Source organism: Telopea speciosissima, chromosome 6 (genome assembly GCF_018873765.1).
Source record: "Telopea speciosissima isolate NSW1024214 ecotype Mountain lineage chromosome 6, Tspe_v1, whole genome shotgun sequence".
Classification (NCBI taxonomy): domain Eukaryota; kingdom Viridiplantae; phylum Streptophyta; class Magnoliopsida; order Proteales; family Proteaceae; genus Telopea; species Telopea speciosissima.
The window spans coordinates 55,265,770-55,551,318 of NC_057921.1; the positions used below are offsets into that span (position 1 = coordinate 55,265,770).

The 285,549-nt window shown below is 41.4% G+C and overlaps 9 protein-coding genes and 2 long non-coding RNA genes across 14 annotated transcripts; 6 read left to right on the forward strand and 5 right to left on the reverse strand.

Annotated features, from left to right (window-relative positions):
- Window positions 1–1,443: 1,443 nt before the first annotated feature.
- Window positions 1,444–218,591, forward strand: LOC122663896. Of its 2 annotated transcripts, XM_043859564.1 has the most exons (35): window positions 1,444–1,767; window positions 1,898–1,997; window positions 8,489–8,580; window positions 8,685–9,193; window positions 9,294–9,495; window positions 9,607–9,918; window positions 84,214–84,367; window positions 84,493–84,630; window positions 97,801–97,882; window positions 108,435–108,721; window positions 108,818–108,931; window positions 118,795–119,057; window positions 123,606–123,848; window positions 123,955–124,110; window positions 132,771–132,908; window positions 133,098–133,340; window positions 133,671–133,798; window positions 134,426–134,549; window positions 142,854–143,021; window positions 143,683–143,830; window positions 143,976–144,076; window positions 144,673–144,834; window positions 162,128–162,175; window positions 162,280–162,387; window positions 163,017–163,091; window positions 177,370–177,420; window positions 177,542–177,688; window positions 177,834–177,964; window positions 180,008–180,095; window positions 180,222–180,281; window positions 180,349–180,601; window positions 191,921–192,072; window positions 192,188–192,258; window positions 209,810–209,966; window positions 218,260–218,591. In XM_043859564.1, the coding sequence occupies exons 1-35, from the start codon at window positions 1,591–1,593 to the stop codon at window positions 218,419–218,421; spliced, it is 5,544 nt and encodes a 1,847-aa protein (XP_043715499.1). In that variant the 5' UTR covers window positions 1,444–1,590; the 3' UTR covers window positions 218,422–218,591. The 2 variants fall into 2 exon arrangements, with proteins under 2 accessions (XP_043715499.1, XP_043715500.1); XM_043859565.1 differs by lacking the exons at window positions 133,671–133,798; window positions 134,426–134,549 and having other exon boundaries at window positions 142,857–143,021.
- On the reverse strand, window positions 2,851–3,716 carry LOC122663901. The gene is made up of 2 exons (XR_006333241.1): window positions 3,673–3,716; window positions 2,851–3,521 (listed from the first exon to the last, which is right to left on the reverse strand). It is a non-coding gene; the product is annotated as an uncharacterized LOC122663901 (long non-coding RNA).
- LOC122663899 (histone-lysine N-methyltransferase ATX2-like) lies at window positions 50,061–65,648 on the reverse strand. Its single transcript, XM_043859567.1, has 12 exons — window positions 65,376–65,648; window positions 65,209–65,256; window positions 64,871–64,988; window positions 64,724–64,789; window positions 64,576–64,637; window positions 64,191–64,247; window positions 62,426–62,494; window positions 62,083–62,290; window positions 61,470–61,754; window positions 50,479–50,540; window positions 50,317–50,394; window positions 50,061–50,205 (listed from the first exon to the last, which is right to left on the reverse strand). The coding sequence occupies exons 1-12, from the start codon at window positions 65,445–65,447 to the stop codon at window positions 50,194–50,196; spliced, it is 1,137 nt and encodes a 378-aa protein (XP_043715502.1). The 5' UTR covers window positions 65,448–65,648; the 3' UTR covers window positions 50,061–50,193.
- Window positions 218,592–222,275: 3,684 nt separating the features above from the next.
- Window positions 222,276–224,686, forward strand: LOC122665946 (ankyrin repeat-containing protein BDA1-like). Its single transcript, XM_043862071.1, has 2 exons — window positions 222,276–222,866; window positions 223,973–224,686. The coding sequence occupies exons 1-2, from the start codon at window positions 222,276–222,278 to the stop codon at window positions 224,684–224,686; spliced, it is 1,305 nt and encodes a 434-aa protein (XP_043718006.1).
- Window positions 224,687–231,047: 6,361 nt separating this feature from the next.
- On the forward strand, window positions 231,048–233,417 carry LOC122665947 (ankyrin repeat-containing protein BDA1-like). The gene is made up of 2 exons (XM_043862072.1): window positions 231,048–231,629; window positions 232,704–233,417. Exons 1-2 carry the CDS (start codon window positions 231,048–231,050, stop codon window positions 233,415–233,417), a joined length of 1,296 nt encoding a protein of 431 aa, XP_043718007.1.
- Window positions 233,418–235,733: 2,316 nt separating this feature from the next.
- On the reverse strand, window positions 235,734–243,969 carry LOC122663900 (mediator of RNA polymerase II transcription subunit 31-like). The gene is made up of 6 exons (XM_043859568.1): window positions 243,831–243,969; window positions 240,027–240,124; window positions 239,706–239,802; window positions 239,485–239,563; window positions 236,143–236,423; window positions 235,734–236,059 (listed from the first exon to the last, which is right to left on the reverse strand). The coding sequence occupies exons 1-6, from the start codon at window positions 243,875–243,877 to the stop codon at window positions 236,047–236,049; spliced, it is 615 nt and encodes a 204-aa protein (XP_043715503.1). The 5' UTR covers window positions 243,878–243,969; the 3' UTR covers window positions 235,734–236,046.
- Window positions 243,970–250,138: 6,169 nt separating this feature from the next.
- On the forward strand, window positions 250,139–252,916 carry LOC122663898 (glutamate dehydrogenase 2-like). The gene is made up of 9 exons (XM_043859566.1): window positions 250,139–250,322; window positions 250,412–250,525; window positions 251,062–251,283; window positions 251,386–251,460; window positions 251,540–251,656; window positions 251,753–252,003; window positions 252,295–252,370; window positions 252,461–252,547; window positions 252,653–252,916. The coding sequence occupies exons 1-9, from the start codon at window positions 250,215–250,217 to the stop codon at window positions 252,836–252,838; spliced, it is 1,236 nt and encodes a 411-aa protein (XP_043715501.1). The 5' UTR covers window positions 250,139–250,214; the 3' UTR covers window positions 252,839–252,916.
- A 3,213-nt stretch (window positions 252,917–256,129) lies between these two features.
- LOC122664391 (pentatricopeptide repeat-containing protein At1g11900) lies at window positions 256,130–260,252 on the reverse strand. The gene is made up of 3 exons (XM_043860184.1): window positions 260,216–260,252; window positions 257,957–258,140; window positions 256,130–257,410 (listed from the first exon to the last, which is right to left on the reverse strand). The coding sequence occupies exons 2-3, from the start codon at window positions 258,092–258,094 to the stop codon at window positions 256,361–256,363; spliced, it is 1,188 nt and encodes a 395-aa protein (XP_043716119.1). The 5' UTR covers window positions 258,095–258,140; window positions 260,216–260,252; the 3' UTR covers window positions 256,130–256,360.
- A 560-nt stretch (window positions 260,253–260,812) lies between these two features.
- Window positions 260,813–270,158, forward strand: LOC122664389. Its single transcript, XM_043860183.1, has 8 exons — window positions 260,813–261,233; window positions 263,211–263,350; window positions 263,504–263,603; window positions 263,712–263,810; window positions 265,015–265,362; window positions 268,648–268,740; window positions 268,819–269,025; window positions 269,705–270,158. The coding sequence occupies exons 1-8, from the start codon at window positions 260,895–260,897 to the stop codon at window positions 269,966–269,968; spliced, it is 1,590 nt and encodes a 529-aa protein (XP_043716118.1). The 5' UTR covers window positions 260,813–260,894; the 3' UTR covers window positions 269,969–270,158.
- A 2,995-nt stretch (window positions 270,159–273,153) lies between these two features.
- Window positions 273,154–282,746, reverse strand: LOC122663891 (ankyrin repeat-containing protein BDA1-like). 3 transcript variants are annotated; one of them, XM_043859560.1, is made up of 3 exons: window positions 281,104–281,220; window positions 274,787–275,425; window positions 273,154–273,908 (listed from the first exon to the last, which is right to left on the reverse strand). In XM_043859560.1, the coding sequence occupies exons 2-3, from the start codon at window positions 275,372–275,374 to the stop codon at window positions 273,210–273,212; spliced, it is 1,287 nt and encodes a 428-aa protein (XP_043715495.1). In that variant the 5' UTR covers window positions 275,375–275,425; window positions 281,104–281,220; the 3' UTR covers window positions 273,154–273,209. The 3 variants fall into 3 exon arrangements, with proteins under 3 accessions (XP_043715495.1, XP_043715496.1, XP_043715494.1); XM_043859561.1 differs by lacking the exon at window positions 273,154–273,908 and adding an exon at window positions 282,095–282,746 and having other exon boundaries at window positions 275,312–275,425; window positions 281,104–281,503; XM_043859559.1 differs by lacking the exons at window positions 273,154–273,908; window positions 274,787–275,425 and adding an exon at window positions 282,095–282,746 and having other exon boundaries at window positions 280,731–281,503.
- Window positions 276,539–282,192, forward strand: LOC122663892. Its single transcript, XR_006333238.1, has 3 exons — window positions 276,539–276,549; window positions 278,162–278,169; window positions 282,054–282,192. It is a non-coding gene; the product is annotated as an uncharacterized LOC122663892 (long non-coding RNA).
- Window positions 282,747–285,549: the final 2,803 nt, after the last annotated feature.

Consider the following 285,549-nt stretch of genomic DNA (forward strand, 5'->3'; position numbering starts at 1 on the left):
GTTGTCTTTGCTTATTTGGTTCGATTATGATTCTCAATTCCAGTTCCTACTTAACACCCTTAGTTTTGCCCATTCTGTTCAATAATTTCATTGGGCTTTGAGCTTATTGTCTCAAATCTCAATTATATGGCTTATGGCTATATTTCACCTAATTATGGTTGGGCTCTTGGGCTTTCGAGGAAATATAAGAAGAGATATTTTCAAGATTTACGAGATAAGAAAGAAAATTACAAAACAAGTAGAATTATAAAATAAGTAAGTGTAAACAAAGTAAAATCTGCTTGTTTTGTAATCTTTTTTTTCTTATCTTGTAGACCTAGAAAATCCTAAAAATATGGAAAAAAGAACGCTACATGGTCGTGTGGCACCTATGCCCAAACACAAGGGTGCGTGAAAAGCACCACCCTACCCCCAATGAAATAAAAGATCACATCTATGTTGATGCCATTGCGTGTGTTCTCATTATCCCAGTGCCAATTCAGGCGCTACATGACCAAACGATCTCTTTTCCAAAAATTATAAAACAACTAGACTTGACTTCGTTTTTCCTCGAACCATGTTCAATTTTAATCAATGGTATCATATTGGGTATTTAGTTATGAACATTGGATTATTGATACACATAATCAATTAATCATAGGTGACGTGGATGTCAGTAGGGGTGTCAATTCTAAGCTCGACCGAGCCCGCCCAATTAAAGCCCCGCTCAGATCGATCCAATTATTAAACTTGTCAGGCTTAAACCCGACACATTTAATATTCAAGCGGTCCTGGTGTGGGTTTCTAGCTCGTCGGGCATCTGACCGGACCAACCATTTAGAAGCCAGACCCTTTAATATTGTTTGAAATTCCCATTTTTTATTTTTCCCTCCAATGCGCATAAACTAAATGGTGGTACAACATATTAGAATTATAATAACTCATGTTCCTAAGTTCCTCACCAAGAACGCAACCAACCCAATCTTTACATGATCATCAAATATAATATTTATTACATTATAAATTATTACACATTTTAGGGCCGCACTGTTTATATCCCGTTTAGAGTTAAATAGACCCATAGCCAGGTTAAGGCCTGATTAAAGCCCGATTCTAATACCCGATTATAGCCCGAGATCGATCAAGCTCGACCCAATTAACTAAACATGCGGTGACGGTGCAGGCTTCAAGCTGGCAGTGTGGGAAGTGTTTCCTTCGTTGCCTGTGGAGGAAAAGAAACCGAGGAAGGAACCGGGATTAGGCACACTCTAGGACTATCACTTATGGATCTTTATCCCCTCCAGGTCCTTGCCCAACCTAGTTCCTCAGTTCCTTTAACAAGGGGGGCTAGAATGACCACCCTAGCCCTGTCCGGGTGGGATCTTCCACCTCCTATTAGAGGAACTGGCCTGACAGGGAACTTAGAAGAGATAATTTTCCTATCACCTCTAGGGTTTAGACCGGGCTCACTCCAGGACCATCACCTCTAGGGTTTAACGGGCGTGCCAAAAACGCAAACTCGCGGGCTTTTCAGTTTTATTTCGAAATTCCTTTTCCCGTCGCTCGTTGTTCATTTCTGAAGCCCCAAGCTACTCTGCAACTCAGCTGAAGATGTCAGTCTCAGTGACTGATTCCATTTCTGCACACGTTGCTTCACTAACGAAGAGTTTCGGTGTAGTTCCCCCAACATCAGTCCCTGCCGTTATCGACTGCATTTTAGCTTCAACTGGGCTGTCTTCTTCCTCACTATTCTCTTCGCTTCTTGAAGCTATCTCGAATCTCATTAAGGTATTCCAGATATCTAAATTCATTTTTCCTCCTATTCTGTTGGGTGAAATTAAGCTCCTAACTTCTGAGCTTATATGTTGCAAATGAAATATTGAGGATTGAGTTTGATTTTTTTTTTCCCACTGGGAAGGATAATGCCAAGGAGGAGCGTGATAAGCCAGATGCTATTCACTCAGGTCATATTGCATCCTTCACGACCGCTCTCTGTTACCTTATACGGAAGTCAATCGGTGAGTTAGTACCCCGATCACAACCGGGGTCAAGGGTATGCTTCGTCGTGTTCATATTGCATGTATTGTGTTTGATTTAAGTGCTTTGTCAGTTGCGAGGCTCTCATAGTAGGAATGTTCAACGTTTTCTGTAACGACGCCGTATGTTTTGGTGTAAAATTTTACCTGAAAACATGTTGAAAATTTTCCAATGTTTGTTTCCAGGAGGTAAAATATGTTGTAAAATATCACTGTAAAATTTTCCAATGTTTGCCATTTCTTTTTAATAGTAAAATTATTTATAATAATTACATAAGATCTCATTATAACAAATTTGAATTATGCAACCCATATTATATGCTTATAGAATTCAAAATTGAAATCATGTTTGAGTAGCCACAAGTTAGGCAATTCTGAATTAAAATTTTTGAGAATTAAAATATAAATCAAACAATGGTTAGATTGTGTGGTGGTTGAAAATCAAGTGGTTTGACAGCTCCAATCTGCTTATCACCGATCATCATGCAGATGATACTATCACTAACTAATATGGGAACCTCTTTTGAGTTCAAATTCCTGCAGGACGACACCAAAAGTATAATAAGAAAAATAGAACCAAGGAGAAGCAGCAAGAGCGTAACTAAATCACTATAAAACACTAAAAGCCATCAAAACTCCCCAGGTTTCTTCTACTTGTCTTTTTAATTTTTTTGCCCATGGAAGCAAGTAAAAGGGAAAGGAAAAGGAAAATTCTCAAGAAGAGGATCAAATGAGTAGAGGGCCATATCACTATTAGAAAAACAAAAAGCTAGAAACCTATAGACTTGAGATGCCAAAATTACTGAAAATAATAATTTGTAACACTGAGGTTTGCTAAATAAAAATTATGGAAACCTTTATTTATCAAAAGGAAAGGGAAAGGGCAACAATTGAAGTCTTTCTCAACATCCCACACATCAGTAAAAAATCTGTAGAAATGTAATGATACTCTCTAGTTTTTCAGCAGTTCAACACTATCGAATGAACCTTTAAACATACTAAAAATTGAAGGGTCCACCTAAATTTGAGTTCCATATGTCTGCCAGAAGTATAGTGGTGACTGGTGAACTCTACTTAAATTATGCTATATACAAAATAATGAATGCAGTACTCCAAGTCATCAATACAGACTAATCAATTAGCTTATCACATCCATGCCCAAATATTTATCAATGATCCCTGTCAACAACCCGAAAATCCAGACTTGAGATAAAGTAAGGGAAACTTTCTGAAATTCCGGGATCAATAACTATAGCATAAATATGTTTGCTACCAATATGAATTTAGTGCTCAACATTAATTGCAGACTTTACTAAGTGCTCAAAGACAAAGAATCTCCACAAAGCTTGTTAGGAATATATAGGAAATTTCTTCTGCAATACCTTCTACTGAAAGTATTTCTTCTGCAATTCCTAGCTGCGAGGAACATATATTGAAGAGAATGCATATGGGCAAAGGATAGTTCAGCCTCCTAGTGAACATAACTTTAAAGCTTATCAAACCTAGCTACCACCTTCCTAGACACCTGTGACAGCTCAAACATAATTGCAACACAAGAAAATCTACATTTTCAAATAATACAAAATTATAAAGGTCAAAACAAAATTCAAATAGAATACAACCACAAAAAGAAATATTTATGGAGGGATTTGGGAACTAAGCTTGAATGATGGTATCCCTACTTCAACCTCCCATCTACCACTTTCCTAATCGATCCCACTCCTCTCCCATTATCTAAGATGTCTAAATTGATGCCATCTACCTTCATCACCTCTCTTCAGAGTCTTATCAGAAAATGCAGAAGTAGATTCCTCTCCTTGAATCAATGCATCAACAAATTTTCAATCTTTGATGCTATTACACCCAACGTATCCACTAGTTCCTCATCCACATGAGGTTTCTTCCCATGTTTCCTAGATGAAGAACCAACATTGGGTCTAACAAGCCCTTGGCTACATTGCATGGACATAGAAGCTGTCATTTTCATAACATCGTCAAAGTTTTGGTCAGTAGAAGAAGGATGACAGGGCTCTACACCATCCCCCACAAGATCTTGGGCATCATCACCTTCATGGTCCAAACCATTGTTGGCAAAACTACCTGTAGGCTGATCATTTCCTATTAAAATTGCCATTTTTTCATATTTTTGATAACTCATAGATTTATAACTCTCTGCTTTTGGATGGGCCTGTGAGGTATTTTCAAGTCAATACAATTAGTTATCAAAAGATTGAAAGCTAAAATGTAATTACTCCGTTTTAACTTTGAAGTGTTAATATGTGGGCCAATGCCTAATTGGTCACATAAAAAAGAGACTTCCAAGTCATTGTAATAAACAAAAAACAGAACATCCAATAGAAGGTCCAAAATGTAGGGCTTCAGTGCCTCATTAGCTAAATTCAGATCCCTGGGTAAAGCTAAAAATTAATAGTTGATACTCAAGTTGGAAAATTGGCTAGACAAGCTAGACCGACTACCCAATTCTCTTCTCTTGGGCTTTACCGTTGGAGTTGGAGGTGCCCATTTGCTAATTTGGGAGGAATTCACCACCACTGCTTCCTTCATCGCTATTTGATTCTCTGTTAAAATTGATGTGAGGAGTGAAAATATTCTCAAGATTGTTCATATGAACACAATAGTTCCATTAATAACCAAATTACTGCTCATTTTCCTTTGCAACAGCTCCACAGATCACTCTTTATTGAAATATTCCACTCATTAGTCCAGTAAGGGTTTATACCCTCACGGTTATAGTCTGTTGAATTCTGTGACTGGCTTAAGTCAGAGTGACTACAACCATCTTTATTTATAATGTAAAGAAGAACATTCTGGAATAGGTACAAGGACATAATTACCCCTAGGACAATTTTACCCTTGAGCCCATATTACAACACTCCCCCTCAAGTTGGAGCATACATGACAAACATGCCCAACTTGCTAATTATAGGACAAAATAGCTTACTACTAATTCCTTGGTAAGGATATCAGCTAGTTGTTCACTCGACTGAATAAATGGAATACAAATTATTCCTTGCTTCAATTTCTCCTTGATGAAATGCTGGTCGATCTCAATATGTTTGGTACGATCATGTTGGACCGGGTTGTGGGCAATGCTGATTGCAGACTTGCTGTCACAGTAGAGTCGTATTGGAAGATCAACATTCATACCCAAATCTTGAAGAAGACCCTTGAGCCAGTTCACATATGCCTTGTGCCATAGCTCTAAATTCAGCTTCACCCCTAGATCGAGCCACAACTTCCTGTTTCTTGCTTCTTCAAGTAGTTAAGTTTCTTCCAACAAATGTGCAATATCCGGATGTTGACTTCCTATCATCAGGACTTCCAACCCAATCTGCATCAATGGATGCTTCTATCCGAAGATGACTATGTGGAGAATACAAGACTCCTTTTCCAGGAGATGACTTCAGGTACCGAAGTATTTTGTATGCTGCCTCTAAGTGAGAGAAGTGAGGATCATGCATGTATTAACTTACGACACTCACAACAAATGTAATATCTGGTCGGGTATGTGAGCGGTATATCAACCGGCCAACTAACCTCTGATAGCTATCCTTATCTACAGGGTCACCTTCCTTACTCTTCAAGTGTGTGTTGGGCTCAAGAGGAGTATCTGCCGGTTTACAACCAAGCATCCCTGTCTCACTCAATAAATCTTGGGTATATTTTCTCTGAGAGAGAGATATGCCTTTGGCTGAATAGGCAACCTCAATCCCCAAGAAATACCTTAACTTCCCCAAATCTTTGACTCCAAATTCGGTGCCCAGATAAGTCTTCAACTTCTGAATTTCCTGTGCATCACTGTCTGTGATTACTATATCATCAATATAGACAATCAAAATTGTCACATGCTGTCCCACCCTTTTAACAAACAAGGTGTGATCAGCATTGCTTTGCTTATACCCATATGTAATCATGGCTTTATGGAAGCGACCAAACCAAGCCCTTGGTGACTGCTTTAGACCGTACAAGGCCTTCTTCAACTTGCATGCCTTTCCCTGAGTCTCTGGAGAAGCAAAACCAGGAGGTATCTCCATGTAAACATCCTCTTCCAAATCTCCATGCAGGAAGCCATTCTTCACATCAAGTTGTTGGAGATCCCAACCTTGATTCACAACACAAGAAATAATGACTCTCACCGTATTCATCTTTGCAATAGGAGCAAATGTCTCTTGATAGTCGATTCCTTGGGTTTGGGTGAACCCTTTGGCAACTGACCTTGCTTTATATCTTTCAACTGAGCTGTCTGACTTGTGCTTCACAACAAAGACCCATTTGCAGCCAACGAGTTTCTTTCCTGGTGGAGGAATCACCAAATCCCAGGTTAGATTTTTCTCAAGGGCAAGCATTTATTCATTCATCGCATCCTTCCACTTCTGTTTGGCTACTGCTTCTTGCCAATTGTTAGGGATGGCAACAGAGGATAACGAAGACATAAAGGCATGGAATGAAGGAGTTAGAGAGTTATATGACACAAAATTGGAAATTGGGTGTTGTGTACAACTCCGCTTTGGTTTCCGAATAGCAATGGGTAAATCAAGACTGGGATAAGGAGGAAGCTTACCAGGAAGATGACTAGGAGTAGGACTTGGAGCAGGTGCTGATTGTGTAGGATCAGTGGTGGCGGTCTCTTTGTGCCGAGGGCCATGAGAAGGAAAAACCGTTCCTTGAGAGTAAATCTTCAAATTGTTCTCTCCCTGGACTGTTTGCTGTTGCTCATTTTGTCCCATTTCTTGTTCCTGACTTGTAATCCCATCCTATAGTAGGTATATGAACATCCAGAGGAGCAATCAGCGGGACCTCTTCATCACTTAGAATCTCCCCCTGCAGAGGTACCAACGGTTTAAAGTAAGCCTCATATTCTCGGAACACCACGTCCATGGTGACAAACAATTTCCTGGTAGGAGGATGATAGCATTTATACCCTTTCTGGGTAGCCGAGTAGCAGAGAAAAAAGCACCGAAGCCCTTTGGGATCACACTTGCTCTGAACATGGTGGTTCCTGGCAAACACCACACAACCAAAAACCTTGGGGGGGCACAACAAACGTGGGGGTGCCCAACAGAATCTCCAATGGGTAGCGACCTCCTAAGACTCTTGATGGAAGCCGATTGATAAGGTAAGTGGCTATAAGTATTGCATTACCTTAGAAATGAGGAGGAACAACCATAACAAACATAAGAGAACGAGCAACTTCCAACACATGTCGGTTCTTACATTCAACAACTCCATTTTGAGCAGGAGTATCCACACAAGAAGTTTGATGAATTATCCCATGGCTATCCAAATTTGAGCGAAAGGCACCATCCATGTATTCTTTACCATTGTCCGACCTGAGAATTTTCACCCTGACATCGAACTGGGTCTGGACCATTTTATGAAAAAGGGTGAAACAGGTGAAAACGTCACTCTTACTATGCATCAAGTAGACCCAAGTGGTCCGACTGTAACAGTTAATGAAGGTGACAAACCATCGAAACTCAAAAGTATAAATACACCGGGCAGGGCCCCACACATCAGAATGTATCAAACTAAATGGACTCGTACTCCTATTATCAGAAATAGGATAAACACTTCTAGTTTGCTTTGCCAAAGTGCAAGCATCACAAGAAAAATTATTCGGATTTCAGCGTTTCAATAAACTAGGAAATAAACGACGATGCCAATTATTCAACTCAAACAATTCAGAATCATAATCAGAAGATGCAGGCTGGGATGTCAAAGCTACCGGAGAACCATCAAACACGTACAGAAAACTGTATTTTGCGTTCTGAATTGTTTACTTTCAATGGTGACACAAAGATATTCAAGGTTGTGATGAAGCAATCTTAATAGAGGTTACAAGAAAACTGTATTTTGCATTCTCTGCGTATATGTCTTTTAATTAACACTTGTTATCTTTTCTTTTTATGAAATAACAAAATTTAAATGGGTCAATGGGCAAAGAGAACAGTACAACTAAACAATTTGTGTAAGTGTGTAACACCCGCAACCTGTTTGTATGTTCCCCTTCTACTGTCCAAGCTCTCCTCAATTCATACAATTGGATATGGCCCTCTCTACCCACTCCATTTCTAGCTAGAGCAATTGCTAAGGAGTTGTTAGATATGGGCCTCTGGAAGAATGAGATGTTCCCCTGTTTGCAAGAAGATTTTGCTCTCCTAATCACATTAGCATTTATATCTTTTAACCTGAGCTATCTTCTATAGATGAACTCAAAAGAAATGCTGATATCAGCCCGTCAAAGAGCTGCAACCTTCCCACTAAATTCTAAGTTCCTTTTTTTTTGGGGGAGGGGGGATCTGTCAAATGGCCTTAGTGACTCATCATAAATTTCATTTTTGCCATTGACTTGTAGTGGAATTCTTCTATCTTGGTGTTCTCTTTATTTGTAGGACATGCAGGACTAATTAGAGTACCTTCACTTTGGAATATTAACAAATTTATCCTTGCAGGGACTAATCCTGATCTGTTAGAGTCATTTATTTGGAGAGCTTTTCTTCCACTAATGAAAATTAATGCAGATGATTATGAATCACTTAACCAGGTAAATTCCATTGTTTGCATAATTGCATCTATATGAAATTTGTGTTTTCTTATCTCTAACCAATTGCTGCTTCCTTCTTGTTGATTTATACGCCTTTGATTTAGATTGTGGAGCTGTTCTTTGATGTTGTGATGGAAACTAACAGCTGGGGGCCCATAGAAGCGAGTTTGGTTCCTTTTTCACTAAGGTCTGTTGGCCTTTTCATGGGCATGTCTCAGAATGAGGAATCAGCCGTATACCAGTGGAACATAGACTCAATCATTCAAGGGCCAAAAGAACTAATGAATTTGGATTCAGAGAAAGAGTTCATGCTGTCTTTGCCATTGCCTATCTCATGCCATATATTGACTTCACTACTATCTGCGGCCCTAAGAAGTTGCCAATCAGAACGAAGTACATTAGAACCGATGGCAGGAAGTGTGTATTATTTTGCAGAAAAAATTGCTGGAAATTTGCTTTGGGATCTCTGTGAGATGACAACTCAAGCGCTTTCACAATGTTCGGAATGCCGGTCTTGTCTGATTCGCTTACTCCTTCCATTCATTTTTAAAACATTTGTTTCTCATAGTTCTTTTGATATTTCAGTCAATGGTCATACACATATACTGTCCAGGTAAAACCAGGAGCATGTTTTTCTTACTGACATAACATGAATTATTTTCTCTTCTGATGTTATGTCTAACTGTCATGTTATGTGCTTCTCTTGGTTTCAGTGAGTATTTCTTTAGGAAAGTTTGGAAGTGCTGTAGAAGACTGTTTTCTCTTGGACCTCTAGAGCGGAAGGATGCATATAATGTGCTGTCTTTGTATATCTCTTTCAATACTGAAAGGTGTGATGTTGTTTCCAATAATGGGGCTGAAGAATTTGACGTGAGATCCGATCAGGAATTTTGGGATGAGATAAAAAGAGGCTTGGTATAATCCTGTATTTTTTTTGTTTTTGTTTTTCAATAAATTCGTGCAGATCAGTAATGAAGCAGTAATTTTAGAAAATTGCATTGTGTTTGGTTCCTGTTTGCATTTTAGGTTGACAAGGAGGGCTTGGTGAGGAAACAGTCATTACATATACTAAAAATATCAGTAGGAAGAACTGGTGGACGGCAATGTTACTCTGGTGTTTCTGATACAAATTTGTACGAGAAAAATCCAACCTCCCATGGTATGACAAAAAGGGGGAAGTGGGCTGAAAAGGAAGCCAAGTCATTGGGTGTAGGGAAAATTTGCAGTCCTGCTGATCCCTTTTTAACTGGTCAGCAGAGATGGGAAGCGTTCCTACTTCTATATGAAATGCTTGAGGAGTATGGAACACACTTAGTCGAAGCAGCTTGGACCCATCAGGTGAGCTATCATGTTTTATACATTCTTTGAATCAATTATTGTACAAGATTTTTTAATGGAACATCGTGTAGGATATTTTATAGGAGATTGATTCTGTTGGGAAATAGTGTTAAGTAACTAATCAGAGCAATTAGGGCTGTCAGTATAGGTCCAGAGAGGTTTAAGGATTGTAAGAAGACTTAAATACTGCTGGAGAATTCTGTGATGTAGTTTAGCATGTTTTGGGGTGGCTGATTGGTGGGATAGGATGCATGTTTCTTTATGATGGAGTTGGTAGAGTTTGGAGCTTGGCTGGGGATGCAGTTGGTTAAGTTTTCATGTTCATTTTGTGGATCTAGCCTCAGGGAACCCTAATGGTTTTGGTGTACTCATTGCATATGCTTGTGAAAAAGAAACATGAAGAGTTCATGTGTTGCGTTTTACTGAATATATATTTTTTGGCTGCCAACCCAGAAAGGAAGAAAACGGGAAAATTACTTTGGCCAACCTGCTTAAGAAAATAATAGGCTAAATCTCTCTACTTTCCGAATTATTGATTATTACTATGAAGAGAAGCAACATATTCACCTAGATTGCCCCTTTCAACAGCTGTTTTGGTAACCAAGAAGTAATTCTTGAAAATGCAAAATTACCCTCACAGAACTGTAGACCAGTCTTGACTCTTGATGCAGTAGCAGAAGCTTGGCTGGATAACAAGTATCTTGGTTGGAAGCCCAGATTGAAGAAATCGAGGCACATTGAGTCCAGCAGGGGCATAAGGGTCTCTCAGAAGTAGTCGGGTTATTTTTGTAAATCCCTATTTATTATTGTTATATACGTTGCTTTATCTATCAATATTAGCATGGTAGGGGTTGAGTTCAAGTTAGTTTCAACTTCTGTTTCACGATACTATTAGGAGTCTTTTGTTTTTTCCTGTGACTGTAAGCACTCCCTCCATCGAATAGACAGATTTATGAAAAGATTGAATTAGTTTTTTCATGGTTACATGCTCTGACTATTGAAGAACAAACTTGGTTTCTTCTTCATTCTCCCTGTTCGATTCAGATTTGATTCCCTATCTTTTGAGGTGTGTCCTTCATAGTTGTCACGGCGTCTAGGCGACCCAAGATGTTGGAGGGGGGGGGGGCTAGATGCAGGCGATACCAACAAGGCACGCCTGGACGCGTACTATGGTTCTTCTCAATCCTCTCTCCTCTATTCTTCGTTTATGTTTCTTCTTATTTCTTCTCCTTCTTCTTTCTATTTTTCTGTTTGAGTCTTGAAACTTTATCCACAGTGCCCTGTTTCAGGCGGTACTTTCAGCCCCAAACATTCAGTTCGAACTGCTCTGATTCTAATTGTTTGAGTTGGGAAAATAGGACTTGTGTCATATGAGACACAGTCGATCTTTATTTATAACGGGGAATGGAACATTCTAGATAGGTTACAGGACAGAAATACCCCTATGGACAAATCTACCCTTTAAACCCCAAATTACAACACTCCCCCTCAAGTTGGAGCATAGATATCAGGCATGCCCAACTTGCACACTAAAGGACTAAAAAGTTTACTACTAACCCCTTTGTAAACACATCAGCTAACTGTTCTTCAGATTTTACAAAGGGAGTACAAATCAGCTCTTCTTCTAACTTCTCTTTGATAAATTGCCTGTCGATCTCCACATGCTTTGTACGGTCATGCTGAACAGGGTTATGAGCAATGGTAATGGCTGGCTTGTTGTCGCAATATAACATCATAGGCAAAGGTACAGCAATAACCAAATCCTGCAATAGGCCTTTAATCCACATCAGCTCGCAGCTGCCGTGAGACATGGCACAAAATTCGGCTTCAGCACTTGATCGGGCAACCACAGCCTGCTTCTTGCTACGCCACGTGACCAAGTTACCTCCAACCAATGTACAATAACCAGATGTAGACCGTCTGTTGTCAGGAGAACTGGCCCAATCTGAATCGATAAAGGCCTCGTTTGAAGATGAGAATGAGGCGAGAAAAGGACTCTTTTACCTGGGGCTGCCTTCAAGTATCCGAGTATTTGAATAATAGCTTCCGAATGAGAGGAGTATGGGTCATGGCAAACCGGCCGACTCATACTAACCGCAAAAGTGATATCGTGGACGCGCTGTGGGATAGACAGATCAATTTTCCCACCGTGACGTTGGTAATCGACCTTGTCCATAGGTTCACCTCGTTTTTACTAGATAAACTAACATTCGCTTTAACTAGCGTATCACCGGTCTACATCCCAACATGCCGCCTCAAACACTGGGGAAGCATCAAGAGAAGGAGAACCTCGAAATAATGGAATCAAATAATGGGGATTTCAAATAATGGGCTCAAAAGGAAACTTATCATTACCTGATGTAACCGGATCTGTTGCAGGAGGTGACGGTTGACTAGGTAGTGTTGGTGCAGCTGTGGTAGGCTCTATTTGCTACTCACGAGGTCGACGATTATAGACATTGTCATAAGGAACAATTGGTGGGCGAACTGGGACTGGAGTATGACCGTGGACAACATCAGTACTATCTGGACTCTCCCCCTGAATAGGAACAACTGCAGCAGGAGGCAGATAAGAATGAGGAGAACCTTGAGGCCTGTCATCACTAAGTACCAAGGGCCCCCCCATAAGGAGATGCAGGAGAAAATTAAGGAGTTGCCTCATTAAAAACCACATCCATAGTGACATACATCCGCCGTGTGGGTGGGTGATAGCACCGATTGTCCTTCTGAGATGGAGAATACTCAACAAAGACACATTTCAGTCCCCTTGGCTCCAATTCGCTAGGATGTTGATGGTTCTGAGCATAGCACACACAACCGAAAACCTTTGGTGGAACAATGAAGGTTGTCGATCCTTGAAGAGCCTGGAGGGGTGAATTAAAATTCAGCACACGAGTGGGTATCCAGTTGATCAAATAGGCAACAGTAAGGACTGCTTCGCCCCAAAAATGCAGTGGCACATGCATCTCAAAAAGCAAGGAGCAAGCCACCTCAAGCAAGTGGCATTTTTTTTGTTTAGCCACACCATTTTGGGCAGGTGTATCCACACAACTAGTCTGATAGAGAATCCTGTGAGAATCAAGGTATGCCCGAATGGACCATTACAATATTCCCGCTTATTGTCACTATGAAGGATCTGGATGCGGACCATACTGTCGAAAGATTGAAAACAGTTGAACACTTCATTCTTGTGCCGCATCAGATAGAGCTAGGTAACCCGAGTATGACAATCAATAAAAGACACAAACCACCGAAAACCCGAAACAGATGTACATCGAGCTAGACCCCATATATCCGAGTGAATTAATATAAAAGGTGCTGGACTTTTTTTATTTTTTTATGAATAAAAATTTAATTGCGAAGAAAGAAGAGGAATATACAAGCCCTAGGGCCAACAACAAAAGCTAGAGACTAGCCAGTGCGCAAAATGGAGATAGGAAGACTCCAGGAGACAACAATAAGCCTGTTCCTTGAGGTATCCTTTACACCAGTGAGGGGGAGGGAGGCAGCTTTGGATGAAACATCAAAGGAGATGGCCTTCCAAATCTTGTCGAAAGAGCGGGAGTTGGACGTCCATCTTCTAAGGTTTCGTTCCATCCAAATGTGGGAGACAGTGGCGCAAAAGGCAAGCTTCCCAATCGAATCGCATATCGAGTTGGCTCCGAAAGTCATATCAATCCAAACCCATTCCCTGGAAAGGGGCAGCGGCGATCTCCGGGTGGGCCAACAGTGGCGTAGGACACGGTTCCAGATGGAGGCAGCAAAGGGGCAAGAGAAGAACAGGTGCTCTGCATCTTCGTGCCCATTCCAGCAAAGGCAGCAGTTGGAGGATACTTGCATATGACGATGCAAGAGGAAAGCTTGGGTTGGGAGGCAGTTTGATAGGGCGCGCCAAGTGGTAAAGCTCTGTCTAGGGATGTGCCCTTTAAACCAAACAACTTTATGCCAAGGATAGGGGGTCCCTCTATGTCTAACCAAGTCCCAAGCGGAGTGGGAACTGAAACTGCCAGAGGGGGAGGGAAGCCACAAGATGGTGCACCTTTGCCTCGATGACCAGGGGGGATAGGGGGGAGGGAGCTCCAAAGGTCTGCAAGGGGGGGAGTGGATGGGGGGGGGACCAAGAGCCTCTGGAGATGATGGAAGCCACAAGGGAAGATCTGCCCAGACCAGAAGCATAGATGGCACGGGAGCTGACAATAGAAGCAAGGACACCTGAGGGGTGCCATTTGTTGAGCCAAAGGGAGGTCTGTAACCCATTATCAATCCTGCAAGATATAGCTCCCATGGCTTTGTGCCTCACTTGGAGAATTCTACGCCAAATCCAGGAGGAGTCTGGAGTAGAGCTGACAGTCCAGATGGAGTCTCTACGGAGAAGCCCAACATACACCCAGGATGTCCAAATGCTGGATTTGTTGGTGAGAAGCTTCCAAAGTAGCTTGAGAGAACCAGCAAAGTTAACATCTTTAATCCTTCTAAGACCGAGACCTCCTTCAGATTTGGGACAACAAATGGAGGACCAGCTTTTGGGGTGGAGGAACCTAGCTGACTCCACACCTTTCCATAGGAAAGCACACATAATAGATTCAGCAGCCTTGATGGTGGCCTTGGGAAGGCCGAAGACACCGCTCCAATAGATATAACAAGACTAGAGAACCGACCTGATGAGCTCGAGACGACCTGCATAGGATAAAAGTTTGGCCTTCCAAAGCTGAAGCCTCTTGCGAAGAAGGTCAAGGATGGGGTTGCAATGGTGGGCTGAAAGTCTGGCAGGGATGAGGGGGAGGCCAAGGTAGCGGACGGGTAAGGTGCCAAGGGAGAAGCCTGTGATGGCAGTGAGGGTGGCTTTGGTGGTGTTAGGAATCCCAGCAAGGAAGATTTGGGATTTAAGGAGGTTAATGCGAAGACCGGAGAGTCCCTGGAAAAGGTGAAGGGAGGACATGATGGACTCAAGGGAGAGGGGATCAGCCTTGGAGAATATCATGAGGTCATCGGCGAAAGCAAGATGGGTCAGGTTAGTGGGTTTACATTTAGGAATGGGGGAGATGAGGCGGATGTCGGTTTTGGATTGAATGCTACGGGTGAGGACCTCAAGGGAAAGGCAGAAAAGGAAGGGGGAGAGGGGGCAGCCCTGGCGAATACCAATAGAAGAGTTAAAGTAGCCCGCAGGGCTGCCATTGAGGAGGACAGAGAAGCGAGGGGTGGAGATGCAGAAGTGGATCCAGTTGACAAAGGTGGGGGGAAAGGACATCTTAAGAAGGACTTGGGAGATGAAGTCCCAGCGGATGGAGTCAAAGGTTTTGTGGATGTCTATCTTCAACAGGGCTGAGGGAGAGATGGATTTACGGTGGAAGCCTTGAACAATTTCTTGGCAAAGGATAATGTTGTCCGTGATGCTTCTCCCGGAGATAAAGGCGGATTATTAAAAACAGAATAAGAAATTCGGGTTTGCTTGGCTAAAACACAAGCTTCACAAAAAATATCTTTCGAACTACATCCAGAAAACAAACTAGGACAACATTTAACTAAGGTCCCCACAGGTGGGTGACCCAAATGCTTATGCCAAAGAAGAAGAAATGCGGAAACATCAGATTTGGTGTGATGAGCTTGAGAAGTCGAAGAAGCTGCCTCGTTGAGCAAATATAGACCACCACGAGCCCTACCAGAGCCAATTGTTTCCCCCGTTACTAGATCCTGAAACAAACAGTAGGGAGAGAAAAAAAAAGACTTTACAATTCAAATCAGTAGTAAGACGATGAATGGAAACGAGATTGGTAGAAAAATCAGGAACATGCAAGACATTATTCAGAGTTAAAGTAGGAGTGCATCGAACGGATCCTTGTCCAGAGACAGAGGAAAAAGACCCATTTGCAATGCGAACCTTATCTTTACCAGAACAAGGAGAATATCGGGAAAAAAAGACTAGAATTACCGGTCATGTGGTCTGAGGCTCCAGAGTTAATAATCCATGGACTGGGAGCAGCAGACACACAACTAGCAAAAGATATACCTGAAGTGGTGGAGGAACCTGGTAAAAATGTAGAGGAAGCGGTGGCAGGATTGACAGGGGCAGGTTGATCCAATTTTGTTACCAAGCGGCGGAGCAGCATAGTGACATCATCTGGCATAGAAGGAGCAGCAGAAGGAGCAACAGGGGCTGGTGAATCAGCCTCGGTAGTCTCTGACACATGTAGATGGCAGGGCGATCGGTTGACTTCTGGTTACTTCCCTGAGATGGTACAGCAGGACCGGAAGTAAGGGCTGATTGCTCTGGTACAGAAGGTACAGAATGCGGAAGCATAGCAGATCGGCGAGTATCCTCCAGTTGTACCAAGGCGTAGGACCGCTCCAAAGTGGGAAAAGGTTCATGGCTGAGAATCTGTGCACGGAGCTGGTCATACTCGACCTTAAAGCCAGCCAAGAAATCATAAACACGGAACTTACCCTTCTGTTTCTGAAATGCAATAACATCTGCGGCGGTGGAGCACTGAATGTCATTATAATAGTCCAGGGATTGCCAGAGGGATTGCAACTCATAGAAATATTGAGACAAGGTTCGATCACGCTGCTTAGTCGCATGAAGCTTCTGTCTTAGTTCATAGACTTGAGCATCGTTACCGATTGGGAATAAATTCCCTGAGCCGCCTTCCAGATCTTGGCAGAAGTGTCCAAGAGCATATAACCATCAGCATTCTCCGGCTGCATGCTATTGAAGAGAAGTGACATAACCAGGGAGTTGGCGGAACTCCATTTTTCTTGTTCAGCTTCAGCAGTAGGTTTTGGCTTAGCACCGGTGAGGTAGCCATAATATCTACGAGCATCAATAGAGAGGTAAACTGACTTGGGCCACTTAAGATAATTTCCATCATCAAGTTTAATAGCACAAGGGCGAAAAGTTGGATAATGGTGACCTCCATTCTCTCCAGAAGAACCAGAAGATACCTCTGAACCAATCATCTCAGATTGGATAAAAGAACCCCCGAAAAAATCTAGAGAATCGATCTTGTATCGAAAATCGGATTAAAAAAAAACACCAAACAATTTCAAGGAATTTTGGAAAAACTGATTCTAGCAAGGTGCAAGAAATTAAAAAAAAAAAAAAAAAAAAAAACTGCAAACAGAGATCAATTTCAGGTGGTATCCTTAGAAAATCGATAACACAGGAAGAAGCCAAAAAAATTGATTCCAAAAGACTGCAAAAGAATCGATTAGAAGAAAAAGGGGAACCAGAAAAAACGATGCCAGAAAGATCTAGGAAAAATCGATTGGATAAAATTCTGGATCCCGTCAAAGAGAAAGGAAAAGAAAAAACAGAATTAGGTCCTTCACAGCATTAGTGTAATTGAAGAAACCACACCAAAAAGGAGAACAAAAAAAGGGGCCCTCGGTGGCTTAGGAAAGAGCCACCGAGGTGGGTGGATGTGAGAGAAGGCTGCGGTAGGAAGGACTGCTCCTAGAAGAAGGTGAAAGGCTGATGGGTGGAGGCGCTAGGCTGTGGGAGGCACTAAAGGGAGAGAGAGAGAAGGAGAGGCTGGATTACGGTTGATTCCCTAGGTCAATCTTTCCCTCTCTGATACCATGTTTGAGTTGAGAAAATAGGACTTGCGTCATATGAGACACAGTCGATCTTTATTTATAATGAGGAGTGGAACATTCTAGATAGGTTACAGGATCGAAATAACCCTATGGACAATTCTACCCTTTAAACCAAATTACTACACTAATTGGATCAGCTCAAAATTTTAAGAGACGGTCCTTGTGCTAGAAACGACCCAGCCTTCAAAGTTTGCTGCTAAACGGAGTGGGGGTTTGAGAGATCTGACCCATTTTATTGTCTAGTTCTGTTCTTCCACTAGATTCAGTTTCAGTAATTAAATATTATTTTCTCACTTTTTGTATTGGGTGTCCATTAGCTGATTTCAAGAGGTTTCTGTGATGGGATTATACCTTTAAAGTTTCAGTTTGAACCAAGGTTAAAAGACTCGGTTCGTTTCGGTGTTTTGGTCATGTCGAAACCACCAAAATACCGAAATTTCGTCAAAACATTGCTTTTTTCTCCTGCTTATTTCTGGTTGTCGTTTCAATGGGCAAATGGCCGTAGTAGGTTCTGAATTTTAGGGAAACCTTGTTTTAGGCTGAATAAACATATGTAAACCGCACCATCCCAGCTTCCCCCTCTTGTAACCTTTGCTGGATTGGCTGAGAAGACATCAAACACCTCTTTTTTGACTGCCCCTTCACCTCCACCATCTGGAACAAGGCCTTGTCTTCTATCTGGCCGCGGACCAGAAGAGTTAGGAGTTTCGACCGTGAATGGCTTTGGTTGCTCAAGAATTTCCCAGGGAACTCTATTTGTGACACTATTGGGAAGCTTGTTTTTAGTGCTGCAGTTCACCATATCTGGTTGGAGAGGAATATTAGGAGATGGACTTCCAAATCTAGGTCAATCGATATGATTTGGAAAGCCATCTCCTCCGATGTTTCTTCCAAGCTTAGCTGTATCCGGTAGCGACATTGTAAAGATAACTTCAGGAATAGACACATTTTGATTTTTTGGGGCCTTGATATTGCCCTTCTGCGGACCCCTCCTCTACGTAGGCTGGCTGGCCGCCTCCCCCCCCCCCCCCCTTTTTTTTCTCTCTTTCCCTTCTCTCTTTCTTTTCTTTCCTTCTTGTACATTGGTTCCCCTTTCCTTTCCCCCTTTTGGGGTTCGGTAATATATTGATTTACTAAAAAAAAACATATGTAAACATCCCTAAGACCGCTCCCCTTTCCTCCATTATCTCTCATGGTTCCTGGTCCCCGCCTCCCCCCTTCCCCTCACCTCTTCTCGATCGGACAAGGTTATTTGGCTCCCCTCCCCCAACGGCCTCTTTAGATTTAGATCTGCCTGGAACTTTGTTAGAACTTAGGCCCCTACTGTCCTTTGGCATAAGCTAGTTTGGTTCAAAGGTCACACCCCTTGGCACAGCTTCTTAGCCTGGAGAACCCTAAACCTTTGCGTCCCCACCCAAGCCTTCCTTCTTCACCGTAGAATCCCATTCTCCCCTTCTTGCATACTCAGTTGGAACGGTTCTGAAGACATTGACCACCTTTTCTTTGCTTTCCCATTTTCTTCTACCATCTGGCAAAAAGCCCTTTCTTCTATTTGGCCTCGCAGCAAGAGACCCCTCCCCTTTGCTAGAGAATGGCCTGGATGGTCATGACCTTCGCTGGATGTTCTATCTGCGACACTGTTGGTAAGCTTGTGTTTGGCGCAGCCTTGTACCACATCTGGATGGAGAGGAACCTTAGGAGATGGACCTCCAATTCTCGGTCCTTTGATCAGATTTGGAAAGCCATCTCTTTGGATGTTTCCTCTAAGTTGACTCTTCTCCCTCAAAAGGCCTTTTGTGACTCCCTAAGGAACAAGCATATTGTTGTTTCCTAGGGTTTAGATAGTGCTCTTTGACGGCCTCACTCCCTTTCTTAGTTTGGTTTGGGGCTTTTTTCTCCCCCCTCTGTTTTCCCCTTGTATATTCCCTCCCTCTCTCTCTTCCTCGTTTTGGTAATATATTATTTATCCACCCAAAAAAAAAACATTTGTAAACCTTCAAATTGCAAAAGAAGTCACAAAAAGTGGTGTTTTGGATTTGCACCCTTGGTTGGAGGGGTGATGCGACAAAAAAAATTCAAGTTTCCAGCACTTTTCCCCTTCTCCAGGTCGAAACCACTGAAACCAGCGAGTTCTGGTCGATATTTCGACCATAACTCACGAAATGAGGTATATTTATACCTAGGTTTATGTTGTTTCGGCGAGACAGTACAAATAGTACCGAAATTTCGGTTGAAACAATGTCAGTCTTAGATTTCGTATACTGTTTTGTCTCGGTGACTTTGAAACTACCGAAATATTCAGCGAGTTTTCAAACTATGGTTTGAACAGAGAACTTGTGTGAGATATCTCACCTTGAATCGCCCAAGGTCTGGCCTGTTATGTGAACTCAATTGAGAGGTAGGAGAAGACAGTCTTGAAATTTCACATCAGGACAGATTCTTCATATTATTACTCAACAACAAACCAGCCATGTTATTACTCAAATCCCCTTTATTTATAATTTTTTTTTTCTGTTTTAAACTAGACTATTATTGAAATTATAAAAGGTCCTTCCCTTCAAATTTTATTTACCGTTTGGTCCCAGATTCTATTTGTTTTGCCCAAAAGGGTCCTAAACTGTTCTGAAAATTACAAAATTGCCACTGCTCACTTTAATTGAGTTTTTCTCTTTTAGTGCGCTCATATTCATAGTGACCTAATAAGGGTTTTGGAGGTTGCACCAAGTCTCTGCCCTCAACAAACTAATGTTTAAATAATGGTTGCAAAGTCTTAATACAAATGAGAAAATAATTGGCTATGGCATTCATAGTTTTCTTTTTTTGATAAGCAACAGGTGAAATTGCAGTAAAGAAATAAAGGAGTGCAAAGCCCAAAGGGAGATATAGGTGATTATTTCACTTCTCCTCAGAGTCCTAGTTAATTATTTTTTAGTTTGGGAGGTTCAGTCTTTTATTTTCTTATCATGGAGATCAAGGCCATTTTTCCACAATAGATAATAAAGAAGGTGGGAAGGGATTGGGTGAATAATTTATTCAACATATAGTGGTTTTAGTGTATAGAAATTAGAAACTGCTAAAGAGGAATAGTGTGAGGTCGGTGGGTGCAGATTTTGTTTCAGATAGATAGAACTTTGTAAAAGAGAATACTGGAGGAAAGATGAAGCCGCTGATCTCCATTGGATCATTTCTTTGTACTCTTGGACTAGGTCGTTTTTCCGCAAAAGATAATAAAGAAGGTGGGACGGGATTGGGTGAATAATATTTTCAATGTATAGTGGTTTTAGTGTATAGAAATTGCTATAGGGGAATAGTGTGAGATTGGTGGCTGCAGATTTTGTTTCAGACAGAACTTTGGAAAAGAGAATACTGGAGGAAAGATGAAGCCGCTGATCTCCATTGGATCATTTCTTTGTACTCTTTGACTAAAAATCGGTGAGCCCATGATTATCCATGGTTTGGTGTGGGAATGGTGTAAAAGTTATGGAGTTGTTTACTCTTAGTGGATGTTCACTGTATAGGGGAAATGAGCTCCTGGATCTTCGAAGATTCTTTTTCCTTGATCCATGTCAATATCTATCAAAGCAGTGGTGTGGGCTTCGACACAGTATATCTTTGAGGTTATCCACATAGATTCCACATGGGTGCCTAGAGGTCCTCATATTCTTTACCTTTGATCCTTCCTTTCCCAAACACACAAAAAGTGGGTAAAACTGATAAAAAAATGGAGCACCGATTAAACTATAACTTCAGTGCCTGCTCAAAAAAGAGCTGCTTTGAAGGAATTAAGAGTCTGAACATAATTCAGGTTCTTCTATTCTCTATTCAGTTGAGCTGAGATCAAGGTGTTGTTTTTTTAGGCAACATAAATTTTATAAAAGCGAGAATTGTAAGAGGGTTATGAAATTCAGGCCAAACTCCAAAGTAAGTGAAAGCTGCCTATAAAGGAGTGAAAAAACCAGATCCCGAAGAACCCCCTTGCCGATGACAGATTGACAGATGCTACCATACTCCACTCTTGCCCCTCCAAACAAAACACTTCAGCCCCACCCCCTTCCTTTACAAACTCCGTCAAGGTGGTAACAACAACCTACACAATTATAGGATGCAAAGAGAAAAGGGACCATCCCTATCCACAAGGAAAACTATTCACATTGTTAGCATTGTAGCCACTATCAAAGAGAGAAAATAAAGCAAGAAAAGAGAAAATGAAAAAACAAAATAATAAAGGACATGGTGTGTTAAGGGACCTTCTTAAAATGACATGTATGCTGGCCTCTCCCCTATTATGAACTGGTGTAGCTCAGCATATTGTCCCCTTGCCCCAGTTGACTAGCTGTGGTTCCACAATTATAGGTACTAACTGGATCCTTAAAAGAGAAGGTAATTTTCTGGTCAATCTTTGCTTGAGGTGAAAGAGTTGATGGTTGAAGGAAGTGATGCATTTTCACTAACCTGTTAGGACAGATTTGGGAAACTCAGCCACAGGACAGACTTGCAGTGATTAAATACTTGGTAGAGACTGAACCCATTGAGGATAATCCAATAACTCATCATCCAATACTCATATAGGACTGAAAATTTTGTATATTAAGAGGATTATGTCCTGATATGCTCACTGTAACTTGAGAAGATGAAGGAAGAAGGAAGAAATAAAGGATATGACTTTGGAATCACTACCAAAGCCTTCTGGATTGGAATCACCACCAATGGCTGGAGCTAAATCACCATAGTTCAAGGACAACTTCACCACTGACAAAAAGAGGGAAAAACCCAATTTCTCAATAAATCAAATCGTTGGAGGCTGAGCCTCCTTGCGTTAATTATAATATATGCTGTATTACAGAATAATTAGCTCTCCCTACTTGGCTACTAAGTATCTTAAGAAATAGTAACTCCAAAAGATAGCAACTCTTCTGGAAATATGATGTAAACCAAAATAGCAAATTCTAGATTGCTATTGACTTGGCAACTAAATCTATTACAAAATATAAACTAGAATAAAGGAACTATAACAAAATAGAAACTGAAGTAGTAGAAATCTAACAGAATATTCCAACCATCAATCTTGTAGATAATGCAATCTTCTAGATAATATCGTCTCCACGCACATGGGGCCCACTCAAATCTTCATTCAGTCTTCTAGAAGAACATCCACAAGTGTTGGTCGTGGGGCTTACTAGAATGAGAACCAGTTCTAGTTTCAGCCTTGGTTCTTTGTCCTCCTACGCTGGACTGTTGTGCTCTGCATTAGGAAGACTGCCATATTCACCAGCCAACTCAGACTCCAAATGTCATTCCCCCAGAACGCCTAGACCTAGTGGGGCCCATTACACCAGATCTGACTGGGACTGTGCAAGGAAAAACTTAACATTCATTCATTTGTGATCATAAATTACATTGGAGCACAAGGCTCGAAAGCCATTAAAGGTAATAAAACATAATCCATGCATTAATCCATCATCAGCGGAAGACATTGAGAATTAGAGGCGTACCAAATTTCATACTTCTTAAAATTATTTAAACATAAAACCCCACTAATCTTATCATGGGTAGTGACACTGTTGGCATCTATAACAGTCTATAAACAAAACATTCATTATCTTTACGTCATCTATAATTAACCTTATATACACAAAAAGGGTAAACATGGTCCGCCTTCAATCAGTCCTGTCATGCTCTATCACAACTCCTTTGCCTTTGTCCTTCGAACCTTGATCTGACATAAACATTAGATAACATGGGGTGAGCTTTACAGCCCATTGATCAAGATAAGCAACTAAGCAGTAATACTAATAAATAGTAATCATAATCATATAAACATGACGTTGAGAATCAGGGTTCTCGCGTTATATCATGACATTCAATCAATATATAACATTTCATTCATCATTAACAACTTTTGATCCATCATTGCTTTTATGTAGTCACAACAGATCATGGTTTCAGTGTTGATTGATCATTTCATAAGTTACTTTCCATTGACGCTCTTAGCCTCAACTCCCCCTTTTGATGCCTATATTCCTGAGGTGCCAAGTAAGGCTTGTGGGACCATTCCCACTGATTGTTTCTTAGGTCTAGTGTACCGCATCGGGTTGTTTGTTGGCATTAGACCTAACATTGTTCGTTCATTTCATTGGCATATCATTTTCATCTTCTGTTGTACTCTTTATGCATTCGTTTTAGTCGACCTCAACACCCTTTCTAGATAGGTATACCTTCAGTCAAAAGCTGGAACTTATCTTGGCCGTAGCCTCAAAGACTTGGGCATAATCAATTGCCGGAACCTATCTTGACTGCAGCCTCAAGGACTTAGGCATTCAATCTATAGTATACCACACCGGGTCGTACGTAGGCCTTTAGTCATAATAGGTTCTTTGTTACATTGTTCTTCATTGATCTGCTATATCATGTTACATATGCATAACGTTAAAATATTCTCCTGATAATAAATACTAAGTACGATAGTTTGGATGTATGAACATACCCATTGCATTCCGTCATCCAAAACATAACATGAGTCATACACGCATGCATCATTAAACCACATCATTTGAATCATGTGGAATAATCATAAAATCAATATAGTAACTGTTAAGTGGATCTGAATTAGAACTCTATGCTTGGATGATTAATTCATCTCAAGCACCTTCTTATTTATAAGAATAATAGAATAGTAAAATATGTACATGAGCAATGTGGGACTAAACCACATAATACAAAACTAATTAAATAACAAAGAAAAGGTCCAGAATACCCCCACGGTATTCTGGCCATATATCTAACACTCCCCCTCAAGTTGGAGCATATATATCATGCATGCCCAACTTGACTAAGATAGGATGAAACAGCTTGCTACTCAGTCCCTTAGTGAACACATCAGCCAGTTGATCAGTAGACTTCACTAAAGGAACACAAATGAGGCCGGCCTCAAGCTTCTCCTTGATGAAATGTCGGTCAACCTCCACGTGTTTAGTACGATCATGCTGGACAGGGTTATGAGCAATGCTAATGGCTGCTTTATTGTCACAATAAAGCATCATGGGAAGATGGACAGCAACACCGATATCCTGTAATAATCCTCTAAGCCACAGAAGTTCACAAATTCCTTGGGCCATCGCACGAAACTCAGCTTCAGCACTGGACCTGGCCACAACATTCTGCTTCTTGCTACGCCATGTGACAAGGTTCCCACCAACAAAGGAACAGTAACTAGAGATAGATTTCCTGTCAGGAGAACCAGCCCAATCGGCATCAGTATAGGCTTCAATCTTAAGGTGACCCGTGGGAGATAGAAGGATTCCCTTTCCTGGAGCAGACTTCAAATACCTCAAAAAACGACGGACTGCATCCATATGAGAGGAATAGGAATCATGCATGAACTGGCTCACCAAACTCACAGCAACTGCAATGTCAGGTCGTGTGTGAGAAAGATAGATTAACTTGCCCACTAACCGCTGATAAATACCCTTGTCAACAGGCTCACCCTCTTTCTCCCTAAGTTTTGTAGTAGCTTCCATAGGAGTATCTGAAGGATGACAGCCTAGCAGCCCTGTGTCAGTCAATAGATCAAGGACATATTTTCTTTGAGAAAGAAAGATGCCCTTTGAAGAGCGAGCAACTTCTATCCCTAGAAAATATTTCAGAGGACCAAGATCTTTGACCTCAAACTCACGGCCAAGGAGGAGCTTCAAATCCCTGATAGCATCACCATCATTACTAGTGACCACAATATCATCCACATAGACTATGAGAAGAGTTACCTTGTCACCAACTCGTCTGATAAACAAAGTGTGATCAGCATTACTCTGCCTATAACCTGCTGAAATCATAGCCTTGTGAAATCTGCCAAACCATGCCCTAGGTGACTGTTTCAGCCCATAAAGTGCACGCTTCAGTCTACAGACCTTGCCCTTGGTCCTGTCATCAGAGAATCCTGGTGGAATGTCCATATAGACCTCCTCCTCAAGCTCCCCATGGAGGAAGGCATTCTTGACATCTAACTGTTGAAGATCCCACCCAAGATTTATAGCACAAGATAATAGCACCCGGACAGTGTTGAGCTTCGCCACTGGTGCAAAGGTCTCCTGATAGTCAACTCCATAAGTTTGAGTGAACCCCTTTGCAACCAGACGTGCCTTATATCGATCCACAGAACCATCAGCCTTCTGTTTGACCACGAAGACCCATCTACATCCAACTGGTTTCTTTCCCGGAGGAAGAGTCACAAGCTCCCATGTATTATTTTTATGTAGTGCTCTCATTTCTTCCAACATTGCTGCCTTCCACTTTCCATCTGTAGATGCTTCCTGCCAAGTTTTAGGAATCGAAACAGAAGAAAGAGAAGATACAAAAGCACGAAAAGATAGAGAAAGAGAGCTATAAGAAACAACACGAGATATGGGATGTAAAGTACAAGTCCTAGTACCTTTGCGGTGAGCAATAGGTAGGTCGGAAGAAGAGGGATTACCAGGAGATGGAGGATCTGGATCTGGAGCCGGCAATTGGATGGGTATTGGTGCTAAAGGGGATTGCAATTGCCCTCTGTTGGTTCTGCCCCTTGTGTAGGTGAGTATGTTGGAATTGTCAATTCTATTCTGAAATGCACCAATAGTTCTCTGGACTGGAGTCAGCTCCCCTTGAATAGGAACATTTACAACACTATTTTCTATGGTCTCCCCCTGTAAAGGATTCCCATTAGGTGAGGGAGGAACAGCCGGAGGAGGTTGGACATCATCCAAAGGAGGTTGGGCATCAGCCAAAGGAGGCTGGGCAGCAGCCGTGGGTGCCGTCAAAGGAGGCTGGACAGCAGCCAGAGGAACCTCTAGTGGAGGAATCTCAAGGGGCACATCTTCACTAGAACTCTCCCCTTGAAGAGGTGGTGAAGAATAATAAGAAAGGGCCTCATGGAAAACAACATCCATACTCACCAAGGTACGACGGGAAGGGGGATGGTAACACTTATAACCTTTCTGGGTTGGAGAATAATCCAAGAAAATACAACGGAGCCCACGAGGCTCAAGCTTGCCTGGAGATCTGGTATCCCTAGCATAACACACACACCCAAATACTTTGGGAGGGACAATAAAGGAGGAATGGCCCAGTAAAATATCAGAGGGGGTACGGGAATTAAGAACCCGAGAAGGGAGCCTATTGATGAGATAGGCGGCAGTGAGAACCGCATCCCCCCAATATTGAGAAGGAACATTCCTCCCAAACATCAAAGCCCGGGCCATTTCCAACAAATGGCGGTTTTTCCTTTCTGCCACACCATTCTCAGGGGGGGTATCAACACAACTAGTTTGGTGAATGATGCCATGATCAGCCAAATATTTTTGAAATTGTGATTCAGTAAACTCGGTTCCATTATCACTTCTCAATATTTGGAGAGTAGCCTGGAACTGAGTTTGAATCATCTTATGAAAATGCTGAAAACATGAGAAAACCTGATTTTTAGTGTGCAAAAGATATACCCAAGTGTTCCGAGAATGACAATCAATAAAAGAGACAAACCAGCGATGACCAGAAATAGAGGGCTTGCGACTAGGGCCCCAAACATCAGAATGTACCAAATCCTTTTATTTGAAATAGGATAATTTGAACGTGTCTGTTTGGCCAGAACACAAGCCTCACAAAAAAAGTCATCCTTAGTATGTAGGGTGACCAAACGAGGAAATAAATGAGCTAAAATTCCTAAAGGGGTGACCTAACCGAGAGTGCCACTGGTAAGTTGAAGAGACTAAGGAGTTACGATGCAATGGAGAAGGCAATGGTGGTGAGAGAAGCGACCGTCATCAAGCGTGCATAAGCCACCATGCACTTTACCCAATCCAATCGTCTTCCCAAAGGCGGATCCGGAAACACACAATGAGATGGAAAAAAAGTGACTTTTGCGATTAAGATCACGAGTAATACTACTAATGGAAAGAAGGTTAGTAGTAAAATTAGGAATATGTAAAAGCGGAAGACAAGGGAAGAGAGGAAGTGCGGTTGATGAGTCCTTTTCGGATATTAAGAAAGGGACCCATCAACCACTTTGACCTTATCTTTCCGAAGTGGGAGAATATACGTAGAAACAGACTAGAGGAACCGGTCATATGATGCGTAGCTCGGAATCCATGATCCAAGGATGGGAAGCCACAGAGGCACAATGACCTACAAATGGAATACTGGACCGGGCAAAGTGTGAACTCGAAGGAGCGAGGAATTGGCGATTCTTGATGTAGTAGAGGCAGCAGCGTGAAGTCCCGAGCATACGTTGGAGGGCTGTAGATCATCCTGGGATAGACCAGTGTCGATAGCAGGAGTTGCGATGGTGATCTCGACCGATGGGCCTTAGTCTTTGTCTTTATCTTTGTCTTGCAGCCCTTTTAGCTTCAAAATCAGCCGGTTTCCCATGAAGTTTCAGCACTTCTCCTTGGTGTGGTAAGGTTTGTGACAGTACTCACAAACAATGCACCTGTAGTAGAATCACTAAGAGAAGCAATGCCACTGATGCAGGAGTGGCGGGGGCAGCACCTGGAGAGCGATCACATTGTAGGAGGGTGCAACATGAGCAGCCCTACGGTTTTCTTCGGAGGAGAGTAGGGCATATGATCGGTCAAGTGTGGGAAAAGGCTTGTGACCCAACACTTGAACCCGAATCGATCATACTCCACATTTAATCCCGCCAAGAAATCATAAACCCGATTTTATCCATGTGTTGCTTATAAGAAGTAATATCTGAGTGTACTTGGGTGAAAATCAGAAAAATGGTCCAATTGCTGCCAAAGGCTGCGCAAGGTAGCATAGTATTTGGAGACCGTCAATTCTCCCGAGTAGTGTGAAGGACCTTCTTCCCGATTTCATATACCTGGGCATCATTGCCAAGCTGTCCATAAGTCTCCTTGCAAGTAGCCCAAATTTCTGAGGCTGTATCAAGGAGAAGAAAATTGTGTTGTAGATCTGTAACCATAGAACCAATCAAGTAGGACATAAGAACTCCATTGTTGGCAAGCCACTTGTCTTGAGCAGCCCCAACCTCGGAGGGCATAGGAGTGGATCCCCTAATATGACCAAAGAAGGCCACGGCCAGCAATGGCAAAGGAGGCACCTAGACCAAAGTAGGTAATTGGTGCCATCCAACTTGATTGGATTTGGAGAGAAAGTATGATACTCGGTTTGCTGTTTCCATCACCAACATAAGTAGCAGTCGAATCCATAGAGTCACCCATGGAGACAGTGAAGAATCCCAAATCGGAGAAGAGGGCTGTTGTGAAGAGAAAACCAAGAACACCTCCAAGTTAAGGGCTGAAACAAGGATGAAAGCCTTCTAATAATGAAGGAATAAGTGTCTCCAAGAATCAGCAACAGCAGCCAGAGAAAACCTTGAGATCGATATATTGTCAGGGTTTTGAAAAAAAACCCTGAAATTGCTGAAATCGATAAGATGGTGTGAGGCCTGAAAAATGACTGTATGAGGCTGAAATTGCAGGCGAAGGACACTTGAACAGATGTGAAGCACTCCTCAAAAAATCAGAATTAACTGATAAGTGGAACCCCAAGATCTTATTAGTGAATTAATATAGGTGTGGATCACCTCATCAAAGAATGCTGCCCTATGGGACAAAGAAGAACAATGCAAAGAGAGAATCTCTCTAACACACAACATTGCACTATCTTCTCTTCTTCTTCCTTCTTCCTTCTTCAATCTCCTACCATCATCTTTCCCTTGTTCCCTTGCTGTCCTTAACTTTCAACTTTGGTTGCCTTCCAAGACTGTTTCCTTCACTGCAAAAGCTGCCTGGGATCATATTCGCATCAAAATCCCTCTTGCCCCTTAGAGAAAACTTCTTTGGTTCAAGCATCACATTCCCTGTCACTGCTTCACAGCCTGGCAAGCTCTCTCCAATTGTCTTCCAACTCAGTCCTTCCTCTGCCATCGCCAGATTGCTGCCTCTCCTTCTTGCTGCCTTTGCTAGAACAATGAGGAAGATATTGAGCACCTTTTCTTTGCGTGCTCCTTCTCCTTGGCTATTTGGAAGGGAGTCTTAGCAAAATGCTGGCCTAGAAGTCGAAAAATTCTGCCTTTCAGTAGAGAGTGGCTTTGGATTGATATGACTTTTGCTGGTTCTTCTACTTGCAACAAGGTTAGAAAGTTAGCTTTTGTGCCACCAACAACCACATCTGGACGGAGCGTAACCTTAGGAAATGGACCTCCAAATCTCGAACTCATCACCAGATTTGGGATTCCATTAATTTTGAAATCAAAGCTCATTTATCTTCGGCCCCTCTCTCATTTTAAATGACACCCCAAGGAACAGGCTTATTGTTGTCTCCTGGGGTCTGTCCTCCATTTCTCTCCAGCCCTCCCATGTTTGAGGCGTTGGTCCTTCTTTTCTTTCTTTTTGCTCCCTAAGGGAGCTGCTGTATCTTTCTCTCTTTGGTAATGAATTTTTTTTATTCACCCAAAAAAAAACCCTACCCTTATCGACAGGGTCACCTTCCTTGCCTTTTAAGTGTGTATTGGGCTCAAGTGGAGTATTTGCCGGTTTACAACCAAGCATCCCAGTATCGCTTAATAGATTAAGAGTATATTTTCTCTGAGAAAGAGATATGCCCTTAGCTGAATAGGAACCTCAATCCCTAAGAAATATTGTAACTTACCCAAATCCTTGACCTCAAATTTAGTGCCCAAGTAGGTCTTCAACTTCCGAATTTCTAGTGCATCACTCCCTGTGTCTACATAAACAATCAGAATGGTGATATGCTATCCCACTTTCTTCACAAATAACGTGTGGTCAGCATTACTCTGTTTATAGCCATTTGCAATCATGGCTTTGTGAAAGTGACCAAACCAGCCCCTTGGTGAATGCTTTAGGCCATATAAGGCCCTCTTCAATTTGCATATCTTTCCCTAAGTCTCAGAGGTAGCAAAGCCAGGGGATATGACCATGGAAACATCTTCTTCCAATTCTCCGTGCAATAAGACATTCTTCACATCAAGTTGTTGCAGTTCCCATCCTCTGTTGACAGCACAAGAAATGATGACTCTCACTGTATTCATCTTTGCCACTGGAGCAAATGTTTCTTGATAGTCGATTCCCTGGGTTTGAGTGAATCCTTTTGCAACCAGTCGTGCTTTGTACCTTTCTACAGAACCATCTGATTTGTGCTTCACGACGAAGACCCACTTGCAGCCAACAGGTTTCTTTCCTGGTGGAGGAACAACCAAATCCCAAGTCTGATTTTTCTCAAGGGCACGCATTTCATCATTCATTGCGTCCTTTCATTTCTGTTCAGCTGTTGCTTCCTGCCAGGTGTTAGGAATAGTAACAGAGGATAATGAAGATACAAAGGCATGAAATGAAGGAGTTAGAGAATTACATGACACAAAATTGGAAATTGGATGTTGTGTACAACTCCATTTTGGTTTCTGAACAGCAATTGGTAAATCAAGACTAGGATCAAGACTGAGATTAGAAGGAGGCTTACCAGGACGATGAGAAGGACTCAAAGAAGGTGCTGATTGCGTTGGATTGGTGGTGGTGGTCTCTTTATACAACATTCCATGAGAAGGAAAAACTGTTCCGTGAGAGTAAGTCTTTAATTCTTTCTCCCCCTAGACTGTTTGCTGCTACTCATTCTATCCTACTTCCTGTTCTTGACTTGTAATCCCATCCTCCAATTCAACAGTGACATCCTCTATAATAGGCACATGAATATCTAGAGGAGCAATCAATGGGACATCTTCATCCCTTAGAATCTCCCCCTGGAGAGGTGCCGGCTGTGGAAAGTATGCTTCAGATTCCCGAAATACCACATCCATTGTGACAAACACCTTCCTAGAGGACGATGATAGCATTTATACCCCTTCTAGGTAGCCGAGTAGCCAAGAAAGACACACCGGAGACCCTTGGAGTCGAACTTCCTGTGAAAATGGTGATTTCTAGCAAACACCATACAGCTAAACACCTTGGGTGGCACAACAAATGTGGAGAATCCTAACAGAACATCCAAAGGGCAGCGACCTCCTAAGACTCAGGTAGGAAGCCGATTTATCAAATAGGTGGCTGTAAGAACCGCATCATCCCAAAATCTAGAAGGTACAGCCACAGCAAACATTAGGGAGCGAGCCACCTCCAATAAGTGTCTGTTCTTTCTCTTAGCAACACCATTCTGGGCTGGAGTATCTACACACGAGGTCTGATGAATAATTCCATGGGAATCTAGATAGGAGCGAAAGGCACCATCCATATACTCCTTGCCATTATCAGATTGTAAGACCTACACCTTGGCATCAAACTGGGTCTGGACCATTATATGAAACAGGGTAAAACAGTTAAATACATCACTCTTACTATGCATTAAATAAACCCATGTGGTACGGCTGTAGTAGTCAATGAAGGTGACAAACCACCGAAACCCAGAGGTAGAAACACATCAGGCAGGGCCCAATACATCAAAAGGAATCAAACTAAATGGAGACAAGCTCCTATTATTAGAAATTGGATAAACACTCCGAGTTTGTTTTGCCAAAGTGCAAGCATCACATGAAAAAGTGTTCAAATTACAACTCTTTATTATACTAGGAAAAAGAATTGATAAAACACCCATCGGGGGATGGCCCGAACAATGATGCCAATTATTCAATTCAAGTAATGCAGAGCTAGTAGATGAAAACGGAGACTAAGATGTCAAGGCTGCCGGTGAACCATCAAGCACATAGAGACCACCAACCACCTTACCACATGCAATCGTATGACCCATCTCCAAGTCCTGGAATAAACAATGTTTGGGAAAAAAGCTTACTTTGTAGTTCAAATCCCTTCTTAAGCTACTAATGGACAACAAATTAGTAAAAAACTTAGGAACATGTAAAACAGATGAAAGGCACAGAGAAGAGGTGCATTGAACAGTCCCCTTTCCCAAAATCGGAGAAAGAGACCTGTCAGCCACTCGAACCTTGTTATAGCCAGACAAAGGAAAATATGTGGAAAAAAGAGAGGATGAACCTGTCATATGGTCGGTTGCCCCTAAGTCAATAACCCAAGAATTGGGTATGACTGAGGTGCAATTCCCACCAAACCGAATACCTGGAGTAGAAGTTCGAGGGGAGTTGGAAGGCAGAGAAACAGCCGAAGCAGCCAAGGAAGGAGACACAGATGCCGAAGATGATGTGTCCAATCGAATCATCATATCCCGGAGATTTTGCAATTCAGCCACAACTTGCGAAAGAGATTGCTCGGGATGTTCTTCTGTAGAGGACTGGTTAGCACGAGTAGACCGATTGGAGCCACCTTTCCCACGCCCTCGAGTATCCGTAGGGCGACCATGAAGCTTCCAACATCGGTCCTTAGTGTGCCATTCCTTCCCACAGTGATCCCATTTAATAGGAGGGCGATCACCAGTAACAGGTCGAGAAGAGTTCCCTTAGGAAGAGGTTTGAGAACCAGACACAAGGGCCAATCGTTCCTGAGTAGCCGGAGTAACCATGGTTGTACGCCGACTGTCTTTAGTAGAAAGAATCGCATAGGCCTGCTCGAGGGTGGGAAGGGGATCACGATTTAGAATATTGGCGCGGATCTGATCAAACTCAATATTGAGGCCAGCCAAGAAGTCAAACACGCGCAAACCATTGTCCCACTTCCGGAAAGTCGTGGCATCAATGGCATAGTTTGCAGTGAAGGTGCCCAAAAAATCCAATTGCTGCCACATAGTGCACATTTTATTGTAATATTGAGAGAGGGACAGCTCCAACTGCTTGGTAGAGTGGATCTTCTGATGGAGCTCATAGTATTGGGCGGCATTCCCGACCTGAGAATTGGTGTCCTAGGCTGTTTTCCAGATTTTTGCTGCCATTTCAAGAAGGTACCGACCGGTAATTTCTTGGTCCATGGAATTAACCAAATAGGACATGACCAAGAAATTAAAATTCATCCATCGATCCTGTGCGGGACCAGCCTCTGTAGGCCTAATAGTGGTGCCTGTGATGTAGCCAGAGAGACCACAGGAACCAATCGCGAACAAGGAAGAGCGAGACCACAAGAGATAGTTACTGCCATTCAGCTTAATAGGATTCACCGGAAACGAAATAAAATCATGTTGCGACAAACCATCAAGACCAGATGCAGCAGAGGTGACCTCGGAAACATCAGGCATAGTGGCTGGATAAAAAAATCCCAGGAATAGAAGAAAGAAAACCTCCAATAAAAAATCAGATCTTAGAGAGGTTAAAAAGGGCCCTTGGTGGGAGTCAACTAACCACAAGGGTGGAAAAAGGAGGACGGCAAAGCTGGAGAGGCCTCCCGCGAGAAAAGGAGAAAGGCTGAGAGGCCTGTTGGGGCTAGCGGCGGTCGGTAGGAGCCTAGAGGGGCTGGCGGAGGTGGTGGTGGTGGCAGTGGTGGCGGCAGAAGGTTGGCGGTGGTTAGGTTAGAACACAATCACGAGAGAAGGAGAGAAAAAAATTCATTGCCCATATTCCTGGAGTTTTGGCTCTAATGCCATGTTGCATTCCGTGAATCTGGATTGTCAATGAGACAGAGGCCATACCTTTATTTATAACTTCAGAATATTACAAATATGAAATGATTGACTCAATCCTTATCTAGCTACACATTTAACATGTGCATAATGAACCTAGACACTATAAGTACAAGGACAATATTACCCTTACGACATACAACAGATCAAAAAGGTTAACAATGGAAATTCGAATATCCTCTTAAAATCAACAGGAGTTGTCAGTTGCCTTTGTACAGAAATGGTATTTCTTCAAAAAGTTCGGTCATTTTAACCATATACTTATATTGGTGGGTAGTTTAGATATTATTTTCTCCAAAATGAATATTGAGGAGATTTTCTTTTTATTTTCTTAATTAACTGTTTAAATTAAATACATATATTGTTTTTATTTTCTTATTTTTACTTTTTTATGAATAATGATTAATGACTTTAGAAAAGAGAGAATGAAAGAATAATTACTTAGCTTCATTGATAGGTAAGCCCCTCTATTTATAATAGAGGGGAAAGTTACAAGAGACTAAAATAGGCGATGCGGGACTAAAACCCACATAGCCGACTTAAACTTAATAACATAAAAACTACCCCAAAAGGACCAGAATACCCCCACGGTATTCTGGAGTACATATTCCAACACTCCCCCTCAAGCTAGATTATACAAATAATTAAAGAAAGAAGATCCAGCTTGAACTAAAGAAAAAAAGAACTCCATAACAATGCTAACACTCCCCCTCAAGTTGGTGCATATAATATACTAATGCCCAACTTGAACAAAATTGAAAAAAATAAGTTGTAGCAAAATCCAGCTTCAAGACGAATGCAGCTCCCAAATAAACCTTCAAGAACTGGAAAAAAATAGATCTTCAAAATTTGGGCAGACTTGATCAGCAAACCAGGACTGGAATGTGTTCCAAAAAAGGCAGCTTTCACCAATCTTCTATTGCTGTCAAGTGATGAATCTCCGAATGATAATCTTGAAGATAAGTAACAAGGGTAGCGAGCAGGTGAATCAAGTAGTAGAAAAGATCAAGCAGCAGAAAAAATCAACCCAACTGTAGAACCTCATATAGGCAGGCAATAACCAAACATCTTCAATACTTTAATACTTCAATCTCCCCCTTACGGCAAACTCAACCCAATAACAAAGTAGATATCCATTGGCAATGGTGAAAACTCTGATCTTCTATATTTTGCACCAAGTGTTCCTACAAGTTCTGCTTCTACAATGTCTGCAGGCGTACTATACATAATCCCCCCCCTCACGTGTAGTACACATGGACATAACAGAGATGATGTAAGAGACAGGGCAAAAACATAATATTCCAGAATTTTCCAAGAGGTGCTAAGGGTAATGGAAAAGGAAGAAATGGAAAATTAGATAATACCATTAATTTCCAAAGAGGTTATGGGTATATGCCAAAGGTATGTTTTGGGAGGTGGTGAAGTGAAAAGAGCAATGGGATAATGAACCATGGACAAAAACAATGCAACACAGTAATCTTCAACCTTTTTCAATCGATCAAACTAATTCCAAAACACCAATCTCCAATGATCAGATCTGAATTATAAAAAACCAGGTCTGATTTTTAGAAGGAGAAGGCACCATTCTTCAAAAACTTGATCGATCTTCACACAAGGAAGAACCAGTGTGCAAAATTCCAAACTATAAACTCCTACATGCTAAATAGAATTGATGAAGATATCTGGATAGCAATAGATGTAAGAAGCTTCAACAAAAAACTTGGATCAGATCTGAATTAGTGAATAAGGCTAGGATCAAGCTCTCAAAGTAAGCCGGATATGAATAAAAAAAGCTTCACATAACGGAATAGGTTCGTAGTTGCAACCAATAACCTTGGAACACACTGTTGTAATCCCAAATAAGCTGATCTCCAGGGTAGTAGATTCAAGTCTTCAATAATGAAAGAAATTCGATCTCCAATAGTAGGATACTCAGTCTCAATAATAAGGCAGCAGTAGTCCATATAAAGGCAACAGTAACATGTCAACCAGTCATGCTTACAGAAGCCAATCAATAGAACCAGCAAGGTAGGTAGTAAAGCTCAATAGAACTAGCAAATATAAGATAATCACCCAGTAGATCCAATAGGTAGTGGAAACAGCCAGCCACATAAGAACAAGGAAAATAAGTTGATAATTGGAAAAATCGAGCCATAAGAATGAACCTGAATTTTTTTTTATAATAAATCCATGATTGATGCTGAAACTTGGGTTGAATACTCCTCTGATGGTGATAAAAGTCCCCTAAAAAAATCAGCAAGATAGGACATCCCTTCCCTTAAGATGGATTAAAGTCAAGGTTTTGTAAAAAACCCTAAAAGTTGAGATCGATTGTAGGGAAGGGGGCTTCAAAAAAAAAATTGATGATGACTTGTCAAAGATTGATGATGTATTTGAATAGATGCTGTCCTCTGCGGCTTCAAATGGATCTCCTATACGAATAACCAATCTCTATTTGTGTTTGAGACTTGATCTTTAAGAGGGAGAAACACAAAAAATTACAGAAAAAATAGGGCAACAGCTATCCTGTGTAATAGAACTTCTTCAAGCCATGAATAGTTGAAGTAGAATGTCCCTCTTGATGGTAGAAACACCTCCAAAAAACGCCAGCAGCAGCAAGCAACCCTAACCCTAAAATCGATATGTGTCAGGGTTTTGTAAAACCCTGAAAAGGAGGATCGATTGGGGTTAGGGGCCTTCAAACACTTGGAAAGAGGCTAATACTGAGGTCGAGTGGTCCTTGTAGTTGGAGTAATCAGCCCTCCAAAAATTAGCAAAAACTGAAACCTGAAAGTCAGGGTTTTTAGCAGGTAACCAAATTAGCAGGTTAAGGAAGTTTTGCTATAGAAACAAATCCAGCCATCAGAAAGGGTCCAAACTTAGGTCGAGTAGGGCTTGTAGTAGTAGGGAATCACCCCCAAAAATTCAGCCGCATCAGAAAAGGGAAACCCTAAAATCGATTAGAGTTAGGGTTTTTCAAAACCCTGACAAGTTGAGATCAATTAGGGTAGGGGCTGGAATGGTTAATGAGAGATGGAGAAAAAGAAAAAAGGGAAGTAGGACATTGGAATAGGGTGGTAAGGTGCTGGAAAAGATAGTAAAGGGAGCTCCAATGGTGGAAGGTCAGCCTTCTATGATGATAAGATTCTGATCTCCAAAGAATTCTGGGAAACTCCAAATCGCAGAGATGGTTCCAGCAGTTTTTAATGGAAAAAAAATAGATATAATGGAGGAGGGCAGCAACTAAATCATTGGATATTGTATTTACCTCATTAGTGCTGCCCCCTTACAAGGATGAGAAGAAAAAAAACAGAAGAAGGAGAAGCCGAGAAAGAGAGAAGAAGGGAGAGATCGATTTAAGAGATGGAGTAGGGTTTTTTCTCTTTTTCTAACCTAGATCAGACCTGCTCTGATACCATGTTGGCAGAATCGTGGGCTAGAAAAGAGAGAATGAAAGAATAATTGCTTAGCTTCATTGATAGGTAAGCCCCTCTATTTATAATAGAGGGGAAAGTTACAAGAGACTAAAATAGGCGATGCGGGACTAAAACCCACATAGCCGACTTAAACTTAATAACATAAAAACTACCCCAAAAGGACCAGAATACCCCCACGGTATTCTGGAGTACATATTCCAATAATAAGCCTGCAACAGTTCAGGGGTTCAAATGAGTCCAGATCATCAAGAAGGAAGATGTAGATAAACCATGGAACAAATACATTAATAGCATCATTACAAGGCATCTAATTTTGCACAAGTCTGGAAGGATGGGAAAATTTAAATATCTAGCGATAAATAAAGGAGTTACTACATGCAATGCATATTATGGCATTAGTGATCAACCAAATGAACAAAGCTCAAGAGTTTTAGAATTGATACATACTTCACATGAGTGGTTAATCAAATGAGCAATGCTCCCTGCCCTGGTGGCATCAATGACACGCTCATCATCAATTCTGAACATATACGTCCCAGCACCCTGTGCGCAAGAAAAGAAGCAATCCAAATAACTAATTTTACAGCTTTGTCATTTACACTTCCAGATTTCCAGTCTAACAGTCTGGACTTGAAAGGTTTCACCTTTTAGGGTATTTCAATGTGCTGACGAAGATAGTTTTTAACACCCAATAATTGCATTTAAATACAATATAAGGAGGGTATATTAGTCAAGACAACAAATACAGGTGTAATATAGCAGTAGGCCTACCACAAAATCATGCCCCTCAAATTAAGGACCGGACACAGAATGATCTGCAGAAAAAAAAGAAGGAAAACAAAAGCATTTTTGCAAATTCACGCGCTGCGGTGTCAGAAAACATGGGAGAAAATGTCAAACATGATGTCACCACTCACCAGTGCAAATCATGCTTAAAAGCAGTATCACAAAGAACAGGAGAAAAAGAAAGCTAACCAGTGTTAAATACATAATCAACTCCTTGATTGCACAATCCATAGAAACAGTTCCTGTGAAACCCGCAAAAAAAAAATTAAAAAAAAAAAAGTTTGAACTTTTGGAACCCGAGTGATTTCAGATTTTGGTTCAATATTTCCCATGCTAACCTCAAGCTATGGGCAGCATCACATCTATTTCCTGTGCTTGGCATGTTGGTTTGATGGCCTACGAAGCCTCTCTCTATCTTAGGCCGAATCCCAGGTAAGAATCCCATTTTATATGTATATATGTTGTATTTTTAATTAATTAGTGTATTAGGGGTAGAATAGTAATTTTTACCTAGTGGGACCCCACACCAGAGCTACCTGTGTCGGGTCTGCTGGCTGGACAGGCTGCAGGACCTCCCCCTTAATTAAACTCAATGTAAGTATAATTTAAAATATATTTATATAACATTTTGTACGACCTAATAGGGTTACAAGGGTATTTTAGTAAAATTGACTCTGTGGGACCCAGTTCCCCAGTGGGGAATGTAGTTCCGGACAGTTATCCGTATTCGGATCATCCCTGATGTCGCATGACATCATTCTGTAGCTGGAATAAGGTAATAAATACAAAAGAATCAATTTTAGAAATAATTTATGACCAAAAGACGGTTCTGCCCCTTAGTGATTAAGTGTCATATATGTTAGATATATGGCCAGAATACCGTGGGGGTATTCTGGACCTCTTTTCTTTGTTATTTTATTAAGTGGTTTAGTCCCACATTGCTCATGTACATAATTTTATTCTTTTATTACTCTTATAAATAAAGATGTGCTTGGGGTGAATAAATCATCCAAGCCTTTCCCTAATTTTAAATCTCTCTACATGGTATCAGAGCTGATTTCGAATTAGGGACCAACCCCATCGAATTTTTTTTTTCCCTTCTCTCTCCTCCATCGTTTTTCCTCCTTCTCCCTCCTTGTTTCTCCTTTGTTCTCCTTTTTTTCCTAAGGGCAGCACTACAAGAGGTGGTCGTATGACTTAGGTGCTGCCCCTCCCAACCTCTTTTATGTTTTTTCCATGATCAATCCCTGTTCGATAGCTGCTGGACTCTACCTGCGGTTTTGAAGTCTTCAAGTTTTTTAGAAGATCAGCCCCTACCATTATTGCAGGCTGTTCTTCCCTTATTGGAGCTTCTTCAGCACCCTTTCCAGCATCTATTCAGCATATATATTCTCCTTCATTGAAGACCTCCACTCCCAATCAATCTCCATCTTCAGGGTTTTCCAAAACCCTGACAATTGTCGACTTTGGGTGTGGGGCTGCTTGTTGCTGCTACACTTTGGCTCTACTTCTGCAGGGCTGGTTCTACACTTTCAAGGACACACTCGACTGCAATTTGGGCCTTCACAGTTCAGTTTTGAAGACCTCTCTAAGATCGATATATCATCATAGGTGTTTGTTCCAAAACCCTGACATCCATCGATCTTGGGGCTGCTGCTGCCTATTGGACCTATATTTCTGCAGGTTATTTTCTCCATTATACAGGGTCAATCGACTTCAGTTGCTGCTATTTACCTGCAGTTTTATCCCTCTCTTGTCCCTTTATCGATCTCCACAATTCAGGGTTTTTTTTCCAAAACCCTGTCAATTTCGATATAGGGTTCTTCACTGCTGCTGTCTCTGATTTTTTGGGGTTAGTTCAGCCTTCACTTGAAGACATTATTGGACTTCTTTACTGGCAGTATGGGTGACTCTCACGATTCTTCAGCTACTTCAGATCAGCCACCTACCGATGGTCACCACAAGACTGACTACCACAGCTTCACACCAAATCCTATTAAACTTGATGGCTCGAATTACCTTTTATGGTCCAGGTCTGCCTCTTTTGCCATTGCTGGCCGTGGTCTCACCAGCCATATTAATGGCACTAGTGTTCAACCTACTGCCCCAGGCCCTGCTCAGGACAGGTGGCTTGCTAATAATGGTGTTCTCATGTCCTACTTAATTGGTTCAATGACTACAGATTTGCAGCATAACTTTCTTCTTCTAGACACAGCTGCACAGATTTGGGCTGCTTGCAAGGAAACCTACGGGCAGCTTGGCAATGATGCCCAGGTATATGAACTTAGGCAGAAGGTCCTCCATACCACTCAAGGTGAACTTTCAGTTTCGAAGTACTATGCTACTCTACGCAGTCTGTGGCAGCAATTAGACCACTTTTCTGACTTCCACCCGTCTACAGTTGCTGATATTGCTTCCTATAAGAAGCATGTGGACAAGATCAGGGTCTATGATTTTTTGGCTGGCTTGAATGTGCAGTATGATCCAATTCGTGTTCAAGTGTTGGGCCATAAGCCTTTTCCCACACTCGAACAATCTTATGCATTGGTTTCATCTGAGGAGCACCGTAGGGCTGCCATGTTGCACCCGCCTATTACTGATAGATCAGCTCTCAAGGCTGCTGCCCCGACCCCTTCTGCACCTAGTGGCACTGCTTCTCTTGGTGATTCTACTACAGGGACTGTTGTTTGTGAGCACTGTCACAAACCCTATCACACCAAAGAGAAGTGCTGGAAACTTCATGGGAAACCGGCTGATTTTGAAGCTAAACGGGCTGCCAAGACAAAGATAAAGACAAAGACCAAGGCCCATCAGACTGAGACTGTTACTACAGCCCCTACTACTGACACTGGTCTATCCCAGGATGATCTACAGGCCCTCCTACGTATGCTCAGGACTTCCGCTGCTGCTGCCTCTACTACATCAGCTACTGCCAATTCCTCAGCTCCTTCAGGTTCACACTTTGCCCGGTCAGGTATTCCATTTGTAGGTCATTGTGCTTCTGTGGCTTCCCATCCTTGGATCATAGATTCTGGGGCCACAGATCATATGACCGGTTCCTCTAGTCTGTTTCACAGATATTCTCCCACTTCTGGGAAAGATAAGGTCAAAGTGGCTGATGGGTCCCTTTCTTCAATATCTGGAAAAGGACTCATCAACTGCACTTCCTCTCTTCCCTTATCTTCTGTTTTACATATTCCTAATTTTACTACTAACCTTCTTTCCATTAGTAGTATTACTCGTGATCTTAACTGCAAAGTCATTTTTTTTCCATCTCATTGTGTGTTTCAGGATCTGGACTCTGGGAAGACGATTGGATTGGGTAGAGTGCATGGTGGCTTGTACCTTCTTGATGACGGTCGCTTCTCTCCACCACCATTGCCTTCTCCGCTGCATCAGACCTCCTTGGTCTCTTCTGAACTTTACCAGTGGCACTCTCGGTTAGGTCACCCCCCTTTAGGAATTTTAGCTCATTTATTTCCTAGTTTGGTCACCCTACATACTAAGGATGACTTTTTTGTGAGGCTTGTGTTTCGCCAAACAGACACGTTCAACATATCCTATTTCAAATAAAAGGAGTTCTTCTTGTTTTAATTTGGTACATTCGATGTTTGGGGCCCTAGTCGCAAGCCCTCTATTTTACGGTCATATTGGTTTGTCTCTTTTATTGATTGTCATTCTCGGACCACTTGGGTATATCTTTTGACACTAAAAATCAGGTTTTCTCATGTTTTCAGCATTTTCATAAGATGATTCAAACTCGGTTCAGGCTACTCTCCAAATATTGAGAAGTGATAATGGAACCGAATTTCATCAATCCCAATTTCAAAAATATTTGGCTGATCATGGCATTATTCACCAAACTAGTTGTGTTGATACCCCTGCCCAGAATGGTGTGGCAGAGAGAAAAAACCGCCATTTGTTGGAAATGGCCCGGGCTTTGATGTTTGCGAGGAATGTTCCTTCTCAATATTGGGGGGATGCGGTTCTCACTGCCGCCTATCTCATTAATAGGCTCCCTTCTCGGGTTCTTAATTCCCGTACCCCCTCTGATATTTTACTGGGCCATTCCTCCTTTATTGTCCCTCCCAAAGTATTTGGGTGTGTGTGTTATGCTAGGGATACCAGATCTCCAGGCAAGCTTGAGCCTCGTGGGCTCCGTTGTATTTTCTTGGGTTATTCTCCAACCCAGAAAGGTTATAAGTGTTACCATCCTCCTTCCCGTCGTACCTTGGTGAGTATGGATGTTGTTTTCCATGAGACCCTTTCTTATTATTCTTCACCACCTCTTCAAGGGGAGAGTTCTAGTGAAGATGTGCCCTTTGAGATTCCTCCACTAGAGGTTCCTCTGGTTGCTGTCCAGCCTCCTTTGATGGCACCCACGGCTACTGCCCAGGCTCCTTTGACTGATGCCCAACCTCCTTTGGATGATGTCCAACCTCCTCCGGCTGTTCCTCCCTCACCTAATGGGAATCCTTTACAGGGGGAGACCATAGAAAATAGTGTTGTTAATGTTCCTATTCAGGGGGAGCTGACTCCAGTCCAGAGAACTATTGGTGAATTTCAGAAGAGAATTGACAATTCCAACATACTCACCTACACAAGGGGCGTAACCAACAGAGGGCGATTGCAATCCACTTTAGCACCAATACCCATCCAATTGCGGCTCCAGATCCGCATCCTCCATCTCCTGGTAATCCCTCTTCTTCCGACCTACCTATTGCTCACCGCAAAGGTACTAGGACTTGTACTTTACATCCCATATCTCGTGTTGTTTCTTATAGTTCTCTTTCTCCATCTTTTCGTGCTTTTGTATCTTCTCTTTCTTACTGTTTCGATTCCTAAAACTTGCGGGAAGCATCTACGGATGGAAAGTGGAAGGCGGCAATGTTGGAAGAAATGAGAGCACTACATAAAAATAATACATGGGAGCTTGTGACTCTTCCTCCGGGAAAGAAACCAGTTGGATGTAGATGGGTCTTCGTGGTCAAACAGAAGGCTGATGGTTCTGTGGATCGATATAAGGCACGTCTGGTTGCAAAGGGGTTCACTCAAACTTATGGAGTTGACTATCGGGAGACCTTTGCACGCGCGGCTCAACACTGTCCGGTGCTATTATCTGTCTCGTAAATCTTGGGTGGGATCTTCACAGTTAGATGTAAAGAATGCCTTCCTCCATGGGAGCTTGAGGAGGAGGTATATATGGACATTCCACGGCTTCTCGATGACAGGACCAGGGCAAGGTCGTAGAGACAAGCGTGCACTTTATGGGCTGAAACAATACCCTAGGGCATGGTTTGGCGCGATTTCACAAGGCTATGATTTCAGCAGTTATAAGCGAGTAATGCTGATCACACTTTGTTTATCGACGAGTTGGTGACAAGGTAACTCTTCTCATAGTCTATGTGGATGATATTGTGGTCACTGGTAATGATGGTGATGCTATCAGGGATTTGAAGCTCCTCCTTGGCCGTGAGTTTGAGGTCAAAGATCTTGGTCCTCTGAAATATTTTCTAGGGATAGAAGTTGCTCGCTCTTCAAAGGGCATCTTTCTTTCTCAAAGGAAATATGTTCTTGATCTATCGTAAAGCAGTGTGCTAGTGTCATCCTTCGATACTCCTATGGAAGCTACTACAAAACTTAGGGAGAAAGAGGGTGAGCCTGTTGACAAGGGTGTTTACTCGGTTAGGGGCAAGCTAATCTACCTTTCTCACACACGACCGACATTGCGATTCTTTGTGAGTTTGGTGAGCCAGTTCACGATGATCCCTATTCCTCTCATATGGATGCAATCAGTCGTATTTTGAGGTATTTGAAGTCCGCTCCAGAAAGGGAATCCTTCTATCTCCCACGGGTCACCTTAAGATTGAAGCCTATACCGATGCCGATTGGCTGGTTCTCTGACAGAAATCTATCTCTGCAGTTCTTGTTCCTTTGTTGGTGGGAACTCAACCTGGCGTAGCAAGAAGCGAGAATGTTGTGGCAGGTCCGATCTTGAAGCCGAGTTTCGTGCGATGGCCCGAGGAATTTGTGAACCACGTGGCTTAAAGGATTATTACAGGATATCGGTGTTGCTGTCCATCTTCCCTGATGCTTTATTGTGACAATAAAGCGGCCAAGCATTGCTTCATAACCCTGTCCAGCGTGATCGTACTAAACACGTGGAGGTTGACCGACATTTCATCAAGGAGAAACTTGAGGCCGGCCTCATTTGTGTTCCTTTTGTGAAGTCTACTGATCAACTGGCTGATGTGTTCACTAAGGGACTGAGTAGCAAGCTGTTTCATCCTATCTTAGTCAAGTTGGGCATGCATGATATATATGCTCCAACCTGAGGGGGAGTGTTAGATATATGGCCAGAATACCGTGGGGGTATTCTGGACCTCTTTTCTTTGTTATTTTATTAAGTGGTTTAGTCCCACATTGCTCATGTACATAATTTTATTCTTTTATTACTCTTATAAATAAAGATGTGCTTGGGGTGAATAAATCATCCAAGCCTTTCCCTAATTTTAAATCTCTCTACAATATATATATAACTTCTCTTAAATCATTCACTATTCACATCTTAGAGAAGCTGAAAAATCAGTTCCGGCTTGGAGAAGGAAGAAAAGAGAAAAGAGAAGAGAAGAAGAGAGAACAAGGGCTGCTCTTGAAGGCATAGCTTCCACATCCGAAATTGAACCTGAATCTCCATTATAAGTGTTTCCAGCATCTGTTCTACTTCTATACTCAGGTAGGCCATGAGAAACTTGCTGATTTCCCCTTTACTTCCTTTCTTCTCCAACCTAAATAAGCCTTTCACCATTAAACTTCAAGTCTAAGCTTAATTGTTTGGATTTTCTTGTGAATTGAACTGTTGTAGATCAGTTCCTGTCAAAACAGACCTAAAATTGAGTGTTAAACTCTAATCTTGACCTTCAATGTTGAAGCTATTACTTGTATAGTAAACCCTAACCTAGCTAATTTAGGTTTAATTGAAGAAATTCCTAAATTAACTAACTAATTATGAAATAGGTACCTAAAATAGATTGACCCACCTTGAATTAATGTTAAAACTCCTAATTTGGGCCATGCATGCAAAGATCTGGCCAATTGAAGCAAAACCCCAAATTCGGACACTGACCTGGATGCTATTGCAGGCCTAGGGGTGGTCGACCGGCTCACTGGAAGTCTGCATCCGGCTGCCCCTTTTTGTGTGATTGTTGGACTGATTCCTTAGGGTTGACCTAGACTATTACGCTCACTGATATATGATGTTTTGATGTTTATTTAGGACTGTTTTACTTCATTTTTTGTGAGGATTACTTGGCCTTTTGGGTTTCTAACTGACTAGGTTTATCGACTATCTCAGGTAAAGGGATTTGACCTTAATTTCCTGCGTGTTTATCACATTAATTTCAACTTTATGCTGAATGCCATGCTCATGCATCATTACCTTTATACCTGGAGCATGTAGTTTTCTAGTTTTTATTTAATGCATTAGACTGCATGTAAAATAGGTTGCACAAAGACATACTGCATTGCATTTCCATTGATTATTTATATGATGTGAATTTATGATGATGGAATTCGGTAATTTATAACTCAGATCATGCTTGCCTCATCATTTTAGATCAGATGGCTAGGTTGATATTCATTACCCAAGACTGCGCCCCTTACCAACAGGGGAAAAGGTATTGGACAACCCATGGCAGAGACCGATGTGTTAGTTCCGGGATGCCATCTTCTGTCTTATGTTAGCAGGTCCCTAATTTCGCTGTGGGAATAAACAGGCAGGGTTGGTCATTTGGGGGTCTGTCGGGGTCCGATGTGTTAATTCCGGAAGTGGCGGGTCCTCACCGTGGTAGAATGGTTTCGCTTGGGTGACCGAAGGGTTAAATCCGGGACCGAGGTTAGCATCTACCACTAGTAGTAGTACTTATACCCCATGAGACTTAGTATCTGTGCTAGGAACATGTTAGTTTAGTAAATGCATCATGGATTTATTGTGTTTGTATGCTTGTACCCCCCTTACTGGGCTCAGTTGAGAGCTCACCCCTATGGATATCCTTATTTTTCAAGTGATTTAGTTACTTCTAATGTTGGATTTGCGGCGCTGGAGTTTGAAGTGCACGGTACTTCGTGCGCACGTGATGATTGTGCAACCTCCTGATCTTGGCCCTGATAGTCCAGGCTACCTCCCCACTCTTTTATGCTTTATATAGTTATAGTATAGTTTCTTGTATACTTTTACTCTGTGGTACCTTTGAGAACTGTATAGTTGTATCACAAGCCTTATCCTTTATATAAATGAAATATTACTTAGACTTCTCTTACTAATGATGTTATCTCTATTAATTAAATTGTTTCCGCTGCCTCTGATTACTGTGTCTGTGAGCAATGATTGTAAATAGGGAACTGCACTTATGATCCTTGGGGATTGGTTGGATGCCAGAGACATCCCGCCATACTTGGCCCTTAATAACCGGGCCAGGATGTGACAGTTCCAAGTTCATAATGACGAACGCATATTTCTCCACAGGAAAATTATGTTGAAATAACTCCAAAATAGCTGTAAGGAAGGATTTCTGAGACTCTTGACTCCGGGATAACTAGTATTGCTTCTCAAGCACTTCTCTAAGCATGCCAAAATTAGAGATTCCAGGAAGGCTAAAGCCCTTTTACTTTTGCAGGGCTTGAATATCTTACAGGAATTATTTCACATGTCAACTAGTTATAAAAGGGAACTCTTCAATGTTAACTTTTGGGTTAAGGAACATTCTTGGGTCCTTGGAACTTTGCAAACAGAAACAAGTGTATCAGGATTCAGGAGCATGTAAATGGGTGATACGCAATTCATTTTCTCATCTACTATGGGGCTGGAGGGCTCAACTTCCAAGTGGAGAAAAAGAAACGGAGGTTCTTTAAGCCAGAAACTGTCTTGGTCCATTTGATGAAAAGAAACAATAGAGCTGTCAAAAACCATGAGGAAGGGAGGCTTCAGTCTGTTAAGAGTTCAGAGCTACTCCTGTGTATGATGAAAAAGAAGTGGTCTGAGTTCATTGTATAGTGTCCAGTCATTTTGTCGCCATTTAGCCGTAGAGACTCATGTAAAGTTTCTAGGGCTTTCCTCTTTTCACTTTCTTTCTAATTCAACTATGACTTGTCAAAGAAAAATGTAAAGTTTTTCCAATTTTAATATCCAATTATCCATAACCTACAAGTATTATCAATTTTGAGGATCTATTGGCTAAGAATGGCATATAACGGTCTCGATCCCTTGATCATTTGTTTGCTCTTTTCTAATTTTTTTTTTTTCCATTTTACCCATCAAGGAATTGCAAATTATTTTATAGGTAATGTATATATACATGTTGTGTCAGGAAACCTCCGCTCTGGTCCACCTGGGATGAACCTGCAAAAAACCGAGTGAGCAAAGGAGAGCCGGTGGGGCTCCGGCCGAGGACTCTCCGATGCCTAAGTTGGGTCTCCAAAGTAACAGCGTTTCAACTTAGTGAAAATTTAGATGGTGTTTGAGCCTCATACCTGGGTATTTATAGTGTGGCCTGGGGCGGTTATGGGAAGAGTCCTTGTAAGGAAAGAGTCTGACTTAGGTAGGAGATCTCGTACCGGAGTTATATTTGGAAGCGAACTCTTCACATGGTAAGAGTCCTTAGTTGAGTAGGAAATGATTCTGCCGTTTGATAACGGCTGATTCCTGGTGACTCAGCATATTCTGTGATCTTTGGGATGAGGTGACGTTGCCCCGCAACTTGCTCGGGCTACGGTTGTTGTTTCAACTTAGGATTTTCTTGGGAGGTCCAATCTATAGCACTAGGCTGACCTTGTGTTAGGCCTAGTGCGAACCTTTGATCCGAGTGTGAGCACTCGGTTCTTTTGTCGGGGGTTGCTTTGTCATCCGAGTGTAAACCACTCGGATCTTCCTGGTTCTTCAATCTTGAGCCTGAGTCCGAGTGAGAGTACTCGGTCTCGACTAATCCTCATTTGAGTGGGAGCACTCGGCTCTTCTCTTGTTCCCCTGGTGCACGTTGCTGGTTGGGTTTGTCAAACGCGGACTGAGTCATGGCTTGGTCCGACAGGTTATTCTGGTTCCGTCTTTGGGTGGCCATGTGTCGTTCTTTTATTGGCCCATTATTTCTTGATTCATCAATACATATACACGCACATACAAATATATATATATATGTATAAGTAAATTCCGTTTCAGCAATTAATGATAATAAAACTGGGCGTACAGATGAAGAAAGAGAGTTCTTTATAATTAACTGCATAGCAATGCATACTAAATTTGGGGTTGAACGAATTTGGAATCTAAATTCAAACTGGATATGCTTAATGTTCTAAGGAACGCGAGATAATACAAACACAAGGCCAATTTCAGGTCAACTCTATAACATGAAGAAATTCAGGAAGTATCTGGACAACTTATTACTTACTAGCATTGGCAATATTATTTCTTCCTTATGATACAGAGCAGATTAAAAAAGGAAAGGCAATTTCAATATTACAGATAAACTAGCAGAGGGGCAGATCACTGTTACCAAGACTTAACTTACTAGCACAGACACTGAACTTAATAATACAACAAGAAAATCAAAAAAATATCTCAGAAGTTACTAGTTTAGACTTTCTTACAATCATAGGACTAAATATTGCTGAAATCTCACCGAGATTTCGGAAATTTCGCGAATTCTGGCCTGGCCGAGGCGATTTACCATATCGAACCCAAAAAAATTAAAAAATGCAATATTTCAGTCGAAATTTCGGCGAGATGTCAAAATTTCGACTGTTTGTAGCATCTCGCAGAAATTTCTGTCATATGTTACAAACCCACAGTATAAATGCCCCATATCTTGTGAGTTTCGGTCGAAATTTCGACCGAGAGCTCTCTGGTGACTCATATTTTGCCACTTTGTTCTGTTTAGTACTCTTTTGTGATTTCTTCTTCGATTTTTCGCCACATCAACGCCTGAATCACTTGGAACAACATCATTGACTCCCAATCACAGGGATATACTGGATCGTCTTTTGTGGACAACATCTTCTCCTACCCAACCCACCACCCATACATGCTGCCAACGGCGTCATATCACAGTTGCTCAGTGGGTAGTTCTTCACAGTTTGGTGACCTATATCCTAGGATAGGTTACCTTTAGTATGTCGATGATGCAACTTACATGGCAACTGTGGAGGACTATACCCGTTTCTTCTCCCATACTATGACGTGGCAATCATCTGTCCTACAGTTAGAGGACAATGCAAGTCGGCTCCATCGGACCATCAGTGGGATCGATCCTGGACGGCCCAGTAATTATTATTAGTAGACACTTATATTAGGAAAGTGTACTGACATCTAAATTATGTACTTAATTCTATGACTCATTGACTCTATGTTTGTATGATTTACTTGTTTAACTTGCTTATTATGTCTTCTAGTACTCAGACAATGTGTAAGTATACATTAGGATTCGACCGTATACTGCCAACCAAAGGTGCAAATCCAAACAACAATTTGGGTGACTATTTTTGTAATATGAACATTTACATATGTTATATAGCCTAAAATAGGGTTTCCATGAAGTATCAGACCTTAAATTAACCTAAAATCCACCGAAACGGCCAACCGAAAATTTGTGCAAAAAAGGACAAGATTTTGGCGAAATCTCGTTGAAATCTCGGTATCTCGGATATTTTGGTCAGGCCGAAATGGCCTACCAAAACGAGGTTTTAAACTATGCTTACAATGAGCAGGTTCAAAAAGCAAACACAATTCAATATATAGGAGATACACTAGCATGAGGACACCTTTGTTCCATGTGAATTGATAGCCACTTGGACACTAAATGCTCTTCTGTGAAAAGCAATAAATGCTCATTTGTGACACTGATAGCTAGGATCTAACTCAAATAATATTCTTACAAGGGTGAGCCCCTGACATTTAGTAAAATTTCTTTTTAACTTTTAAAGAAAATAGAGAAATTAAAACCCAGTCATAAGATTTCATAAGAGATTTTTTTTTGATATTCTCATGTGGGAAGAGGTATAGTTATAATTAACTTACCACAAATGAGTTGTATATAAAATGTTCCCTTTGGTCAGCAATTGGAGGTCTGACAAGTTCACCCGTATATTCAATCACCTACAAGCACATTAAGATAGGCATATGCCTTACATGGAACATGATACCAAACAAAGAACAATATAGACAATCAAACCAGTTTACCATGTCTCCTGCTCTATGTGGTTGTTTTGCAAATATGCCAAATCCATGGATTCCAGATTTCCCTTCAGTAAGCAAACATAATAATAATCTCATTAGCTTACACATCCAGATTCAGTGAGTATGGAAAAAAAAAATACACCTTGTGGGATGAACCAGAGTATACACCTGTATCTTCATTTCAATGATAAAATAAAGTGGCAATGGAAGTACCAACATACAGTTTCTCCTAGAGCTATGCAATACAAGCAGGAAATTAATGAATAGGCATGCATCAGATCTATTCAACTTCTTAAAGAGTTACATAGTTGTCACAGTGTCTAGGAGCGTTGGAGGGGGCCTGGACGCAAGGCAACCAAGGCATCTGGATGCCTAAGCGACGCCTAGTCGATGCCTTGAAAAATATGAAGAGTTAAGAGTAGGATATTTATTTATTCCTTTTACAACAGCGTTAACCAAGAATGGAACAGGAATAAATTATCGCTACATGTCACAAGTGACATACTTAGAAACCAAAGCCGTCCTTCCCCCTCTCCTAAAAAAGGATTTTAAAGGTAGGATAATTTATCTTTCACAACAGCATTAAACCAAGAATGAAATAGGACACAAATTGCGCGGTATACAAGTGACACACCAAGTAACCAAAGCTGTTCTTCCCCCTCCCCTAAAAAAGGATTTGTATCAAAACCATGGTTTGTTATCAAGTAGGATCCCATATAATATACCAATCTGCTGCATATGCAATTTGTTGAATTCAAAAGTAAATAAATTTAAAACCACACTCCACATTCATCCAAAAAAAAAAAACCACACTCCACAATACAAAGGGGAAAATATGAGAAAGTGCCACTAATTTGTTGGACTTCTACTCGTTTCCAAGTATGTAACTACTTTTAAACTTTTGATTCGACCATTCTTTCTGTACCTACTTTAATGGAAGAAAAAAAAGGAGTGGCAACTCTCTTCCTTTTTACTCTTTAATGCTCTTTCTAAATTGAAAGTTCCATTTCTTCATTTAATGACAAACAGTGAACGATGCAAACTAACTTACTTTTTTTTCTCTTTGATGCTATCTGTTGACCATTTCTTTCGATCTCTTTTTTAAAGACAAAACAGTAAACAATAACAACTCTCTTCCACCCCCCCCCCCAAAAAAAATCAAAATGTACTGACTTCAATAACTTATCATAAAATGAATTAAAATTCATGAGAAGGTCAACATAAATTCACTTTTATGTTCTTAAGAAATTATTTATTATTTTTATCACACACACACACAACATACATGAACGTGTTCCAAAGATGGCCCAACCATTGGGAAATTCTTTGGAAGATTTGACCAAGATTGAGGCTACACCTCTTCTTCCCATCTGGATGGAGTACAATCTCGGAAAATGGTCCTCCAACTCCAGATCCTTTCAGCAAATCTTGGACTACATCTCCTCTGATTAGTGATATTGTGAAACCCGGTCAAATTTTCGAATAAATTTGAACTTTTGAAATCTGTGTGATTTCAGGTTCTGGTTTAATATTTGGCCATGCTAGCCTCTAAGTTGTGGGCCGTCTTGATTAAGAAATTCAGACCTATCTCATGACTCGTCTGCAAAGGCATTCCGATCAGCCAACTACCGTGGCCTTAAATGAGTCTGAGGTGTCTAACGGAAGACAACACATAAGCGTGGCATGCTGGATTGATGGCCTGCGAAGCCTCTCTCTGTCTTGGGCCGAATCCCAGGTAAGAATCCCATTTTATATGTATGTATGTTGTATTTTTAATTAATTAGTGTATTAGGGGCAGAATAGTAATTTTTACCTTGTGGGACCCCGCACCAGAGCTACCTGTGTCGGGTCTGCTGGCTGGACAAGCTGCAGGACCTCCCCCTTAATTAAACTCAATGTAAGTATAATTTAAAATATATTTATATAACGTTTTGTACGACCAAATAGGGTTAGAAGGGTATTTTAGTAAAATTGACCTCGTGGGACCCAGTTCCCCAGTGGGGAAAGTGGTTCCGGACAGTTACCCGTATCCGGATCATCCCTGATGTCGCATGACGTCGATCTGTAGCTGGAATAAGGTAATAAATACAAAAGAATCAATTTTAGAAATAATTTATAACCAAATGACCATTCTGCCCCTTAGTGGTTAAATATCCTATATATATATAACTTCTCTTATACTATTTACAAAACACATTACAAGTTAGAGAAGCTGAAAAATTCGTTCCAGCTTGGAGAAGGAAGAAAGAAAAGGGAAAAGAGAAGAGAAGAAGAGAGAACAAGGGCTGCTCTTGAAGGCTTACCTCCCACAACCGAACCTGAACTTGAATCTCCATTAAAAGTGCTTCCAACACCTGTTCTGCCTCTAATTTCTGGTAAGCCCTGAGAACCTTTGCTGTATCCTTCTCCTTCTCCTCTAAGTTTAGTTTATTTTTAGTCTAAATACACCTAAGATGGCTGGACTCCATTAAAGCTTCAAAGTTAAGCTTGAATAATTAGATTTTGTTGTGAGATTGGGCTGTTCTAACTATTTCCAGCCCAATCGGACCTGAAATTGAGTGTTAAACTCTAATCAAACCTTGATGTTGAAGCTATTACTTGTATAGTAAACCCTAACCTAGCTAATTTAGGTTTAATTGAAGAAATTCCTAAATTAACTAACTATTTATGAAATTGAACACCCAAAATAGATTGACCCCTTGAATTAATGTTAAAACTTTTAATTTGGGCCATACATGCAAAGATGGCCAATTGAAGCAAAACCCCCAAATTCGGACACGACCGGATCTTGTTGCGAGCCCGGGCGGTTGCCGCTCCCTGGAAGTCGCATCCGACTCTCTATTTTTGTGCCCTTATGACCTATACCCCCGGGACTTGACCTTGGACCATCCCAACCTATGTGCATGGTGTTTGGTATGTTGTTTAGGGTTGTTTCTCTTGTTTTCTAGTCGGTTTGTTAGATTGTTGGTGGGTAAGCGACCAGGATTCCTTCTATAACTAATCTATAATATTCTTGTCTCATATTTAGGATTATGTTTGTACTTCTTGCCCTTTATTGGAGTTTATTCACCTAGGCTAGCTACGATTACAGGTAAGGGGATTCGACCTTAATTTCTGTGTGTTTATCACATTAATTTCAACTTTATCTTGAATGCCACTCTAGCATCATTACCTCTATACCTGGAGCATGTAGTTTTCTAGCTTTTATTTAATGCATTAGATTGCATGTGAAATAGGTTGACAAAGACATCTTGCATTGCATTTGCATTGATTATTTATATGATGTGAATTTATGATGATGGAATTCGGTAATTTATAACTCGGATCGTACTTGCCTCATCGTGTTTAGGATGCGTTTAGGATGATATTCATTACCCAAGATCTTGCGCCCCTTACCAGCGGGGGAAAGGTGTTGGACAACCCGTGGCGGAGACCGATGTGTTAGTTCCGGGATGCCATCTTACGTCCCGTGTTAGCGGGTCCCTAATTCATTGTGGGAATAAACAGCGAGGTTAGTCATTTGGAGTCTGTCGGGTCCGATGTGTTAGTTCGGAACCGGCGGGTCCTCACCGTGGTAGAATGGTTTCGCTCGGGTGACCGAAGGGTTAGTTCGGGACCGAGGTTAGCATCTACCAGCTAGTAGTAGTACTTATACCCCGTGAGACTTAGTATCATCTTTAGGAACGTGTTAGTTTAGACACGTCATCGTGGATTTATTGTGTTTGTATGCTTGTACCCCCCCTCGGGCTCGGTTAGAGCTCACCCTTGTGGATATCCTTATTTTTCAGGTGATTTAGTTACTTCTAATGTTGGATTTGTGGAGTTTGAAGTGCACGATACTTCGTGCGCGACGTGATGATTAGGCGACCTCGATCTTGGCACGATAGTCCAGGCTACCTCCCCGCTCTTTTATGCTTTATAAATGCTTTATATATTTATAGAATAGTTTTTGTATACTTTTGCTCTGTGCTTACCTTTGAGAACCGTATAGTTGTATCACAGCCTTATCATTTATATAAATGAAATATCATTTAGACTTCTCTTACTAATGATGTTATCTCTATTAATTAAATTGTTTCTGCCTCGATTCATGTATCGTGAGTAATGATTGTGAATAAGTGCTGCGCTTGTGATCCTTGGGGATTGGTTGGATGTCGGAGACATCCCGCCACACTTGGCCCTTAATAATCGGGCCGGGGTGTGACATTTAAGTGGTATCAGAGCCTTTGTGCTCTACTCCTATTTACAATCAAGTTCACAGTACAGCAGCTTATAGACTCATTGATCTGAAGGTGAGTCTACTTAGGATAAATAAAAGCTTCAACTAAAAGCTACAACTAAAATAAAAAAATAAAAAAAATTGATTGTACAACACAAGAGATATTAAATAATAAAAAATAACAAAAAATAAAAAAAACTTTATAAATTAGCTGAGTCTTTAGTACAATGGTTACAACTTTTTACAGACTTTAAGTACAAGGTTCAATAAAGAACAACTGAGGAAAGTAAAGTAAAAGCTAGACTGGGATGCATAAGTCATCACTACTGTGGTGGTGGTGGGCCCATAACCCACAGGTCCCGGGATCTCCACTAACCCAACTCTGTCTCCACTACCTAGACACGGCTGCTAACATGAGTGAAGTCTTTCCTCATGCCATCAAATCCCTATGCTATGAATCTCTCTAAGCCCTCAAACCGGCTAAAGAGCTGTCCCCAGGGAGTACCATCTGCAGGAACAGCCACAACAGGCGAGGAAGAAGCACCCGCATGACCATGTGAAGGGTGTTGAGGAGGAGGAGGTGGATCTCTGTGTGCCTCTGTATGTCCTCTCTCTGTAGCATCCTCAGCATCAGTAGTCTGTACCATGTCGGTGCAGTCAGGATGATCAAGCTCTGGAAAAAAAGGTAGAAGTTCTATACCCATCTTCACTCGGGTAATCCGGTTGATATTCGGAGACTTTACCCCCGAAGCCTCCTCATTATAGGTTTACACCAATCGGAAATACCTTGGTGAGTAGCCTCCCAGTGTGATTTCCACGCCCAGGGTTATCGTGCGGTTGTGCGTGAGCACGCGTGATGGCATCGAAGGCAAATGCGGTATCTGTATAGAGACAGTATGTGCGAGGATCATTGTGAACAACTCGTCCGGTGGCGCTCTTCGGACTACATTGTATCCACAAATTCTAGATAAGACACGGGGTGATGAAAGCAAGTCCAACTCGATTTCATCCTCTCATAGAACTTGCCATTAGTGAATATACCCATTCCTGTTCTTCATCACCAGGAACTCGGATGCATCAGACTTGGAGGGCGATACCTCACTCCCCTTCATAAGATATCTTCGAATATTAGCTAATCGGCGTCTTTGAAAGAGATGGGCGTGTCTTTCGCATAAGAGTTGATGATGAACTCTTTTCCTTCATACCGGTAAGATTGATTGCTCAAAAGAGTCGCACGATCGAGGGTAGTGATGTCGCTCTGGTTGTAGCATAGATAACCACCCTAGTTTCTCAAATCTTTCCCGAACCTTGAATGGGATATGGTCGACAGACTACATTCCTTTCTTCTCTACTTTCGAAAGATCCTTGGGTTGAATTCAATTTGGAATTGTAGCTGCGCCTCTACCTCTCCCTCCACGGCCTTGAGTTGCGAGTCATTTATGGTAAATCTTGCAAATTTAAGAAGAAAATTATTTAGGTAAAGTCTAGGACAACAACTAAATTTGAGGTAAGATTGTTAAATCTATTAGGTACTAAGGTAGGAAGCCTATCAATATGTCTAGGTAAACTAATTTTGTAGGAATACATTTGGAATATATAAAATCTGTTTAGATTCCAATATAAGTATAAATAGATGCAACCACAAAAAAAAAAAAATAGGGTAGTATAAGGAGAGAAGGTAATTATATAAGAATCATAGTACATTAATATAGCATTAGATAGAACACGTGCAAAACATAGAGTAAACTTTAAAAACTTAATAAGAAAATATTAAGAACTAGGTAATCTTATGATTAACACTGTACTATGTTTATAATGAACAAAAATAATACCTAATATTAAGACCTAACACATTCACAATGATAGATAAGAATCAATAATGTACCTTAGCTAAAACCTAAGATGAAAGGAAGAAAATATAAGAAATGCATAAAGTTTAATAAAGAATAAAAGAAATACGTGTTAATGGAGTAAAAGAGTAAATACTTACCTAAAATCTAGGAAATATGCTGAGCCATAGTTAGGTTTTGAGAAGAAGAACAAAAAATGTACAAAAGTTCTAAGTTTAGAACAGTTACTTTAGATGTGGAGGAGTGGATCTTATGATTTAAGTCCATATTAGTGTTATAGGAACCCTAGAATAACCTTAGGAGAAGTTAGAAAGTGTTAGTGAAGAGAAAGAAATGAAGTTTGATGTGTTTTGAGTGGGTTTTACAAAGCCTGTTTGCCTGGCGGATGATCCGGCTGGATTGGTGTCTGAATCCGGGAGAGTTCAGGTCTAAATCCGGGACACCCAAATTCCTTATTGAGCTACTGACTCCACTCCCGGATGCATCCGGATCATTTTCCTGCGCATCCGCCCCAATTAGACTTTGCATCCGGCCCACCCAAATGGTTTTAAAAATAAAATAAATAAATAATGAAATATATAGAAAATAAAATAAGATTAAACATGCATATTGTATATAAATTTGTATATATATATATATGTATTAAAAGTATATATATTAATGTAGTAAGTGTGAATAGAGAAAGAAACTAAATACATTATGACACTAAGATGTGCATTCTTGTGTTATCATAATTCATAATAATGAATATAGTGTATGATTTGGTTGCTTATGTAATTGTAATATATGTAAAGTACTATATGATGCTAATGTTTCTTTTAGGAACTCCCATGATAGCTTTCGTGCTTTTGCATCTCGATAACGAGTTATATATTGAGTATCTAGGGTAAGTAAGCAAAAATAAAAGACCTAGGAATGCTAGTTTGGGCATCCAGTCAAACGCCTTATAGGCATTAAGATAAAAGCCCTTCTTAAAATTTTTGAATTCCTTCACTTTTAAACATAATGTAATAAAAGCCAAGAACAATTGAAAAAAAAAAGAAGAAGAAGTTGGAATTGAAGGATGTGGCAAAACTTTGCTCAACAATAAGTATGAGTGGAGTAATGGGTCCCCGAATGTCCCCTCCATTATTGGGAGTGAGCAATAGGGATTCCATCAATATTCCAATTCATCCTACAATTGAGTTAGGTATTGCATAACCAGAAGGGAAAGTCTTCATAATGGAAAACCATATAAGCAAGAATTATACATACTTATACACTATAACCTAAACCCTAAAAATATTGATAAAATATAATAATCGAATTATATGAAAATATAATGAACATAATAGAATTTAGATAAAAGAAGAACAAAAATAATGACGAGACTATTTTCCTTGTATTTTTAGGTTTAGGTACTTTGTCGATATGGTGACTTGAGTCTTGTAATGAATTGTTCCCAAGTTACCTTAGATACTCTAGGACCCCTCCTCTTGTATATTCTTTTGTGTTTAGGGAAAGAATAGGAGAGTTTTGGAAAAGAGGATAATATCTTTGGTCGGTTTAGAATACTGTCTGACCCAAAACAGGTCAACAAAAGCCATCGACCTGTAGATTATACGATACCCAAAACATGAAACGACTTAAGGATGTAAGTCATGATCTTTCATTGAAATAACCTCAGTTATTCGGATTCTTTAGGTGCATCAATTTCGAGGACGAAATTCTTATAAGGTTGGGAGAATGTGAAACCGGTCAATTTCGAATAAATTTGAACTTTTGAAATCGTGTGATTTCGGGTTACAGTTTAATATTTGGCCGTCGCTAGCCTCTAAGTTGTGGGCCGTCTTGATTAAGAAATTGGACCTATCTCGCGGCTCGTCTGCAAGGCATTCCGATCGGCCGACTCTAGTGGCCTTAAATGAGTCGAGGTGTCACGGAAGCAACACGTAAGCGTGGCATCTTTGGATTGATGGCACTGCGAAGCCTCTCTCTGTCTTGGCGAATCCCGAGGTAAGAATCCCATTTTATATGTATGTATGTTGTATTTTTAATTAATTAGTGTATTAGAGGCAGAATAGTAATTTTTACCTTGTGGGACCCCGCACCAGAGCTACCTGTGTCGGGTCTGCTGGCTGGACAAGCTGCAGGACCTCCCCCTTAATTAAACTCAATGTAAGTATAATTTAAAATATATTTATATAACATTTTATACGACCAAATAGGGTTAGAAGGGTATTTTAGTAAAATTGACCTCGTGGGACCCAGTTCCCCAGTGGGGAAAGTGGTTCCGGACAGTTACCCGTATCCGGATCATCCCTGATGTCGCATGACGTCGATCTGTAGCTGGAATAAGGTAATAAATACAAAAGAATCAATTTTAGAAATAATTTATAACAAATGACCATTACGCCCCTTAGTGGTTAAATATCCTATATATATATAACTTCTCTTATACTATTTACAAAACACATTCTGAGTTAGAGAAGCTGAAAAATTTGTTCCAGCTTGAGAAGGAAGAAAGAAAAGGGAAAAGAGAAGAGAAGAAGAGAGAACAAGTGCTCTTGAAGGCTTACCTCCCACAACCGAACCTGAACTTGAATCTCCATTAAAAGTGCTACCAACACCTGTTCTGCCTCTAATTTCTGGTAAGCCCTGAGAACCCTTGCTATATCCTTCTCCTTCTCCTCTAAGTTTAGTTTATTTTTAGTCTAAATACACCTAAGATGGCTGGACTCCATTAAAGCTTCAAAGTTAAGCTTGAATAATTAGATTTTGTTGTGAGATTGGGCTGTTCTAACTATTTCCAGTCCAATCAGACCTGAAATTGAGTGTTAAACTCTAATCAAACCTTCAATGTTGAAGCTATTACTTGTATAGTAAACCCTAACCTAGCTAATTTAGGTTTAATTGAAGAAATTCCTAAATTAACTAACTATTTATGAAATTGAACACCCAAAATAGATTGACCCACCTTGAATTAATGTTAAAACTTTTAATTTGGGCCATACATGCAAAGATCTGGCCAATTGAAGCAAAACCCCCAAATTGAGCAATCGACCGGATGTTGTTGCGGGGCAGGGGCGGTTGCGCCTCCCCGGAAGTCTGCATCCGGGTCTCCTATTTTTGTGCCCTTATGACCTATACCCCTTAGGACTTGACCTTGGACCATCCCAGAACCTATTGCATGGTGTTTGGTATGTTGTTTAGGGTTGTTTCTACTGTTTTCTAGTCGGTTTGTTAGATTGTTGGTGGGTAAGCGACCAGATTCCTTCTATAACTAATCTATAATATTCTTGTCTCATATTTAGGGTGTCTTGAGTACCTGTTCTTGCCGCTTATTGGAGTTTATTCACTAGGCTAGCTACGATTACAGGTAAGGGGATTCGACCTTAATTTCTGTGTGTTTATCACATTAATTTCAACTTTATCTTTGAATGCCGTGCTCGCATGCATCATTACCTCTATACCGAACATGTAGTTTTCTAGCTTTTATTTAATACATTAGATCTGCATGTGAAATAGGTTGCCTGAGACATCTTGCATTGCATTTGCATTGATTATTTATATGATGTGAATTTATGATGATGGAATTCGGTAATTTATAACTCGGATCATCTTGCCTCATCACGTTTTAGCTCGTGACTGGCTAGGATGATATTCATTACCCAAGATCTGCGCGCCCTTACCACAGAGGGAAAGGTGTTGGACAACCCGTGGCGAGAACCGATGTGTTAGTTAGGGATGCCATATTACATTCCCGTGTTAGCGGGTCCCTAATTCCATTGTGGGAATAAACAGCGGGGTTGGTCATTTGGGGGTCTGTCGGGTCCGATGTGTTAGTTCCGGCGGCGGGTCCTCACCGTGGTAGAATGGTTTCGCTCGGGTGACCGAAGGGTTAGTTCAGGGACCGAGGTTAGCATCTACCGCTAGTAGTAGTACTTATACCCATGAGACTTAGTATCTGCTAGGAACATGTTAGTTTAGCACACGTCATCGTGGATTTATTGTGTTTGTATGCTTGTACCCCCCTTCACGGGCTCGTTGAGAGCTCACTTGTGGATATCCTTATTTTTCGGTGATTTAGTTACTTCTAATGTTGGATTTGCGGGCTGGAGTTTGAAGTGCACGATACTTCGTGCGCACGTGATGATTGGGCAACCTCCTGATCTTGGCCTGATAGTCCAGGCTACCTCCCCACTCTTTTATGCTTTATAAATGCTTTATATATTTATAGAATAGTTTTTTGTATACTTTTGCTCTGTGCTACCTTTGAGAACCGTATAGTTGTATCACAAGCCTTATCATTTATATAAATGAAATATCATTTAGACTTCTCTTACTAATGATGTTATCTCTATTAATTAAATTGTTTCCGCTGCCTCTGATTACTGTATCTGTGAGTAATGATTGTGAATAGGGTACTGCACTTGTGATCCTTGGGGATTGGTTGGATGTCAGAGACATCCCGCCATACTTGGCCCTTAATAACCGGGCCGGGGTGTGACAGATATCAAGAGCATGATTGCTATGGTTTTCTCTTGTTGTATAGATTCCCCAAGAAACAGGCATATTTTTGTGTCCTGGGGTCTGTCCCTCTCCCTTTTGCAGCCCTCTTCCTCTTCTCCCAGAGGAACGGGCTTAGTTTGTACGTAATTTTTTCTTCCTTGTCTATTTTCCTCCCCTTTTCGGAGCCCCTTGTATCTCCTTTCTCCCTTTTGGATAGGAATTCTTTACTCACCCAAAAAAAAGGACGACCAAGGTTACTCCACTCAATCACCAAGAATGCTCTCTAGATGAGAAAATGATAAATATGCAGAATGGTAGATTTGGATCAAACAAAACCATGTTAAGAGAGTTATAGCACAAGAAAATCACATCAGTAATGATAAATACCAAGGTTCAACTTCTTATGTACATTGTTCAAGGGCATTGATGCTCACCAAATGTTAGTCTCTTTTTGAAGGTTTCTCTCATGTATTGGTATTTTTCAGCTACAGAAAGGATATTCTTAGGGTTCTCAAGCTGAAAGGTTCTTGAGTTTTGAAGGATAGATGAGAATCTTGGAGCTGTGAGTTGATTGGAAGAGGGTACATTTCCAAACGATCCATTTTGACAGTAACCAGTAACCAAGTATGGTCTATTCTCTACATATAACCGCTTCAAGGATGCAGCAGCAAGGGCTTCAGGTGCTTTCCTTCCCCTCCTCGTACAAAAATCATAAGGTTCTGAAAAATAATAGAAAAGTAAAGACAAGCGCAATCAAATGAGTATTAGTACATGTAAATCCAACTTAATCAGCACAACAATAATATATTTTACTGTAAAACTTTTGCAATTAAAAAACATAATGGCATAGCCTCTCTGTGAATCAGCACTAAGAGAAGAAAACTCCAATTCCTAATGGAAACATAATATGATTATTAAAGCATGCAAAAGTAATCCCAATCTAAAAACAACTTTCAAACAGGAAGATGATTTACAAAAAGGAAAACCATACAAAATAATACTAATGAGAATGATTGAATGGTAGATGACAGCAAATAAATACTATACCAGTACGAGCACAGCCAGATGGATTAGACAGACGATTGTAGTTGGAACAACGCCTGCTAATTTGCCCAGTTTTCTCATCAGCAAGTGAACAACGTGCATTAGATGGCTGCCTATGCCTCTTGCAGAAGGAAAGTAGACGAATACATTGATTATCTTCATCTTCATCCTCATCCAGGGACATAAGGTGAAGCCTGTTTTTGTCCTCAACCTAAATACATATAAAGGTAAAATATTGCATAATTCATAAGCCAAACAATTATAGGAAAAGATGAACAACACAATATATGAGCAAACCAAAAAAAAAACAGAAACAAGAAGCACAAAGCATGATGAAAGAATGTACCTCTACACAAAGGCCAGCAGCACGTGCACATAGCGGATGGTATGCTACACAACAAGTACTATTTGAACACTGAAAAAAATATTCCAGTTTCAAACAATTCAAAACAACATGGGAAAATAATAAAAAAGTAAAACAGTATATCAATTAAATAGAATAGTTATACATAAATCAGCTATAAAAGAACAAGAGAAGCCATAACGTTCTACTGAACAATTCTAAAAAAATAGAACTTGTATAATGTAAGCAGGTGGACATCCAGCTAATCTGATGTAGTAACCAATAAATGGCAGATCAGAATCCTCATCCAGTGACCAGTCATTTTTCTATATCATCATACCTCTGCTCAGGTTGCTCAAGATTCCAAAGAAGTTAGCAACCCTACCTTTAGAACTGAATAACACTTCCACTGAGGTTATCTGTACCAAGTCTTGCCCTTCTTGGTATTTTTTATCTTTTTCTTTTTCATTCAGCTACTGTGTTAAAAAACCTCAGAACTATGTTGCAGCCAATTCATTATTGTACATGTACTAGACTATAACAACGATCAACGACCAGAAAAAAAGACGCAGCTAATACATGTTATGATAACATTTCAGATCTGGAAATTAGAAAGGTCAAATTACTATCACTTCCTTATACTTGCCCTATAATAACTCAAACTCCCCTACCGAAAACTTCTTTTCTGATTCCCCCAGAAATCCAAACTTCCACCTCTATTTACCCTGATATTTGAAATTCTTAAACTACCCCAACCTCTCACGATGCCCTTCCCTCTGTGATCTCCTGTAGCCCTATCAACCCTGGCATCTCTCTCCCCTCTCCCGCCTTCTACATCTCCCTTCGTCTCCACCACTTCCCCTTAACCTAAAATTATGAATGCCTTTAACGCTGGAGGCTCGATTGCTTGAACTAGATGGGAAGATACGAGCTGAAGGATGTCAGATTAAATTTTTGAGGATGAAGGTTGACACACAAAGATTGAGGAACTTGTCAAGCCGAAATTTCATGTCCAGGCAATAAAGCATTGAGACATGAACTCAAACAATAAATTATAAAGGGGAAAAAAGGGGGAACTCTTCGGAAAGAGAAAACAGAGAAGGACAAACCTCAATTCGGATGCAAGTTCTGCAATCCATTAGAGGGCATACAAAGATCTGGAGGAGATTGTTGTAAAACCATGCGGTGAATCTGCTTGAATAGACTGACAGATAGCCTCCGGTTTCCACTGATTCATCATCTCAACAATTGCAAGTTTAGGGCGGCAATCAGCAGATAATCTCTGAACAGTTGGACTCGTGGAATTGACAAGAGTGGCACACCGCACCAAATTTATTGGAGGAAAAAAAAGGTAGCAGTGGCAGTTGATGAATCTGTAGCATTACGAGAAGGCGAAGGAGCTCGTGACCACTTGGTCACAATGGAGCAACCTTTACTGTTGCACCAAGGCCCGCCCTCTGGTTTTTGATGAATATGCTTATATTAAATCCTATATTTTGTTTATTATTGGTTTTCTCATATTAGGTTATTTGCATAATTATATCATATTGCATTGATATGGCTTCTATGTTGCATAAAATGTAATTATATAATTATCATTTCTATATTATGTATACTGCATGCCTAGGGCGCCTTGAATCCTAGGCACCCCTGCAACACCTTGGGTTACCTATTCGCCTTGACAACTATGATATCATCCCATCAAAACCATCAATGCAGAAATAGGTTTCATGGTAAGTAGTAGCTGTTAGAGCTGTCACAATCATACCTGGATACAAGCTCCATAAGAAACACCACAAATGCTACACAAAAGTTTCCAACGATCCTGGTAATTCAGGAAACATGAACATTAGAAAACCACCCAAAACAATTTGATATCAATACGACTCTTGGAATGCAACCAGATTGAAACAGAATAGCATAAAAGGGGGCAGCATTTCCTAAAATAGGCAGATCAGGATATGGGAAGGGCAAAACCTTCCTGCATTGAATTTCAGTCAGAAATTTTCCATGTGGCTAAACTATAAGTGTACAACTAATCCAACAGTCAGTCGAGCAAAATCAATGGTCCACATGCTCCACCATTTTGGAAACCCTTTCAAAATGGGCCATGAGAATAAGTTTTTTTCATATGGAAATAAATAGCTAATTACCTTATTGATTCGGTTAACCCCATCAATCGGCTCCATTCTCTTGACATCAGATAGGCAAGTCTCTGAAGAATGCAAGGTAATCAAAAAGTAGAGTATATGATTGTAATTCCAAACTAACAACCAGGTTTTACAATGTAAGCCAACGAACCGGGTATCCACATAGCACATGCTAGATGAGCCCAGCGTCCATCAGTTGTAGGCTTCAAGGCACCTCCTAAAAGAAATTCAATTTTCAGACTTAGTGATGGATAATTTATCACACCACAACTGAAAAAGTTTTTGAATGTTAACATACCAACGACAGGACAAAGGCAGCATAGCGGGGGATGCTTGGCAATCCCTGGCCGACATAAGTTGCACAACCATAGAACCCCATTAACAGGTTCTAATTCACCATAGCATCTAGCATGGACCTGAACAATCATTATTAAATGTAAACCTCAAAGGAACAATTGGACCAAAAAGCGCACATAAAGAAAATTCCCTTATCCACAAAAGTTGAACTGATTAAATATAAGACAAGAAATCAGCTTAGGAACTGGGAAAAAAAAAGACAATACAATGGTTGCTTTCACAGTACAACTATTTAATATAAAAAATATGCAAAATAAGATCACATTAAGAAAGTTTTACCATCATTCGGCATTTATCACACTGCAGAAACAAGTTGTTTTCATATTCCTGGGAAAAAAAGAATTCTTGATAAGCTTAATTTCATCCATATGAAATTATAAAATTTGAGGGATCTAAATAAAAAATTGGGAAGAAAAAATAGCCAACCAACCAAAAATAAAGCTTACAAAGAAAACAAGTGAAAGTCTCAAAGTTAAAAGAGAAAGCTTGTTAAACAATGGAAAATGTACCTCATCCATGTAGCAAACACTGCATTTATCAAGATCTTTCCAGGCAATACGAACAGGTCTGTAACCAGCCAGCAGGTCTCCATAAGCTTCTGAGGAAAACTTACATCCTGAGTACTTTGAGGACACTCTAGAATTTGACAATTCCTGCTAAAGCGTCAAAAGATTTGTCACAGACTAGAAGGCAGGAAAAATCAAATGTCAAAAAGTAGAAAGCATCACAAGAAAGATGATTGACAAACTATCAGTAAGCAGTGCTTTTGGGCCAGTTCAACCATGTGAAAATTGCACAGGCTCAATGGCAGGACCAAAGATTTCAAAGAACATACAGAATAAATAGAAGAACAGATTGTCATCAGATACTGAGCGAGATGGTAAACTATACAATCGTTAACTAGAGAATGTTAACTTGGTAAGTATTAGATTAAGTGAAGAGGAAGAAGAAGAAAGAAGAAGAGAGGAGGAGAAAGAAGAACTGCACAATTGGGACTGCAGCCGTAAGAAGGACTGCTCCCAAAACATATTATTAAATAGGGTACAAGACAAATAACACCAAGAGACAAAAATACCCCCAACATAGGGGAATCGTGAATAGGGGCTGACGCTATTCCCTATTCACGACTCCCCCTCTCTCCCTTACTTCTAACACTCCCCCTCAAGCTGGAGCATAGATGTCAATCATGCCCAGCTTGGTACAAATGTAATTCACTCTCATACTTCCCAAAGACTTGGTGAACAAATCAGCAAGTTGCTCCCCAGTGCGAATATGGCGAGGGGAAATAATCCCTTCCTGCAGCTTCTCACGAACAAAATGACAATCGACCTCAATGTGTTTCGTTCTCTCATGAAACACCGGACCGGATTCTCAGAAATATGAATAGCAGCCTGTATATTATTAAAAAATAAATATAAAATAAAAAAAAAAAAAAAAAAAAAAAAAAAAAAAAAAAAAAAAAAAAAAAAAAAAAAAAAAAAAAAAAAAACAACAAAAAAAAAAAAAAAAAAAAAATAAACAAAAAAAAAATCAACTGCCGACGCGACCTACCCTCAAGTACCAGCCCGGAAGCGGAAGCGGGAGTTCAGGAGAGAGCATCCGGACCGTCGCCCTCAATTTGGATATTTCGTTCGGTGATGAGCTTAGCGTTGCCGTGGCGGCTGTTCGGGTCATGGGTAATAAACCATGACAGGGGGAAAAGTAAGTTCTAGCCTCAAGTCTTATTAATTATTCTTCCCTTGGTAACCTCGAAGTGCTGGTCCGGGCTTGAACCGCTCGAGCTATTTCATGAGAGAAGGGAATAATTTAAGTTCGGGTCCCGCGTACCTTTAGGAAGTACATTGGGGACTTATACCCATCTCATATGAGCCCATCTAAGAATGGGCTTTTCCTTAATTAGGGTTGTGGGCAGGCCCACTTAACCTATTGGCCCAATGGTGGGTTATTCCATCCACTTACCCACATAGGACTAATGGGTTGACCCATTAGGCCTCATGACCCATTTGACTTGAGGTACCCCAAATACCCATTTATTATAAAAGAGAGGAGGAGGGGGAGAGAACATTACTTCTTCTTCAACATCCTCTTCTACCCTAAATCGTGGAGGAGAGAAAGAGGAGAGAAAGAGGAGAGAAAGAGAAAGAGGAAGGAGAGAGAGGCTTGGAGGAAGGTGGAGACCCCATCTCTTGGGCAGAAATCGTGGAGCTCTCATCTTGGGGGTAGGTAAGCTTCTTCCTTCTTCTATTTTGGGTTTCAAAAAGGGGTTGGGTAATGGGAGAGATTGACCTAGATCTCTCTTGGAACCTAGGGAGTAGATGGAGCTTTAAAGCCAAGCTATGGTGGAGTTAGTTCACTCCATTATGAGCTCTAATGTGAGGGTTCTCATTGCCATTTGGGGGATTTAAGGTTGGACCCTAAGGAGCTTAGGATAGAGTTTTCTAGAAGTCCTTGTGCCTTAAAACCACTTGAAATGGGGTCTGGAGGGGAATCCTTCGGATTTTGGACACGAAGGTGTAGAGGGTTACATGTGATTTCAGACTGCAAGAAACCCCCCGAAACTACCTTCCCGAGAAGGATTCTGTGAAGGTCGGATTTACACTCGGATTCAGTTTTTCAAACCACATCCGCATCCGACCTTGGCAAAATTGTCCCGAGCCCCCGTGAAGCTCGGATTTACACTGGATTCAGTTTTTCCAAACCACATCCGCATCCGACCTTGACTAAAACTCGTCCCGGTTTCCTAGGATTTACATGTGGTTGCAGAATTTGGGCATGAAACCACTCCCCGCAACCACTTCGTCTCTCGAAACCTTATACTTAAGTGTTTATGGGAGATCTTTTTGGGATCCGTTCCTTTCGCTCGTTTAACCTTATTCCACTCTTTGTATAGGTTAAAATATTCACTTTTGTGGCTTATTGCTTGATCGAGGCGACAATCGATAAACCTGGGTGCTTGGCGATACGTTGTGAGTGGGTTTGGTCGTTTGGGCTTGTTATTATTATTGCATTATATATTATGTAATCATTATAATTAATAAGCATGTTCGCGCATATCGCATACTCTTATATACAATTGTTATAATGTTGATTGGTAATGTGGTACCTTGATGGGTCTCGGTGCTGGGTGGCATGCCGTGCGGAACCCCAACACTATATACATTTATGAAGAAATTTTGTTGAATGTCAGTGCCGAATTGTATGCAGCCGTGCCGTCTTTGTGCGAACGGGCACTAAACCAGGATGAAAAGTTGATGCGCCCGGATTACCTCTCGGGACGATAGTACTTGCATGTAGTATATTGTGGCTAGGATTTCACACCCTTATGCTACGACCCTTACCAACGGGGGTTTAGGTGTTGGGTAATCGATCTGCCGGATTACGTGGAGGTGGGAGAGGCCCGGTCGTGGTAGTATTGGTTATCGTGGGTCGCGCCACTGAGTGGTCTTGGAGGCTTCGATCGGGCGTAGGTCCCACGTGACAATTGAGGTTTCGTTGTGGCGATAAGTTAAGTGACCCACAGTGTCTCCCGAGTTGTCGCGATTAGCATATGCCATTGACTTAGTTGTTTGTTAGGTGGAAAAATGGACTTAACATGCGTACATCATTGGACTATGTGAATTGCGTGTTTGTGCATTCCCATCCCCTCGGCACCGGCTCGATGGAGCTAACCCCCCTCGTGCGCGCATTTTTAGATTATGAGTGCAGGTGACGGATATCTCGTGGGACTTGGAGGTTCAGCCCTCGGGATACGATGAGATCGGTGAGGAGGAACCGGAGGCCGTGTTTGAGGAACGTGGCGACGGGTGTCCTGCGATGATTGTGCCTACGGGCCGTGAGGATATTCGGGACTCGATCCCTTTTGATTACTTTTGAGGCTAAGGCCTATGGTGAAATACTTATCTTGTTATACCATTTTTTGATAGTTATTAGATGGTCATTGGAAATGTAACTAATTATGTATTTAACATCAAGCCTTTGAACATCTTAGAACTATTCGATTTATACGCTTCCGCAATACTATCGATCCTTGGAATGTAATATTCCTCTTTTCTGCATTCTAATATTATATTGTGTTAATATTGGTTATGGTATGCGTTGAGGACAACGTGTCGATCCGGCGGTTTAGTAGGATGACACGCGTAAATCCTAGTACCCTTTATATGATATTATATTCCTTATGCGGAATAGGGCGTGACAGGCGTGGTATCGAGCGAGATGCTCGCACCAGCCCACGCCTAGCGGAATTGTGATTTACTACTACAAATAGGTTCTTAAAGTAAAAGCTTCTAACAATGCATAATTGGAATGTGTGTGAATCTTTAGGGAGAAAGCCAAGACAATAGCGAAATAATACAATGACAACAGTGAAATGAAAGACGTGTGTATATAATTATAGATATATTCCTTAATTTCATTTGTTAATACATTTCCATAAGCGAAGCGAGTGATTCATAACAAAATTCAGGAACTGGAGACTTGAGTTCTTACAACCAAGAAAAAGAAAAAAAAATAAATTTGCTACATGGTAAGACAAAAAGCTGGGGGTCCATTGAGGCATGGTGGGAATGGACAGGAGGTCTACTTGCTCCATCTCATCATCACTCTTGGGCTCGTCCCTCTGTGCCCTCATCGTGGAGGTAGGAGCGCAAGTCCTCCATCTCTTTGCTCGAGGCTCTCCGTGCGTCATGTCGATGCATCGAGCCTAGTGTTCACTCCTTCAAACCCCGAGCCATGTTGGTGCTCATCCGGCCCCGTAGTTGCAAGAATCTATCGATGTCGAGACCACTAGAGCAAGCGATGCGGATGAAGAGGCCGCATCGCAAACCGGGCCGAGGAGGAGGCTCCTGTACACGAGGCTCGAGCCCGTGACCCCTGCTTGGGACAATGGCTCCCCATCGCTATATGCATCCATCGCGGTCGCATCCTCGCCTTGCTGCGTTACGATCCAGAGGTGGATCTTCAAGTTAAGTCTTGATCCTCCTCACTCAAGTCGACTCCAAAATGCTGGAAAATAGTGGTGAGCAACCTCCCATAGGGTAAATCTAAGTTCCTCCTGGGATTTCGCCCGCGTGATCCATAGTCCGCATGATAATGTAGGGCGGCGAGATGGGAATGCCTTTCAGAGGTGATAGGCCACATAGCCTACGAAGATGGAAGCGTAGTGCGGTGGCCGGCCTATAGGCACGATGTTGTCTTTGCACAATCCGACTCGAGTATCCCAGGAGAATTGGCGAAAAGAAGTCTCGGCTTTCTTCTCGAATGCCCCACGTGTAAGCTCCTGTATAACTCCCTGTATGCCTCTCTCCGAGAAAGGAGTAGGGATTCTTCCGTAGTCTTGTGAGGTCTTCTCTCCCAGAGATGGCTACATTGAGGATGCCCGCCAACTGTGCCCTGTGAAGGATATGGTGACTCCCCGACATAAGAGAGGATCCGGTAATCTCGCACGTACACTAGGTTCTCGGTGTGCGAGGTTGGCGTAGAAGTAATGAACGAGCTTGGGATAGAATGGCTCCGGAAGGTTGAGGAGGTTGGACCACCCAAGGTGCTTAAATCTCGGCCCTACCTTGTAGGCCTTGAGGTCTTCCAAGTACCACATCTCTTCCCTCCAAGATATTCTTAAGCGAAAGTGGTCTCTGGTACATCTCCTGTTTCTCAGGTCTGGAACCATTGCGTATCCAAAGCAATCAGGGCAGCTTGTTCGGCCCGTGCACGCCTTGTTCTAGGAGCCATTTAGATTCCCTAACCTCGCAACCAAGGAAGGCCAAGAATACGAAACACATTAAGTCCATGCTTGGATATTAAGGTCAAGCAAATATACAATGAAAAGAAACAAGGCAAGTAGAACCAGACCTCGATGCATGGCCACTATGTAGATGCAATCATAGAGGATAAAGGTACATGGCCACATTATGCTGGAGAAGCATTATATCATACAAGCAATTAGTTCAAACAAAATTGGACTGAATTGAAAACAAAATTATACTATGAACCCAAAGAGGAAATTTTCAGAATTTGGTCAAGTTCAATGATATAGTACACAATATATATACATGGCCATAGTACACCTAACACATGAAGTTTATACTAAATACCTAGTTCAAGCAATATATGGAGCTAAATTGTGGTAAATAATGCTTGAATCTCTAAAAGAAAATTCAGATGTGATTCTGAAGTTCCGATTTGCAAGAAATAAATAAGTAATGGCTTGAGACAACCCCAAATGATATACACAAGCCTACCTAGCAAAACCGAACTTGAATTGGCGCAAAAGACATAGAATTTCGGTTAGGGTTTGGGGATTTCCCAAAATCAACCCAAACCCTTGGTGATGGTGCAAGATTGGGGGAAATGCCCCAACTAGGTTGCATATGAAGGGAAACGAAGGTAGGATGGACAAAAATCCATCTAAATAGCTAGGAGAAAACAAAAAAAACCCCAAATCTTGTAAACCCGAAATGGATTTTGGGGTTTCTCCATAATAGAAGTCGAAAGGAGAAAGAGATAGATCGATAGAGAGGGAAGAGGGCATACTGAACTCGATCGGAGCTGTCATGCGTGGATTGAGTGCCAAAATCCACCTGAAGGGAGAGGGAGCAAGGAACGAGTGCGGTTTGGGTTCTCCGGAGCGTAGGGGTGTTTGGAAAAAGAAATTTGGGTTTTGAAGGAGAGTTCGAGTGAGAAATTCTGTTTTTAGGCCATGCGGTTTCACTCGGATGCAAGATTTTGAATCCGACCGTGAATCCTGATTCCCGAGACCATCCTTTGGTCTGTGAAGGTCGGATTTACACTCGGATGCAGCCTAGTGAAACCGCATGTAAATCCGACCACGCCGAGGAAAAGGTTTTTCGCCTGTTTTGCTTAACCAACTTGTTTTAATGTTTATTACCCTCGTAATTGCTTCCCTTACCCCTCGTGTAACCTATGTTTACCTTTGCAAATCGATTTTTTTGATTGGTTTGCTTAATATTGCAATTGTGCCTATAAGCTGTAGGTGTTATTTGTAACGGTGTGAACCATGGTTAATACGCGATCGAATGCCAACGTTCTCTCTTTAGGGAAGAGGCGGTGAGGCTTGAATACGGTTCTACCAGGTAGCATGATTAGTAATAATGCGGATGTCGCCAGCGTTGTTGAGCGATAGGTTGCAATCCGTGGAGCGAGAGCATAGGGAGGCGCAAGAAAGCGAGCGCCAATTATCACGCTGAAAACATGGCTATGTTCGAAGCCTTTGTTAGGAAAGCGCAGCGAGTGCCTCCTCATGTGCGAAGTCAATCCTCCCCGCTGCCCTGTGGGTTCTGCTTGTACCTAGTGTTCCTGCGGCTCAAAACGTGCCGAATTCCTTTGACCTGAGGTGCCAGCACCTATTCTACCTTAAACTGCGTGGCTCCTTCGATCAAGCCGGTGACTCGAGCAGGTGGATCTGCTTAGGTTATCGGAGAGATTTGAAACATCGTCCTCCAACCTTCTACAAGATGGCCCGTGATTCCTTTTTCCGGCAACATTTATAAGGGATCTTGAGAGAATCTTTCAGAGTGATACAGTGCAATGACACGGACGAGATCCGGTGTGCTACCTACCAGCTCCGGTGATTCGATGCGTGGTGGCTCTCCTCACAAAGACCATTTTGCGGCAACTCACTTTGGAGGCGACTTAGGCTCAATTCAAGGAAGTCTTCTTCAAAAATTTCTTCCCTCAAAACTTCCGTGATAGGAAGGAGTCCGAGTTTATGAGCTTCTTTGAGGATCCAAATCGGTCCTTGAGTACCGGCAAGCTTTTGAGGAGCTGTTTTACTTCGCCCGGTACATGAAGGCCGAGAATGTGAAGGCTAGGAAGTTTGAGAAGGGGCTTAGACCTAGCATTAGTATTACGTGGTGCTACACAAGTACCCTACTTACGCCCGAGACGGTCCAGGCCGCTAAGGTGATTGAGGACCAGCAGAGAGAGAATTACAGGGCCATTCAGGTGGTAAAAGGCCCACTGACCTCTCACGAACCTAGGGGATCCACAAAATTCCAAAGGAGAGGATCTTACTACTACTTTTCCGGTCCAGTCCCGGAGGTCGGATGCGGTCAAGCCCGAGGCCTACATCAACTCCTCACTATGGTTCCCAGGACTCTTATATGTTACAATTGCAAGGAGTCCGGGCATATGGTTCGAGACTGCCCTCATCCGCGGATGATAGTCCTCCAGTGCAGCTACGTATGGCACCCTGCCGAGCGGCGACATGTGCGTTCTCTTCTTCCGCTCCGGCCCATGATCTCAAGGTCGGGTGATTCTGTGACAAATGAAGAGGCCCGAGCCGATCCCAGGTGTTAATACAGGTAATGCGCTCTACTCTTAAGATGCGCATATAATAGCTTTTGTTTCTATGATTGGTTGTCATTGCTTGTCAAAGTGTCGTTCTTGTTTGCTCTCCGCTTATGCTTTATTTGATTCTGGGGCATCACACTCTTTTGTGTCCCCTAGTTTTGCTAAGAAGATGTCCATTGAACCAAAGCTAATGGCCCGAAAGCGATAGTCGATGACAGCCCAACGGGTAGCAAGTTGAACTTAACTCGGTTTATGATCCTTGCCAGGTATGTGTGGGTGGTCACGGACTCGAAGCAAGCTTAGTCTGCTTGGATATGAAAGACTTTGATGTGATTTTGGGAATGGATTGGCTATCAACTCACAAAGCTTGATCCTAATCTGCTTGAGAGAGGAAGGTTCTATTCAAACCAATTTGAAGGTGAAGAGTTTGTGTTTATGGGTACTAGCGGGAGAGACCCAAGAAAGTTATCATCTACCGCCTCCAAGTACTGAAGTTGTTGGCGAGAGGATGTCGGTGTTATCTAGCATCCGTGATAGGCGGAAGCCAAAGGCGGCCTTTGGAAGAGTTATGCGTGGTGAAAGACTTTCAGATGTCTTTCCCGAGGATCTAACGCGGTCGCCACCCGAGATCGCGAGACAGAGTTCATGATAGATCGATTCTGGTGCAGCCCCAGATATCAAGGCACCTTACAGGATGGCCCCAGGCGAGTTAAAGAGCTACAAGAGCAGTTGAAGGACCTGTTGAAGAAGGGTTTCATTAGACCCTGAGTGTATCTCCTCGGGGAGCACTGTGTTGTTTGTGAAAAAGAAGGACGGTAGTATGCGTGCGTGCATTGACTACCGTGAGCTCAACAAATTGACAATCAAGAACCGGTATCCTTTGCCTAGGATCGATGACCTATTCGATCAACTACAGTGCGAAGGTGTTCTCGAAAATTGATCTCGGTCAGGGTACCATCGATTGAAGATCAGAAATAGTGATATCGCAAGACGAAACTGGCATTCAGATCTCGCTATGGTCATTATGAGTTCTTGGTCGTGTCCTTCGGGCTGACCAATGCCCCGCCGCCTTTATGGAGTTGATGAACCGGGTGTTCCACGATGTTCTGAAGCAGTATGTCATTGTCTTCATTGATGACATCTTGGTCATTCCAAAGCGACGAGGAGCATGCGGACCATCTCCGCCTAGTATTCGCAACGCCTAAGGAGAAGCAGATTTACGCCAAATTCGGTAAGTGTGAGTTTTGGCTACAACAGTGGTATTTCAGGGACACCTTGTTTACGGTAAGGGTATAGAGGTTGACCCTGCGAGGTGAAGTCGAGTGGATTGGTAGGCGATACCAAGAATGTGGCGAGACATTCGTAGTTTCCTGGGACTAGGCTATTACAGGAGATTTATTGAGAACTTCTCGAGGCTCTCCGCTCCTATGACACGACCGACCCGAAAGGGAGTGAAGTTCGAGTGGTCCGATAGTCGTGAAAAGAGCTTCCAAGAGCTCAAGCAGAGGCTGGTTTCCGCTCAAGAGACTTACCATTCCTAATGGTACCTGGAGGGATGGTAGTCCTACTGATGATGCATCTAAAATGGGCTTGGGTTGTGTTCTAATGCAAGATGGGAAGGTAGTGGCCTATGCTTCTCGGCAATCAAGGACTATGAGAAGAACTACCCGACCCATGATTTGGAGCTTGCACTGTGGTTTTCGCTCGAAGATCTGGAGACATTATTTATATGGTGAGAAGAGCGAAATATACGGTGATCACAAGAGCCTCAAATACTTCTTTACACAAAAGGAGCTCAATATGAGGCAGCACGGTGGTTGGAGTTGTTGAAAGATTATGATTGTACTATCCATTACCACCCCCGCAAGGCAAATGTAGTAGCGGATGCGCCCAGCCGAAATCTCGATCCTTGTCACTGGCAGCATCGCTAGCGACCACGATGAGAAACTCATCGAGGAAGCTAGAAGGATGGACACTGGAATTCTTGGTTGATGGTGTTACCTTATCTCTATCGGCTTTATCAATACAATCCACACCTGGTAGGGCGAATTCAATCAGCCCAGGCTTCGATGAGGAGATTCAAAAGGTTATTGAGGCTATCGGGGGACACGCTTGTGAGGCTGGATTTTACTTTAACAGAGAGAGTGGTGTTCTCATGTTCGGACAACGGCTATGTGTTCCTAGTAACCCTCGATTGAGGAAGGAAGTGTTAGGCGAGGCCGCTGACTCTCCACTATTCTATTCATCCAGGTAGTACGAAGATGTATAGAGATCGAAGGAATATTGCGGGAGTGGAATGAAGAGGGATGTGGCCGAGTATGTGGCAAAATGTCTTACTTGTCGCAGGTAAAGGCGGATAGACGAGCGACCTCATGGCCTCTTACTGATCATTACCATTTCGGAGTGGAAGTGGGAGCATGTTACCATGGATTTTGTCACCGGGTTGCCCCACGCCTAGAAGTGTCGATACCGTATATGGGTTGTCGTTGACATGATTAGACAAAGACGGCTCACTTCATCCCGTGAAGATTACCTATTCGATGGACAAGTGGCTCGCATACATTGATAATGTAGTTCGTCTACACGGAGTTCTGTCGGCATCATCTCCGATCGGGATCCCGATTTACATCTAAGTTCAGGGGAGGGTTTGAAGGCAATGGGTGTCTGTTGAGTTTTAGTACAGCCTTCCACCCTCAAACCGCCAGACGATCGGAGAGGACTAATTCGGACATTAGAAGATATGCTCCGACTTGTGCCGTTGATATGCTGAAGGCGCTGGGCGAAGCATCTCTCACTTATTGAGTTTGCTTACAATAACGATTGCCAGGCCTACTATGGCGTGGCACCGTTTGAGGCTCGGCATGGGAAGAAGTGTCGGACACCGTTATATTGGGGCGAAGTAGTGAAGCAGCGTATTCTTGGACCCGGAGTTGATTGCGACGGCAAATGCGAGAAGGGTGGACTTGATTCGTGAGCGGATGGCCCGGCTCACCCGGCGAAGGGTTATGCGGGACTTAGGAGACGGAAGGACGCCGGGAGTTATTTGTTGGCGATAAAGTGTTCACCGAAGCGTATCACCCTCCAAAGGGGTGATGCGTTTGCCGAAGAAGCAAGCCGGTAGTCCAGAGATTTATAGGACCTTTTGAGATCCTTCGCACGGATTGGACGGTGGCATATCGGTTGGCGCTCCCTCCATCTTTAGAAGGTGTGCGCGGCGTCTTCCACGATGTCTATGTTGAGAAGTATGTCACGATCCAAGCCATGTATTGACGCATGAACCACCTGAACTTGCGGCGACATGTCCTATAAAAGAGTTTGCTAAAAGATTTTGGGACAATGAAGGTTGTTCATCTTCGCAACCGGCCCATTCATTATGTGAAGATAAAATGGTGCAACCATCGGAAGAGGAAGCTTGGGAGGCAAGAGCGGTAGAAATGCGGGCAAAATACCCTTTTCGCCTATTTACTGAGGTACGTCAAATTTCGAGGACGAAATTTCTTATAAGGTGGGGGGGATGTTATACCGTGCCAGGATATAATTAAATATCATTTCTTCTCGTGACGTGTAGATACGCTTGCCACGTATCTTGGTGACTATTCTCCATGATGGTCAAACTAGCTACAAAATCGTTGACCACAAGACGGGTTTGCACGAATGGAGGAAAGATTCTCAACCGCCTTGATGGGAAAGTTCGTGGACGGCGACTTCGTCGACTACCCTCCAAGTACCAGCCGGAAGCGAGGAGTTCGAGGAGAGAGCATCCGGACCGTCACTTCATTTGGATATTTCGTTGGTGATGAGACTGGCGTTGCCGTGGCGAAGCTGTTCGGGTCAGTGGGTAATAAACGTAGCGAGGGGGAAAAAAGTAAGTTACAGCCTCAAGTCTTATTAATTATTCTTCCCTCGTAACCTCGAAGTGCTGGTCCAGGGCCCAACCGCTCGAGCTATTTCGTGAGAGAAGGGAATAATTTAAGTTCGGGTCCCAGCGTACCTTTAGGAAGTACATTGGGGACTTATACCCATCTCTACATGAGCCCATCCAAGAATGGGCTTTTCCTTAATTAGGGTTGTGGGCAGCCCGCTTAACCTATCGCCCGATGGTGGGTTATTCCATCCACTTACCCACATGGGACTAATGGGTTGACCCATTAGGCCTCGTGACCCATTTGACTTGAGGTACCCTAAATACCCATTTATTATAAAAGAGAGGAGGAGGGGGAGAGAACATTACTTCTTCTTCAACATCCTCTTCTACCCTAAATCGTGGAGGAGAGAAAGAGGAGAGAAAGAGAGAGAAAGAGAAAGAGGAAGGAGAGAGAGGCTTGGAGGAAGGTGGAGACCCCATCTCTTGGCGTAAATCGTGGAGCTCTCATCTTGGGGGTAGGTAAGCTTCTTCCTTCTTCTATTTTGGGTTTCAAAAGGGGTTGGGTAATGGGAGAGATCGACCTAGATCTCTCTTGGAACCTAGGGAGTAGATGGAGCTTTAAAGCAAGCTATGGTGGAGTTAGTTCACTCCATTATGAGCTCTAATGTGAGGGTTCTCATTGCCATTCGGGGGATTTAAGGTTGGACCCTAAGGAGCTTAGGATAGAGTTTTCGTAGAAGTCCTTGTGCACTTAAAAACCACTGAAATGGGGTCCTTGGAGGGGAATCCTTCGGATTTTTGGACCTGAAGGTGTGAGGGTTACATGTGATTTCGGACGGCAAAGAAAACCCCCCGAAACTACCTTCCGAGAAGGATTACAGTGAAGAGTCGGATTTACAGCACTGGATTCAGCTTTTACGAAACCACATCCGCATCCGACCTTGGCAAAAATTAGCCCTGAGCCCTCAAGCTTCGGATTTACACTTGGATTCAGTTTTTCCGAAACCACATCCGCATCCGACCTTGACTAAAACCGTCCCGGTTTCCCTAGGATTTACGTGTGGTTGCAGAATTTGGGCGTGAAACCACTCCCCGCAACCAGCCGTCTGCAAACCTTATACTTAAGCTGTCCATGGGAGATCTTTTGGGGATCCGTTCCTTTCGCTCGTTTAACCTTATTCCACTCTTTGTATAGGTTAAAATATTCACTTTTGTGGGCTTATTGCTTGATCGAGGCGAAACGTTGATAAACTGGGTGCTTAGGCGTATACGTTGTGAGTGGGTTTAGTCGTTTGGGCTTATTATTATTACATGCATTATATATTATGTAATCATTATAATTAATAAGCATGTTTGCGCATATCGCATACTCTTATATACAATTGTTATAATGTTGATTGGTAATGTGGTACCTTGATGGGTCTCGTGCCATGTGGGTGCAGTCGGAACCCCCGAACACTATATACATTTATGAAGAAATTTTGTTGAATGTCATGTCGATTAGCTGTCGCCGTCCGATAATCTTTCGTAACCGGGCACTAAACCAGGATATGAAAAGTTGATGCGCCGGATTACCTCTCGGGACGATAATCTTTTGTGTAGTATATTGTGGCTGGATTTCACACCCTTATCCACGACCACTTACCAACGAGGGGTTTAGGTGTTGGGTAATCGTCTGGCCGGATTCTGTGGAGGTGGGAGAGGCCCGAGTCGTAGTAGTATTAGTTATCGATGGTACTGCCCAGTGAGTGGCTCTTGGAGCTTCGATCGGCGTAGGTCCCACGTGACAATTGAGGTTTCATTGTGGCGATAAGTTAAGTGACCCACATGTGTCTCCCAAGTTGTCACGATGGCAATATGCCATTGACTTAGTTGTTTGTTAGGGGTGGAAAAATGGACTTAACATAATGCATGCATCATTGGACTATGTGAATTGCGTGTTTGTGCATTCCCATCCCCTCACTGGCTCGGTGGAGCTAACCCCCTCGTCTTGCGCATTTTTTTAGATTATGGTGCCGGTGGCCGGATATCTCGCGGGACTTGGAGTTCAGCCCTCGGGATACGATGAGATCGGTGAGGAGGAGCCGGAGGCCGTGTTTGAGAACGTGGCGCCAGTGTCCTTGCGATGATTGTGCCTACGGGCCAGTGAGGATATTCGGGACTCGATCCCTTTTTGATTACTTTTGAGGCTAAGGCACATGGTGAAATACTTGCTTTGTTATACCATTTTTGATAGTTATTAGATGGTCATTGGAAATGTAACTAATTCAATCGTATTTAACATCGAAGCCTTTGAACATCTTGAACTATTCGATTTATACGCTTCCGCAATCTATCGATCCTTGGAATGTAATATTCCTCTTTTCTCGCATTCTAATATTATATTGTGTTAATATTGGTTATGATCATGCGTACGGGGACACCGTGTCGGTGATCCGGGCGGTTTAGTAGGATGACACGCGTCGCCCTAGTACCCTTTATATGATATTATATTCCTTATGCAGAATAGGGGCGTGACAGCCTGACTGTCACACCACAACAGCATAGGAGAATCATCACCAAATCCAAGTTCCGTCATCAATTGTTTAATCCACATGAGTTCACCAAAGGCCATGAGCCATAGCCCGATACTCCGACTCTGCACTAGACCGAGCTACTACAGATGCTTTCTTGCTCTTCCATGAAACAAGGTTTCCTCCAACAAAGACACAATAGCCCGAAGTAGACTTTCTATCAATAGGAGATCCTGCCCAATCTGCATCAGTAAATCCTTCAATCCTTCTATGACTATGATTAGAATACAAGAGACCACAGCCTGGATCCTTCTTAATATATCTCAACACCCTTATAACTGCCTCCCAATGAGCTGTCCTAGGAGCGGACATAAATTGACTCAGTACATCGACAGGAAAAGAGATGTCGGTCTAGTCACAGTCAAATAGTTGAGTTTCCTACAAGCCTTCGATACTTCTCTGGATCAGCCGAACATCCCCATCCTCTGCCATAAGTTTCACATTTGAATCCATAGGAGTATCCAAAGGCCTAGAGCCCAGATAATCCTGTCTCCGAAAGTAAATCAAGCACATATTTTATTGTGAGAGCGAAATCCCTTTCCTCGAGTGAGCTACCTCAATACCCAAGAAGTACTTTAGTCGTCCCAGGTCCTTAGTCTGGAATTGCTGTCCCAAATATGTCTTCATGCTCTCAATACCTGAAGAGTCATCCCCTGTAATAACAATATCATCTACATAAACTACCAAAAATATCTTCCCCTGCATCATTGCTGAAAAACACCGAGTGATCACTCTCGGACCGAGTCAAACCAAACTCCAAGACAACATCTCGTAAGCGGCCAAACCAAGCTCGTGGTGATTGCTTCAGCCCATACAAAGATTTCCTCCTTACACACCTTACCAGACTCCCCCTGAGCAACAAAACCAGAAGGTTGCTCCATATACACCTCCTCAAGGAGGTCCCCATGCAAGAACGCATTCTTGACATCTAGCTGAAATAATGGCCAGTGATGTATAGCAGCCAAGGAAATTAAAATGCGGACAGAAGTAAGCTTTGCAACCGGAGAGAAAGTATCCAAATAGTCCACACCATACACTTGGGCATAGCCCTTTGCAACAAGACGGGCCTTCAACCGAGCCACAGACCCATCAGGATTAATCTTCACCACAAAGATCCAGCGACAACCGATAGCAGACTTTTTTTTTTTTTAGATGAATGAAAATTTAAATTACGAAGAAAGGAGAGGGGATGTACAAGCCCGAGGGCCAATAAAACTGAAGCTAGAGACTAGTTGGGACACAAAATGGAGGTAGGAAGACACCAGGAGACAACAATCAGCCTGTTCCTTGGGGTATCTTTAACACTACCAAGGGGGAGGGAGCAAGCTTTAGATGAAACATCAAATAAGATGGCCTTCCAAATCCTATCGAAAGAGCGGGATTTGGAAGTCCATCTTCTAAGATTGCGTTCCATCCAAATATGGGAAATAGTAGCGCAAAAGGCGAGCTTTCCCACAATGTCACGAATCGAGTTCCTTCCAAAAGTCATATCTATCCAAATCCATTCCCTAGATAGGGGGAATGGCCTTCTTCGAGCCAGCCAGCAATGACGGAGAACCTAGTTCCAAATGGAGGCTGCGAAAGGGCAAGCGAAGAACAAGTGGTTTGTGTCTTCATGCCCATTCCAACAGAGGCAGCAACTGGGAGAGACTTGCCTGTGACGGCGTATTAGAAAGGCTTGGGTGGGAAGGCAGTTTGCCAAGGCACGCCAAGCTGTGAAACTCTAGCGAGGGATGTGCCATTTGAACCAAGTCACTTTATGCCAAGGACAGGGCGTCCCTCTATGTCTAACCATGTCCCAAGCGGAGTGGGAGCTGAAGATGCCTGATGGGGATGGGAGCCATATAGTGGTATCACCTCTGCCCCCATGGCCAGGGGGGATAGGGGGGAGGGATCTCCATAAATCAGCAAGGGAAGGGGGGGAGGGGGGAGGTGACCACGTGCCTTTGGATATGATGGAGGCCAAAGGGGCAAATCTGTCCAAGCCTGAAGCATACATGATGCGGGGGCTGACTATGGAGGCAAGGACACCTGAAGGGTGCCACTGATCAAGCCAAAGGTAAGTCTGCTGCCCATCATCAATCCTGCATGATATAGCACTCCTGACAATATGCCTCACTTGAAGAATGCTGCGCCAAATCCAAGAGGAGTCAGGGGTAGGGCTGATAGTCCAAATAGAGTCTCTGCGAAGAGGCCCTGCGTACACCCAAGAGGTCCAGATACTGGTCTTGTTGGTGAGAAGCTTCCAAAGCAGTTTGATGGAACCAGCCATGTTGACGTCCTTGATCCTTCTGAGACCGAGACCCCCTTCGGCTTTGGGGAGACATATGGAGGACCAGCTCAAGGGATGAAGAAACCTGGTAGAGTCCACACCTTTCCAAAGGAAAGTACACATGATAGACTCAGCAGCCATTATGGTAGCTTTGGGGAGGCCAAAAACACCACTCCAATAGATGTAACAGGACTGGAGAACTGATCTGATGAGCTCGAGGCGGCCCGCGTAAGATAAGAGTTTCGCTTTCCAAATCTGAAGCTTCTTTCGGAGGAGGTCAAGGATGGGGTTACAATGATGGGCTGAAAGTCTGGCTGGGATGAAGGGGAGGCCAAGGTAGCGAACCGGGAGGGTTCCAGGAGAGAAACCAGTGATGGCTAAAAGGGACGCTTTGGAGTTGTCAGGGACCCCGGCTAAGAAGATTTGAGATTTAAGGAGGTTAATGCGGAGACCAGAGAGCTCCTGGAAAAGGTGAAGGGAAGCCATTATGGATTGAAGGGAGGTTGGGTCGGCCTTAGAGAATATCATAAGGTCATCAGCAAAAGCAAGGTGGGTTAGTTTGGTGTGTTTACATTTGGGAATGGGGGAGATGAGGTGAAGGTCCGTTTTGGATCTGGATCTTGCGAGAGAGGACCTCGAGGAAAGGCAAAAAGGAAGGGGAGAGAGGACAGCCTCACGAATACCAACGAGGAGGAGAAGTAGGCGGCGGGGCTGCCGTTGAGAAGAACAGAGAAGCGAGGGGTGGAAATACAGAAATGGATCCAGTTGACAAAGATGGGGGGAAATGACATCTTCAGAAGAGCTTGGGAAATGAAGTCCCAATGAATGGAGTCAAAAGCCTTAAGGATGTCAATCTTCAGAAGGGCAGAAGGGGAGATGGATTTTCGATGAAACCCTCGGACTATTTCCTAGCAAAGGATGATATTATCAGAGATGCTTCTTCCGGAAATGAAGGCAGATTGATTGGAGCTAACCAACGAGTCAATGACAAGATGGAGGCGATTGGTAAGAATTTTGGCAATGAATTTGTAGAGGAGACCTTCAGCCTTTTCTCTATTCCCTTCTCATGATAGCGGACTTCAAACTCTCCAATGGTAAAGTTACAAATGAGCCTTTGTTGAAGAATAACCTCAACACTTAATATATGGCTTAAGTGGCATTCTTGTAATAACCACTATCCTCAACATGGAATTCCAATCAAAACCCATAAATGATTCTATCTCCATATTCTATTATGACCAATAGGGACCCATGCAAGTTCACCTAACCTTTTCTTTTCCCATAATGCCCTTGAGTTCCAAGCCTAAGAACACAATAGGCCAAAACAACTTAGATTGAACCAATCTTTGAACCAACATTGGACCATGATGAACCAATACTTCAATTGAACCCACATTAAATCATATGAACTTAGGTCACATCAACACTTTAATTTAGTCACATACCATAGTCCATAAAAATCGGGTCATGGGCCGAAAAAATACTAGAAAATGCCCACTATAAATCTTAAACATGTCCATTATCATTAAAATAATAGTAAATCAACCTCATAAATCAATTGATGGCCATAACAGTTCAATCACCATACAAATCATCATATAAATCACAGGCATATTGAATATATACCACACTCACATAGGCATCCTCCATAAGAACTTGCTTCCTTCAGTCCAGCTCGATCATCCTGTCAGTCCAATAATAAAATAATCATTTAACAAATGGTCCTAGGTGCGGGGCATTACACCAAAGCACTTAGAATGGCTTCCTATTTGGCTTGTCTGGCTCATTTACTCGCTTTAAGAACTCGATCGTTTAGTCTTGACTTCCTGGGAATGAAAGTCCCGGCTTCTTACCAACATCATAAGCTGATTCTGCCATCTCCTCTGAGCTGAGAAGTTGGGTCTTTGTTTTCACCTGATGAGCATTCTCCATCTTTTATGATAGGGGATGACATTGACAAAGATGAAAAATAGGATCCTCATCTGGAGAATCTACGGTGTCTGCAGTTCCTCTTTCCTCGCACAGCCATCACCTATTTTAATATTTCACTTTTGATGGGAGATATATCTTTTGTAATCCCACCTGTCCCCTGAACCCAACACCTCTTTCCAGTTCTACACAGTAGTAATATTATTCTCCTGTCACAGTGGTCTTCCTTAGGGAGACTCATCATCTTTCCTGCTAGCAATAATGTTTAACTAAGTATATTACTACCTGTTTGTAGTCTGGTAAACATGACAAATTGACCTAATCATTTCTTTCAGGTAACATTGCTGCTTCAACTTCCTTCTCTGCATGATTCTTCTACAAATTCCATTGGTGGAAGAGCTGATCAAATTCAAATGGAAACTTCAGAAGGAATCTTTAGCTGGCTTGCAATTTTATGGGAACAGGGATTTTTTCATGAAAACCCTCAAGGTATTTCAGTCACTTGGAGTTGGTAGCACTAAGATCTTTGGGTATTATAGTAATTATTTAGGGTGGAGGGGGGGAAGCCTTAGTCATTTTTGACATTCTTCTTTGGGTTGTATTTCAATTTGCAGTTAGGTGCTTGATCATGCAGTCATTTTTGGATATTGATTGGAAGAATCATTATCACTGGGCTAAGCAAGTGCCGAAAAGTTTTGTACTTGGTCCATTAATAGAAGGGTTGAATGACACAGTGCACCACAGAGATTTTGGTTTGTTCTTTACTGAACTTCTTCTCCTTTTAGCCAATGCTTTCCAAATCTTCAATCAGAAATTGTATTGTCCATCATGGAAATTTTGGCTTGCAATTTAATCTACGACTGGTATGTTTGATTGATTTCTTATTGCTTTTTGCTGCTAGTTGCATCACCATTGTGGTGTCAATGACAACTCCATGATTGCCATAGTGCCAATCGCTGCCCATGACCAATAACATTATAGGCATTGAGGTCAATGCTTTGACTGCAGTAAGGCAATGTCATTTGTGCATAGATAGTCATGGATTGTTGTTTTTGGTGCATCAGAAAATATATGCTAAGAGGGCGGGCCTTGGTGCAATGGTAAGGTTGCTCCATTGTGACCAAGTGGTCATGGGTTCGAGTCTGGAAACAGCCTCTTTGCGAAAGCAGAGGTAAGGCTGTGTACATTATGACCCTCCCCAGACCCTGCAGTGGCGGGAGCCTCGTGCACTGGATATGCCCTTTTTTTTTAGAAAATATATGCTGTGCTAGGCAAAGGACATTCAGATTGATTATGCATGGGTTTACTGCGATGCAAATACAAATGAACGCCTCGAAAGCCTATTAAATGTTGGGAAGACAATCTTCCAATTAATGCAAGTGACCATAAATAATTCTTTTGCTTCTTCTTTGACTGATGATTATGGGCTCTCAGAAACCTTATTCTTTCCCTACAAGCTATTAACTCACTCAATGGCCTATGTTTATTCAAAAAGCCTGTTGTTGACCCTAGTTGCTGACTGAGAAAACTTGGAATGCATGTGTGCAGTTAATCTGGATGTCTACCTTTTGAGAAGATTTTGTACAGAATCAATTTTACACCTATCAAAAGAGGAAAACCCTAGCATATGTAACAGTTGGCTACTATCGCAATCACGGGTTGCAAAGTGTTAGTTGGTTTGGCACATTTCTCATGTACATGAGTAATCTGAGCTCCATGCAGCTTGGGCCTTGACAGAAAAACAGGACTTTGAACCTAATATTGAATGAAAAATTGTACAGCAAGCCTTGGTGAATCACTCTGGTTCTCCAACACTCTTGCCAAGTGGGACAAAAGAAAATTTCCTCCAAGCAATTTTATCTAATCGAAGTCAATGAGTACTCAGAAAATTACCACCCATACCATAGATTCTAAAATTATCTTGTTAGCCAAATGTTCCTAATGTTATTAAAGAGAAATTAGAGTTCTCTTTGGATTTGTTTACTTCTTGTAAAGAATAGAAGAAGAGAAAAGAGAAGAAATAGAACAGAGAGAACCGAATCTTTTGTGTAACCTCTGGGAGTTGCAACATAATGTTGAAGCTCCCACTCTATTCAATATACAATAACTAAAAAGCAACCAAGGACATAACTGGAAACAAGAGAATAAGAAACAAAAATAAATGCCTAAACTACTCTTCACCTATCTCGGTATTAGCGCTAGCTCAAGCCAACACTAATACCGAGACTCATAAGTCTCGATTTACACTCCCCCTCAAGCTGGAGCATAGATATTTTTTTTTTGGGTGAATAAAAATTCATTACCAAAGAGAAAGAGAACAAGTTGGAGCATAGATGTTAATCATGCCCAGCTTGTTACAAATATAATCCACTCTCGCACTCCCCAAAGACTTTGGGAATACATCTGCAAGTTGCTCCCATGTACGAACATTGCAAGGAGAAATAAGTCCTTGTTACAGCTTTTCCCGAACAAAATGACAATCTACTTCGATGTGTTTCGTTCTTTCATGAAACACAGGAATCAAAGCAATATGAACAACAACTTGATTATCACATCACTACTGCATAGGCGAATTGTCTGAAAATTCAAGCTCAACCAATAATTGTTTCACCCGCATCAGCTCACAAGTAACATATACCCTGGCTCGATATTGTGACTTTGCACTGGATCGAGCCACAACTGTTTCTTTCTTGCTCTTCCACGACATAAGGTTCCCTCTAACAAATGTGCAATAACCTGTAGTTGACCTTCTGTCAACTGGAGATCCAGCCCAAACAGCATGTGAAAAACCCTCAATCCTTCCATGGCCATTATCAGGGTAAAGTAGACCATGTCCAGGAGCCTTCTTGAGGTACAAAGGGAGTACAAATCAGCTTTTCTTCTAACTTCTCTTTGATAAAGTGCCTGTCGATCTCTACATGCTTTGTGCGATCATTTTGAATAGGGTTATGAGCAATGCTAATGGCTGACTTGTTGTCACAATATAACATCATAGGCAAAGGTACAATGATAGCCAAATCCTGTAATAGGCCTTTAATCCACATCAGCTCACAGATGCCATGAGACATGGCACGAAATTCGGCTTCAGCACTTGATCGGGTAACCATGGCATGCTTCCTACTGCGCCATGTGACCAAGTTACCTCCAACCAATGTACAATAACCAGATGTAGACCGTCTGTCGTCAGGAGAACTGCCCAATCTGAATCGGTAAAGGCCTCGATTCGAAGATGAGAATGAGGCGAGAAAAGGACTCCTTTACCTGGGACTGCCTTCAAGTATCGGAGTATCCGAATGATAGCTCCCCAATGAGAGGATTATGGGTCATGCATAAACTGGCTGACCATGCTAACAGCAAAAGTGATATCAGGTCGTGTGTGGGATAGATAGATCAATTTTCCCACAAGACGTTGTTACTGACTTTTGTCCACAGGTTCACTCGTTTGACTAGATAAACGAACATTTGCTTCAACTGGTGTATCGGCTGGTCTACATCCCAACATGCCAGTCTCAATCAGAATATCCAAGAGGTATTTTCGCTGAGAGATCAATACGCCCTTGGTAGAGTGAGCCACTTCAATGCCCAGGAAGTAGCACAACTGTCCCAGGTCTTTGATCTCAAATTCTCGACCAAGATACGCCTTAAGGCGTGTTATTTCCTCAGTTTCGTCACCGGTTACCACTATGTCATCGACATAGACAATCAAAACTACGATTTTTGACCGAATGTGCTTGATAAAGAGAGTATGGTCAGCGTTGGTCTGGGAGTAGCCAAATGAGATCATAGCACTATGAAATCTGCCAAACCAGGCTCGAGGGGACTGTTTTAGTCCATATAAAGCACGCTTGAGTTTGCATACTGTTGCGTCAAGAAATCGTCGAGCGGTCCTGCGAGTGCCGTCACCTGCAAGTGGACCAAGGGGTCAGCAGAGAGAACCGGTGTGGTTCCGGCCTAGGGCTCTCCGATGCCAAAGTTAGATCTCCTGGCGCAAATAGATGAATAGTGATTATTCAGTATGAGTTTAGATGTCCCTGATGGGGTTGTGTACCTTGCCTTTTATAGTAGCGTATGGCGGTGTGGAGAGTCCCAGTTTGATGGCGATTGTCCCATTGAATGGATAGAGGCCCTCGGTAACGGGGCTCTATCCTGATTGGCCATCTCCCCGTGGGAGGGAGTGTCCTGGTGGCATCAGGATCCTTGGTGGATAGATACCCGCGTGTGGTGATAACGTCCTTGGTGCTTGAATCCGTCTGGGTGACGTGACCTCTAAGCGGCGGTCTAGAGTCCTGGTGGTGACATGAGTCTTTTGGGGAGGAAGACTCACCAAATCCCATGTATTGTTCTTCTTCAAGGCTTGCATTTTTTCCACCATTGCAACTTTCCACTTTGGATCTTTAAGAGCCTCGTGCCAATTCTGAGGAATGGAAATAGAAGACAAAGGCGATACAAAGGCAAGAAAGGAAAGAGGTAGACACCCATACGAGACAGCCTTAGAGATAGGATGTTGCATACAAGCTCTAGTCCCCTTATGGAGTGCAATGGGAAGGTCAAGAGAAGCATCAAGAGAAGGAGAACCTGAAATACTGGAATCTGAAATAATGGGCTCAGAAGGAAACGGGAAACCTATCATTACTTGATGTAACCGGATCTGTTGCAGGAGATGACAGTTGACTAGGTAGAGTTGGTGCAGCTGTGGTAGGCTCTATTTGCTGCTCACGAGGTTGACGATTGTTGACAATGTCAAAAGGAACAATTGGTGGGCGACCATGGACTGGAGCATGACCATGGACTTCATCAGTACTATCCGAACTGTCCCCCCCAATAGGAACAACTGCAGTAGGAGGTAGATGAGGAAGAGGAGACCTTGAGGCATGTCATCACTAAGTACCAAGGGCCCCCCTTGAGGAGATGCCGAAGAAAAGTAAGGAGTGGCCTCATTAAAAACCACATCCATAGTGACATACATATGCCGTGTGGGTGGGTGATAGCACCGATAGCCCTTCTGAGATGGAGAATACCCAACAAAGACACATTTCAGTCCCCTTGGCTCCAATTTGCTAGGATGTTGATGGTTCTGACCATAGCACACACAACCGAAAACCTTCGGTGGAACAATGCAGGTTGTCGATCCTTAAAGGGCCTGGAGAGGTGAATTAAAATTCAGCACACGAGTGGGCATCCGGTTGATCAGATAGGCAGTAAGTACGGCTTCGCCCCAAAAATGCAGTGGCACATGCATCTCAAAAAGCAATGAGCCAGCCACCTCAAGCAAGTGGTGATTCTTCCGTTCAGCCACACCATTTTGGGCAGGTGTCTCCACATAGCTAGTCTGATAGAGAATGCCGTGAGAATCAAGGTATGCCCGAAACTGACCATCGCAATATCCCGCCCATTGTCACTACGAATGTCGGTCTTGAATTGAGTCCGGATCATATTGTGGAAGGACTGAAGCAGTTGAACACTTCATTCTTGTGTCGCATCAGATAGAGCCAGGCGACCCGAGTATGACAATCAATAAAAGACACAAACCACCGAAAACCCGAAACAGACGTACATCGAGCTGGACCCCATACATCCGAGTGAATTAACATAAAAGGTGCTGGTCTTTTATTATTAGAAACGGGAATAAGAAATACGGGTTTGCTTGGCTAAAACACAAGCTTCACAAAAAATATCTTTCAAACTACATCTAGAAAACAAACTAGGACAAGATTTAACTAAGGTCCCCACAGGCGAGCGACCCAAACGCTTATGCCAAAGAAGAAGAGATGCGGAAACATCAGATTTGGTGTGATGAGCTTGAGAAGTCGAAGAAGCTGCCTCGTCGAGCAAATAGAGACCACCACAAGCCCTACCAGAGCCAATCGTTTCCCTGTTATCAGATCCTGAAACAAACAGTTGGAAGAGAAAAAAATGACTTTACAATTCAAATCAGTAGTGAGACGATGAATGGAAAGGAGACTGCTAGAAAAGTCAGGAACATGCAAGAAATTATTCAGAGTTAAAGTAGGAGTGCATCGAACGGATCCTTGTCCAGAGACAGAGGAAAGAGACCCATTTGCAATGCGAACCTTGTCTTTACCAGAACAAGGAGAATATCGGGAAAAAAGACTAGAATTACCGGTCATGTGGTCTGAGGCTCCAGAGTTAATAATCCATGGACTGGGAGCAGCCGACACACAACTAGCAAAAGATGTACCTGAAGTGGTGGAGGAACCTGGTAAAAATGTAGAGGAGGAAGCGGTGGCAGGATTGACAGGGGCAGGCTGATCCAATTTTGTTACCAAGCGGCAGAGCAGCATAGTGACCTCATCTGGCATAGAAGGAGCAACAGGGGCTGGTGAATCAGCCTCGGTAGTCTCAGACACATGTGTAGATGGCTTGCCACGGCAACGGCCACGGCCATGTCCCTTAGGATTACCATCAGCAGGACGACCGTGGAGTTTCCAGTAGAATTCTTTGGTGTCTCTCTCGAACACAATAGTCACACTTGATAGGAGGCCGATCAGAAGCAGGGCCGACTTCTGGTTACTTCCCTGAGATGGTACAGCAGGACCAGAGGTAAGGGCTGATCGCTCTGGTACAGAAGGTACAGAATGCAGAAGCATAGCAGATCGGCGAGTATCCTCCAGTTTTACCAAGGCGTAGGACTGCTCCAAAGTGGGAAAAGGTTCACGACTGAGAATCTGTGCACGGAGCTGGTCATATTCGACCTTAAGGCCAGCCAAGAAATCATAAACACGGAACTTATCCTTCCGTTTCTGAAATGCAATAACATCTGCGGCGGTGGAGCACTGAAAGTCATCATAATAGTCCAGGGATTGCCAGAGGGATCGCAACTCAGAGAAATATTCAGACAACGTTCGATCACGCTGCTTAGTCGCATGAAGCTTCTGCCTTAGTTCATAGACTTGAGCATCGTTACTGACTTGGGAATAAGTTGCCTGAGCTGCCTTCCAAATCTTGGCAGTAGTGTCCAAGAGCATATATAACCATCAGCTATTTCTGGGGCTGCACACTGTTGAAGAGAAATGACATAACCAGGGAGTTGGAGGAACTCCATTTTTCTTGTTCAGCTTCAGCAGTGGGTTTCGGCTTAGCACCAGTGAGATAGCCACAATATCCACGAGCATCAATAGAAAGGTAAACTGACCTGGACCACTTCAGATAATTTCCCCCCATCAAGTTTAACAGCACAAGGGGGAAAAGTTGGGTAATGGTGACCTCCATCCTCTCCAGAAGAACCAGAAGATACCTCTGAACCAGGCATCTCAGATTGGATAGAAGAACCTCTGAAAAAATCTAGAGAATCGATCTTGTATAACTGATAAAAAACAGGATCAGAAAAAATCGATTCCAAGGAAGTTGGGAAAAATCGAGGCTAGCATGGTGCAAGAAATCGAACAAAAAACTTGCAAATAGAGATCGATTTCAGGTGGTATCTTGAAAAAATCGATAAACACAGGGAAACAAAGGCCAGAAAAAAAATCAATTAAAAAAAACTGCAAAAGAATCGATTAGAAAAAAAAGGGGAACCAGAAAAACGATGCCAGAAAGATCAAAAAACGATTGGATAAAGTCTGGATCCCATCAAAGAGAAAGAAAAAAGTTAAGTAGGTCCTTCACAACATTAGTGTAATTGAAGGAACCACAAAAAGAAAAGGGAAAAAAAGGCCCTCGGTGGCTTAGAAAAGAGCCACCGAGGTGGGTGGATTGTGAGAGAGGGCTGCTGCTAGAAGAAGATGGAAGGCAGAGGGGGATTAGGGTTGATTCCCTAGGTCGATCTTTCCCGCTCTGATACCGTGGTGAGTTGGGAAAATAGGACTTGTATCATATGAGACACAATCGATCTTTATTTATAATCAGTGGAACATTCTAGAGAGGTTACAGGACTGAAATACCCTATGGACAATTCTACCCTTTAAACCCCAAATTACAATACTTTCCTTGACTGTGTCACTTCCACACCCAAGAAGTACTTCAACCTTCCCAAATCTTTAGTCTGAATTTTTTGCTGTAAATGCATCTTCAAGTCCTCAATACCTGAAGAAGCATCTCTTGTAACAACGATGTCATCCACATATACAATAAGAAATATTCTTCCTGCATCAGAATGCCAGAAAAATACTGAATGGTCACTATCACATCGTGTCAGCCAAAACTCTGATACAACCTCAGTAAACCGACCAAACCACGCCTGAGCCCAAGGCGATTGTTTCAGCCCATACAAAGACTTCTTGAGCTTACACACCATCCCATACTCCCCTTGAAGCAACAAACCCAGAAGCTTGCTCCATATAAACCTCCTCATGGAGATCCCCATGTAGGAAAGCATTCTTAATATCCAACTGAAATAAGGGCCAATGGTGAGTGGTATCAAGAGAAATCAAAATACTAACAGAAGTAAGCTTAGCCACAGGGGAAAAAGTGTCTAAGTAATCAACGCCATACACTTGGGCACAACCCTTTGCAACTACGTTTGGCCTTTAAACGAGCTAAAGAACCATCAGGATTAACCTTTACCACATAAACGCAACGACAACCAATAGCCGATTTACCTGAGGGTAACGGTACAAGATCCCATGTCTGATTTTCTTCCAATGCTAATAGTTCCTCATTCATGGCAGCCCTCCAACCAGGAATAGATAATGCCTCTGCAACAGACTTACGAATAGGATGATTTTCAACAGTAGTTAAACAAGAATGGAAACTAGAAGACAAACCAGAATAGGACACAAAGTTAGAAAGAGGGTGTTGGGTACATCTCCTAACACCCTTACGAAGAGCAATAGGGATTGAGTTGAATGAGCGGCCTCGATCAGGGGCAGTGGTGGGGGTTGTGGATCCTTACCCTATTCATGGGACCACCTAGAAGGAGATGTCAATACTATTTTGAGTTGCGGAGCATGTGGCAGGAACTCGACTTCTACGAGACTTTTCAGGATGCATGCCTTACTGATGCCGCCAGTTTTAAGCGTGAGGATATGATTCACGTTTATGACTCTTTGGCCAGATTGAATGTGGAGTATGATCACATATGGTCTCAGGTTCTCAGTCGAGACCCTTTTCCTTGGAGTAGTCCTATGCCCTTGTTCAACTTGAGGAGAGTCGGCGGACTGCCATGCTACAACCCATTTCTCTGGAGAGATCAGTTCTTTACACTGGCTTTGGCTCTTAGTCCCGGGATAGTTTCACTTGTTTTACTAGTCGTCCATCTAATCGTGATCCCATAAAATGTGAGTATTGTCGAAAGGAACGCCACACGAAGGAGTATTGTTGAAAGTTACACGGCTGTCCCACCTCTACACGTGGGCGTGGTGCTTTGGCCCTAGCTCATGGTCACCATACTGAGGTGACTCCTCCCACATCCACAAATGGCCAACTTTCCTAGGATGAGTTACTAGTTGTCCGCCGTCTGATGTCCAAGTTGGAGCCCACTTCCTCATCATCTCCATCTCTTGCTGCATCTGCCACATCTGGTTCGACCTCTTCTGGCTCCAACTTTGTGCATTCAAGTATCACTTTTATTGGTTATTATGCTTCTCCTACTCCTCTCCTTGGATAATTGACTCTGGTGACACATATCATGTGATAGATTCCTCTAGTCAATTCTCTACTTTTTATCCAGGTTCAAGTAAAGAACGTGTTCGGGTTGCTGATGGCTCCTTTTCCTCTGTCTCTGGGAAACGATCCATTCAATGTTCTACCTCTTTACCCTTATCGTTTGTCCTTCATGTTCCTAATTTTTCCACAATCTTCTTTTTATTAGTAGCATCACTCAAGACTTGAATTGTAAGGTCACCTTCTTTCCATCTCATTGTATGTTTTAGGACTTGGTGACGGGGAGAGCGATTGGTAGTGGTAGATTGAGTGGTGGTTTATATCTGCTAGAGGATAGTCACCCTGTGGCTTCAACTCTTACCCCTCAGGCTCACTAGTTGGATTCGTTTGCTTTTGCTTCCGCCTTATCAGAGTTACATCGGTGGCATCGGCATTTAGGCTACCTACTTCTTAGGACTTTATCTCTTGTTTTTCCTAATCTATTTTAGAAGTATCATCCTAATGTTTTTTTTTTGTGATTCTTGTGTCTATGCCATGCAAACTCATGTTGTTTACCCTCTTTTTGATAATATAAGAACCGAACTTTTGTTTTATTCACTCTGATATTTGGGTTCCTTCTCGTTGTGTGTCTATTTGTGGTTATCGTTATTTGTGACTTTTATTGATTGCCATTCTCGTGCTACTTGGGTATATTTGTTGCATTATAAGAGTGAAGTGTTACATTACTTTCAGCTTTTTCATCGTATGGTTAAAACCCAGTTCAATGCTATTGTTAACGTTCTCCGCAGTAATAATGGTCAGGAATATTTTGAGGGTTCTTTTCAATCCTATCTTGCTGCAGAGGGAATCATTCATCAGACTACTTGTGTGGATACTCCTGCACAAAACGGTGTTGTGGAACGTAAAACCAGCCACTTGTTGGAGGTCGCACATGCTCTAATGTTTGAAATGCATGTCTCAAAGCACTATTGGAGTGAGGTCGTCCTTACTGCTGCTTACTTAATCAACCACATGCCTTCTCGTGTGTTGGGTTCCCGGTCTCCTTTGGATGTTCTTCAACATTGTTCCTCTTTTACTCTTCCTCCGCGGATCTTTGGGTGTGTGTGTTTTGCACACAATTATCGCCTTGCTAGCAAACTTAACCCTCAGGGGCTCCGGTGCATTTTTGTTGGTTACTCTGCTACTCAGAAGGGCTATAAGTGCGACCATCCGCTTTCTTGTCGTTTGTTCGTCACTATGGATGTCGTGTTTCATGAGTCCACTTATTATTTTTCCTTGGCTCTTTAGGGGGAGCATTCTAGTGACGATGTGCCAGTGATTGTTCCTCTTGACAACCCCTCCTTATCTCTTCTTGAGCTTGATGCTAATCCTTCTGTGCAGGGGGAGCAATTGAATACTGACAGTGTACCAAGTGCTAAACCATTGCAAGTGTTTACTCGATCTCGGTCTTGCAAAGATTCAATAGATATTACCACTACTGTTGCTCTACCTAGCCAACCGCTCTCCTCAGATCCAGGACTGCCAATCACCTCATCGAACCCGGTAATCTTTCTCCTCCTACTGATGTTGATTCTTTAAATCTGCCTATTGCTGTCCGTAATGGAAAGAGGAGTTCCTATTTCTCATGTTGTGTCTTATGATTCCCTCTCTCCTTCCTACCATGCATTTGTGTGTTCCTTGTCTTCTGTTTCTATTCCCCCAATCTTGGTAGGATGCAATGACAGATTCAAGATGGAAAGAGGCTATGATAGAGGGGATGAGGGCCCTTGGCAAAAATGATACATGAGAGCTAGTCTCTCTTCCTCTAGGCAAGAGACCTGTGGGCTGCAAATGGGTGTATACAGTGAAGCAGAGAGCTGATGGAACAGTGGATCGGTATAAAGCCAGGCTGGTTGCAAAAGGGTTCACCCAAATGTATGGGACTGACTACCAGGAGACATTTGCCCTTGTTGTAAAACTGAACACAATTCGGGTTATCCTTTCATGTGCTGTTAACTTTGGCTGGGAACTACAACAAGTTGATGTTAAAAATGTTTTTCTACATGGCGAACTTGAAGAGGAGGTATATATGGAAGTTCCTCAAGGATTCTCAAGTAAGGAAACTCGAGGGAAGGTGTGCAAATTGAAGCTGCATTATATTGGCTGAAGCAGTTACCTAGAGCCTGGTTTGGGCATTTTCATAAGGCTATGGTCATAGTTGGGTACACTCAAAGTAATGCTGATCATACCTGGTTCATTAAGCGGTTTGTTGATCACATTACTGTTCTCATCGTCTATGTTGATGACATCGTCCTCACTAGAAGTGACTCCGCTGAAATAGCTAAATTGAAAATCTATTTGGGACAAGAGTTTGAGATCAAAGACTTGGGGCAATTGCGGTACTTCCTTGGGATTGAAGTTGCTCGCTCTTCTAAGGGAATCTTCCTCTCTCAAAGGAAGTATACCTTGGATCTTTTATCCGAGACTGGGATGCTTGGCTGTCGCCCTGTTGCTACTCCTCTTGAGGCTAACACACATTTGAAGGGCAAAGATTGTGAGCCAATTGACAAAAGAGGCTATCATCAACTGGTTGGAAGGTTGATATATCTCTACCATACTTGACCAGACATTGCTCATACTGTGAGTCTGGTGAGTCAGTATATGCTTGACCCATACTCTACCTACCTAGATGCTGTGTATCGTATCCTAAGGTATTTGAAGTCATCTCCAGGAAAAAGGGTTCTTTTTTCTCCTCATAGTCACATGCGTATAGAAGCCTTTACTGATGCCGATTGGGCAGGTTCTCCAGATGATCGAAGGTCCACATCTGGCTATTGTACCTTAGTAGGAGGTAACCATGTGACTTGGCGTAGTAAAAACAAGCTGTTGTTGCTCGGTCTAGTGTAGAAGCTAAATTCCGTGCTATGGCACATGGCATATGCGAGTTGTTGTGGCTTAAGGGTCTCCTTAAGGATATTTGTGTTAGCACTCACTCTCCAAAGTTCCTGTGCTGTGATAACAAATCTGCTATTAGTAGTGCTCATAATTCAGTTCAGCATGACAGGACAAAGTACGTGGAGATAGACCGTCATTTTATCAAGGAGAAGCTTGATCAAGGATTTGTATATATTCCCTTTGTTCAACCTGGTGATCAGTTGGCTGATGTCTTCACTAAATGGCTTAATAGCAAGGTGTTCCATTCTATTTTGTGCAAGTTGGGCATGTGTGATATATATGCACCAACTTGAGGAGTGTTTTTATTTGGGCAATTTGGGTACTAGTTTAAGTATATTTTGTCCTGAGGGTATACTTGTAATTTGTACTCTTTCTCCTTTATTATAAATAAAGCTTGGCTGTTATCCCTGGGGATCTAAGTCATCATTCTCCCAATCAATTTCATCAACCCAACTAAATTTAATGAAAATAACATGATATCAAAAGACTAGGATAAGATTAGACTCAACCTACAACCAAACATTTAAATTGTAAACTATTAAATTTCAAAGGTACCCTTGCTTCCCATCATAAGAGTACTAAAGATAAAAGTGTCTGAGACTCAGAGTCCATCTGTTCCAAGAAACTCTATTGCTTCATAATAAATCACTCTGTTCAATTCTGTGAGTGGGTCCAATGGATCATGGATATCTCATGTGGCCGGTGGCCCACACCATCACTGATGCCAAATTAGCACTTGGGCCTTGACATCCAGTGCCCTGTATTTCTTTTTATAGGTCTTTTATTTTGAAAGTGCTCCCTGTTATTGGGTTACAAATGTTATGTTAACAGATTGAGACTTAATCAGTTGCATTAAAGGGTCCTGGGTGGTAGAGCCTTTCTGTATGCGTGAATTCCAATAAGATAAATGCCAAGCTAGTGTTTTTTGAATGGTGTCTGTGGCCTTTTCTGTAGACCCTGGGTTTACTCCATAGTGACCCATTATTTTTAGGAAAATCAAGCCTATGCAGCTGTTTTTGCAATAAATATTTAGAACTGGTGAGCAGAGGACCGAAGAAGATGGATTAAGGGAAGTATGATTATGTTAACTTTGCCTGAGATTTGAAGCTTGCCCCTTAATTAATAATAACAAATTAGAATGTGCCCATAGCAAAATTTGATTCACTTTATGGTTTTTGCAAAAGCAATTGGGGTCTTAGAAGTCTCAGTTGTTATATCTATGTCACTAACCAAACTAAAACAACATTGTCAGTTATGGGGAATATCTTGCTTAAATTATTTTTCCTTGGGCAATAAGATTGCAACAGAAATGTTGTATTGCATATTCTAATTTATGCATTATGGAATTGCTTATTTCATGGACTTTTGTTTCCAAAGCACTAATATTCATGTATATTTATTTATATTAGAGTGTATTTAATTTCTAGGTGTCAAAGGAGTATACTCTTCAAAAACAATTGAAGGTGCATCCAGTTTTTTTGGCCAGTTCTCCGCTTATTTCTCTGGGAGGTATGCTATCATCTTGTTTCATGATTCTGATATTTGTGAAATTTGGTCAAGTCTCAGTAAAGGATAACAGAGTTCACTTTTGGCAACTCATTGCTGTTCTAGACATGTTTGTTTAAGAGGTTTATCATTGTTAATGTTCTAATGACATACTTCAGTGTGTTGCTTATTCAGCTAACATAGACAATATAAACTGCACTCTAAGTCTTTATCCTTGCTATTTGAGATTGGCTGCAGAATCTTCTTCTGTCACTTCTCTCTATTTAAGACCATATCTACTTTAACCACTACTAATCCAAGCAAATACCCAATTTTGAGGGCTTTTTGGAGATGAAGATGCAACTATTAATCACTCCAGTTATAAAAATTCTTGATGAAGATGTTAAAATTGGACGTGTTCTGAGAATTTGCTTGGTTAGTCTGTGAACTTTGAACTAGACGAGAAGGTTGTTGAATGGCTTTCTTAGGGTTAAGACTTCCAGCTGGAAACTATGTTTCCTGTCTGGCAGGGCATCTTCATGTATTCATTTCGGCCTTTGACATATAAGAAATCGGCCTTGGGAACCTTTTATGGTGGAAGGTGAAGATTCGGTGGGCTTGGATTACTGCTCTACATGTGTCCCTCCTTGAATAGAGCAGGAAGGAATCTTCCATCATGGTTAAGAAGTGATCTCTATGCATGGAGCTTTGTGCTCTTCTCTTACAAAACTTATTTGGGGATGTTTGAAGAAAATTCATCAAAGCCGAATTCAAATCCCTAGGATGGAAAATGATAACTTTGGGAATTGTGACTTGTGTCAATGAGACACAATCACATGTCTATTCATAATAAATGCAATGAGAGTGCAATGACAGAAATGCCTCTAGGGCAACACAACATAAAACACCTAGGACAACTCTACCCTTATATCCCATTTTACAACACTCCCCCTGAAGTTGGAGCATGGATATCACACATGCCCAACTTGCATACAAGAGGACAAAAAACTTTACTGTTCTACCCCTTAGTGAAGATATTAGCTAACTGGTCGCCAGACTTGACAAAGGGAATACAGATCAGTCCTTGCCCGAGTTTCTCTTTGATGAAGTGACGATCTATCTCCACATGTTTAGTGCGATCATGCTGGACAGGGTTATGGGCAATACTAATAGCAGATTTGTTGTTACAATACAACATCATGTGTAGTGAAGTAGGGATTGCCAAATCGTTCAGTAGTCCCTAAAGCCACATCAACTCATATATGCCATGGGACATGGCACGGAATTCAGCCTCATCACTAGAACGGGCAACAACAGTTTGTTTCTTACTTCGCCAGGTCACTAAATTACCTCCAACAAGAGTACAATAGCCAGAAGTGGACCGGTGGTCATCAAGAGAACTAGCCCAATCAGAGTTTGTATAAGCTTCCACCCGCAAATGATCATTAGGAGAAAATAAAATTACCTTGCCTGGAGCAGCCTTTAAATATCTGAGGATACAAAGTACAACATCCCAATGAGTGGAATAAGGATCGTACATGTACTGGCACTCACCATGCTGATAGCAAATGCAATATCCCGTCTGGTATGGGAAAGGTAGATCAGCTTCCCAACCAATCTCTGATATCTCCCTTTGTCTACAGAGTCACTTGTTTTACTGGAGAGACGAACATTAGCTTCCAAAGGGGTATCGGCTGGCTTGCACCCTATCATTCCAGTGGCTAATAGTAAATCTAGGGTTTTTTTCCGCTGAGAGAGATACCCCGTTGGTAGAATGGGCAATCTCAATGCCCAGAAAATATCGTAGGGGCCCCAAATCCTTAATCTCAAATTCCTTCCCAAGAAGTAGTTTCAAGCTTTCAATTTCCTTCAAATCGCTGCCCGTGACAACTATATCATCCACATAAACAATGAGGATGACAATTTTAGTTCCTGACTTCTTGATGAAGAGGCTGTGATCAACATTACTCTGGGTATATCCAAACTTCACCATAGCACTGTGGAATCTGCCAAACTATGCTCTAGGGGACTGTTTTAAGCCATAGAGGGCACGTTTGAGTTTGCATACCTTCCCATGAGTTTCCCTAGTAGCAAATCTTGGAGGAACGTCTAGGTAAGCTTCTTTTTCTACCTCCCCATGAAGAAATGCATTCATCACATCCAACTGTTGCAACTCCCAACCAAGATTGACAACACATGACAATATTAACCGGATGGTGTTCATCTTGGCGACCGGGGCAAAGGTTTCCTGATAGTCAAGACCATATGTTTGGGTAAACCCCCTAGCAACCAGTCTAGCTTTGTATCTTTCCACTATGCCATCAGAATTTTGTTTGACTGTGAAAACCCACTTGCAACTAATTGTTTTTTTTTTTCTTTTCTGGGGAGAAAGTGGTACTAAATCCCAAGTGCCATTTTTTGCAAGGGCCTGCATTTCCTCCATCATATCTGCCTTCCATTTAGAGTCTTGAAGGGCCTCCTGCCAATTCTTAGGAATAGAAACAGAGGACAAGGAAGTCACAAATGCACGATATACAAGGGAAAGAGACTTATACGACACAACCTGAGAAATAGGTTGTTGCGTACAAGTTCTAACCCCTTTCTGATGTGCAATAGGTAAGTCCAAGAAGGATCTGAAATAATGGGAAGCAGTGATGGATCGGAAATGTTACCTGGAGGTGATGGATCTGGTGCAGGAGGAGCTGTTGGATCTGGAGCAGTTGTAGTGGTGTCAAGTTGCAACCCACGACGAGAGCGTTGGCGAGTGTAGGTTTGAATAATAGGAGGTGGAATAACACTAGGTTGAGTTTCCTTTGGAATGGAAGACTCCCCCTGAACTAAAGACATGGGAAGAGATGATACAAGCATATCAGGCAAATCTGTACTAACCAGCTCACCCCCTTGACGAGATGCCATATCATAAAAAGGGACAGCTTCATTGAAGATAACATCCATGGTGACAAACATACTACAAGAAGGGGGATGGTAGCAGCGGTAGCCCTTTTGGGTAGGAGAGTAATCCAAAAAAATACATTTAAAGCCTCGCGGTTCTAATTTACTGGGGTGTTGGTGATTTCGAACATAACACACACAACTAAAAATTTTGGGTGGAATAATAAAGGTGGTGGAGCCTTGAAGAACCTGAATGGGAGATTTAAAAGCAAGGACACGGATAGGCATGCGGTTAATTATATAAGCAGCAGTCATAACAACTTCACCCCAAAAATGGGAAGGGACATTCATTTCAAAGAGAAAGGCACGGGCAACCTCCATGAGCCGGAGTGTCGACACAACTGGTTTGATGTAAATTACCATGGGATGCAAGATATGCCTAGAATGCTCCATCAAAATATTCTCTCCCATCATCACTACGGAGAGTTTTTGTGAGCATTATATTGGGTTTGAGCAAAAGAATGAAAGTTTTTAAAACAGGAAAAAACCTCATTTTTATGATGCATCAAATAAATCCAAGTGCAATGGGTGTAGCAATCAATAAAAGAAACAAACCATTTATACCCAGAAAGAGAAGACCAACGGGCAGGGCCCCACACATCAAAATGAATTAACATAAAAGGTGAAGTGCTTGTAGAATTTAAAGGAGAATATGAAGAACGAGTTTGATTGGCTAAAACACAAGCATCACAAAAAAACATCCTTCAGTTTACAACCGGAAAATAATTGTGGAAAAGTTTTAACTAAAGTGCCCATTGGAGGGTGGCCTAAATGGCGATGCCAAAGCAACAACTCAGGAGAATCAGACAACTCAACAACAGAGGGATGAGCATGTTGAAGAGAAGAAGAAGTGACATCAAGAAACTAAAGACCTCCATCAGCTTTACCAGATCTTGAAACAAACAATGGGAGGGAAAAAAGTTACTTTGCAATTAAGATCAGATTTGAAACGACCAATGGAGAGAAGGTTTGTAGCAAAATTCGGAACATGAAAACGGAGTTTAAAGACATGGTAGGAGAACAAGTGATGGTTCCCTTCCCAGAGATGGATGAAAGAGAACCATTGGCAATGCGAACTTTATCCTTACCAGAACATGGAGAATATGTAGAGAAAAGATTTGCCTTACCAGTCATATGGTTGGAGGCACTAGAATCAAGGATCCAACAATTGGAAATGGTAGGGTGACATAAACCAGCAAAAGAAATACCTGGTGTGTCAGAAGAAGCCAAAGTAGAAGCAGAAGCAGAAGCAGAACTGGCATTGGAGTCCAACTTTGTAACCAAATGATGCAGCTGCTTAGTCAATTCATCTGGAGCATTGGCGGGAGGACCAATGGGTGGAGGAGCGGTACCCATAGGTGTATTGGGTACCATGGTTTCAATAATGTAGGCAGCTGGTCTCCCACGACCACGATCCTTAGGACCAGCAATGGTAGGGTGCCCATGAAGCTTCCAACAAAAATCCTTGGTGTGCCTCTCCTTCCCGCAGTAATCACATTTAATAGGTTCTTTATCAGAACAATCACTGGGGCGAGAAGGGTTACCTTTAGGTGGTGCAGGAGAATCGAATACAAGAGCCGATCTCTCCTGAGAAGGAGGGGGGCATCATGGCATCACGTCGACTATCCTCCAGTTGGATCAGTGAATATGCCTGCTCCAAGGTGGGAAAGGGATCCATGCTAAGAACCTGGGCATGAAGTTGATCGTATTCTACATTCAGCCTAGCAAGAAAATTGTACACCCTGAATTTATCCTCCCGTTTCTTGAACTTAATCACATCTTGAGGTGTAGAAGCTTGGAAAGTGTCATAAAAATCTAACTTCTGCCACAGACTTTGCAACTTAGATTAGTAATGGGACAAGTTGAGTTCTTTCTGCTTGGTCTCATGAAGTTTCTTTCGCAACTCATAGACCTGGGCATCATTCCCAACCTGAGAGTAAGTCTCCTGAGTGGCCTTTCAAATTTTTGCAGCAGTGTCAAGCAACAATTAACCACAAGCAAGTTGTGGTGTCATGCTGGAGAGCAAATAAGACATCACAAGGGAGTTGGAAGAACTCCATTTGTCTTGTTCAGAACCTGCAGTGAGGGGCTTCTCTTTTGCACCAATGAGATAACCCACAAATCCACGAGAATCGATGTTGAGATAGCAAGACCTGGGCCGCATCAAATAGTTGCTGCCATCTAGTTGAACGACACAAGCAGGGAAAGTGGGAAAGCCATCGTGAGAACCACAGACTGGCATCTCCAAAGTAGATGCAGCAGAAGAAGTAGAGTCTCCCATCGTGAAAAGGTGCGAGAAAAAAAAAAAACTCAACTACAGATCAGAGATAAATAGGAAAAAATCAAATCATCAACAGATTTGAGAAAAAAGGGTCTTCAAAGAAGAGAACACAACCTATTTAGATCATGGAGAGAGGCTGGAACCAAAAAAGGAGGGAAAAAAGGCCCTCGGTAATGAAACCAACATCACCGAGGGGTGGCGGAACAAGGGATGTAAAACCTAATACGAAGCAGAGAAGAATGGAATTCGCAAACACAATCACACAATGCGCACAAAGATTTACGTGGTCCGGCAAGGTTGCCTACATCCACGGTGAGATGAGATTTGTTTCACTATCAATGGAGAATAGGGTTACAGTCGTTCGTTCGTCACACCTCTCTTAGATTTGCAATACAAAGAAAGAACTCTCACTACAGATTTATAGCGAAACCCTATACAGGAAATTGTGACTTGTGTCAATGAGACACAATCACATGTCTATTTATAATAAATGCAATGAGAGTACAAGGACAGAAATGCCCCTAAGCAACACAACATAAAACACCTAGGACAATTCTACCCTTATATCCCATATTACAATAGAAAAAATGGCTGTGTGGAAATCCTTATTGGGAGCTATGAGCTGACAATGAATTCTTAAATCGTTGCAGCCTTGTTTTGGGTGTTGATTGTAACCTATACAACGTTAGAGTGGTCTTGTAGGGAGACACTCTGGCTAGTCTCTAGACCAGAGGCTCCCCTTGCCCTGGAGGAGTGAAGGGGACTGTTGTTCCTGTGTTGCATTATTGGCAAGGTTTGAGGTTTCAGTTTCGGGTATGGTTTTGGTCAGGTCTGAAACCAAAATATTTCGGTCGAAACCAAAATTTCGGCTGAAAGTATGTATTTTTTTTCTGCGAATTCTGATGTTGGGTTTCAGGGGCCAAATGGCCAAATTAGGCCATGATACTTATAAGACAGTCTATTTTAGGCCATCTAAACATAGTGGAACTCTTAGACTTTAAAAATCACATCCAAAATGGTAGTTTCACTTCGGACCCTAGGTTGGTAGTCTACGTTGTATACATTCTCTAATATGGCCTATTCCACTCTATCTTTAGTAGTAGAACACATATAACTCAAGTAAAACAGCTTAAATAAGCAGTAGGAATAAAAAGACATCAAATTATAAATCTTTTCATAAATCATGCATCAAATGTTGTTTGTTAATTAAAAATAATCTTTACTATTTTCCCCCTACTATTATATTTTTTTAAAAGGGCTACCCAGTACACAAGGCTCCCGCCACTGCGGGGTCTGGCGAGGGTCATATTGTACGCAGCCTTACCCCTGCTTTCACAGAGAGGCTGTTTCCAGACTCGAGCCCCGTGACCACTTGGTCACAATGGAGCAACCTTTTCCGTTGCATTAAGGCCCAACCTTTAAAAAAATAATTTTATATATATATATTTTTTGGTGAATGAATGTATTACCAAACCCCAGGAGGAGGTGAGAGAAGGGAGGAGGGGGGGGAGAAACAAAGCCTCAAACCTCAAGCTTAATTAAGAAGAGGAGAAGGCTGCAAAGAAGAAGAATCTAAACCCCAGGATACAACAATATGCCTGTTCCTTAGGATATCAAAAATAGATCTACTAGGGATAAAACTGAGCTTAGAGGAAACATGAACGGAGATGGCTTTCCAAATCAAGTCGAAAGACCGAGAGTTGAAGGTTCATCTCCTAAGATTCCTCTCCATCCAGATGTGGTAAATAGCGGCGCCAAACACAAGCTTTCCGATAGTGTCACAAATAGTGTAGCCAGGGAAGGTCTTGACCAACTAGAGCCATTCTCTATAGAAGGGCAAGGGTCTCCTGCAGTGAGGCCAAATGGTAGTGAGTGCTTTTTTCCAGATGGTGGAGGTAAAGGGGCAAGCGAAGAAGAGGTGGGCTATGTCCTCGGAACCAGACCAACAGAAGATGCAAGAAGGGGAGACATGGATATTACAGTGAAGAAGGAAGGCTTGGGTTGGGAGACAAAGGTTAAGAGTTTTCCAGACCGTGAAGCTATGGCGAGGGATGAGGCCTTTGAACCAGACAAGTTTGTTCCAAGGGGCATTGGGGCTAGGGGTGTGAACAAAATTCCAAGCCGATCTATAACTGAAGAGGCCATTGGAGGAGGGGAGCCAGATAACCTTATTCGCAAGAGAAGGGGGGAGGGGTGAATAGGGGGGAGGGATGCCCAGATTTGGGAGAGGATGGGGGAAGGGGGGGGGGTAGGGGGGACCAAGAGCCAAGGGAGATGATGGTGGAGAGGGGGGCAGATTTGGGAATGCTGGAGGAGTATATTGACCTGGGACCAAAAACATTATAGAGGATTCCCAGAGGGTGCCAAGGGTCTAGCCAAAGGGAAGTGGAAGATCCGTCTACAATAGTAGGAGATGGCTCTAAAAGCAAGGGGGCGAATAAGGAGAATCTTACGCCAGACCCAAAAGGAGTCAGAGGGGATTTTATGATTTTTTTAGAAATTATACTACCGTAATTTATCAAAAATTATAATGGAATGAGACATGAATCATCATTTCTAGTCTGAAATACAGAAACAATGCTTTCATCCATTTTCAAGATTTTTCAAACCAAAACAGAAAATTTTCCCCACTTTTATTTTTTTTTTGTAATTTTTAAAAATAATTTATTTCATGATAGAAAAAAAACTCCAGTGAGGCCGTAGATCGTCCAACGGTGTCCATCATATATAAAAATGACCTCCATACATTAAGTGTTAACCTTATTTTTTCAAAATTTTGTTGCAAGAAATTCATTTTTTTGCAGAAAATGAAATCAGGCTCCATGAAGTCATAGATCAGGCTACAATGTTTAACATATAAAATATTGAATCACAACAACCACGTATTGATCCTATTTTTTCTGCAAAACTTAGTTTTGGGAAAAGTAAGTTAGCTCCAAGTTTCAATCTTGAACAAATATTGTTGCTGGGCAGAAAATTTGCGCTTCCACTGCGTTCCTGTAGTGCCCAAGCACTAGTTCGAAGCTTGTATGGGAGAGATTTGGCCAAAGGAGCAAGAAGATAGGAGATTTGGGGGTTTTCTTTCCAAACCAGACGAAACAGAATTGTTCGAAACATGGTATAAATAGTATGGGCTTTATAGCGTCTTGGTTGATATTTCAGCAAAACAAAACCTGTTACCGAAATTGCAGCGAAATGCCAAAATACCAACCGAAACCATATATTTTTACATATCGCATATGGTTTCATTTCAGTATCTCACGAAACTAAAATTTTTACTGAAAGTTCGGAATGAACGTATAAGAGTGGATTTGGGAGTTGCTCCAATCAATGACAAGCTCCGCGAGAGTCGTTTGAGGTGGTATGGCCATATTCAACGGAGACCTAGGGATGCCCCAGTAAGGAGGAGTGATATGATTCTGATTGAAGGAGTTAAAAGAGCTAGGGGCAGACCTAAAATGACGATTAGGGGAAGTGGTGAGGAAGGACATGCATGGTCTAGGTCCTGTACCAAGTATGACCTCGGACAGAGCCTATTGGAGGCATGTTGCAGACCCCATTTAGCTGAGGTTCTCTTGACATGCTGGGCTGTGCTTACTTCCTCTTACTATCTTTCATCTTTTTTTTTCCCTTAACTCTGTTTCCCCTACTTTGTTCTGTTTGGATCCATGTAGCCGACCCCATTAAGTTGGGATAAGGCTGAGCTTCTTGTTGTTGTATTCATGGTTCAAGATTTTGCGAAATATCGCCGATATGTCGGGATATTTCGGAAATCTCGACAGTACAGAGACGAAATGGCAAGGCGAAATGGAAAAAGTTCATATTTCGGTGATATTTCGTGGTATTTCGGGATATTTCGTGACATTTCGTGATATTTTGGCTATATTTCGTGATATTTCTTGTGAGTCTTGCACTCTTGTGAGTTGTGAACTTGTGACTTTGTGTATTGACTATTGAGTAATGAATATTGACTATTGAGTATTGAACTATTGACTATTATGGAGTTTATTTATGAGTTATGAGTTATTTTTGTTTCATTACTTTGTTTAAATTTCTTATGTCTTTTAGTACCTAATCAATGTGTATTTAACTATTTATAAATCAGGGTCGGCGACCGTACACTGTCAATCAAGGGTGCAAACCTAAAACACTACTTTGAGTTCATTTTTTTTGCAATATGAAGGTTTAAATGTGTTTATTTAGCTTAAATAAGGGTGTATATGAAGTATTAGGCCTTAATATGGCCAAAAATCCACTGAGATGGAGTGCCGAAATATGACAGAAAAAATACCATATTTCAGCGATATTTCGGTATATTTCGGCCATCTAGACCAGCCCAAGATACTGAGATATCGTGAGATTTTAAACTATGGTTGTATTTCGCCGAATTCTCGTGAAACCTTGTACTATGATTATGGGCCTCCCTTGAGGTGTTGGATTCAAAGGGAATTTTGCATTCTTAATTGCAAAACACCAATATTGTGTTAGAATGAATCACTTTAGGCTCTACCTTAGATGGGATGATTAGAATTACAGCAGATCCTTCTCAGGGATGAATCTCCACCCCCTTTGCCAAGTAATACTTCCTGTTAAGTATTTGTTGCTGAATGTTAGGTATTTCATTGCATGGATCAAACGCGGGTTGAAAAGGTGTAATACATCATGGCTTTATGTGTGAATCAATGTGTCTTAACTGTGTCCAGCATCTCTTAGTGTCTCTCTGATAGGTCTCTTATCGTCACATTTCTGATATGCTGCTCGATACCGATATTTTACACCTTGGATTGTGGCTGACTTCTGTCAGTTAAAGAAGGTGGCTTCAAGTAGTATTGTCAGGGACAGAATTAGGTCTTCTAATAAGTTTTCTTGCTTATTATGAACTCTCATATCTGTTTGTTTACCTGTGTCGAGGGGGCCAAAAATTAAGGTGACACCAGCAAGGTGCCAATCCAGACAAAGCTGCCTGGACGGCTAGGCGATGCCTTGATAACTGTGTTAGATACAAATGCCATACCTGGGTCATATCCTTGCTGTACCACTTTCTGTTTTTTTGTGTACTGTTTTATAATAATGTGATAGAACAGATTGTGTTTTGCTCAATGATAGGTACTTCAACGAAGAACATATCATTGTTGTATGTTAGTCTAAGTACATTCTATTGGATTTGAGTATATTTTAACTGCCATTTGTTCCTCGATCAATTGGTAGACTACACTCTCTTTAGGATGAATGGATTTTAATTGCCATAATCGATAGACTAGCCCTAATCAATCAATAGAGTAGTTGCTTGAAAAATTACTTTTGGAAAATGATTGTGATAAACCACGTCATATGTCTCTACAGGGAACGGGTTGCATTTCTCTGCAATTTAGCGTCTGTTGCTAAAAAGGAATCCTTTGGCCGAGCTGGATTGATGGCTCTTGCTGTCTGCATTGCTTCAGCTGCTGTAGCAGCTGAAACACCTTGTGAAAGTGAAGCACAATGGGATGAAGGTGGTTCTTGTGAGGTGGCTCAAGCAGAATCCTCTCAAGAAAGTCTTTTCTGCAATAATAAGGCAGAACTATTGGATATTCTGAGACTCCTTATTGAAGACAGCAAACAGCATTTTAATCCTAATTATCGTCTTCAAGGTTTTTGATTTGTGATCTAATCATATATACATATTTTTTCAAATTGAACTTCCATTCTTTGATAATAAAATTGTTTGTACTTATGATGACTTTCAGTTTCTAAGGAAGTCTTCAAGGCTGCTGCTTCTGTGATGTGCCCCACTGATGTGCCCCTTGAGATGCTTCTACACTTCTTTTCAATGCTGCCACGAGAATTTGCTGATTATGGTGGTATGTGGAATTATCAGGCATATATTAAGACATTTTGCGCTTGAATTATGGACTTACTGATGCAGATTCGTGGTTGAACCAGCTCTAACCTGTTTGGGAACCCAGACCGATAAGGGGTCCAAATTTGTCTTTGGTCTAATAGGATATTTTAGGATTTTATTTATTTATATTTTGGGATTTACATGTAATATTTTATGCGAGTAGTTTAAGTAGGAGACAGGTACGTAGGATTTAGTTTCCTAATTGTGTTGAGTTCCCAAACTAGAATAGGTTTCTTATTTTATTTATTTGCATGTATCCTACTGTTGGGATTTAGATTTGAAAAATGAATTTAGTTGATTTTGTTTAGTTGAAGCCTACGTGGTCTAGGGCAGCTTGGCTGTCATCCTCTTCCCCCCTCTCTCTCTCTCCCCTGTGAGACCTTTTTTCTTGTTACTATTTCCTTGCAGGCCTACTCTAATTGGGCGGTACTTGCAGCCCATCTGATTTGAAGTGAACTCCTTAGATTCTGTTCCTTTTAATCTGATAATAGTTGGTTTTGATCGCAAACCCTTTGGCGACCCAGACTACTGAATCTGAGACCGAGATGCCACCTGGATTGTGAGAAATAACTTCAAACCTGGTTCTTCTACTGTCAGGTTCTGATTTCAGAATAATCAGTCAATTGCAAGTTGATTTGTGGATTTATTTCTTGCTGGAGTTAAAAGGTTCTGGTGTTGGGGTATAAATGTATAATACTTAAAATTTCAGGTTGGATCATTATGAGAAGCTTCATTTACAGGAATAGCTTTACTTCACTGCTTAGTTCCATATCCTGAGGTTGAAGAAGACCTCGTTTTCTTCCCTTCCCCCTCTTCGATATATCTTTAAGTCTTAAGTGGACTCTTAACCCATTATTCCCATCAACTCTACTACCCTTCTGATTCTTTGTTTATTCTAAGATTCCTTTTCTTTGATTACTTTCCAGAAATACCTGCCAAGTAGTTGTTTCCTTTTATGTTATAACACTATGTTAGAGTTTATGTCTTAGGGGTACTTTAGTCGCTGTCCTTATTATAAGTCCTGGAGTTTGTAATTTTATCTTTTATTTCTTTTTACCTTTTACCTCCCTAGGGAGGCCTTTGTAATTCCTAAAGTTGTTAGTAATGAAGTAAATAGGTGTTAGGAGTTGTCTCTCCGAACAAATACAATTCTCTCATCTCTCTTCCCTTCTCTTCTTTCTTTCTTCCACCTTGTTCAGCTGTAAACCCTTGTTTCCCAACTACAATCAAACCTCCTACATGTTCTAACTTGGTATCAGACCAAGGTTTGAGAGTCGACCTAACTCTTCTTGCTTCTTTACCTCTATTTGGAACCCTAAAAGATAGAGGGTTCCATAGAGACCATACCTTGTTAAGTGTTTTACATAGAATGGTTAGTTATGGTCTAATCTTCAAAGCATTGATGAATGGGGGAATTTCTTGCCTTGCTTGATGGATTGAAGCTCTAGAAGATGTATCCAAGTGCTGCCAAAGTTACCGCCAGCTTCCTCCTTCTCTGTTTCGATTCTGCCTATTGGCAGCTTAGTTTGTATTGAGGCTGGGCTCCTTTGAGCCGCCTAGAGGTCCTCTTTTAAGCCCCCAAGGGCTCGATTGGTGAAGGGAACAGATTGGAGAGCTCTACTCCTTTCTCGATGCTGCACAGGTACGCCAGCAGTGTCATTTCCTTCTTGTTGAAGCTTTTGAGGCTGTGATGTTTTGAACACTAGTTAGCTTGTGAGTGGCAGATTTATATATTGTTATGGCCTTGGATGCTATGGACTGCTGTTTTTGGGATTTTGAATTGTTTAGTTTGCTTTTTCCGTCAGGAATGTGCTCCTCAGTTTACCTGCTGCTTGCTGATTTCCTTCTTGTGGTTGGATTGAGGTTGCTCCCCACTTGTGCAAGGCTATATTGAGTCCCTTTGAGTTATTTGTCTGGGAATGACTCTGATGTTAGTGGACCTTTGGGAGCTACTAGTGGCAGCTCAAGTGGTGCTCTCCCCACCATGACCTCCTTTGATAACCCCAATACCCAACTTTCTATTGTGAAACTTGACAGTACCAACTACTTGGATTCGTCTCGTTCGGTAAAGTTGTCCCTGTGCAGTAGGGGAAAGTTGGGGTATATTACGGGCTCCATCAAGGTGCCTGCTTCTACTGATCCAGACTACCTAAAGTGGGAGACTGAGAACTCCACTGTTATGACCTGGCTGATTTTCTCTATGAAACCTGAGATAGGTAGAAGATTTATGAGCAAGGAAACTGCGAAGGATATTTGGGACAGTGTCTCCAAAGTTTTTGATAGAGTTGGTGATTCGGCAAAGGTGTATCAAATCCTCAAAAAAAATCATCCATATGAAACAGGGTGATCGGAGCATATTTGACTATTACAACACTGGTATTAGCTTGTGGGAGGAATATGATCACTACAACAATCTCCAGCTATCTAATTCTGAAGATGAGGCCAAGGTCTACAGGAAACAAGAAAAAGAAAGGATCCTTATTCTACTTGGTGGTCTTAACCCAAAGTATGAGCCTCTTCGCTTGCAGATCTGAGGGAGGTCCCCTCTTCCATCATTGGATGAAGTATGTAGCTACTTGCAAAGTAAGGAAACTAGAAGAGGATCCATGGACACTGCACCCTCATTGGAGAGATCTGCCCTTGTTTCTAGTTCCCATCGAGGCTGGAGAGGTGGAGGGAGAGGCCAAGGGCCAAACCGTGGAGATCACTGAGATAGATTCAAATGTGATCATTGTGGAAAGCTGGGGCACACTAAGGATAGATGTTGGACCCTTCATGGGCAGCCTCCTAGTGTACGTGGTGGATCATCTGGTACCCGTGGTGGTAGAACAGGGGAAGCTAGAGCCCACTCTGTGACAGCTGATACTGAGTCACCTGGACCACAGATTGATCCTGATTCTCTCTCCAGAGAGGATATTGCAGCACAACGTCGGATGATATCCCGACTTGGCCATTCTTCTACTGCTCCTGCAACGTCAGATTCAGTCTCGGCCTTGCAGGCCTCTACATCTGCCCCCTCCACTGCTCCCACTTGGGTCATTGACTCTGGTGCTACAGATTATATGACCGGTATGTCTTAGTGTTATGACTCTTATTCTATTTGCTTCGGTAGAGATAAGGTTAGAGTTGCCGATGATTCTCTTTCCTCTATCTCTGGTAAGGGTAATGTTCGAGTCACTTCTTCCATTTCTCTTGATTCTGTCCTTCATGTTCTTAATTTTGCCACTAACCTATTATCTGTTAGTCATTTAACCAAGTCCCTGAACTGCTGTGTCATTTTTTTTCCCCCTTCTCATTGTCTCTTTCAGGATTTGGTGACGAAGAGAGTTATTGGCAGTGGACGTGAGGAGAAAGGACTCTACTTGCTTGAGCCCCAACCATCTGTTTTGCCTGTTTTGCGTGCTGCTCTGTCCTATGTTTGTGGCCAGACTGACAGGAGTACTATGGATTCTGTAATGCTTTGGCATCAATGTTTAGGCCATCCATCTTTTGTTGTTATGAGGAAACAATTGCCTCACTTGTTTACTTCTTTTTCTTCTTCTCATGTTTTTCAGTGTGAACCATGTATTTTGCTAAACATTGTTGCACATCTTATCCCTATCATGGTAATAGATCCACCTCTTTGTTTGGATACCGTTATTTTGTTTCATTTGTTGATGAATACTCTCGGACCACTTGGACCTTTCTAATGAAACAAAAGAGTGATGTTTATGATGCTTTCAAGAATTTCTATAAGTTCATTTTTACTCAATTTGGTACCCACATCTTGATAGTTCGTTCCGATAAAGGGGGGAGTACATGTATGGGGGGCTCCAACAGATTTTTTTATTAATAATAGTATTATCCACCAGATTGCATGTGTTGATACACCTCAATAGAATGGAGTGGCTGAAAGAAAAAACTGCCATCTGTTAGAGGTCACTAGGAGTCTTCTTTTTTGGAATGCATGTTCCCAAGACCTTTTGGGCTGATGCTCTTCTTGTTGCTGCTTTTCTTATCAATAGGATGCTAACTTTGCTTCTTGGCTCCAAATTACCTCTGGGAACTCTTCTTCCCCAGACATCTGCCTTTCCTCTTCCTCCCAAGGTATTTGGGTATGTCTGCTATGTCCATGTCAATAAATCGGCTAGGACTAAGCTTGATCCTAAGGCCCTCAAATGCCTTTTCCTTGGTTATTTCTCTTCTACCAAGGGGTATAAGTGCTATCATCCGCTTCCTGAAGGCACTTTCTCTCCAAAGATGTCACCTTCTTTGAGTCTATACCCTTCTTCACTCCTTCTCATCAGCATCCTTTTCAGGGGGAGAATAGTTGGAATGAAGAGGATGCTGATATCTCTTTTTTTCCACCTTTGCCTACTTCCCCATTTCTATTTGACATTGGTAAACCTGAAGAAGGGGCTGTTATTGATATTTGTGATCAAGGGTTGTTGTTGAAAGTGGTTATAGTAATGGGAAAGATTACCACATTCTGTACAAAAGAGGTGAATGCTTGAAGAGTAAAGTTTGAAGACCTGCCAAGAGCCCTTGGAGCCACATCCTGAGCTCCATCCTCCTCAGTCAGGTGATCTTCCTTCTGATTTAGATCTCCCGATTGCTACTAGAAAGGGAAAAAGAACTTGCACTAATCCGATTGCCTAGTTTGTTTCCTATGATGCTATCTCCCTTACAGGTCTTGCCTTTACCATTGCTCTCTCATCTGCTACTATTCCCAAGAATCTTACTGAGGATATATCTAACCCAAAATGGAAGAAGGCCATGTCTGAGGAAATGATTGCTCTTGAGAAGAATGGTACATGGACTCTTGTTGATCTCAGCAGGGGGAGAGTTCCAGTTGGATGCAGGTGGGTCTATACCATCAAGTACTGATCAAATGGTACAGTAGACAGATATAAGGCTCAGTTGGTAGCCAAGGGGTACAGTCAAGTTTATGGCATAGATTACCAAGAGACTTTTACTCCTATGGCTAAGCACAACTCAATCAGAGTCCTATCAGTGGCAGCCAACAAAGAATGGACATTGTATCAGTTGGATATGAAGAATGCTTTTCTTCATGGTGATTTAGAAAAGGAGGTGTATATGCAACCTCCACCTGGTTTCAAGTCTCCTTCAGCCGAAGGGAAAGTGTGTCTCCTAAAAAAGGCACTTTATGGTCATTCCCAGAGTCAGGCTGACCACACCTTGTTTATCTGGAGAGGAAATGGTACAGTCACTGCTCTTATTGTTTATGTGGATGATATTATTGTACCTAGGAATGACAAAGATGAGATAAAGAGGTTAAAATCTTACCTGGCCGAGCAGTTTGAAATTAAGGATCTTGGACTTTTGAAGTATTTCTTGGGGATTGAAGTATCAAGGTCAAAGAAGGACATCAATATTTGCCAGCTGAAGTTTGTTTTGGACCCATTGAAAAGAGACAGGAATGTTGGGATGTAAACCAGCCAACTCCCCAATTGATCAGAATCACAAACTTAGTGAAGACTATAGTTCTCCTCTTGTAGATGAAGGGAAATACCAGAGGTTGGTTGGGAAATTGATCTTTCTCTCCTTGACTCAGCTAGACAGCAGTTGTGCTGTTGGAGTGGTGAGTCAGTTCATGTATGCTCCCAAAAGTGGACACCTGGATGTTGTCTATCGCATCACAGGTACTTAAAATCCTCCCCAGGTAAAGGTCTTCTATATGCTACACATGGTCATTTGAGAATAGAGGGCTACACTGATGCAGATTGGGTTGGTTCTATTTCTGATAGACGATCTACATCCGGTTACTGTACCCTTGTGGGTGGTAACCTTGCTACATGGAGGAGTAAGAAACAACCGGTTGTAGCTAGGTTCAGTGCAGAGGCTGAATTTAGAGCCATGGCTCATGGGGTGTGTGAACTTATATGGCTGAGGCGATTGGTTCAAGAATTGGGGTTTGATTATGAGGGACCTATGCGGCTCTACTGTGATAACAAGGCTGCTATAAGTATTGCTCACAACGCTGTTCAACAAGATCGAACAAAGCACATTGAAGTTGATAGGGACTTCATCAAAGAGAAGCTGGATTCAGGTTGCATTTGTACTCCATTTGTGAAGACAAGTGATCAACTGGCAGATGTGTTCACCAACGGTCTCATTCCAAACCAGTTCAGTACCCTTTTGTGCAAGCTGGGAATGTATGACGTTTATTCTCCAGCTTGAGGGGGAGTGTTAGAGTTTATGTCTTAAGGGTACTTTAGTCACTGTCCTTATTTTTTTTGGATGAATGAATATATTACCATACCCCAGCAGGGGGCTGGGAGGGGAAAAAAAGGGGGGAGGGATATACAAGGGAAGGAGAGAGAGGGGGGGAGGGAAAGACGACCAGCCCAGCCTATGCAGAGGAGGGGGACCTCAAAAGAGACAGATCAAGACCCCAGGAAACAACAATATGCCTGTTCCTAGGGGAGTCCAAAAGACGACGAATGCGACCACAGTTGACTTTAGAAGAGACGTCAAAGGAGATGGCCTTCCAAATCAGATCGAAAGATCGGGAGTTGGAAGTCCATCTCCTTAGGTTTCGCTCCATCCAGATATGATAGATAGCAAGACGGAAAACCAGCTTACTAATAGTGTCACGAGGCATGCACTTCCCGAGAAAGCTTTTACCAACCATCGCCATTCCTGATCAAAATCCAACAATCTTCTATTTCTGGGCCAAATGAGGGAAAGGGCTTTTTTCCAGATGGCGGAGGAGAAGGGGCAGGCAAAGAAAAGGTGGGCTATATCCTCATGACCACTCCAACAAAAGATGCAAGAAGGGGAGACAGGGATGTTGCGGTGCAGAAGGAAGGCTTGTGTAGGAAGGCAAAGTCTAAGGGATCTCCAGGCAATAAAGCTATGGCGAGGGATGTGGCCCTTGAACCAGGTTAGGGTGTGCCAGGGGACGGTGGGACTGGGATCACGTACAAAGTTCCAGGCAGACCTAGAGGAGAACGAGCCAGTGGATGAAGGAAGCCAAATTATCAGCAAGGGTGGGTGAAGGGGGGGGGGGGAGGGACTGCCAAAAGGAGGAGGACAAGGTAGAGGGGTTGAGGGAGGGAGGGGGAGTCCAAGACCCAGAGACAATAAGGTTAGAGAGGGGGGAGGCTTTTGGGAGACCTAAAGAGTAGATCGACCTGGGGCCCAAAAGATTATAGAGAATACCAAGCGGGTGCCAAGGATCAAGCCAGAGAGAGATGGTGGAACCATCAGCAACAGAGGCAGAGGTGCCACGGAGAGCAAGAGGCCTGAGGAGGAGGATTTTATGCCAAATCCAAGAGCAGTCGGAGGGAATCCTATCGGTCCAAATGGAGTCAGAGTTGAGAAGATGAGAGTAGACCCAAGAGACCCAAATGGAGTCCTGACGGGAAGAGATCTTCCAAATCAGCTTGAGGATACCCGCAGTGTTGGAGTCGTAGATGCGACGGATACCCAAGCCGCCTTCTGATTTGGGAAGGCAAATGGATTTCCAGCTGGAGGGATGGAGGAATTTGGAGGAATCAGACCCTTTCCCGAGAAAAGCGCAAAATAGGCGCTCCATAGCCTTGATTGTGGCTTTGGGGATACCAAAGATGCCAGTCCAATAGATGTAGGAGGCTTGGAGGACAGACTTGACGCATTCCAACCTGCCAGCATAGGAGAGGAGTTTGCCTTTCCAAAGTTGGAGTCTCTTGCGAATATTATCAAGCATAGGAGCACAATGATGGCTGGATAGCCTTGCAGGAATGAGAGGAAGCCCGAGATAATGGACGGGGAGGGAACCAATGGAGAATCCCGTCAGATCCAAGAGAGAGGCTTTAGCAGAATCAGGGATGCCAGTGAGGAAGATTTTGGATTTGAGGAGGTTAATGCGGAGGCCAGAAAGGGATTCAAAGAGGTGGAGAGAGTCCATGATGGCAGAGATAGAGGAGGTGGAGACCTTAGAGAAGATCATCAGATCATCTGCAAAGGCCAGATGAGTGAGGTTGATATGCTTGCATTTGGGGATAGGGGAGATGAGATGGAGATCGGTTTTGGATTGGAGGCTTCTAGAGAGGACTTCCAAAGCCAGGGAGAAAAGGAAAGGGGATAAGGGGCATCCTTGTCGAATGCCCACTTTGGAGTGGAAGAAGCCAGCAGGGGAGCCGTTGACAAGGACAGAGAAGGAGGGGGAGGAGATGCAAGCGTAGATCCAGCGAACGAAAGCAGGAGGGAAGCCCATTTGGGCGAGCACATCGCAAATGAAATCCCAACAAAGGGAGTCAAACGCCTTATGGAGGTCGATTTTCATGAGGGACGCCGGGCTGTGAGCTTTGCGGTCAAAATCTCTCACAATCTCAGAGCAAAGAATGATGTTGTCAGCAATACTTCTGCCTGAAATGAAGGCAGATTGATTAGGGCTGACAAGGGAGGGGATGACAGCCTTAATTCTGTTGGCAAGGATCTTAGCAACGAACTTGTAGGTGAGATTACAGAGGGAGATAGGGCGAAAATCAGATAGGGAGGTGGCTCCATCTTTTTTAGGGATGAGGCAGATGAAAGTCTGATTGACTTAAGCAAACTGGCTAGGCTTGAAGAAGAAGCTGCGGATAGCTTTGAAGAGATCGCCTTTGATCGCATCCCAGCAGCTGAGGTAAAAGCCCATGCTGAAGCCATTAGGGCCAAGGGCTTTATTGGATTTATGGGAGAGGATTGCTCTGGAGATTTCATCATCAGAGGGGATGGCAAGGAGCGAGTCAGAAAGATGGCAAGGGACAAACTTATCAATGAGGCCAGGGGGGAGGGGGGAGGGGTTAAAGGGGGGGGATTGAACAGATTGGAGAAGTACGAGCTGGCAGCCGATTTGATGTCCGAGATAGAGGAAAGAGGAGTGCCATCGGGAGAGAGCAGAAGAGTGATGGAATTGGAATTCAACCTGGCTTTTAGAGATTGATGGAAGTAGGCTGAGTTGGAGTCCCCAAGGTCCAGCCACTTGATGCGGGATTTTTGGTGTAAGAAGCTTTCCTTAAAAGAAGAGAGGGAAGCGAGCTCTTGAGCGAGGTTCTTCTCATCGAGAGAGAGCGAGGGGTCGAGGGGGTCCGACTGTAGCCTAGATTGGACAAGGGAGAGATTGGAACGGCAGGAGGAGAGCTGGGAGGGGATGTTGCCGAAGGTGGAGATGTTCCAACTTTTGAGGGCAGACTTGGTGTGGCGGAGTTTCCTAGCCAGGGCAATGAGGGGGAGGGAGGGGGAGAAGACAGGGATGCGCCAGGCAGTCCGAACGGTGAACGAGAAGAGAGAATGAGAGGTCCACATGTCACTGTCCTTATTATAAGTCTTGGAGTTTGTAATTTTATCTTTTATTTCTTTTTACCTTTTACCTCCCTAGGGAGGCCTTTGTAATTCCTAAAGTTGTTAGTAATGAAGTAAATAGGTGTTAGGAGTTGTCTCTCCGAACGCATACGATTCTCTCATCTCTCTTCTTCTTCTTCCTCTCTTCTCCTCTCTTCTTTCTTTCTTCCTCCTTGTTCAGCTGTAAACCCTTGTTTCCCAACTACAATCAAACCTCCTGCATATTCTAACTCACTATTCCTATTCACTTGGTTGCTTTTGGAATTCGAGATAATTACAGCATTGCCCATATATCTTTGATTTGGCCTTTGTATTAGTTTGGTGGGCCCCTAGAGATTCCGAATAGGGCTTTCGAACCCAGGATTACACCACTTACGTTCTCTGGGAACTGCATTTTATGTTGAGTTAATTGTTTCTTTCTTTTCTTACATTTTATGATTTATTAGCCATCATCTGTCACTGCCACTTTTAAGTCTGGAGGTTGTAAATAATATTTTAATGTCTTGTTTCCAGGTTCCTTGAGAGGAAAAGCACAAGAATGGTTTTCTGGGTTTAATAGAAAGTGTTCAAGTTCCAATTCCTTCACTACTAAAATGCAGGTTCTGAGTAGTCTATATGATTTCCCTGAAAGGTTCATAAAGCATCATTATTGCCCTGATGCCTTTGTTACTTATGATGATGAAGATTTGGATGCATGGGGACTAGAGGTGCAAAGATGGATAAGGCTTCTTTTTCTTTTAGTCACAGAGGAACACCATTTGGAACCTATATTCAGGGTTTGCCTTCCTAGCCTCGTTGGTCTTTACTATTTTTTTTCAACTGTCTCCTTATAATTCTTCAACAGTCTGATATTTAATGTCTATTATATTTGTTAATTAAATTGTTATATGGCAAGGGAACTTATCAATCACTGGAGTGTGGGCATACTTGTGCTTTTATTAGTCCAAGTATATTGACCAGAATATCGTGGAATAATTTAGGAATTACCTGATTTCTTGTGGTGTTCATTGATATAAGGTCAAGTCTCTCTCTGAAGTGAGGGCTGAAATGTTATCGCAACAATGAATGATTAACAAGCAGCTAGGATCTCTAGTCAGCTGTGGTGCTGAAGATTCTACTCTTTCAATTTTTCGTTCCTCCCTTGGATATTGCCATGAGGAAGAGGCTAAGACGTGGTGGAAGAGTCTTAGGTCACTTTTACCACCATTTAAATTATAGAAAGACAGTAAGACTAGTCCTTTGTTTGGGTCACTGAAACCTGTAAGGCTTCTATATAATAGGATTGGGTGAAGCCCTCATTGGATCCGAACATTATTCCTCCAGCAGGACTTAAGCTGAGCACTATAGAACACTGGGGGGGGGTGATTTTATGAAACTTTCAAATCTCTTTGTTTCTGTCTGGGATAACATTGCCCCCTCAAGATTGTGATCCATATGAATGGTAGGAATTCATTACAGTTGTAAGTTTAATGAGTGCTTTGAGTCACCAGATCAACCATCTACTAGGCCAATCGACCTCCTACTTTGTCCCTCTGTCTATCCTTGAGAATGATCCTGTTCTAAGGCAAATGATTGTGGCGTGTGGAGTCAGAATTATGACAGCAAATGCGAAGCATGGATTAATATCTTTGGCATCTAGGAAGTCATTTGTGATAGTTGAACAGTTTAGAGCCCTGGCTGGAGGTTAAATTTGAAAGTTCTAGTCCAGCAATCGTTAAAGCATAGGATGAATTCCTTAACATTATATGCTTTCTGTGATTTTATTCTCCAGCTCTAAAGTTGAAATTTGATAATGTTTCCGGAAGGTATTCTTCACATTTAATTCCAGGTAAGTGGTGGCTGACCGTGGATGATTATGAGGCATGCTATTAGATATGTGTTCAGTTTTCCATCCCGAGAAGCAAGTGGCCTTTCCCATTTGGATTAAGAAATTGTATGAGAAGGCTTTTGCCTTCTGGTCCATCCGCTATTTCTTTGGTTAATGATGATTTCACTTTCTCGGTGGATTGAAAGGTTGAGATATTTGATTCCATTGTGCGTGATTCTTAAATGGTGGCTGGATGATAAACAAAGGTCGTACCCAGTGCATGAGGCTCCAGCTACTGCAGTGTCTGGGGAGGGACAGATGTACGCAACCTTACCCCAGCTTCGGGGAGAGTCTGTTTCCTTGATTCGTACCTGCAACCAGCAGCTTGCAATAGAGCAACTTTACCATTGCGCCGAGGCCAGCCCTCTATACCCAGAGATGATCCATATCAATTTTTGAGAGCTTCTGTAGAAACTGAGAGAGGGAGATTGGTTGTCAGGGTTGGCAATTGATGCAGATTGGGTGGATGGATCTGATTTGGTGGGTCAAATTGATGGAAGAAAAGGAGAAGAAGAGGGAGAAGAGAGGAGATCGATGGGTGTGAGAGAGAAGATAGAAGGGCAAGGCAACAGCTTCACTTTAAAATCTAACTAATTCTTTATCCATTCATTCAAATCATGGGGGGCTTGTGAGCCTTTACAATGTATTTATAAAGCTGTAAAATAAAAGATAACTGAAAATATAACTGTACTCTAAGACTACCAATTGATGGGCTGATGTGGCAGTGTCCTAAACTGGCTAAAATAATGAGGAAAAGATAAGGCAACTTTCTCCAGCCGTGGGCAACTTTTGGAAGAGTGTTTAATTAACCAAGATCTTAAAAAAGAAGCCAAACAGAAAAAGGAATAACTCCTCTAAAGTTGACTGACTTGGAGTGTCCTAAATCAGTCCACTATTAAAATAAAGAATAGAGAAATAAACTCCCACGGCTTGGATCGAGGGTATGGTTCATAAAATTTTGGATACCTATAACCGCAAGCATCTTGGAGATCAGATTCTTGATTTCCTGGAATTCTGAAACCGTAAGCAAGCTCTAAACCTCTTCAAATGGATCCCACAAATCCTGGTTTTAAGGAATCTTGAAAATAGAAGCCTCAACTAATTAAAGGTCTCCAATGGCCCCCACAATTCCTGGTTTCTGGGTTTGAACCTTCTTTGGGCCATGGGCTTGGTTTTTAACCAGTAAACTAATCTAAAACCAGAAATGTGATCATGCTCCTGCACTAGCAATTCCTGGTAGATCCACCAATCCTACCTGAGCCAAACCCACTAATACATGGTTGGATTCGGCCTTTTGAACTGGATTAATAAAAACTTTGGGTTTTGGTTGAGCACTTAATGCTCAGTATTCAACCTGGTCCAATTTTTCTACTAAATAATGTGAACACTTTTTTTTTTTTGGTAAAAACTAAATAATGTGAACACAGACACATTAATTTAGGTTTAGGGTTGGATTTGTGCATGATTTTAAATAGGTTGGCTTTGGGTTAGGTGCTTACATGTTACCATCTGCAGTCAACAGTCAACCTGAACCTGATCCAGACCCAACCTGACCCATTTCCAACACTATCTGTGGCCTTACCCTATTGGAGGACTGGATTAAGGGCTCTATTGTTGAAGTCTATAGGGGCAACTTATGTTTTGGGCACCACCCTTATTTTTTCAGTATTCCAACAGTGGAATTGTATTTGCTGATATGTTCTTTACATGTTTTCTTGTTTTTTGTTTTTAATTCGAACCTTAAAAGTTAAAAGCCTACAATATAAGAAAGCACAACTATAGCATTAAAAAAAATGTCAAAATTTCCTAGTTGAATGATAAAGATCTGCATTCTTCAATTAATGCTAGTCAGCTTGTAGTAGCTGGTAGGATTATTTATTTTTCGCTAATCTGAACCCAAAATTTTCTCACCACTTGGTACTCTCTTGAACAGGGGCTCCATTTTCTAATTCTCCAATACCCCAACTCTCTCTCTTTCTCTCTCTGTCATGAAGACCTTGACTGATGCTTTTCTTTATCTTTTTTAATTATGCTGCAGTTATTGACTTATCTAAATTTCATTTGATCATATTAATGGACAAAGACAAAAACGAAGATTGGTAAATACATATTATATTTATATCAAAATTACTTGCACAACATAAAATCATTTATGGAAAATACATTACTCTCATATGTATTTTGTATGCTTATGTAAAACAACTAAAATGAGATTGCAATTTTGAGTTTAGTACTGTATTGTAGTGTTGCACTCACTGTAGCTTTGGATCTATGCTTTTGCACTTACCTAGGAATTTTTACACTTATGAATTATGATGGGCCTATTATTGCTCACAATCAAGTTCAGCATCATCAGACATGAAATGTTGAGGTAGGTTGTCATTTTTAGGAAATTTTTGATATGGTCAGATTGGTACATAGATGGAGCAGCAGTTAGCTGAAATTCTTGCCATGTGAGTTATTAAAGTTTAGTTGGCACAGGATTGTGGCAAGTTGAGCATGATTGATAGCATGCACCGACTTTGGAGGCTGTTGATGCAGTTCTAAAGAACAAGAAGCCAGCAGCAAACCAATCCATCAATTTATCAATTTGGTTTTTTTTGGGTGTTCAATGGGTCATCATGGGCTTAGTATTTTTGGATTTACTGTTGTAATGGGCTCTATAATCTCAGGTATTAAGGATTATAATAAATTGTACTTTATTTTAGTACTGTTTCTAGAAAGCTGGACAGATGTCCTACATTCCAGTCCTTAGTTTCTATTTTGTCAAAGTTCTAGAATAGTTTCTATTTTGAAGCAAACTTAGGTTTGAAGAAACTCAGGTTTCTATTTTGAAGAAAAGTTTTGTTTTTTCTTCTTCTCAAGGTCAGATTTTGTTCTTCCGTTTTATGTATACTGTCTCTCTTCTTTGATTTGCTTGCTTGATTACTATTCTGGCTACATCAGACTTGTCTTTTCTTTGTTTAATAAAATCTCAATTGCTGGTTTTGATTCCTACTTCCTACGATTCTGGATTTACATGAGGTTTTCTAACCCTCCTCCTAAGGTGATTAGAATACAACTTATCTAAGACTAGATGGGCTAGATTAGTACTACAAAAATAGTGAAATAGGCAATCAACAGTTCAACACCATGGGCTCAAAATATGATCCAAGAAACTGGGTTCATAGGAAAAAGACCAATTAATTCAATGATTATAGGTTCTGTCATTTCTCACCTTTTTATGGATATTACAGGTTTACATACATAAATACTATAAATTCTGTGAGATTTTATAACTGAATTCAACTCATGTTCTCTTCTTTTCTCATGTTTTTTTTCTTTGTTTCAATTTGAGACTTCTTCTTCATTAATTCGATTCAGGATGTAGAAGGATGTTTGAATTTTGATCTCTATGACCTGTCTCTTATTCATATCTCTTGTGTAACTCAGTTCAGTTTTAACTCCCCTTTTGCAGTTTCTTCAGAGTTATGCTGTTAAAATCTCTGGGCAAAATTTAGAATGGGTCCCTGTGAAGTTTCTCATCCTCATTTTGGGCTTAGTCCAAGAACTTCAAATCATACACGAGAAGTCCACTGATTGTGCACGGAAAGTTAGAAGCAGCATGGAAGCAGGAACTCTTGACAAGTCTGATCAATTGAGTTCAGAAGGAGATTTTGTTGGGTTTGAGAAATTTGCAAGTCCTTTCTTTTCTATACTGGTATTTGGTTACAGAGCACCTCATCATGTTATTTTGCTCTCTACATTTAAATGAATTTGGTTAGATATTGGTGTAAAGACTTATTTTTCTTTTATTTGGTATGCAGGGGGAGCTAGTCTCATTTGCTGAATCAGCTTGTTCCACATTCTGGTCCATCCCTGTGTTTGAGGATGTGCGTTTACCTTCTTCTGTTAGAGGAAAGCTAGGAGGCCCTAGTCAACGACGGTTGGCTTCTTGTACCACTGCTTCAGTGTTGCAGGCTGTAGGTTTCGTTTATGTTATTTTCTTGTATTTTATTTAGTAACCAAATTTATTTGGTGATGGAGTATATTTGTTGCTGAAATTTATGCTTATAATATCTGAAAGTTTGTGGACTAGGTCTTTTCTTATTGATGTTGAGTAGTGATTTCATGATGGGCATACTATTTTGCTTTGCATTGGAAACTAAAGATGGTCTATTGGGAGCCTTGCCCCTTTAATATTTAGGGTTTCTGGACCCACCTTGAAGGTATCCTTTGCCAAAAAAAAAAAAAAAAAAATCCACTGAATCCTGAATTGACAGGATCCGAGTAGTAGAGGTAAATTGCATTGGAATATTTATAATCCACCTTCAGATTGCTAACATTTGGTAATGAGAGAGGATGAAGAGAAGGGAACCTACATCCAAATTTGCGGTGAGTTGAATTGAGATTACTTAAGATTCATTAAGGTTTAGCTGCGGAATAAGATTATATGCACTAGTTGATTGATTTTTAGTTTGGGAGGATGAATGGTGTGTAAGGTACAAACATTTTGTATTCATTTTCCTATCTTGTATAGTGTATTGAAGTATAGGTGTTAGCATTTGCTTAGGGTTTCCAGATCTGTCATTTTGCTGTTTTTCTTTCATTTATTCATTTTTGTGATTTTGGAAAATATAAATCTTGTCCTCAAAGATAGGTGTTGAGTGAATTCAGGAGTTTCTCTCTGGGCTCTCTCTCTCTCATAATTTTCTTGTGGAATTTAGTCATCTTGAAAACATTCTACAAGATAAATCTTGCTAGTTAAGTAAGTTCCTTTGTCTTTGCGACCAATCTTATATTCTTATCCACATCAGTGACAAGTTTTTTTTTTGGGTGAATAAAATAATTCATTACCAAAGAGAGAGTAAACAACAGCCCCAGAAAGAGGGGGAGAAAAAAGAATCAAACAAAAACAAAAAAGCCTGGGCCTCAAACAGAGGGGCAGAGGCTCGAAAAGAGATGGAAGAGATACCCCAGGATACAACAATAAGTCTGTTCCTTGGGGTTTCGTTACAAATAGAGGGAACAGCCATAGAGAGCTTGGCTTTAATTTCAAAAGAAATGGAATCACAAATCTGGTACATAGTCCTAGAGTTGGTAGTCCATTTCCTGATATTATGTACCATCCAAATATGATTGATGACTGCACAACAAGCCAACTTGCCAACCGTGTCACAGAGAGTAGAACTGGTAAAAGTCATATCAACCCAAATCCATTCTCTATTAAAAGAGAGAATTCTCCTACTTCTAGGCCAGCATTTTGCTAAGATGCTTTTCCAAATAGAGGAGGAGAAAGGGCAAGCAAAAAATAGGTGGTCTATATCTTCCACAGCATTCCAACAAAGGCCACACATTGGGAAGACAGCGTTCTGGCGATGGCGAAGAAAGGAATGCGTTGGAAGGCAGTTAGAGAAAGCTCTCCAAACTGTGAAACAATGGCAAGGGATCAGTGACAAGTTTATTCGTACAAATTCCACTTGGATGTGGTCCTAGTTTACAATTAAATTATAATCACTTGGTCTGTATTTTTTAAGGCAGTGGAAAGTAGTGCCTGCATCCTGATTGAGAAACGTTTGATTTCACTCATTTTTAACTAGTAAATCAGGCCTTTAGAAGGAATTTCGACATGGCACGCTATTTTCTGTCTTGTGGAGGACTGTGTTAGCCAAGCTCATATTATATATCTAGGACATCCCTTCGATTACCCACATTGTGGGCGATCTCAACTTAATGGCCTCCCATTTATTGAACCTTTTCTTTTTATATTTCCAGCTGTTAAACTGTGGAAGGCTGATCAGGAGATAGGGGACCATGTGGGTCTTTCACATTTCCTAGTCAAACCCAATCATATGGCCCACTGTATTGGACCTTTTCTCAACTGTCCAGATGTTTTTCAACAGAGATTGACCATCTCGGGTCCATACGAGTTTTTCATCAGGTTTTTCAAATGTTGGTATTGTTGGACCGACAAGTTCGTGGGTGTAATATTGGCAATTCGCGGAAGCTACTTGGGAATTACCCAAACAAGATTTGGGATCCGGGTGGAATTGTTTTTAATTTTTATTTGTAATTTAATGGTCTTGAGGACAAGACCAAAATTTAGGGGGATGGAATGTTATGTGTCGATTTTTATTTAGGTGTAGTTCTTTGTGATTATAGTTAGTTATTACAAATTTATTATTAATAATATGTATCTACGGGATGGTGGTTATTTATTATATGTAGTTATTAAAAGTGGGATAAGTTTAGAGAGATATTTTAGGAGTTGAGAGAAATTGTAGGAGTGGGGAAATGGGTAGTTAATATTAGCCGTGTATTTATTGATGTATGAAGAAGTAGAAAAAAAGGAGAAAAATATTAATTAATTCTTAAGAGTTTATCTTGAGAGAGGATTGGCGACCTCCCAATTGCGCCAAGATGCCATTGCTTCGTCTGTAAAGCAAACTCTATCCCAAATTTATCTCCCTTCCTCTCTTTCTATCCGTACTATTTCTCTTTTATTTTATTTTATTTTCAGATTATCTTGTACGTAACAAATGGCATCAGAGCCAGGCATGGCGGAGGAAATCGACCGTCCCGGGTCTATGCGGGTGTATCCTCCTCTGTTCAATGGCTGGATGGAAGTGATTTGTTCAACAAAGATTGACCGTCTCGACTGCGTACGAGTTTTTCATCAGGTTTTTCAAATGTTGGTATTGTTGGACCGACGAGTTCGTGGGTGTAATATTGGCAATCAGCGGAAGCAACTTGGGAATTACCCAAACAAGATTTGGGATCCGGGTGGAATTGTTTTTAATTTTTATTTGTAATTTAATGGTCTTGAGGACAAGACCAAAATTTAGGGGGATGGAATGTTATGTGTTGATTTTTATTTGTTATCGTGGACTTGGCATTAGCACAGAGAGCTAATACCGAGAACACATGAGGAAGGGTATTCTAGTCTATTTAGTTATTAGGTTATGTCTTTTATTTTATTAGTGTGTTTACTGTTTTACCCTTTTAGTATTTTACATAATGAAGGTTTAGAGGAGAGGATCATATGTCGTGAAACTCTCTCTAATTTCTGCAGATTCTCTTCTCTCTTCTCTCTCGGTTTCTCTTCTTCTTCTTCCTTTTTCTTCATTAGTTTACATGGTATCAGAGCTGTAAGGACTGCTATAATTTTCGTGGCTCACTACTTCCCTTCTCTACAACATTCGATTGAAGTTTTGAGTATTGGTTGAAGACTTGAAGCCCTTGCGGTTTCTTCTATCCTTTGTTTGAAGGGGTGCAACACCCTATGCTGTTTTTTGGATTTGGTTAGAGACTAGTTCGTGGTATGAATTAAGAACTAGGTCTCTCTTTTTGTTTGAGGAATATTTGAAGGTGATTTTCATGAAGTGAAGATTCTGTCAGAGTTTTGGTTGAGGAGATCGATTGCTGCCTCCACTGTCTTTATCGGATTTTATCAGGGTTTTTATCTGAGGGACTCGATTGTTGTCTTTGTTGCTTCTATCGACTTCTATTAAGGTTCTTCAATCTCTATTGATTTCTGTCCCTGTTTTCAGCATTCTTTATTGTACTTCATCTTCACTTCATTAAGCATATCATGGGTGATGAATTGAAATCTGTTGAGGGTTCAAAGTCAGTAACAACTGAAATTTTTTCTTCCTCTTCCAATCGTATTACCGAGAAGAAGTTGGAAGGGGTTACCAATTTTTGCAATGGAAGAAAATTGTTCGGCTAGTGTTAAGCGCGTGATCAAACAAACACTGTTCGATGCTAAACCTGAGAATGACTCTTCATGGGAAACAGTTGATGCTCGAATTTTGAGACAGCTGCTGAATTCTATGGATCATCAAATTGTAGACTTGGTGACACACATTGATACAGTGAAGGAGTTATTGGAGTATCTTAATGTTTTGTATTCTGGACAAAACAACCTTTCCTGCATTTATGACTTGTCTCAGGAGTTCTACAGAGTTGATAGGAAGGGTCGTTCTTTGACCGAGTACTTTGCTGATTTTAAGAGAATGTATGAAGAGCTTAATTCTTTACTTCCTATCATTGCCAATGTGGAACAGATGCAGAATCAGCGGGAACAACTTGCTGTTATGGGATTTTTGGGAGGCCTTGGGAAGAAATTTGACTATGTTCGCTCCCAAATTCTTGGTGGTGACAAGGTTGCCACTTTGTCTGAAACTTTTTCCAGGGTTCTTCGTGTTTCTCGGGAGAACACTACTGATGGTGATACTTCAGCCCTGGCTTCTTTTCCATCCAACCGTATGCCCAATGGTGGGGCTGGTAGTGGTGGTAATGTTAGTTCTAGTGGTGGTCGTGGTGGTGGGGCTGGTTCTTCTAGTAAGGCACCTACCTTGGGTACTCAGGGTACCTCTGATGTTTCTGGTGGTTCAGTGTGCATCATTGTGGTCGTCCAGGACATATCCAACGTTTCTGTTGGAAACTTCATGGCAAACCAACTCAGCAACAGTTTGCCAATTCTGCTACAGTTGATGCTCCTGTTTCTCCACAGCCTGAGGGTAAGACTGTGAAGATGTCTGATGATGAATATGCCCGTTATACACAGTTTCAGATTTCTCAACCAGCCCAGCCTAGCCTCCAACTGCGACCTTTGTTCAGACAGGTAATGCCATTGCATGCCTTTCGACTGTCTCTTCTCGTCCCTGGATCATTGATTCAGGGGCCTCCGAGCACATGGTAGCGTTTGGTATACTTTCTTCTTTTAAGCAATCCTCTTGAGTGTCACTTTAGCTAATGGTTCCTTGGCTAAGGTGTAGATCTATTGTCTTGTCCATATTACACCTTCCCTTTCTTTGTCTTACATTCCTTATGTTCCTGATTTTCCTTTTAATCTTTTCTCTGTTAGTCGGTTTATTAAAACCCACAACTATTCTGTAATCTTTTCTTCTGGCTCTTGTGTATTTCAGGATCTTTCGTCGAAGAGGATGATTGGTAGAGGTCGTGCATCAGGGGGACTTTACATACTTGAGGACATTTCATCTATGGCGTGTACCAGTGTGGCGTCACCCCACCAGATATATTTTCGTTTGGGTCATCCTTCGTTAGAGAGTTTGAAGCTTCTTGATGGTCGTTTTCAGTCAATTTCTAGTTTTAATCGTGAGTCGTGTCAGTTTGGGAAACTCCACCGTGCGAGTTATCCTCCAAGAGTCAATAAACGGTCTGACCAACCACTGCCTTTAGCTCATTCAGATGTTTGGGGTCCATGTCCTGTTGTTTCTACTTTGGGGTTTCGTTACTTTGTCACTTTTGTTGATGATTATTCCAGGGTTACCTGGATCTATTTAATGAAAATCGTTCGGAGTTATTTTCTATATTCTGTGCATTTGTGACTGAAGTGAATAATCAGTTTTCACACTCTTTGCGTGTTCTTCGTAGTGATAATGCTAAAGAATATTTTTCTGCTCCTTTTACTAAATTTATGACTCAGCGTGGTATTATTCATCAGTCCTCTTGTGCCTACACCCCCCAGCAAAATGGTGTGGCTGAGAGGAAAAATAGACATTTGATGGAGGTTACTCGTTGTCTCTTGTTTGAGATGAAAGTGGCTAAATCCTTTTGGGCAGATGCTGTTTTAACCTCGTGTTATCTTATTAATCGTATGCCTTCTTTGGTTTTACGGGGTGGTATTCCTTTTTCTTTGTTGTTTTCTTCTGCGCCACTGTTTGTTTTGCCACCACGTGTGTTTGGTAGTGTTTGCTTTATTCGTGATCATCGTCCGGGTGTTTCCAAGTTGGATCCCAGAGCTCTGAAGTGCATGTTTGTTGGTTATTCTCGCACTTAAAAGGGTTATCGTTGTTATTATTTTGACTTGCAAAAATATTTTGTTACAGCTGATGTATCTTTCTTTGAGTCTATACCGTTTGTTCATTCTTCTAGTACTGTGTCTGACTTAGATGTTGATATTCCTGTTACTGTTGTTCGGTCTACTGTTCACCATGCTCCGCAGGCTGCCTCATTACCGGCACCTCAACCTAGTGTGTTTCAACGTCACCAATGGAAAGTATGTGCTTGGACCCCTGCTACATCGACTTCTACACCGTCTCCTACTTTGCCGCCAGATCCTGTGATAGGTACTGATCCTCCACCTTTGGAACCTTCTTCTGACCTTGATATTCCTATTGCTCGTCGTAAGGGGGTTAGGGCCTGTACCCAACACCCCATTTCTAACTTTGTTTCCTATGATGGTTTGTCTTCCGTTTTTCATTCTTGTTTACATACTGTTGAGAACCATCTTGTTCCTAAGTCTGTCGCAGAGGCATTGTCTAGTCCTGGTTGGAGGGCTGCTATGGGTGAGGAATTATCGGCTTTGGAAGAAAATCAGACTTGGGATCTTGTTCCCTTACCTTTGGGCAAGACTGCTATTGGTTGTCGCTGGGTGTATGTGGTGAAGGTGAACCCTAATGGGTCCTTGGCTCGCTTGAAAGCCCGTCTGGTTGCCAAGGGTTATGCCCAAGTATATGGTGTGGATTACTTGGATACATTTTCTCCTGTGGCCAAGCTTACATCTGTTCGTATTCTGATATCTCTGGCTGCTACTTATCATTGGCCCTTATATCAGCTTGATGTCAAGAATGCATTCTTGCATGGTGATTTACATGAAGAAGTTTATATGGAGCAACCTCCTAGGTTTGTTGCTTAGGGGGAGTCTGATTTGGTGTGTAAATTGAAGAAATCTCTCTATGGACTGAAACAGTCTCTTAGAGCTTGGTTTGGCAGGTTTACTGAAGTTGTGTTAGAGTATGGGCAAACACGATGCGATAGTGATCATTCTGTATTTTTCCGCTGTTCTGGAGGTGGAAAATTGTTTCTTGTCGTCTATGTTGATGATATAGTCATCACAGGAGATGATGTTTTTGGAATTGATGGTTTGAAGGCACACTTGCAACAGAAGTTTCAGACCAAGGACTTGGGTAAGCTGAAATATTTTTTGGGTGTGGAAGTTGCTCAATCAAAGAAAGGGATCTCGCACTCACAGCGGAAATATGTTCTTGATCTTCTGTCAGAAACAGGAATGCTAGGCTCTAAACGTCTAGATACTCCTATGGATCCTAATTTAAAACTTGTTGCAGAGGATGGTGAAATTTTAGGTGATCCAGAAAAGTATCGGAGACTTGTTGGGAAATTGAACTATCTCACAGTGACTAGGCCTGATATAGCTTTTCCGGTTAGTGTGGTGAGTCAATTTTTGTCTGCTCCTCAGACATCTCATTGGGAGGCTGTTATGCATATTTTACGCTATCTCAAAAAGGCTCCTGGACGTGATCTTCTCTACAGTGATCATGGTCATGGGCGGATAGCAGGTTTTTCAGATGCTGACTGAGCAGGATCTCCGGTTGATAGATGATCTACTACAGGTTACTGTGTATTTGTTGGTGGAAATTTGGTGTCCTGGAAGAGTAAGAAACAGACAGTTGTTGCCCGCTCCAGTGCAGAGTCAGAATACAGGGCTATGGCACATGTTACCTGTGAGTTGATGTGGGTAAAGCAATTAATGACTGAACTTGGCTTTGTTGATAGTGCTCCAATGAAACTGTGGTGTGACAATCAAGCTGCTGTCCATATTGCTTCAAATCCGGTGTTTCATGAGAGGAAGAAACACATTGAGGTTGACTGTCATTTCATTCGAGAGAAGTTACACCAAGGTTTAATTTCTCTTGGCCATGTCCGTACAGGAGAACAACTTGCAGACGTGTTCACAAAATCTTTGGGGAGTGCAAGAGTGAATTATATTTGTAACAAGCTGGGCATGATTGACATCTATGCTCCAGCTTGAGGGGGAGTGTTATCGTGGACTTGGTATTAGCGCAGAGAGCTAATACCGAGAACACAATGAGGAAGGGTATTCTAGTCTATTTAGTTATTAGGTTATGTCTTTTATTTTATTAGTGTGTTTACTGTTTTACCCTTTTAGTATTTTACATAATGAAGGTTTAGAGGAGAGGATCATATGTCGTGAAACTCTCTCTAATTTCTGCAGATTCTCTTCTCTCTTCTCTCTCGGTTTCTCTTCTTCTTCTTCCTTTTTCTTCATTAGTTTACACTATTCTTGACTTGTGGATTGTGTCATGTGTTGCAATACTTTTGGGCTGAATACACCACATGAATAGGTCCTGATGTCAACAACATGCCACAAAATTTTGGTGCAAATTGATCTGCCACATAAAAATTAAAAAATGTCCTAGGGTTCCTGTGTAGGAAAATTCTCCTCAATTATTGCCTTCAAATGGTTATTGGGTGTGATTTTTGATGAGCATTGGAGTTAGTTGTTCCTTTCCACCCTCTTTTTCCTCGATCATTGTCTTGGAGCTCCATGGTGCATGGTTTTTCTATCAGGTTAGGCATTGGACTTGCCTAGGCTTGTCTAATCCAGCAGTCCTCTATTTATGGTTTTCCAATGCATTGGCTCATTGGTTATTGTGTGGGTGTGCTTGCCTGTCTCTGTATGTGTGCGTCACGAGAGTGGGCGTGTGTGTGTTCAAGTATTTTAGTTGATCATATTGAACATTTATTCCCTTAAAATCAGTTGCAGCATCATCTTTTAAGTTTTAACTGAGTAGGAATGAAAGAGAAAACCTTCTTGACTTTATCTTTTGTTGTCTTCCTTCTTGTGGATGAACAGATATTGTCCATGAAGACTGTTGCAACTATCTCATTATGGTCTGCGCACTTCAACAATGATGCTTTGCTAAATTCTGCTTTTAATTTCTTGTGGAATTTTGTTGAGAAGGTTATTTCTTCTCCAACATATGACTCAGAGGTATTTTTTATTGTGTGGCATTGCTTTATGTACACAGGTAAACAGGAAAAGAAAAGAAAATATAAAGGGAATTTCTGTGTAGAATTTCAGTGCATCTTTTTGATTATAAAGGAAATTTCCTTTAAAATATTTTGTGGTTCTTTACAAGCTGTTTCCACCAATTGATTTGCTTGAAATGCCCCAGAGTAGACTGGAGGGGAAATTCGTCTAGCAGCATATGAAGCATTAGCTCCTGTTTTTAAAGCACTGAGTTCTGCTTTCTCTCCATTGGGTTTTAATATGGTCATGGGAAATGATGGGTCACTGGTATCAAAAGTAGCAGGCAAACCTTTGCTGGACTCTTTGGTTCTTAGTTTTCTTAAGAATATCAATGATCTTCTTGCTGGTGGAGTTTTGGCACGGAGTCGGCGGGCAATTTTGATGAACTTGAAGGTTGGTAATCAGTTAAGACTCTAGATATTTTAACTTTTGTATTTCACCCCACCCCTTATTTCATTATGGTTCACAGACCTTGTTGGGTTTGTTTGATTAGTTTTCTATAACCAAGGTGCATGGCATCTTAATATTTTGTGAAGGTTACGATTTTGGATTTTTTTTACATGAGTTATTTGTTCATTCTTCTTTAGCACCATTAATAGGTTTCATTGCTTAATTTTCTGATGTCACATATCAGTAGATATTCTAGACATTGGTAAACTTTCGTGTATATTTTGGGAATTCAAAGGGAACTAACAGGTAACAGCTCTGTTCTTATATATGCAGTGGCTCTGTCTAGATTCTCTGTTGTCAGTTCCATACCATGCCATTGAGCGTACTTTTCACCTACGCAGTGAAGTAACTTTTTTCTCAGATGCAGCACTGAGATTCATTTTTTCTGATCTTGTTGACAGGTAAGTTGAACAATGTGCTCATTTATGCCACAAGTATGATATAACAGTTAATTAATTGTATGGAGTTAGTTTAGCATGTGCTTTCCTTTCTTATTTCAGCAGTCTGTACTTGTTCCAATCTAGACAGTGCTTTCTTGTTGTATTTCAGCTGTTTATACTTATTTCAATCTTAGAAAAAGCATGTCTATAGATTATTTTCTTCAGAAGTTCCAATTATATTATGGAAATATGGATCTTATTCTTACTAATGAGTCCTGAATTCCTTTGTATATCTTTTGGCTTATGATTTGGTCTTTGTACAGTTTAAATACGACGTAGGTACTGTCAAAAAAGAAATTATGGTTGTCACATTTTGATAGGCGACCAAAGCAGCTGGTTGTCTAGGCGACTCCTTGACAACTATTTGTGTTGAAAGTAGAAAAAAAAATATGGCTATTTTTATTCTCTGATCTGGATCTCTGGTACTAAATGGAAAATCTCCAGATTAAATTCTTTATTATGGTTGCAATCATTTGGGAGAACTTATTTTCTAAGATAGAACCATGAATGTGCTGAAGGCTAGAATGCTAGATCCTAATAAATTTATGAATCCTGTACTCAAATTTGTTATTCCTAAATATTTTGCAGCCTTGAGAATGCTGGAGAAAGTGATGTCCTGCCCATGTTGCAATCTGTCAGATCAGTTTTGGGGATTTTTGCTTCGACAAGGATGTGTTCTTTTGTTTCCTCAAGTGATGGTGTGGACACTCAGGTATTTTCTGTATTTGAAATTCATAACCTACAGGCTATTAATGCCTGGAAGAACTTGATGACTGGTATATTACCCATCTAGCACTATGATTTTTGGTCCTCATGAAGATGGTTGGCCTATCCAATCTCTTGGTTCAACAAGGCTTTCAAATGGCTGATGCATGTTGGAGCTATTAATCTCTAATCTTTAACAAATATCCCAAAGTTCTCAAAGCCCATAAGTGAGTTTCTGGGATCTTTTGTGAGGAAAGATTTTCATAGGTCTTTCCCAAGTGGGTTTTACCTATAAAACAGGTGATGATCAAGGTAGTTTTCACTGCCCTTTATTACTCAGTCTTTTGCCCAGACGAGTCATTCAAGCAAAGGAATTGTGAAATTATATCTTGTTTCAACGTTTAAAGTATCGTACCGGGTATCGTATCGGTCGGGCGATTTTAAGAGACGTATCGTATCGTATCGGAGATACGTATCGATCGGTCTAGAAACGCATGATCAAAATACACATGGAAATACATTTTTTGACACAAAAAACATTATAAACAAGCAATATATGTCATATATCATGCACATACACTAAGAATTGTGAATAATGTATAACCAGGCAAGTGCGGCACTTCTAAATTGTTATAGAAGATGATATTTCTTTTACAAGCAGATTCACTCTATTACCATGAAGAATGTCGGGGTGGAACAAACTCATGTCTGTAAGTGTCTTCAAGAATAAGAGCAACTAGGATGATGTTGGCATAAGCTAGTCTGGTTCAAAGGTCACACCCCTCGCCACAGCTTCTTAGTCTGGAGAACACTAAACCTTTGCCTCCCCACCCAAGCCTTCCTCCTTCACCGTAGAATCCCAGTCTCCCCTTCTTGCATCCTCTGTTGGAACGGTTTTGAAGACATTGACCACCTTTTCTTTGCTTGCCCATTTTCTTCTACCATCTGGCAAAAAGCCCTTTCTTCTATTTGGCCTCGCAGTAGGAGACCCTTCCCCTTCGCTAGAATGGCTCTGGATGGTCATGACCTTCCCTGGATGTTCTATTTGCGACACTGTTGGTAAGATTGTGTTTGGCGCAACCTTGTACCACATCTGGATGGAGAGGAACCTTAGGAGATGGACCTCTAATTCTCGGTCCTTTGATCAGATTTGGAAAGCCATCTCTTTGGATGTTTCCTCTAAGTTGACTCTTCTCCCCCAAAAAGGCCTTTTGTGATTCCCTAAGGAACAGGCATATTGTTGTTTCTTGGGGTTTAGATAGTGCTCTTTTACGGCCCCACTCCCTTTCTTAGTTTGGTTTGGGGCTTTTTCACCCCCCCTCTGTTTTCCCCTTGTATATTCCCCCCCGTCTCTCTTTCCTCGTTTTGGTAATATATCATTTATCCACAAAAAAAAAGGATGATCTTGTGTACTGACTGAACATAAGCACAATACTGACCCTTAAGGAAGCCATTTTCGGTTTTGGGTGAAAAATGGTGGATTTGAGTTTAAATCTTTGCAAATGTATACAAAATATGCATCTAATAGTTAGTTGAACCTATTCTCCTTGAATCATAGCAAACAAAAAAAAAAAAAAAAAAGAACTAAAGTGCAAGATTTGAAGCAAACGATCAAGTTTTTTTGAAAAAACCTACCTTTTCCCTTTCAAGTGTTGAGTATGTCTTGTATTCCAAGGATTCGAGTGCGATGTGGATCCGACCCGACCCGACATATTTTGTGGCGTGACCCGTGGGGAGAAAAAGTTGAGATTTAGTTCGTGACGCAGAGGGTTGGGTTCTGGTTCGTGTTTGGTGTAAAATATGAAAAAGGCATGTGTATCGGTACGTATCGATATGTTATCGTTATGTACCGATACATTTAAAAAATAATAAAAATTTGAAAACAATACGTATCAGCTGTATTGATATGTATCGACTGTATCGTATCGTATCGACATGTATCGGTCGATACATATCGATACAGTCGATCCATTGTTTTTTAAAAATAAATAGATACATATCGGTATTATTGTATTGACACCGACCGATACCGAGACGTATCGGCCGATACCGAGACGATACACACCGATACTTTAAACCATGGTATAAAATCTCGCGCAATATCGGCGATATATCGCCATATTTCGTGAATCTCGATATGTCCGAGATACGAAACACTTCCGAAACATAAAAATACAATATCTCGTCGATATATCGTGATATATCGTGAGATATTGTAAAAGTGACAAATAGTGTCACACTAAGAGCCTTATAATTCCATATTTCGCAGCTCTTGGTCGATATTTCGACCGAGAGCTGCTGAAATTCAAATTTTCTCTCTTCTTCCTCCCTTCCAAGCCTCATCCAAGCATTGTTGAAGCTCCTTGTCGCCGGGAAGACGTCGGAGGGTCATCTAAGCTCATCATCCAAGCCTATTTTAATTATTTAAGGTAAATTCTATTTCTCTAAAACAATTTTTTTTTTTAAAATTTTGTACAAATGTTGTTGGATGTTGATGATATTAATATATGTTAGACACGGAGGCCGATCTGACCTCACGGTGTCGAAATTTTTTCCCATATGTATTTTTTTTTTTATTTTTTTTCCGGTTTTAAAAATTCATTTTCCTACAACTAAAATAGGAAATAATTAGGAGTAATATGACTTAGATGGTAATGAATTAAATATATGTTAGACAGGCTGATCTACGGCTTCACAGTGTCGGATTTATTTTTCTGCTCTTAAATAATTCTTTTAATTTTTAAAAATTAAGAAAAATATATAAAAAGTTAAAAAAACAGAAATAAATAAGGAAAAATATGAGTTTTAAGTTTAAAAAATAATGAAAAAATATGAAAGTTATTTCTATATGTTTTGAGATGCATTACATGTATATTATGTTTACTAATTTTTGGTTTTGTTGTGTTAGGTCAATACTTATATTAACATTATATATAAAAAATTGGTTTTAATTATGTGAAAAATATAAGGGTTAGGGGAAAAATATTAAATAACTATACAAGTGTATTAGTAATCTAAAAGTGTCGATTGAAGTGCATCTACATTAAGTTTTTAATTATTTGTGTTACTTACATTGCGATGTAAACAAGTATCATTATGGCGGATCGTGATAGACAACGTGCGAAGAGGGCAAGCAAAGGTGGGGAAAGTAGTCAACAAAGGGGCGGAGGAACAAAGAGAACAGAGGGAACAAGAGAGACCACCAGCCAAGATAGGAGTGACATTGCATGGTTACATGGTACTCCCATTGATTGGGATAAGAGAAAATCTATATGTAACTATTGTCACATGCAATTTATGGGAGGTGGGTCGAGGAGACTTAAACAACATCATGGAGGATCTAAAGATGTTGTAGGTTGTCATATGGTCCCTCTTGAAGTAGTCAGGGAGATTAGTGATAGTTTGAGGGGAAGAAAGAAGAGGAAGGGTGACAAGCAAAGGATAAGAGAACAACTTGAGGATCTGATGAGGAGTTCGATGGGAGGAGGAAGACGATACATGATGACTCCTGATGATGATGATGATGATGACTCCTCGATGATGATGACATTGCGATGCGATGACATCTGGCAAGCAGAGGAGGCTAGGGATTTTAGGCGGACTGTTTAAAGAGTAGAGTAAGTTTTCAAGATGATCGCGAGAGACAGTAGGGGGTAGTGGAGGAGTGGCGATTCGGAGGCCCTAGAACTTTGAATCCTTTTAAAAGATCACAAAGTGTGAGGGCAACCCCAACACTCTCTACCAGTGCCACCATCAACATCGATCTTAAATTGCATAAGAAGAAAGGAAGCGATCAACCCAGAATCAAAGGGCGTGGGAGGGGATGAAGGGATTGGTTAAAGAATCGATAGCTAAGTGGATGCTATACCATACCATCCGCAAAACACGCACAAGGCCCCCATTATGATACCATGATAGATACCATTAGGTGGCCCGAGGATTGAGGGCCCCGCCCCATATGAGGTAATGAATGTTTATCTACCTCAACAAAAGAGTGAGATTGATGAGTACATTAGTGAGATGAGGAATATGTGGGAGACATATGGGGTGACTATAATGGCGGATGGATGGGTGGGCCTCAAGAAAGTCCATCATCAATTTCATGGTTTATTGTGATGGGAGGGCAGTGTTCCTCAATCGTGGATGCATCAAAGAGATAAAGGATGCAAAATATATTTCTGATTGTTAAAGGAAGTAGTGGAAAAAGATGTGGGTATTGAGAATGTTGTCAGTTTAGCAGAAATGAAGTAACTTCAGTGGCGGTGAGAAGATGATGAACAATAGTAAGTACCGGCTCTTCGGACTCCTTGTGCAGCCCATTGCATTGACTTAATGCTAAAAGATATGGGAAAGTTAAAGTTGGTGAAGACTGTGGTTGAAAGTGCAAGACAAGTCACCAACTTTGTATACAACCACTCCTATGCACTCAATCTATTGAGGGAAAAATGTGGGGGTGACTTGGTTAGGCCTGGCATCACAAGATTTGCCACCAACTACATTGTTCTCAAAAGCATTGAGACAAAGAAGGCCGGGTTGAGAAGCATGTTTGCTTCTGAGGAGTGGTTTGAATGGAAGGGTTCCAAGACTGCAAATGGGAGGGAAGCACAAACAACGATGTCATCTGAGGACTTCTGGACCAAACTAAGCAAAGTGGTGAAAGTTTTAGAGCCAGTAGTTAAAGTTCTACATGTTGCTGACTCCGCTCTGAAGGGCCCAACCATGCCAGTCCTATATCTTTGCAATAGACTTGATGAAAGATAGTGTCTATAGTGTGGCTCCTCGCAGATATGCAAACACTTTTTAGATATCATAAATGCTCATTGGGAGAATCAACTTATGCATCCACGTATAAGTGGTGAAGTAAATTTGTTTTATGTTTACTAATTCATAGTATTATCATTTACTAATTACCTATGCATTTGACAATACCTTTATTCTATATGTCATATTTCAAGATACTACTTGAACCCTAAGTATCAATATAACAATAGGCTTGGGTTGGAAACTCAACTTATTGATGCTGTGAAACAAGTAGTGAAGAAGTTGGAGCCAGATGGTGCACTACAAGCAATTTGCAACAATGAAGTGAGTTCATTTGGAAACTCAACTTATTCATGCTTTCAAATAAGTAGTGAAGAAGTACTTACTAATTTTCCACATGGGTGTAGATCAAGGTATTTAGGGATGCATTAGGAAGTTTTGGAACTGAGGCTGCGATACAAGGCAGAGCACGTGGTGATGCTGGTAATTCTTTTAAGTTTTAAATTACATATGTATTGAAATTTGAAAGTTGAAAGTTGAAACAGCATTTGACACATGTCTTTTTGTTGTAAACTTGTAATGCAGCTGAATGGTGGGTGTTGTATGGGGAATCGGCTGAAAACTTAAGAAGAATAGCAATTAAAGTCCTTGCCCAAACATGTTCTGCATCTGGTTGTGAGAGGAACTGGAGTACCTTTGCACTCATCCACTCCAAGAGGCGCAACAGATTGGGGTCCCAACGTTTATCGCATGGTGTATGTGCACTACAACTCGAGGTGAAACCGCAACACATACGCATGGGACATGTGGGACGAGGGGCACCATTGATCTAGCCGACATCTTTCAAGTTGACTCGGACGATGAGGACCCTATTGTGGATTGGTGAGGGATAGAGGTGAGCCAGTGTTGGATGAGGAGGGGAGGTAGGCCCGACCCCATGATAGCTTCCGAGATTGGTGCGATGTGGACGAGTATATGGTCGACGAGGGTCGATACATGCGAGGAAGCCTCACCATACCATTCCAGCCCACTGGTGGCAATGTTGCTGATGATGAAGACTGGTCTAAGTCCTCGAATGATGATGATGATGATGGTGATGATGGTTGTTGGTGGTGGTGATGGTGATCTTTGGTGGTGGTGATGTTGGCGGTGGTGATGTTGGTGGTGAAGATGTTGGTGGTGGGTTTGAAGAATTTACGGCATGCGAGAGCGTTATGTGGTAGGCCGGAGAGGCCCGAGATCGGCACTGTAGAGCCACTCCGATTCACTCGAGAGACACGGTTTGATCATGCCACACGAGATACGGACCACGAGCACGTGCCCCGCGCCCCCACCTCGAGAGGCCCCTACATACATACAACAGGAGCGTAGGGGTCGACAAACACGATTGCAACCTGATCACATGGACATTGATAACCTATCTAGCTCGTTGGTGGTTTGAGTATGGGTGATAGGGAGGGAGGGACGGCTGGACATTGGCGTGCCCCATTTTTTGACGCACATGCCCGCTCCATTGGCATCGGATTATGGTGCATCACAACCTTACGGTGGATATGGATATGGATCATCATCATATGGGCAGTTTAGTGGGGTAGGGGACTATGACTACCAGTCCCAGTCCCAGGGACATACTGGATCATCTTTTGTAGATAACATCTTTGCATACCCTAGCGGACCTAACTACCAACCTCACCAGCCATACATGCAGCCAATGCCATCGCCTCTTGCGCCGGCGCCAACATCATATCACAGTGGATCATCTTCTTCACGGACTGGATCGATTGGTAACCCTAGTTTATATCCTAGGATAGGTTACCTACAGTATGCTGATGATTCCATTTACGTGACACTTGTGGATGACTACACTCGTTTCTTCTCCAATTCTATACCGTGGTCCACATATGTCCTTCAAACAAAGAGCAATGGACGTCGACTCCAGCGAGGCATGAGTGGGATTGATCTAGGGAGGCACAGCAACTACTATTAGCAGTTTAGCACTTGTAATTTGTAACTTAAGTTGTGATTTCATTAATCTATGTGTATTTAACTATTTACACATTAGGGTCGGCGACCGTGTGTCAATCAAGGGTGCAAGCCCAAAACACCAATTTGAATTCACATTTTTACAATTTTATGGTTTAAATGTGTTTATTAAGCTTAAATAAGGCTGTCCATGAAGTTTCAGGCCTAGATATGGCCAAATACCCCCCGAGATGGACCCCCGAAATATTGCAGAAAAAATGCAATATTTCGGGCATATTTCGCGATATCTCGGATATTTCGGATATCTCGGTAGGCCCGAGATACCGATATATCGCGAGATATAGTACTATGCTTTAAACCCTGTCTTGTTTAGCTTGAACAATCATGATCCAATGGCCGAGGTTTCCTGGTGGTTGGATCACCTCTGCATAGATAGATCAGAGGTAACTACTGATGGAGTTTCCTTTCTTGAAATAAGCCAACTAGCCTGTTGGATAATCGTTAGGCAATCTATAGTTGGACTGAATCAGACCAACCTCAGTTAGAATTCCATAATATCCCAACCTATTTAGATTAATCTTTTCTTGCATACGTTAAAGTTGGTGATCTGGAAAGCCTAGCCTCTGTTCAGATTAATCTTCGTAATAGGAAGAATTTTAACATTCTATGATATCTTGTTTGAAAGTATTTATGCAACAGTGTAATGCCTTGACTTCCATTAAAAAAAGTGTGATGCTGATATGTTCAAGATAATTGAAAGATAAAATAAAAAAAAAGAGAAATAATAGGGAGAGAAAGAGAGAAAGAGAGAGATAAAATAGGACAGGAGTTTGGGGGTTTTACGGACGAAGCCGCCGGACGTCCTGGCGCAATTGGGAGGCCGCCAATCCTCTTCTCAGGATAACTCTTAAGAGATAATTTAGGGGATAATAATCTGGTAACCTTTTCATTCACATCCACTATTAAATAGGGCTGCCAAGGCTAGCTGTTACATAACTGGACACAAGTAACCCACTACCGTGTGGTTATAACTCACTCTTACACCAATTCAATTATATAACTTCTCCACATCATCTCCACTCTACATAACTACTAATAACTGATAAACACTATCCCATCTTACGTAACCCACCCATACCCGATAAGAATCACGTAAACCGATATTAATATCCTATATTTGATGCACGTAACAGATGCTGTAAGACATGTAATGTTAATGACCTTTGTTGTTGTTTCCTTGTAAACTGAGCACACATTGTACTAAGCACTGGCTGTTGTCACTATCTCATTGGTTTGTGGAACCTCTAATATGCTGATTCAAGTAGATATTATTTTTTCATGGGGCTAAAGTCTAAGGCAACATTTTGATGGGTGGTATAAAAACCTCCATTTTGGAGACTGACAATGGTCTAAGAAGAAGAAGAAAAAAAAAATCATGACAACTACAAACTCCTATAGCCTCTAGTTTTTTCTTTTCATCTGTGGTATTTGAAGCTACGGTGGCTGCTTTGTGAATGAACATTCTGAACATTTTGGCATATTATTCATGGTTGTGCAATTTCCATAGCAGATGATGTGGCAGTTGGTACAGTCTTCATGGATATTACATGTTAGCTGCAACAAGCGTAGAGTTGCACCTATTGCTGCACTTCTGTCTTCTATTTTGCATACTTCCTTGTTCAGTGATGAGAGCATGCATGAAACGGCTGACGAGGTTCAAGGTCCTTTGAAGTGGGTGAGTAACTGTGTATACTCTGTGATCTCTTCTGTGGCATTTTTATCCAGGATTTTGTTCTTACGTGATGTACTTCTTTGTGAACATGAATCTAAACTATTGTGCTTTAATTGTATTAATTATCTCATAGCAAATTCCTTGGTATATGTATCATTCTCTATTTTAAGGTGAGAACAATGGTTCAACCTCATATTTGCAATTTCTATGAAACATTCTTTACTATAAAAGGAGAAAAAAAAAAGTTTTTAGTTGTTCCGAGTCTTCTGACTAGTGACTACCATAAAATTCATATGCTGTCATGAACTTTGAGAGGGGCATGCTTGTTGTCATTCAAGCCTGAACGTATTCACTAATATAAATGACTATTTACTATGTGTTAATTATGTAGGTTTTGCTACTTAAGTACTTATACAACTCTGGTTTTTCTTAAAATTTCTTGGCATCTGAATTTATACTGTTTAATCTTGTGATTCAATTGATCTTTAGGTTTTACATTTACTTCTTGTATTTTATGGGGTGAGTTAGTGTGGAACTGTTAGCAGCACTACGTCATGAGTTGTATCTCCTCTTTGCTGCTGTATGTTGCCTGGATTTTTTTCTTTTCTCTTCCCAGATCCTTTTCCTGTGTGGTTCCACTAATTGTTATAATTTTGCCCTGCAGTTTATTGAAAAAATCCTTGATGAAGGCACCAAGAGTCCTCGTACTATTCGTCTTGCAGCTTTACACTTAACAGGGTTGTGGCTTCTAAATCCAAGAACAATAAAGTATTACATCAAAGAGCTGAAGTTGCTATCACTATATGGGTCAGGTAATTTGCATCTCCCCCGCTCTCCAACTTTTTTTTTTTTTTTTTAAATTTTAGTTGTATGTAGTATTTCAGGTTCAAGATAAAGATATACCCCCTTCATTACTCTTTTTCCAATTTTATTTAATATGCCAATATCCTTGACCAGTGGCCTTTGATGAGGATTTTGAAGCTGAGTTAGTTGAAAGTCATGATGCAAGGACAGAAGTTTCATTATTGGCTAGAAGTCCAGATTCTGAGCTCACTGAAGTAAGCAAATCATTTTCATGTATCCAATATTGACTACTGTGATCCACAGACTCGTTCTTTTTGTCTGCCAAACCTAACACATATAATCTATTGTGATGAAGCACTAGAAATGACTCATGATAGTTCTCACATGACTTGTTCACTTTTTATTCACATATTGTTCGTGACTTGATAACTATTTCTCCACGAAATAGTAAAGGGAGGAGAGGTAGGAGAAAAATTAGGAATGCAGAGAAGATATAGAACGATGACTAGTAGATATAAAATATGAATCACTTGAGCTTTAACCTTTGGTTTTGTCGGATCTCTTGGAAATTTGACAGAATATCTGAAAGAAATTTAATTTATGAACCTGGTTGAAACCTTACTTGGAGTCGCAGATCAACCAAGGGCCTCATTTTTTCTGAAACTAGTTTCAAGCACCCTGAATACCTCAAAAAATATAAGTATGCATTGATATTTCAAAGGGGGTCTTAATGCTTGCAACAAATTATATCTTTTCTTTTATATATTTATCTCATTTTAGCTAGTGTCTTTTCTAATCGTATCTAATTTGTAACATGAGAATCCCTAACTATTAACTTACCATTCCACAGATGTTTATCAACACAGAGTTGTATGCACGTGTATCTGTTGCTACTCTGTTTTACAAACTAGCGGACATGGCTGCAATGGTGGGATCTTTGAAAAGAAATAATGAATGCTTCGTGGCCCTTCAATCTGGAAAACTATTTCTTTTGGAACTTCTTGATTCTGTGGTATGGAACATGGGAATGGAATTGAAAGTATTTTCTTCAGTTTCTTGATTGTGTTTTGAATTTATATAAAAATATTACGAGATAATGTAGCTTTACTTTCTGTCTCAGGCTTCATCATCTTCATTTTTTCCCCTATCCTCTCTCTCTCTCACATAAAAATATTGAATCTTATCTATCAGTAAGTCACCAAACTGTAGACTAGGATGGTCTAGGGAAAGCATATACATTACCTGCATTAAAGAAGTTTCATAACAAGTACAATCAGCTCACAAATAGATGCAAAATCTTCTTCAAGAACCTCCTAGGAGCCAATCCCTCTACATGTCTTTCGAACTGAATTCAACTCGAAGATTAAGGAAGGATGCAGTTGCATTATACTATGATCCTGTATGGAGGCCTAGACATAAGTTTAAAAGGCCCACAAGGGAAGGTGGTAGTCCAATGGGCTGAAATTGAGCTGTGGTTAGTTATTTAATAGGTTGGTCCTTTTATTTTCTTGGTTTTCATAATTTTCCTCTTAATAAGTCTAAATTATAAGCCCATAAAACGAGGGTGAAGTTTTTTTTTTTTTTTGGTGAATAAAAAATGTATTACCAAAGAGAGAAGGAAAGAAGGGGGGGGGGAATATACAAAGGGAGAAGAGGGGGGGCACGAACGAACTAATGGGTTCTCAAAAAGGAGCTATCTAAACCCCAGGATACAACAATATGCCTGTTCCTTGGGGTGTCCGGAATGGCATTCAAAGGCAAAACACCAAGCTTGGTGGAGACGTCAAAAAAGATGGCTTTCCAAATCAAGTCGAACGAACGAGAATTGGAGGTCCATCTCCTAAGGTTCTTTTCCATCCAAATGTGGTAAAGGGTCGCGCTGAAGACAAGCTTGCCAATCGTGTCGCACATGGATTGCCCAAGAAAACTCATATCCAGCCATAGCCACTCTCTAGCAAAGGGGAGGGGTCTCTTGTTGCGAGGCCAAATGAAAGAAAGGGCTTTTTTCCAGATGGTAGACGAGAAGGGGCAGTCAAAAAATAGGTGGTCAATGTCTTCATGGCCGGTCCAGCAAAAGATGCAAGAGGGGAAGACTGGGATTCGCCGGTGAAGAAGGAAAGCTTGGGTGGGAAGGCAATGTCTGAGGGTTCTCCAGGCAAGGAAGCTGTGTCTAGGGATGTGGCCTTTGAACCAGATGAGTTTGTGCCAAATGACATTACGGGCAGGGGTTCTGGCTAGGTTCCAGGCTGAGCTGAAAGAGAAGAGGCCATTAGTGGTGGGAAGCTAGATGGTCTTGTTTGTAAAATCTGCAATAAATTTAAACTTTTTGGAACTTGTATGATCTCAGATTCTAGCTCTGTGTCCATGATTTCTTCGATGCTATGGGCTGCATCGGTCGAGGACACATATGAAATACTCGACACACCTATGGAGGATTCCAAGGATCCTTCCCAACTTGCCCTTTTGGAGTCAGAGGACCCCGATGGAACCCCGCACCGGAGTTACCTGGGTCGGATTTGCTGCCTAGAGGCTATGCAGAAGCTCTCCCTCAATTAGAATTATTGTAAGTATGATTTAAATAGATTTATATAATGTTTTGTACGACCGAATAGGGTTAGAAGGGTATTTTAGTAAGATTGCCTCTGTAGGACCCAGTTCCCCAGTGGGGAATGCTGTTCCTGATAGTTACCCGTGTTCGGATGATCTCTGATGTCGTCCGGCATCACATTATGGTTAGAATAATCATTAGAAACAGATTTATAACTATAAATAGCTTTAAAAATCAATTTTTGAAATGATTTATATCCAAAGGACAGAATGGCCCCTTAGTGCTTAAATACCATTTACACATATATATAACCCTCTCTTATACTATTCATATATCACAATTACAAACTAAGGAGCTGAAGAATTCGTTCTCTCTTGGAGAACAAGAAACAAGAAAGAAGAATAAGAAGAAGGGAAGGGGAAGAAAGAACCTAAAGCTAGATTTGGGCATCAAGCTTGGAGTACCATTAAGGCTGAAATTGAAGCTGTTATTGATTCTCTGAACTGAAATCAGGTTGGTTCCCTGCTGTTTCCTTCTCCTTCTCCTCTAAATTCAGTTTATTTTCAACCTAAATTCACCTAAACAAGCTTACCACCATTAAAGCTTCAAGGCTGAGCTTGAATATTGAAATTTTGCTATTAAATTGAAAACAGTCCTAGACCAATTAAACCTGAAATTGTGTGATTAACCCCAATCTGACCCTAGTTGTTGAAACTATTAACTATGAAATAAACCCTAAGCCAACTAAATTAGGTTTAATTGATAAAATCTCTAAATTAGGAAGCCAAACATGAAATTGAACTTCTAATTAGACTGACCCACCTTAGTTTTAACGGAAAACACCAAATTTGGACCATGCATGCAAAGATCTAGCCAATTGAAGCAAAACCCCCAAATTCGGACACTGAGCCGGATGCTGTTGCAGGCCCAGGGGCGGTTGACCGGCTCCCTGGAAGTCTGCATCCGGCTCCCCCTTTTGGTGCCCTTATGACCTAGACTCAATGGGATTTGACCCTGGGCCATGTCTAGGCCTAATGGATGTTGTTTTTGCATGCTGTATAGGTCTGTTTCTACTGTTCTTGTCTGTTTTGCTGGGTCTTGGAGAGTTAATTGCAATAGGCTAAGCTACATTTCAAGTAAGGGGATTTTGACTTTAATTTCGGCGTGTTTGTGATATTTAATTTTGTTTTGTTATGGTTGTCATGTCATGCATCATACTAATAACACTGATCATGTATTTTTGTTAGCTTTAACTTCTTTGCATTAGATGTGCATGATATTAGGTTGCATTTCCATATTGCATTTTGCATTTATTACTTGAGTCTTGGAATTTATTATGATGTTGATGTTGTTGGACAGAATTGTTGTATTATCTATTATGATTCGCATGTCATCATGATTGTATGCATTGGTTTAGGATTGGCATGAACCCAATGCTACGACCCTTACCAACAGGGGTTGAGGTGTTGGATAACCCGTGGTAGGTCCGAGGGATTAATTCTAGAATGCCATTCACTGTCCTATGTTAGCGTGTGTACTCCGCTGTGGGAACAAACAGTAAGGTTAGTCATTGGGGGTCTGCTAGGGTCCGATGAGTTAATGTCGGAACTGGCGGGTTTCCACCGTAGTAGAGTGGTATTCTTGGGAAGACCGATGAGTTCATTCCGCGACTGGGAATATCATATCTACTACAGTAACACTTATACCTCATGAGACTTAGTATTGCTGTTAGGTGCATTCTTAGATCTAGGTCATGCATCATGGACTATTTGCACTTGCTTATGTATTTCCCTTATTGGGCTCGGTGGAGCTCACCCCCGTGGATCCTTATTTTTTTTTAGATGATCTTGTTGCTGCTTCTGTGGGAGTCTCCTCTATGCAGGACTCTCCTTCAGCCCTTGGAGTTGATGCTCCTCTGACAGTGGTGCATGATGCTTCGTGCTCGTGCGATGACTGCGCGTTCTCCTGAGATACTGCTAGATTCAGGCTTCTTCCCCTCTTTTACTTATACACTTTTGTATAGTTTATGTACATAAGACCTTTTGTTTTAATTCTTTTGTTTATGGAAGAATCACTGTAACTCCTGGTCTTTTGAATATGTATATATATCGCTGTTCGATTTAGTCTCCCTTTATTGTTGCCTTATTTATGCATTTAATTGCTTCCGCTGCTTTTAATTCTGTATTTGTGGATATGATTGCGAATAGAGTACAACACTTGCGATCCTGGTGGGTTGGTTGGATGTGAGACACATCCAGTCATACTTGGCCCTTAGAAACCGGGCTGGGGTGTGACATTGTCTGCTTGGGTAGGGGAGGGGGGGTGGGGATGGGGGAGAGGGAGTTCCAGAAACAGGAGAAGGTGGGGGGGAAGGGGGAGGGGGGGTCCAAGTACCATGGGCAATGATGACCGAGAGAGGGGCGGATTTGGGAATGCCGGAGGTGTAGATTGCTCTTGCACCAAGGACGTTAAAGAGGATACTGTTTGGGTGCCAGGGGTCAAGCCAGAGGGAGATAGAGGATCCATCAGAGATATAGGAGGAGGTGGCAGTAAGGGCCAGAGGGCGGAGAAGGAGGATCTTGCACCAGACCCAGGAGGAGTCGGAAGGGATGGAGGTAGTCAAGATGGAATCCTTTTTGAGGAGGTGGGAGTAGACCCAATTAACCCAAATGGAATCGTGCTTGGAAGAGATTTTCCAAATCAACTTCAAAATACCCGCAGTGTTAGAGTCACGGATACGACGGATTCCAAGGCCTCCTTGAGATTTGGGACAGCAAATTGATTTCCAACTAGTGGGGTGGAGGAAGTGGGGGGTTTCCTTTCCTTACCAGAGGAAGGCACAGAAGAGGGATTCCATAGCTTTGATGGTGGCTTTAGGAAGACCGAAGATGCCACTCCAATAGATGTAGGAAGATTGGAGGACCAAGCGGATGCATTCCAGCCTGCCCGCATAGGAGAGGAGACGGCCTTTCCAAAGTTGGAGGTGCTTCCGGATATTGTCAAGCATGGGGGTACAATGATGGCTGGAGAGCCTGGCAGGGATGAGGGGAAGGCCTAGGTATTTCACTGGAGGGATCCAAGGGAGAAGCCTGTAAGGTTAAGAAGGATGTCCCTGTCCGAGACCGAGACACCCGCAAGGAAGAGTTTGGATTTAAGGAGATTGACACGAAGACCCGAGAGACTCTCGAAAAGGTGGAGGGAGTTTATGATGGTTGTGATGGAGGAGGGGGAGGCCTTGGAGAAGATCAAAAGATCATCCGCAAAAGCGAGGTGAGAGAGGTTGAGGCTTTTGCACTTAGGAATGGGAGAGATGAGGTGAAGGTCGGTCTTGGTTTGGATACTTTGCGAAAGGACTTCCAAGTGCCAGAGAGAAAAGGAAAGGGGAGAGGGGGCACCCTTGGCAGATTCCAACTTTAGCGTTGAAAAAACCAGCTAGCGAGCCATGGACAATGATAGAGAAGGAGGGAGAGGAAATGCAGGAGAAGATCTAGTGAATGAAAGGGGGAGGGAAGCCCATTTGAGAAAGCACCTCACAGATGAAGTCCCAACGAAGGGAATCAAAGGCTTTGTGGAGGTCAATTTTCATAAGGGCAGCAGGGGAGTGGGATTTCCTGTCAAAGCCTCGCACTATTTCAGAGCAAAGAAGGATGTTGTCAGCAATGCTTCTGCCAGAGATGAAGGCAGATTGGTTGGGATTGACAAGGAAAGGGATGACAAGCTGGATTCGGTTTGCCAGGATTTTGGCAATGAACTTATATAGGAGATTACAAAGGGAGATGGACCTGAAGTCAGACAGGGAAGAGGCCCCTTCCTTCTTGGGGTTGAGGTAAAGGAAAGTCTGATTGATCTGCTTGAGCTGGCTAGGGTTGAAAAAGAAGCTGCGGACAGCTTTAATGAGGTCACCCTTAATGTGATCCCAACAGCTCAAGAAGAACCCCATGCTAAAGCCGTCAGGGCCCGGGGCCTTGTTGGATTTATGGGACAAGATGGCCTGAGTGATCTCATCATCAGAGGGGATCGCAAGGAGAGAGCCAGCTAAGGAATGGGGGACAAATTTGTTGATGAGGTTAGGGGGGAGAGGGGGAGAGGGGGAGAGGGGGGTGAGAGTGGGGTTGAAGAGGGAGGTGAAGTAAGAGGCGGCCTCCTCTTTAATGGTGGAGACCGAGGAGAGGGGAGAGTCGTCCTACCCAAGGAGGAGAGTAATGGAATTGGTGCTGAACCTGGCTTTTAGAGAACGGTGAAAGAAAGCCGTGTTAGAGTCCCCCAGCTCCAACCATTTGATGCGGGATTTTTGACGGAGAAAGCTTTCTTCCGAAGAGGCAAGAGTGGAGAGCTCTTCAGAAAGCTTTTTCTCATCCTCAGCCAGGGAGGGGTTGAGGGGGTCAGATTGGAGGCGGGATTGGACAGTGGCAAGATCGGCTCAAGCAGCGGTGACCCTGGTGGTGATGTTTCCAAAAGTGTTGGAGTTCCAAGATTTGAGGGCGGATTTGGTGATGCGGAGCTTTTTGGCGAAGGCGATGAGAGGGGGGGAGGGGCAGTGAATTGAGGAGCTCCAAGACGAGAGAATGGTGGGGAGATAGAGGGGGTGAGAGATCCACATGTCGAAGAATTTGAAAGGCTTGGGGCCAAAGGAGGTGTAAGGCTGGATGAGAAGATGGCAAGGGCAGTGATCGGAGAGGCCAGGGAGAAGGAAGTTGGCATGAGAATGGGGGAAGGAAGAGAGCCAGAAATCATTGACCAGAAGACGATCCAATTTGCATGCAATGCGATCTGTTCCCCCTCTATGGTTGTTCCAGGTATACGGGGAACCAGACCATCTGAGATCAGTGAGGTCATTGTCCTCAATACAATCATTGAAAGCTTGGACAGAATTGAGGTCTAGGGGGCGACCTCCAATTTTCTCAGATTGGAATCTAACAACATTGAAGTCGCCACCCACCCCCCAAGGAGTGGATCCTATACCAACTTTGATGTGATTCAAATTGTCCCAAAGGGCGGAGCGATCAGCAGCCCTGTTGTAAGCATAGACAATCGAGAGGGAAATGGAGACAGTGGAATTGGGGAGAGATAACAGCAGGTGAAGAACCTGGGGGGAGGAGTGGGAGACGGAGATGTTGATTTTTAGAGGGTCCCAAAGGATCCAAATGCGACCACTGGGGGAATGGTTGTAGTTGGAAAGGAAGGACCAAGAGGGGGCAATGGAGGCAGCAATGCGAGAGGCATTTTCTTGTAAGACTCTAGTCTCCAAAAGGGCGCAAAAATTAGAATGGGAGCTCTTAATGATGGCTTTAATTTCTTGGTGCTTGGCCAAGGAGTTAAGACCTCTAACATTCCAAATGAGACCGGTTGACATGGGAAAACTAGAAAGGGAAGGGCGCCGAAGATCGGGGTGGGACGCTCCTGTATCTCCTACGGGAGTAGAAGAAGGTGGGGCGATGGCGAGCTAAAAGGGAAGGAATGCCACATGCACTAGGAAGGGCCGAGAGGGGGGGGAAGGTGGGAGAGAGCGAGGGAGGAATAAGGGAGGGGGGGGGAGGTAGAAGAAGGGGGGGAGAGGGGGTACCCTGCGGACAAGAGGGCGGGGAGGGGAGGGGGGGAGGGGGGGAAGGGGACATGGCCAAGGGGGGGAGTGGTTGGGAGAGGTGGACCGAGAGGAGAAACGGTTAGTGGGTATGGGTAAGGGGGTTGGGTTCAAGGGTTGGAGAGGGGTGTGGTAAGGGATGTTAGATGGGTCACAGAGGGGTATTGGGTGTTGGTAACCGGGTCAGTGGGGGAGTTGGGTTCAAGGGTTGGAGAGGTGATTGGGGGTGGGTTAGTGGTAACCGGGTCAAGGGTGGTGGGTTCAAGAGTTAGATGGGTAGGTGGGGGTATAATGGGAAGGTTGTAGGAGAAATAGGAAGGAATGAGGTTCAGGTGGGCCGGTTTAGAAAGGTGTTGGGCCTGGGAGTTGGTGATGGAGTGGGCCAGCGTACTGGAAGAGAAAGTGGAGAGGTTAGAGATCGGGGTATTTGGGTTGGGATTGGTGAAGGTGGTGGGCCCGAGAGGGTTAGGTAAAAGGGGGGGAGTCTGGAGCGCAAAAGGGGGTCAAAAGGGATAGTGAAAGGGACAGGAGGGGGGGTTTGGTAGAGGACCTCGCAAAGGGGCAAGTATACCTGCAGTGGAGAGGCGACAGAGGGTGAAGTTAATACACCAGATGAATAGTTAAGTTTTTGAGTAGAATGAGAAACTTATTAGCTGGGTAGAGTTAGGTTTCTGGAAGCACGGGAGAACGTTCTTTTGCTGATATCATTACCAGTATTTGATACTGGGTCATTCATAGCATTACTATACCTTCCCTGTTCATTGAATCAAGGCAAGCCACTGGCCTCCCATTCATCAGAGGCGTGGAGGGCAGTGAGGTGATTGAAGTGAGTGTGAGTTTCACTGAAACGAGTTGAAGGAACCTACTATTTGAGTCTATTAAGTCAGCACAAGAGATTGATTAGGAGTCTCCCATCAGTTAGACGAGATGGTCATCGACTTTAAAAAGTCTCATGTTTCGATCCAACTCTACCAGTTTTGACCTGTTTAGACATGTTTCAACCTGAACACCTGTATAAGTGTCACTTATCCCCATCGAAACCTAAGGAAACCTGGCTGGAAACCGGGACAGGCACTTATTTATGCCAGAAACCAGGACAGACTCTTTTTTTTGGGTGAATAAATAATTTAATTCATTACCAAAGGAAAAGAAAGGGGGGGGGGGACAGAATGTACAAGGGCACAAGGCCACAAACAAATTACAAGGCCCACCTGGGAGGAGGCTAAGCCTGTAAAATCCAAAGCCCAATGGGCAAAAAACCCAGAAAGGAAGCCCAAGAAGCACAAAAGCCCACAAGAGCTTAGAAGCCCAACAAAAGAGAAGGGCAGCCTAGTCATTTCCAGGTAGGGAACCACAAACCCTAAACTAACTTTCTCATCATCTTGGACCAGCCGCCAAGGACAAAAACGGAGCATCACCGGAGCCAAACAATCAGCCGCTGCAGAGGGGCGCTGGCCAAGCGGAGGACCACGGCCAAGCTTGAAGCAGGCCAAGCGTAGGTGACAGCCACGGGCCTTGCAGAGGGCAACGGCGAAGCGGCTGCCGGCCGAGCATAGGTTGCAGATAGCAGACTATGCAGCTGGTAGAAGCACGGCGCTAGCCGAGCGAGCCAGGCAGATTAGACAGAAGACTGACCGAGAAGAGCAAGCGGCCAAGCAACAGCAGTCTAAGGGGTTGGCGAAGAGCGATGACTGAGAGCTCTGGTAATGAAGAACGTCTGGCGAGAGAGAGAGAAAGCAAGCAGGGCTATTGGCGAAGAGACAAGTTATCAGACCAAGCGAAGAAGACAACCAACAATGGTGGCGATCCAGCAAAGAGCAATTGATAGAGACGAAAGCCCACGGAGCATTGCGACTAGGAGAGACCCCAACGAGGCTAGAAATAGACCTAACGGGAGGGCGATTTGCAGGTCGGCAACCCAGGCAAGACAGACGTTGACGATACAACAACCCAAGCGGGCTGTCGACAAGCAGGACTGCAGACAAGCAAGGGTGATGACTACTAGCACTTCACGGGTCCGAACGAGGAGACCAAGCTCAAAACCCCAAAGAAGAAGGGAAGAAAGAGAAGGAGGAAGAAAGGAAAGGAGAGGAGTCGAAGAAGAAGGGGAAAGGAGAAAGAAAGGAAGGGAGAGAAGGGGGGGGGAGGAGAAAGAGAGAAGGAGGGAAGAAGGGGGAGGAGCAGCCTGGCCGTGAGGCTGGGCTTCTCCTCAGCAGCGTCGTAGGGTTTTTTCTTCTGTCGTTAGGTTTTCTGAAAACCCTCTTTTAATTTTCCCAGGATAGATATATATTTTTTTTTTGGTGAATAAGTATATATTACCAAAGGCCAGAAGGGGGCCGAAAGGAGAAAAGAGGGGGGGGGTGAATGTACAAAGAGACGGAGGGGGAGAAAAAAGGAAAACCATAGTCAAGTCCTCCTTAAACTAGAAGGGGACTGCAACATACTGCTATCCAGACCCCAGGTAACAACAATGTGCCTGTTCCTTGGGGTATCCATAAAGGACCGGTGAGGTATAGTGCTGATCTTCGAGGAAACTTCGAAGGAGATGTCTTTCCAAATCAAGTCGAAAGATCTAGATTTGGAAGTCCATCTCCTAAGATTCCTCTCCATCCAAATAGGATGGACAACAGAGCCAAAAACAAGCTTGCCAATACTGTCACAGATGGTGCTGCCTTTAAAAGCTTTAGTCAACCAGATGCATTCTCGGTCAAATGGAAGGTGTCTCCTACTTCGGTACTAGATGGAAGAGAGGGCTTTTTTCAGGATGGTAGAAGAAAAGGGGCAAACAAAGAAGAGATGGGTAGTGTCCTCAAAACCGTTCCAGCAAAAGGTACAAGAGGGATGGACAGGGATGTGGCGGTGCAGGAGAAAGGCTTGGGTAGGAAGGCAAAGGTGAAGCGATCTCCAGGCTGTAAGGCTATGGCGAGGGATGGAACCTTTGAACCAGACTAGGTTGTGCTAGGGAACGGGGGCGGAAGGGTTACGGACAAAGTTCCAAGCAGATCTAGTGGTAAAACGACCAGAGGGGGAGGGAAGCCAAATTGCCTTATCCGCAAGGGTAGGAGTGGATAGGTGAATGGGGGGGAGGGTAGGCTAGATCTGGGATAGGACAGAGGGAAGGGGGACAGGAGGGGACCAGGAACCAAGGGAAATGATGAGAGACAGGGGGCAGATTTGGGGATGCCAGAAGAGTAGATAGCTCTAGGGCCAAAGACATTGTAGAGAATGCATAAGGGATGCCAGGGGTCAAGCCAAAGGGAGGTAAAGGAGCCATTAACAATGGCGGTGGAGGTGGCCGTAAGGGCAAGAGGCCGGAGAAGGAGGATCTTACGCCAAAACCCAAGACGCATTAGGGCATAAAGGAGCAGTCCAAATGGAATCATTCTTGAGAAGGTGGGAGTAGACCCAGTTGACCCAGATGGAATTGTGCTTGGAAGAGATTTTCCAGATGAGCTTGAGGATTCCGGCTGTGTTGGAGTCCTGAATGCGGCGAATGCCTGAGCCTCCTTCAGCCTTGGGAAGACAGACGGATTTCCAGCTCATTGGATGCAGGAATTTTGAGGTTTCTTTCCCTTTCCAAAGGAAAGCACAGAAGAGGTTCTCAATGGCTTTGATGGTGGCTTTAGGGATGGCGAAGATGTGACACCAATAAATGTATGAAGATTGGAGGACCGATCTGATACATTCCAGCCTACCCGCATAGGATAAAAGTCTGCCTTTCCAGAGCTCAAGGCGCTTGCGGATATTATCAAGCATGGGGGTGCAATGATAGCTGGAAAGCCTGGCGGGGATGAGAGGCTAGCCAAGGTATTTGACAGGAAGGGAGCCAAGAGAGAAGCCAGTGAGACGGAGGAGGGATTCTTTATCAGACTCAGGGATCCTAGCGAGGAAGAGTTTGGATTTAAGGAGGTTGATTCGGAGCCCAGAAAGGTCTTCAAACAGGCGGAGGGAGGACATGGTGGCAGCAATAGAGGAGGGGGAAGCCTTGGAGAAAATCATCAAATCATCAGCGAAGGCCAGGTGGGTAAGGTTGATGTGCTTGCATTTAGGGATGGGGGAAATGAGATGGAGATCAGTTTTGGATTGAAGGTTCATAGAGAGAACTTCAAGGACAAGGGAAAAAAGGAAGGGGGAGAGCCATTAACAAGAACAGAGTAGGAGGGGGAGGAGATGCAGGTATGAATCCAGCGCACAAAAGCATTAGGGAAACCCATTTGGATGAGCACGTTGCAGATGAAGTCCCAACAAATAGAATCAAAAGCTTTGTGCAGATCAATCTTCATGAGAGCAGCAGGGGAATGGGATTTACGGTCGAAACCACGAACAATCTCAGAGCAGAGGATGATATTGTCCGCAATGCTCTGGCCTGAGATGAAGGCAGATTGATTGGGGCTGACCAGATCAGGGATGACTTGCTGGATCCTATTGGCGAGGATCTTTGCAATGAACTTGTAGAGGAGGTTACACAGCGAGATGGGTCTAAAATCAGACAAGGAAGAGGCTCCATCCAGTTTGGGAATGAGATAGAGGAAGATTTGATTGATCTGGGCAAGTTGACTGGGTTTGAAGAAAAAACTACGGATGGCTTGGAAGAGCTTACCTTTGATCGAGTCCTAGCAACTGAGAAAGAAACCCATACTAAAGCCATCGGGACCAGGGGCTTTGTTGGCTTTGTAGGAGAGATTGGCTTTGGAGATTTCGTCATCCGAGGGGATAGACAGAAGGAAGTCAGAAAGAGAAGGGGGGACAAATTTGTTGATGAGATTAGGGGGAAGGGTGGAGACGGAGTGGGGAGAGGGATTGAAAAGAGAAGAGAAGAAGGAGGCAGCTTCAGCCTTGATCCCAGAGACGGAGGAAATAGGGGTCCCATCAGAAGAGAGGAGTTGGGTGAAGGAGTTAGAACTAAGCCTGGCACACAAAGAGCGATGGAAAAAGGCTGTGTTCGAAACTCCCAACTCGAGCCACTTGATTCTGGATTTTTGGCGTAGAAAACTTTCTTCGAGGAGGGAGAGAGAAGAGAGCTCCTCGGAAAGCTTTTTCTCCTCCAAAGCTAGATCTTGAAGGGAGGGATCTTGTTGGAGGGAAGATTGGACACGGGCTAAATCTGAACGGCAGGAGGAGAGGCGGGAAGGAATGTTGCCAAAAGTGGAGAGATTCCATCGCTTGAGGGCTGCTTTGGTACGATGAAGCTTGGAGGCGAAGGCGAGGAGGGGAAGGGAGGGATAATGGACAGGAGGGCTCTAAGCTTGGAGAAAGGTTGTTTGGAAGTCGGCATGGGAGGACCACATGTCGAAGAATTTGAATGGCTTAGGGCCAAAAGATGAATAGGGCTGGATGAGAAGGTGGCAAGGACAGTGATCGGATAAGCCCTGAGGGTGGAAGGTAGCATGGGAATGAGGAAAGGTAGAGAGCCAAGAGTCATTAATGAGGAGGCGGTCAAGCTTACAAGCATCCTGCTCAGGGCCAATCCTTCTATTATGCCAAGTAAGAGGAGACCCTGACCACCGAAGGTCGTCAAGACCGAGATGTTCAATGCAATCATTGAAGGAGATGACTGAGGGGAGGTCAATGGGACAGCCTCCAAATTTTTCAGATTGGAATCTAACCACATTGAAATCACCGCCCACACCCTAAGGGAGGGAATTAATCCCAGATTTGAGGAGAGAGAGGCCATTCCAAAGGGCTAAACGATCAGCAGCTAAATTGTGAGCATAGACCACTGTGAGGAAGATGGAGGAGGGGGAGTTTGGGAAGGAGAGATGGAGGTGAAGGAGTTGGGAGGAGGAGTGAGAGATGGAAATGTGGATTTTGGAGGGATTCCAGAGGATCCAAATACGGCCATTAGGGGAATGGGTGTAATTAGAAAGCAAGGACCAAGAAGGAGCTATCGAAGCAGCAATACGGAAGGAATTCTCTTGGAGGACTCGGGTCTCCAGAAGAGCGCAAAAGGAGGAGTGAGAGGAGTTTATGAACGATCTAATTTCATGGTGCTTAGCTAAGGAATTAAGGCCTCTAACGTTCCAAATGAAACCAACGGACATGACTAGAGGGTAGAGGGCAGGGAGGACCTAGGGGGGACACTCCGGTATCGTCTACGGGAGAAGATAATAGCCGGGTCGCGAACAAAAGGGCGCCAAGGGGGGGAGGGTCTAGAAAGACCAAGGGGCTGGGGGGTGAACAGCGGGTAGAGGCAAAGGCACCGAGATATCTAGAGGAGCAAGGGGGGTCCGCAGGAAGGGTGGGGAATTGGGATTCTGAAGTGGATCGGGTTAGGAGAGGCCGGGTAGGTGGATTTGGGAGATGGGCTGGGGGGTAATAATGGGGAGATTGTAGGCGAAATAAGAGTTGAAGGGGGAAGGAGGGTTTGGTTGAGAAGGAAAAGAAGAACGAAGGTTGGAGTGGGTGGGCTTAAGGGGGATGGGTTTAGAGAAGGTTTTAAGGGCTTTGGAACTGATGGCTTTGGACGAATGGGTGGGCTTAAGGGGGGTGGGTTTAGTGGAGGTTTTAAGGGCTTTGGATCTAGTGGATTTAGTGGAGTGTGTGGGCTTGATGGGGGTGGTATTAGTGGAGGTTGAATGGGCTGTGGGACTGATGGGCCTAGGAGAAGAGGTACTGGAAGAGGGTTGATGGGCTTGAGCGGGAATGGGCCAGATGGGTGTTAAAGGGGATAGTAACGATTTAGAAGGCTCAGAAGTTGATGGGCGAATAAGATAAGGGGATGTGGGTTTAAGTTGAGGAGGGGTGGGATGGCTGGAAATTAAGTTGAGAGGACACTTGGCAGGAGATGGTATAGTGGGGTCAGGGGGGTGAAAGTTAGAGGATTAGGAAGCAAGGGGGTAGTTGAGAATAGGGAAAAGGTGGAAGAGGAGAGGATCTACAAAAAGGGGAAAGGGGTTGGGGGGGGGGGGTAGGCAAACCTGACGAAAGCACTGGAGGCAAGCTTCCATCTCCAGAGAAGGCACCGTTGATCATATCTTTGAGGGCAGAGAAATCGTCAGCAGCAGAAGGAGCTTGAAGAGGCAAGTCGTGGTTCAAGTGTTCAGTGATGGAGACAGATCTTGTCGAAGCTCTTCCTCGATCAACAGAAAAGTCCTCACGGTCCAAGGAGCTCTTAGTGGCAGGCTTAAGAGACATCAAAGTGGAAATCGCGTCTGCCGAGGAGCTAGCAAGGGTTGTTGGAGAGCTTGAAATAGCCAGACCGAAGAGCTTGCACGGCAGCAGAGAGGGCAGGGGAGCAGACTGCAGAGTCTCTTTTTCACAAGATGCAGTGATAATCGGCGCAGAGGTCAGGGGCACAGCAGGTTTCGTAGAGCAGGCAAATGTCTGGGCAGCCTTTCCAAGAGGCTTCTCCGGCAGGGCTACAGATCGACGAAGATTTTTATGCCGGTGGGAAGAATTGCAGCGGCGGGAGGAGGATCTTCTCCGAGGAGAAAGGTCATCGGAAAGTGAATGCTGCGGGAGAGCGAGGTCATCAGAAATGAGCTAGGCGACAGTTGGAGCATCTGGCGAAACAGAGACGGCAAGGGGAACTTCAGGCGAAACAGGGGCTGTAGGTGCAGCTTCAGTCGAAACAGTAACTTCTGGGGTAGCATCCGGTGGAGCAGGGACTGCAAGGGCTTTCCCTGAGCAGGTCAAGGAATGGTGGCCACAGACTTTACAATGGATGCAGTGAGGCGGCAACCATGCGTACTTCACAGGCTGTTCCATATTGAAACCATCGTCCTCCACTATGGTAACGAAGGAGGGAGGGGGGCAAGCAGCAGAGATGTCAACACAGATACGGGCGAAGGAGAGTCTGAGCATCTTAGAAGTGCGATCATCTGAATACAGCGGAACACCAATGACCGAGCCAAGCCGGCTGAGACACTCTTGGCTCCAGTAGTGCAGCGGAAGGCCAGGGAGGGTAATCCACAAGGGAATGGTACTGAGGTCGACCTTGTGGAGCTGGATGAATGGTGTCCATTGGCACAGGAAAATTGGTTAAGAACCAACCATCCAAGGGGTGCCAGCAAGGGCTCGAGCTTTGACATCGGGGGAGTAAAATTTGAAGATAAATACTCCATTATCAAGTAGGAAGAGGTCCAGCGCTCCAAGAGCTTTCCATTGCTTGGAGAGGGAAGCTTTGACAACATTGAAGGAGGGTCTGACCCCAAGGAAATGGCCCACAAGACAGTCATTCCATTTGTTGATTTCTGGAGCTAACAGACTGTTTGGGCAGTGAGCGAAAGTGGCGCCATTCTCTGAAGAAGGTTGGACAAAATGTAGGGAAGTTGCAGAGGAGGATGAGTCAAGGTGGAAGAGGTGGTTGGCCCAGTTGTTTGCATGAGCCAGAGTGGCGGAAGGTAAGGTAGTAGTAGTGGTGATGGAGGGAGGAGAGGAGAGGGGGGGAGCAGCGGTGGTGGTGGCGAGGGGAGGTTGAGTGGTGGGGGCGATAGAGGTGGTGGAGGGAGGTGGGGCGGCCGGAGAGAATGGCGCTACCATTTAGGATAGACACTTATTTGTGCCTAAATCCAAGGTTGCTTAAATCTGATTTATATTGAAGGAGTTATGTTCTGGTCAAACTTAATTTGGTGTGTACGAATCCTTTTAGGATTTGATTTGTTAACTATTTTTATTGGGTTCAAATAGGGGGGTATTTGCTTATTTATGAATAATATCTTGAGTAAATAAAACCATTTACTTAAATGATATTTGGCATAAATAAGTGTCTGTTCTGGTTTCCAGCCAATGTCCAAGAACAATATACACTATCAAACTTGGGTAAAAAACCACAAGTACCATTTTTTTGTTTTTTTTGTTTTTGGTGAAAATAGTTCATGCATTGTGTTTAGAATGTAAAAAATAGGTTGTATACAAAAAATCAGATAAAAAACGGCATTTCTGGACCTCGAAACCACAAACTCGAGTTGGCTGGGAAATAATCACAGGTTTCGACCATATCTCGGTTTCTGGCTGGTCGAAACCCGAGTTTTAGAACCTTGGTTAGACATTATCTGATAATAGAGACTGATTTTTTTTTTCAAGAGTTTTTGAGCTGTTCAGTGTTTAGATCTGATTATTGGCTTCTTCATTAAATCAAATTATCCTCTACATTCGATCAGATTTGTGGCCTAATCTGATTGTTGGATTTGAGCTATTAAATTTCTCTTATTTTCGATCTATTATGTTCTGAAATTGATTCTATCGGCTTCATCAGTGATCCTGGTCGTAGTTCTTGCTTCTAGATTCTTTCTAGAGCCTTGAACTGTGTTAAGGAACCAATCCCTTCACCTATCTTTGGAAGATGTATTTCCTTTCTTCATATGTTTTTCCATTTCTTCCTTTCAATAACAGACTGCAAAAGTCATCACTATCTGAAGAAAGCACACATGAATTCCAAAACTGATGGTCAGCCAATAAAATCAAAATGAGCCAAGGTTTTCTTATCTCCATCTTCTTTGTTTCATACTTCATTAGCCTGTTCCATAGTTAACCACTGGAGATGCTTATACAGTTATACCCTTGGTAGTTTGCTTGCATACTGAAGCTAATATTCTGATTGTGTTATAAATGCTTGTATTCTAGGTCTCTTAAGCCTTGGGTAGAACAATGTAGTTGTCCTTAAAAGTGGCTCCATGAATGTGCATCCTCACTATTTTATGTTTTACTTTTACATGACTTAACCTGTATAGGCATATCCAATATCTTAAAAATGGATGTGTGTGCATGACTCATCACGAGGAATTGGAGGCTGCAAATTGTAGACTATTGAAATATTGAAGTGTAGCCGGGGAAAATCAAGCCATCATATTTATAGAATGTGTGTTGCATTAGTACCCCTAGTGTGTTTACTTGTGGAGCTGTTGATCACTACTCCTGTTGAGAATATAGTGCTAGGATGTATTGTTATTATATTTTTCCAGTCACGAAGTTATTTGTAATTCTTCATAAGTGCTGTTCTTAATTGCCTGTAGGGTTATTGTCCTTACTTGTAATTATGCAAAGTTTATATTATAAATAAACATGCTGCCCTAATGGTTGGACTAATCAATAGTCTAAACGTACGGACGACCCTTATTACTGGTTCTTATGCTTCACAACTCCTATTTTAAACTCGACCACATTTTCACTTTTTGAGCTTGACTTTTATGATACAGTGTCATTGAGTTGATGGAGTATATTTAATCCATAATGCAGGTCATTGATAAAGATCTTTCAAAAGAGTTATATAAAAAATATAGCGGGGTGAGTAGCTCCTATCATTTAATCTCTGCCTCTACTGTTTATTGGTCCAGTTCATTTGCATTTGTGTTTGTTGCAGGATTCTAATAATAGTTTGGTCTCCTAAGGTTCATAGACGCAAAGTCCGTGCTTGGCAAATGATTTGTATATTATCACGATTTGTTGATGAGGATATAGTTCAACAAGTTACTTCAAGCTTACACATAGGCCTAAATGTAAGAACTTTGATGATTCTCTTTGTGTCTTTCTTGGGTTAGCAAACTAGCAATAGTATGATCCTTGGTCTTTCTTGCATATTTTCTTGCATTGCTTTTAAAATGTGCATATTTCTGACACAAACATATCTAACTTGCATGCTCCCATGTAGAGGTGACAGTGGGTTGAGTCTGGCCACATGCTTACTTGGTAGAGACTCCCCTTGGTTCGGTCCTGATCAAAATACAAACCAGATTGAGAATTGCCAACTTAAACCAACCTATTCTGAATCCTGTTTAGAATTGTCCAACTTGTAAACAATTTAAGTTTGTCCGGAATTTGGTTGGATTCCAAACTTTGTTCATTTTTAAGTCAGAGTTGCATAATGATCTTGAGTTGTTTATAGACTGAATGATCTAGAAATTTTGAGAAACTGGCTGAAGGTTCAGCTCAAACTTCGGCTTTTTTGCTTACTAGAATGGCATAACATAAGTGAAGGAGTATCTGAAGAAATATATTGATAAATAATATTCTTTGAAATAAATTTTTTTCGTATTTTTTTTTATTGTTCTTGTAGTTGCTTCGACTATCATCTTATTCTTGATTATTTGGAGTTTAAATAATTCCTTAAACCTATTCTTCCTTGTAGAGAAATAATTTACCAGCTGTTCGGCAATACTTGGAAACGTTTGCAATTCAAATTTACTTGAAATTTCCATCATTGGTAAGAAATCTTGTTATGCTTTGGTCAATGGATCTGAGGCAAACTCTTTCATGGTTATTGTTGAAAAAGAATCTCTTTCTGTAACTTCCCTGATGTTCATCATTTTCTTATGCATATACAGTTGAAGGAAACTGATTAAAATTTCTGACTTTTAGAGCTTACCACAAATTACAATGATAACCGCATAAGTTGTTGAAGTCATTGAGATCTTTCTTTATAAAGGTTGCATCCTTTTTTTAATCGACACTGAAGAGAATTTGTAATAGAGGAAGCTAAGGATCGAAAATTACAAACGGGGCAGATGAGAGGCCAAAAATGAATGAGGAAAATGAAACCAAGCAACCCAACACCAAATCACAACACAAACGCTGCTACCTACTACCAGAGCCTAGAACAGACCATAATGGAGCAAACTCCCAACCACCGTAGAAGAATTTTTTTCCCCCTTGTGTGTTTTATCTTTGTACTCATCAGCTGCGCTTATGTTTCTGATGATTAGTAGATTTATTGATTGGAAAGATTAAACATTTGATATTGGTAAGATATTGGGTGATTCAGCTTTTATGTTGCTCTAAGAAAGGCCCTTGGAGACTTTCCATATAATGCTTAGTGCCTGTGGGTTTGCCTCTTTGGCAAATGTCCTTTTCTTTTCAACTGCTAAAACTTCATCAATGAAGTAAAAAGCACTGTAGAGTAGCTGATTAGATTTGGTCCGAGCAAACAAGCATTGGTGTCCAAGATTGTGTTGGGTGGCAACAAAGAAAGACTGTATAGTTACTGATTCCTTTGAAGTTAGATATGGCAAAATAATATGGCTACCCGAGTTTTGAGTAAATTTCATGGATGGGAAGTTTGAAAAGTGTATAACCTCTTGGGTGATGAGGTTTGTTAGGTTGAAAAATCAACACCAGAAGACCTAATTGGAAACCAGAATCAATGTGAGAAAATTCTGTTACAGTAGGGCAAAAACTTGGACAGAATAAATCTCTCTATTCCTTAAACTGATGGGGCAGAAACTTGGATCATATGGCGCTCCTATTGGGTAGGACAGGTGCTTAAAACATCAAAGCCAACCAATGGTTGGATTAGTAGAAACAAGCAATGGCAGAAAATAGAAACTTATGCGAAGACAGAATTAGTAAGTCAAAGAGAAGGTCAACGGTTGGATTAGTAGAAACAAGCAATGACAGAATTAGTAAGTCAAAGAGAAGGTCATAAGTCATAATTCAGAACTTACTAATTGGATGTCTACCAAATTCTGGTCGAAGGTAGTGAGGAGGAAAGGGAAGGTAATATAAAAAATTGAAACCTATCCAATGGTTCGATTAAGAGAAACATTAAGACAAAGGTACTGATATAATAGGGTAAACCAGAAATCGTAGGAGAAGAAAAACATAAAATAGAACCTGCAGAAACAATGGTTAACGTAATTGTATATTATGAATAGCAAGGGAACATAATGAGAGTTTTACCTAAGATGACCACGGTAGGAGAGAGTAAGGCTGCTGGAACAGTAAGGAAAAACATGAAAGAGAAAGAAAGGAGATGGAAGAAGGGTAGCGGATATGACTTGGTATCACCACCAAGCCTAGGTCAGCTTCACCGCCAAGCAATCATGAGAATGACCATCCAAGGTCTGCAATTGAATCACCATAGCAGCAAATATGCACACGAGCATAATGTTCGTCCAAAATTGTGGGCAACATGCTCCTCCTCTTTTATTTGTAATAGCAATCAACCCATTGCAAGAATGGTAACCTCTACGCATAGGGAAGGCTTTCTTGGCTACCAATCTAATTAGGATCTTCTAGAATAATATCCAAAGCTGCTACATAGAAATAGAAAGTAAATAAAATAAAAATAACTACTTAGCTAATAACTTAATTACTAAGTAGCTGGTTACAAAATTAGAAACTAAATAGCTGTAGCAACAGAATATTCCCTCCAAGCTGGCTGATGGCTACTTAAAAGCTCTCCATGGGCTTAAGTGATAACCAGCATATGGGCCACAAATGGGCCTGACTTAAAACTTAAGTTGCTGGCCTAATCGTGGGCTTAACTGTGGCCTTTATTCTTCCTTTAATACATACTTAATTATGCATCATTGGGTATCCTATATGGTTATAATATTGAAGTGGGAGGAGAGGATAGAAGGGTTTGGCTGGTAGGCCCAAGAGGATGCTTTTCACTGGCAGCATATTATAATTTCATGACTAAGAATTAGAGTGGTGGAAATGAGAAGACTTCTTTGGGTCAGTAAAGCATGTAGGACTAAGGCTTGGCCAAGATTCTCGATTTTGTAGAGGTGTTAGTTCTTGTTAAGGTTTTGACCCTTGAAATCTTGCAGCACAAGGTCTGGCACTTAGCGAATACATGCTAGTTTCACTTGTGTATTAACCATCTCTTTTTATCGTGTAACAATGTAATTAAAGTCTGGCTTTATTTCTTCAATCTATTTGGGGTTCATATCTACCTAGAATATTTGCTGAGATTTCCAAGTATTTATTGATGCTGTCCTGCACAGAATTTACTGTATTAGATGGGATGGGTTTACTTCAAGTTGAACATTTCTTGCTACTTTTTGTGTTTGTCTCTGTTCATAGATAAGCTTCCATGAATATAATTTCTGTTGGGGATTGTCTTCCTTGGCAAAAAAAGTGTTGGGTAGGGTCTTGGATACTCTCCCAATTGTATTATCCAATATTTTGTTTAATGAGAGCATTATGGTGTTGGTGATCAAAATTAAATAAAAACATAGCTGGCAGTCACGGCTAAAAGGGTGATACTGATGCCGCCTCCACCTCCTCCCGTCAAGGTCAGCTTTCCACCTCCTCCGCCTTCCCTCCTCTCGTCCAGGGATACCGGCGTGCCGCCGTATTGGGATTCCTCATGCCCATGCTTCTCCTAGCACCATCTTTTGAGAGTCTCCATTGCACTCATCCACCCCCCATATGAATTAGGGTGCTATTTGGAATATCAGGGCCGTCAACTCTCCGGCCAAACAGACTGAAGTCCGCTCTCGCATCAAATCCCCCCATCTATCCTTTGCTTGCCTCATCGAAACGCGCATTAAAAAGCCTAACGTCCTCCACATTGCGGCCTCAGTCGCCCCTTCTTGGTCCTTTTGCTCAAACTACCTTCATCACCCCAATGGTCATATCTGGTGTCTCTGGGATCCCTCCTCTCTTCTCTTCTTGGTCCCTTCCTCCTCTCATTTTATGCACCTCAAGGTCTCTGATCCCGCTGGTAATGTCTTATTTTTCTTTACCTCCATTTATGCCGCAAACAGTAGTACTAAGAGGTCTACTCTTTGGGCAGACATCCACCATCTTGTTCTCCAGGTTGGCTCTTTCCCCCTAGGCCTTGGGAGGGGATTTCAATGTTGTGTGATATGCTCATGAAAAACATGGAGGTCTCCGACTTGATATGCTTTCCGTTAATGCTCTTTATGAGTGTATTGAGGACATTGGTGTGGATGACCTAAGGTGGTCAGGCATTAAGTTCACCTGGCATAATAAGTGTTGCGGCAATTCCAGAATCGGTTGTAAGCTGACAGGTTTTTGGTCAATGAAGCTTGGCTCACTTCATTCCTCTCTTCCCATGCCTCGTTTGATGTCCCTGGTGTTTTAGATCAGAGTCCAATCACGGTCCTCATTTAGGCTTACACCTTCTTTGGGCCCAAACTGTTCAAATTCTTTGGACATGTGGACTTTCTCTGCATCGTCCATGATGCCTGTAGTCTGCCAGTCCATGCCTACTCCCCCCTCATTGCTTTTTCCAGAAAGCTCCAGAATGTTAAAAGTGATCTTAAGGCCTTGAATTCTTCCTCTTTTGGTAACATCACCTCCCATGTAGTGGACTGCCATGCCATTCTCTCGTATATCCAGCTTTGTATTCAATCTTATTTCCTCAATACCTTTCTGGCTATTGAGGAGAAATCCATTTCCTCTGAGCTCCGTTCTTTGTTGGCTCAAGAGGAGCTTTCTCTGTCAAAAATCTAGAATCAAATGGCTGACCCTTGGAGATTCCAATTCTGCTTATTTGAATTATTTCCACCGATCCTTGAAGGCTAGAACTAACTTCAATTCCATCAGCAAGCTCTTGTCCTCTGATGGCTCTCTCATCTCCTTTGAGGGAATCAAAGCTGAGTCTGTTAACTTTTTCTTCAATATCTTCAACCCTTCTTCTATTTCCCCCATTCCTGACTGTCTTCTTAATATGTTTATCCCTCCCTCTCTGTTTGCTGCCCTTCATTCCATCCTCTCTGAAGAGAATATCCTCTCCGCTGTACTCTCTCACAAACCTAACCGGCCCCCCCAGTTCGGATGGCTTCAGTATGGGCTTCTTCTCTTCTTGTTGGGATATCATCAAACCTAACCTTGTCTCGGCCATCCGTAGCTTCTTTCTCAACCCCAGTCAGATTAAAGGCATCAACCAATCCTTCCTTTCCCCAATCCCTAAGAAAGATGGTGCCTCCTCTCTCTCTCTCAGACTTTCGCTCATCTCCCTTTGCAACCTTCTGTATAAGTTCATCGCCAAATTTCTCGCTAACCGTCTCAATTGGGTGGTTGATTCCCTTGTCAGTGATAATCAGTCAGCTTTCATTTCAGGTAGAAGTATTTCTGATAACACCCTTCTCTGCACCGAGCTTATCAGAGGCTTTGACCATCATTCTCATCCTCCTGCTGCTCTCATGAAGATTGACCTTCATAAAGCTTTCACTTCTTTGTCTTGGGATTTCCTTGACAGTGTTCTGAATAAAGTGCCCTTTCCCCCCTGCCTTCGTCAATTGGATCTTCCATTGGATTTCCTCTACCTGTTTCTTTGTGCTCATCAATGGTAGCCCAGCTGGTTTCTTCACCGCCTCAGCTGGGATTTGTTAGGGCTGTCCCCTTAATGTAGAGCTAGGTCTCAAGTAGCCTAACCCCAAATAGGATCACAGATAAAATCCGAACTAACACTGATTTCAGAACTCACTAACAGAATATAAATTATCACTCAACGGTAGGTAACCATATGCATAAATAATCCTTAACCCTTTAACAATGTAAGACAATAATATTGATCAATCTCAGTCAAAGAATAATCCAAATAGCAGCTAAAGGAAGCGTATCGCAGAGCATAAAATAGGGCTTGAGATTAGAAAATAAACTGATTTCAATTTTCAAGAACCACATCGACAGGCAATGAGGAGGGGTGATATTACCATCGAATGGAGGTATGGATGGGTGGTTTCGTTCCTCAAAAGTCTCAGGCCAAACTGATGGCCAGATCCTGAGTTCTATTGATTCTTGATTTAGGGCTCAATTGGGGAGATTTCTGGTAGTAGACACACAGTGATGCAGATTCATCATCGAAATGGGCTTATTTCTTTAGAAATAAGTCTAGGGTTAGGTTATATACATGTTGGGTCTTTGAGGCCATGGGTTTTCTATGTAATAGGCCACTTTTATGGGCCTAAAATATGGGTAATTAGGTTGCATACGGGATTAGATGTTTTAGTCCTATACTTAGTTTTATTTTCATGTATTTAATGTTTTAAATTGAACCGATCCAAAGCTGGTTTGAACCAGTGGTTCAATTTAAGTGATTTTATTAGTTTTCGTTTAGTTGTTTAGATGGGCTGGATTAGGACTCTATTTTGAGTCTATTTCAGTTTCCTAGTCAGTTTAAGTTAGCTAATAGGTTAAGGATTGAGTTAGGCCTTTCTTTTTTAGGGTAGGAGTCTAATTTTGAGTCTTTTATATTAGTTTGTAAGGGGGCCAAGTATTGAACACGAATTTGATTAATGAAAAAGCTTTTGTTTGCTGCCATAGCTGATCCTTTGCTCCTTGTGAGTGTGCATCCTTGTGGTTCTATCAAGGTGGAAAGGGATTGGTGGAATCCGGTTGACTCCCTACGCCATGACGGCTGGGAGGATCCTCTACAGCTGGAAGGTGGTTCTATCCTTCTATCACGGAGCTGCTGCCTCCATTGAAGACCAGCAACAAGTAAGAAATTCTGCAACTATTCCTCCTTCTAGAAGGTCACATACAAGGTGATTTTTGAGATCTACCAAACCAGCCATCCGATTGAACTCAGATTTTCACCATACCTCCATTAACCATAATGTGAGACGTGATTCAATTTGACCTAATTCATGTAGCCTGATTTGAATATATTCTCATATTTCCCATTCTGCCCCCACCTCCATTAAAGCACAATTTCAGACCTTCAATCATAATCGATTCTGAATTCATGCTCAGAATACGTAGTTGATTTCATGACATATTAATTCTGAAATTAGTAACCTAATCATATCTCTTAACCCTAGTTCCAGTACCCTATTTACCATAATACCCTCACTCCTACCCTATCTAAGATTCCTCCATAACTTCAAATCTGTCCATCAGTTTCAAACCAAACTTTCAGCATACATCCCTTACATCATTGACACTTGATCCAAGTTTCATCAGACCCCCACCACCCTAAACCCTAGAATCCCCTTCTCCTACCTCCATTAGGAATTGTCTCAAATAACCTTATCTTGCTGCCCAACTCACCTGACCTACTTCCATTCACTCAAATATCATAAAACCTATACCATTAGACTTCCCTACACCTACCTAGCATTACCATATAAAAATTACCCCCATTCCCCCAAACCTAACCCTAGAATTTGACCTAAAACTCCTATTCTGCTCTATTGGAACTGCAGAACCAGCAGCCCCTTTGGTCCTTTGTCATTGGATCCTGGATAATTGGCCTCTAGTAGGACCTTTACCTATCTAGAGCTACATTACACCGGACCTCAGAACACCGCCAATCTCTAGTCGAGTGGGGGTTCCTATGGAGACATTTGATCCTCAAAACTTGGACAGCAACTGATGATTATCTTGGGAGATCGATGGCCTTAAAGGTTTCAGCAGGAAACCTTCCAGAACTTGAGCCTCAGGTGGTTGAATGCCTCCTTCAATCAGCAACAAGGTTCAGCAGAAACTTGGACTCGTTGATGGAGACTTCAATGTGTAAACCAGCAGCTTCAACAGGTATTCGATTGATCTCAGATGGACAGAAAATAAAACCCAGAATAGGGGTATCATTTTGAGAAGAGAAGAAGGGGAAAAGGATAGGAAGGCTCTCTCAGTCTAGGGTATCTCACTTTACTGTATCTCACAGATTCTATTTGCACAAAGCAAGCAAACTTTCATTCATTAAAATCGTGGGGAGAGCTCTATGGCTCATAAAATTACATAAAGTTGATGAATTACAAAAATAGAAAGTATTGAAAAAAGGAAAGTACTAGAAGCAGCCTCTTACAAGAGAATCTGCGACTTGTGCACTATGAAAACCAAGTCCCTAGCTAAGTATCAAAGGCTGAAACTAACTTAGGAAATAATTAACAAAATATATAAAAAATTCTTCAGCCAGCTGTTCCCCATGACCCGCATGGATTGGCCCTAAGGATGTCAATGGATATTCGAAAATCCGTATTCGATCCACGTTTGTATGCGTTTAGGAGAATCCAAATCCATTCGAAAACTAATCGGATACAAATATGATAATCCCCCTATCCGACCGATTAATATCCGATTCGTTTAGGTTGGTAATAAAATGTCTGAAAATATATCTTTGTGTCTGTCTATCCAATTAGTTACCTTATTGGATTTGGTTTTTCTTATTTTATAAATTTATAAGTTATGATAATGTGATTCTTTTTCTAGATTTTCTATTGGATTATATATATTGTTTTATGCACTGTGATACATAGAATCACATATCTGTTAAAATAAATACAAGATAAAATCAAAAGTAAAAAATGTAAGAAAATCAAAGACCAAGAAGAGTAGAAGAAAGGGTAGTTGCTGAACTCTCAAGTTTCAACCCTAACCCTCATCAACAAAACGGTAAAAATGTCAACGGAAAGTCAAAAATTCGTATTCGATCCACGTTCATATCCATTTAGGAGAATCCGTATTTAAAAAATCACAATCCGGAAACTATCCGAATCCATCCAAAAACTAAAAGGATATTGTCCAAATCCGATACGAATATGATAATGGCACTATCCGACCGAATTCGATCCGTTTACATCCTTAGTTGGCCCAGCCAAGGCTGTTTGGCCCTATGGCCTATGGGCTGGTTCACTTAATGTGGATCATGGGCCAGGTCCTTGTGATTCTTGCAGCTGTATTTGAGGCCCATGAATCTGTTGACCTCACCCTTCTTCCCGTATATCTTCTCCCTAGCCCTTGAAGTGCTCTCCAGAAGTCTCCATTCTAGTATGGACCAACGCCTCATCTCCCCAATGCCGAAATGTAAGGGCCTCAAACTCTCTCACCTTGCCTTTGCCAATGATCTCATGATCTTCTCCAAATCTGACCCCCCCTTTGTTAATTCCATTTTGTCCTGTTTGTGCCAGTTCGAAACCATGCCTGTCCTCCATATTAACCAATCCAAATCTCTCCTTTTCCTAGCTGGTGTCTCTGAGGTAGTTAAGGATGATCTGATAGCGAGATCTGGGTTCTCTTTTTGCTCTCTCCCGGTTAAGTATTTGGGCTTACCTTTGATTCCTTCTAGATTGACAACTCACCATTGCTCTCTTGCGTAAGAGGCTCCAACTTTGGAAGGGCAAGCTGCTTTCCTATGCCATCCGTCTTAAGTTGATCTGTTTTATGCTACAACCATCTTATATTGATTGGTCCAATATTTTTGATCTCCCGCAGTCCATTTCGAAGTTGGAACCCCTCATGTGTGCATTCCTTTGAAAGGGTTGTGAATCTTCTAGGTTCCTCTCCCCAATCAGTTGGTCCTCAGTCAGCCTCCCTACTTTCAAAGGGTGATGCAGATGCAAGCATCCACGAGCTGAAGAAGCCACCCTAATCATAGGGCCATAGCTAGGAGCCTTAGGTTATTTTCTGCCTTCTATACTTAGTTTATTTTTCAGCTTAAATGTAACTTAAATTGAACCGGTTCAGTTTTGGTTCAATTTAAGCAATTAATTCTTATTGGTTGTTAGTGTTTATTTCTTATTGGTAGATTAGGAATCTTTTGTTTAAGTGTTTTAATTTCATCCCTCCATGATTTTTAGAGGGAGAGCTTTTAGATTTGTAATAGGATTGGGCCATAGGCCATATTATTTATTAATGAAAACATGGGAGGCTCCCCCACAATTTAGACTTTGAAAATTTCGTTTGCTGTTGCTGCTGCTGTTTAGCTCCACGTGAGTGTGCCTTGTGAGTAACATCAAGGTGAAGGGATTGGTGGACTCCGTGTTAGAAGTCATGTAATAGGGGTAGTTTAGGAACTAGTCCCATTACTAGTTGCCTTATTATGTAATTCTGTTTTTCTTCTTTATTTCTCTTGTACCTCCCCAGGGAGGTGGATGTAATTCTCTTTATTATGTTTGAAGTAATATAGGTGTATGGAGAAGTCTCTCCAACACAATCGATTACAACCTAAAATATTCTCTTCTCTCTTCTCTCTTCTCTCTTCTCTCTTCTCTTGCCATCTTCTTCCTCCTCCAATTTCTTCCTTCTCTCTTACTTACCTTATCAACCTAAAATCTAACTCTCCGATCGACTCCTTGCATCTTGTAGATCGGGAGGTCCTTCTTCTAGTTCTTTGAAGCTGCTGCCATTGAAGAACCTGCATATTCCAGTAAGTATTTTACAGTTTTATTCATCCCCTTCTTCCCCTAATCCTCTACAGCCTACCCTAACATCTCCCCTTCTATTTTATTTGAATTTCCTGAACCTTAGTTCACTTACAGCCTTAACCATCCATTAAAATCCATCCAATTTTTAATCACAGCATCCTTACATCCATCCTTACACTCGATCCAGGTTGCTGCCCTATTCCTAACACCTAAACCCTAAAATTTCATCCCGCCATATCCAACCATCAAAACCCCGCCCAACCTTGGCCGAATCTTCTCCTGGACCCCTGGAACACTCGATCCAAAGCCCTGGTCCTGAATCCACATCTAAACCCTAAAACTCATCACTTTCCTATTTCTCAAAACCCGAAATCCTAACCCTAATTTTCTGAAATTTAATTTTTTAATTAAACATCATTCAAACCATCACTGTTAGCTTCCCCTAGGCCTGTGTAATTTTACTAAATAAAACCCTACCTCATTACCCTAAGCCTAACCCTAATTCTGTCCCAATTGGCCAGCTAATTTAGGAAGGTCCTGGTTATTGGCTCCTAGTAGACCTATCCTCTATCTAGGACTACATTAAAGGGGCCTTGGTTTTAGAAGGATCAAAGAAGTCAATAATGCTGGCATTCTCAAATTAATTTGGAAGATGGGGGCTAGGAGGAAGAGCATTTGGATCAACTAGGTCTACTCCCACCTCCTCTATAATGATCCTATTTGAACAGTTTCTCCTTCCTCAGATTGTCTTGGACCTTGAGAAAGATTGTGCAACTTAGGCCTCTCGCAATTGGGGCTATCTCTTCCTTTGATTGATGATGATGGTTCCTCTACTCGTTTCTGGTTAGACAATTGGCACCCTCTTGGAGTCCTCCTTCATTTAGTTAGTGACAGTACTATTTACAAGTCTGATTTGGTCTCAGACATCATTCAGTTTGAAGAGTGGCCTCCTCCCCCCCCCTCCTCCCTGTCTGCCATTTGGGTTACTCTTCCGAGTATACGCAAAAGGTCCTCCAGTAGTGGAGATTTGGTTTTATGGTCAGATTCTTCTTCAGAGTTGTTTAGTGCCAAGTCTACCTGGGATCTTATTAGGGCTCGGGGATCCCCCACTGCTTGGAGTAGGGTTGTTTGGTTCAAAAGGCACATCCCACCATCATAGCTTTGCAGTTTCGAGAGTTTTCATTTGTTGTCTCCTTAAACAATCCTTTCTCATTGAACGGCAGATTTTTGTCCCTCCTAGCTGCGGCCTTTGTTGGAATGCCCCTGCGGACGTGGATCATCTTTTCTGTGATTGCCCTTTCTCATCCTCGGTATGGAAAGGGCTCCTTTCCAAGTACTGACATAGTAGAAGAAGAATCCTGCCTTTTGACAGAGAGTAGATTTGGATGGATAAGTCCTTTGCTGGGAAATCATGTTGCGATGCGGTTGGTAAGCTGGCTTTTGGTGCTGCTATCCATCACATCTAGTACGAGTGTAACCTCTGTAGATGGACCTCCAAGTCCAGGTCTTTTCAGCAGATCTGGGACTCCATCCACTTTGAAGTCAAAGCCAAGATTGATGCAACCCCCTCTTCATGTGTTGTCACCCCCAGAAGTAGTTTTATAGTTGACTCTTGGGGTCTCCCCTTCTATTCTTCAAGCCATTGCCTCCCCTTTGTAAAGGTGTGGCCTTGTATATTGTTTTTCTCCTTTTTTTTTTCTTTTTCTTCTCTTGATAATGAATTATTTATTCAGCCCCCCAACAAATGAGGTGGCATAGGAAAAAATCTGATAAACAGAACATGCTCTACAATTGGTACATAGGTAGAGTAGAGAGTGATCTAAATACAACTTAGAGCTAGAGATTCTGCTTTTCACCAACTCTTCTTTTAATGAATAGATGGATCATAGCACCATTTAGAACAGGATGTTAATTGTTAAGGCTAGATTTCTAGGTTACATCTATGATGAGCCACCTTGCCCTTTGAGCGCAACCAATAACTATGATTCATCACCCTCTGCAACAACCCAATCAAGGGTTGAGTTAAGAAAACATTGTGGCTTAAGACAGAGCAATGCACGATTAGAAGAGCCATGTCCCATAGGAATTGAATAAGCTAAGGCAATAATAGCACAGGCAAAATCTCTAGAAACACCATCTGTGCCATTTTTCTGAATCATAATTCTACAAAGATCATTTATAAGAAATGAAATTCTCTTAAAATCATGTTGTTTAAATCCTGAAGTATGGGTGAACCAAGTGCTGGATGGGGAGAATGATTTAGAAAGAAACCGATAATCTCTGGATAAAAAGCTGTGGATATTCCTGTAATAATATTCACGATGAGGAACTAATTGGCAAGCCTGACGGAGTTCCCGTCAATAATATCTTGTGAGGATTGCCCAAAAAATAATATACTGTAAGGAGTGGTGAGTAGTCCTTGGAAAAGTCTGAAGTTCTTTCCTTCCAGATGCCTTTTTTCATGGCCATGACAGTGGTTATATATAATAACACACCTCTTCTTTCAGAGGGAGCAAACTGCCATCATTAAAGGAAGGGCAGGTTATTGTCTTCTGGGGGGAGAGTAACTTTGCTTAGGCATGTTCTCACTTCAATGCCCATTCATGTTCTCACCACTTTGGACCTGCCTAAAGCAGTCACTCGAAGAATTTATGGGATGTTGGCTAACTTTCTTTGGGGCAGCTCGGAATGGGGCAATCACAGGCACTGGGTGAATTGGCAAAAGGTCTGCAGACCCCTTGAGGAAGGAGGGCTAGGAATTCGTCTTCTCGAGGAAGTAGGCCTCTCGCTCAGGCTTAAAAGCCTTTGGAAAGCTTTATCAGAGCAGTCACTGTGGAGCAGGTTCTTCAGAGCAAAATACTTTAAAAATGTGCATGAGGCGATGGCAGGCCCAGAGGGGAATGGATCCAAAACCTGGCGTAACACTTTGAAATTCAAGGGATTCATGTTGGAAAGGTCGAGGTGGCTGCTTGGGGTAGGCAACGTGCTTTTTTGGCTCGATAACTGGGTAGGGGTGGGGCCATTGATTGATTTTGTTGATAATGGCTTGCTTGTAGACCTGGATCTGTGTGTGAAGGATGCGATGGATGAGGAAGGGAACTGGAGGGAGGACATTTTAGGCATCATTGATTCTGACGCAATCAGGAACAACATCATTCAGGGGAACTTTGTGCTCTCTGATAGGGAGGACGTTATGGTGTGGTCCCCTGCCAGCGATGGACGTTTCACAACAAGGGCGGCTTGGAATGAGGTCCAGCAAGGCTATCCTAAAGTCCCTTTTGCTAAATGGATCTGGAATCAAGCGCTGCCCACAAAAATGGCCTTATTCTCTTGGCAACTACTTATAGGAAGGATTCCCACTGACGAATCTCTCATGGCTCTTGGTATCCCCTTGGCATCCAGATGCGACTGCTGTGGACAGCCAAAGTAGGAAACGACGGAGCATATCCTTGGCTTAGGGGTTGTGGCTGTTAAGGTTTGGACTTTCTTTGCTAGGCTTTTTGACATCCCTTTTCTGCCCTCTCAGGATGTTAGAAGTCACGTAGCTCTGTGGCATGAGTCTGCAGGAAGTAGATGTTTGAGTGACTATATAACAGGAATTATGCCAGCCTTAATTTGTTGGGAGCTTTGGAAGGAGAGGAACAACAGAAGGCATGGAGAGAGACATCAAACTGCGAGAGCCATTATAGAACGGGTGAAATTTTGGGTTAAGGAGGTGAGTATGCCCCCCAAGTTAGATAGACAGGGATCCACAAGGGATGAGTTAATCCTACAATGGTTCGGTATTTCGGCGCCTCAACCAAAGCTGAAACAGCCCCGACCCATCTACTGGTGCCCCCGCTTTTGCTCTGTTAAATTGAATGTGGATGGCGCATGTAAAGGCAACCCCGGCCAGGGAGGGGGTGGTGGAGTGATTAGAGTCAGGGATGGAGTGGTGCTGGCAGCTTTTGCTAACTTTTATGGATCCTGCACTAACTCTATTGCAAAGCTCAGAGCCCTGAGAGATGGGTTGCAGCTGTGCCAGGACCTCCAGTTGAAAGGGGTGGTGGTTAATTCTGATTCTGCCTCCACGGTGAGAATGGTCAACCAAAAGAAGTGCATATTATGGAAGGGTTGGTACTGGTTCAAAGAAGCGATGGAGCTGATCTCAGCAACGCAGGCTAATGTGGCCTTTGCGTTTCGTGAGAGCAACAGAGCAGCGGATTGGCTGGCTAAACATGCTTGCGAAGTAGGCGTCTCGGTCACGTACCACCAGGGCAGGCTGCCGAGTGGAGGATTCACTGGTATTATCAGAGAGGACAAGGCAGGAATGCCTGTCTTTAGGTTTTAATGTGCAGTTTTTATCTTGTATAGGGAGTGGGATTTACCCTTCTGAGGGCAGTTAGTGCTGTGAGCTATGGGCTGAGGTAAGGCGGCATGTCCCCCTCTTGTATTCTTTAATTATTTATTGGATTTGAATAAAAGCTAGGGGCTGCCCCGGGTCCCAGAGAAGTTCGGGTTAACAAAAAAAAAAAAAAAAAAATTAAAGGAGATCAAGCATATCTTTTTGAACTGTCTTTTTTGGGCATTGTTGCATCTGTTTGAATTCCACAAATTGTATGACCTTTATTCAATCATTCTTTTCTGCTGCTTCTTTCACAGGTTGCGGAACAATTAATTCCTATTTTCCATGACTATAATATGAGGCCTCAGGTAAGTGTGATGTTTCCATGCTTTGACCCCCTTTCTTTTTTATTGATAGATAACACGGTAAGTATCCACTTTCCATGCTTTGACCTCTTTTTCCCTGCTAACTTTTGAACTTCTAATGCAGGCACTCTCTTCCTATGTTTTCATAGCAGCTAATGTTATCCTCCATGCAAGTGAAGTGCATATCCAGTTGAGACATTTGGACGAGTTGCTTCCACCTTTAATCCCATTACTAACCTCTCATCACCATAGTTTACGTGGTTTTACTCAGGTGATTTTTTTTCGAACTTTTGAGTTGAATGCAAGTAGCTGCATATCAATCCTGTTGTTTTCCTTTAATGTAAATGTTTTTATTATTAATATATTTTTTTATTGTTCCTGTTATTATATTTTACCATTACTGTCTTCTTTTGCAGTTATTAGTTCATCGAGTTCTTTGCAAATTGGTACCTACCTTGGATTCAAATGTTTCTGAAGTTGTGCCTTTAGAGAAGAAATGCTTTCAGGACTTGAAATCATATTTGATGAAAAACCCTGACTGCACGAGGTATACTTCTCAGTTGCAATGAAATTTCATTTATAATTTATAACCTCACCAATGGGCAGCAGATAATTTATGCTGGAAATTGAATTTTGTGGGAAACTCGACTTGGTGGATGGTCTATATTTTTCAAGCATTCCTTATCATTTGCTTCACATCTGAACCTGTGTTATCACTTATTGTGCATTTCAAGTTCTTGGAATATGGTATCAAAATCATTTTGAAATCACATCTCCTAGTAAAAGCCAATTCCATTTCTTCTTCATTATTAAATGTTGCAGTCTATTATTTTTCAATCATCTGACGTATTGATTGGTGGGCTCTTTAAAAGTCTTTCCATTGTAGACCAATTAAACCCCCAGCAGTTGGTATTAATGTATAAGCTTTGTCAAGTTATCTCAGACTAACTAAACTACCTATTTGCCAGCATAAAATGCCATCATGATCTAAATAATGGTAATGCAAGGGCATCCACATCGGTTTTCCTAACTTTTGATCTTTTGAAAGATAAATATGAATTAGTTTTCATTCATGGGAGTATCCGTATCATGATACTGTGGGTCTGATGCATAGGAGTATATTTAAGTTACATTTAATCTTTTTTTTTTTCTTCAGAGAAGATCAATCATGTGGATCAGCGGTTGTCTAATTTGTGAGTTTTGGATTAGATGAGATTTAGCGTTATAAGTCTCATTATGTTCTGAGCTACAGGCCCCACCCCGTCTCCACTGGATCTGTGCTCAGGAGTACCTTCAAAAAGGAACCTTTCCTCTCCTCAGCCATTTTGGGTTAAGACGATGTGAACGCGGCATTCTTATAGTCATGTCTCACATTCTCAAGAGGATAAGTGTCATCTTGACATGTTACCTGGTTGAATTAGTGTTAGGTGTCTTCAAAACTCGAGGTATAAATGCAAGTCAAGTGCTAGGTAAAGGTTTTGATGTGGGATTTGTCCGGAAGCAATGGTTCCCTCTTTTTTCTAGGGTTTGATGGTCAAGCCTATGATACTAGTCATGATGAATACTATGATATCTCTTCTCTTTACTTTTCAATTCTCTGCAGCACTCAATATCAGATAAGTTGAGGGTGGACCTGGGTGCAACGGTTAGGTTGCTCCATTGTGACCAAGTAGTCATGGTTTTGAGTCTCTGGAAACAGCCTCTCTGTGAAGCAGGGGTAAGGCTGCATACATTATGACCCTCCCCAGACCCTGCAGTGGCGGGAGCCTTGTGCACTGGGTACACCCTTTTTAAATTCAATATCAGATAAATTATTTCGCTAATATCTGATATTCTGATCTATTTATCAATATTTTTTTTTTATCGAGTTCACTTCAATTGGGTACAAATTTTATTGTTCAGATACTGATTTTTATTAATTCTCTCTTCTGTCTAGTTTAATACCTAATTCTCTCAATTTCTGAACCCTGATTTCAATGATCAGATTCCTATTTCTGGCCATAACTTTGTTTAGATCTGTAAGCCCTAATCTTTTAGTTTATCCCGAACTGGAGTTCATCTCCCTATTTTTATTTGGGCCCTTACTAGTGTGTCTAGATTGTCCTGCATTAAGTGGTAAGAAGTTGTGGAACATTTCTAAGAAAATAAGAAGGAAATTTTAGATATCCACAGGTTAAAGCATGAGGAAAGCTTCAACAAGGATGTCATAACTAGTGTCAAACATATGGATCTACTTTGTGATAGAAATGATCTCTGATGTAGGCCTGTATCAATGAGTGTACCACTCCTTTTTTAATCTTCGATTTTGTGCATGTTGGTGAGAAGCACTGAAGTCCACTATTAGAGAGAACTTTGTTGACCCACTGAGGTTTACCATATTTATCTCAACATTTGTCAGCAGTATGATTAGTTTTACTATAATGAGTACACTGACAGATACCAGGAGGGTTGGTAGTTTGATCTCTACCACGACTTACCCCTGATCTTGACCTTGATCCTGGGAGGCACCTCCTCTACCGTGATCAATAGTTATACTTACTGTTTAGCTTATATGTTTTTTTTCATCTAGTAAGATTTATTATTGTTCCAGGTTAAGATCATCAATGGAAGGGCTTCTTGAAGTTTTTAATCCAAAGACCTCTTCTACACCAGCTGGAATTTTTACTGCTCGGGCTGAGGTTAAAAATGTTGAGACAGAGCATAGTAGTGCTGTATATATTTAATTGTTGTATTGTTGCTAGCATTTCTTCTGCTTTTGTCAGTGGCTTTATTAGGTCTCTGAATCATTATCTCTATTATTGAAGGAATCTGAGTTTGAATGCGTACCGCCAACCCTCATGGAGCAAGTGATTGGTTTCTTAAATGTAAGCACATGCAGTCCTTACTTTCTTCGAGTTGTATGGTCCATATCTCATTGTTTCAGCATTGCAGGATGTTAGAGAAGACCTTAGATGTTCTATGGCAAAGGATGTTGTTACTATAAAAAATGAGGGTTTAACAAATGGAGGTAATGGTAATGGCATGATATTATCACATGATGCTGATGAAGAAATATTAAATGCCCAAGTTCCTGGAGATTTGTCCTTGGATTTCCAAAAAAAAATTACTCTCTCTAAACATGAGAAGCAGGATGCCGAGGATACTTACTTCTTGGGCAACACTGAATTCTACAAGCCTCTTGAAGGTATGTACCTGCCTTGAAAGTTTATATTGGATAATAAGATAACAAGTAGTTAACTGGAAATAGTGCGACCGATTAGCTAAATAATTACTGCTTTTCCAACTTATTTTGTCATTCATCAAATTTTTTTTTTTTCGTTTGGGGTTGGTCTAGGGTACGTGGGGCAAGAAGAAGGTTACTGGTTAGTAGTTTAGATAGGTGAGAGGTTTTGTGCTAAGGTTTCTAGTACAATTCACCACAGATTTATCTGGAGCTTTTTTTTCTTTGGTAGCTGTTGTTAAGCTTGGCAATGCTAAATTGGAGTGATGACCTTCACAAGTCAGATACCTGGCATATTGGTATAATACCTTTCACAAGGAAGTGTGCCATTACAGCACCTTCTATTGTTTAGGGTTTGTCTACTATATTTAGGGAAAAAGGAGGAATTTTGTGAATTCAGTGGAGATGAATGATGATGACTTTCTTGTGCTAGGTGCTTCAAGGGAAAATCAAGTCTAGCCCATTGAAAAAGGTAGGATTGGTTGTTAGACTAGCATCTAGAGATCTAAGTATATTTTGTGAATCAACCATGGAATCACAACGTTCCCCAAATGCAAGCCTACTAACTTGACTCACCTTGCCTTCGCTGACGACCTCATGATCTTCTCTAAAGCTGACCCCCTCTCCATTGAGTCCATCATGTCTTCCCTTCACCTTTTTCAGGGCATTTCCGGTCTCCGCATCAACCTCCTTAAATCCCAAATCTTCCTTGCTAGTGTTTCCGATACCACCAAAGCATCCCTCTCCTCCATCACCGGCTTTTCTCTTGGCACTTTACCTGTCCGTTACCTTGGCCTCCCCCTCATCCCTGCTAGACTTTCAGCCCACCACTGTACCCCCATTCTTGACCTCCTCCGCAAGAGGCTACAGCTTTGGAAAGCCAAACTTTTATCCTATGCAGGTCGCCTCGAGTCCTGCTACATCTATTGGAGCGTTGTTTTTGGCCTTCCCAAGGCTACCATCAAGGCTGCCGAATCTATTATGTGTGCTTTCCTATGGAAAGGTGTCGATTCAGCAAGGTTCCTTCACCCCAAGAGCTGGTCTTCCATTTGCATCCCCAAGTCTGAAGGAGGTCTTGGTCTCAAAAGGATCAAAGATGTAAACATTGCTGGTTCTATCAAGTTGTTATGGAAGCTCCTCACCATCAAATCCGGCATCTGGACTACCTGGTTGTACGCTGGTCCTCTCCGTAGAGACTCTATTTGGACTGTCAGCTCTGTGACAGACTCCTCCTGGGTTTGGCGCAGAATCCTCCAAGTGAGGCATATAGCCAGGGGCGTTATATCTTGCAAGATCGATGATGGTTTGCAGACTTACCTTTGGCTTGACAAATGGTACCCTTCAGGTGTCCTAGCTTCCATTGTCAGCTCCCTTGCCATTTATGCTTCTGGATTGGACAGATCTACCCTTATGGCTTCCATCATCACCAGAGGCTTATGGTCCCCCCCCCCCCCCCTCCCCTCGCAGATCTTTGGAGCTCCCTCCCCCCTATCCCCCCTGGTCACCGAGGTAGAGGTGACACCATCTTGTGGCTCCCCTCCCCCTCTAGCAGATTCAGTTCCCACTCCGCTTGGGACTTGGTTAGACATAGAGGGACCCCCTGTCCTTGGCATAAAGTGGTCTAGTTTAAAGGGCACATCCCTCGACATAGCCTTACCGCTTGGCGCGCCCTAGCAAACTGACTCCCAACCCAAGCATTCCTCATTCATCGCCACATGCAAGTCTCTCCCAGCTGTTGCCTTTGTTGGAATGGGCACGAAGATGCAGATCACCTGTTCTTCACTTGCTCCTTTGCTTCCTCCATCTGGAACCGTGTTCTTCGCCACTGTTGGCCTGCTCGCCGAAGGCCTCTTGCCCTTTCCAGGGAATGGGTTTGGATTGATATGAAATTCAGAGGCAACTCGATTTGTGACTCGGTTGGCAAGCTTGCCTTTTGTGCCACTATCTCCCACATTTGGATGGAGCGTAACCTTAAAAGATGGACGTCCAACTTCCACTCTTTCGACAAGATTTGGAAGGCCATCTTTTTTTATGTTTCATCTAAAATTAGTTCCCTCCCCCTTGTTGATGTAAAGGATACCCCGCGGAACAGGCTCATTGTTGTCTCCTGGGGTCTTCCTACTTCCATTTTGCACCCTAGCTAGTCTCTAGCTTCAGTTTTGTTGGCCCATGGGCTTGTATATTCCCCCTCCTTTCTTTGTAATTATATTTTCATTCATCCAAAAAAAAAAGGTTGGAGTTATGGGGATCGGCATTGGAATCAAAAGGTTTTAAGATGAGTAGAACAAAAGTGTATGGTGTGTAACTTTAGTAACAATGATACTAAAAATGAGGTGATGAAAATTGATGATAGGGAGACTCTGCACAGTGAAAATTTTAGGTTCCTAGGTTTATTATATAAAGAAGGAGAAATAGAGGATAATGTTGCACACAGAATTAGAATAGGATGGATGAGGAGTAATGCGGCTGGAGTGTTGTGTGGTCAACATATTTCTTTAAAACTCAAAAGGAAAATTTTATTAGATAGTTATATGACCAGCAATGATGTATGGGGCTGAATATTGGGCAGTGAAGAAACAATACAAACAAACTTAATGTAGCTGAAATGAGTATATTGAGATGGATGAGTGGTAAAACTAGAAAAGACAAAATTAGGAATAAACAAATTAGAGCTAATTTAGGAGTAACTCCGATACTTGATAAGTTGCAAGAAAGTCGTTTGAGATGGCATGGACATGTGCAATGGAGGCCTTTGAATGCTCCAGTACATAGGGGTGATTTTATTCAGATTGAAGGAGCTAAAAGAGCCAGGGGTAGGCCTAAACGACCCTAGAAGTGATTTGGAAAGACATGCATAGTTTAGGACTATTAATAGTATGCTTTTGAATAGAGCTGATTGGAGAAAAGGATCCATGTAGCCAACTAATGGGGGACAGAACAGGAGAGGGGAAATCTGAGAAGAAATCAGATTAGCAGGGGAAAGAAGAAACCATGAGAGGAAGAAGAAGAAGCAGCAGGGGGAGAAGAGGAGAAACCTTGAGAAGAAGAAGTAGGACGGAGGGGGGGCAAGTGCACACGCACACAGCCTTAGGCTTCAATTCATTCTTTCATTCCATAAATCTTTACAATCAATGGAGGCTATCTAAATAGCCTTACACTGATTACAAAAGAAAATTCTAAAATAGGAAAATTCTAACTGAAATAAGACTTCTAATTTATCTTCATAACTTGCTCACCAAGAAAGAAGCAAACTAGGAACTAACAAACTCAATCTTTTGTCTAACAAATAAAAGAAACCAAAAAGGAAACTAGAATCTGCTTAACAATAATCCAAAGTCCAAACAAAGGAAATAACTTGCTGCCTAAGAAAACAAGTAAATAGAAACTAATATCTAATATCCTAACAACTATTGGCAGCATCTCTTCAAAGCCAGCTGTCAATATTGGTCCCCAAGGTACTGTTCACGTGAACAGTGCCTGCATGAACAATAACAACAATCTGGCTGGCTGTATGGTGGCTCACATTGGGGCTGCTTTATTGAACCAAAAGAAGCAGAAAATCCAGATCAACTGGGCTGATGTCCTCATTTAGGGGGGGGGGGGGTCCATATTTTGCCCGCATCACCAACGCATTTAGTTGGGATAAGGCTGAGTGTAGTTGAATTGAGTTGTAGATATATTTTGGGAGTCAAGGTCTAGAATCAAAACTGCTTGAGGATTAAGTTTCTTCCAGTAAAATAAAACAAAACAGAGACTTGGAAGGATAGTTAAGAAGAGAAGAAAGGGACCTTAAAAAGAAGAAAATTTAATGATATCTGTAGATAAATTGGTGAAATGAAATTGAACTAGAGGAATCATATTGTACATGATCTGTATGATGAGATGGCTGTTCTATTGGAATGTAGCAAAAGAAATTTCTCTCAAATGGTAGAGGAAGATGTTGATCACCTGAAGAAACTTGGTCAATGGTTAAAATTTGATCAGTCATTATTGATAAGGAGTCCTTTTAAAGCATGGAAAGAGACTTTCAACAAGGTCTTGTTTAAGTGGTAAGTCATGCAAATAATGCCTAAGGTTGGGGCTGTTTCCAATCCACCCCAACCAGGATCCAGTGAAAGCAGGGACTTGCTTTGGGTTGCGGCCCTTGTAGCCCTTACTGGATGGTGAGAAAGATGTTTCAAACTTGATAGAATGAGGGAGAGGACTAGAGATCTATATTATGCTGAATGAATAAAAAGTGAGGAGCAAAGAGTTCTTGCAGGATGTTGGACCCAGACCTAAACTTCTTGCCTTGATACCATGGTTCAAGGTCTTGCGAGATCTTGACAATTGTCTCAATTTTGACAAGGGTCAAGTCGAGATAGGGTGCGAAATAAGAACACATTTTCTCAGCCGAAATTTTGGTTTCTCGCCGATATCTCAGTTGAAATCACTTGCCGAAATGTCACAAAGTTAGTTATATAAATATCATGTTTCGACTTTTCTTGGTTGAAATTTCGACCTATTCTTGGTAAACTCAACTGGTTTCGCCAGTTTGTGAAGAAAACAGCTCCAAATCTTACCAAAAAAAGCTTGGAACACTTGGATTTGATGCTCAAGAACAACATTTGGAGGAGATTTTGTTGAGAGATTTAAAATTAGGGAAAGGCTTGGATAATTAATTATCATCCCAAGCACATCTATTTATAATCATAATGAAGTATGGAAAATAATTACATAAGCAATGTGGGACTAATCCGCACATACAAGACATAATAAAAGACATAAATAAAATAGGAAAAAAGTCCAGAATACCCCCACGGTATTCTGGCTCCATATAATCTAACACTCCCCCTCAAGTTGGAGCATAGATATCATGCATGCCCAACTTGACTAAGATAGGAAGAAACAGCTTGCCACTTAGTCCCTTAGTGAACACGTCAGCCAGCTGATCAGTAGACTTCACAAAGGGAACACAAATGAGGCCTGCTTCAAACTTCTCCTTGATGAAATGTCGGTCAACCTCCACGTGCTTAGTATGATCATGCTGGACAGGGTTATGAGCAATGCTAATGGCGGCTTTATTGTCACAATATAAAGCAACATGGGAAGATGGACAGCAACACCAATATCCTGCAATAATCCTCTAAGCCATAGAAGCTCACAAATTCCTTGGGCCATTGCACGAAACTCGGCTTCAGCACTGGACCTTGCCACAACATTCTGCTTTTTGCTACGCCATGTGACAAGGTTCCCACCCACAAAGGAACAATAGCCAGAGATAGATTTTTTGTCAGTAGAACCAGCCCAATCGGCATCAGTATAAGCTTCAACCTTCAGGTGACCATTGGGAGAGAGAAGAATTCCCTTTCCTGGAGCAGACTTTAAATACCGCAGAATACGACGGATTGCATCCATATGTGAGGAATAGGGATCATGCATAAACTGGCTCACCAAACTTACAGCAACGGCTATGTCAGGTCGTGTGTGAGAGAGGTAGATTAGTTTGCCCACTAATTGTTGATAACAACCCTTGTCAACAGGTTCACCCTCTTTCTCCTTAAGTTTTGTAGTAGCTTCCATAGGAGTATCTGAAGGATGACAACCTAGCAGCCCAGTCTCAGTCAATAGATCAAGGATATATTTTTTTTGAGAAAGAAAGATGCCCTTCGAAGATCGAGCAACTTCTATCCCTAGGAAATATTTTAGAGGGCCAAGATCTTTTACTTCAAACTCACGGCCAAGGAAGAGCTTCAAATTCTTGATAGCATCACCATCATTACCAGTGACCACAATATCATCCACATAGACTATGAGAAGAGTTACCTTGTCACCAACTCGTCTGATAAACAAAGTGTGGTCAGCATTACTCTGCTTATAACCTGCTGAAATCATAGCCTTGTGAAATCTGCCAAACCAGGCCCTAGGTGACTGTTTCAACCCATAAAGTGCACGCTTCAATTTACAGACCCTGCCCTTGATCCTGTCATCAGAGAAGCCTGGTAGAATGTCCATAAATACCTCCTCCTCAAGCTCCCCATGGAGGAAGGCATTCTTTACATCTAACTGCTGAAGATCCCACCCAAGATTTACAACACAAGATAATAGCACCCTGACAGTGTTGAGCTTTGCCACCGGTGCAAAGGTCTCCTGATAGTCACCTCCATAAGTTTGAGTGAACCCCTTTGCAACCAGACGTGCCTTATATCGATCCACAGAACCATTAGCCTTCTGTTTAACCACAAAGACCCATTTACATCCAACTGGTTTTTTCCCTGGAGGAAGAGCCACAAGATCTCATGTATTATTTTTATGTAGTGCTTTCATTTCTTCCAACATTGCTGCCTTCCACTTTCCATCTGTAGATGCTTCCTGCCAATTCCTAGGAATCGAAACAGAAGAAAGAGAAGATACAAAAGCACAAAAAGAAGGAGAAATAGAACTATAAGAAACAACACGAGATATGGGATGTAAAGTGCAAGTCCTAGTACCTTTGCGATGAGTAATAGGTAGGTCGGAAGAAGAGGGATTACCAGGGGATGGAGGATCTGGATCTGGATCTGGAGTCGGCAATTGGATGGGTATTGGTGCTAAAGTGGATTGTAGCTGCCCTCTGTTGGTTCTGCCCCTTGTGTAGGTGAGTATGTTGGAGTTGTCAATTCTCTTGTGTAGGTGCTAAAGAGACCAAGGAGTTTTGATGCAGCGGAGAAGGTAATGGTGGTGGAGAGAAGCGACCGTCATCAAGCAAGTACAGTCCACCGTGCACTTTACCCAATCCAATCGTCTTCCCAGAGTCCAGATCCTGAAACACACAATGAGAAGGGAAAAAAGTGACTTTGCTGTTTAGATCACGAGTAGTACTACTAATTGAAAGAAGGTTAGTAGTAAAATTAGGAATGTGCAAAACAGAAGACAAGGGAAGAGAGGAAGTGCAGTTGATGATTCCTTTTCCAGATATGGAAGAAAGGGAACCATCAGCCACTTTGACCTTATCTTTCCCAGAAGTGGGAGAATATCTGTGAAATGTATTTCAGAGGAACCGGTCATATGATCTCGTAGCTCCAGAATCTATGATCCAAGGATGGGAAGCCACAAAAGCACAATGACCTCCAAATGGAATACCTGACCGGGCAAAGTATGAACCTGAAGGAGCTGAAGAATTGACAGTAGCTGATGTAGTAGAGGCAGCAGCAGCGGAAGACCTTAGCATACATAGGAGTGCCTGTAGATCATCCTGGGATAGACCAGTGTTAGTAGCAGGGGCTGCAGTAACAGTCTCAGTCTGATGGGCCTTGGTCTTTGTCTTTATCTTTGTCTTGGCAGCCCTTGTAGCTTCAAAATCAGCCGGTTTCCCATAAAGTTTCCAGCACTTCTCTTTGGTGTGATAGGGTTTGTGACACTGCTCACAAACAACAGCCCTTGTAGTAGAATCACCAAGAGAAGCAGTGCCACTAGGTGCAAGAGTAGCAGGGACAGCAGCCTTGAGAGCTGATCTGTCAGTAGTAGGAGGGTGCAACATGGCAGCCCTATAGTTCTCCTCAGAGGACACCAAGGCATAAGATTGTTCAAGTGTGGGAAAAGGCGTATGGCCCAACACTTGAACACGAATCTGATCATACTCCACATTTAAGCCAGCCAAGAAATCATAGACCCTGATCTTGTCCACATGCTTCTTATAGGAAGCAATGTCAGCAACTGTAGTAGGGTGAAAGTCAGAGAAGTGGTCCAACTGTTGCACAAACTGCGTAGAGTAGCATAGTATTTCGAAACTGAAAGTTCTCCCTGAGTGGTGTGAAGGACTTTCTTCCGAAGTTCATATACTTGGGCATCATTGCCAAGCTACCCGTAGGTTTCCTTGCAAGCAGCCCAAATCTGGGAGGCAGTGTCCAGAAGAAGAAAGTTATGCTGCAAATCTGGAGTCATAGAGCCTATTAGGTAGGACATGAGAACACCATTACTGGCAAGCCACCTTTCCTGAGTTGGTCCTTGGTCACTGGGCATCACACTAGTGCCATTAATATGGCTGGTGAGACCACAGCCAGCAATGGCAAAGGAGGCAGATCTGGACCATAGAAGGTAATTTGAGCCATCAAGTTTAATAGGGTTGGGTGGAAAATTGTGATAGTCTGTCTTGTTGTGGCCATCATGATCCGAAGTAGCTGTAGAAGTAGAAGAATCACCCATATTGGCAGCAGAGAAGCCCAATAATATCTTCAAGTGAAGAGCTGTAATATGGAGGAAAAACCCCTTGTAAGGAGATGACAGAAGTCCCCAAAAATCAGAACCAGCAGCCAATGAAAAAACCTAGATCGATATTGTCAGGGTTTTGAACAAAACCCTGAATTGCTGAAATCGATGAAGGATCCAAGAGACCAAAAAAACTGCAGTGAATTTGCTGAAACTGAAGTCGAGGAGCCCTTAATAATGGAAGAAAACACCTGCAAAAAATCAGATTCAATAGGCAGCAGCAACCCCAAGATCGATAGGTTTCAGGGTTTTGAAAAAAACCCTGTGATGGTGGAATCGATCTCAAGGAGGTCTTCAAAAAACTGAACTGTTGAAGCCCAAAGTGCAGTTGAGTGGGTCCTTATAAGTGGAGAAACAGCCTTCAAAAAATCAGAAACAATAGAGGGCCCAAACTCCTAGATCGACAATTGTCAGGGTTTTGAAAAAAACCCTGTTTTTGTAAAAATCGATCTTAGGAGGTCTTGAAACTGTGATAAAATCTGAGTTAAGAACTTGAACCAATAAGAGGAAAATCCTGCTGTAGGTTGTGGTCTTCAAAGGGAGGAGTTGATTCCTTGTAAGAGAAGTAGAAGCAATTCCCCAAAAAACTGAAGCTCCAAATTTCACAGGCTGGAATGGCTGGTTCCTATCGAGCAGAATTATGTAGCATCCATGAGGTAATGGGGGCAGCAACTGGATCGAATGATCACCTCATCAGTGCTGCCCTATGTGAGAATAGAGAACAAGGGAGATGAGAGAGAGGAGAGGAGAAAAGAGAGAGAGAAGGAAAAAACTGAAATTTGAAGAGGGGTGGTCCCTAATTCGAAATCTGCTCTGATACCATGTTGAGAGATTTAAAATTAGGGAAAGGCTTGGATAATTAATTATCATCCCAAGCACATCTATTTATAATCATAATGAAGTATGGAAAATAATTACATAAGCAATGTGGGACTAATCCACACATACAAGACATAATAAAAGACATAAATAAAAGAGGAAAAAAGTCCAGAATACCCCCACGGTATTCTGGCCCCATATAATCTAACAGATTTGAACTTGAAGGCCCGGCACTTGTTCAATATTAGGAGGAGCATATAGGGATAGGGGTGACTTTGTAGTTTTTGGCTTGTATTGTTAAATGTTGGCTCAAAATATATTTGACTCTATATAACAAACAATGTTTGATGTATGATTTATGAAATGGTTCATAATTTGATGTCTTTTCATTTCTGTTGCTTATGTAAACTGTTTTCCTTGAATTATATGTGTTCTAATACTAAAGATTGTGTGGAATAGGTCATATCAGTATATATATATACATACAGCGTACACTACCAACTTAGGGTCCTAAGTCAAACTTCCATTTTGGGTGTGATTTTTAAAAAACTTGGGGTTCCACCATGTTTATAGGGCCTAAAATAGGTTGTCCTGTAAACTTCATGGCCTAATTAGGTCATATGGCCACCGAAACCAAGGGTCGAAATTTGACATAAAAATGCACCAACTTGGCCGAGATCTTGGTGAGTTACCGAGACAACTCAGTTTTTTGGCTAACCGAAACCAGCCAAGATACTGAGACCTTGAACCTTGCTTGACACATATATAATGTGTTAAACACAGTGATATCAGAAAATCCAGAATGTGCCACCTGGCTATATGTATAATTGATTTTTACACTAGGAATATATTTGAATAATATTCTATACTCGTCCTGAAAGTTAAATAAGCCTTCATTGGGACTATTTGGCTTAGACATGTAATGTAGGACAAAGATCAACTCATTGAGATGGAAATTGTGTGCTATCTTCTGTGTTGATACACATCTGTGTCCAAACAACTCTTTAGCAGTGTCCACATGTATCAGTGTCTTCTGTGTTGACTTGATACACAGCTGTGTCCAAACAAGTCTTTAGCAGTGTCCACATGCCTGGATACATGAAAAGTCTATGACGGAGAAGCAACCATGGTGGAAGTTGTAGGAGGTAATTTAGGCTATTTTTTGTCCATCAGTGTTTCTTTTTATAGTATAATGGCTGGTCATTTTTTATTATTTGATGTCCAGATGATGATTCCTTTGCAGTCTCAAAAACTTCATCCTTGACATCTCTATATGAAACCTAGGTGATTGTCAAGGTCTTCTAGTTAATTTATAGACATAATAAAAATACATATTGAAGAAGAAGGAGAATAGATTTGTTGGTTTTTTTTTTCCTTTTTTGTTCTTCATCAGTTACTTATTTGTAATGTGTCTTCTGAAGTTATAGTTTAAATCCAAGCTGATTTGCCTCAGAACATTCTTCACTGGAAGCTTTGGATGTTAAGCAGTTGACTGATAGCTCGATTTCTTGGTTTTTGGATCTTTATCTGATTATAATCTCTGGTGGGTCCAACTTCCATATCCATAATGTGGTGGAGGTGTAACCTATGTGGAGAGTTCGGGGAAGGCTGGCCCCTCTAGGTTGGAATTATTTGCATTGATGGTATCCCTTACTAGGGTAGGTTGCTCACTATTGTTCATAAATAGTAGAAGGAGCTTATGCTTGGGAGTTGGGACTCAACATATTTTGTGTCTGGCCCGGGTCCCAGGTAAAGTTCGGGATAAAAAAAAAAAATTTTAAAAATATTTTGTGTAAATAAGATGATTTAGCACATCTCATTACAGTTTCTGATATTTTTCCAATTTGGTACTTCTTAAAAATTTAAGAAGCTGGAGAAGTCTTTCCTCATTTATAACTGGTGCTCCATCCTGTGCCAATGTACTCCTGCAAGACTCAAAATGAGTTTTTGTTTTTTAATGTTATTGATGCCAGCATAACGTATTTGTTTAGTCCTTTTTTCACACTTCAGAAACATTTTCCTTTTTATGCATATCCATGATTTATAGACTAACAAAGTTGCTTGTCTTAAGTAGAAAATATGTACGCAATGTACGGCGTAGGTGCATATAAAATTAAAGTTTTTAATTTGTGTATCACAGCTTTCATTATATTTGATTTGTACATCAACCAATACTGTGAACCTTATGGAGTGTTAAACAATACCAGTGAAATGTACTAATATAAGTTTCAATGGCAGAAATGGAGAAAGAAGACCAGCTTCTGGATCAAGTTTTGCAGTCAAGGAGTATAGCTATTGAAAGGATAAGAAAATGTCGACAGCAGTTTATCCTTGTGGCATCACTAATTGATCGCATACCAAACCTTGCTGGGTTAGCTAGGACTTGTGAGGTCTGTTCTAAGAGTGCATTAGATAGAATATGATGAATTATTTACATGTATCAATCAATGTTTAACTTGCTTTCTTTCTTAAATTCAATTTATTTAAATATGTTCATTCTATCAGGTATTTAAAGCAGCGGGGTTAGTAATCTCTGATGCAAGTATTGTACAGGATAAACAGTTTCAACTCATCAGGTTAGACCTGATCATACACCACCATCAGTTACAACTTTATACATTGTATGCTCTTTTTTTTTTTTGTTTATAACCGAATATTACCTGGGACCCGGGCCAGCCCCTACCATTTTATTAATCTCCAGAAAAATAATCAAAGAATACAAGAGGCGGACATTCCGCCTTACCTCATTCCACAGCTCACGACCATACAAGGGCCTCTCTAATTGAAACCTCACTCCCCGTACAAGAAAATCATGCTCACTAAACCCTGAAGACTGGCATGCCTGCCTTGTCTTCCCTAATAATACCTGCGAAACCCCCACCCAGCATACTGTCCTGATGGAAGGTGAGGGAGGAACCTGTTTCACAAGCGTAATTAGCCAGCCAATCCGCTGCTCTGTTGCTTTCACGAAATGCGAAAGTCACATGAGCTTGCGTAATGGAGACTAGAGCCAAGACCTCGTGGAACCAGTACCATCCCTTCCATAAATTACACTTCTTGAGATTGACCATTCTAACCGTGGTAGCCGAGTCAATGTTTACCACCATCTCAGCCAAGTGAAGCTCCTGGCACAGACGCAAACCATCTCTCAGCGCTCTGAGTTCAGCTATGGAATTAGTGCAGTCTCCATAGAAGTTAGCAAAGGCAGCCAGAACCACTCCATTCCTATCCCTAATCACTCCTCCCCCTCCTCCCCAACCAGGGTTCCCCTTGCATGCACCATCCACATTAAGCTTAACAGAGAGAAAAGGGGGGCACCAGTAAATGGGAGGGGGGGTTTCAGCTTTGCAGGTGGCGCCAAAAGACCAAAACACTGAAGAATTAAGTCGTCCCTAGAGGATCCCAGCCGACCGATCTTGGAGGGCAGGTTCACCTCTCTTACCCATCCTCTAACTCGCTCAATAATGGACGCTGCAGTACGACATCTCTCCCCATGCCTTCTATTGTTTCTCTCCTTCCAAAGCTCCCAAATAATCAAAGCAGGGAAGATCCCTGTTATGTAGGCACTAAGGCTCTTGCAGCCCGCCGACTCTTGCCAGAGTAACACCCGACTTCTGACATCCTGAGAGGGCAAAAAAGGAATGTCCAAAAGCCAAGAAAAGAAAATCCAAACCTTAGAAGCCGTACCTCCAGAACCCAAGCAATGATCCGTGGTCTCCCTTCTTGGCTGTCCACAGCAATTGCATATGGATGCCAGGGGGATACCAAGAGCCATCAGAGAATCATCGGTGGGGATCTTACCCATAAGAAGCTGCCAAGAAAAGAAAGCCACCTTCGGGGGCAGCGCTTGACACCAGACCCATTTAGCGAAGGAAGTTCCTGGTGACCCACGTCGGACCTCATTCCAAGCCGACCTTGTAGAGAAAAGACCATCACTAACAGGAGACCACACCATGACGTCATCTCTATCCGAAAGCACAAAATTCCCTAGGGTGATGTTGTTTCTGACTGCCTCAGAATCAATGAGGCTTAAGATGTCCTCCCTCCAATTTCCTTCCTCATCCACCACATCCTTAACACACAGATCCAGATCGACTAGCAGGCCATTGTCAACAAAGTCTATTAAGGGGCCAACCCCCACCCAGTTATCAAGCCAAAAGGAAATATTGCCAGTCCCAAGGAGCCACCTTGACCTCTCCATCATGAACCCCTTGAACTTCAACGTGCTACGCCAGGTTTTAGAGCCACTCCCCACCGTTCCTACCAGCAATGCATGCAAGTTTTTGAAGTACTTAGCTCTGAAGAAGCCACTCCATAGCGAACGATCTGACAAAGCTTTCTAAAGGCCTTTAAGCCTGAGGGAGAGGCCTACATCCTCAAGGAGCCGAATTCCCAGCCCTCCTTCCTCCAGTGGCCTACAAACCTTCTACCAATTCACCCAGTGCCTGCGATTGCCCCATTTCGAGCTGCCCTAAAGGAAATCAGCAAAGATCCTATAAAGCCTGCGAAGGACAGCTTTAGGCAGATCCAAAGTGGCCAGAACATGAATCGGCATAGAAGAGAGAACATGCCTTAGGAGTGTTACACGACCTCCGGAGGATAACAACCTTCCCTTCCATCCCGCCACCTTACTCCTGATCTTCTCCACCAGCCCATCAAAGTAACAAATTTTGAGCCTACCCGAGTGGAGGGGAGCTCCCAAGTAAGTGATAGGGAGCGACCTCCTAGGGAAGCTAGTGACCGCCCCAACCATACAGGTTGCAGCCGCTGAGGCTTTGTCCCCTAAAACAAAACAACTTTTTTGCCTGTTAACGAGCTGTCCTGAAAAACCTTCATATCTACCAATGAAACCCATAATTTGCTTAAGAGAGCTCTGCAACCCTCTGGAGAAAATGATGGTGTCGTCTGCAAAGAGGCAATGTGAAACCCTAGGGCACCCTCTCGGAAGTCTGTAGAATGCTGCATGTCCATCAACGAAAAGCCCTTTTATTCCCATGCTTAGAACCTCTTTCGCCAAAATAAACAGAGGGGAGAGGGGGTCCCCCTGCCGCACCCCCCTGGAGGATTTAAAGAACCCGGACTGCCTGCCCCCCATAACAATAGAAAACCAGCAATTCTCCACAGTCTTCCTTATAAGAGAAATCCACTCGTCACCAAAGCCAAACCGAGAGAGGGCCAACCAAAGGAACTTCCATTCCAGCCGGTCATAGGCCTTAGCCATGTCCAGTTTGCGGATCACATTGCCACCCCTCATCTTCCGGTTCTAGTCTTGAGTCACCTCCTGAACAATGGCTAAATTATCATGTATGCACCTGCCCTGCACAAACGCACCTTTCTCTTCTACCACTAAAGATGGAAGAAGCCCTACCAGCCTAGAAGTAATGATCTTTGCAAAAAAAATTTAGGAAAAGTTGCAGAGACTAATGGGCTAAAAGTCTACCATTGTCTCAGGGTTGTCTTTCTTTGGAATAAGCACAAGGTTGGCTGAGGTAAAGCTTCTAGGTAGAGAAATCCTTCGCTGCAGCCCAGACATCATTGCCTACCACCTCCCAGTAGGCCGTGAAGAAAATCCCTGAAAAGCCATCTAGACCAGGAGCACTGTCACCTGATAGAGCAAAAGCAACCTCCCGCACCTCCTCCTCAGAAGGAATTAACAGCAGAGAGGAGTTATCAGAATCAGTCACAATTTTGGGAATCAGCAACAACAATCCCTCATCAACCACACAGCCCTGAGAAGCAAAAATCCCTGAAAAATGTCGCATCGCCTCAGCCTGAACTGCATCAGTGTCAGAAATCCACTCACCATCCATTCCCCTAATCTTGCTAATGTCAGCCGTCCTCCTTCTGACATTCACCATGGAATGAAAAAACTTCGTGTTCCGGTCCCCCCTCCTTTAACTAGGTAACCCTCGATTTTTGTCTCCAAAAAATCTCCTCCTACAACAGAATCCCCTGAAGAGCATTCCTGGCCTCCTCTAAAACCCCCCTGGACTCGACACTGTTACACCGGTCCGAGTCCGCTTCTGCCCTGCTTACAGCATCTTCCGCGTCCTTAACCTTCTTATGGATATTACCAAAAACCTCCTTATTCCAGACACGGAGAGCGCGTCAAAGGTCTTTGAGCTTTAGGAACAACATAAAGAGCGGCGAACCAAGCACCGGTTTACCCCACTGGTTCCTGACAAATTCCAAAAACCCCAGATGGAGCAGCCACATCTGTTGGAATTTGAAATGCAACCAAGAATGGTCGTGGGCAGCAGCAAAAGACATCCAAGTAGGAGCATGATCCGAGCAGGTCCTATTGAGATGAGTAACATCACACCTGGGGAACGCACCTGCCCACTCCGCAATAACCAAGAACCGGTCCAATCTGGCCATAACCCTCCTAGCTCTAACCTGGTTGTTCGACTAGGTAAAACGCTACCCGAGAAACCCGCATCCAGGAGGCCAGCACGACTCACAAAACTTCCAAACTCCTCTAGGGAATTCGAGCAGGCAGGTCTCCCACCCGCCTTTTCCGCTGGGGAAGCAACAATATTAAAATCACCCCCTACTGCCCACGGGCAAGAAATGGTCCTGGAGAACATCCCCAACCTGGTCCACATCTCCTGTCTCTTCAGCACCGAATAAAGGCCATGAACAAAAGTAATAAGAAAAGTCCCCCCACCTGTATCCACACACCATAAAGTGTCAAACTGCCGATGCTCCTCCATCACTGTCACCTGCATCGAGGCCCTCCAGAACACCCACAGCCTTCCTGGACATGCACTGAGTCCAACCCAACCCTTCACAAAATCAAACGCGCCTTGGAGGCCTGTGCCTTAGGCTCTGCAATCGCAACAATATCAATCTGATGCTGACCTACCAGAGTTTTTAACCGTCTCGAGGTAAGCTTGTTCCCAATCCCCCGTGCGTTCCAAAATAAGCAGTTCATTTAGATATCAAGCTTGTATGCTCATTTGGGTTCTAGTCACAACTTGAATTTGGATTCAAATTAATGGTTTGCTTAAGTGATTAGCTTGATTAGATATCAAGGGATTTGGATGTCCTTAGGTCAGGTGCTGATGTAGTTTGGCGTCATGTTGATGCCATGGACTTTAAATATTGTATGCTAGCATTTTGTTTGTCCTGACCAGGTGATGCACTTAAGGGTGTTCAATTGCGTTAATTAGGCCTTGGAATACTTTATTTTGGCCGAAGGTTGGGTTCTATGGGCCTTGGGCTTGTTATTTTTGTGTTTATTAATGTAATGGATCTCTTTTATAAGCCCAAAAGTTGGGATTTAAGGGGTACATTAGTAGATTTTTTTGGTTCAGTAGTCTTTTTATTACTATTAAAAGTAATTGGTCTTATTACTTGTTAGGAAGTCCACATTAGGTAGAAGTCTAGTTCTTTTTTTTTATTTAAAGAGCTGCAACCCACCCTGATGCAGGCATAGAGGCAGCAGTGGAGGACGTGGAAGTCCAGCTCAACCACCCAAAGATCCTTAGAAGATCTGAGAGAATAAGAGCAACATGGCTAATTAAATTCTGACTGCAATCAAGGATCCTTGCTTGGCTGATTTGGTATTGATTGCAATCAAGGATTGATTGGCTAATTTGGTATTGATTGCAATCAAGGCTTGATTGGCTGATTTGGTGTTGATTGCAATCAAGGCTTGATTGGTTGATTTGGTGTTGATTGCAATTAAGGATTGGTTGGCTGATTTACAGTTGATTGCCTTCTAATCCTATCCTTAATTAGTTTTTACTCAATATGCTATGTTTTTGTTTAGTATATTCTTATTTTAGTAAAACTTAATCTTAGGCTTAGGGATTGAGATTGGGCTTTGGGAATCCTATAAAAGGATCTACTGTAATAAGGAAAGGCAGATTTTGAATAATATTGAATTTGACCTCCATTGGAGAGTTTCAGAGGGGCTTGCGAGTTCCAATCTTGTGAATGAGTGTTCTTCTTCCTCCTTGACCCTGCTCGATCCTACTCTTGGCACAAGGTTGCTCCATTTCTGGTATCAAAGCCAAAGCAGGGTGCAGCTAGTATGGCTCCCGAGCGTAGGGGAGATCACACTAGTCACATAGAGGATGTTACGTTGAGAGACGAGAATGGTCAACTACGTCAACAGATTGCTGCAATGAATCTTGAGATGGAGCGTTTGCGAACCTCATCTTGTCATTCCAGTAGATCGGATACCATCACAGGCAGTCAATCACCCTCATCGGAAGATGAAAGGCTTGCTTTTGCTATGAGACCACTACGACGACATGCGTAGGAGGAGCGAGAGGTCGAATGGTTTCGAAAGTTGAAAGGCGACCACACAACTCCAGCTGAAAAGATCAACCTCGGAGTGGAGAATCAACAACTTTGTCAACAAGTTACTGACGATCGATTCATCACCCAGGTTGATTGGAGAGAACCTGCCAAGTTTGACAAGTACCAGGATGAGCACGTCGACGAACATGGCGATTTTGAAAGCCTTGAACCTGATTCTATTTTAGAAGCACAACACGGTGAGCCAGCATCATTAAATGTTAGTGATTGTTTTCCTTGCAAAGAAGCAGTCCCAACAACCACCTATCTTCCCATCGAGGAGATCACCTCTCAAGTCTTTGATTTGGTTCCATCATGCATATCAGTTTCTGTTTTTGGAGATTTTTTCTTGAAGGAAGTGATGAACACGGCACCATATCAAGATTAACATTTGGAGTCGTTGCAACTGTGTAACTTTCTTTACTTATTGGTTGACAATGTAGCGGAGAAGACGAATGGAGACACGTTCCAATGGATCGACATTATCAATATGTATGATGATCCGTATTTGGCCGTTATTTTTTTCCTGTCTGTACTTCAATTTGTTCATGGTATACACATCGTCAACAAGCCATATTTTAGTGCCTCATTTCTTCAAGCCGTGAACATCTCAATTGCTATCGCCATCAAATCTGAAGTTGAGTTACAAAATTCTATTTTATTCAATTGGAGATATCACTATCACTAATAACTTTGTTTGGTTTCCATTTGATCCTCGTAGAAGGCGATCATATGAAGATGGTGACTTAAATTCGAGGTCGAATTATTCTAAACTAGGAGGGAATGATGCAGGCATAGAGGCAACCGTGGAGGACGTGGAAGTCCAGCTCAACCATCCAAAGATCCTTAGGAGATCTGAGAGAATAAGAGTAACATGGCTAATTAAATTCTGACTGCAATCAAGGATCCTAGCTTGGCTGATTTGGTATTGATTGCAATCAAGGATTGTGTTGGCAGAATCGTGAGTTAGAAAGAGAGAAGGAGAGAAAATAATAGCTTAGAATGTTGTTTCATTGATAGGTAAGCCCCTCTATTTATAATAGAGGGGAAATTACAAAGAGACTAAACTAGGCGATGTGGGACTAAAACCCTTATAGCCAGCATAAACTTAATAATATAAGAAGAATAAAACTACCCAAAAAGACCAGAATACCCCCACGGTATTCTGGATTACATATTCCTACACTCCCCCTCAAGCTGGATTATACAAATAAGTAAAGAAAGAAAATCCAGCTTGAACTAAAGAAAAAAAACTCCTAATAATGCTAACACTCCCCCTCAAGTTGGCGCATACAAGGTACTAATGCCCAACTTGAACAAAATGGAAAAAAACTAAGTTGTAGCAGAATCAAGCTTCAAGATGAATGCAGCTCCCAAATAAACCTTCAAGAATTTGAAAAAATAGATCTTCAAAACTTGGGCAGACTTGATCAGCAAACAGGGACTGGAATGTCTTCCAAAAAAGGCAGCTTTCACCAATCTTCTAGTGTTGTCCGGTGATGAATCTCTGAATGATAATCTTGAAGATAAGTAACTAGGATAGCGAGCAGATGAATTAAGTAGCAAAAAAGATCAAGCAACGGAAAAAATCAACCCAACTGTAGAACCTCATATAGGCAGGCAATAACTAAACATCTTCGATACTTTAATACTTCAATCTCCCCCTTACGGCAAACTCAACCCAATAACAAAGTAGATACCCAATGGCAATGGTGGAAACTCTGATCTTCTATATTTTGCACCAAGTGTTCCTGCAAGTTCTGCTTCTACAATGTCTGCAGGTGTATTGTACATAATCCCCCCCTCACGTGTAGTACACGTGGATCAAACAGAGATGATGTAAGAGATAGGGCAAAAACATAATATTCTAGAATTTTCCAAGAGGTGCTATGGGTAATGGAAAAGGAAGAAATGGCAAATTAGAGAATACCATTATCGTCCAAAGTGATTATGGGTATATGCCAAAGGTATGTTTTGGGAGGTGGTGAAGTGAAAAGAGCAGCGGGATAATGAACCATGGACAAAAACAATGCAACAAAGTAATCTTCAACCTTGTTCAATCGATCAAACTAATTCTAAAACACCAATCTCCAATGATCAGATCTGAATTATAAAAAAACAGGTCTGATTTTTAGAAGGGAAAGGCACTATTCTTCAAAAACTTGATCGATCTTCACACAAGGAAGAACCAGTGTGCAAAATTCCAAACTATAAACTCCCACATGCTAAATAGAATTGACGAAGATATCTGGACAGCAATGGATGTAAGAAGCTTCAACAAAAAACTTGGATCAGATCTGAATTAGTGAATAAGGCTAAGATCAAGCTCTCAAAGTAAGCTGGATATGAACCAAAAAAGCTTCACATAATTGAATAGGTTCGTAGTTGCAACCAATAACCTTGGAACACACTGTTGTAATCCCAAATAAGCTGATCTCCTGGGTAGTAGATTCGAGTCTTCAATAATGAAAGAAATTCGATCTCCAATAGTAGGATACTCAGTCTCAATAATAGGGCAGCAGTAGTCCACATAAAGGCAGCAGTAACATGTCAACCAGTCATGCTTACAGAAGCCAATCAATAGATTCAGCAAGGTAGGTAGTAAAGCTCAATAGAACCAGCAAATATAAGATAAATCACTCAGTAGATCCACTAGGTAGTTGAAGCAGCCAGCCATATAAGAACAAGGAAAATAGGTTGATAATTGGAAAAATAGAGCCATAAGAATGAACCTGAATATTTTCCAAAAATAACTGATGAATGATGCTGAAATATGGGTTGAATACTCTTCTGATATGTATAAGATTCTCCTCAAAATATGAGCTTGATAGGAAAACCCGTAACCCTAAAATCGATTGTTGTCAGGGTTTTAGAAAACCCTGAAATTGAGATCGATTTAGGGAAAGGGGGCTGTAATTGCTGGTGTAGACATGTGATAGATGCTGACCAAGGCTGCTAGAATGGAACCTCCAAGGTGAACAATCAATCTCCAGTAAGAGTGAGACCTAATCTTCAAAGGGGAGAGACTCCAAAAAATCGCAAGTAGAGCAGACAGCATTACAAAGACTACACCAGCATAAAGGACCTTCTTCAAGCCTTGAACGATGAAGGAGAGTTCTCTTTTAATGTTAGAACCACCTCCAAAGCACTCGAACAGCAGCAAACATCCCTAGCCCAAATCGATTTTTATCAGGGTTTTGGAAAACCCTGAAAAGAAGAGATCGATTGGGGTAGGGATCTTCAAAAAACTTGGATAGGTGCAATAAGTCCTTGAAGTGGGAGTAATCAGCCCTCCAAAAATTAGCAAAAACTGAAACCTGAAAATCAGGGTTTTTGGCAGGTAACCAAATTAGCAGGTTAAGGAATTTTTGTTGTAGAAACAAATCCAGCCATCAGAATGGGTCCAAATCTAGGTCGAGTAGGGCTTGTAGTAATAGGGAATCACCCCCAAAAGATCAGCTGCATCTGAAAAAGGAAACACCAAAATCAATTGGAGTCAGGGTTTTGAAAAACCCTGACAAGTTGAGATCGATTAGGGTATGGTGGCTGGAATTAATTAAAGTTTGGAGAAAAAGGAAATAGGGAATGAGGATAATGGAATAGGGTAGAAAGGGGCTGGAGAAGGGTGCATAGGGAGCTCCAATGGTGGAAGGTCAGCCTTCAATAGTAATAGGAAGTTGATCTCCAAAAAATTCTGGAAAATCCCAAATCGCAGGTATGGCTCCAGTAGATTTCGAACAGATTTTTTTTTTAATAAAAAAAGGTAGAAAGTGAGGGGGGCAGCAACTAAATCATTGATATGTTGTGTTTACCTCATTAGTGCTGCCCCTTTACAAGCATAGTACTATATCTCGCGATATATCGGTATCTCGGGCCTACCGAGATATCGCGAAATATGACCGAAATATTGCATTTTTTCGCAATATTTCGGGGTCCATCTCGGGGTATTTGGCCATATCTAGGCCTCGAAACTTCATGGACAGCCTTATTTAAGCTTAATAAACACATTTAAACCATAAAATTGTAAAAATGTGAATTCAAATTGGTGTTTTGGTCTGCACTGATTGACATACACGCACGAACCCTAATGTATAAATAGTTAAATACACATAGATTAGGCAGTTAATATTTAATAATAGTATTTAACTTCATCACATATCAAGTTAAAGCCAATACACATCGATGAGTGCCACGATTCTCATAAACTCCATAATATTCAATAACTCGCTTAAAGCCTTAAAGGCAATACACTAAGTGTCAAAGTTTGTAAGTCACAAGACTCGCAACTCGCAAGTCACAACTCACAAGTTCATAGATCAATGAAATCACAACTTAAGTTACAAATTACAAGCGCTAAACTCGCTAATAGTAGTTGCCGTGCCTCCCTGGATCAATCCCATTCATGCCTCGCCGGAGTCGACGTCCATCGCTTCTCTCTGCTTCAAGGACATATGTGGACCACGGTATAGAATCGGAGAAGAAACGAGTGTAGTCATCTACAAGTGTCACGTAAATGGAATCATCAACATACCGTAGGTAACCTATCCTAGGATATAAACTAGGGTTACCAATCGATCCAAATTGCGTGAAGAAGATGATCCACCGTGATATGATGTTGGCGCCCGGCAAGAGGCGATGGCATTGGCCGCATGTATGGCTGGTGAGGTTGGTAGCTAGGTCCGCTAGGGTATGCAAAGATGTTATCTACAAAAGATGATCCAAGATGTCCCTGGGATCGGAACCGTAGTCATAGTCCCCTACCCCACTAAATCGCCCATATGATGATGATCCATATCCATATCCATCGTAAGGTTGTGATGCACCATAATCCGATGCCAATGGAGTGGTATGTGCTAAAATTAAAATAATTATTTAAGAGCGAAAAATAAACCGACACCGCGGAACCGTAGATCGGCCATTGGTGTCTAATATATATTTAATTCATTACCATCTAAGTCGATTACCCTAATTATTTCCTATTTTAATTGTAGGAAAATGAATTTTTAAAACCAAAAAAAAAAAAAAAAAAATACATATAAAAAATTTCGACACCGTGAGGCTATAGATCGGCCTCCGGTGTCTAACATATATTAATATTATCACCATCCAACAAAATTTGTACATAGTCTTTTCAAAAAATAGTTTTAGAGGAATAGAATTTACCTTAAATAGTGGAAAAAGGCTTGGATGATGAGCTTAGATGACCCTCCGATGAGTTTACCGCGAAAATCCGACAACAATGTGCTTCAACAATGGCTAGAGTGTTGGATGAGAGCTTGAAGAGTGGAAGAATAGGCAAAAGGCTGAAATTCCTTAGCAAATGCAGCTCTCACGAAATATGGACCGAAATCTGCGAAATATTGTATTAAAGCCCCCTTCACGTGACACTTTAAGCCAAAATACCATATTTCGCCGATATCTCACGAGATATCGAGATATCGTCGATATCTCACGAGATATCGACGAAATATGGTATTTTTCATTTCGACCTGATTTCGCATCTCGGTAAGCTCGAGATATACTAAATTAAGCGATATTTCGGCGAAATATCGCGAGATTTTGAACCATGTTTACAAGGTTGAGAAGAAGAAAACAGAAGAAGGAGAAGCCGAGAAAGGGAGAAGAAGGGAGAAGTCGATTGAAGAGGAGTAGGGTTTTTTTTTCTCTTTTCTAACCTAGATCAGACTAGCTTTGATACCATGTTGGCAGAATCGTGGGTTAGAAAGAGAGAATGAGAGAAAATAATAGCTTAGAATGTTGTTTCATTGATAGGTAAGTCCCTCTGTTTATAATAGAGGGGAAATTACAAAGAGACTAAACTAGGCGATGTGGGACTAAAACCCACATAGCCGACAAAAACTTAATTATATAAGAAGAATAAACTACCCAAAAAGACCAGAATACCCCCCACAATATTCTGGATTACATATTCCAACAGATTGATTGGCTGATTTGGTATTGATTGCAATCAAGGCTTGATTGGCTGATTTGGTGTTGATTGCAATCAAGGCTTAATTGGCTGATTTGGTATTGATTGGAATCAAGGATTGATTGGCTGATTTGGTGTTGATTGCAATCAAGGCTTGATTGGCTGATTTGGTGTTGATTGCAATCAAGAATTGGTTGGCTGATTTACAGTTGATTGCCTTCTAATCTTATCCTTAATTAGTTTTTACTTAATATGCTACGTTTATTTAGCATGTTCTTATTTTAGTAAAACTCAATCTTAGGCTTAGGGATTGTGATTGGGCTTTGAGAATCCTATAAAAGGATCTACTTTAATAAGGATAGGCAGATTTTGAATAATATTGAATTTGACCTCCATTGGAGAGTTTCAGAGGAGCTTGTGAGTTCCAATCTTGTGAATGAGTGTTCTTCTTCCTCCTTGACCTTGCTTGATCCTACCCTTGGCACAAGGCTGCTCCCCCCCCCCCCCCCCGGAACAATTGAATCGGAATGAATAGATTAGTTTGGAAATCGCTTTGTGGCTGAGCTATCTTTGTTAGAGTTCATGTAGTAAGGGTATTATGGGTTCATTAAATAAGTTTGCTTTTTACCTCTCTAGGTATTCTTATGTTCATGTGGGGGTATTGATGTAATCTTACATGTTATTTCAAGTTAGAAAATATAGGGGAGAGAATTCATCCCCAAGTGTTTCTTGCGCCCAAGTATTTCAAGTGTTTCTTCTCTTTCCATCCTCTTTTCCCTCTTTATTTTCCTTCATTGCTTTGAATTTGGTATCAGAGCCAGGTCTGAGAGTCAACCAACATCTTGTCTCTTCATTTATCCATTGTGGTTCTTGGTTTGGAGCCCTAGAAGAGTAGAGGATTCCACTGAGGCTGATCATGTAAGAAGAATGGTTTGAGGTGTTCTCTTATGAACTAGAAGACTTGAAGCTACGAGGACAGATTGAGGAACAAGAAGAAAACTGGGGTTACTGCTAGTTGTGGTTCAGACCCTCTTTCTCTCTCATCAAACATTTGTTGGAGGTGGGATCTAGCCCATTGGAATCGCGCAGTGCTTTCTTTCAGGCCTCTAAGGCCCCACCAGTTTCTGGTTTGCTCATTGAAGGCTGTATATTTGAGGTAAACCATTGTCCCTTGCTGGTGAGTTATGCTATTTGGAATTTGTTAGTTGTAATAGGATGGACTCATACCTTAAATGTGCATTCGATTGAAGTTTTCTTAAGTTTTGTATACTCCTTATCTGGTATGGGTATCCAACCAACTTCCTGAGTGTGCTCTCACATAATGTCGGAGATCAGAGGACCAATAGAAGCCACGGTTGGTGATTCAAGTAGTGCTAATCCCAGTCTGATTGCCCTTGAAAATCCAAATACCCAGATATCCATTGTTAAGTTGGACAACACCAACTACCTGGTCTGGGTTCGCTCTTTGAAACTATCCCTGCGAAGTCGTGGGAAGTTGGGTACATCACAGGTGCTATTCGTGCTCCACACTGTAGTGATCCAGCATATCAGAAATGGGAAACGGAGAACTCAACTGTTATGACCTGGTTAATGTGGAAGGAAACAACCAAGGATATTTGGGATAGTGTTGCTAAAAATTTCGACCGAGTGGGTGACTCAGCTAAGATCTAACAACTCCTCCAGATTATCGCAATGAAACAGGGAGATAGGACTATCTCTGAGACCTATAATGCAGTTGTTGGTCTTTGGGAAGAGTATGACGATTATAGGGATCTCTAGCTGTCCAATCCTGATGATGAGGCAAAGGTTTGTATAAATTTTTAGGAGAGCAGAGTGTCTTGACTCTCCGTGGTGGGCTGAACCTGGAATATGAACCAATCCAGATGCAAATCTTGGGTAAGGCACCCCTTCCATCTTTGGATGAAGTATGTGGCTACTTACAAAGTGAAGATACTAGAAGGGTGGCCATGGAAACTGCCCCATTCCTTAAGTGATCTGCCCTTGCCTCTAGCTCACAGAGGAGTTGGCGTAGTGAAGGAAGAGGCCAAGGTCCAAACCGTGAAGATGACAAAGATAGACTCAGATGTGACCATTGTGGCAGACCTAGACACACCAGGGAAACCTGCTGGGATGTCCTCGTAGACCTGCACTTGTTAGTATGTGTGGTGACAGGAGAGGAGAAGCTAGAGCTAACACTGTGATTGCTGAACCCAAGCCCACAGGGCATCCTTTTGGACCACAGGTGGACAGCTACTCCCTCACAATGGATGATCTTCAAGTTTTTCGACGGGTTATGTCATAGTTGGGTGCATGGTACAAGGTTTCCATGAAATTTCGTGAAACCAACCAAAATATTTCGGTTTCGCAAGCTGTCAAAACGAAACAGCCTGCGATTTTTGGTATCGTTTTGGTCAAACTCTTTATATAAAATGCATTGTTTCGATCGAAATTTCATAGTTTCGATGAAATTTCGACCATTTTTTGAGTTTCTGTATTGTTTTCCGCTATTTTCAACTCTAAAGAGGGAAACTACCTAGAAAACCTCACTTTTTGTGATTTTTGACCAAATCACTCCCATATCTTTATAATGAACCGTGAATAATATTTGATAATTGTGAAATGGTTTCTAATTTTATGTTTATTCATTCCTAAAGCATATTTAAGTTGTTTTAATTGTAAATGTGTGTTATAGTACTAAATTTTGTGTATACAGCATCTAACAGCATACTGTGTACGCTACCAACCTATGGTCCAAAGCCAAACTACTACCATTTTGTATGTATTTGTTTTTACAATCTAAGGGTTCCACTATGTTTAAAGTGCCTAAAATATGATTTCCTAGAAGTTTTGGGAACTAATTTGGCCATTTGGGCCTCGAAACCATCAATTGAAACCAGCAACCAAAACCTTCAAGGTTTTAGCCGAAATTTCGCAATTTCGCAAACTCGAAACCAAGCTCAAAACCAAAACTTTGAACCTTTGTTGGGTGGTTTTCCTCCTACAGGATACAACAACCTTGTCAAAGTCTTTGACCTCAGCCTTGTCGGTTTCTACTTCTGCTACTTCCTACATGACTGGTATGTCTTAGTGCTATGACTCATATTCTATCTGCTCAGGTAGGGATAAGGTTAGAAATTTTTATGGTTCACTTTCCTCTATCTCTGGTAACTATAAGGTTAGTGTCAAGGTCACATAAGGGGATACATTGGATTAAGGACCTTAGACCCTTGAAATATTTCTTGGGAATTGAAGTGTCAAGGTCACATAAGGGGATAAATATTTGTCAGAGGAATTTTGTGTTGGATTTGTTGGAGGAGACCGGATTGTTGGGCTGTAGACCAGTAGACTCACCTAATCGATCAAATCATAAGTTAGGTGAAGACTATGGGCAACCTCTAATTGATGTCCCGAAGCTGATCTATCTTTCCTTGACTTGCCCTGATATTGCTTTCGTTGTTGGAGTAGTGAGCCAGTTTATACAAGCTCCTAAGTGTGGCATCAGAGCAGGGAGGTCAAGAGTTCAATTCCTTGGAAGTGCATTGGAAGAGTTTTCCAGACATTTCTTCCCCCTCGGTGCTGTGCGAAGGAAATATTGTGTGAGCTCCACGTACAAAGACCATGTGATCTTGGCCTACACGTGCGGGGGAGTGTTGATGTATACATTGACGCTTCCTTTCCCTAGTTTGAACTTTTAGGTGAAACGGTATTGAACAGGATGTTGTGTATCGCATACTCAGATATTTGAAGTCCAGCCTAGGAAAAGGGCTGTTGTACACTAGACACAACCGTTTGAGAATTGAAGGCTATGCTAATGCTGATTGGGTAGGATCTGTTACTGACAAAAGGTCTACATCAGGTTATTGCACATTTGTAGGTGGTAACCTGGTTACATGGAGAAGCAAAAAGCAGTTTGCTGTGCCTGGATCAAGTGCAGAGGCAGAATTTATAGTCATGACTCATGGAGTCTGCGAGCTTCTATAGTTGAAAAGGTTAGTTCAAGAATTAGGTTTTGATACTGAGGGTCTCATGCGGTTGTATTGTCACAAGAAGGCTCCTATAAGTATAACTCACAATCTTGTGCAACACGACCATACAAAGCACATTTAAGTTGATCGGCGTTTCATTTAAAAAATAAAAGGATTCTGGCTACATCTGCACCCCTTTTTTGAATGTAGGAGAGCATTTGGATGATATCTTCAACAAAGGGATTAACTCTCTCCAGTTCAGTTGAGGGGGAGTGTTAGAGTTCATGTAGCAAGGGTATTATGGGTCCTTTGTTAAATAAGCTTGCTTTTTACATCTCAAGGTATTCTTATGTTAGTGTGGAGGTATTGAAGTAATCTTATATGTTATTTCAAGTTAGTAAATATAAGGGAGAGAATCAATTTCTCTCCCCAAGCGTTTCTTACGCATAGTTTTCTTCTCCTTCCTCTCTCTCTTTCCATCCTCTTTTCTCACTTGTTATTTTTCCTTCATTACTTTGAACTCTCTTCTCCCCCTCACGTTATACTTTCTCTCTCCTCTCCCAAAATATGAAACAGTTATTCTCTCTCCATACGATCTGTTCCCATACCCCTATTCGTATCTGCTTTATTTTCTCTTCTCAATTACAGGTCAGTATAATAATCTTTTTGAATCCTGTGCAACTCTAATTCTCTCTTTCCTTTTAATTCTGTTTGCTATAATTTCTTAACTTCAAATCTGTATTTTATTGCATGGTCAGTTATAGAATTGACTCTTCAATTCTGGTTATTCAGCTACAGCAGTGATTCATCATTAACTCCTGCTATTACTTCCATCAATCTACTGTGTTAGCTCTTAAGAATAGTTAAGATTCAAATCAGTTTTGATTTCAAAACCCAGATCAAATTTCAAGAATCATTGTGCTATTTGACTTCTTTAAACCTGAGATTCTAAGACCGAATATTTTAATAATAGAGCTGAGTACAGTTCACTGCTGGTTCATTACTTTAGATCACTAATTAAATTCTATTTAAGGCTCCAACTTCTGCCCATCGATTTCTGTTCTCAGTCTAGGATTTCAGTTTTCTAATCATAGTAGGAAACCTCCATAACTTAAAATCTGACCTTTGGATTTCATTCCAATTTGGTTAAGTTCACTCTGACAACTAGACCACTTGACCTGAAATTTGACTAGATTAAATTTTCTGACCATCTGATATTTAAATTCTCATAATTCTGGTTTGTTCCTTTTATCCTATTATTCTGGAATTTTCTGTTGGTTTCTTAATCCTAGCCTTTAGGTGTTCTAGAATCCAATATTCTTTGGTATCAGAGCCGAAATCCTTTATTTTCGACGACGATCGGTAGTGATTTTCATTAATTTGTAACTTCTACATGTGGATACTATCCAAAACACTCTTTCTACTGAAGAGGAAAATTTTTTAGATAAAATCCTTGAAAAGCACTTGTTCACTTTCCTATTTGTAGTTACCAAACCAAAGATCAAAGTCAGTGCAGAGACTGAGAGTAGGTCAAGTCTAGTCTATCCATTTAAACTATATAATAAATAGCAATTCCAACTTAGTCAAGTATGCGTGCTCTCTCTCTCTCTCACACACACATTAAAAGTATGATATCATTTTTGGAAACACTGAATTTGAAGTGGCAATTATGATTCCATAGATTTGTTGATTGGGGTGCAGTTTACCTACCAATTTGGTCTTTGTGCTTGACTTTCAAATGATTGCAGAATGTTAAGCAAATTACTTTCCTTCACTTGATGGAAGCTACGTCTACATCTTGTATCTACCTTTGATATTCTGTTAGTTTGTCCAATGTAGTGAAACGTTTGATGATCTTTGATATTTGGCTTTGTGGGTTAGCAATTTATTACATTATTCATTCATAGGTGCTTTTCTGTTTGATAGTGTGACAGCTGAGAAGTGGGTCCCCATCATAGAGGTACCTGTAAGCAGCATGAAAATTTTCTTAGAAAAAAAGAAGCGAGAGGGTTTCTCAATCCTGGGTCTGGAGCAGACTGCAAATAGTATCCCTCTTGACCAGTACCAGTTTCCCAAGAAGATGGTATGTTGTAGTACATTAATAGGATTTTTGCGTTGCTTATTGTTTATACAATAGGTAGTCTTATTTACGCTCAAGGTTTATATCTAAGGAGTTACAAATTTTTGGAATATTCCCTGATAACCCATCTTTAAATTGGCTTAGAATAAAAATAATAATTTACAAAAATAATTATTTAAGGTTGCTTAAAGGGAAGGGCTTTGTATATGATTCAAGTTAGTTTCTCATTAACTTAGACATGTGAACTGCGCAGAAAGTTGGTACTAGAAATGTTAGAAAAAGTGAACGAAAAGAGTAAATAAGAAGTGAAAAAGACACAAAGGTTAAAGAAAAATAATTCTTATGCAATTTTACTTCACTTTCATTACTGTTCTTGGTGGATCTCCTATGGGTTTTGCGCTTAGCTCTTACTGTGACAATGGTCTTGTTGGTCCCTGTTTGTGGCTGGTTGGCTACTGAGGTTATAAGCTACTTAACTTTATCCATCTTGTAATGGGTTGAAATATGAAAATGGCACCAAAACCTATGTAAAAGCTTTGGGTTCAAGTAACATTGACCACCATGATAAGCATCCAACCTGCTTGTTTTTTTTTTTTTTTGGGTGAATAAAAGAATTCATTACCAAGGAAAGAAAGAAAAACAAGGGCCCCCAAGGGGGGAAAACAACAGCCCACGGCTAGACAAAGCTATCAGCTAGAGGCTGCTGAAGCAGAAAAAGAAACATTTGGGACACCCCAGGAGACAACAATAAGCCTGTTCCTTGGGGTGTCAGCACAAAAAGAGGGGGGAGCTGACAACAATTTGGAGGAAATTTCGAAGGAAATGGAATCCCAAATCTGATGGAAAGACCGAGAATTGGAGGTCCATTTCCTGATATTTCGCTCCATCCATATATGGTTGATGGCAGCACAAAAAGCCAACTTCCCAACAGTGTCACATATAGAGGTGCCTCCAAGGGTCATATCTACCCAAATCCATTCTCTTGAGAAAGGCAGGATTCTTCTTTGGGCCGGCCAACACTTAGAAAGGATACCCTTCCAGATGGCTTTAGAGGTCGGGCATTCAAAGAACAGATGATCGGAGTCTTCAATGTTGTCCCAGCAGAGGCAGCAAGCACTGGACACTTGGATGTGACGCCTGAGCAGGAAAGCTTGAGTAGGAAGACAGTTGGTGAAGACTCTCCAAGTCGTGAAACAATGCCTAGGGATGTGATGCTTGAACCAGAGAAGCTTCCTCCGACCAGCCACCAAGCTTTTGAAGCGGATAAGGTTCCAAGCAGCCTTGGAAGAGAATTTCCTAGAGCCATCTGCTGTCCAGAGGACACAATCGCCCCTAGAAGGCAGCCTTCTTTGGATGGTCTGAAGATCATTCCAAAGGAGAGACAGAGGCTGAGAAGAGGTAGGGGGAGGGGCCCAATCATTGTGATGAAGGATGTCCTCAACCAGAGCCATCCTTTGAAGACCTGAGGTATAGATCGTCCTTGGAGTGACAAGGTGCAAAAGAATTCCTTTAGGGTGCCAGTGATCTAACCAAAGGGAAGTGGAGAGGCCATCTCCAATGTGAGATTGGATGAATGGGAGCACAATGTGGCGGTATTCCAGGATCTTGCGCCAGACCCAGGAAGCATCAGAGGAGCCAGAAGCAGTCCAAATGGAATCATGCCAAAGAGGGCCCGAATAAACTCAATCAACCCAAATGCTTTTCTGTTTTGAAGCTAACTTCCAGATCAGCTTGATAATCCTAGCCTTGTTGACTTCTTTAATTCTTCTAATGCCCAGACCTCCCTCCTTTTTTGGGAGACACACAGAAGCCCAAGAAGTGGGGTGGAGGAATCTGGAAGATTCAGCTCCCTTCCAAAGAAAAGAAGCCAGCAGAGATTCCAAGGTCTTTATAGTAGCTTGTGGCAGCCCATAGATTCCGGTCCAATAGATATAAGAAGCCTCCAAGACAGATCTGATAAGGACCAGCCTACCTGCATAAGATAAAAGCTTTCCTTTCCACAACTGCAATCTTTTCCTCATGAGATCCAACATGGGGGGTACAATGATGGGTAGTGAGCCTAGCCGGAATCAAAGGAAGGCCCAAGTACTTGACAGGCAGGTGCCCCTCTTGGAAGCCAGAATTGACAAGGAAATCCCCTTTGAGCTGCTCCGAAATACCCGCAAAGAAGATAAGGGACTTGGAGGGGTTGATGCGTAGACCTGAAAGCTCATGGAAATGCTGCAGGCAGAGCAAGATGCAGTCAAGGGAGGCAATGGAAGCCTTAGAGAATATCATCAAGTCATCAGCAAAAGCAAGATGAGTAAGCTTCAAAGCTTTGCACTTGGGCATAGGAATAATGAGCTGCTGATCAGTACAGGTCTGCAATTCCCTAGAGAGGACTTCCAAAGCCAAAGTGAAAAGGTAGGGGGAGAGAGGACATCCTTGCCGAACCCCCACAGAGGCTCCAAAGTACCCCGCAAGGCTGCCATTGATAAGAACAGAGAACTTTGGGGAGGAAATGCAACAGCTAATCCAGTGAACAAAAGGCATAGGGAACCCCATCTTGAGCATGACTTGGGAGATATAATCCCATCTCAAAGAATCAAAAGCCTTATGGATGTCTATCTTCACAAGGATAGCCGGGGCATGATTCTTCCTCTCAAAACCTCTAACAATGTCATTGCAGAGCAAAATGTTGTCAGTGATGTTCCTCCCTGGAATGAAAGCTGATTGGTTGTCACTGACCAACAAATCCACAACAGTCTTGAGTCTTCTGGCTAAAATCTTAGCAATAAATTTGTAGAGGATATTGCATAAGGCTATGGGCCTGAAGTCATTCATGGCTGAAGCACCCTCCTTGTTAGGGATAAGGCAAAGGAAAGTATGGTTGACTCCTTTGATCTGGCTGGGGTTGAAGAAGAAGCTTTCAATGGCAGCAACTAGGTCCACTTTGATGATGTCCTAGGTAGCAAGGAAGAACCCCATGCTGAACCCATCAGGCCCAGGAGCACCTGACACTTTGAGAGAATGAGCAGCTTTCAAAATCTCATCTTCTTTGGGGATAGAACTCAGAGCATCTATGTGGCTGGCAGGCAGGAACTTGTTGAGCAGGTGGTTTTGAAGAGGAGCATTTCCCATCAAAGGGGCATTGAAGATGCCAGTAAAGTGCTGAACAGCCAGATCCTTTATGTCCTTTACAGTAGTAACAGTAGTACCATCAATGGAAGTGAGCTGAGTGATGGAGCTAGCATTGACATTGGCCTTGACTGATCGGTGGAAATAAGCTGAATTTGAATCCCCCAAATCAAGCCATTTAATTCTTGATTTCTGCTTAGGAAGCTCTCTTCCTGGGAGAGCAAGGAGGAAAATTCAGTAGAAATGTCCTTCTCGGTCTCAGCAAGGGAAATATTGTGCAAATCTGCCTGCAGCTGGAACTGAACATTGGCAAGCCTTTCTTTACAATCAGTGACTTGAAGAGATATATCACCAAAGGTGTTCCTATTCCAAAGCTTGAGAGCTTCCTTAACATTGCGAAGCTTACGGGAGAAGGCAATAAGGGAAGAGGAAAAAGCACGCACAGGTTTGGACCAAGCCTCCAAAACTGTTGGTAAGAAGGAGGTATGTGCTGACCACATGTCAAAGTACTTGAAAGGCTTGGGCCCGAAGGAGATGTAAGGCTGTATGGCAAGGTTTATGGGGGAATGGTCTGAAATGTCTGGGTTATCAAAAGTTGCTTGGGAGGAGGGGAAGGATGAAAGCCAAGCTTCATTGACTAAAACTCTATCCAGCTTGCAACTGATACGGTGGCTACCAGTTCTTTTATTGCTCCAAGTAAGAGGAAAGCCTGTCCAGCGAAGGTCATTAACCCCAATGTCATCAATCCAAGCATTAAAATTGTCCATTGCCTCCAAATCAAGGTGGTTACCCCCCTGTTTTTCAGAGCTGAAACGGATGACATTAAAGTCACCTCCAAGACCCCAAGGAAGATCACCAATGCTGCCAGCAATGACCCGCAAATCATCCTAGAGAAGGGACCTTTGGATGGAACAGTTGAGGGCATAGATGGCCGAGAGAAGGAAGGAAGAGTGGCCCAGAGGATCAGAGAAGCTAAGGTGGATGAATTGCGAGGAAGAGGAAGGAGGGAGATGGATATTTTTTTAGGATCCCAGATAACCCAGATACAGCCATTCGGATGGGAGGAATAATTGGAAAGGAGAGACCAACCTGGAGCGATGGAAGAGAGAATTTTAGCAGAGCAATGCTTTTTTATGTGAGTTTCAAGGAGACAGCAGAAGAAAGGGCGAGAGGAACGAATCCTTACACGAACAGAGGCTTGCTTCGAGGCAAAGTTGAGGCCTCGGGTATTCCAAATAAGGCCTTGGATCATTGAGGAAGAGGGAGGAGGGGCAGAGGGGACTCCAAGAGTCTAGCCATAACAGATCGAGATTTGGTAGCACTGCGGTACCTTCGCTTGTAGGAGCAATGGCAAGAAAACAAGCCGGAAGGGCAATTTTGCTGAGTAGCAGGGGTTACGGGTGAAGGAGAATAAGAATCTGGGTTAAGGGGTAAGGATGGGTTGGGCAAAATACCCGACCCGATAACAGAATGGGTTAAGAGATGGGGTAATGTTCTGGCTGGCCCAAGAACCGAAGAGGCCAAGGAAATATGGGTCAAGGCAGGAGGGGCTACTTTTGAAATACCCTCAACAGCAGTGGAACCCAGAGAAGACGAAGGCAAGAACCCTAACGTGGCACTTATCTCTAAAAGGCCTTGGATGGACGAGGCCTGAGAAATCAACGCAGAAGTAGAGGGAGGCAGATGGAGACTTCCCAAGGGGAGCAGCGAGGGCAGAGCTTCAATCGCGGTGGAAGAGTCAGCGAGAGAGCTAGAAAAGGGGGGGTCTGCTGCTGGGGTTTCCGACATCCTGGATCTGCTGCGAGGGAGAACATCAAAAGAGATCTTTTCGGGGCAATCAAGGGTCTCAGAGTCGTCATCGTCAACCAAAAGGCTGAATCTGTTCTGAGTCAGAGCAGCCTGCTGGGAACCCCCGATAGGCTCAATTCTGCCAATTGCCTGCGTCGCCGGAGCTTTCGAGTTCCGGTGGTTGGATCTGTATCTTCTTCTACCCTGAGATCTTTGACGGTGGTGGAGAGAGCTTTGATGAGGAGGAAGCATCTCGCCAGCAATCATTGACGAAGGCTGAACATCTGTAGACGATGAAGCGCCGAAACAGAGGGCTCGATCGAGGACTGAGCATTGGGGAGGCTTCCAATCGTAATCGATTTCTTGCTCGAAGGAGTAGTCGTCGCCTTCACTGACCTTGATGAAGGAGGGGAGCAAATCTTGCGCTGAGACTTCCACACAGAGCCTTGCATAAGCCAGGCGGTCTTTGCGCCTGGTCCTAACATCTGAGAATAAAGGTTTACCCAAGACAGATCCCAGAGAGCTGAGTCCATCGGTGCACCAGTAAAGTAGGGACAGACCAGGCAAGGTAATCCAAAGGGAGATCGAAGTAAGGTCCAGTCGCCGGAGTTGCAGATGGGGATGCCATTGCCGGAGAAATATTGGTTTCTTACCAATCAGCCAGGGACCCCCTTCTAAGGCTCGAAGCTTGTCAGATGCAGAGGAAAACTTGAACAGGACAACCCATTGTCCAGCAGAGAAACATCCAGGGATCCTTGAGGTCTCCACTGCTTGGAGAGAGAAGCTTTGACAATTTGGAATGGTGGTCGCGAGCCAAGGAAATTACCTACCAGGCTATTTTCCCAAAGCTTGACTTTGAACTCCAGAACAGCGTCAGGGCAAACAGCTACCTTGGTCGAGCCATCCATGGCAGGAGGGACAAAATGGAGAGGAAGGCCATCGGATGAAGGAGCAGAGCCATCGTTGAGGATAGAGGCCCAAGTAGTAGCAGAGGGGAGCTGGTGGCAGGGGAGATGGGGTCAGGTGAGGGAGGAGAAGAAGAAGCAGGGTTGGGAGAGGGAAACGACATCTCAGAAAGAGATGCAGCCAGAAGCACGGCCAATCAGACCAGTCAGGAGGGCCGACGGGGGAACAGGGTGACCATGATCATCGACCGATTTTTTTTCCAGTTTCAGTCCTGCTGCAACTTCAAGCCTGTGGAACTTCAAAATGCAAGATTTAAAGTTAAGGTGGTGTTGTTTCACAAAAGGATTTTTATCCAACCTGTTTGTTGGTGACCTTGAAAATGTCAATCCATGTCCAGTAAAAAGGGGGGGGGATTGGGATCAAGTGGGGTCAAGAATTGCCAACCCAACAAATCACAATTTATTTGCACTATGTGTTTTAGGCATCTATTTCTGGGTTAAGTTATCTTCTTCTTCATCTTTCTGAGTAACTACTCTATGACCCAATGATAGAATATCTAGAATTTACGTAATTCCCCTTGGCCCTCCTCCAATAATGGATTAGGGTTCCAAGGAATAGGCCAAGTAATTGAACAGCTGACACAACCTCAGATTGGAATTTAACCAATCCTAGCCTAACCTGTGAGCTACAATACTAAATCAAAAATCAGTGGAGCTTAAAAATAAGCTCAATAAGATTCACCTCACCTCATAGAGGGTGGGTCTGGGTGGAACCTAACCAATCTACACACAACTCCTCAGCCTTATCCCAATTAAATGGGGTTGGCTACATGGATCCTTTCCCTCTAATCAGCTCTATTTGTGGTCATACTTTATACAAGGCCTAAGCTATGTATGCCTTTCATCACCACTTCTCCTAGGGTCATTTTTGGTCTGCCCCTGGCTCTTTTAGTTACTTCAGTCTAAATATAATTACTCCTCCATATTGGAGCATCCAAAGGCCTCCGTTGAACATGGCCGTGCCAACTCAAACGACTTTCTTGTAGCTTATCATGTATTGGAGCTACTCCCAAATCAGCTCTAATATGATCATTCCTTACTTTATCCTTCCTAGTTTTGCTACACATCCATCTCAACATCCTCATCTCTGCTACACAGTTTATCTACATGATGCTTCTTAACTACCTAACATTCCACACCATCCATCATAGCCGGCTCTGTGAAACATCATCCTCTATATCACCTTCTTTATTTTTTACTAAACCCAGATACCTAAAATAATCTCTTTGTGGAATCTTCGTCTCATCAATTTTTACCATCTCATTATCTGTTCTTGTGTAATTAAAGTTACACAGCATATACTCCGTCTTCTTTCTACTTATCTTAAAACCTTTTAATTCCAAGGTTGATCTCCATAACTCCAACTTGGCATTATTCCCTGCTTGTCTCATGGCTCATCCACCAAAACAGTATCATCAGCAAAAAGCATACACCAAGGAACCTCATCTTGAATGTTTCTGGTTAAATCATCCATGATAAGTGCAAACAAATAAGGGCTTAAAGCTGATCCTTGATATAACACAATTGTAATTGGGTATTCACTACTTTGACCTCCCACGGTTCTCACACTAGTCACCACCTCATCATACATATCTTTAATTATTTTCACAAATTTACTCAGACAGCCTTCTCCTCTCTACTACATGTTAAATTAACTCTCTAGGGAGTAGGGACTCAATCATAGGCTTTTTCTAGGTCAATAAAGACCATATGGAGATCCTTCTTGCAAACTCTAGATCCATTTCATGAGCCTCTTGAGTAAGTATATAGCTTCTTGTGGATCTACCTGGCATAAAACCAAATTAGTTTTTCAATATGTTAGCTTCTCTTCTCAGGTGGGCTTCAATTACTCTCTCCCATAATTTCATAGTATGGCTCAATAGTTTTATGCCTCTATAGTTATTGCAGCTCTGAATATCACTTTTATTTTTGTAAATTGGAACCACAATGTTTCTCCTCCATTCATCTGTCCCTTTTCCTTGTGCTCATAATTTTATTAAACAACTTGGTGAGCCAAGATAAACCACAAATTCCTAAGCTCTTCTACATTTCTTTTGGGACTTCATCCAAATCAAGGAAAATGCCAGCAGTCCACATACTCTTTATCCAAATGACTTACCAGCAATCCACGTACTGCTCCCTGTAAAATATATTGGATTACATTTTTTATAACTTGTGACCAGAAGATATGTTGTAACAGGATGTGAAGTGACTGTCAGTCATAATGGAAGTGGTTCATAGTATTTTGTGAATAGCATGAAGGATAATTTTTCATCTCACTTCAGTTTGCAAGAGAGTAGTCTCACTTCATTGTTTTTTTTTCCCAGCCCTGGGGATGTATTTACCTTTTGCTGGAATTGATTCAGAAATTTCTGTGTTTGATCAGTCATTGGAAGTTTTACTTAACCCCATGCATCTTTTTGCAGGTTCTTGTTCTGGGGCGTGAAAAGGAAGGCATTCCCGTAGATATAATCCATGTTCTAGATGCTTGTATTGAGATTCCTCAGTTGGGAGTTGTTAGATCGTTGAATGTTCATGTCAGCGGTGCCATTGCTCTCTGGGAGTATACTCGTCAGCATAGATCCTGATAATCCTGATCTCATGGTTGAGATTATATTCCAACTTTGGAGCATGATTAAGCTTTCCATCTAATTTTTTGCTGTAATTTTTCATTTGTAACAAAATCTAAAGCTGCATGGCCTTGTATCAAAACTGACAATTTTCCATGATTGATGAGAATTCATTAATTGTATGTAATTCATTTATTTTTGTACCTTTGAATCAAGTTTCTACCTTTGAATTGGTCTGAAGCAATGCTCAAGAACCCTAGAATCGGTCCTCAGATCCAAAAATAGGTTTTTTTTTTCAAGGTTTTTAGGTGTGAATTCTGTCATGTCAGATCACAGCCAATTTGATCCGAACCGGCGGATTTACCGATCTGATTCTTGATTCTTAAAACCTTGATCATCAGGCCAAGAAACGCTTCATAATTGGATTATAACTCTTGACTGGTCCCTCCCTAAGCTGACCGGTCCCTAAGGAACCGGTGCATCCCAAACTGAGAAGGCGATTCGTGACTCGTGAGTCGTGACGGATGAGTTAATGGTTTTAACTGCAATCTAAGCACCGGTTCGAAAATCTGGATCTATCCGTAAATAAAGGGGTGGAGAGACATTAATTAATGGGTACAAGACCGTAGTTGTTTGTCCGTATGAGTGCGACCTGCAACATGCAACGCAACGCCATTGATGAGACTTATATTGAGTGTCTGAATCGAACAAATCGTTAGATTTATGATTTACGAATCTCAAAGAGCAACGATTTTGCTTTAGATTCACGCACTAACTCGCCATATGTCTCATCTCCACATTAATATTTCTGGTTTTGGTTTAGGTTTATCCTTCCTTTTTTTTTTCGGTATTTTATTATAAATCTCTGCAGAATTCTGATTTTTTTTCCCTGTTTTATTTTCCCGTTAAAACTTTAGAGTTCTTTTATATGTATATGTCTAATCAAAATCAGTAACATACAACTTGCACCTTGGTTTTAATGCACGGTATTGGAATGGGTATCGATAACCTACAAAACTGATACGATATTGTAGGCTTGGATAGGCTGTAATGCACAATTTTGCCCGTTATTCTTCTTTAAAAATGAGTTTTTGGATACTTTTACCTCTTGTTTGTACAGTGCTACCAATATGGTATCGATGAGTAGCAAAACTGGTACAGTTGATATGATACCAATACCTCAAACCATGGCCTACAGAGAAACTCACCGGATTGTTTTCTGTATATTGGAAAAATAAACTGTATGGCACCTTTTTCTCTCATGCCCTCTCTCTAAAAGGATTTGGGCGACAGGTATTTTAGGACTGGAATTGGAGTACCTTCAAGTTCCATCTTGATCTTTTCAAAAAATTACAGTTCACCAAAGATGCATTTTCACAGGATCGGTATTTTTTACTTTCGGTTTTTTCTATCACCTGTTATTTTATATGGACTGCAAGGGAACAATGTTCTTTCTCACAGCACCCCCCCCCCCCCCCAAACACCCTTATGTCATTCTCCATAATGTAACCAGTGGATTAGATCTAGGTCTTCTCTCCTTCCCCCCACCACAAGACACATTGAAGGACCCAAAGCCTACTCTGACCAGATCACAGTAACTTGAACTTGCCTACCCCAATTCTTTAACCCTTATATGTGATAGGAGTTTCTCCAAGGAAACAGGAGAAGAAGGATGGTGTTTTGTGATGATTTATCAAAAAAAATCTTTATTATTGCATCTGCGGACTTTGGCTTTGCAGGGAATGCTCAAGAGGTCGAAGCAAAAGGATTGATCCAAGGACTACAGCATATAGGGGCAATGGAATACGATTCTCTCGACATCTAGATTGATTGCATGGATCTGGTGGGCAAAATTTGGCTGCTGCCCGGGTTGTAGCCATTCCCAATCATAGGCGTTGGTTTGGAATCCTAAAGGGTATTTTGAAAAATACTAAAACCTAAGAGAGTATTTGTGAACCCAAAGGGGAAGGGGATTATTCCAAGTTTGCACCTACAATTGGGAGCAGCAGCAACATAACTGCAACCCGGGTTGCAACCAAATTTTTTCCGGATCTGATGACCTGACGAACTCAAAAGACATATAACTGGTTATGAGAGTTTTTTTTTTTTTTTTTTTTTTTTTTTTTTTTTTTGGGATGAAACCAAGAAAAACTATATTACAAAGAAGGAGGTGTACAAGCATTTTTTGCCAGATTTTTGGCCATAGTCATACAGAACCCATTAGTGATAAGTCTAAACTGTACATCAAGCGTTGAGTTTGCTATATATAGATAACTATCAAACAAAAACCATGGCCATAGACATTTGGTTGGAGATGGAAGAGATTGAGTGATACATGGATTATCACACCAAATTTCTTTTATCTTCAACCCAATGGAGGCAGCATGGGTCAAACCTTGAAGGATCGCAAAAATGTAATGTTTTTGTTCCATCGTTAGCAATAATGACCGAGCATCAAAAAACCTAAATTGTCCCTGAATCAAGATGAGAAAGGCCTAGCCAGTCAAAGTTAGTCCAGAGGAACTGAAACCTACACAAATTAAAATAGAATTACTATTTTATGGGACATTAAAACTCATATGTTGTCTATGTTTAAGAATGTTTGTATTTCTATCGCTCATGATCTTGCTAATAATGGTAAGCAAAAAAGACTTTATCATCTGTGATGTAACTTCTTTTCTCTTTAATAAAGTATAATAACAGAATTCGTTAGATTTTAATTTCTTCAAAAGGTAAAGGATGTTGCATGAAAACTGCACACCACCATTAACTTTATAAAAAGTGGTAAACAGCTATTGCACGAAACCACACCATTAAAATTATTAGACGAGCTTTACCAGTACGTCTTCCACGTTCATCTTTTCCTCATAAGAAGAATATTGGTTAGATTGTTTCTTAAGACTATAGTTATAAGGCGGGAAGGCGACTATGGTGTTTTAAAGGGTAAAAAATCAAGGCGACACCGTTATAGACGTAAAGTGCCCGCCATGGCACCCAAGGCATCCAAGGCGACCAAGGAGCCTGCCTTGGCGATGCCTTAATAACTATGCTTAAGACACATACGATCTATGATTGTTTCAGTCGGTGTCTTGCTAGTTGAGGGCATGCTCCCCAGGAGGTCACGGGATCACATTTGTGCCATAAAAGACACCCCTCCCCCTACTCGGGGAAGGCATTAGAGGCAGGGGTAAAGTGGACATTGTACGAGGTGATGTGTCTAAGCCACTATGGTTGCTACGGACAACGCATCGTAGATGATCACGATCACTCCGACTCTCCCCTGATAATTGTAGATTTATGTTGGCTTCTTAGCCTTTCCCCTTAGGATTGGCCTATGGGCCCTAGATTAGGATAGACCAAAACTTTTTTAGAGACCGATTCAAGCCAATTCCAATTCAAATCACTTCTATTTCAGATTCCATGTTCTAAAACCTTGATTCTGATTTGGGAGAATTCAGCTCGTCACCAGGGAGCCCAACACGCCCAGGGTGCTGCCAACCATTGGGCTCTGCCGCACACATCCCTAGGTATGCGCCAAGACGTGTGCGGCACAGCTCAACCGCTGGATACCCCGTGACAACACCCTGGGCGCTAGGCTCCCTAGAGACGGTCCTGATCCGATTTGGGATGTCATTCCATATAAAAAATTCTAGGGGAAGCCAGGGACCAGGGAGGAGGGAGGATATGCGTCCTACTTCCATGGGTTTTCAATATACTTGCCGTGGCTCTTAATCCCATAGTCATGTGGATTAATTTTAGACTAATGCGTATCTTCCTTAAGCGGCTAACTGGCCCACCCTTATTTAACTATAGAGAAGAAGAAGAAGAAGAAGAAGAAACTGAAAACTGATAACAGAGAAAAGAGTAAGGCAATGGCGACTCTGCTTCATCAAAGATTGAATGAAGCGGCGAAGGCAGGAGATATTGACGAATTGTATGTCGTGCTCCAAGAAGATTCATATGTTCTTGAGGTCATTGATAAGAACCCTTTCATAGACACTCCATTACATGTTGCTGTAAATGCTGGGCAACTCTGTTTTGTGGAGGAGATCACAAACCTGAAGCCTTCCTTTGTTAGAAAGCTAAACCCAAATGGGTATAGCCCTTTGCACTTGGCTGCCTCTAATGGGCACCTAGAGATAGTGAAGCAACTCTTGAAGGTAGACTCTTCTCTGGGTCAACTCCAGGGAAGAGAGAAGAGAACTCCACTTCATTGTGCAGTCATGGCAGGAGGGAGCATTGAAGTCTTGGATGAAATCATCTTCAAGTGCAACAATTCTCTTCGGAAGAAGACGTTTCTAAAGGAGACAGCTCTTCACTTGGCCGTGAAACATGGCCAATTGGAAACTGTTAAAGCCTTGTTGGGATGGATTCAAGAGCTTAAAATGGAGAGGCTTCTAAGCAAGACCGATCAGGAAGGCAACACTGTATTGCACCTTGCAACCTCCTTAAGACGACATCAGGTAATCCCTACTTTTACTTTTTCAGCTTAAAATGAGTAGAGGAAGTACTTAATATTTCACTAGACATAGTGACGCCTAACGAAGTATTGAAAAAGGAAAAAAATTTCCTTCACCACACGGTCAAGGATCATTGCCCACATCAATGGTCATAAAAATCTGCCCCCGAACATACCCCTTACTGTGCATGATCTTTTTATGGACACTGGTCGAAGGCCTTGGTTAATGGATGCCCCCGTGACTGAAGTTAAACGATAGAACGTAAATACTATTTTTAGTTGTTGGGGCCTTAGGATATCTGTACTATAACATTGACTCTAATATCACTTGTTGAGGATTTGGGTAGAACTCATCCTTAAAAACTAGCCATTAAGGAGAAGGTGCTCAAGTATCTATAAGTAAGCTCTCTCTCTCTCTCTCTCTCTCTCTCTCTCTCTCTCTCTCTCTCTCTCTCTCTCTCTCTCTCTCTCTCTCATGACATTCAAACATAAGAATATTCATGAATCTTAGAGAGGGCCATGACTCCTTCCTTATAGGGATGCAAGTTTGGCCCACACGGCTCGAGCCCGCCTTGACCCCGAACAAGGCCTGGGTTGAGATATCCTGGCCCTGAGGACGGGTCAGGGTTGGGAACTACTGGCTCTGAGTCAAGGTCGGGTCTTGCTACGGTTGAGGCCTCGGGTTGAACCCGGCCCGGCCCAACCCGACCCTATCTTCTTCTTCGTGTTCTTTCTAATTTTTTTTTTCTTTCTTCTTTCTTCTTCTTCGTCTTCCTCCCAGCCTAGCCAGCCCATGCATTTCCCTGACCCCCTATGATCAGGGCCAATCACGGTCAGCCCGACCCCACCCTGAGGGCGGGACAGGGTTGGATTTTTCTGACCCAAAGTCAGGGCTAGGCCAGGCCTGGGCCCAGCTAAGGGGTTGGGCTGGGGTTTTAAAAGGCCCGGCCCAGCCCAACCCGACCCTGTTGCAATCCTACTTCCTTATGATCAACCATGCAAACAGAGAAGAAAACTGGAAAAGTAAAGATCTATGAGAAATTCAGTTATATATTGAGCTAATTAGCTAGAGATTAACCATTACTATATATTCCTTCCTTGTGCACGCAGATAGTGAAGATGTTGTGCAGTGGTGGGTGTAAGGTTATAAGGGCAATAAATGTGAAGGCCAAAAACAATGATGGTTGGACAGCCTTAGATTTGGATGAGTTAGTGAGACACTCAGAAGAACCACTTGAAGTACAGAATATATCAAACATCCTCCACAACAAGAACAATCAAGTGAAGATGATCAACAAGTTTTTCCCTTTAACTTTTCCCTTCTCACCTACCAAACAGTCAAAACTAGCCATTCATCGTCGTCACAGGTTCTTCCACTACTTCAATTTCAGGGTCAGAGAAGATACCTCACTCGACGTCCGTGATTCACTCATGGTGATTCTTGTTCTGATTGCCACCATCACTTTCGAGGTCGGAATCAACCCGCCGGGTGGTAATTGGCAGGAAGACTATAACAATGGTAAACTCCGAGCCGGAGATCCGATTTGGATGAGTAAAGACAGAGTTGGGTACATCATATTCGCGGTAGTCAACTGTGCAGGCTTCGTTACTTCTTCAATGATGATCTTTAGACTTGTGGAAGGACACTCTTATAGTGGTCCGGTTCAACTGGCCCAATCGTTACTGGTTTTTACTTATATTTGGTCAGCTCCTTGGCTCCCTTATACGAATGAAGGCAAATTTATAATCCTCCTAGTGTTGGTTCCCGTAGTGGCATTGGCACTCCATTGGTTTAATAAGAAGCCAATGCAGCTCATCAACTGAACCAGACCAACCCGGTCTTAATTCGGCATTGATTTCACATGTTCTTGTTGTCTTAGCTAGTAGCTATATTTATTACCCACTTAATGATGAATGTAATAAGATGATTAATTATTATTCATTCATGCTATTAGCTAGTTATTATTATATTTATTATCCCATGGATGATGTGAGATCGACTCTGATGGTTAACCTCATTAGAGAGAAACTATACTCGTCCATAAGGAGAACTAATTGTTGATAACCCAAGCTACGAGCAAGTAGCAGAAATCAACCTCTTATCTCTATCAAAAAACCAAAAAAGACAACATGAGAAATCTTTCATTCAACTTGCTCCAAAATGCTTACAGGCAGCCCCTTTTATAGAAGGATTATAGGACTCTATAACTTCTAATTATATATATATATAAACTAACTATTTTCATCTTGTTTGGTATTATATCTTTATTTTCTAGATTTTTGTTATAATCTTGCCTCAGATTCTGCTCTAAATTGATTTCATGTCAAAGATTTACTTTCCAAGCTCCCAAACGGGCATCAAGCAGTTTTATTTGTGACTCGCACATTGCATGTTATGTCAATCGAATAATGAGTTTGGCTCAGGTTCACATACAAGAACTATTTCGTATGCTGACCTGTCTCGTATGCTCCTGACCTGACAAGATGATCAGGAGCATACGAGATGGTTCTCGTACATGAACCTGAGCTGCACTCTCTAATAATGTGGCGGACTGGGTTTCTATCATATGTAAGCGTCATTAGGTTGTTTTTGTGGGAATGAATTTTGGTGTAGGCGACAGGGTGAAGGCCTTAGTAATGGAATTTCTTTAGGGTTTTCAAAGGGCAATGGTTCTAGTGATCGAAATATTAGAGATAAGGATTGACTCAGATCAGATGATACAGTTTTTTACATCTTTTGAGGGTCGCCGGTGGCCATGGAGTTGCTTCCATATTATGCTGGACATTGTCACGGTTTTGCAGTTATTAAAAAAAAAAAAAGGAAAAATTACACTGATCTCTTGAAGTTTGTCCTTAATACAAAACGATCTCCTAAGTTACTAAATTATACAGTCATACCCCTGAGTTTAGGTTAATTGTTACAATCAACTCCACTCCGTTAGTTAAGTGTTACGGTATTAGTTAAGTTTACCTTCAAATGATTAATATAACCCCTTAATGAGGTGTGAGCTTACCATTTTGCCCATAGGGCATCCCTAAAACTTCACACCCCCTTCCCTGCTACTCCGCAAATCAGTCATCCAGACCTGCGACGATGAGGAAAGTAATTCTACTCGAATCAGTCACCTCCTTTCAATTCTCGTCTGGTTCCAGTTTCGCCATTAATTATTCCTTGACGGATTTGAGATATCTATGGTTGCAGGTGAATGTCGAATCTTCCTAGATCTATGGTTCCAATTTCTTGGTTTTCTTTTCAGGGAACGGCGACGATCTGTGTCTTTGTTTTGGATTTCTCGCTTAGCTCAGGTAATTCTTCTCTCTCTCTTAAGGGTTTGATCTCTGATTCTAATCTTTCTATTCAACACGGTTCGCAACAGTTTGAAAAGAAATAATGGAAAACATTTAATTTTTTATTTTATTCCTCTTTTCTTGTTCTGAGTTTAATTTGTGGATCACTTATGGGGGACGAGTGCTGCTCAACGCAACTGATCGACGGTAATGGCGAATTTAATGTTGCTAGATTTGAGAATTTCGTGAAAACAGTAAGGCTTACTGAATACCCCAGAAGCAGAGACACTGGAGACCTCAAACAAAATAAAAATGGAGAGCCCACATATCCATCTTCTAACATCCATTCCTCCGTTTTTTCTTCTTTTTCTAAACGATGCTTTCCCCCATTTTTCCTCTCTACCCTTTTACTTCTTCAGCTCTTAAAAGCCCAAATCACTATTTTTCATGGAGTTGCAGTAACTTCACAAGAGAATCTGAACAGACCATTGACATCCGAAAGGCCGTAAAATTTGATTACTCTTTCTCCTATACTCTTTCTCTAAATCCCTTCATTCGATATTAAAAACTCAATTTCTAGCGACATCTGCAACCTACCAGAACCGAAGCTAAGCCTGCAGTTACCGCTGATTTCAATTTCAGAAATCTGTAGTCCAAAGACCACTTGATTTCTAGAGCTGTGGTGTTTTGGATCGTTCCAACAGATCTAGGCCACACCAAATCTGGATATTTCACGCTGTTTGAGACGGTTCCAGAGGCTGCAATTTGATTTCCCCTCTTGTGCCTTACCGTGACCAATTCCAAAAGTTGAAGATGATTCTTCAACCATTCGTTATTCATGCCCATAGTCTTTGTCTTTTTCCAAGTTAAGTTACTAAAAACTACAATATTGCCATTCCATTAACTTTCCATTAATTATAATTCAGCCGATAGGAGCAGTGGAGATGTAGCCGGAAGCGAACGGATCAAGAACAACCGCCATTGTTTCAACGTAACAACCACGACGGCTCAACTGAAACGAAAATAAGGCACCGTTTGACAATGTTATAAACAGACTGTTTCTTTGCCAGTAACGTTACGAACACAAATGAAACAAAAAAACCGTTTGTTAAATCCGTTTTGTTTCACTTGTTTTTTATAACAAAAATCAAGATTTATAATAATTTATGCCTAAAATAACATTTTTATAATAGTTGTTATTACCACTTGTGATTCAAAATCCAAAAGTGTTACCCGTGTTTTAAAGAAAGGGAGCCGAAGAAAGGTCTCCTCCCTCAACTCTCGCTCGACCCTTCCCTGAAAGCACTCCTCTCTCAACCTCCATGGAAATACGGGGAAGGAGACAAAGAACCTGCAACTTGTCGTTACCAGCGCTGATTTCTCCAGCCTGTACAAGAACCTCAAGCTCTCAAGTTCCAGCGCTGACTTCTCCAACCTCAAGCTCGCCCGCTCGAGATCTCCTACCGCCTACAACTCGTTGTCGCCATCTAGGGTTAGTTCTATTGTTTTCTTCTGCTTCTTCTTCTTTTTCACTGCACAATCCCTAATCTCTGCATCTTCGAAATCCCTTAAATTTGTTTTGAAAACAAAAACCAATTAGAGTCAGAATCAGGATAGGGGTTTTGCAGAATTGCGTGGAGGTATATTCGGGCCGCCTTCGTTTTTTTTTTTTTTCTGGTAATTAAACCCATCCTGGTGTTCTTAAAATTTTATTTAATAGTTGTTGTCCCTCAATTCTGCCTTACTTTTGCTGTGTGATGTGAATATGGTGCATTTTCTCTTTGCAAAAATTCGCCTTCCTCATGGTACAAAACTCCCCAGAAAAATTAGAGCCAGGGGAATAAGGAGGAAAACAGAGAGAGAGAGAGAGAGAGAGTCATTAGAATGGCAAGAATCAGCCCGAGTCGTGATTCCTATTTTCCCTAATTTGTTGGTTTTGTTTTCCTCTCTCAAATAGATATTTGTTGTTCTCTTGCAGCCAATGCGTTTTCATGGCAGTCATTGTTATTGTTCGTCATTTTTACCTCAGTTTTTTGCTCGATGCATAATCTATGCTTTAGAGGCTTCCTTGAATTTTCTTTGAAGATTTCCTATGTGTGGTTTAATTGGAGAGGTTTCTCACTGTGTGTGGTACAGAGAAGACACAGACTTTTCCAAGTTATTTGAAAAGTCATGGAAGGACACAATAGCCATTAGAAGCTTTTCTTTTTCGTATCTTTGTGCCTTTATTACTATTGGTGACCCATGGATGACACTGCAGAAGAAAGGTATGATTAACCACCTAAATTTGTTCCTTCAAATACATCAAAGGACTCCAAGGTTTGAGTTCTAGTTTATGGGATTTTGAAATTATCTGAAAGCTTTCAAGTATCTTCAGTGGACAAAAACTAGGAGTATATGATGTTCTGTTGAGTATAGAAGAAGACAATGCCAATGTATACAAATTCAAACGGTTTAATTTGGCTACACTTGATGATCTACTGTTTGATTCTTTGGAATTTATAGGTTTGGATCTTGCTGTCCATTAGAAGATTAATGTACTTCCATCTTTTCTATTGTAATCTTATGTACATGATTGGATCTCGATGTCCATTAGGAGATTAGTATACTTCTTTCTTCTATGTTGCATCCTTGAATACATGTTTGGATCTTGCTGTCCATTAGAAGATTAGTATACTTCTACTCTCCTCTGTTGCATTCTCTTATACATGCTTGATTCTGGTTGTCCATGAGTATACCTCTATTCTCTTCTAATGCATCCTTAAATACATGCTTGGGTTTTGCTGTTTACGTGAAGATTAATATGCTTCCATATCTCTTGATGCATTATCATATACCTTGCAGTCCATAATATGATTGATACATCCATGTCTTCTCTTGATAGTAAGTGTTTATTTGGAACCCAATGCACTTCTGTTTAGTTCTTTATAGTTGGATTGATGCTGCTATAATCATTATAAGTGGATTGATGCTACCATGGCCTGCCTATTAAACCAATACATTCAAGTACAACATCCTTGAATGTTAATGAGGTGCTTCATTTTAATGAGGTGACCAATTCTCAATTAGTTTAACGTCTAGGATGTTAATGAGGTGCTTCATTTTGAAAATTGGTTGAAAGCCACAGAGCAGCTTAGATCTTTGGGTTCTTGATTTGTATGTCAAAGAAAGTGGAGCATATCCAAAGGCACCAACTTGTTTTGTTCAATACATGTGAGAACATTAGGAAGGGTTGTGGCAAGGTCCCAATTGGGTATTATCATTGAAGCATGGTTTGTGGCATGATCTCATGGTTACTTGTAAATTTCAAACTTTCCTTGTTGGGTCTTTAGCTCAAATTGGTAGAGTACTTGGAACATGAGGATGTGTCAAGCATGTTCCAAGGGGATGGTGGTTCGAATCCACCATGACCCTTTTTATTCAACTGTTCATAGAAGATAGTCATGAGCATCATACAATGTCAACTTTTCTGTTTTTTTTTTTTTTTTTTTTTTTTTTTTTTTTTGTCTTTTTTTTTATTTGTTGATAGTTTGAATGAATTTTGTTGCTTCTCTGGTTTTGAAGATGAAAAAACGAATGAGACATTTCCTGTTTTTATTTTTTAAAACTTTTGTATGTCTAATCGATCCATAAACTTTTGTAATTTATAATGTTAATGGCATTTTTGTAATTTATAGTAACCTATTAGTGCATCTCTGTCTTTTTTTTTAATATAAACTTTATTTAGATTTTTAATAAATTTTAATGTCCTAACATCATTGACTTTATATGTATTTTACTATTAATGGTAATTTTATAATTTATATTAATCAATACAAAACTGTTTTTAGAAGAGGTTTATCAAACACCTTTCAGGAAACCAGTAACGTTATTCTGGTAATAGTAACACCAAAATACGTTTTTAGTCAAAAACAATAGTAACGTTGTCAAACAGTGCCTTTCACTTGTTTTCTGGGGTTTGAATAGGTTTTTGGTATTACATGTTAAAGGGGTAAAGTTGGTATTTTACATTTTATTATTAACCGTCTACTTAAAGGTGCCGATTGTATAATTTAGAAACACAGGGAGTCACACTGTATTTAAGACAAACCTCAGGGGATCACAGTGTAATTTATCCTTAAAATTATTGGATGAGCTTTACTACTAGAAGTGTCGAACGTACGTCTTGCACGTTCATCTTTTCCTTATAAAAAGAATATTGGTTACATTGTTTCTTAAGACACATACGATCCATGCTTGAATCGCTTGCTTTGTGAACAGCTGCTTTGTCATTCGGTTGGTGTCTTGCTAGTTGAGGGCATGCCCCCTCGGGAGGTCACGGGATCATATTTGTGCCATAAAAGACACTCCTTTCCCCTGTTTAGGTAAGGCATTCGGGCAGGGATAAGGCGGACGTTGTGCAAGACAATGTGTCCAGGCCGCTATGGCCACTACGGGTAACACGTCGTAGATGATCACAATCACTCCGACTCTCCCTTGATAATTGTAGATTTATGTTGACTTCTTAGCCTTCCCCCTTAGGATTGGCCTATGGACCCTAGATTAAGATAGACCAAAACTTTTTTAAAGACCGATTCAAGCCAATTCCAATTCAAATCGCTTCTATTTCAGATTCCAAGTTCTAAAACCTTGATTCTGATTTGGGATGCCTTTCCATATTAAAAATTTTAGGGGTAGCCAGGGACCAGGGAGGATATGCACCCTACTTCCATGGGTTTTCAATATACTTGCCGTGGCTCTTAATCCCATAGTCATGTGGATTAATTTTAGACTTATGCGTATCTTCCTTAGGCGGCTAACTGGACCACCCTTATTTTTACTACAGAGAAGAAGAAGAAGAAGAAGAAGCAGAAACTGATAACAGAACAGAGAAAAGAGTAAGGCAATAATAGCGACTATGCTTCATCAGAGATTGAATGAAGCGGCGAAGGCAGGAGATATCGACGAATTGTATGTCGTGCTCCAAGAAGATTCATATGTTCTTGAGGTCATTGATAAGAACCCTTTCATAGACACTCCATTACATGTTGCTGTAAATGCTGGGCAACTCTGTTTTGTGGAAGAGATCACAAACCTGAAGCCTTCCTTTGTTAGAAAGCTAAACCCAAATGGGTATAGCCCTTTGCACTTGGCTGCTGCTAATGGGCACCTAGAGATAGTGAAGCAACTCTTGAAGGTAGACTCTTCTCTGGGTCAACTCCAGGGAAGAGAGAAGAGAACTCCACTTCATTGTGCAGTCATGGCAGGAGGGAGCATTGAAGTCTTGGATGAAATCATCTTCAAGTGCAACAATTCTCTTCGGAAGAAGACGTTTCTAAAGGAGACAGCTCTTCACTTGGCCGTGAAACATGGACAATTGGAATCTGTTAAAGCATTGTTGAGATGGATTCAAGAGCTTAAAATGGAGAGGCTTCTAAGCAAGACCGATCAGGAAGGCAACACTGTATTGCACCTTGCAACCTCCTTAAGACGACATCAGGTAATCCCTACTTTTACTTTTCAGCTTAAAATGAGTAGAGGAAGTACTTAATATTTCACTAGACATAGTGACGCCTAACGAAGTATTGAAAAAGGAAAAAATTTTCCTTCACCACACTGTCAAGGATCATTGCCCACATCAATGGTCATAAAAATCTACCCCCCAACATACCCCTTACTGTGCACGATCTTTTTATGGACACCGGTCAAAGGCCTTGGTTAATGGATGCCCCCGAAGTTGAACGATGGAATGTAAATACTATTTTTAGTTGTTGGGGTTTTAGGATATCTACACCATAACATTGACTCTAATATCACTTGTTGAGGATTTGGGTAGAACTCATCCTTAAAAGCTAGCCGTTAAGGAGAAGGTGCCCAAGTATCTATAAGCTCTCTCTCTCTCTCTCTCTCTCTCTCTCATTCATGACATTCAAACATAAGAATATTCATGAATCTTAGAGGGGGCCATGACTCCTTCCTTATAGGGATGCAAGTTTGGCCCACACGACTCGAGTCCACCTTGACCCCGAACAAGGCCTAGGTTGAGATATCCTGGCCCTGAGGGCAGGTCAGGGTTGGGAATTAATGGCTCTGAGTCAAGGTCGGGTCTGGCTGGGGTTGAGGCCTCGGGTTGAACCCGGCCCAACCCAACTTGACCCTGTCTTCTTCTTTGTGTTCTTTCTAATTTTTTTTTTTTTTCTTTCTTCTTTCTTCTTCTTCTTCTTCTTCCTCCCAGCCTAGCCAGCCCATGCATCTCCCTGACCCCCCTATGATCAAGGCCAATCACAGTCAACCCGGCCCCACCCTGAGGACGGGTCAGGGTTGGATTTTTCTGGCCCTAAGTCAGGGCTAGGCCGGGCCTGGGCCCAGCTAAGGGGTTGGGCTGGGGCTTTAAAAGGCCCGGCCCGGCCCAACCCGGCCCAACCCAACCCTGTTGCTGCCGTACTTCCTTATGATCAACCATGCAAACAGAGCAGAAAACTGGAAAAGTAAGATCCATGAGTGATTCAGTTATATATTGAGCTAATTAGCTTGAGATTAACCATTACTATATATTCCTTCCTTGTGCACGCAGATAGTGAAGATGTTGTGCAGTGGTGGTTGTAAGGTTATAAGGGCAATAAATGTGAAGGCCAAAAACAATCATGGTTGGACAGCCTTAGATTTGGATGAATCAGTGAGACACCCAGAAGAACCACTTGAAGTACAGAATATATCAAACATCCTCCACAACAAGAACAATCAAGTGAAGATGATCAACAAGCTTTTTCCTTTTCCTTTTCCTTTCTCACCTAACAAACTATCAAAACTAGCTATTCATCGTCGTCACAGGTTCTTGCACTACTTCAATTTCAGTGTCAGTGAAGATACTTCACTCGACGTCCGTAATACACTCATGGTGATTCTTGTTCTCATTGCCACCATCACTTTTGAGGTCGGAATCAACCCACCGGCTGGTAATTGGCAGGAAGACTATAACAACGGTAAACTCCGAGCCGGAGATCCGATTTGGATGAGTAAAGACAGAGTTGGGTACATCATATTCGCGGCAGTCAACTGTGCAGGCTTCGTTACTTCTTCAATGATGATCTTTAGACTTGTGGAAGGACACTCTTATAGTGGTCCGGTTCAACTGGCCCAATCGTTACTGGTTTTTACTTATATTTGGTCAGCTCCTTGGCTCCCTTATACGAATGAAGGCAAATTTATAATCCTCCTAGTGTTGGTTCCCGTAGTGGCATTGGCACTCCATTGGTTTAATAAGAAGCCAATGCAGCTCATCAACTGAACCAGACCAACCCGGTCTTAATTCTGTGGCCTTCAAGATCGATATCTCTCATTGATTTCACATGTTCGTGTTATCTTAGCTAGTAGCTATATTTATTACCCACTTAATGATGAATGTAATAAGATGATTAATTATTATTCATTCATGCTATTAGCTAGTTATTATTATATTTATTATCCCATGGATGATGTGAGATCGACTCTGATGGTTAACCTCATTAGAGAGAAACTATACTCGTCCATAAGGAGAACTAATTGTTGAAAACCCAAGCTACGAGCAAGTAGCAGAAATCAACCTCTTATCTTTATCAAAAAACAAAAAAGGCAACATGAGAAATCTTTCATTCAACTTGCTCCAAAATGCTTACAGGCAGCCCCTTTTATAGAAGGATTCTAGGACTCTGTAACTTCTAATTTCTATTCACCCAAAAAAAAAAAACTTCTAATTTCAATTTCTCGATCAAAAATCTATTTATTTACTGTTTCATGATATCAATCTGAAATTGAAATAGAAATCATACCAAATCTTGCCTAAACTTATCCAGAATAATCTCCGAGACAGGGACAAGCTTATCCCAGCTTCCAAACGACTAGGAATTCTGGCATCACTCATTTTGTAAAATTTCAGCTGCGTCTGACTAGCATCATCTGTTTCATCTGTTTCGAAAATTTTTGGTATGCCATTTTCTGAGGCATGATAACTCATGTTTAACAAACAAAAAGATATCCTAGAAAAAAGGAAGTGAAACCCAAAAGAAATCCTCCAAACACAACCAAAAGAGTGACTAAGATGGACCTCGAAAAATCTCTTGTGACAAATTTGAATGAACTTCCTAATGCAGATAAATCACCTAAATGTGCTTATTTTATTAAGAAATAAACTTTGGGTTGGGTTATGCATGTGTTGGGCCTTTAATCCAATGGATTTTCTTCAATGGGCCTATAATATGATAGAGGCTAGGCATACAGGATTAGTTAATTTGGTGTCTTTATTTCTTTATTTTGATTGGTACTAAGTACTGTAGTTAGGCTGGATTAAAATTCTATAAGTCCAACCTGTTTTGAGTCAGTTTCCTTCATTATTTTAGTTTCCTAATCAATTAATATTACCTTATTAGTTAAGGATTGGGTTAGGCCTTTCCTTTTTACTGTTTAAGTCTGTTTTTTTATTCTGTCAAATTTAGATTTGATGTGAGATACAGTGGTATGTGGTGGGATGCCACTAATGGTTTGTAGGATTCCGGTTGAGGCTAGGTGGGATGTTACTGCTTAGCCATATATTCTTCTTTCTTCTTCTTCTCCATCAATATTCAAGTAAATACTCCATTCTTGTCTGCAATTCCATATCCTGTCCAACAATTTCAATACAAGTGTTCTCCTCCCCCCCCTCCCCCCTCCCCCCTCCCCCCTCCCCCTCCCCCCGTTAATATAGACATTGGCTGTTATTAAGGGAGAACTGACCAGCAGATCATCCTCATCTTTTGAGGCATTCAAGACCTTCCTAAAAGAGGCCTTCGACCAAGACCTAGTGTAGATCAGGTCTGCTGATCTAAAGGGCGTACCCAGTGCACGAGGCTCCCGCCACTGCGGGGTCTGGGGAGGGTCATAATGTTTGCAGCCTTACCCCTGCTTTGACAGAGAGGCTGTTTCCAGAAAGCAGGAGGGGGGGGGGGGGAGCAGGGGTAAAGCTGCATACATTATGACCCTCCCCAATTCTGTCCTTTTTGTTTTCCAGATTTGAATCTTTGTTAATTAATCTCAATCTGACCGTTTGATTGTCACCATCTTTTGGAGATTTCATCTACTGCCCAAATACTAAACTCAACCTAACTTTAAGGCTGATCTGAGTTTCTGATTGATTGTTATATTCTGATTTAATTTCCAGATTTCACTATTTTGTCAATTGGGTTAAAATCTGGCTGTTCAATAATTCAGCCTTTTGGGGCTTTGTTAATCTAACATCATCCTAACTTGATCTGAATTTGAACCCTATCCTATAAGGTTGACTTTGACCTTACTGTTGACTTAAATTCTGTTTTGGGTTTACTTGTGATCTTGTTAAAAGGGGTGTGTAATCTGAACCTATGGTTTATCCTACCTACTCACCCCCCACAACCACTTCATTTCATAATCCTAGATTCATCACACATGTTATATAGCAAGCTGTGTAATCACATCATATCATTTTATCAACACATCTTGAGAAAAGTATTAAGTGCAAAAAGATTTTACTGATATATAAACATAAATCATATTCATGACAAGGGGAAAAAGAGGTATTGTTCAAGGAAAACAGTAATGTTGATATTGCACAGTATTGGACCAAAGAAAAACCATTCTCAGAGTGCTCTAGAAATATTTTTCTTCTTCCTGGACATAACTGCATGGCTCAAAGAACATAGACAATAATCAAGCTTTGTTTTCATTTTCAGAACCAGGAGAAATCCACAAATGCCAAAATTTAAATTTAACTTTTTTATCAACAAGAGTCGGATAACATGAATCAGTTTCCTCATGCTACTACAATCTGTCAAACAAGTAAATGGGTGAGGATATAGAAATTACCTAAGCTAGCACATGTCATGCATCATCTGTCTTACAGACAGCATATGAAAAAAAAAAAACTGAATTCAACCTTCTTTCCTGTAAAGATCAAAAAAGCTTGCATCAAAATACATACAAGCTGCACCCCGTATGTCAAACCAGACGAAGGATAAAGAGTTTACTTTCTCTTTCTTCGATCAACCCCAGTATTTCTCATGTCGTTCTTCGGAAGAGCAGAGCCAGGCGGAGGCGGCAAGGTGTATTGCATAGGAGAAAGGGCTGGCACAGAAACAGGGGCAGGAGGAGGAGCTACGGCAACAGTTGTGGCTGGCACAGGCACCGGAGGTGGAGCTGAGGCTGGAGGTGCTGCAGTGGGTTCAGGAAGAGGTCGTGGTAAGATGTGTTTCAACCGATTGTTCCTGTAGTTTTTCCAGAAAAAGAATTGCTGTCTATGCGCCAATTCCTGAGAGCTCCAAAAGGAAAAACTTCTTCTCAGGATCACAGGCATCATAGGAATAGTAAAACACTAAAGCATAATTGCTGAGACTCTTTCCACATATTACTCTATGCTCAAAGTACGATAAAGTGCTATTTTCATTTGTGCTGATCTTAATTTTCTATTCTCTCTCCCGGATCCACAAGTGGCAAAGGTTTCAAAAAATCTGGATTCCAGACCTAGTGAAAATGCACAGGAACATGGTTCACTGTTAGGCTGGTTCACTGTTAGGCTGGTTCATTGTCTTATTATTTTTGAGTTTATGCTCATGCTTTGAGATTTTGTTCATTTTGGTTTGAAATTCATGTTGAGATACAGCATCGATCCCAAACCAGTAAAGCCAGCGAGGGGTCAATCACAACAGAATCGCATATAGCGACAGTATTAAGATTTAAGAACAAAAATCTCTTAACACTTTTTTCTTTTACATATCAAAGGAAATAAAAGGGATCTGACCTTGGATTCACCACCAAAAGCCTGTGGGAATGGAATCACCACCAAACCCCAATTGAATCACCACAGTAGGGGAATCACTACCAATCAGACTCTTGGAATCACCACAAAGAGATGTTACAGCTTCACCGCTGCAACCTGTCCATATTCATCACTAAACCAAAGGGGGGGGGGGGGGAGACCCTCTGACTTGTCTCCTCTATTACTGTAGTACATTGTTTAAATAAAAAAACCCAAGACCTAAAATAGAAACTAGAACCTTCCATGCATGGACAGCACTACTCAAAAAAGGAAACAATAAAAATAGTAACTCATAGTGCTCTTAATTAGCTATTAATTTAAAAACGGAGGAATTATTACAATAATAGAAGATAGTAACTACTAGGAAACCATTCCAACAGATCTTCAAGATATTTCAACAGAACTTCTCATAGGACCCCCAAAGAATCTTCTAGAAACATTCTCCATACAAGGCAGCAATATGGGGCCCATGCAATCTACTAAGCATCTCCACCAGCTATGCTGATCATATAATTAAAGAGGGCCCATGAAATCTTCTAGAAACTGCAGATCACAGGCCATATCATAGGGGCAAAATATGGGCTTACTGTAAACAGAATACCGGCTTTAGACAGGCCTAATTTTAACTTAAACCGTGGGGCTAATTAGGGCCTGGTTGGGCTGGCCTGTCTTCCTCCTACACTAGTACCGTTGGATCTCTACATCAACTCTCCCCTGCTTGAAAGAAACACATCCTCAAGTTTTGTAGTCACGGAAAATCAAATCTGCACACTTAGAATTTCACCAATTGTTGATTTCGTCAATTGTTCCTCCTTAGCTCTGATACCAAATAATGCATAATCAATCCCGGACCAGTAGAGCCAACGAGAGATTAATCGCAACAGGATTGTATATAGGGACGGATCAGTATTAACAACAGAAATCTTTAACACTCTCTCTTTTCTTTTACATAAGAAAGAAGAAATAAAAAGGATATGACCTTGGATTCACCACCGAAGGTCTACAGGAATGGAATCACCACCAAACCAGATGAGGATCCGGGGTTCGAAAACCCTGTTCGGATCGCTTCTGGGCCCATACAACAACTCAGCCTTATCCCAACTAAATGGGGTCGGCTACATGGATCCTTGCCCTCCAATCAGTTCTATTCGAGGACATACTTGATACACGGCCTAAGCTATGCATGTCTTTCCTCACCACTTCTCCTAAGGTCATTTTAGGCACTTGTTAACTAGTACTATTAATTAGCTATTAATTTAGAAACTAAGGAACTATTACAATATTAATGTGGGTTTTGTAAAGAACCAGGATATGGACTTTAAATGGGCCTGGTTTTAACTTAAACCCTGGGGCTAATAGGGGCCGGATCGAGCTAGCCCTTCTTCTTCCTACGCCGTACTATTGGAGCCCTACATCAGAGGGGTATGCCTCTCAAATCAGAGATTCATTTACAGAACAAAAAATCCATATCTTTTATTTTAGTTTTCGTTATAGGTATTTAAGTATTTTTATAAGTTCAAACCAGAGATTCTATCATAGAATTGTTTGCAGGAACCTGTTGATCTGGAAGTTGCCTCAAAATAGGCAACTACATTAAAAAAGAAAGAAAAGCAACCATTTGCCTTATGAAGGAAGTAATATATGACTCCTTTTTTCAGTAAATTGAATCAGTGATCCAAGTAAAAACATCACCAAAAGGTTAAGATAAATCAACGTGGATGAGATTGTAAATGTCCAATGTGGATTTTACAATTAAATAAATCAGATAGACCAATCTGTGAGAAAAACGTCAACACATAACAAGAAACGGCAACATGCACAAAGATAAACTTAAAAAGTAGAGTAAATACTCTGCTCTCAAGAAGAATGAAACTGACCACTTCCATATTCATAGATACTCTAGGCCTGTATTTTCTTATACCAATAGATATTCGTAACCACAAACACAGACATCTTTTCTTTTGGAATAAGTCATATACTCATACAATCATATTCTATTTTATTTTGGGGGAAATGTTCTCTGTCCAGGAGCGTGGCTCCTACGCATGCACAAGACCCAAACAGCAGCCCCCCCTTTTGGTTCAATCATGGGGGCAGGGGAGGTCATTTACAGGGAGGAGGAGAGACTAGAGAGACAGAAACAAGGGTACAGGAGTGGGAGCCACGCTCCCGGACAGGAAACTTTCGTTCTTTATTTTATTTTTTGGGGAGAAAGAATGCTACCTGGGCGCGTGTGATGCACTGCCCCTGCGCCCAGACACAGGGGTGTGCAAAATGACCACCACAGCCCCATGGAAAGGCGGAAAATCCTGGGGGTACGGTGGTCATTTCGCAAGCCCGTGTCTGGGTGCAGGGGCAGCGCACCACATGGCATACGCACCCAGGTAGCGTTCTCTTTCCCTATTTTTTATTAGCACACCAAGGACCTTTCCCTTTTCCCAGAAAGTAAGAAATTAAATATCCAAGTAAAACCAGCTCAATTGCAGAATTGAGCACTTAAAAGCAATTTAAAAAATGCCCCTACAGTACAGGACATAAATCCGGTAAGAGGCACCTTGCTGCCTGGATGTGCCATTGCATTGCGGAAACTTGCATTTTGTAGAAGTTCAAGAAAGAAAAGGGAATGAGGGTACCTGAAATCACCCAAGCAGATACGTAAAAAGAATATGAGAAGAAAATCCAAACTCCACAAATATGCAAATAATGAAACGGAACAGCAAACTGAAACCATTGTACCATTCAGATCCCAATTCAAGCACATAACAAGCAACTCACATTATAAATTTTATGTACTCTGGCCGCTGCCAATATTGAAGGTACTTCAAGTAACCAATGAAAGCTTCATCTTCAAAATAACGATTCTGTGCCAAATCTGCATTAGAATCCTAACACATAAACATCAAGAACTAGAGGATGAACATTGATAAGGTACCGATTAAAAAATACAATTTTATTTCTGAATCCAACCGCACAGAGTGATAGGAAAGCAGAAGCGTGTATCTAATGCATTAAAATGACATTATTTCTGAATGAAAACACCCATATTAAGATTTCATTGCACAACAAAGTTAAACTTCCACAAATTAAACAACTTACAGTGGATGTAGGTTGGGTTAGCTAGACACTGTATAAACTCCAACTCAAGCAAAAACCTTTGGCGTCCATCATCAGGATCCTTGTATTTGTTTTTTGACCTGCATAAGGACAAATTGGACATGTTTAATATAGATTAAATGGTGAGAGAAGCTGGTTATAGCCTTAAATTTATAGATGCAAAGTCAAAATCTTTAGAACATAAAGAGTGAAGGAAAAACAACAACTACTACTCAGCCTTATCCCAACTAAATGGGGTTGGCTAAATGAATCCTTCCCCTCCAATCAGCTCTATTCGAGGTCATACTTGATACAAGGCCTAAGCTATGCATGTCTTTCCTCACAACTTCTCCTAAGCTCATTTTAGGTCTGCCCGTAGCTCTTTTAGTTCCTTCAATCTGAATCAAACCACTCCTCCATACTCGAGCATCCAAAGGCCTCTGTTGAACATTGTCATGCCACCTCAAACGACTTTCTCGTAGCTTATCATGTAGCGGAGCTACTCCCAAACCAGCTCTGATATGATCATTCCTTACTTTATCCTTCCTAGTTTTGCCACTCATCTCCGTTACACTAAGTTTACCCATATGATGCCTCTTAATTGCCCAACATTCCACACCATACATCATAGTCGATCGTATGACTGTCCTATAAAATTTCCTTTAAGTTTTCTTTAAGTTTTAAAGGAATACACCAATCACATCTCCAATTTATCCATCCTATTTTAATTCTCAGTGAAACATCATCCTCTATATAACATTCTTTATTTATGATTGAGCCCAAATACCTAAAATAATCACTTTGCGGAATCCCCCTCTCATTCATGACCTCATTATCCGTCCTAGTGTGATGAAAGTTACACACCATATACTTCGTCTTCGTTCTACTTATCTTAAAACTTTTTGATTCCAAGGTTGATCTCCATAACTCCAACTTGGCGCTAATCCCTACTTTTGTGTTAAAACCAAAGTTATTCATCCTAGTGTGGCCAAAGTTACACCCCATATACTCCGTCTTCATTCTACTTATCTTAAAACCTTTTGATTCCAAGGTTGATCTCCCTAACTCCAACTTGGCATCAATCCCTGATTTTGTCTCATCCACCAAAACAATATCATCAGCAAAAAGCATACACCAAGGAACCTCATCTTGAATGACTTTGGTTAAATCATCCACGATAAGTGCAAACAAATAAGTGTTTAAAACCGATCCTTGATGTAACCTAATTTTAATTGGGAATTCACTACCTTAGGGCCCTACAATTCTTACACTTGTCAACACACCATTATACATATCTTTAATTATGTCCACATATTTACTTGAAATATCCCTCTTCTCCAGTACATTTCAGATTAACTCTTTAAGGACTCTGCCATAAGCTTTCTAGGTCAATAAAGACCATATGGAGATCCTTCTTGCAATCTCTAAATCTTTCCATGAGTCTCCCAAGTATATAACTTCTGTCGTGGATTTTCCTGGCATAAAACCAAATTGGTTCTCAGTAATAGTAATTTATTATCTCAGGTGGGTTTCAATAATCCTCTCCCATAATTTCATAGCATGGCTCATTAGTTTTATGCCCTATAGTTATTGCAGCTCTGAATATCAACTTTATTTTTGTAAATCGAAACCACGATGCTTCTCCGGCATTCATCTAGCATTTTTCTTGTACTCATAATTTTATTAAACAACTTGGTTAGCCAAGACAAACCACAGATTCCTAAGTTCTTCCACACTTCTATTGGGACCTCATTGGGCCTTGTGCCTTGCCTACTTTCATCCTCCTTATTGCTTCTTTTACTTCAGGCACCCTAATTTTTTGTATATATCTACAACATGTGGTGTCTTGATGGGTAATCAGTCTTCTGGATCACTATTACTTGAAGTGTCTTCATTTAGCAGGTTGAAAAAATAACCTTCCCATCTCTTCTTGATGTCCTCATCCCTTATTAGTACTTTACCGTCTTCACTTTTAATACATTTAACATAGTCGAGATCTCCTCTTCCTTTCCCTCATTTTAGCTGTCCTATAGATAACTTTTTCCCCTTCCTTTGTGCTTAGACTGTTATAAAGATCTTCATATTTCTTCGCCCTTGCTTGTCCCATAATTTTCTTAGATTCATTTCTGGCAAATTTATACCTTTGTAGATCCTCTACATCCTTAGTCCTTTGTCAGGTCTTAAAACTAGCTTTCTTAGTCTTAATGGTTGCTTGAACCTCATCATCCCACCACCAAGTCTCTCTAGAGGAATGAAGTTTTCCTTTTAATTCGCCTAGGACATCTTTAGCAACCTTCTTAATACAAGTACCTATCTCATTCTACATCGGATTAGTGTCTCCCTCAAAGTCTCACTTTCCTTGTTCAACCACTTCATCAGTAAATGATTTCAAAGTATCTCCTTTTAAGATCCACTACCTTATCCTAGGACAAATAAGCCCACCTTTCTTACATTGTAAGCCACATATCCATGACCATTAATTTATGTTGTATGGTTAGGCTCTCCCCTGGTATAACCTTACAGTCCTTACATAACAATCTATTAGACCTTCTAGTTAGGAAGAAATCTATTTGGCTACTATGATAACCACTTTTGCAGGTAACTACATGCTCCTCTCTCTTTTCAAAGTAAGTGTTTACAATGGATAAATCATAAGCCATAGCAAAATTTAAAATGAGATTCCCTCCTCATTCCTCTCTCCAAAACTATATCCTCTATGTACACGAGGTTCGAAATCTTGATTCAAGGCCGGTTTTGACCAGCCAAGAAATCAAGATTTCGTAGGTGTTGGTCAAAACTTGGTATTGTTAAGGGCAATCGACATGCCATGCGCTGTCCAAACTAGTCGAAACTACTGAAACTGGTTGAAACTACCAACACTGGTTGAAACTGGGCTGGTTGCAATTGGTTGAAATTGGTCAAAATCATCGAAATTTCTAAAATATTGTCGAAACCTGGTCGATACAGTAGTATATATAGGTTTCATCTCAGAAACTTGGGAAACCGATATCTTGACATAGTTGTCAAGTCATCGCCTAGGCGCCCAGTCGCCTTGGCCATCTTGCCCTCTCCACCGCCTTGGGTCACATAGACGCCTTGACAACTATGTATCTTGAACCATGCAAGTACACCTTCACAGTCTCTACGATCTTTCCCAACATGTCCATTCAGAGTACCACCAATAATAATATTTTCTCCTTGACTAAAACCTTGCACTAATCCATCCATGCGTTCCCAAAATTGTAACTTACTACTTTCATCCAAACCTACTTGAGGTACGTAAGCGCCAATTATATTGACAAACTCTTTCTCCAACACAAACTTAATGGATATAATCCTATCTCCGAATCTTTTAACATCCACTAGATCACTCTTCAAATCTTTATCCTCTACTATGCCCACTCTAATTCTATTACTTTTATTCTCTAATATCAAAGTTTAAAGTCGTCCAACTCCTTAGCTTTTTTACCCTTTCATCTAGTCTTTTGAAAACAGACTATGTTAATCCTTCTCCTCATAACATCTATCACTTCTAGACTCTGACCTATTAAAGATTCAATGTTCCAAGATACTAATCTAATCCTACGCTTTTGGACTAGCTTCTTTACCCGCACTCGTCCACGATATGAGAACTCTTTCCTACTTGTCACCACATCCGGGCGCTGACGCGGCACGTCGCTTGGGATGGACACCCTAGCTAACAAGTGAAGAGAGGAAAAAAAGGCAGAGCAGGAAAACAGGTACTTGTTTTATGATAAGAAGCGGAGGATACATTTCTATCCAAGAAAAAGAAAATTGGCTACTAACGTTGAAGGAGTTTGAGCTGCATCATCACTATCTTTAGCAGGAGTCATGACACCTTCACTACAATATCAAAATGAGGCAGCAATTTTCAGCGGTTCTAAGTCTCCTTTGCAGTAGACCAACCTTCAACCTGTATGATCAGTAAACACACTAAATAAACAATCAGTAATCAAGTGAAATGACACAAATATGTACAGATATGCACGTGCTGAGGAGTTCTGATTCAAGCATAATAGGAAGGCATAAAGTGCTGAATAACTCATATTCGAAAATTTAAAAATTCAGTCATAAGAAGTGGACTATAAAAAATTCTGATTCGGATTAATTTGAGAATCATTCATTTAGCTGTAAAAATTTTTGGCCAAAAAATCAGATTTTCGTTTTTTATGTTTTTTTTCGACATATTTCCACATTATCAATCAATTATCACTTACAGTGATAAAAATTGAAATGAAATTGGGATAATATCCATCCATTCTTAATATTTGTTATACCTATTACAGTCCCCCCCCCCCCCCCAAGTGTATGAAATCAAAAGCATAATACGAGTCATATCACTAATTTTAATACAACTACCATCTCATATCTGAATTTTCACCTTAACAGAAGGAGAAAGTATCCCAATTTCCTTTCCCAATCAGCAAGCTCGGGGGGAACCAGCCGTAATGAAGTATAAAATTTCACTGAAAAGCAAAAAGTATCACTGTAAACAAGGTTGACAGAACAAGCTTGGCATACACTCCACAGTCCGCTCAATCCCTCCAAAACAATATATATTAATGAAAAATTAAAACGAAAGTTGTACAAAATAATATCCAACTGATGGAATTACGCATCAAGTCATTACAGAAGAAGAGGGCAAACTGTTCGAAGTTTGAAACCTTATCTGCACCAAAGAGATCAACGTTTGAAAAGGAAAAAATAATACCCCAGATTTACCTACCTGAGAGTCTTAGACACAGCAGAGAGAGAAGATAAAGGAAGCTTAATTGCAGCGCCGGAAGTGCTCTTCGACGCCAGAAGACCGGACTGACTCTGGTCTCTGAGTCGCTGTCTTGCAATGTTAATGCTTATCTGAGAAATGACAAGGAAGAGACGAAGAAGGAAGCTTAATTGCAGCGCCGCACGATGAGTACAGCGGATAAAAATCCCAATAAGAGGAGGTTCGGTTCGGAAAGAGGGTTTGGTAATTTGGTTTAGAGAAAACGCACCCAAAAAAATTGGTTTAGGGAAAATTTTCCCACGACGCCAGCGTATCATCTCCAGGAATGCATCTTATGCTAACCATAGAAGGAGCGAAATGACAGTCCCAACCCCATGAAAGGCGGTAATGAATCTAATGACCACCCCGTGGCCCTTGCTTCTGCACGTGCAAAGGCACGCTCTCATGCACAGAATACTTCCTCTTTGTTTTAATTTGGGAAATTGCCTAGATCTACGAGATATTTTAATTATATTTCTCTCTCATGATACTATTCTTCACACCACAATTGATATGGAAATCCCCACACCGACATCTTTAGCGGCTCTCTACCATCAATTTATGGTACAATTGGGAAAAAGAACTATGTCAAGCTACATGCAGCCTACACCTAAATATAGGACCGCGCAAAATCACCGTCTATTCCCTCAAATGAAAAAAATCCCACCCCAATTGATACCCTTGTGCAGTTGCACGCTCTCTCATTGTCCTTTGTGCTTGTGCAAGAAGCCACACAGCCTATGTATGATCTTTAGCCCTAATTTATTTAAGGGATCGAGTTCTTTGACTGAGAACATAACATACACTAGTGCTCCCTAGGTCTATCTCTCCTCTCCAGCGGAGGGCAAAGATGTCATTCGGAAGGAGAGGAGAGAGATAGACAAGCCCCTGCCAAGACATGAGTTGAAAAAGAAACCTTCCATCCTGCCAACCTACCTTTAACTCGATGAACCAAGTTGGAGAGAGCTTGAGTTTTTGATCGATCAAAACAATTTGGGGTTCCCAAGTAAAGAGCATTGGGAGGAATATTAGATACTCCTAGTGTTTTGTAGATAAAGTTCATAAAATCCTTGGACGTTCTTTTACTAAAATAGACACTACTCTTCTCAAAATTATTTTTTTGACCTAATAAATGCTAAGATAGGCCTAAAATAACATTCATGATGAGAAAATAATTATCCTTAGATGTTGCTTAGAACAAAAATGTTTCATCAACAAACAATAGATGTGAGATTTCAAGATAGAAATGATTCAATTTAATATGATTGAATAGATTCATCGCCCATTTATCATTGAAACCCAAAGATTCAAAGAGCCCCCCCTTTTATAGCCGCATTCAATCCGTCAAATGCCTTAGACATATCTAATTTAAGGGCAAGTCACCCTCTTTTACCTTTATGATGTTTCAAATAATTGAATATCTCTTGATCAAGAACAATGTTATTAGTTATTTGTCACCCTCTAATAAAAGTTGCTTGATAAGGAGAAATAAACTTACTAAGCCCAGTACGTAACTGATTAGCTAATAATAAGACAATACATAAACTTACAGGAAAATGTTTTTTTTTTTGGGGGGGGGGGGGAGAGAAGGGGTAGGCCACTCCCAGACACAGTGGGGCAAAATGACTGTTTCACCCCCTCCCCCCAAGATGCTAGTGCATGTGCTATCATTGATTGCCACACGCACATGCCCTTGCGCTCCCCCATAGAAAACGCTCTTCCTTAACTTATATAGGCTTATAAATTGTAATATGATATAGAAATACGATTTTCCTTCTTTGGAACCATAACTGTTGGAAAAAGATAGCCGGTATGCAATCAAGGCAAGGGACTTTAAAATTACCAACATTAAAAAGAACACTTTTTATCTCATCTTTAAATGGAAAAGAAGTAAGAAGCAAGTAATCATCTGGAGAAATAATAGGATTGAAAAGACTTTCAATAAAACCCAGATTTAAAGGGTTTGAGGTGGTATAAATAGTACGTAATCCTAATGCAAAAAACCCTAGCACTAGCAAGTAAATCAGCCACATGATTGCCATTAAAAATTATTATTATTTGGTTCAATTGCGATTAGAATCAACAATAGAATAAATGATTGATTTCCGTAAATGAGAATTAGCATCATGTGATAAAAATCTTATGTTCCAGTCTCCATTAGATATGTGTAAATATTTAGATTTTTTAAACCAAAAAACTTCCTCTGCTTCAAGCAATGAAGAGAGATACTTACAAACTTGTTTAAACTCCTTAACTACTTGTGAGGTCTGTTTTAGATTCTAAAAAATAATATTGTTAAAAGAAAAACTATTTATAAAAAATAAAAAAAAAAAAAAAAGGCAAAAAGTTAAGTGTACGGTCATGCATAGTGCACAAATTCCATTCAATAGTTTTGTGCATGATCGTGCAACATGCACACCGTACACAAAACCCTTTCTAAAGAAATATGGCAAAAAAATCGTCCATGTTCCACCTTCGAAATGGAACCATTAAAGTGTTAAGATTTTCCACAATATTGTTTTTATTTTGGGTAATAGATAGAGTTTCCACAATATTAGAAACTCCACAAGTGGCCAATTCGATAAGGAAAAAAGAATTGTTTCAACCATGATACATGAAAATACATGGAAGGTTATGTGATTCAATTGGAGTCTAAATTTGACATGTGATAATCGCAGACATGCCCTTTTATTCAATGCCAAAATCACCACATGATTTTGATAGATAACAGACCTTTATTATAGTTGTGCTAGACATACCGTCACTGTTAGGGCGCACAAATGACCACTGCACCCCTAATCATTTTTGGGATTCTAGGGAGGTACAACGGTCATTTCAAGTGCCTTTGTCAGGGCATTGGGGTGGCATGTCGTGCAGGCAAGATTCAAAATCCAGATATCGATCATGGCTAAAACCTTTCTGGATCGGGATTGGATTGATACAAATTGGTCAGGATCGGTCAAAAAACCCCTCAAAATCATTTTTTTATGGATCAGGTCATGTATTGGTCAGAGTTGGTGGGTGTTGTGATCTTAGGATCGGATCAGCTGATATTATCCAGATTGATTCGGTCAATATCGATTGATATCGGTCAAGATAATATAAAAAACTAAAAAACTTTGAAAGAATCCAAAAACTATTTAGTTGGATCGGTCAAGGATTGGATCAGATCAGATCGGCCAATCCAGTCAAACTTGTTCGGATCGACCAATCCAATGAAACCTCGTTGTATCAGTCTAATCTTGGGATCAGCCTCAACCGATCTAAGATACGAACCACACTTGCAGGTGGCATTCGGATAATTATTACTTACAATTCTGACACCCTCCAATTCCCTACAATGCCTCACATGAGAGTGAAATGACCACTTACCCATTGCCTTGGGAAATGTGTCCAAACAGTGGGTAAGTGGTCATTTCAACTCCCATGTGAAATATTGTAGGGAAATTATAGGGTGTCAGAATTGTAGGAGATAAAAATTCGGTGGCATTCTCTTTCTCTTTTGCTTTTTAAGTGAGGGTAATTTCCAATAAAAAAAATCTTCCAAAAGCACGTTTTATAGTAGGTGTTCCTGATAAGAACGTAATCTGCTACGTGACGATGAGCCAGCCACCGCCGCCATGCGACCTGGCTTCCTCACCCTCCAAGTCGAACTACCCGCTTTCGTTTGTATAAGAAACCAAATTTCAAGATCACAACCTCATATGAAGACCCCTCAAAACCAACGTCGGATCCGAATGTCAATGACGGTTTCAAAAACGTCAAGAAACCGTCCTCCTTTTAGGATATTTTTTCAGTTTAGCTAGATAGACGCGGCGCCTCGTGCTCGTGTAGCCTACTCATTAACGACGTTGTCAACCAGCTAAGATGCGTCCTCTTTGCGCCACGTATTTATTATTATTTATTTTCCTCTTAATCTGGTAAACGTTTTCAAATCTGAGCTAACGTGGGCCCCGGCCACGCCGGAGTCACGTATAGGTCGTAGATCCAACGTTCAAGATGAAAAGGATTTTTGTAGTCACTCGAGCCTACAATAACAGTTGTACACCATAATTCCTCGCTTTTCTGCATCCCATAAGGAGTAAAAAACGCCAGCTTTTCTTGCTTACTTGTTGACGGAACGGAAGATCATTTTGTGTTTCCCATAATGCCCCTCTCGTTCTTTCAAACTACATTTTACCCTTCTTTTTGTTAAAAAAAAAAAAAAAAAAAAAAAAAAGACAATTATCAATTGGGAAAAAGAAGACACTCAAAACGTTATGAATAACATAAACATTTTAATAAGACAAGAGACACTCATAGTTCACCATTTTTTGTTATAAGAAATTGATCTACTTTAAAATGAATATATATATTTTTTAATTAAGAAAATTTATTTCATAAAATTAGACATGAAAAATAATTGCAAAAGCATTAAATTCATACTAGAATGAATTATTATTTTATTTTTTTGGCATTTTGAATAATCAAAACCCACTCCTTCCAAAAAATAATTCTAAATTCCAGATGCACCAAAACAGTAGATGAGAGTAGCAAAATAATTTCACAATATATTGTCTCCACTATAGATTTAAATCGAGCAAATTCAACATGAATACAATACTAGTATTCGAATTCGTATTTGATTAACCTATTTTGCTATTAGAATTCGATCCAACATTTGATAAATATTTCATTTTGATTATCCAAATCCGCATCCACAAAGAGCCTTTTTTTTAAATTTTTTTTATGAAATTAAGAAAAACATATATTAAACACAAAGGAGAAATTACAATGGTGATATGTCCTAAGTCTCCTGACTACTGTTCCTATACATGTGAAAAATTAAATTATGAAAATGTTCAGTTATCGAAACGGATACATATCCGGATCCGTATCCTATTATCATCTAGTTATCAAAAGTTACCTGAATTTGAAACCATCCACTTACATCTCTACTCTCCTTAGAATGGCAGGTAGATTCTATTAAATACGTCTCAAAATGAGGGGTATTTCCGGAAGAAAAAAAACTTCGACTTTGGTTGAAGTCTGTGTCAGTCGACTTAGTCCAAGTTTTTTCTAGGAAAATGTCAGCATCATAGATATATTAGCAAGTAGCAACAGTATTTTTTGTTTCTTCTGATAAAAATTAGCAAATTTTGCTTTTGCTTCACTCAGCTTCGAATTCCACCTTCTTCTCTCCCCTCTGAAATTCTATCTCAACCAGCACCATCTATAAATAAGCCATCGCACCTTCTCAGTTCTCACCCTATTAGTCTCATTCAGTTCTTCAGTTTTTTTTTTCATCTTTAATTGCGCCTCTGACATTCTCCTCTACTTCTCTTTGATCATTACTCTTTTTCTGTTCTTTTCTTTCTTTCAGTTTTGGTTTCTGGGTATTGCTTGTTTCAATTGTTTGCAGAACCATGAACGCTCTCGCTGCAACTAATCGTAACTTCCGTCATGCTGCTCGTATCCTTGGACTGGATTCGAAGCTTGAAAAAAGTCTTTTGATCCCATTCAGAGAAATCAAGGCAAGAATTATATGTTAGAAGATCATGGGTTTTACTCTGTTGTGGATTTTTTGTCGACCATTTTGATTTATAGTGTATTGGGTTTGCAGGTGGAATGTACAATCCCTAAAGATGATGGAACCCTGGCTTCATATGTTGGATTTAGAGTTCAACATGATAATGCACGTGGGCCGATGAAAGGAGGGATCCGATACCATCCCGAGGTGAATGAGTGAATCCCCTACCCCCTTCCCCCCCCAAGAAAAATCGATTTTTATTTTTATGTGGGTATTATTTGGATGCTTTGGTGACATGGGTTTGAGAATTCTTACTGAAACTGTCTAGGTTTTCAGATTTAGTTCACTGGGTGATTTTCTAATATACTTGTGAGTCACTGTGCTAGTGTGCATGTTTGTCGAAGGTAATTTGTGTTTATGTTATTGAATAGATCTAGAGATGTATGTAACGATTGTTGAGTACATCAACATGATTCTGAGAGACCTCAGGAAACAAGATGATCTGCTTGTAGGGTTAGGAAATTCACCATCAAGGTCTTGTTTTGAGATTCCAATGATTGTTTACATCTCCACTTCGCCTGTGCATATCTTCCTAATTTTGATTATCTCTTTCTCAAATTCTTAGGATAGTTCCATGTTAAGCGTTTAAACCAGCAAAGGAACTTCAAAGGAACTTCCCATCTATACATTTAAAGCTTCCCCGATTTCATTTTTTTTTAACCGGAAGGGGTATTGATCAACAGGTTGATCCCGATGAGGTAAATGCTCTGGCTCAACTAATGACATGGAAGACTGCTGTAGCAAACATTCCATATGGTGGAGCAAAAGGAGGAATTGGGTGCTCCCCTAGGGACCTAAGTATGAGCGAATTGGAACGCCTCACCCGTGTCTTCACTCAGAAGATCCATGATCTTATTGGAATTCACACTGATGTTCCTGCTCCTGACATGGGAACTAATGCACAGGTATTCCATGGTGTTTTTGTTGATATGGGATTTTTGCCTTCTTGTACTATTCTATCACTCTTAAAACTAAAAATTCATGTAGCTTATATTGGAATTGGGCAGACAATGGCTTGGATTTTGGATGAATACTCAAAGTTTCATGGTCACTCACCAGCTGTTGTAACAGGGAAGCCTATAGTAAGTACATCTATTTGCTGCTGAATATGGAGTCTTTGGAGTGTAGAGAAGCTTATGTTATATTAATTTGGTATTGTAGGATCTTGGTGGATCACTAGGTAGGGAGGCTGCAACTGGACGAGGTGTTGTTTTTGCTACAGAGGCTCTGCTTGCTGAATATGGGAAGTCCATTCCAGAGATGAGATTTGTTATCCAGGTATGTTCCATATTATCTTCAACTTGAGCTAATAATCCATTAGTATGCATACCAGGTCTGTTATAAAAGATTCAATGGAGATGTTTATCCTTTCAGGGTTTTGGTAATGTGGGCTCATGGGCAGCAAAGCTCATTCATGAGAGAGGTGGCAAGGTTGTTGCAGTGAGTGACATTACTGGTGCAGTAAAAAACCCAAATGGACTTGATATCCCAGATTTGGTCAAACACATAGATGGCAGAGGAAGATTAAAGGATTTCCAAGGTGGAGATGCCATGGATATGAATGAACTGCTTGTGCATGATTGTGATGTTCTCATCCCATGTGCTCTAGGTGGTGTCCTTAACAGGTTTGTCTCTTTTCTTTTCTCCATGTAAACATATCATTTAATTAGTCCATATAGTTTCTAGCAAACGTACAACATGCAAAACTATCTTCATCTGTGTTCATCATCAAATGTGACCAATACATTCATTTGACTGTAATATTAATAGACAAACATATCACAGAACTTCTTATGATATGTTATGAAGAATTAAAAAAGGTTGTGATAGAATCTGAGGGCTTGGTGTGACATCTTATTTTTGACTGATTGGTATAGTTTATAATTCCATTGCCTCTCCATCTTATTTCTGCGTAGGGAAAATGCAGCAGATGTGAAGGCCAAGTTCATAGTTGAAGCTGCAAATCACCCCACTGATCCTGATGCAGATGAGGTGACTGAGCACTTGGTTAGCAGTTACAAAAGTATAATCTTATCTTCTGATCTTACAAACTTACTTTAAGGCTGGCTATTTCTGTTGCAGATTCTTTCCAAGAAAGGAGTTATCATACTCCCTGATATATATGCCAATTCTGGGGGTGTGACAGTGAGCTATTTCGAGTGGGTTCAGGTACTTGAAGTTGGAGATGATGGAATAATCATTTTTTTTAACCTTTGCATCTTACAACACTAGAGGAAGATGATATAATTATAATGTATCTTGTTGCTTTTGCAGAATATTCAAGGTTTCCTGTGGGAGGAAGAGAAGGTGAATAATGAACTGCAAAGGTACATGACAAGGGCATTCCGTGACATCAAAGGAATGTGTAAGACCCATGAGTGCAACCTCCGCATGGGTGCCTTCACATTGGGAGTCAATCGGGTTGCGCGAGCTACACTTCTTAGGGGTTGGGAAGCATAATATACTCTTCATTTTGTTACAGCTGAAGAAGGCAGATTCATGGTTGTCTTTTTTTTCTCTCTCTTCTTTAGCTTTACAAATTTTTATTAGGTTTTTTTTTTTTTTTTTGTTTGGATTGGGGGGGGGGGGGGGGTTGGTTGATTAAAGAGAAGTTTTCCCATTTCTTAAATGTTTCTTCCTTAAGAGGCATGAACCTCTACATAGATTAATTTGATGTAAAAAATGGGAGTATTCATTCATTGTATACAATTCAAGCTAAATTGGAACCCAATCAGCAAATGAATAGCAAGATTTCCAAAAGTGATTTTGACCTGATTATATATATCAGCCCCCCCCACCTCCCCAATCTATGGGTATGAGACTAGACAAGCTAGCTAAGCTTCCACAATGAAGCATTTTGTATATTTAAAATTCCTTCATTGTAATGAGAGAGTGACATGGTTTGGCCATAATGACCTTGCTTACAAAAGAGGAAGAAGGATAAGCTTCTTTATTTGGCAAGCATGGGATTGTGTCTTTCTTTCTCGTCCTCAACGTTGGCTAACAATACCAAAAGGAGGGAAGCAAGAACAGAAGACTGAAGAAAGGAATACATCAATGGTCATCCATTGAAATATCTATCTCCTTCCAGATTGAAGATGGTCTTCACCAAGGGAATGCCACTCCTATTCAATAACTTGGAGCAGATTTTGATTCGATATTGCGATAAAATGGAAGTAATAATGGAAGTAGAGGAAGAGAAGGGAGTAGTAATATTATTAATGGAGTGATCTCACCCTTCCCAAAAACTTAGAACAGTATCTTTATTGTAGAAACCGTATCTTGCATTGCCCACTTCTAAAAAAAGTGCTTGTGAGGTTATGCCCTCTCCAAAATAGGGATACTCTAAACAGAAGCAACACGGAAGAGTTTCTTGTCCGGATCTTAGCCTCTGCAACTACAGCTTGAAGAGTATACTATTCTTCACCTAGGGTTTCTTGTTGATCAAAACTTGCTCCTAATTCTCTCGCTTCTTTTTTATTATCTCATAATATGATTTCCAATTGCATTATGGAACCTTTATTCTTTAGTATATTCTGCTCACTTCCTCTTGGTTAGAATTAGATTCTTCTGTCATTGTTTGATTTGGTTTTGTTTCTAGCTAGTGTTATCTCTTGAACTAGGAGACTAAACCCAAAATAGTTCTTTGACTGAACAGCCTATTGGTTTGAAAGTAAGACTTCCTGACTATTGAGTCCTACTAACCCTTCTCAGCTACGGGTGTTTGGTAATTGATATGCATCTTTGGAATAGATTCGGAGTCTAGAACACATTCTGAAACAAAAAAAATAGAGATGAATCGAGCTTTAGAATGCATTTAGGCACAAGATGTGACAGCTCAGGCAAAGAATAGTTCAATCAGTTGAACCTGCACCCATAACTCAAATAATAGGTATAATGATTACATTATCAAATTCTTCCAGGAAATTATAGAAGAGTCAAGATGACCATCACTCACCAGAAGCCATCCATTGCCCTTCAGATTGAATGAAATTTGACAAAACATGCCCTCTTTGTTCAAAATTACATTTTGTATGATAAGGCCTTAGATCTTTCTGACTTGGTAGTTTGGGCTTTAAGGAATAAGGATCAATGTTGATATATTAGAATGAAGAAAAAGACAATAAAAATTACCAGAAAATATGTTAAAATGAAGAGATATCGGGAAAGATTATACAGAGAGGCCTTGAAAGGAACTAATAAAGCACAATTATATCTCTACTTTCACTTGGTTCCTTTCTTAACACTTCTTTCGGGTTCTGGGGAGCATTTTCATAGGACAGTAACATTTTTCTAAGAATCAAACCTATGCAAAGGCATGATGGTCAATAGAGCTAATTTCTGAATGTTCTTACTTCCAAGAATCAAATGTTAGACGCCAATGAATGCTAGATAATGTGAATCAGGAACAGCAATAAGGTGGCAAATGATTTAGCGAAAAAAAAAGTGTGGGGGTTGGGTGGGGGGTGTTCAACCAGGGCAATGTTGGGATGAGATTCCTTTATGATGTAGGGTCCTTTTTCTGTGAACTAAGTTCAGTGCAGCTTTGTGGTCCTATGGAAGGCTCATGTGACAACTTCGTCAGTTCTGTTCCTGCCACCCTTCATAGTCCCCATGCACTCTCTTCAAAGACTTGAATCCTATAATGATTTCTTTTGCCATGTGAACAAATTCCATTTGATGATTTTGATCTCCTTGACTTGTGAGCAGCGAGCTTAGGGTCTTATTGCCCACAAAATTGCACCACTATCAGGCCTGCGACGCTCATTGTCCACTTATAGAAGATTATGGGTGCATCGACAGTCCACCCACAGATCCTGCTCCCCTTATTTAGATCTTTCAAATTTTCAGCAACCTGCAATCACATAGTTCATTAAGCCCAACATTGTTTCAAGCAGAACAAGAATTTACTTCTGGGGCATCAAAATTAGCTGTTGTATGACATTAATCCTCCTGTAATCTCTCATACTATGCCAATAAGCATTCCAATGGTGCAATGTAACATAAAAAACTTTTACAGGGAACCGCATAAATTTCATTTAAAAAAACACAAATATAAATTCTAAATTAGAAATTTCTATACACAAGTAAAACAGATTAAGAAAAAAGAGTTGAAACATATATTCGTAGCATTCCAATGGTGAAATATAACATATTAACTTTTACATGGAACCGCATAAATTTCATTTAAAAAAAAAACAAATATAAAATTCTAAATTAAAATTTTCTATACACAAGTAGAACAGATTAAGAAAAAAAGAGTTGAAACATATATTCGTCTCTCTCTCAGTCTGGTGGTTTAGTGATAACAAGTTGGCGCATCCACCACACTGCACACATGATGACGCTGTACGGATCAGTATACTGCTGCTGAGTGCTGACACAAGACAGAAGACCGACCTTGCAGATTTTGGTCTGCCTATGCGCAACGACTTTCGATGGACAAGCTGCACCACATACAAAAGAATGCAAATCAGAGGGGTTGAAGGCGAGGAGAAGGAGTAATTAACACTCCAGTATTTCAGTCATTCACTTGTCTTGAGGAATAATTCTTGGTACTGCACACAGACATAACCTGCTTAAATTATTCAAAAGAAAAGAAGTCCTACAGACAATTTTCTACCCTAAAATCAGTCAATTGGACATTGACACAGATATTCACAAAGTCTGCATTCTTGAACACATTTGTAGGTGTCTACCTTTCCTATACCGTCCCTCCTTTGCCTCAGATCCAGACCCCAAAATTGATTAACTCTGCCAAACAAAAATTCAGGGGATAGAAACTGATAATCTCTATATAGTAACAAGTATTTGCTTAAATGTTATTTAACAATGAAATGTATAGAGTATAAGTAATCCAGAGTACATGAAAGCAGGCGGGAGAAATTGCATACCAAAATTTGAGCAAATCACTAGAGAGGAACCTCCAGATTACTTCTTTCAAACCAACTCATTGAATTTAACCCAAAGCCTTGAAATGAACTATCTCCTCTTCCGTTTGAAGTCTTTAGGACCAACAAGATTTGAAGCACTAGAGTCCATTTCCTCCGATAACCTCATAGCCAACTCCAGCTTCCCAACTCTCTTCAAATTACTAATCAGTGATCTGTAGATATAGATAGAAGGAGATATCTGCTTTTTTTTCATGTCATCAAAGAGTCTCAATGCCTCCTTGACATTCCCTGATAGGCCAAAGCTGTCAATTAATGCGGTGTAGGTTCTCAAATCTGGTTCAATTCTTCTCTCAGCCATTTCCTGAAAGAAAACCAAGCACAAATCCAACCTTCCCATCTTCCGCAGGCTGTTTATTAAGGTGTTGTAAGAAACAATATCAGGGACCATGCTTGCCTCTTTCATGGATGCAAACTCATGGAGCATGTCATCCATACGTCCTGCCCGACCCAAGATCACTAACACTGTATTATACGTGAACAAGTCTGGCTTACATTTTAGACTCTTCATATGATTAAATATAAGCAAGGCTTTGTCGACCAGCTTGTGTTCAGAAAAGGCAACAAGAATCCTATTAATGACTGTTGCACTATTTGGAAATATCAGTTCTAAAACTTCACTTACAAATTTGAGTAGCACAGAAGTATCTGTTGCCTTTGAAAAGGCATTGGCTAGACTATAATAAGTATCCCAACAGATGGGTTTCCCGGAGAGTAATAAATCCTTGAATATCTGAGACAGAAGGTCAAAGTCATTCTGTTCACCTGCTGTCCTCAATAGGAGATCATATGTGTTTGGGCTCAAGAAAATCTGTTTAACACGTAGATGCTGCAGCAGTTTAGCAGCATCTGATAGATTTCCACCTCTACACAGCTTCTCTAAGTAAATAATACAGGTCTCGGTACTTGGGAAAGAATCAGTTTCTGCAACAGAGAGAATTTGGTTCAAGCCTTCAACTCTCACTTCCTGTTCAGGCGATGCCCGAGTTGCCACAAAACGGTAATTGTTGGGTGATTTACCTAGAATACTGAACAATGGCCAGAGTTGCTCAAGCCCCTGTTTGATTGAAGCGAAATAATTCTGGGAATAAAACAAAAGTCAGAAAATGCAGGCAGACAAATGAAACTTGAATCTAAATTTTAAGAAACAGAAAAATGAGCAGCTGCTTCAGGGTGTGAAGAAAAATCCACAGAAGCACGTTCTGCAAGAAAGAAAAAAAACCATTTGTCGAGAGACAAAAAAAACAGGAAAAAGGAAGCATCAAACTGCGTGTTCCAGAACTGTCGAAAATAATAGATAGAGAAGGCCAATTTTAGCTGAATATGATCAATTCAATTTTTTTTTTCCTCTTCTTCGGTTTCAACAAGCTATAATAATAAAAGTAGAATGAGGATGAAAGCACCAAAGCATAACACTGGCACTAGGTTTATCTGCTTTATACATTAAGCTACATGTATCAACAACTTAACCACAACAGAAATTCTCAACTAGAATTCTGTGAGAGCTCAGTTCAACATACAGTTAATTTTATATTTTATCCATACATGAAAGGAAAGGGATTTTTTTTTAAAAGATAATTAAATAATGCAACCCTGTAAACAGGAAGTAAAGGAGCATCTTAATCACCTGTGAGGCTTTGTTGCTAGTTTCTTTGGCAAACTTCGTATGCAGTGATTTTTTCTCAATGAAAAAATAGCTTGAAAAGAATATGTTGATTGAACGCTGTGGGACCAAAATTCGAAAGATAGTGCTCACATTACTCATCAAATCACGTATCTTTTTACCATCAAAACAGCTGCATACACAAAACCTGGTGAAGAAACAATAATAAGATTAATTTAAAATCTTTTAGTCAAGAATCCAGTTTCCATTGCCTCAGCTAATTAAAATGCATCCTTCACCAGACACATGGTTCAAGGTCTCGCGAGATCTCAGCAATTGTCTCGGTTTCGACAAGAGTCGAGTCAAGATAGGGTGCGAAATAAGAAGAATACATTTTCTCAGCCAAAATTTCGGTATCTCACCAAAATGTCACAAAGTCAGTTATATAAATGCCATGTTTCGACTTTTCTCGATCGAAATTTTGACCTATTCTCGGTAAATTTGACTGGTTTCGCCAATTTGTGAAGAAAACAGCTCCAAATCTTACCAAAAAAAGCTTGGAACACTTGGATTTGATGCTCAAGAACAACATATGGAGGAGATTTTCTGCCCAACAACCTTCCTTGGAGGAGATTTTAACTTGAAGGCCCGGCACTCATTCAATATTAGGATGAGCACATAGGGATAGGGGTGACTTGGTACTTGGTAGTTGTTGGCTTGTATTGTTAAATGTTGACTCAAAATATATAATATATATTTTTTTCGTGCAGACTCAAAATATATATATATTTTTTTAGTGAAAGACTCAAAATATATTTGACTCTATATAACAAACAATGTTAGATGCATGATTTATGAAATGGTTCATAATTTGATTTTTTTTTTTTCATTCCTATTGCTTATTCAAGTTGTTCTACTTGAATTATATGTGTTCTAATACTAAAGATTGTGGTCAAAACTGTTACCATCCACTTGATATAAAAGTCTCAACTTGACGAGACTTGGTCGAAATTTTGATCAGTCTCATCTATTTCGGTGGGTTTAGACTGTGAATGCACACCTTCCCCCCAAAAAAACCAAAAAAAAACTGATTTTTTGACCAAATCTTACACAACCAAGCTTGGAACAAGTGAGTTTTTACAAAGCTAAGGGTTTTACTTGAATTATAGAAATTTTATTCCTATTGCTTATTTAAGCTGTGTGTTCTAATACTACAGATTGTGTAGAATTGGTCATATTAGTATATAGAGACAACGTATACTACCAACCTAAGGTCCAAAGTCAAACTACCATTTTGGATTTGATTTTTGAAAAAATAAGGGTTCCACCATGTTTATAGAGCCTAAAATAGGCTGTCGTGCAAGTTTCATGGCCTATTAGGTCATACGGCCACCAAAACCAAGGGCCAAAATTTGACATAAAAAAATGCACCAACTCCGCCGAGTTACCGAGACAACTCGGTTTTTTGGCTGACCGAAACCAGCTGAGATACCGAGAATTCGAACCAGGACCAGACAGGGTACATTCAGTTTGCAGCTCATGGATGAAAACATGATTAAGATGTGTCACATGTGTATGCATTAACCATTTGAAGATTGCTCAAAACAATGAAGATTTTTTAATTGAGGTGGCAAAAAACTCCAATTTGAAAATCAAAACTAACTTCAAACATTTTACTTGAAAAAGAAAAAAATGTATACAAATTCATATCAAGAAACGCTTTATGGGTGTGTTTCACAAGATATCAGCATAAACCTAGGACCTCTATAATCTATTACACAAATGTTACCCAAAAAAAGTGACCTTATAAAGTTGGAACTGGAAATAAAGGAAATTAACCCTGAACCATAAGTTTAAAAGTTCCAAGGAACAAAAAACGAAAATCATCAGTAGCAACTGTTACAAATTCTTGGTGGACGTGCTCACACTTGGAGGATTATTCGGTTAGTCACTCCTGAACTTGCACAAGCAATGACAGTAATGAGATGACGGTCATACATCTTGTACATATATAGGCTTATTCAAGTTGGTAATGGAGGGAGGAATTTTGAGAATCACCAATTGCAAGTGTAGAGTTTCCTGGATATTAAGTATTAACAGTCTGGAAACAATTCAAAAAACTGAAAAGGGGAACTTTTCACACAAGAAGGGGAAAAACATCATTTGAGCAGACGAAAAATAAAAATTCCGATAACCAACTTTCCCAATTGCCAGAACGACCAGAAACAAGCTCAAATTGCATAAGAAGGCGGCAAAGGCGATTCTTTTCCCTAATTTCTTTACCTCGAGATAGCAATATAAGATATAAATTTCGCCGTGAATTTGAGAGGGCTGAAAGCTCGACCTAGCCGTAACCGTCATTTGACAATGGTGCAGGAGGACTAGTAGAATCTATGGATGCGGAATGAAGGGTTTCTCCATTTTCGTGATTTCCGACGGAGCCAGGACTTAAACATTTAAACACAAATTTCCTGGAAAATGGCAGGCTTTTGTAAAATTTTTACGTCAATGAGTATTTTTCAACTTGAAAAACAAACAAACGGAACCCTAAAGTGTATACGTAGTTGCGTACGTAACAAAAAGATAGACGGAAGCGTATGCGTAGTTGCGTAAAGACACCCAATCAACCAATTAACAACAAATTTATTTACTTAACGGAATTACCGAATACCACATTCACTCGCCTTGATAAGTTTTTTTGGGGTAAAGACTCGCCTTGATAAGTCGTTTGACATATCCACGTAGCGATGAACCACCAATAAGATATCTAAAAGCCACCTGTCAACACCACACGGAGAGTGCCATTTCGCGATTGTGAAATCGATTCTCTAAAACCCTCACACTTACATTTTCTCTTCCCTTTCTCTCTCTCCCCCTGAGAGTCTGAGTTGGAGCGTGTATTGGTTTGGGTTTTGATTTCACAGATGCGGAAAGCCTTGTGGGGTTGTGGCGAGTGGCGACCATGCCTTTACTGTCGAAATCCTCCGTTGCTTTCTCCACAGATCCTCCATCTCCGCCACCGGCGCACGATAACTCCGACGGCGCAGCCGAACGCCGCCTAAGAGATGCTGAGGATAGGCTTAGGGAGGCGATAGAGGAGTTGCAGAGGCGGCAGCGGCACCGCGCTAGGGGACTTCAACCGCCCTGTCACCATGCGGATGAATCCTGCGTCGCCAACGCCATTGGTAACCTCTGCCAAACCTTCCTCCTCTCATACGGTGTGCGTGTCGGAATCGGTATCCTTCTTCGTGCTTTCAAGCTTGTTCGGGGCCAGTCCTATGCTTCCCTTCTGGATCTCAAGGTAGGGTTTTGTCTAAATTGATTGTTTTTGGATTGGTACATGTGTAGATGCATAATTGGACTAGATCAATTTTGAATGTTATGGGTACAGAATTGGATAATGAGGAATAAGACAAATGCGTATGATTAGATAGACTGTGCTAATCGATTGCCAACTGCAAGATTTTCCTTTTTTAAGTTATATATATTCTACGAAAATTTGGAACTTGTAGCGTTCTGCATCAGAGTTATAGGTGTATCTTTAATTCCAATTCTCCTTTTTCTTCGGTAATCCAGTTGGAGTTAAAAGAGAGAATCATCACAATGTTCAATCTGCCTTACCTAAGTTTCAAAAATTAAGCTTTTACCCTTTCTTCCGGATATGCATAATGTTAGGATTTCTTACTTTCTTTTGCATTGGTGGTCCGGATCCCACATAGATGATGGATGATTTAGGTAGGTCAGTAGGTGATGTAATTTTTCAAAAGCTCGTATACACATTAATCCTGATCCTGAGTTGTTGTCTCAATTTTTGTGGTAACATCAGGATGCTATCACTTAATAGGATCCAAGGATGTTTGCCCAAAATGACACACTGCAGTGTCAATTGGAGGCACTAAAAAGGTCAAGGGGAAGGCCAAAACAGCGTGGAGGGAGGACAAAAGTTGAAAAGTGAGGTTGATTTTAATGCTGCAATTTCTCTCACACACACCCCCCCCCCCAAAAAAAAAAAAAAATATAAAATAAATAAGTAAATAAATAAATTTGAGGTTTTTCAACGGGGACGGTCATTGCTGGACAGAAAGAGTAATCCATAGTTACCTTTTTTCTCAATTAATTTGAATATTATCTAATTTCAATGATTATTCAGTTGTAAATGTCATACATTTGATTTTCCCCCTTTATAAAAAATAATTATCACACATTAAAATGTTGATTAACATTGGTGGCACTGTTCATGTTGCCCTATCTTTTTTTTTTTTTTTGGGTGAGATCCAAGTTTCCAGTTGCCTAGATGATAATTTGGACATAGCTGAAAGGAACTTATGTTAGTAATTTATGAGAATATTGTGAGTCTAGGTTGCCACCTTGTGCCTAGGTTGCCAAATAAACATGTGTAAGTACCTAGATTGTGCCATGCCAGTTTAATGCTTCCAGATTTTTATGGTAAATTTGTTGTCTGACTATATTGACTTCAAGATCTTAGAATCAAATCATAAGAATCAACGTTAAAAGAGTTTTTTCGTTTGAATTTTTTTTCAGAAAAAAAATATTAGAGCCACTTAACTTAACCTTTACAGTAACTTGATTGCCCCAAAATCACTTTAGCAGTCTCATTCCACTGCTGGAGCCCTTTCTGACGATGACATGGAAAATGAAGGAAATGTGCATGCAAAACTTGAGTCATTGTCGGATTCCGTGGGATTCTTATTGAGAAACGAATAAATTGCCACATTGGCATGCATTCATTACATTGGTAAGACTCCCAAGCTCCTATTCGGGTCCCAATCTGTAAACCAAGAGACACTACGTCAATTTTAGTTATTAAGCTACACATTATCTGCTTTTTCTTGCTATCTAGTGCTAGAAAAGAAATGACTTAACATGTGTCTGTATTTGCTATTCCACACAACAAAAGATCCACTTATAAGAATATTAATTTCTTAACATTTGAAAACCTTTCCTATTGAAGGATGAAGAAGCAATGTGCTGTATTCCCAATGAACGTTCCATGTTGGTTAGTGGTTAGGATCACTTGATGGGTTATCTTCTCAGAGGTGTTGAGCTTTGCAATAATTTCAGCTATTTCCTTTTTCCTTCAGTTATATTTTCTACATTGTTTTTTGCTCACTGTTTATGAGGATTGACAGATTCTCATCCATGTAAATTATTTATCTAAAAAAAAAAGTATTTTCTTTGTATGTTATCTCTGAAAGGCTTTCTGGGATATTTGAAGATCTGTCATGCTGACATTCTACATTTTGCTTTGCACTCATAGCAACTTGTGTCAGAGAAAGATTTGATAGTGAGAGAAGAAGCTTGTCGTATTGGGCTACTTTTTGGGGGTTTCACTGGATCTTATCATGCCCTGAGATGTTTGTTGAGAAAGTGTAGAAAGAAAGAGACACCAGTTAATGTGTAAGCTCTGCTGCACAACATGGTTTTTTGTTTTAATTAAGTTTTAGTTTCTAACATTTTATTACCTTTGATGCTTTTTTTTAAAAATTTTTTTAATGCATGATGGTTCCTATTCCATATTTATGACATAGTTAAAGGGCCATGATGGAGCAGAATTTTAGCAGGTTCAGTTGCAGGATTGTCTATTTTAGCACTAGATGATTCAAGCAGGAGGCGTACCCTTGCTTTGTATCTTTTGGCTAGGCTTGCCCAGGTAAAAGAATAGTTGTTACTTTTCCATTCAACTTTCACTCAAGCTATTGCAGATGATCGGAATTGGAACTCTGTTTCTCTGAGCTTATGACTCCCATTGTTTCTCCAGTGTGCCTATAATTCTGCCAAGTCAAAGAACAAGTTTCACCTTTGGGGAAGCCATTGGAAACATGGCGATTCTTTGTTGTTTGCTTTAGCATGTGCCCAGGTAACACAAAGCTCAAGCACATATTAGTTTGTCTGGAAGTGAAAATTTATCTAAACTAAATCTTATCTTTACATTTGTCAAATATGAATGAATGTTCTGTCCAAATCACAAATCATGTTTTTAAGTTTTTAAATACTACCATATCCATACTTATCTCAAAGAAAAAGTCAGGTTTGTCTGATTGTTCAGAAATGTGCCCCTTATGCATTTTCTTCCACTTTTTTTTGCTTTATATTTACTGCCATCATAGGTTTCCTTCTTCTCTCCTTACTGATTCACTAGCGATCGGGAGAAAGATATCTTTCTGCAACTTTTTCTGTCTGATTTATTGTTTGCTATTATTTGGAGAGGATTAAAATAAACCCAGAACTAATTAATGGTGCATTATCTGATTAACTGTTCCAGCATACCCTTCCCTCCTGGTTAGTTTTGTTAGAAAGTTCCACAACCCGCAAGTCCAGTAGATTGGAGTTTCTAGAGAAACTTAAGATATTGACCTAATAGTTTTAAACTGAAAATGTTGTGATTCAAAGGTTAATCTAATCCCACTGGCTTTCTTTTTTCTCCCCCTCCTGCATCCAATAAATAAGACTTTCTTTTTTTCCCCCTCTTCGGTAGCTTACCTACTTCCTTCAATGCATAAGGGCGTTCCATGAAGACCTCTAAAAAAAAGGGCGTACCCAGTGCACGAGGCTCCCGCTACTGAGGCCTGCAGGGTCTGGGGAGGGTCATAATGTACGCAGCCGTACCCCTGCTTTGCAAAGAGGCTGTTTCCAATGACTCTGGAGCAACCTAACCGTTGCACCAAGATCCACCCTCTTTGTATGATCTCCTCAAAAAGATTAAGTACGCTAAGTGAATGGTGAGTGCAGTTGCTGCAATTGATATACAATATACACATAACTGAACTATTTAGGGTGAAATTGAAATGTATAAGTGGCTCGTAACATGCCTGAGATAGAGAACATACAGATTTTGGCATTGAGAATCTTTCAGGAACAGCAAAGCATGCCAAAGGCATATTTCTCCCACATACCAAGTCTCTTATCTACAACTGCTTGAATAATACGATGCATGGAAGAAATACCCTTCTTTAGTTCCATTAAGACGTCTATACAAATAAATTGCTCTTATAACTTATGAATTTGTAGTCAATTCTATCTCTTCCTTCTTATGAATAATGTTTGTGTATTTTATTTTTCAGGTTATGTATGCCTTTGTAATGCGTCCTGAGAGCTTGCCAAAGTCATATCAAGATTTTATTCAGAAGACTGGGCCAGTTGCAGCACCTGTTTACAAGGCTGTAAGGGATAGCTGTCGAGGTGGCCCTGTGGATGTTGTTTCTCTGTCAGCTTACTTATTGAACAGAAAGGGATCTCGTTCAGTAAAGATGGAGGAGTTTCCGTCTATAATTTCTTGTTCTATAATACATCCAGACACAAATTCATGTTTAGCTCACAATGCTAATGCAGCATCTGCGACCTTCAGAAAAACATTTCCCCTATATTTCTCATTGACTTTTGTACCATTTGTTGTTCTTCACTTGCAAAAGGTACTCCACTGCTCTCAGATGGCTGGACCTTTTCTTTATTTTATTTTTCTCCATTTATAATGCCTTTACTTGATTTAGGAAAATAGACCAAACGTCTAACACTTCCTCCCCTCCCCACACACAGAATACTTGGATATCGATATGTACATTTTGTAATCAACTGATCCTTATTCTAATTACTTCGAGAATATTCCATATTCCATATGATGTGTATCCATTCATATATTAGTTGGAATTGTCCTGGCTTCCTTAGTTGACTGTACATTGCGTTCGATTAGGAATAAGCTCCCTTATGCTGAAGCCTCCTTTTACGTTATTTTTTTATTATATTTTCTTATAGCCCCATCCTTTTTGAAGTGCACAAACCAGGTTCCTATAGAAAAGATATGCGAGCAGAAAGAACACCATAGAAGATATCTGGATTTTATCGCAACTTAAGATTTTGGTATAGATTGAGAAACGATAGTGTGTGGGATTTAGACATTGGTCTGGGTAATTCATAGGGCTTAGGTTTGGCCTTAGACATAGAAGTGCGTATGAGTCTAGGGTTCTCTAATTCCAAATTCAAGGATGGAAGCAGAAATTAGAAAAGCGTAGGACAGAACTGTACAGGGTTGCTAAGTTTTCTACAAACCCTAGACGTAGGTTCATACTGAGAAGTAGATGAGAGTAGGTATCATTGAGTTTCCCTGATTCTGAATGCAAAAACATGGGCAAGTGGTGACTGCATCTAGGGGGTTCTCTTTAGCATTTTATACTGTTTCCGTTTTCTCTTTCTCATACAAATATGCACTATTTTCCTGTACATCCAAAGATTAAGATTCCTGCCAAGACAGCCAATTTGAGGATTAAAAAAAAAGGGAGTGTGTATTATATGATTGGGTTTGTTCCTGGGATTTCCGAGTCAACTTGTGGTTTTAAAAGCTGGTATGTCCTTATTGTAGGGTGAGGTTTTGCAGATTGTATACTAAAGCTAGAAGTCTAGGACAAAAGATATAAGCATTCTGGTCGATGAAGGATGGGGAGAGAGTGATGGATGGTGTTACTAATATTTGGATCAATCGGGGTGAAAATATGATTCTAAACTGAGATAAGAAATTAGGCCTTTCAGGGTTATAACTAGGCGGGGATCTAGTACTAGGTTTAAGTTGAGTGGGTACTGCAGTAGTGACTCAGGATTTACATTTTTTGGGGTATAATGAACGGAAGTATGATGCTGAAATAGGGATTTCTTGTAGTGCCATCACGAAGTTTAAGATTAATGCTTGAACAGAAGAAACTATAGAAATGAAAAGAAAAAGGTGACATTTAGAGAAGCAGAATGGTATCACATTGGGAGGAGACAGCAGGTGACTAATCCAGGATCCAATCAGACCAACTCTGATGATTTGTGTGGTTGTGTTGGATCCTTTTGAATGAAATTCACATTCTCGAAGAGTTTTAGGGTGAAACAGGAATCTGAACTACTGGAGTTGAGAGACCTTAGTTTACATTGATTTATCCTTGACTTTTTCATATTCTACATATGTGCTCCTGACCCCCTATAGTGATGCAGTACAAGGCCTTTGATTTAGATCCTAGGAAGGCCCACACATAGGCCCATATATGGCTTATGGTTAAGCCCATATCCCAGCCCCTTTTTTGCTCCCATATGGCCATTTGCGAGCACAGCTGGAATGGGAGATTCTAGACAAATTTGTGGGGCCCATGTGACTGATTTGTTTGAAGAATATATGGGTTGTGCAGGGATTAGAAGTGGGCCCAGCCTGGATAGCTCACATGGTAGATTGAGGAAGATCTTTGGTGTTGCTTTTGGTTTCCTAGTAGTTTCTATTTTTGTTACCTTTAGTTATTTGCTACTTTCCAATTTCAGTTAATAGCTAGAATCTCAGTTTGATTGGTGTACAAGTCCCAATATCTCACTTTTAAGGGACTTTCTATGTCTGTTATTTCCTTTCTAGTCATAGCAATAGTTAGCCTATATGTATTGAGGCCTTTAGTGTCTCCCCCAACAAGTTTATGGAAAAAAGAAAAGCTTGGTTGTTAACCATGTTGCTGTGTGAGGCAGTGTGAGGTGAGAGACATTGAGGTGAGAGGGTGTAGGTTGAGTGGGAGGCTCAACCATCTCTCCTATCCCCATCTTCTATTTCTTCTCCATCGATCCTACTTTCTATTCCTTGTTAAACCTGCAACTTCTCGCATCAGTGAGGCATTCAAAGGTACCATTATCAGTGCTGGAGTTGTTTAAGATCAGTACTTGCGGCTCCCTGTTATTGAAGAATTCTGCAGAGATTCTTGTGGGGCTGTTACTCCTGATCCAGCCAGCCAATCTAGCTCAGACTTTGCCTGTGTAATACCCTTCAAAGAGCCTTTATCTATTGGCTAGGTTTGTCAACGCCAGTGAGTTTCTTTATTCTGGACTTTAGTTTCTAATTCTGAGACCATTGATATCTCACATCCAGCCATTAGTTTTGGCTGAGATTTTGAGGAGTTAATCGACCCTACAAGTCCTACTTCCGATTGGACTATCAGCCCCATCTGAGGTGTTAAGTAGCTAAATCTGTTGCTATTGTTTTCTAGTTAATTTTCTCTCTTGTTCTGTCAGCTGATAGACCAGTTCTGGTCTGGTTTTGTTCCTCTTGAGATTAGATAAAAATCTAGGGCAGTGTTAACTTTGTTGAGGGCTTAAAGGTTCATATACTCTGATGTTCATCTGCTGTTAAAGTGTTCTGTCAGTTCCAGTTGTTGGGTTTATTGCTGTAACCTATTGATATTGTCATATAGTGATCCTACTGTGAGACTAGTACCTAGTTGTCTATTTGTAAACTGGCCTTACATTATATAGTCAATCAACACGTGAAAGTGCTGTCATTTTGTTGGATTCCTGGAAAAGGTTAGATTGGAGTTCATTTATGTAAAAACATTATAAACGATGGTGAAAATTAGGTTTGACTTGAAAGGATGCAGAGGATGTGAATGTGAGGTGAGGAGATGAGATCTCCATTCAATTGTAGTATTGTACCTTCTTTAGTTATGTGATGCCTTTATCTTCAGTTTGTGTGTTGCACATTGCATAGAATAATACTTATGTTGTCATGTGGTTTAGAAAGATGGAATCTTATATATTTTCTCAGTAACTTAAAGCTTGTAACTTGACTGCTACGTGTGTCATGTATTTCCATCTCTTGACTTGTATTGCTTAAGTTGTAGTCAGTAGAAATATTTACATCCATTTCAGGTAGCTGTACCCTGAAACTGATTCTTTTTAATTTGGTGTCCCATTAGTTTATGGAGTCTCCTGCTCGTACCTGCTGGAATGCTGTTAAAGGTGCTGTTCGATCAACAACATTTTTGTCTGCTTTTGTTGGACTCTTTCAGGTAATTTCGTGTTTCTCTTTATGGAGTTCTTTGTCTTGATGAATTCATTGTCCTAACATTGAATTTTGGATGATGCAGGGGGTCATATGCTTGCACAGAAAGGTGGCAACAAAGGACCACAAGCTTGTATACTGGGTGGCTGGTGGAATTGCTGCCCTTTCCATGCTATTGGAGAAGAAAGCCAGACGTGCGGAATTGGCTCTATATGTTCTTCCACGAGCTGGAGATTCTTTGTGGTATATATTAGCGAATCGAAATTTGCTGCCACATATAAAAAATGCTGAGGTATAAATCTTACTAGTTACAACTTACAACTTTGTCAAGAAATATTGCTTGCTTGATAACATGAATCTGTTTGCTTAAATACTTAAAACTGCTTACTTATTCAAATTGATTGCTTTCCTCTGGTGGGGTAGGGGGGGGGATAATAAAAGGAGAAATCAAAGAAACAGCTGAACCAATTTGCATTGGGCCTGAGAAGTAGATTAGGGTAATTAGGATTTTTGCTGGTTTTCGTCTGTTGATGTCCCAGGATAGTTTCTCTGCTTAGACTAACTACTACAGCTTGATTTTCATTGACCCAGAGAACTGTATAAGAATTGGTGGTTCTTTTTGTTCAATTTTTGTTTTCCATGTTCTCCAAAAGTGTGGGTATAAACAGCTGTGTTAGTATGCATGTGTGTCCATTGTATAGTTGTTTGAAAGCATGGGATCTTCCTCAGCAAACATGCGGATACATTGTCTGGTCCAAGGGCACAACATCTTAGATCATGGTTGGCCTGGGATGAAAATTTATGTGTTATCTTAGCTTTATTACTTGTACTATTTACTATTCCATCTAGTTTTGTCGAATCTATAGAATAAAGTGGTGAAACTGCTATCTGATTTAGATTGAACAAAAGCAATCAATCACCTATGTTAAATTTTGGTACATCTTTGATTTATGGCTTCCTAACTGTGACAGGTGGCTTTATTCTGTATGTGCATGGGAGGAATCATGTATTTTCTAGAGCATGAGCCAGATACGATGGCCCCACTCCTCAGGGGTTTGATACGTCGCTTCCTTGCGAGCAGGATGAGCAATCCAGGCCCAGCCTCTAGTCGTAATGCATCATACTCGTATCTACAAACTCTTGATGCCATTAAGAAACCAAAATTACAAGAGAACCCTGATACTGGTACTTCAGCTTCTGAGAAGTATAATCTTGAAGCCATACCTGGACTTTAAGCTTGCCATCAGAGCTATCGAACGGTGTGGAAGGGTTTTACTCTTTTACTATTTCTGATTTGTTATCACATATCAGGGCAAGAAATTTTGCTCCATTTATTGAACCCAGAATCTGGGATTGTTATTGGCCATTTTTTTTAACCAAACAGATCCAAAATGAATTAAGATCTTCTTTTTGACCTCTATAGATTAATTCCTCTCTTCTTGCCCTGGATGTATTATACTGAAGGAGATTTTGTGGAGCTCAAAAGTCAAGTCAATAAATCTACTGAATATTGAATGTGTAAGGTTTTGATCAATTATTATGTCATCTAATAATGTTTGGCTTGTCTAGTTTGTAAGAAAATAAAGCTCATATGGTGGTGTACACAATGATTCTACTGTTCCAGTTCCAGTCTTTCATTTTGTAAAATGTGGTAGCTTGTGATGCAATGTTTACAGGAGTAGATATGGGTTTGGCTCAGGAGGAAAAGTTCTTGCCCATTATTGCCAACTTTGCTTGTCTGGCTTGACTTGGAAAGGCAAGAATGTTTTACAGGAGATTAATCTACTATGCTCCCGAATCCAAACTCTTAGACTGATAATTACTGAACCCAGGAACCTCATAACAATTTAAACAGTATTAAAAATTAGCTTTTCTCACCCTACTGAATAATTTTTTGTTTCTTTCTTAGGTGCAACTATTCTCTGCATTCATGCAGTTTATATAAATATGCTCTTGAATTCAAGTAAAATTTCCTGCAATGTTGTTTATTGATGGAAGGGTAACTGATAATTGTCCGCGCTGCTCCATCAAAGGAGAAGACATGAAATCAAAGTTTGTAATATCCTAGTTGTAAGAGATGTCACTGTTTTAAATCCTCATATGGATAAAATCCACAAATTGAAACATAGACAACTACCACCATCCACATTGTGTAAAGAATCCTAGTCTACCTGAAGAACAAAAGTACTCTTAGAAGAAAGTAATCTTAAAATTCAATTGAAAATCTTCCATATAGTTCACTATTTAAGTTAAAACAAGCAATATTCTACTATCTATTTCAAATTAGGCTGCAGATGTGACTGAAATACAGAGAGAATATGATATTTGATATTACGTATCTGCTGTAAGGGTAGAGTTCAAACCAGTAAGAGAATGACTAAAACAAATACCGAAATCACTAAGCCTGATATTACAATCCATCATCAAATAGCTCCAGTTATTAGGGTCATTTAAGGGAGACTCATTAAAACTACTGCTCTAACCTTATTCTTAAGGCCTCATTGATCTAGACAATGTGTGTCACACCCCGGCCCGGTTATTAAGGGCCAAGTGTGGCGGGATATCTCTGACATCCAACCAATACCCAAGGATCACAAGTGCAGTATCCTATTCACAATCATTGCTCACAGATACAGTAATCAGAGGCAGCGGAAACAATTTAATTAATAGAGATAACATCATTAATAAGAGAAGTCTAAATGATATTTCAATTATATAAATGATAAGGCTTGTGACACAACTATACAGTTCTCAAAGGTAGCACAGAGTAAAAGTATACAAGAAACTATTCTATAACTATATAAAGCATTTATAAAGCATGAAAGAGTGGGGAGGTAGCCTGGACTATCAAGCCAAGATCAGGAGGTTGCCCAATCATCACGTGCGCACAAAGTATCGTGCACTTCAAACTTCAGCGCCGCAAATCCAACATTAGAAGTAACTAAATCACCTGAAAAATAAGGATATCCACAGGGGTGAGCTCTCAACTGAGCCCAGTATTCCAGCTACAGATCGACATCATGCGACATCAGGGATGATCCGGATACGGGTAACTGTCCGGAACCACATTCCCCACTGGGGAACTGGGTCCCACGGGGTCAATTTTACTAAAATACCCTTCTAACCCTATTTGGTCGTACAAAACGTTATATAAATATATTTTAAATTATACCTACATTGAGTTTAATTAAGGAGGAGGTCCTGCAGCCTGTCCAGCCAGCAGACCAGACACAGGTAGCTCTGGTGCGGGGTCCCACAAGGTAAAAATTACTATTCTGCCCCTAATACACTAATTAATTAAAAATACAATATATATACATATAAAATGGGATTCTTACTTGGGATTCGGCCTAAGACAGAGAGAGGCTTCGCAGGCCATCAACCCAGCATGCCAAGCTTATGTGTTGTCTTCCGCTAGACACCTCAGACTCATTTAAGGCCACGGTAGTTGGTTGATCGGAATGCCTTTACAGATAGGTCTAAATTTCTTAATCAAAACGGCCTACAAATTAGAGGCTAGTATGGGCAAAGTTGAACCATAACTTGAAATCACATAGATTCCAAAAGTTTAAATTTATTATGAAATTTGACCGGGTTTCACAATGTGCCTCTTGGTTATCTGTCATGCTTCTGTATCTAATATCACAAACTACTTCTCTAACCTTATTCCTTATGAATTCTCCACCTAATTTACAAACTACCTTCTTTAGGCGTGAACCCGATAATGGAGAAGGTTGCCAAGGATTGTTTTGTCATTTCTGTCAACAAAAGATTGTTTTTGGGAGAAGAAAGATAGCTTTTTCAAACTCGATGACAAGTTCTTTCAAAACGGAGAGAATGATGTAACCATTATTTCTCTAGCCATTAATGCTCCATGACATTACAAGCATTTAATGCCCATATTGACATGATCTGGCCATTATTTCTCTTGCATTTAGCATTGATTACTTTCTATGTTTTGCAAAGATTCCTATACATCTCGTTCAAATATTTCCCTAGAGGTTGTTTCTAAAGTAGTTGTAATGTTGTACCGTATGCGATCATGACTTTCAAACTGGGTTTTGTTATTTAGATATATTTCGAAACTTACTGATCACAAGAATCAAAACTTGCTTTGATGCCAAGTTGATACAGTTCAAAATAAAAATTCTAGTATTTTTTTATTATATTATATTAAAAAAATAAAAAATAAGATAATAAGTGTTAGAGAGAACAACTTTACTTTGGGGTTGCTTGGGGACTCAACTCACCACCAAAGTTTAGATCTGATCCATCCATCAACAACCCATCCACAGACTATTTATTTGAGACATGTAACAATAATAACACTCAAACAAATATATTCTTGCGCAAACAAATTATAAAATGCCAAATCAATGAGAGGACTTGAAGACCAACCCAAGGCCAGGTTGGTCTGGTTCAGTTCAATTCCAAGCCTCCAAAGCTTCCAACCCATCCATGTTCCACGAGAGGTTTCTAGGAGAACCGTCTTGGCTTCCTATGCAACCAAAGGATTGCCAATGTCACTATGATACCCACTGTGATGAGTATATAGTTAACTGTACTCGTATTTGGAAACAGAGGAGTTGACCAAATACAAGTAAAAATCAATAACGATTGGGCCAGTTGGACCGGTCCACTATAAGGATATCCTTCCACCAATCTAAAGATCATCACCGAAGACATAACGAACCCTAAAAAGTTGACTGCCGTGAATATGAAGTATCCAACTTTGTCCTTACTCTTCCAAATTGGTTGTCCGGCCTGATGCTGACCGTCAATATCATCCTGCCAATTACCACCCGGAACGTTGATTCCGACGTCGAAAGTGACGGTGGCAATAAGAACAAGAATTACCAATAGTGTGTTACGAACTTCGAGTGAGGTATCTTCATGGACCCTGAAATTGAAGTAGTGGAAGATCCTTTGACGACGATGAATGGCTAGTCTTGTTTGTTTGGCTAGTGGGGAAGGAAAAAGCTTGCTGATCTTCACATCACAAGCTCGAATGGATCCAGCTTTGTGAAGGATGTTTGATATATTCTGAACCTCAAGTTCTTCATCTGGGTGTCTCACTGACTCATCCAAATCTAAGGCTGTCAAACCATCGTTGTTTCTAGCGTTCACATTTGCAGCCCTTCTAACCTTAAAGCCACTGCACAGCATTTTCACTATCTGAAAGAGAGAGAGAGAGAAGCATCAATAGGGGTATGGGGACTAAGATTTTAAATAACCCATTTACCCTTATCTTGAAAATCTTTTGAGAATATGAAAAAGGGGAAATTAAATGACAGTGTCAAGTTCTAACTGCACCTATAGAGGGAGTCCTCTATCTAATGACACCTTCCATACCTAAAAAAGATAGCGGTTAAGAAGACAATTCAGATCTTCTATGGCCCCTGCCCATAGCGGCTTGAGCGGCGCACAAACAGGCAGGGGTAAGGCAATCATTGCAGTGCTCCCTGTTTGTGCGCCACCATCAATAGGGGTATGGGGACTAAGATTTTAAAAAACCCATTTACCCTTATCTTGAAAATCTTTTGAGAATATGAAAAAGGGGAAATTAAATGACAGTGTCAAGTTCTAAGTGCACCTATAGAGGGAGTCCTCTATCTAATGACACCTTCCATACCTAAAAAAGATAGCGGTTAAGAAGACAATTCAGATCTTCTATGGCCCCTGCCCATAGCGGCTTGAGCGGCGCACAAACAGGCAAGGGTAAGGAGGTCATTGCAGTGCTCCCTGTTTGTGCGCCTCTATGGGCAGGGGCCGTAGAAGATGTGGATCCTTAAGAAGAGGGTGTCCAAGTCCTTATAAGTCTTCACACTCTCGACTACTCACATTTGCTTTCGCTAGAACCCAACACTATAAATGCAAACTCATGCAAAATGTGACATTGTCAAATGGTTTTGAAATTTATTTGTGAAGTAACAGCTAAAAAAATGCGGAGAATTCCCCGAAGTGAGATGTTTTTTTTACTCATACTAGTGAGATCCTTAGGGAACCGATCAGTTCTCAAAAACACTGAGGAAGGAAGGAAAAGTTAGGATTACCTGATGTTGTCTTAAGGAGGTTGCAAGGTGCAATACAGTGTTGCCTTCTTGATCAGTCCAGCTTAGAATGCTCTCCATTTTAAGCTCTTCAATCCATCTCAGCAAGGCTTTAGCAGTTTCCAATTGGCCATGTTTCAAGGCCAAGTGAAGAGCTGTCTCCTTTTGAATCGTCTTCTTCCGAAGAGAATTGTTGCAATTGAAGATTAATTCATCCAAGGCTTCAATGCTCCCCGCAATGGCTGCACAATGAAGTGGAGTCCTCTTCTCTCTTCCATGGAGTTGACCCAGACAAGAATCTATCTTCAAGAGTTGCTTCACTACCTCTAAGTGCCCATTAGCTGCAGCCAAGTGCAAAGGGCTATACCCACTTTGGTTTAGCTTTGTAACAAAGGAATGCTTCAGGTTTGTGATCTCCTCCACAAAACAGGCTTGCCCAGCATTTGCAGCAACATGTAATGGAGTGCTGGTGAAAGGGTTCTGATCAATGGCATCAAGAATATATGAATCTTCTTGGAGCAGGACATACAACTCGTCAATATCTCCTGCTTTCGCCGCATCACTCAATCTCTGATGAAGCAGAGTTGCCATTGCCTTAATTACTTTCTTCTCTGTTTTTTGGACTCAAATCTGTTTCATCTTCTGTACATATATATAGTTAAATCTCTTTCCTTTCAAGGTTATGCATTGCGAGAGATCCCAAATATAAATTAGTTAATTAATGCCTAATGGGTGGGGCTATAGCCACTTGATCAGGAAGATACGCATAAAGTCTAGGCCCAAGGTCGAAGTCATCACTCTATAACTTGTGATTCGTGAACATCATCAATTAAAAACTTGGTAATAGAAAAGTAAAGTGAACATTCCATTCCTGGAAACTAGAGAAATGTGTAAGCATCTGTTCCTTCTTAAGGAAAACAAAACTAAATGTTTATCCACACATGGCCGTCATGAGGAAAAGACAGGGGAAGCACGTGATTTTCAAAGCAAGGGATTCAAACATAGCTCGTATCGTATGTGCCTTGCCAACAAATCCAACCAATATTGTTTTATAAGAAAAAGATGAACATTCATGACTCTATACCTTCTATACCTACTACACTTCTGTTAAAGCTCATCTAATAATTTTAACAATTCAGATAGTCTAGGGCGCAGCTGCCCATAGCGGTCTGTGCGGTGTAAACTGGGCTGCATATGCAATGATCGCCTTACCCCCGCTCGGACAAGGCATTTGGGTAGGGGTAAGATAGTCTTTACACGTGTGGCTCAGTCTGCGTCTCTCAGGCCGCTATGGGCAACACGCCGTAGAGGATCCGGATCCTAATTTTAATGGTGTGTTGTTTCGTGCAATAGCTGTTACTACTTTTTCTAAAGGTCGATTATAAATATAAGAAAAACTCATTAAATATAAGGTTCACACATTTACCTGCGAATTTTGATCATCTACGGCGTAGCTGCCCATCCTGCCTGTGCTGTTAGACACAGGGCTGCGTGCAAAGACTGCCTTACCCCTGCTCGAGTGCCTTGCCCGAGTGGGGGTAAGACGGTCTTTGTGCGTGACCTTATATTTGCGAAGCACAGGCAGGACGGGCAGCTGCGCCATAGACGATCTGCACCCTCTACCTGCTGGGTAATGGACTAATGGTATTATTTACATGTCATGTTGAAATTAAAATAAGGGAAAATTACTTGATTAACCACTTTTGGGTTTACGTTTACAAAACTACACATTCACAGTTTGAGTTTACAAAATTACCCAAAATTGAGTTTAGGTTTACAAAACTGATCAAAACAGTGTTATTAATTAATATAGTTTTGGATGATTTTACCCTTTCACCTCGGATCGTTATCCTCTCAATTACACTGTCCGTACTTGATGTCAAGTACATCTAATAGAAGAGGCAGAAATGACTATCCTATCCCCTACCAGAACACACTGTCTGAGGTGGGATCCACCTCCCTCTATTAGATGTACTTGACGTCAAGTACGGGCAGTGTAATTGAGAGGATAAAAGTTCCTTTCACCTCACCTTCCCCGTCGTCTTCTACCTCCCGCCCCTTCTTCTTCCTCCACCTCCTTCTCCACCCGCTCCACCCATGTTGGAATCCAACCCTCCCTGCCCCTATTCTCCCATTGCCGCAAATGCTCCCCACACCTATTCTCCCTTCTCCGCACCCCATTGTCGTGCAACTCCGACCGTCGCACCCCTATCCACTCCCCGCCCCTGTTTTCACTTCTCTGCAAATACTCCCTTCGATGCTCACTTGGGCGACCCCTGTTACACCCCTGTAACCCCGCTGCCCTGCAACCCCATCCACTTGCTTATGCGCACGAACGCATGTCTGAACTTTTTCAGGCTGTGTCTCCTCGCTAATAGCTTTTAGATTCTTCAGCTATGAAAGAAGTGTGGATAAATGAAGGGGTAGATGCAGATTTAAAGAGAGAGAATGGTGGGTGGCGGCGGAGCCTTTGTTTTAGTGTTGAAGAATGTGGAGAAATCAAATGAGGGGTGGATGGAGAGAGAGAGAGAGGGGTTGGTGAGTTGGGGCGGTGCCTCTGTTTTTCATATAAGGAGTATGGAGAGGTGAAGTAAAGCGTGGATGGAGAGTTACAGTGACAGAAGATGGTGGGTGGAGGGGGAGCCCCTGTTTTTAGTATCGAAGAGAGGATTGGGAGACGATAGGGAGAGAGAGGTTCCAATAGGAGCTGTAGGTTTCTTTGCAAATTTTGTAAGAACTAAAATCGGAACGCCCAGTTTTTTCTTCAATGCTCAAGGTACCTCTTGCTGCTTAGCTATGGTAAATCACTGATTTCCTCTTTCTCTCTCCAACAGAAGAATTTTGAACAGAAGCTGTTATTTCTTCCTTCATAGTCACAGGTACAACACGCACTTCATGAACTTTCTTTGAAAATTCTCCGGCGTTTATGATTATAGAGCCGCTTTCATCCCTCTTCATTTACTACACCAACATTAAACCGCTTCAGGAGGTATTAATTTCTTTGGGTTTGTGCTCTCTGGTAATGAAGATGATGATGGTGGTACCCAACTTTATCTGATATCGAGCTCCATCATTCCTTATCGGCGAAAACGATGATGATGCAAAGATTGTATCAAACACCCCTGTCTTGTAAGGGCAAGCTGTCCGCTGCACTAATAGGGGTGTTGCCGACAACAAAGCTTTGGGGGTGTTGCTGCCAACAGAGCTTGCGGGAGTGTGCGAAGGAGGGGAAGAAGAAGAAGTAGCGGTGATGGCTGGGTTGTAAAGAAGGGTATAAATGTCCAAATACATATATGAATGGATTGAATCATTGTTTTGGGTAGTTTTGTAAATTCAAACTGTGAATACATAGTTTCGTAAAAGGAAACCCAAAAGTAGTTAATCATGTAATTTTCCCAAGTAAATGAACCATGAATTTCAAGACTTCTAAAGTGACAACCAACAATCCAATCATATAAAACCACTTGGAAGAATCTTGACCAACCAACACTTTGAAGCCCTGAGATTTTCAAAAAGCAATTTGTCAATAATGCCATTTCTTGCTTTTGGAGACCGTGAAGCTAGCCTCTAATTTATACAAAATCATTAGATTAAATCAAAATGATCCCATTGCAATACAATATCCCATCATTGGGGCCTCAATGAAAAAGTTGTATGTGTCCGCCCAACCCACGCCAAGGAAAAAAACCGAAAAACTTATCCAAGCTTTGTATAAGAAGAGAACAAAAGTCAGCCGATTATACTGAAATCAAAGAGCAACTTCATTCTTCTGGGAATTTACATATTTTCTGGTATTCAATGGCCACCGGAGATTCAAACCTGGTGGCCCACGACATTCCGGCTTCTCCTTTAAACCCTACTATGGGTGGGAATGACAATCAGGGTGATGCATCTCATTCGTGGGCAATCTTCTTTCCTGGAGGCAATTTATGTGAACATGAGAAGTCAATTCCTTTTTTTGAACTTGTTATGGTTAATGGCAAGAAATTAGCATGATTCAATGAAGATGATATGGCTGAGGAAAAGGATCGTTTGGAGGTTTCATTTATCACACCCCATTCTGATAAGGGATAAAATACAATAAAATGGGTGACTAGGACGACACACGTCATCTTATTAAACTACAAGAATCACAGATACAGTGTCTTAATCCACAGTCATGAATCAATATTAAATTACAATAATATTAGAGTGCGAAAAGTAAAAGAATATTACATTCCCAAAATGAGATCAAAAGTAACGGAAACGTCTACATTATCAAGTTTAAGTGATAAATAACTTAAAATATTACATTTCAACCCAAAAGATTAAGTGAAAATTGAGACCGTAGAAATAGTACCAAAGTTATACAAGACAAATGGTAAACAAAATAATAAACAACAAAATTATGCTCCAATGGCACAGTCCCCAAGCATACATCAGCAATCAAAGTTTTAAGCCATTGGCTCCGATTGGTTCACATCAAAAGGAGGGAAGTGTCACCAAACAACTAAAAAGAGTTGTGTAATGGGGGTAAGCTCCACTGAGCGAGTGAGGGGATGAGAAATGCACATACAAACAATTCACACATAGTCCATGATGCATGTAGATGTTAATAGATTTTTCACCGAACACACAAACTAAGTCTAAAGCATATGCTACTGTAATAACTCGGGAGACGCCATGAATCACTTATATTATTGCCACAGTAAAACCTCAGTTGTCACTAGGGGGCCCACGCCGGTCAAAGCCACCAAAACCACCCAGAGGCAGACTCCCGATGATCAGTGGTCATCCCTGACCTGGCCTCTCTCATCCATAGGCACAAGGAGCCTTGATCACCCAACACCTAAACCCCTGTTGGTAAAGGTCGTATCATAAGATCCCAGGGTCTTTGGTTCTAGGGCTTTTTTTTTTTTTTTTGCCTGGAAAAAATTCAATTTGGCTTGGAAAAATTATACAACAACTCATTGGGTTTCAATTTTTTTTGGAGATTTCAAAATCATCCTACATAAGGTCCCAGGGTTTTGACTCTAGGGCCAGTTTTTTTTTTTTTTTTTCCTGACAATTATTGTTTATGGGTTATAGCTTAGTCAATTTTATTTTTGTTATCCCAAGGAAGTTCTGAGTGTTTAGGAATCGACTCTCTTTGTTCACATTTGTGCCCCAAAAAAAAATGACACCCCCTCTCCCCTTTTTGTAGTGATTAGAAATCTCTTGTAGTTGGTATTAAAAGTCCCATTTGGAAGCTAAATAGGATAATTAAAAAAAAAAAAAAAAAGTCATGGTCGCATGTCGCATACCGTGCAACATTGCAACTACTTTAGAAACAACCTCTAAGCAAATATTTGAATGGAGATCTGCATTTTGAAACAATTTGTCATCGAGTTTGAAACAACTATCTTTCTTCTCCCCAAAACAACTGAGCTTCGTCAAAGATTGGAGTTTTACTCTTATCTACAGAAATGACAAAACAATCATTGGCAACTTTTTCCATCATCGAGTTCACTTCTTAATTTTTAGATATTTCAAAACTTACTAACCAGTACAATCTGAACTTACTCTGATACTAAGTTGATACAACTCAAAATGAAAATATTAATATTTTTTATTATACTAATAAATAATAAAAAAAAGAAGATAATAAGTGTTAGAGAGGACTAATCAAGTCAATAATAAGAGAAAATATCTTAACTTTGGGATTGCTTGGGGACTCAACTCACCACTAAAGTTTACATCTGATCCATCCATAAACCCATCCAAAGAGACTATTTATTTGAGACATGCAATAACAATAGCACTCAAACAATGTTCTAGTTATTGAATTACATTGCCAAGCGGCTGTAATTTAAACATCACTTAACTTGTACAAATATTATTCTTGCGCAAACAAATTATTGATCATAGGATTATAGCTCAATCAAAAAATGTCAAACCAATGAGAGGGCTTGAAGACCAATCCAAGGCCGGGTTGGTCTAGTTCAGTTCAGCTCCAAACCTCCAAGCCTCCAATTCATCCATGTTCCATGAGACTTTTCTAGGAGAGAACTTACTTGGCTTCCTATGATACCAAAGGAGTGTCAATGTCCCAATGGGAATCACCACTGCGAGGAGTACATAGTTAACTGTACTCGTATTTGGAAACAGAGGAGTTGACCAAACACAAGTAAAAACCAGTAATGATTGGGCCAGTTGGACCGGCCCACTATAAGGATATCCTTCTACCAGTCTAAAGATCATCACTGAAGACACAACGAACCCTGCAAAGTTGATTGCCGTGAATATGAAGTAAACAACTTTGTCCTTACTCATCCAAATTGGATATCCGGCGTGGTGTTCACCAGCAATATCATCCTGCCAACTACCACCCAGCGGATTGATTCCGACGTCGAAAGTGACAGTGGCAATAAGAACAAGAATCACCATCAATGTGTTACGAACTTCGAGTGAGGTATCTTCACGGACCTTGAAATTGAAGAAGTGTAAGATCCTTTGATGACGATGAATGGCTAGTCTTGTTTGTTTGGCTGGTGGGGAAGGAAAAAGCTTGTTGATCTTCACATCACAAGCACGAATGGATCCAGCTTTGTGGAGGATGTTTGATATATTTTGAACCTCAAGTGGTTCATCTGGGTGTCTCATTGACTCATCCAAATCTAAGGCGGTCAAACCATCGTTGTTTCTAGCATTCACTTTTGCAGCCCTTCTAACCTTAAAACCACTGCACAACATTTTCACTATCAAAGCATCATAAGGGGTAAGATTCATTTTGTGGGGACTAAGTATAATTCTTTTAATTTATTTTTGAAAACCCTTTTACCCTTATCTTGAAAATCTTTTGAGAATATGAAAAAAGGAAAATTACAAGACGATGTCAAGTTCAAAGTGTTAAATGACCCAAACACTCCTGCTTTGGCTGGGCTAGATCCTCCAGCTCCCGCCACGGCTGGAGGAGAGCCGAATTCCACAGTTGGGCCCCCCTGGTTTTGCTAGGCTGGATCCTTCAGCTCCCGCCACGACTGGAGGAAAGCCAGGTCAGTTAATAAGAGGGTGCCCAAGTCCTTATAAGTCTTCACATCCGACTGACTGCTTACATTTGCTTTCGCTAAAACCCTACATTATAAATGCAAGCCCATGCAAAATGTGACACTAACCCATCAAATGGTTCTGAAATTTATTTGTTAAGTAACAGCTAAAAAAATGTGAGATCCTTAAGGAATCGATCATGGAGGTTGGGATTACTATAGGCTGTAACCTATAGTGAGATCCTTAAGATTTCTTGTAGTGTCAGTTCTCAAAAACACTGAGGAAGGAAGGAAAAGTTAGGATTACCTGATGTTGTCTTAAGGAGGTTGCAAGGTGCAATACAGTGTTGCCTTCCTGATCCGTCCAGCTTAAAAGGCTCTCCATTTTAAGCTCTTCAATCCATCTCAGCAAGGCTTTAGCAGTTTCCAATTGGCCATGTTTCAAGGCCAAGTGAAGAGCTGTCTCCTTTTGAATCGTCTTCTTCCGAAGAGAATTGTTGCAATTGAATATTAATTCATCCAAGGCTTCAATGCTCCCTGCCATGGCTGCACAATGAAGTGGAGTTCTCTTCTCTCTTCCTTGGAGTTGACCCAGACAAGAGTCTATCTTCAACAGTTGCTTCACTATCTCTACGTGCCCATTAGCTGCAGCGAAGTGCAAAGGGCTATACCCACTAAGGTTTAGCTTTGTAACAAAGGAAGGCTTCAGGTTTGTGATCTCCTCCACGAAACAGGCTTGCCCAGCATTTGCAGCAACGTGTAATGGAGTGTTGGTGAAAGGGTTCTGATCAATGGCCTCAAGAATATATGAATCTTCTTGGAGCACGACATACAACTCGTCGATATCTCCTGCCTTCGCTGCGTCACTCAATCTCTGATGAAGCAGAGTCGCCATTACCTTACTCTCTTCTCTGTCGTTTGGACTCAAAATCAGTTTCTTCTTCTTCTCTATAATTAAATTTCTTTTTTTTCATGGTCGTGCTTCGGGGAGATCTCAAATATAAACTAGTTAAGGCCTAATGGGTGGTGGGGCTGTGGCCGCTTGAGGAAGATACGCATAAGTCTTGGCCCAATTTCGCAGTCATCACTCAATAACTAATTGTGATTCATGAACATCAATTCTTGGTATTAGAAAACAAAAGTAAGCATTCCATTCTTGAAACTAGAGAGAAGCGTGTAAGCATCTCTGTACCTAGGAAAACAAAATTAAAAGTTTATCCACACATGGCCATGAAGATAAAAATCATGTTAAAAGACAGGGAAACAAGTGATTCAAAGCAAGGGATTCAAGCATAGCTTGTATCGTATGTGCCTTACCAACCAACCAATCCAACCCAACCAATATTGTTTTATAAGGAAAAGATGAAAGAACATTCATCACAAGATCTATGACACTTCCATTAAAGCTCATCTATTAATTTTAATGGTGTGTTGTTCCCTGAAATAGCTGTTCCTACTTTTTCTAAAGTTCGATTTTAAATACAAGGGAAAACTCATTAAACATATGCTTGCACACTTTCCTGCTGGGTCATGGTAAGACTCCCTCACATATATAGGAGGGTATGGGTAAGGGGGTTGAGGGCCTTACCCTGAGTTTATAGCCTTAATTTAATTTCTTCTGTTGTTTAGGTGTCTGGGTGATGGCCTTACACACACACACACACAAAAAGAGGAAACCAAATTTAAGTAGTAAACTATAACTGTTGAAACGGGAGAGAACCTGGAATAAAGACATGTAAAGCGTAATTTCCCTCAACATTCGGAAAGCTTATAACTCGATTTTCCTGACCAGCTTGCAAGTAATCTGAATGAAGTCATCATCACCACGTAATGATGAGCCCGCAACTGATACAATCATTCAAATAACATTTGCATCTTTCCACGCTGGAAGAATTTACACCATTTTATTGTCACTTAAGCAAAAGGTCGAACAAGAGAAGAGCAAATCAATAAACTTGAAAGATTTTAATTTCAACACAATCAAAGAAAGAGGATCGACGGTTATAAGCCCTGGAGGTACGTTACCGAGAGCGTTGAGTGGATGACGAAGTTCGAGCGGCGGTGGGGGCAAACAGTTTAATTCTTCATGATTTGAATTATGGCGGGTCCTGCTGCCTTCTTTTTTTTGTTTGATAGAGGCGAGTGGTCGAAGTCCGACTCGGACGAAGAGCCTCCGACATACGTATGTCAGTATGTGGCCATTAGCGCCTCCATTCTCTGTCTTCTGTGCTTCGCTTCGCTGACTGGTACTCTCGCAGCTTATTTGGTCCTGTCTGCAAGTTGCAATTACAAAACAACACTTATTGGTTCCAAATATCACGGTTTTGCCACTCTTCAAGGACCTGCGCTGTTTGGTCCGGCCCTTATTGTTTGGATCCAGATCGTCTACGGCGCAGCTGCCCGTCGTGCCTGTGCTGCGCAGACATAGAGCCGCATAGCAAGACCACCTTACCCTCACTCGGGCAAGGCGCTCAGGCAAGGGTAAGGCGGTCTTTACGCACGGCCTTGTGTCTACACAGCACAGGCAAGACAGACAGTTGCACCATAGACGATCTAAATTGTTATTGTTTCGAAATATCACGGAATTCCATACTCTAATCGGTCCACCCTATTGATGCTTCTACACACACTTTCATTGGCACCTACACAGGTGCAAGGGTTATGCTCCTTAAAAGAAAACTCTCCCCTATATTATGTACCATAGAGGGTTCCTAATGCTACTAACGGGGGAATCTCCAACGCTACATCAATCAAAGTATGGAATTCGGTATCATTAATAGGAGCCCATGTGGTTAGATGGGAGAGAGAAGGTCAGGGATGTTAGAGGGTGTGAGAAAGCATCCCTACACTAACAACATGGGGATCTTTTTTCCAATTTAAAAAGCGGTCAAATTTTATGAGACAAAGAATGATGTCTAGTTGCATGGTGTATGCTAGGGGCTCATGTGCCTATCTCTCTCTCCTCTCACAGAGTAGAGGTAAAATATGTCTTTTCATAAGAGGGATGAGAGATAGACATAAAGAGGTGCTAGCGTATACTACGTAGCCTACCAGTGTTCTTTCTCCCATATTTTATTTGAAGAGGGTTGAAAGCATCTTGTAAAAGTTGTCAAAACAATACACCTTAATTCTAACCTCAGGGTTGTTAAGTAATCGGTTGGTTCGGTTGTTTTGATGGACCTTAATCCATCCTACACATTTGAGGCACAACATGACTGAAGCCAATCATTTATGTAATCGATCAGTTATCTGTCTATAATCAGTTTTTGCTAATCAGTCTTTATCGGATCCTTAATTGGTTGGTTAAGCTATTATTTGTCTATGTTTTGGCTAATTGGGTTTAATGGGTCGTGTTTAGGACCGGTCAATTAATTGGTCCTAACGAGATCTTAAAACCAAGATATAACCATTGATTCAATGTCAAATTTATTTGGGTGATCTCGATTGGGTCTGTTGGAGCAGGCCTAAAAATGGCACTTCAAACATCTACCATAAATCTTGATACATCTCTGCTTCTAAAATTCTCGAAACAAAATAAATGTCCCTTTTTCAGTCGGAGAGGAAAAGAATCTGGAAGCTCATCTGAAAACTTGAGTTGCATCCTCGGCACAAAAATGAAACTTCATGACATAATTAATTTTTTTTCTCTTGTTCAATTACTAAACACATTTTGGTTGCAGAACCTCTTGGTTTACGTAGGGAATGCCTCCAGCTCCAGTTCTAGCTTCATCCCTTTTTGAGTCTCTAATTACGACTTAATCT

What these genes read in the sequence shown, in the direction of transcription:
- LOC122663896 (XM_043859564.1), top strand. Translation starts at nt 1,591, where the DNA reads ATGTCAGTCTCAGTGACTGATTCCATTTCTGCACACGTTGCTTCACTA. An exon ending in CTATCTCGAATCTCATTAAG is followed by an intron (nt 1,768 to 1,897) that starts GTATTCCAGATA and finishes CCCACTGGGAAG; the next exon opens with GATAATGCCAAGGAGGAGCG. An exon ending in ACCAGTTTCCCAAGAAGATG is followed by an intron (nt 209,967 to 218,259) that starts GTATGTTGTAGT and finishes ATCTTTTTGCAG; the next exon opens with GTTCTTGTTCTGGGGCGTGA.
- LOC122663899 (XM_043859567.1), bottom strand. Translation starts at nt 65,447, where the DNA reads ATGGATGAGGTACATTTTCCATTGTTTAACAAGCTTTCTCTTTTAACT. An exon ending in GGGTTAACCGAATCAATAAG is followed by an intron (nt 64,248 to 64,575) that starts GTAATTAGCTAT and finishes CTGAATTACCAG; the next exon opens with GATCGTTGGAAACTTTTGTG. An exon ending in CAAAAAGAGACTAACATTTG is followed by an intron (nt 50,541 to 61,469) that starts GTGAGCATCAAT and finishes TGCTTACTGAAG; the next exon opens with GGAAATCTGGAATCCATGGA.
- LOC122665946 (XM_043862071.1), top strand. Translation starts at nt 222,276, where the DNA reads ATGGCGACTCTGCTTCATCAAAGATTGAATGAAGCGGCGAAGGCAGGA. An exon ending in CCTCCTTAAGACGACATCAG is followed by an intron (nt 222,867 to 223,972) that starts GTAATCCCTACT and finishes TTGTGCACGCAG; the next exon opens with ATAGTGAAGATGTTGTGCAG.
- LOC122665947 (XM_043862072.1), top strand. Translation starts at nt 231,048, where the DNA reads ATGCTTCATCAGAGATTGAATGAAGCGGCGAAGGCAGGAGATATCGAC. An exon ending in CCTCCTTAAGACGACATCAG is followed by an intron (nt 231,630 to 232,703) that starts GTAATCCCTACT and finishes TTGTGCACGCAG; the next exon opens with ATAGTGAAGATGTTGTGCAG.
- LOC122663900 (XM_043859568.1), bottom strand. Translation starts at nt 243,877, where the DNA reads ATGACTCCTGCTAAAGATAGTGATGATGCAGCTCAAACTCCTTCAAC. An exon ending in GAGTACATAAAATTTATAAT is followed by an intron (nt 239,564 to 239,705) that starts GTGAGTTGCTTG and finishes GGGTGATTTCAG; the next exon opens with GTACCCTCATTCCCTTTTCT. An exon ending in TGGCACATCCAGGCAGCAAG is followed by an intron (nt 236,424 to 239,484) that starts GTGCCTCTTACC and finishes TGGAGCTCTCAG; the next exon opens with GAATTGGCGCATAGACAGCA.
- LOC122663898 (XM_043859566.1), top strand. Translation starts at nt 250,215, where the DNA reads ATGAACGCTCTCGCTGCAACTAATCGTAACTTCCGTCATGCTGCTCGT. An exon ending in AGATGAGATTTGTTATCCAG is followed by an intron (nt 251,657 to 251,752) that starts GTATGTTCCATA and finishes TTATCCTTTCAG; the next exon opens with GGTTTTGGTAATGTGGGCTC. An exon ending in GCTATTTCGAGTGGGTTCAG is followed by an intron (nt 252,548 to 252,652) that starts GTACTTGAAGTT and finishes TTGCTTTTGCAG; the next exon opens with AATATTCAAGGTTTCCTGTG.
- LOC122664391 (XM_043860184.1), bottom strand. Translation starts at nt 258,094, where the DNA reads ATGAGTAATGTGAGCACTATCTTTCGAATTTTGGTCCCACAGCGTTCA. An exon ending in CTAGCAACAAAGCCTCACAG is followed by an intron (nt 257,411 to 257,956) that starts GTGATTAAGATG and finishes TTTTATTCCCAG; the next exon opens with AATTATTTCGCTTCAATCAA.
- LOC122664389 (XM_043860183.1), top strand. Translation starts at nt 260,895, where the DNA reads ATGCCTTTACTGTCGAAATCCTCCGTTGCTTTCTCCACAGATCCTCCA. An exon ending in TTTTGGCTAGGCTTGCCCAG is followed by an intron (nt 263,604 to 263,711) that starts GTAAAAGAATAG and finishes TTGTTTCTCCAG; the next exon opens with TGTGCCTATAATTCTGCCAA. An exon ending in TTGTTCTTCACTTGCAAAAG is followed by an intron (nt 265,363 to 268,647) that starts GTACTCCACTGC and finishes GTGTCCCATTAG; the next exon opens with TTTATGGAGTCTCCTGCTCG.
- LOC122663891 (XM_043859559.1), bottom strand. Translation starts at nt 282,682, where the DNA reads ATGGCGACTCTGCTTCATCAGAGATTGAGTGACGCAGCGAAGGCAGGA. An exon ending in CCTCCTTAAGACAACATCAG is followed by an intron (nt 281,504 to 282,094) that starts GTAATCCTAACT and finishes TATGATGCTTTG; the next exon opens with ATAGTGAAAATGTTGTGCAG.